The 288,358-nt window shown below is 43.5% G+C and overlaps 3 protein-coding genes, 1 non-coding gene and 1 pseudogene across 4 annotated transcripts; 3 read left to right on the forward strand and 2 right to left on the reverse strand.

Moving 5' to 3' along the window:
* The first annotated feature begins 31,774 nt into the window (after nt 1-31,774).
* On the forward strand, nt 31,775-35,541 carry TPT1 (tumor protein, translationally-controlled 1). The gene is made up of 6 exons (XM_055121920.1): nt 31,775-31,988; nt 32,245-32,318; nt 32,957-33,147; nt 33,513-33,618; nt 34,344-34,460; nt 35,338-35,541. Exons 1-6 carry the CDS (start codon nt 31,961-31,963, stop codon nt 35,338-35,340), a joined length of 519 nt encoding a protein of 172 aa, XP_054977895.1. The 5' UTR covers nt 31,775-31,960; the 3' UTR covers nt 35,341-35,541.
* LOC129400924 (small nucleolar RNA SNORA31) lies at nt 35,139-35,267 on the forward strand. Its single transcript, XR_008627974.1, has one exon. It is a non-coding gene; the product is annotated as a small nucleolar RNA SNORA31 (small nucleolar RNA).
* A 29,543-nt stretch (nt 35,542-65,084) lies between the features above and the next one.
* On the reverse strand, nt 65,085-220,946 carry GTF2F2 (general transcription factor IIF subunit 2). Its single transcript, XM_004604583.2, has 8 exons — nt 220,719-220,946; nt 207,035-207,108; nt 202,941-202,959; nt 200,612-200,756; nt 145,749-145,830; nt 95,332-95,431; nt 81,584-81,727; nt 65,085-66,544 (listed from the first exon to the last, which is right to left on the reverse strand). Exons 1-8 carry the CDS (start codon nt 220,782-220,784, stop codon nt 66,425-66,427), a joined length of 750 nt encoding a protein of 249 aa, XP_004604640.1. The 5' UTR covers nt 220,785-220,946; the 3' UTR covers nt 65,085-66,424.
* KCTD4 (potassium channel tetramerization domain containing 4) lies at nt 159,028-160,347 on the forward strand. The gene has a single exon (XM_004604582.2). It carries the CDS (start codon nt 159,198-159,200, stop codon nt 159,975-159,977), a length of 780 nt encoding a protein of 259 aa, XP_004604639.1. The 5' UTR covers nt 159,028-159,197; the 3' UTR covers nt 159,978-160,347.
* LOC105942804 (60S ribosomal protein L17-like) lies at nt 186,353-186,983 on the reverse strand (annotated as a pseudogene).
* Nucleotides 220,947-288,358: the final 67,412 nt, after the last annotated feature.

Consider the following 288,358-nt stretch of genomic DNA (forward strand, 5'->3'; position numbering starts at 1 on the left):
TGGCTCTGAACTCAGGGATTATTTCTGGCGGTGCCCAGAGGATTCTATGGGACGCTGGGGATTGAACTCAGGTTGGCTGTGTGCAAGGCAAGTGCCCTACCTGCTGTACTATCTCTGCAGCAGAAGCAGTAGAAAAGAAAGAAAACAATTGCTAGGAAGAAATTCCCGATTATGAATGGTCACGGGACTTCCGAGATCTAAACATCAGCAAAGGTTGTTTGTTTTTTTGGCCTCTGAGGCCTTCCATGCCTCCCCCCAACTGCCTCACTCAAATCTTCCGCCAAAGCCTCCACTATCAGAGCTCCGAGCCAGTGACACAGTGAGCCAAGGAATCAGATGGGTGATGGAGAGATGACGCAGGGCTAAGATACTTGCCTCGCATGTGGCCAACCCCAGGTCTCTCCTTGCACTGCATTTGGTCCCCTCTGCTCTACCAGGGGTCACTCCTGAGCACAGAGCCAGGAAACGGTTAGGTGTGGCCACCAACCTATCCCCACCTCCAAATAATGAAACAAAACCAGCTGGTGGTTAGCACTGGGAACCATGAAAGAAACTCTTGAGCAGAGCCAGAAGTCACGCCAAAAGTGTCCAAGAGGGGACCAGGAGGAGTGAGACTCTCCTCTCGCCCATGTCATCCCCTGAGAAGCTGAGTTGCTGGGGCAGAGGTGTCGGCCTAGTAGGGTTTAAGTCACAGGGGAGCTGCTTCCTGGGTTCACTGCGTTTGCTTCGTGGCTGGAGAAATAATTCAGACCCCCGGCTCTTAACCCTGTCCCCGCTGCTCATCACCTGTGTCAGAAATAGGCAATCTCAAACAGGGTGTGTGTGTGTGTGTGTGTGTGTGTGTGTGTGTGTGTGTGTGTGTGTGTGTGTGTGTGGCAGGAGGAAGGGGGGAGAGGGGGAGGCAGAACACCTCCAGAAGGATAGGATTGTGCACATATAAATAATAAGCCAAGTTTGGACACAAAAGAACAGGAGACCAGGGGCTGGAGCAATAGCATAGCGGGTAGGGCATTTGCCTTGCACTCGGCCGATTCGGGTTCGAATCCCAGCATCCCATATGGTCCCTTGAGCACCACCAGGAGTAATTCCTGAGTGCAGAGCCAGAAGTAACCCCTGTGCATCGCCGGGTGTGACCCAAAAAGCAAATAAATAAATAAATAAATAAAATAAAGAACAGGAGAACCAGGCTTGTCTTTATTTGGGCCCTTTTGCTTGCTTTTGTTTATTTGGGCCATAGCTGGCTGTCTCGGGACTTACTCCTGCACTCAGGCATCACTCCTGACAGGACTCAGGGGCCCCTTTATAGTGCTGGGTTGGCTGTGTGCAAGGGAAGGCCCTTCCCTGCTGTTCTCTCCTGTTCAGATCAGGAAAGAGAGTACCTTTCCACCTTCCCCCACCCAGGCCTCTTGGCTGACTTGAGTTCAGTGATCCCCCTTCGGGCTGGAAGAGAGCTCAAAGGCCTGGAGTTTGATCCCTGGCCCCACATGGTGCCCTGAGTACCCCCACCCCCAGCACAGCACCAGGAGTAGCCCCTAAGCACTGGAGGGTGGTCCCCCGCAAATCCTATTAAAATGGTAGAAAAGCCATTTCCCCCTTTCCCTTGAAGTCCTCTCTACCTCTGTGATTTTCCCCCAGTGAACGGGGAACAGCAGCCCGCTAACAGGAGGGTCGGGAAGGCTGGACAACAGGAACCGGCCTCCTCACCTTCCGCACATGCGTCTCCCCTCCAGCTCCTTTAACACACCAGCCTCACTCCGCAGGGCTCTTGACTGGTTCTGTCCCTGTCCAGATATGAGGGTGACAGGAAGATCACTTCCTGGCAAGAGGCCTCTGGCAAGGCAGCCCAGCCTCTCTTGTCCTTTGTCCCACTCACTTCCTACCACCTCACTGCAGTTCTCTTCCAACACGGCTCTCCCGGCGTTGGAAATAACCTTCTTTTCCCATGTGCCTGCTACTGGCCACCCCCCCCCCCAGGCCTCAGGGGACTACAGGCCCCGGTTCCCTGGGACACCTGTTCCCCCTTCCCTGGAAATGCTCTTGGGATGACCACGGTCGCACATAGGGTTGGACATTAGGTTACAGAGCCTGTCCACTGACACCAGGAGCTCCTCGGGGTCACAATCCGAGAGTGCAAATCTGGTGCTAGAGAGAGTTCAGGGGATAAGGTGGTGGCTTAGCACAAGGCTGACCCAAGTTCAGTCCCTCAGACATTACATGGTCCCTAGGAGCATGTGAAGAACAAGTGTTCAAATCCACTCTTTGCTGTAGCACTTACACACACACACACACACACACACACCCCACACACACACACACAATCCTGGTCATGGATTGCATGTGCGTATCAAGCCATTTTTTGTTTGTAAGCTGTAGCACTGAGAGTCACACTTCTTTAGTTGTGAAGCTTGGATACGCTGGCCCCGGGTGGCTAGACACCACAGGTGGGGCAAGAATTCAGGCAAGGATCGTATCTGGCACATAGGGATGGCACGGGGGATTGAACTCCTGGCCTCATGTTGGTAAGGCAGGCGCTTTAGCCGCTGAGTCATCTCCTGGCACATGCCCCTAACCCTTTCAAGTCTCAACCAATATTTGCTGATTGAACGCACAGGACACGGTGAAGCGTACATGCAGTGCCATGCCGGGCGCTGGCAGACTGGCAGACTGGCAGGCCATTTGTAAATCATTACTGTCATTTTCTTTATTTTCTCCCTCCCGCACCCCCACCATTTTATTTCTGTACCACCCAGCAGTGCTCAGGGCTTACTCCTGACTCTTTGCTAATGGTTCACTGCTGGTGGTGCTTGGGGAAACGTGTAGCGCTGGAGAAGGAGCCAGAGTCGGCTACATGCAGGGTGAGTGCCTTACCCACCGCACTCTTTCTCCAGTCTCGTCTACTTTCACTTTAATTCCTCTTAGGTACAGGTCTGAGCTGTTGGCTAATGCAGTAATAATGACCCTGACCTTGTTCTTGGGAGAACAAGAACTGATTTCTCAAGGAAGCCTCCCTAATACAATGGGAGTGGAAGGGTGGAGTGCCAGATAACTAGTTTATCTAAGGTCAATATCTAGTTCAAACATTCTTGTATCACCCAGCCAAAATGTATCCACTCAAGAAATAAATGATGAGGGCACTGGCCCCGCCTGCCGCCAAGATGTGATCCCGGGGGCCGCACGTGTGTGCGGCCTCTCCGCAGCTGCACGAGCGTGACTCCAGACGCCAGCTAAATTTTTCGGCATGGGCAGCTCCTCGCAGAATGTCTCCAGACTGAGAACTAAGCCTCGGCCCCATGCCCGCCCAGGAGGGGAAAGGTATTTCTCTCTCTCTCTCTCTCTCTCTCTCTCTCTCTCTCTCTCTCTCTCTCTCTCTCTCTCTCACCTCTTCCTTGCTGGGGGTGAAGGACGTGGTGACCGCCATATTATGACGACCACAGATGGGGTTTACAAGCTTGCAATGATCCAATATCTGGAAGAAATCTCCCTGGACTTAGTTGCTAAAGTACAGAAATCCAAAACCTCATGTCTTTTCACAACAGGTCTGACTCTAGTGGGGTACTCCTAACAATAATAGTGAGGTTTGTGTTGAAATATTGGGTGTAACCAAAGTAAATAGAAAGTAAAGTGAAATTTATCAGTTATAAGGTGGGGGGGTGCAAGGGGGTGGGATGGGAGGTGTACTGTGTTTTGTTTTGTTTTTTTGTGGTGGAATATGGGCACTGGTGAAGGGATGGTTGTTTCAGCATTGTATAACTGAGACTTAAGCCTGAAAGCATTGTAATTTTCCACATGGTGATTCAATAAAATAAAATTCTTAAAAAAAAATAGATGATGAGATGACTAGGGTGGGAAATAACAGCAGATTGAAAGATTAAAGAAAGCCCCCATTGGTGCTGATACACAGTACATCTCAAACTCAACTATTAATAACTTCCTAAATCAGTCTTAGTAAAAAAAAAAAAAATTAAAGAAAAAAGGAAGTCCAGCAAGAAAATAGGAATGAGACACAAAGAGGAACAACAGAAAGAAGAAATCTCTTGTCTCTCTCCTAGTACCCAAGGGCAGTAGAAACAAGGGCTAGGAGGATTGGTCTATGGTTGGAGACTGCCTCAGATGCTGGGGAGAAGGCAATTGGGATAGAGAAGGGACCACTATGACGAAGATAGCTGGAAATGATCCCTCTGGATAAGACCTGCATGCTGAAAGTAGGTAAAGGATAGCATCTCAGTATCTGTACTGCAAACCATAATGTCCAAAAGGAGAGACAGAGACAGAGACAGAGACAGAGAGACAGAGAGAGACAGAGAGAGAGAGAAGAGAAAGTGCCTGCCATTGGGACAGTATGAACAGTATGAACAGTCTGGGGTGTTCTGGGAGGGAAACTAGGGACACTGGTGGTGGGAAATGTACACTGGTAGAGGGACAGGAGTTGGAACACTGTATAAATGACTGAAGCCCAATCGTGAGCAGCTTTAGAACTGTGTATCTCACAGTGATTCAATAAATAAAAAGATCTAGGGGCTGGAGCGATAGCACAGCGGGTAGGGCGTTTGCCTTGCATGTGGATTCAACCTGGGTTCAATCCCTGGCATTCCATATGGTCCCCTGAGCACCACCAGGAGTAATTCCTGAGTGCAGAGCCAGGAGTAACCCTTGTGCATCACCAGGTGTGACCCAAAAAGCAAAAAAAAAAAAAAAAAATCTAAAAAAGAAATCTCTTTCTCTCTGACATCTCTCTCCCTCCCTTCTTCACTTGTTCCCTCCCTCCTCTCTCTCCCCTCACCTGTACCCAGCCGTAATCAGGGAGGGCTCATACCACGGGACCAGAAGAGGGTACAGAGCACAGGAGTCTCCCCACGAGCCCATGGCTGAGGCCAGAGACTGAGGGAAGCTTAAGCAGCAGCAGCAGCTGGGGTGCAGCCCTAGGAAGGCCCAGAGACAGGCGAGGGAGGCCCAGCAAGGAGACAGGGCGCCGGGGTTCCTCTCCACTAGACAGACTCCAGAGAAGGAAGGCGGAAGGCAAGAATGGAATAGGAACAAGGGCAGATTTGTCCTACACTGGAGGCCACCAGGACGTGGTGATCCAGGCACGACAGTGAGAGCTGAGGTGAGTGACGTGCACCCAGGAGCCCAGACCCACTATCTGAACCATGTAATAAACTTTGACTTCTTCAGCATCTGGATTTTATAACTTTTCAGACAATTCTCAAGAACTCACAAGTACAGGGAAAATCCACTTTTTTTTTTTTTTTTTGCTTTTGGGTCACACCCAGCGATACTCAGGGGTTACTCCTGGATCTGCACTCAAGAATTACTCCTGGCAGTGCTTGGGGGACCATATGGGATGCCAGGGATTGAACCCAGGTTGGCCACATGCAAAGCAAACGCCCTAGCCGCTGTCCTATCAACTCCAGCCCCGGAAAATCCACTTTCACGATAACATCCCTTCTGTTTTCTGGAGGTCAAGGGCTAGACCCTAATATGTTCACAAATCTTCCAGAGCACCAGTTTCTTTTCTTTTTCTTTCTCTCTTTTTTTTTTCTTTTTCGGTCACACCTGACGATGCTCAGGGGTTACTCCTGGCTCTGCACTCAGGAATCACCCCCAATGGTGCTCAGGGGACCATATGGGATGCTGGGAATTGAACCTGGGTTGGCCTCGTGCAAGGCAAATGCCCTACCCACTGTGCTATCACTCCAGCCCCAAGAGAGCACCAGTTTCTTGACTTTGTGTTAATGAGCTGTGTGAACTGGGGTAAGTCTCCCAACCTCTCTGAACCTGCTCCTCCTTCTGAGAAATAAAGGAGGTTCACTAGCTGTTTTATAAGATCAGAACTAAAGGTATCCTTCACCTCCTCATGTTAATTTGGGGTTTGTTGCTGATGATGTTTTGGGCCTGCCTCCTGGGAAATGTGAATGAATGAAGGAGGCAGAGATAGCCCAGAGGTTCCAGGACTAAATTTTGAATGATTCCAACAGTCTCCTCCCTAGGAATGAGAGATCTCAGAAGATCTCCCCTGGGGGCTGGGGCAGTGGTACAGCGGGTAGGGCCTATACTAGAGAAGAAAGAAAGGGGCTGGAGCACTAATTTAAAGAAGAAAGAGGCTGCAGGGATAGTACAGCAGGTAGAGTGCTTGCTCCTCGCATGCGCCCCACTGGGGATCAATACCCTGCATTCAATCCCTGTTCCCCCCAACAACATTCCTGAGTGCAGGCATAGGAGTTAGTGGGGAGGAGAGACACCTCTAGGCATCACTGAGTGTGACCCACACACACACACACCACCAAGAAAGATAGAGAAGAAGAATGAAGGCACAGGGGCTGGAGTGATAGCAAAGTGGGTAGGGCATTTGCCTTGCTCGTGGCCGACCCGGGTTCAATTTCCAGCATTCCATATGGTCCCCCTAGCACCGCCAGGAGTAATTCCTGAGTGCAGAGCCAGGAGTAACACCTGAGCATCACCGGAATGGGTCAGAGAGATAATACCAGGTTCGATCCCTGGTATCCCATATGGTCCCTTGATGTAGGCAGGTAGATAGGGAAAGGCCCTGGACAATGAAACTCAGATTAATAAAGTCTCTGGGAAGGAGAATCTTAAAACTGATCTACCTTGTGGATTCAGAAAACAAAAAGACCGGATAAGACCATTGGCAGACCCTGAGGATAATAGACCCCTCCCCAGGAAGTTCCTCAAACTCTCCCTTAATCTGATTAATTCAGCCCAAAGAAGACCATCACCACTCCCAGCCTCTCTGGTAACCTCCTTAGCAACGGACTTTTACCTAGAAAGAAGCCCCACGTGGGGGCAGGTTGAAGAGACCCTATAAAAGATACCTTGAACAAAGGAAGGGCACACATAGGCTGCCTGAGCCCATGTGCTGCTTGTGCCCACATGGGCACAAGTGTCGCCTGCATGTCCCCTCTTGAGATGTGTACTTTCATGCTTTTGTGTCTAAAGTTCGGATGTGTGTAGGGGCTCTCTTGTGTCGAAGATTCCCTTAATCTTCTCTCTCCCACTTATCCCTTCCTCCTTCCCTCAAAAAACCTCTAAATAAAATCTGTTTACTTCACTGCTTGTCTGAAATTCTTTTCCGAGAGTGAGACAAGAACCCAGTAACCCTGGGTCCCAGGTGGTAGAGGCGGTTGGGGAGAAAGTGACCATCTTTATCCTCCCCACTTCACATAAGTCAGCCGTGGGGCCCACCGACATCACCCTGAGGACCACCAGAAATAATTCCTGGTGCAGAGCCAGCAGTAAGCCCTGAGCATTGCTGGATATGGCCTGAAAACAAAACAAAAACAATAAAAATGATCTTACCTGCCTTTAATTCAGATCCAAGACTAATTTACATGAACACTGGGTAAATGTACATCCAATTTTCTTCACCTATCAAATAACCCTGCAAAGTATTATGGCTCCATTTTATTTTTTATTATTTTTTATTAGTGAATCACCGTGAGGATACAGTTACAGATTTACAATTTTTCGTGCTTGTGTTTCAGTCATACAATGCTCGAGTACCCATCCCTTCACCAGTGCTCATTCTCCACCACCGATGATGCCAGTATCCCTCCCAAATGGCTCCATTTTTTTTTTCTTTTTGGGTCACACCTGGCGATGCACAGAGGTTACTCCTGGCTCTGCACTCAGGAATCACCCCTGGCCGTGCTCAGGGGACCATATGGGATGCTGGGATATGAACCCCAAATGGCTCCATTTTAAAGTGGCTGTAGAACACTCCGAAAAGCCACATAGCTGAAAAGCAACATGGACCTGTATTGCCAACCATGATAGCCAAAAGGAGAGAGAGAGAGAGAGAGAGAGAGAGAGAGAGAGAGAGAACTAGTCTGCTGTGGAGGCAGGCAGGAGGACAGGGGTGGCAGATGGGAAACTGGGGACATTGGTGGTGGCAAATATACATTGGTGTACATACAGTGTGGAACATTGTATAACTGAAACCCAATCATGAAAAGCTTTGTAACTGTCCTTGTCACAGTGATCCAATAAAGTTATGCTCACAGGGACGTGTGTGTGTATAAAAGCAACTTGATTGGACTGAAAAGTCAGGTTTGCCTCCTCCTCACCCTTTCAGCTACCGTTTGGCCCAGGGGATTTCCACCAGGGTCCCAAACCTGATCATCAAAATCAGCAGAAGCATAGGGTCTACCCAGGGCCCAAATCTTTGGGTTACTCCTAGGAATCTGCATTCTTCAAAAGCGCTCCAGATTCCCAGAATCCCCTGTCGCACACAGCCAAATTCGGAAACCGCTACACTACACAAGGCTTAAGAAGCCACCCACAGTTGCACCCCGCCCCCTCCATCACTTCCCTCCCAACTCCCGCCCCCACACCCTCTCCCCTGCTCCTTCACTCTTCCCCCCTCCCCCCCGCCTGCTCCTCCCCCTCCCGCAGTTGTCTGGGAATTTGCTAATTCTTCCTTTAGAATGTCAACTACTCCCCAGGGAGCAGCTCAGTGGCAGATCACCTGCTTTGCATGTGTGAGGCCCTGGGTTCAATCCGCGGCCACTGGAAAAACAAGCAAACAGAAAACATTTCTGGAATGTCAAGTCCGCGGCGCAGCTCGCTACCCGCGGGGTTGCGCCTGAGCCCGCAGCAGCTGTCTCCGCAGCGCCCTCTGCTGGACATGTGGTGAAAACGAACTGCACCAAGTTCGCTTAGCAGCGTTTTCCTGTGCTTTACACCAATCTCTCCCTTCGACCCGCCGCCGTCGCTGTCGTCCAGATAGAGTGCAATTTCACCTTTTAAAATTTAGAGAGCAAAGGGGCTGGAGGGATAGTACAGCGGGTAGGGTGCTTGCTTGCACGCGCCCGACCCGGGATCAATCTGCTTCTGTGTTCCCTCCTCCTTGCCCCTCCCCCCAATTAATAGAGGCCACAGCTATAGATAGGAGTCAATCTTAGAAGCCAACGTACGTAGTCCAGTTTTCCCTCGCAGCCTCATTGCACCATCTTCTAGGCACTGACAAGGAGCCGGAGTTGAATGAACAGCCCAATGGCCCCCTCAGAAGCTTCAGAGCACTCATCTGAGTGATCTTCCTCACCTCTTTTTTTTTTTTTTTTCTTTTTTGGGTCACACTCGGCGATGCACAGGGGTTATTCCTGGCTCTGCACTCAGGAATTACTCCTGGCGGTGCTCAGGGGACCATATGGAATGCTGGGAATCGAACCCAGATCAGCCACGTGCAACGCAAACGCCCTACCCGCTGTGCTATCACTCCAGCCCCTCTTCCTCACCTCTTAATAAGACTGTGCTCAGTGGATTGTGGACCACGGGAACACCAGAGCATAGGGATGACCAACCGCAAGACAAGGGCATGATGGGGGTTTAGGCAACATAGAAGTCAGGGGGCAGGGGACAGCTGGATTCATTCCAGATTGGAGCTGGGGGGAAGATAGCACCCACACACAGAAAACTGGATTATGGAATATTGCCTGGGATGGAAAGAGAAGCAAATTCAGGAGAGTGGGCAGAGATCAGCTACATACACACACACGGAGATGGAGTTGCCAGTGACACATGTAGGTGAAAGGTCAAGAAGACAGAACCGTCACTGGTGAAAGTGGATACTTCCTTTAGCTGCTTCATTTTGAAATTCAGACAGACACCTAGGCTGGACTCAGGAAACTTGTTGGTTTTTAGCAACAGATGAACTATTTCCGCTCTAGGACACTCTGACACGGATCCTGCTTCCTGGTGAACAAATGGCAAGCCCTAAAAAGAGACCCAAACCTTTAGAATCGAAATTTGGAAATCTGGACCTGGAGATGGGCAAGGGGTGTGTGTGTGTGTGTGTGTGTGTATGTGTGTGTGTGTGTATGTATGTGTGTGTGTGTGTGTGTGTGTGCGCGCGCGCGCTTGCGCGCCTTAGACAAAGGGAGACCAAAGTGGCCTGGAGACACACTCAGTCATCCCCTGAGAAGGGAGCCATCTCTTTATTTCCTCACAGGGGAGAATCTGACTCAGATTTGGAGATTCATTCAGTGTCCGGAACTAGGCCTGCCTGAGGGGATGCCCATGCTTATCTATGTCCCTCGAACACATAACACTTCATTCATTCTGAGTACAACGGTGTCCCCACACTGCCCCTAAACTCTCCTGCTGTGGGCCCTCAAGGACAAAAGGAGAAGTGGACAGGTGTCAGGACAGGGCAGACACCCACACACCTCTGGGAAGGGATTTCACTCAGGGGCTGGGTGGGGCTGAGGTTTTATTACTCATCCTCTTGTCATTTCCTGTCCTGGCTTTCATAGTTTCAATATTATAAAATCTTGCCCAGATACTGCCACTGATTTTACCCTCTCTCTTTCTGCATTATTGTTATTAACTATTTTGGAGCTACACCCAGTGGAACTCAAGGCTTGTGCTTGGCTCTGCGCCTGGATGTGTTTGGTGGGGTGTGGGGAGCGGGGTCATGTGGTGCCGGAGATCAAACCCGGATCTTCTGCATACAAAGCCTGTCCTCCAGCCTGTTGAACTATCTTTCTGCCTTTTTCCAACATTACTATCACTCCCTAGAAAGCGTAATGATTTTAGCCAACCTTTTGTCTCAAGAGCTCCAGGAAAATAATAACTTTGTTATTTATTACTGTCACTGTCACTGTCACTGTCATCCTGTTGCTCATCGATTTACTCTAGCGGGCACCAGTAACATCTCCATTGTGAGATTTGTTGTTACTGTTTTTGATATATGGAATACACCACGGGTAGCTTGCCAGGCTCTCAGAGAGGGGCGGAGGAATTGAACCCCGGTCGGCCACGTGAAAGGCAAACGCCCTACCTGCTGCACTATCCACTATCGCTCCAGCCCATCATTTATTACATGCTGATTAAAACATTATCATTCACATCCATTAAGGGAGCTTTGAGAATGTGGCCCGTTAGCATTGAAGAGGTTTTAGTCTCCTGAGAAGTGAGCATGGGGAGAGGAACAGAGGAACACCACCCCCCGCCGCCACCCCATAGTCATGCGGCAGGAGCAGGCTCTGCGGAGCTGTCCCTCACTCCAGCCATCAGCAGAGAAGCGGAGTAACTAAGAGGCACGAAGGAAGCCAGCCATTGACAAAACCAATTGTGTCCTTAATTATGACCGGCTGTTTTCCTGTAGAATTGCCGACTTTAACGAGCCCTCAGATCATCTGGGGATCTTGTTAAAGGGTAACCTCTGATCCTGGAGGTGGGGTGCAGAGACTGGAACCTAACAAGCTCCCCCGGGGCAAAGAGGTTGCTGGGGCATGAACCTCCCTTTGAGGATCAAGAATGGAGCAAACAAACAATGAGGACAGAAACAACTGGTGTAGCACAAAGCGCCCATGAATTTGTCTTTCCTGATAAGACCTTGTGATCCTCCCTAGTAACCCACCCCACCCCCTAACCCCCGGCTCCTTCCTGGTGCCCAGAAGAGAGGAGGAGATGAAGGAGAGTGGATGAAGGGGGGGAGACGCTGCTCCTCAGTCTGCAGGTTGTGGCAGGGGTGGGGGGGGAGGGCGTGTTAGGGAAAATCAGTGCTGGACAACAGATCTGAGTCCGTGAAAAGCAGTGCACAAGGGTGGGAGGGACCAGCTCGGAGTCCCTTCTCCGCTTATCCCCCCAGCTCCAAAACTCTCAGGAAATGGGCCAGAGGATGCTGAAGCACATGCTTTGCTTGTTGGCTTCTATCCCCAGCACCCAAGTACCAAGCTGGGAGTAGTCACTGAGCACTACAATCAAAAGTGTATCACACACCGCCCCCCCCCACAAACGAAACACCGGGACTGGAGGGACAGCATAGTGGGTAGGGTGCTTGCCAACTGGGCTCAATCTCTGGCATCCCATATGGTCCCCTGCGCACCAAGGCTGATCCCTGAGCACAGAGCCAGGGGTCAGGCCTGAGCATTGCTGGGTGAGGCCCAAAAAAGCAACAACACAATTCATAAAGCAAAAACCCCTCAGAACTCTGCCTGGGAGGATGAAGGGAAGCCTGCCTGATTCTGGAGTGAGACTGTCCTGGAACTTTCCACTCTGGGGCATAGCTGCCCTCTGTTATCTCCTCACCCCTCCCAGTCCCCACGAAAGCATACATTTTACTTCAAGTGATAAGATTAGCATGAAAAATGCCACATTGAAATAATGGTAACATTGAAACAGCCAAGAACAGAAAAGATCAGCACTTGAAATTCCTCTAGGAAGAAATAATGACAGTGAAATTATAAAAGAAACGTTTAATATTGTGACTTTGTATTTCTTCTGCTTAGGGGCGATACCTGGCAGTGCTGAGGATCCAAAGGTTCAGTAAAGAGGATAGAAATAACCATGTTGAGGCTGGGGAGATAGGATAGCAGGTAAGGTGCTTGCCTTGCACACAGCTGACCCAGGTTTGATCCTTGGCATCCCATGTGGTCCCCAGCACTGCCAGAAGTGATTATTGAGTGCAGAGCCAGGAGTAACCCCCTAAACATCATAGAAGGAAAGAAAGGAAGGAAGAAAGAAAGGAGGAAGGAAGGAAGGAAGGAAGGAAGGAAGGAAGGAAGGAAGGAAGGAAGGAAGGAAGGAAGGAAGGAAGGAAGGAAGGAAGGAAGGAAGAAAAGACACATCTTGGGCTAGAGAAATACTACAGCAATTAGGCACTTGCCTTGCACACAGTCGACCCCAGTTCAATCCCTGACATTGCATATGATTCCCCCAATGTGATCAGAAGTGATCCCTGAGCACAGAGCCAGGAGTAGCCTCTGAAAATTGTCAGATGTATCCCAAAAACCCATAAAAAAAAAAAAAGTATGTGAGAGCCAGAGAAATCATCTATAGAGGGTAGGGCACTTGCTTTGCATATGAATGACCCAGGTTTGATCCCTAGCACCCCATCTGGTCCCTGAACACCTGGAGGAGTGATCCCTGCACACAGAGCCTAAAGTAAGCTCTGGGTACAACCAGGTGAAGCCAAACCCTCGCCCCAGCCAGAAAAATAAATAAATATATAAAGGAAAGGAAAGAGCTGCATTTGGCTCGGGATACCAATCTGACAGGCCGTGGTCTGGGCCAAGTCCTAATTCATGGTTTAGATTCCTAGAATATTGTCACCACGTGAATAAAAGCTTATTTTTGGCAGCAATGGGTTTCGAGAAGGAAAGCTGAATCTGCTGAATTTTGAAGACATTATTGAGGTGACTATTTCAGGAGAAATATCATTGTTGTGTGTTGCTTACTTGTGGTATCATTGATCTCATTTATTATTGAAGAGCAACTATTTCCTGCACTACTGGCTAGCCAGCTGCTACCCCATTAGGCTTCTAGCCACAGTCCTTGGGGAATCTGGAAAGAGAAAGTTGGACACCAGAAGGACTACTAATATGCTATGGAACAGTGTGTAAAATTCTACTGTTGTAGTTGTAAAATTATTGATGACTTTTGGCCGCTCATATTTTACTTTTAGTTTCTATTTCATTCCAGAGCCTCACAAAAATCAAGGCATTCGCTCTATCCTAAGTCCCTGACCACATACATCCCCAGTTCTATTTTGACTTTTCTTTTTTTTTTTTTTTCGGCTTTTTTGAGGTCACACCCGGCAATACTCAGGGGTTCCTCCTGGCTCTGCACTCAGGAGTTACTCCTGGCGATGCTTGGGGGACTATGTGGGATGCTGGGGATTGAACCCGGGTCAGCTGCATGCAAGGCAAATGCCCTACCCGCTCTATTGCTCTGGCCCCTTTGACTTTGTTTTTACAAAATTAATAGACTCCAGGGGCCAGAGATAAGGATATAGGAGGTAAGGCGCTTGATTTGCATTATGCTGACCCTCGTCTGAATCTCTGGCATCTCATGGTTCCCAGAGTATGGCCAGGGGTCCCTCCTGAACACAGAACCAGGATAGTCTCTGAGCACCTCCAGGTGTGGCCTCCTCCCTCAAAAAAAAAAAAAAAAATCTAAGAGACTCAGTTAAAGGGATAGCACAGAGGTTAAAGCACTTGCCTTGGGGCCAGAACAATAGTACAGTGGGTGAGGCACTTGCCTTGTATATGACTGACCTGGGTTCGATCCCTGGTGTCCCAAATAGTTTCCTGAGTAACTTCCAGGAGTAATCCCTGAGCACCACTAGGTGTGCCCCTCCCTAGAGAAAAGCACTTGTCTTGCATATACAGAACCACTGTGGCCCCAAAACATAAACTCCCCTCCCCACAACAAAGAGTTGAAATCTCTTAGTCAGGCCCTACACTACCTCTTGCAGTCAGATTTATAGTCAGACCTGCACTACCTCTATCAGTGTCTCCCGAGCCACCTGTAATGGCTTCCTTGCGTTCCGTTGAACCTTAGCATACACACTTCACATAGGACTTAACAGCAGGGAAACGCCAGGCAATAAAGGAAACGAAGAGTACTTTGGTTCATTGGAGTTGGTCCCCTGAGCACTGCCAGGAGTGATCCCTGAGCACAGAGCCAGGAGTAAGCCCTGAGTACTGGTGCGGATAGCCCAAAATCAAAAATAAAGAGAACACTGTGAAGGGTCTGGATTTCAGAAAAGTAAGAAACTGAGCCCATTCAATGAAATCCCAGTCATCTGCTGACTGAGTGCTCTGTCTAGCCTGAGAACTATGCTTTAGTTTCTCCACCGCCAATCTTCACTGTGCCTGCAGTCCCAGTGAGGAGTGTAGAGCTTTAGCCGCCGAGTCAGGAGCTGAGGCCTTGCATTGTGTTTTACAAGAGCCTACGGTGCACTCACCCTCAGGATCCACTCACAGAACTGCAAGTTACAGGTCCTTCACAGAGGGTCTCTGGAACAGTCAGAAACAGGGCAAAAACCCAAAAGGCTCCAGACTGCATGGTTTCAGTTCCCAAGCGGGCAATGGCAGAAAGTGACAACTGGAGTCTGAGGGGTCGGTAACAGCGAATAACTGACAGTCTTTGGGAAGCACTGGAATCGAGAGCAGTTTTGCCCACCTCGGTGGTGAGGCAAGGTGGGAGCCTGCTTGACAATGCTTGCAACCGCCCAGCTCCTGTGAACCCTAGAAATTAGGTGCAAGAGCAGGTCCAGATAATAGTGTGGAGGGGAACAGAACTATGATATCTCAGGTAGAAGCTGCTGAATATTTGATTCACACACACAAATACTGGTAGAGGGGAGGGGAGGTGATGTAAAAAGCTGGAGCCAGTGTATTGTATGTGAGGGGCCCTGGACTCAATTCCTCAACTCATGGTTTCCTGACCTCCACCAGTACAACTGGGGATAGCCTTGAAAGCTGTCCAACTCAAGTCAAAGCATCAGACCATCCTGGTGGGTGGACAAGTATTGCTGGAGTGGTCCCCACATCACTCTAGTATTGCTTCAGAGCCCCCCACCCTTTACAAATACTTAGAAGATCTTCAAAAAACACTTAAGAGTTCTAGAGACATGAAGCATTTGAACACCTTTAAAACACACTTAGAGTGTCAGAGACATGAAGCATTTGCCTTGCATATGGCAAACCTGTTTGATTCTGTGAGAGGCAGATTCTTCAGTACGATCATAGAAAAAGAGGGGATGTGAAAAGCGGCTAACTCGCCGCTTCTCACTCTGGCCATAAAGTTTGTAGGAGATAGCTCAGGCCAAGAAGGATATATGGCTTAACTGAGGTAATTGATTAACAGCATCACTTGGTGAGAAGCAGCCCTGGCCATGAAGGATATATGACTAAGCTAATGAACTAAAGGTACTAACTGGTGTTTACACAGACACGGAGCTGGAAAGTTAACACACCTGTGTCTTGTATCCTATGTCTAACTGATAAGTATCTAACTGATAAGATGCTTACTTAATGTATGGGAATGCCTTGCTTGATGTTTGGGAATTGGGAATGACTTCCTAACTGGGAATGTTTTCTTGATATATTGTTCCTGTATGCTTTTTGTTCACTTATGAAATGTTTAAAGCTATTTCGGTCTTTGGAATTGTTTATCTTTGTGCCAACTCCTGAGGCCTGTGTGCCCAGGATGGCTATATAAACCCTCTGCTGTAAGCCCTCGGGGTCGAGCTCTGGCCTCTTGCTTCTGCAGGACAGCTCAGCCCCAGCTAGCTGGAATAATAAAGTCTTGGTGTGTGTTTTGCAGTTCCGCTGGACTCTCTGTCTTTCTGAATACTGAGGGGTGGTCGTGATCCTAACAATTCCTAGCATCACATATGGTCCCCTGAGCACTACCAGGAATGACCCATGAGTACAGAGCCAGGAGTAAATCCTGAGCACTGTCAGATATGGCCCCAAATTGAAAAATTAATTCATTAAACCAGAGGCATGGTTCCATTGAGGAAAATTGTGGGGTGGGTTAAGATGGACAAGGATTATTCTGAGCACTGCAAAATGGTGACATCCCAGCCAAATTCTACTATTTCTTTTATAATGATGTTAAGGTAGATAAAAATGGACTTTTTTTGTGGGTTGGGGCGGGGCACGGCTGCTTTGACCGTACCTGATGATATTCAGGGGTTACTCCTGGTTTTGCACTCAGGATCACTCTTGGCTGGGCTCAGGCGACCATCCATAAGGGATTCTGGGGATCAAACCCGGGTCAACTGGGTGCAAAACAAATGTCCTACCTGTTGTACTATCACTCTGGCCCCTCAAGATTCTACTTTAAGGGAATACCCAACCTTTCTTTAAGTTCTTTGAACTGTAAGAATGCGTGTAGAACTAGCCATGTGCAGAACTAGAATTGCAGTCCTTTCTGCTCATTAATTATCTGTGAGCTTACACGTGACTCATCAGCCTACATGCTTGTCATTAAAGAAGGAGGATGTGCTGACTCTGCCTCCAAGACATTAGCCTGAGAGTGACCTGGCAGCATCTGCATTTTGGTGAAATTAAGAACAGCCAGGGCTGCTGGCGACTGAGTCTGATTTCAGTGAATCGGTCCAAGATGGGAGTTGAAGGACATACACTGAGAAGAAATAAATTGAAGAAGGAGGGGGGAGAATATAGAAAACCTTAAAAGTAGATCCAACTAGGGTTGGAGAGATAGTACAGGGTCAAGGAGCTTGCCCTGCATGTGTCAGACCCTGGTTCTATCCCCAGCACTGAACATGGTCTCCAAAGCACCTCCAAGAGTGACCCCTGAGCACAGAGCCAGGAGTAAAGCCCTGAGCACCACCAGTGTGGCCCAAACCCTTTTTCATTTTTTTGGTAAGAGTAACCCAAAAAGGGTGTAATCATCTGGGATTGGAGAAATAGTACAGAGGGCAAGAAGTTTGCATGCAGTCAATCCTGGTAGAACCCCAGAGGGTTCCCTGATGGCCACCAGGAGTGAGACCTGAGCACAGCCAGGCGTGGCCCTCCCTCCAAAAAATGTATCTTATCTCATCCCTGAAATTCTCTAGCATTGGGGCTGGAGCCATAGCAGAGCAGGTAGGGTGTTTGCCTTGCACACAGCCAACCTGGGTTCAATTCCCAGCATCCCATATGGTCCCCTGAGCACCGTTAGGAGTAATTCCTGAGTGCAAAGCCAGGAGTAACCCCTGTGCATTGCCAGGTGTGACCTAAAAAAAAAAAAAAAAGAAAAAGAAAAGAAAAGAAAAGAAATTCTCTAACATTGTTGCCCAGTGAAAAACCTAGTGTGTGTGTGTGTGTGTGTACCCATAACTGCTGTGCGGCGGGACCAGGGCAGGAGTGGGGCTGGGAGCTGGGCCCCGAGTCCCACCTGCTGCAGCCGCTGGCACACCCAGACTGAGCCACCAGCCATGCTGACCTCCCAAAAGCAAGTTTTTAAAGTTCACCTGCATTGTGCCTTTTGTAATAGAGAGCTATGAATTCTGTCTCCGTGTTCCTACAAAGTATGAATCTTGTGTATTATTTACCTAATGCAAATAAATCTTAGTACTTATTAAGTGGAATTTCCCCTTAAGCTTTGTGATTCTCTCAGTTCTGAGATTCTGGATTCTGTTGAAAACAGTACTTATGTACTGGGATTTGCAGTCGCTTCCATCCTTGGTTCCTGAAGCCTAAGTAGGCTGCTTAGAAAGATTGATTGTAATTCTTGCTCTCTGCACAAACATGGCTCCAGACGGGACTTTGAAAAGAGAAACTCTCTTAAGAGACAAGCAAGTGACAAGAAGATGGTGTCCCTTTAATGCTAGAAAAATGGTTTACTATTCTACCATAAAATTCTGGGTAAGATGCCCTGGAAAACCATCCTACCAGTTTAAATTAAATAAAGAACTTAAATGCCTTGGGGCTGGAGTGATAGTACAGCAGGTAGGCCTTGCACACGGCTGACCCGGGTTTGATTCCCAGCATCCCATATGGTCCCCCGAGCACAGCCAGGAGTGATTCCTGAGTGCAGAGCCAGGAGTCAGCCCTGAGCATCGCCAGGTGTGACCCAAAAAGCCAAAAAAAAAGAAAAAAAGAAAACAAAAAGAACTTAAATGTCTTAAGCTATGGCACTAGCTGCTCTTCGTAACTTCATGAGCAGTTCCTATAAGGGCCAAAGGGCTGCTCTGTGGTGGTCTTTCTCACCACTGCCCCTCCCAGATCCCACGTGCTGGGTGAGTTCGGAAGGACAAACCGGACACAGGGAGCCCAGGCCCTTCCCCTGCCCTTTCCTCCTGGCAGCTGGCGACTACTCTCCTTTGCAGGAAGGCTCCACACCAGGAGCCTCCCCTGGTCTTCACACAGGATCTCTTCCTCCACCTGTTTTATCGGAGATCAGAGTGATATTTTGTTCTCCACTATGACTCTTACTTTGATATTCTGGTATCTTTTGTGTTTTGCTTTTATTTGGGGAGGGAGAAGGAGGAGTGTTGGGGCCACAGCCAGCAGTGTTCAAGGGTAACTCCTGGCTCTGTGCTCAGGACTGACCTCAGGCAGTGCTCAGGGGACCCTATGGATAGAACAGGGGTCGGCTGCTCAAGGCAAGTACCTTACTCCTTGCACTGTCTCTGAGACACACACTTTTTTTTCTTTTTGGATCACACCCAGCTATGCACAGGGGTTATCCTGGCTCTGCACTCAGGAATTACTCCTGGTGGTGCTCAGGGGACCATATGGGATGCTGGGAATTGAAACCGGGTCGGCCGCGTGTAAGGCAAACACCCTACCCATTATGTTATAGCTCCAGCCCCACCACACATATTTTAATGGATGCTAAAACCTCAGCAAGGCAGAAGAGCACAATGATCGAATGGGTGAAAGCAAGTGCATAAGTATTACCAAGTCTAAGTCATGCCCAAAGGCAATCATGAAAGGCAGACTAGACATTATAAATTTGGGATCAATAAGCTGAATTCCTGCTCTGCATACAGGTGGCCTGGGCTTGATCCCTGGCACTATATAAGACCCCTGAGTACCTCCAGGAACAGCCCTCAAGCACTGAGCTGAGAGAAGCCCCTGAGTACTGCTGGGCATAACTTATCTTGCCCCTTCCCCACCCTCAAACACACACACACACACACACACACACACACACACGTTTTTCTTTTTTTTGCTTTTTGGGTCACACCCAGTGATGCACAGGGGTGACTCCTGGCTCATGTACTCAGGAATTACTCCTGGGGGTGCTCAGGGGACCATATGGGATGCTGGGAATTGAACCTGGGTCGGCCGAGTGCAAGGCAAACACCCTACCCGCTGTGCTATAGCTCCAGCCCCCATACACACACGTTTTTCTTTGGCCCCAAATTTTTTTATATTCTTTAGAGAAACAAGTTGATATTGTGAATGAATTTTGCCTGAGTCTGATGCTCTCAGCAACTTTTTGTTGTTGTTGTTTTAAATTTCCCCCTACCTTAAAGCGTATTGTAATTGGCAGATTTATCTCGTCCCACACTTTTGTCAGAATAAGGACTTTGTCCTGCTAGCGTTGTCTCTCAAGAGTCAGTAGTGGGCCTAGTAGAGAGAAGATTCCTCTGTACACATGTGCTGAATGAATAAAAATCAATATACTGGGAGTCAGGGGGATACTACTATGACACTGCTGAGCACTGAGCCATGAGTAGACCCTGAGCACTACTAGGGATGGCCCCAAAGCCAGATAAAGTTTTCTAATTTTTTTTTAATTTTTAAAAGTGAAGTGAAGGGACTGGAGGGGCTGGAGAGGTAGTATATGAGTAAGGTATTTCGGGACATAAGGAGGGTTCTCTGGGAGATCATGGTGGGTGGCAAAGGACATGCTGCAAACAGGGATGTCCAGAGTTTAATCTAGTCGCATTCTGAGAGGCAGTGCTTTCTCTTCCTTCCAGCATCTTGTAAGTAAATATCGATGGAAATCTTGCCATGGGCATGGATTTCCTCAGCGAGAAGGCTCCAACCTCATCTAGACTGCATGAAACTGGAGACCAGCAGCCCTGTGTTTTCCAGAAGCACAGTAGTTGTAGGATATGGCTAGGGAATATTCTGCCCATTTCAGTTCCTAACATGTTAGGTTTGGGGTAGCCAGAGTTCAGGAAGCAATGAAGCAGTATCCTCTCTTCCATTGACTAGGAGAGTTGCTTCCACTGAAGTAGACCTCTGTCGGTAGGGCTTTTAACAAACTGGCCGTACTACTAAATTTACTGTAGGGAGAGTTCCTGCTGAAAGCCCACAGAACAAATACCTGGTGTGTCTATAAGAAACTAAGAAAGAGTTTTTGCTAGAAAAAAAATTGTTTTACACAAAAATATGATAGTGATCTTCGGGCTAGAGCAATAGAAAAGTGGGTAAGGCCTGCACACGGCTGACCTGTGTTCAATTCCCAGCATCCCATATGGTCCCCTGAGCACCATCAGGAGTGACTCATGAATGCAGAGTCAGGAGTAACCTCTGAGCATCATCAGATGTGGCCTAAAACAAAAGGATGGTGAACCTTCTAACATGTTCTTCCTGTTCTTTGGTTCTTGGCCAAGTATGGAAACGACTTCTAATGACTGTACTGGACTTAGTGCATGACTTTAATACCATCCTTACCCCTGGCTCCATCTTATTGGCTTATTCTGCATTTTGATTTACACCAATCATTTCATTCATTCTTTTATAGGGGCTGTGGACTCTACAGAATTTTCTCTGTAAGTTGCTACCCGTAATTTTTCAAGCTAGGCAAAGTGTAAGGAAAATAAATAGAGATATTGTCCAAATTGCATTATCTCTATTCCCACCCGAAGTGCACCTCATTTGAAAGCGCAGGAAGGAGAAGATAAGCTATCTTCCTCCTGCAGGCTGCTGCTGGCATCCATTCACCCATCCCACCTTCATGCCTCCCTAAGTACTTGCTGTCATTTTTAGCAAAAGAATTTATGGGGCAGTATTTCTGATCACAATCATGCCAGCTCTCTCTCTCTCTCTCTCTCTCTCTCTCTCTCTCTCTCTCTCTCTCTCTCTCTCTCTCCACACACACATCCCTGGCCACACACACATCCTATGACTATTAAGGGATCACCCCCAAATTTCCACCTATTGAACAACTGTAAAAACAAAGATGAGTGGAGGCTGGAGAGATAGTATAGTGGGTAATTTGTCTTGCATATGGGGTTCAATCTCTGGTACCCCATATGGTCCCCCAAGCTGCACTAGGAGTGATCCCAAGTGCAGAGCCAGGAATAAGCCCTGAACACAGCTGGTGTGGGCCCAAAAAACAAAATCAAAAAGTAGAAAAATTACACCTTGAGCTGAGTTGAAGTGTATCTTCTATTTACTTATATTTTAGGGAATCCTTTACTCCAATTCTCAAGGCACTTTGAGGATGTGGCACTGCTCTTGGTTAATTTTTAAACATTTACTTATTTTGAGCCACATCCAGTGGTTGTCAGGGGCTACTCAAGGCTCTGTGCTCAGAAATGACCCCTAATAGTGCTACAGGGATCATATGTGGTACGAGGGAGTCAAACCAGAATCAGCTGCAGGCAAGGCAAATGCCTTACTTCCATACTATCTCTCCAGCCTGATTTATGCCAATTATTTTTTTTATGTGTGTGTATATTTTCCATTTTAAAGCACTGTAATTAAAAAATTAGAGAGCAGGGGCTGGAGCGATAGCACAGCGGGTAGGGCGTTTGCCTTGCACGCGGTCGACCCGGGTTCGAATCCCAGCATCCCATATGGTCCCCTGAGCACGGCCAGGGGTGATTCCTGAGTGCAGAGCCAGGAGTAACCCCTGTGTATGCCAGGTGTGACCCAAAAAGCAAAAAAAAAAAAAAAAAAAAAAAAATTAGAGAGCAGGGTTGGGGAAATAGTTCAAAGCCCCAGAACATCTACTCTGCGTGCTAGAGTCCCAGTTCTATCCCAAGTACTACGTGGTCTCTGAGCACTGCTGGGAGCAGATCCCTGAGCACTGATGGATGTGGCCCCAAAACCAAATAAACAGACAGGCCTAGAAAGATGGTACTGGAGGTCTTCAAAGTGGCTGATCAGATTTGTTTCCCGGGCCTGTGAGGGGCTCCCTTGAGTATTGCTAGGAATCACTCCTGAGCACAGAGCTAGGAATAAACCCTGAGCACTGCTGGGTGTGGCACAAAAACAAAATAAACAACAAAAAACAAACAAACACAGGTGGAGGAATAGTACAGTGAGTAAAGAGTTTGCCTTGCACACAGCCAGGCCTACTAGCAATCATCATCATCATCATCATCATCATCATCCCCCCGTTGATTGTCAAATTTCTCGATGCCATACTGGAGGCTCTTTCAGATTCAGAGGAATGAGACGCAGCTTGTTACTGGTTTTGGCATATTAATACACAATGGGGACCTTGCCAGGCTCTCCCATGTGGGCAGGAAACTCCAGTAGTTTGCCAGGTTCTCCCAGAGAAAGAAGTAGGATATAAGGATATAAGATATCCTACTTCCGGGAGCTGGCTTTTAAGTCTCTGGATGCTGGTCGTTCACAGGATTACATGGGGGGGGGGGGGCAGTCCCTGGGGGGCCAGTCCCTGGGTGTGACCTTCTAGCTACTGGGAGATGAGAAATCTGGGTGGAGCAGGCCCAGTCCCGATCCGAGCAGCCTTGGAGGTCTCAGCCCCCAGTCCCACACACCTGGGTTCCTCTGCCTGTTCCTTCATGTGTGAGGCTCGTCCAAACGTGTGGAGAGGGGCCTTGAGCATGGCTGTGGCTAGGCTTCGGAGGTCTTCGGCCGCTGGGAGCTCTGCTTGGGGTGGGGAGGGAAGCTGGAGCCCATCCCCTCTGAGAAGGCCCGGGGAAGACAGCCAGGCACAGGCAAGAGACTCTCACAGAGACAGAGAGCCTGCTAGCAAATCTGGGTTAAATCCCCTGGGTTAGATCCCTGGCACCCCATATGGTCCCCCAAGCATGGTCAGGAGTAATTCCTGACTGCAAAGCCAGTAGACCCCTGAGTATTGAAGGGTGTGACCCAAAAAGCCAAAATAAAACACAAAAAAACAGGACTGGAGAGGTGGCACAAAGAACTCTGCATGTTTTGCAAGCTGGAAGCCAGATTTGATCTCCAGCATGCTCATTCCCAGCATCAAGCTGGCAGTGGCGTCAACACTGCCACGTATGAACCCTAAGACAAAGAGGCTAACAAAGAAATCATAGTACATTTAGAGGCAAGAATGCTTATAATTTTAAATGAATTTCTACATTAATGACAAAATTTATATGCAGGGACATGTTCAGGGCTAGGCATGTGCGAGGCCCTAAGTTTGATCCCTGGCCCTTCATGATCGCCCACGCATGGCTGATCCAGTACCACACTGCCACATTCGTCACTGAATTGTCAGGCCCTTACCTCTGTGCACAGCGTCCTCAGAAGTGGCATTGGGCCCCCTTGCACTGTTGGGGATTGTCTGTGCTTAAAAAATAGTTAAGTCTGGGGCCAGAGCGATAGTACAGCAGGTAGGATGTTTGCCTTGCACGCTGCCGACCCGGGTTCGATCCCCGGCATCCCATATGGGCTCCCAAGCACCGCCAGGAGTTATTCCTGAGTGCAGAGCCAGGAGGAGCCCCTGAGCATTGCTGGGTGTGACCCCCTAAAAAATACATAGTAAGTTTATGGGGCCAGAGAGATTAGTATAGTCAGTAGGGCATTTGCTTTGCACATGGCCAACCTGGGTTCCATCTCGGCACCCCATATGGTCTCCCGAGCCCACCAGGAGTGATCCCTAAGCACAGAGGCAGGAGTAAGGCCTGAGCACCACTGGGTGTGTCCTCCCCCAGAAAATGTTTGAATGCATATACATGTATGCCTATATAATAAATAAAAAACACGAATTTTCCAGGAAGACCCAAGTGAAATTAAAAACTGGGAAACTGGGGTGCTGGGGCTGCAGCTCCAGTACACTGGCAGACTCTGGTTTGAAGACTACCAGGTGTGAGCCCACACAAATAGTAGAGAGCAGGGATTCCTCAGCCAGCTGACAAGTAGCCTAACAATCTTTTATCAGGTTACATTTTGTTGTTGTTACTGTTTTGGGGTTACTCCCACAGTAGTTCAAGGGCTTACTCCGGGACTCTGTTCCAGGGATCATGTGCTGGGAACCAAACCCCTGGAGCTCTGCATGCAAAGTATGTGCTAACCCCCTATGAGCCATCTCCTGGCCCAAATTATCTTTTTTTTTTTTTATTTAAAAATTGAAAAAATTGATCCAATGGGACTGGAGCAATAGCACTGCGGGTAGGACGTTTGCCTTGCACACGGCCAACCCGGGTTCAATTCCCAGCATTCCATATGGTCCCCTGAGCACCACCAGGAGTGATTCCTGAGTTCAGAGCCAGAAGTAATCCCTGTGCATTGCCGGGTAAGACCCAAAAAGCAAAAATAAATAAATAAATAAATAAAAATAAAAAATAAAACATGATTCAAGTAGTCCCAACTAAGGGTCTTTGTGGTTTCGTTTGGTTTAGTTTTGGAGGATACAACCAGCGGTGCTCAGAGCTTACTCCTGGCTCGGAGCTCAGGGTTCACTCCTGGTGGGGCTTAGGAGACCATGTGCCAGGGATCAAACCTAAGTTAGCCAAATGCTGGGCAAAAGCTTTACTCTTGGTACTACTTCTCTAGTCTTAACCAAGGATTTTTTAATTGGTTGTATTCACTGATCTCTTCTCTAGAGCAAACTTAAAATAAACCAGTGACCTATACTTAAGTATATGAGAGAGAGGATCTACTTCAGTAGTAGAACATTTACCTTGCATATATGAAACCCCAATTTTAATTCTTGATATTGTTAAAAGAGGAAAAGAGAGAAAAAAATATCCTCTGATGGAGATGTTGATTCAACACCAACCGGATTTTACCGACCCCCTTTACCTTTCAAATAAACATTGATTGAGGACAGCAACATGTCAGTGTTAGTCATCTGTGGTTTCTCGGCTGACTTTTAAGTGCTTTATAACATACACTGTTATTGATGTTACTATCATTTTTGATATAAGGGATCTAACCCAGAGCTTCAGACATGCCAAGTTTTGTACTACCACTGCAATATCTCTGTTCCCTAGGATTATGATCAGACTTGTTTCAAAAGTTTTATCGGGGTGGGGGCCTGGGAAGGTGGGGGGAAGGGGGGAGTTATACCGTGATTCTTGGTGGTGGAATATGTGCACTGGTGAAGGGATGGGTGTTTGAGCATTGTATAACTGAGACTTAAACCTGAAACTTTTGTAACTTTCCACAAGGTGATTCAATAAAAAAAAAAATTAAAAAAAAGTTTTATATATATATGCAGATTCTCTTGCCCGCACACCTGGCTGTCTTCCCTGGGACCCCTCGGAGGGGATGGGCTCCAGCTTCCCTCCCCACCCCGAGCAGAGCTCCCGGAGGCCTAAGACCACTGGAACCTAGCTATAGCCATGCTAGAGGCCCCTGTCTAAACATTCGGACATGCCTTCATGCCTCATGCATGAAGGTACCGGTAGAGGAACCCGGGTGTGTGTAATCCCATCAACGGCCAACATCTAGAGAGACTTAAAAGCAAGCTCCCAGAAGTGATATCTTTAGCCTGCTTCTCCCTTTGGGAGAAATTGGCAGTCTTCTGAGAGTTTCCTGCCCACATGGGACAGTCTTGCAGGCTTCCCATGGTGTATTCATATGCAAAATCCAGTAACAAGCTGGATCTCATTCCCGTGACCCTGAAGAGCCCCCAGTGCAACATCGTTGGGAGGGCCAAGTCCAGATGGACTTCTAAGATCTCAGGGAAAGGACGAAATGAGATGTAACTAGGCCCGCCCGAGAAATCGGTGATTAACGGGGCTATCGGTGATCATGATATAGTGAAAAGAATTAAATAGAAAAAAATCTTCAATACTGATTATTTTATTGTCACCAAAGAAATTGTATTAGTTACATTGCTTGGTTTCACTCAGACCTGGATACTGGATACTGCACTTAACTAGCCTGGTACCCCAGCCAGTATTGGTATTCTCCTGTATGTGCACATACAGTTCCACAGGACATCAGAATCAGACAAGCCTAAAATTTGTGACAGAAAGATGAATTTACCCAACATGGCAGTAAGAGTTTAAACCATCACCAATTCTTAGGACATTATTTTAAAAATCACCACCATTAAAAATATTTAGTAGGAGACGGGGCTCAGGACTTGCCTGTGTGAGGCCCTGGGCTCCTGGCCCCACAGAGTCCCTGGAGCACTGCTGGTATGACCCAAAGACCAAAAAAAATTAGTAATGAAATTACGGGGTAAAACTGACTAGTTGTTTGTTGCCTAGAAATATATTTAGAGAGAAAATTTGCTAAGTGATAGATTGCAAATCTTTTGAGTGGGGTGGGGCAATAGCCTGGGGATGCCCTGAAGGCCTTATTGTTCCTGGGATTGAATCTGGGGCTTGTTGCAGGCCAGTATGAGCTTCAGTCCTTTGAGCTATCTCCCCAGTCCCTATCCAATCATCTATTGATGGGTGTTTTGGGTGCTTCCTTATTATTGTGAGTAATGTAATAAACACTGAGGATGGGAGGTGGGTCTGACTTTTTGTTTTAATGTTTTTGAATTCTTTGGATACTCAGAATCCCCAAAGTGGAATTGCTGGATCTGATTCTATTTTCTTTTCTACTTTTTCCTTTTGTTTCTGTTTTATTGTTTGGAGGACATAGCTATATAAGAAGTTTGAGGGATACTTCAGCTCTGTGCTTTGAGTTGCTGGGACATAGCAAAAAAGAAAACAAAAGTTCCCCACCTCATAAACCTTATATGATAGAACCTTCTGCTCTCCAAAAAAAGTTACTAGGTATGGGTATGCAAATATAAAATTAACATTACAGGTAAATAAACATTCAATTCCATAGTCACATTAGGCATAGTTCAAGTGCTCCATAGCCACATGTGGCCAGTGGCACTGAAGATAGAGAACATGTCCAATAACACAGAAAGATCTATTATACAGCTTTACTTGAAAGGAAAGAATTAGGGAGAGAAATAGCACAGCGAGTAGAGTGCTTGTCTTGCATGGAGTGGAACCGGGTTCAACCCCCAGCATCCCATATGGTCCCCCAAGCACTGCCAGGAGTGATTCCTGAAGCGCAAAGCCAAAGTGCATGGCCACACCCTATGATACTTAGGAGTAACCCCTAAGTAACCCCAAACAAAACAAAACAACAAAATAAAGATTCTTCCCTTGAGATTTCACTAGAATAACGATTTATTAGCAAAGTCTGAAAAGTCCACGTAAAAGAGCAATGAGGATTTATTAACATTTCTGGAAATAAGTGGGGTGGATGTTTCAGATAATAAGCAGAAATAGTCCAGCCAGACTGGTTCATTCCTAATCAAGTCACAGTCTTATACTATAATCCAACCCCTGATCTAATTCCTTACTAATCAAAACACATTTAACTTCACTACTTTTGTTTTTGGGACTGGAGTGATGACATAGTGGGTAAGGTATTTGCCTTGCATACGGCCGACCCCGGGCCGACCCGGGTTTGATTCTTCCGTCCCTCTCGGAGAGCCAGGCAAGCTACTGAGAGTATCACGCCCACACGGCAGAGCCTGGCAAGCTACCTGTGGCATATTCGATATGCCAAAAACAGTAACAAGAAGTCTCACTTCTGGGGGCTGGAGTGATAGCACAGCGGGTAGGGCATTTGCCTTGCACCCGCCAACCCAGGTTCTATTCCCAGCATCCCATATGGTTCCCCAGACTGCCAGGAGTAATTCCTGAGTGCAGAGCCAGGAGTAACCTCCGTACACTGCTGGGTGTGACCCAAAAAGAAAAAAAAAAGTATCACTTCGTGTTCCTGGAGCAAGCAGACGACATTGGGCTACACTAGCATGCGACAGGGGATGAATAGAGACGTTCCTGGTGCCCACTCAAGCAAATTGATGAACAACAAACAGTGCTACAGTGAAGTGCTACTTTTGTTTTAGGGCCACACCCAGAGGTACTCAGAGCTTACTTCAGCTCTGTGTTAAGGGATCACTCCTAGTGGTGCTAGGGATTGAACTACAATCAGCAGTGTGCAAGGTCTAAACCCCTGTATTATCTTCAGCCCCGATTTTACTATTTTCTGTACATTTAATGAGCTAGGTCGTTTTCATCCTAGATTAATGGATTCTGGTTCTCAAATCAATTCTAGTGTGTCTAGTAAATATAAATCAATTTCCTGGAAGCTAATCCCACAGTGAATAAAAATAAATACCCTGAGACTGAGAATTAGAATCTTGTCTCTAAAATATATAATCAAGTAGTATAGAAATAAAAAATATATATATTTTTGGCTTTTGGGGTCAGGGCCAGGTGATGCTCATAGGTTATTCCTGGCTCTGTACTCAGGAATTATCCCAGGCTGTGCTCAAAGCTTGGGGGGTAGTGAGGATCAAAACGGGTGTGGTCCACCTGGGTTGGTCAGAGAGCAAGGGGAATGCCCTACCCTGCCCTACCCCGTGTACTATCTTCTGGCCCCTGAGAATTAGAGTCTTTGTACTGTGGGGACAACAGGAACTTCTTGCTGCAGACATTCTTCCTTAATACAAAACACTGGTTTTATTTACAATGGCAATCAACCAGTAGCCTACAATTTTCTCTTCCCTACAAACAAAACAACAAAATAAAGATTCTTCCCTTGAGATTTCATTAGAATAATGGTTTATTAGCAAAGTCTGAAAAGTCCAGGTAAATGAGCAATGAAGATTTATTAACATATCTGGAAATAAGTGGGTGGATGTTTCAGATAATAAGCAGAAATAGTCCAGCCAGACTGGTTCATTCCTAATCAAGTCATAGTCCTATACTGTAATTCAACCCCTGGTCTAATTCCTTACTAATCAAAACACATTTAACTTCACTACTCTTTTTTGGGGGGACTGCAGCGATAACACAGTGCTAACACAGTGGGTAAGGTCTTGCTAGAGGGATTCATGTTCTTGACCAGTGAGAATTTTCTCCTTAGAAACACAGAGCTAGAGCCAGGACAGGTGCTTGCTTCGCACACAGCCAACTCTAGTTCAACCCACAGCACCACATATGGCCCCATGAGCACCCCTAGGAGTGATCCCTAAAAGCCAGGAGTAAGCCCTGAGCTGTTGGGTACAACCTAACACCCAAAAACATACACAAAAAGGAAACACAGCTAAAATGCACCATGTCCTGCCTCTTCTCACTGACGGCAAATTAGTTGTGATGAGTGGAATTCTAGCATCAATTGTGGACCATACGGATGGTGGACAGAAATGGAAAACCCAGAATCCCTGATGCCATAAGCCACCGTATCAGTCTGGAATTCATATACTTATTATTATCATTAATTTTCTGTTAAAGTTTTGGTCCACACCTTTTTTCCCCCGCTTTAGGGCCATACCAGACAGTATTCAGGGAATCATGCAGTGCCAAGAATAAAACCCAGGGTTTCTATCATGGCACTGCACGTGCAAGGGAAATGTAAATAAAACCCTTACATATGCAAGGGAATAATAGCTTTACCACTGACCAAATTCTCAGGTTTCTCGTTTGTTTTTCTTTTTTTTTTTTTGCCACACACTGGTGCTCAGGGACTACTCTTGGAGCAAACATGTTGCAGGGATCCAACCAGGGTGGCAGTTACAAGGCAAGTGCCTTATCCCTGTACCTTCCCTCCAATCCTATGTCATTTTCTTTTCTAACTCACAAATATTTTGTTTTTTATCAAAGCGAGAGAGGGGAAATTCCTAAGGTCACAGACTAAAAACAGATAAAGACAAGGTTTTTAACTCAAGTTACTTTGGGGCTTTCCGAGATTTGGGCCACACCCAGCAACCCTCAGGACGGACTCCTGGCTCTGTGCTCAAGAACCCACAACCAGTAGCTCTAGGCTACTCTTGGTTTGGTGAAGGGATTGCTCTGCCCTGCCCTACCCAGACCCTGCAAATCATGAGCTCTATGAGCTCTCATCTCTTGAGCTCTGCCTCTCCAGCCCTTGTAAATGTTTTCAACTAGCTGCTAAACAGGAAGAGGCTCTAACGTCTGCGGGTACTATAGAGGTGTGTTAGGACTAGTACTTCTGAATCTTTGGAAAAATGTCAGAGGAAAATTATTACACTGTGATCTGCCTGAGAAAATGCTTAGTTCTAGCCACATTTTCCAGAAATCATCAACCGGCCCTTTCTAGGCCAGCTGTGAGAAGATGCTCACCTGTTTTTACATCCGTTTCATTTTATTTTTAGCTTCCTCCCAGTCTCCCTGCGTCCTCTGGGGGTATAGAGCAGCCCATATTCCATATTCCCCAGGAGAGCTCCAGGTTCTATTCGGTTTTCTCTCCTCTATCACTCCAATTTCCTTCAGCGCCCTGCTCTTTCGTAAGCGTTGCTTTCAATTTAGCCGAACGCTTCACTAGTGTCTTTATGTACGGAAAAAGTCGTTACTGATTGCCCGATTCTTTGGTTTATTTCAACTAAAATTTACGGAGGAGGCTGTAGAACTGGGACATCTCTGCAACCCCACCCCCAGCCCCGCGCCAGGGACACGGCAGAGCACAGACGTCTCTCTGGAATGGAACAAGCGCTCGGGGTTTCCCAGTCGCCTACCTACACCTTTGCCTTAAACCAAAGAGGTGACTAATAAAAAAAAAATTTTTTTTCAGTACTAGAGACCGAGTCGAAAATCCAAATAACAACTGAGCAGGTGGAAAGCGCCGCCCTGCCCCTCTCCTTTTTTATATTTAACTCCAGCTCCAAGGACACAATTTCAGCTTCATTTAAAAAAAAAAAAAGAAAAGAAAAAGACAACTAGGTCTTTCCCCTCCCCACCCCCAAAACAAAGGGCATGACTGGAGGCCAGGTGCCAAGTAGCAGGCTCTAGACAGCTGTCGGCCTCCCGCACCCGCAGGCTGCCACCGACGGGGCGGGGGAGGCTGGAAAGCCCGGCGCGACGCCGCCCTGCCCCCTCGGCGGCGCCTCAGCTCCCCGACTCGCCCCACCTCGAGGGGCTCACCCCTCAACACCGTCCCCCCAACTCCGTGTGGGGCAGCTCCGGGTCACGGGCCGCCAGGCTCCTCGAAGCCCCCGCACACCTCAGAAGACGGCAAAAGGCCCGTGTCCTGGCGCGCAGTGGCCCCGCGAGCGCCGGCCACGCCGGGTCGCCCCGGAAAGCGGCCATCGGCGCTGCCCGGAAGGGGCGGGGCGCGGCGGGGCGCGGCGCGGCGCGGGGGGCGGCGCCGGAGGAGACTGAGTCAGAGCCGGAGCCGGGCCCGCCCCTCAGGCCTGGCGGGGGCGCCCCGGCTGCCCCTCACCGAGACGCGCAGGCCGCCCTCCCGCCCGCGCCCCGCCGCCCGGGCCGCGGCCTCCCGGCTTTGTGTGTCCCGGGGGCCGAGTGCCCGGATGTGGCGCTCCTTTCCCCCCGCCCCTCCCCCCGCTCCGGGGCGCCCGGCCGAGGCCCCGCCCCGCGCCGCTCTGCGTGCCACGTCACCGCTGGCGGCGCTTCCGGAGGCGCCGCGGCCGCTGACGTAGGGGGACGTGCCCTCTATATGAGGTTGGGGAGCGGCTGAGTCGGCCTTTTCCGCCCGCTCCCCCCTCCCCCCGAGCGCCGCTCCGGCTGCACCGCGCTCGCCCCGCGCCCCGCGCTCCTGCCCAGCCAGCGCCGCCGCCGCCGCCCGCCGCCATCATGATCATCTACCGGGACCTCATCAGCCGTGAGTGGCCCCAGCTCTCCGCCGCCGCCGCTCCGGGCACAGAGGGCGGGCGACACGGCCCTGCCGCGGCGGGCGCGAGGCCGCGCTCGCTCTCCGGGAGGCTGCCGGCCGCCGCGGGCCGCGGGGAGGAGGGCGCGAGGCGCCCGGGGCAGGGCAGGGCAGGGCAAGACAGCGGGGTCGGCCGGGTGGGTGGGCGGGCGGGCCGGGCGCGGGGCGCGCGCTCACGGGCGGCCGTGTCTCCCCTCCCCCCGCGCAGATGATGAGATGTTCTCCGACATCTACAAGATCCGGGAGATCGCGGACGGGCTGTGCCTGGAGGTGGAGGGGAAGGTGAGTCGTCGGCCGGCGAGGCCGGGCTGGCTCGAGTTTCCGCCGCTTCCCTCCCCGCGTCGTTTCCTCCCCCCCCCCCCCCGCCCGCGCTTGTGCAATCCTCCGCGCTGCCTCCTGGCGGAGGGGACGCTCTCTTTCCGGGCCTGGGTTTTTCTAGAAAAGTGGAGGCGGAGCTGAGAGCCTGCAAATAGGGCCGCCGGGCTCCGTCCTCCTCCTCCTCCTCCTCCTCCTCCTCCTCCTCCTCCTGTGCGCGGTGCGACGGGCGGGCTGAGTGGCGGGAGCCCCGCACACGCCTTGCGGCGTTCTATTTGCCTCCTTAGCAACCGGGGCACCCCCTCCCGGCCCCGCACCCAGCTTCCACACGGCTTGTCAGTGACCCCCGCTTGCTTTCCCGTGCGATTTCCAGAATTCTTGTCTGAAATGGGAGGGTGTCCAGTTTTCCTCCTGCGAAGGATGATTTTTTCTTTTTTAATTTCCAACAAGATTAATTTGAATTTACATCCGGTGGGAGGATGGTGTGAACATGAACTGGTGGCCTAGAAAACTTAGGGGGGGTGCTTTGATGCCCAGGCCCCGCACGGGTTTGGCAGCTCAACTTTTCCCCGCCCCTCCTTTTTCCCCTCATCCCCTCTGCCCAGATGGTCAGTCGGACAGAAGGTAGCATTGATGACTCGCTCATTGGTGGAAATGCCTCCGCCGAAGGCCCCGAGGGCGAAGGGACCGAAAGCACAGTGATCACCGGTGTGGACATCGTCATGAACCATCACTTGCAGGAAACCAGCTTCACCAAGGAAGCCTACAAGAAGTACATCAAAGATTACATGAAATCGTAAGTAACAGCCCGCTGGGATTCGCAGATGTCTGGAAGCTTTGAGTCGGGCCCCACTCGGGACTACCTGGAAGTTCTTTGGCAGCAGGTTCACTTGGAAGGGCCCTGGCTTTTGTACTGACTGGGCAGATAACCAGCTACAGGGCTTGCTGTTGTGTGCATTGATGTAGGCAGACTGGAGCTTTGCAGTCTGGAATTTGCTGTCGTTCAGATTGGTACTTAAGTCCATGTGCAATTCAAAAATTTGATCTGAGCTAGTTATTTCTTGATGGTACCAGGGCCCTGCCCCCTTTCCTAGTTTGTCTTCACTTGTTGGAATTAATTTCCTCTAAGTGCAGTGCTTTAACTTGTTAATGTTGTTTTAGAATTAAAGGCAAGCTCGAGGAACAGAGACCAGAAAGAGTAAAACCTTTTATGACGGGGGCAGCAGAACAAATCAAGCACATCCTTGCTAATTTCAAAAACTACCAGGTAAATACCTCAAATTATTTGGGTCAGACATATTGTATAGATGAGAAGTGGCTTGAAGATTCTTTGATTTGTTTGCTGTGTGTGGAAAGCATAATGCTTTATAATAGATGGGGTTTCCGTAGCTCAGACTGTAGAAAGCCTTCCCTGATTCTAAGCAGAGCTTGTCCTCCGGATGTCTGAGTCTCCTCTCTGCTGGCTTCCCAGGTGACACTTAAGTCCTTACCCTCTTGAACTGCTAGTTATCCTTTCCTGCTCCCTAGTTGGAGTGACTCATTTCTGCTGAGGTGATGTCATATTCTGGGAAACCGCCAAAAACCACAACCATGCTTGGGAGGGGGGCGCGGCATACCTCACACTGCTCTGGCACTCTGTTGGGAAGTGACAGTTGCTCCCTATGTTGATTGAGGGACCATGTGATGCAAGGGATTAAATCTGGATCAACAAGGTAGATGCAAGACAAATGCCATGTTTTTGATTTGCTTTCATTGACAGTCTAATTTCTATGCTTGATTAAAAAGTAGGCTTCTGGGATTTGGAGTTAGATATACGTTAGGGTAAAAGTTTCCAGAAAGCCTGAAATACTCCTAAATTGTACTATACTCTTTAGTGTTGAACAAATGAAACAGATGTTTGGTGAACATTTCTCTTAGTAGCAGAGTTTGGTGGGGAATATTTGTTTGGCTATGACATACCTAAATGTAACTGGATAATTGTTTGCTTCTCAGTTCTTTATTGGTGAGAACATGAATCCTGATGGTATGGTTGCTCTGCTGGACTACCGTGAGGATGGTGTGACCCCGTATATGATTTTCTTTAAAGATGGTTTAGAAATGGAAAAATGTGTAAGTATAAGGATGTGGGTGGGAAATGGGAGAGACCTTCCTTGAGTGTTCTTGTTTGTTTCAGTGCAGTTGGGAGGGGCCTCTAGAGAGGTTTGTGTTTATTTTGGGAAAAGCTTAGAATGAGCTGTGATGGGTTACCAGCTGATAGCTTCATGGATTGGCCAAGTGCTCTGCTCAGCAGTAGAGCACTTGTTTTGGATGTATGAAGCCCTGGGTTTGATCACTGGCTCTGCAAAAGAAAAGGCTTAATATACCTGGCATTGGAAAGCACATCTTTAATGTTGAAGTGCAGGAAAAACACCCTGTGTTAGCATCTTCCTTGTAAAAAGACGCGTTGAAATCAAACTTTGGATTCAGATTCTGCCACATGAGTGTGTTGAAACTCTGGTTTAATGATGGTTTGACAATTAAGAATTGAAACTGCTTTTAGGAAATTAAAAGTATTCTATGCGAGGAACTGCTGGGAGGTAGTAGAGACATTTATTGTCCCACCTTGCAAAGGCCTCACACAAATTAGGAACAAGATAAACTTGAGACTAATCAAGATGAGGCAGTACAGGTGATTTATCCAGGGATTATCTGTCTTGAAGTTTCAGTTGAGGAACACTTGAAATGAGGCTTTGCACAGAACGAACTTCTTGGAAAATATGCCTCCTTACCTTTGGTTTTAGGCTGATTCTGCATCCACTGATAGACCTTGAACAAGTTGCTGTTGTTCATTTGGTTTGCACTAGGATGCAAAAGAAAATAATCCCAGCGCTTTCTGTCTGCCTCTGTGGCAGCCAGATTGAATAGGGGAGAACATTGCAGTCAGATACTCTTATTAAGTGCGTTCGTACAAAAAAAAGTATTGATTCCTTTTTCCTTGTTTTTACAGTAACAGATTTGGCAGTTACTTCGGATCTATCACCTGTCATCATAACCAGCTGCTGCTTTCCATCTACACAACACCAGGACAGACAACAGGGACTGATGTCATCTTGAGCTCTTCATTTATTTTGACCTTGATTTATTTGGAGTGGAGGCATTGTTTTTAAGAAAAACATGTAGGTTGTCTTAAAATAAAAGTCACTTAAATTCATTTGAGAGACTGGCTCTTAGTTTAATGCCTATTTAAATTCCATTCTGTAATAGTGCTCCTGGAGAAAGCTAGAGCCTGGGTGTAGACCACTACTAAAAAGCATAAGACTGTCTTCTGATTAACTTCTTCAGACTACTTCTGGGACTGGAATATCAAACAAGAATTGAAAGTCTTTAATTGAGTTGGGAAAGACCATGGTGTAACAGTGCCAACACTTGAAGTGGATTCATTACATTCTGATTACCAACAAATGGAAGTAGTTACCTTTGGAAGAGATTTCCTAAAGAATAAAGTGAGACTAATACAGTTGGAAGAAAAGTATTGTCTGAGCTTATTTACCGGAAATGAAGTAGACGCGAGTTCTAGAGAAAACCTAGACATCTGGAGTATTTATGCTGAGCAGCCTGAAAGGGACTGGCAGACTGGCCCGTTGTGCTACCACCTGTTTTTGTAAGACTCCAAGGTGGTGTTGATACTTAAATGTGGGATAAAATCAAAAGATGGGATATAAAAAATTGCTGTGAGAGTTAAATGTGGGTCCTGTTCAATCCACACTCATTCACTATGGACTGACTCAATCCTGACCCTTCAAGAGCTCACTGTGACCACTCAGGGCAGCAACTGCTAAAAAGAGCCTATGGGGCTTTCTAGGGAAGATGCTGGCGTCTATTTTAGCTGATGGTAGAGGAAAAGATTTCTGTATGGGAATGAGTGTGACAATGCGTCAGTTTGACAGACCAGCAGTTGCTTATCTGCTGCCAAGGTTTACACTACAGATGCGAGGAAAAACATGTCCTCACGCTTTCTGCCTGATTGTAGCATCCCAGATTGACTTGGAATTTGGGGGGGAAATGTGAATGTGTGCAACTCAGACTAAGCAGTAAGCTTGTTTTGTTCCTGAGAAGAATTTGAAATAATTTGAGTTGTAAGAAAGTTGGAATAATTTCCCTGGTTGCACTGATAAAAGCTAGAGTTAAGGCTAATGGAAAGAAATGAAGGATTTGATTCTTCATTTCATTTGGTATATGACTCCTGCAGTGCCCTTGGTTGGTCATGCCCCCTAGTGGTGGATGGAAGCAAACCCAAATATTGGGAAACTTAGTTACTGAGTTTTATAATGAGAATTCTTAAGTAGGCAAGTGTGGATGGTTATACTTAAGCCTGTCTGCCAGCGGCACTTGGAGACAACCAGGGTACAGGCATTTACTAGGTGTATGTGCTCTTATTACAGCTATCTCCCTAGCCCCCTGGGCTATTTTAGGCATACTGATAAGTGCTGACTGAGCATGTAAACTGACACAGCTATCACACAAGAGGAATAATAATGCAAGAGCTTTATATAGGAAAAAACTGGTCATTGTCTAGAAATGCTTATTTGGAGGGACTTGAGGGTGGGAGGGAAAAATACATAACTCAGTAATACTTGGGGTTGCCAGGTTACAAAAACATAAACCCAACTATCTCCTCAGCCTTAGCAATAGCCTTTTTGTTGGGTCTTACTCCCAAGTGTCAAGAACTAGACAGGCCACAGCAGGTAAGGCACTTATCTAACAAGCAGCTTGACTTGGGGGTTTGATCCTTAGCATCCCATATGGTTTCCCAAGCATTGCCAGGAGTGTTCCCTGAGCACAGGAATACTCATTGATAATCACTGGGTGTGTCCCAAACAGATTTGGAACTAGGTTATCAAAGTTTGAAGTCATTTCTGCCTGTGTCTCCCTGTGTCTTATGGTTGGAGACGCATGCTGTTGTTGGGCTGTTAAAAAATAACCCTTAGGGCTGATAGTACAGCAAATAAAGCACTTTGCATGTGACCAATCCGGATTTGGTCTCTGGCATCTATGTAGCGCTGCCAGGGGTGACTCCTGAGTGAACAGTCAGTAGTTTTGAGCATTACCAGGTGGTGGTCCTCAAACAGAGGGTCAGCTTATGCAAGCTTGCTTCCTATTCTCTCTGACCTCCTGGGTCTTTATAGAGCCCTAGGTTTTATTAATTAAAGAAAGGGTATTTGGTGTTTGGAACCTAAAGTTAAGAAAATGGACTTTGCGGGTCATCTGGGGCAGAGCATTCCAAAAAAAGGTAAACTGACACAGTACGGAGGGTTGACATGTTCTGACCCGGTTGCCATTATGCTGGACCTGAGGTGGGAAATGAGATCATGCAGGGGGTTCTGCACACACAGTTGCACCATCTAACCCAAAGGTTATGTTTTGGCTGCTGGTTGGGTAAAACAAAAGTTTGTTTAGATGAGATGATGGTCACTTAGTGTAGGGCAGGCAATTATGAAGAGAGTTGGAAAAGACAACAACTGATGGTGATGCCACACATTTGTCATGAGCATCTGGGAGAATTGTTGGGGCAGACAGAATGGGTTTTAAGTTAAATTTAAGGAGGGGTTGAGGGCAGGCTCGGACGACCCTCACCCATGAGTGACTCTGCTGTATAATCAATCTAAATTTTAGAATTCTTGGAGCACACAGCTGCAAATGTGGCCTCACGATCTCTCATGCTCTACACCACTGATGTACCAAGAGTAGCACATACAAGGGCTCCAGGATGAAATACAACCATCTTCACACACTTTCTTCTAAGGAAACTTTATTGGACCATTTGCAATACAAAAGTATCTTGGTTCTGCTTTGGGGGCATGGTTTGGGATTTGGGGTGGAAACATTCAAATTATGGTGGTGGGATTGGTGTTTGAATATTAATGAATTATTGTGAACAACTTTATTAAAAAATTTTTAATAAAGGAAATTTTTAATAAAGGAAATAGGGGAAATAAGGATCTCAAACCTAGGGCTTGGGGGCTGGAGCGATAGCACAGCGGGTAGGGCGTTTGCCTTGCACGCAGCCAACCCAGGTTCGATTCCCAGCATCCCATATGGTCCCCTGTGCACGGCCAGGGGTAATTCCTAAGTGCAGAGCCAGGAGTAACCCCTATGCATCGCCAGGTGTGACCCAAAAAATAAATAAAAAAAAAGAACAACCAGGGCTTCTGATAGGTCTTTCTAGTTCCAATGAATTTCTAGTTCCAATGGGTAGATATTTGGCTGTAGGAGCATGGAGAGGTCCGAACTGGGATAGTAAGATTTCAAACATGAGAAAACAGCAGGTGAGATTACCTGGAGAATGAGGTCTGAGTTCTCCAGTCAGCATGAGGATCCAGCAAGCAGGAGTTCTAAGAAGGAGCTGTTCCTGAAACAGGGAAGGCAGGGGATCAGCCTCCTGGGGGATAAGAGGACAAACTGTTTCAGGAACAAGGAAGCAATCAATAAGGCTGCCTGTTGGCAACTAGTCAAAACAAGGGCTTAGGATGTAAACTGAGCAACTGGAGTAGAGAAGAAACCAATTAAAATGGGCTTAACAGGGCTGAAGCAATAGTACAGCTGATAGGGTGCTTGTCTTGCATGTGGTCAATCCAGGTTTTACCCCCAGTACCACATATGGGCCCCACGAGGATTGATCCCTAAGTAAGCCATGAGCACCAGCAGGAGTGGCCCTAAAACCAAACTCAACACAACATGTTTCTGTAAGATACTGTTAATCACAAGCACATCTGCTTTAACAACAGGTGTGTGGGCCAGATCGATAGTACAGTGCGTAGGGCACTTGCCTTACACGTGGCTGACCTGGGTTCGATCCCCAGCATCCCATATGGTCCCCTGAGCACCACCACCAGGAGTAATTCCTGAGTGAAGAGTCAGGAGTAAGTTCTTTGGTATGACCAGGTGTGGCCCAGAACAAAACAAACAAGCATAAACAAAAACCACAGGTGTGTAAGTGTCTCACTTGAATCTTTAGACATTTTTCATACAACCTGGTTAAATCTCTACTAAGCTCTGAGGAGAGAGCTGGGGTGTATGCTCTGTGTGTGGGAGCCCCAGATTGGATCACAACACCATGTGGTTCCCTGAACCCTACCAGGTGGGTCTGAAACAAAAAAGCACTAGAGAATGTTGCATTGATGTAAATTCAGCCTGATAAGCCATGGGGTAACTGAAACCTAAATTGGTGACAACATTTATGGTAAACTGGCAAGAAGAGGCACAAGCCACCATCTTGAAAAATCCTGGTAAAATTCCCTGCTGCTGAAGTTCTGAGCAGACATGGATGTGCATGGTGCTGGACCACCTTGACTGGCTGCCTGACGTGAAATTAGGAGACTTTAACAGACATCACATCTTAGAACAGCAGCTACCATGAACAGGTCTCTGCTTTGCACCCAGTCATTCTGTAGTGAAAGAGGAACTGAACACCATGGTGAGCTCTGCATATTCCTGCAAAAAGATTTAGCTTTGTGCCAGTTGGCATAGAAGGTCCATAAAGAACTAAGTGCCTGGCTTGATGCTTCTAGATCTGTCAAGACAAGGAGCCATACCTGGGAAATAATTTATTTTACAATAAAATTACTGGAAAGTTTCAGTTTATGTCTTGAAAACCCATAAATAATAGATTTGTGTTTTTGTACTTGGCTTCACATTGGGCTAGCAGTGGGCAATTTACATTTCCTCCATCTTCTGAATCAGAGGAACCTTAAATAGGTTGGTTTTCAACGTTAGAGAGACAGTAGAGAGATTTAAGATGCTTGCTTTATATCCTACCAACCCTGGTTTGAATCTCCACATATGGTCCCCTGAGTACCTGCAAGGGGTCACTCCTGAACCATGTCGAATGTTGCCTTTTCTTCACCCAAATAAATGTCGCGGTTTTCACAGGCGTGAGAAATGTACAATTCGGTGAGGAAAACGAGCATAGTAGAAGTTTCTAAAACAATTGCTTGTTCAGTGGTGCCTTTAGTTATTCAATCTCCACTCCAAACATGTGTCATCCACATCCTCTTATACGTGAAATCTTACCTCAATTCCAAGGTAGCGCTGGGACAGGAGAAAAGTGGTGCAGCTCCATGTAGGAGCCACGCGTGCAAATAAAGGTATCGGGTGACTCAAGGGCTCCTTCACGGAGGAGAGGACACAGCAAATCTCTAGGCCAGAGTACATTTTTAATAATGATACTATAGAAGTTTCTAGACAATCAGACTCCAGTTTCTGAAATTTCTAAGAACTAGATGGTGGTGTAACACTCCTGATCTAGTTCTATGCATAGTGCTCTTTAAGACATAATTCCAAGTCGAAGTGCCACTTGGACATAGCTTCATGTAGAACTCGATCATTTTCTAAACGGTAGAAAGTCTTTTTTTTTTTTTTTTGCTTTTTGGGTCACACCCGGCGATGCACAGGGGTCACTCCTGGCTCTGCACTCAGGAATTACCTCTGGCGGTACTCAGGGGACCATATGGGATGCTGAGAATCAAACCCGGGTCGGCCGCGTGCAAGACAAACGCCCTACCCGCTGTACTATTGCTCCAGCCCCAAAAGTTGATCTTCTGTGACTATTTATTCCAAACAACTACACTATACTAGAGCATGAGATTTTTGAAGTCTCCCTCCAGAGCTGCTAATTTGTCACATAAGTCAAATACTTCAGTTGATATTCGAAGAGGAGGCAGGATCTGGCAAAGGAAAGTGAGACTTTGTACATAAAAAACAAACAAATAAACAAAAACCTCTTGGCACCTCATTGGGGTAAAATAAAGGATACAGTATCATTATTAAAAATGTACTCTGGTCAAGGGATGGCAAGTACAAAATTGGAAGCTGAGGAAACCCACCTTCTGATGAAGCACTGTTTCCTTGCTCTTGCCAGTATCCAGTCCTTCCTGAGCCCCCACAGAGTTAACCTGGGGGAACTCCATGTTCACGGATTCTGAATGTACCTTGGTGATGGCCATAACGCCAGCAGAATGGAGAATACTAACTGCTGGCATCTATTAAAAGGAACAGTGACTAAGCTTCTGAAAATTGGTTACATGTGCAACCTGTTCTGCTTTGTTCCACAGAGGGGGGAGGAGGGCTGGATGTGAATGTGAGCAGAAGTGATTTTTGCTTAGTTACTAAGCTTTGGGGTTATGGCATGAATTGTGCAAAGTTCCAACTTCTTGGCTATTTCTCTCCATATATCAAATGTTTTCCCTCCCTTCAATTCCCAGCATCCCATATGGTCCCCTGAGCACTGCCAGGGGTAATTCCTGAGTGCAGAGCCAGGAATAACCCCTGTGCGTTGCCGGGTGTGACCCAAAAAGCAAAAAAAAAAAAAAGTTTCCCTCTCTCCCTCCCTCCTTCCCTCCTTTTCTCCTTCCTACCTCTTCCCTCCCTCCCTCCCTCCTCTCTCTCTCTCTCTCTCTCTCTCTCTCTCTCTCTCTCTCTCTCTCTCTCTCTCTCTCTCCTCTCTCTCTCTCTCTGCTTCTCCCAACTCTGTGATCATGTGATTCCAAGGATCCAAACAATGGCTGCCTACAGCAAAGTGCCTTAAGCCCTTTACTATTTCTTCAGCCCCAGAATGTTTTCTTTTAACCTCAGCATGGATCGGAAGTCCCAGCTCCTCTCACCCAACAGACTCATTCACTTAGTCTTATTCTTCAGCTCATCACACCTCTAGCCTGCAGGTTCCTTCCCATTCTGGGCTGCACACAGCGCCAAGTTTCAGGCACACAATCTGTCAGTGGCTCTGCATCTAACCTTTTCACAGTCTTGAAGTTCCTTGTGAAAGGATCTCTCCAGTTTTATTTTGCACTGGAGTCCACAAATCATGTGGCTAGTCACAAATGCATGCTTGGGTGGGTGTGGTGGGTGTGCATATCTCATCAGAGGAGGTGATTGGCATGTGGAGCAGGGTAAAGCAATCAAGAGAAGCTGGGGCTGGAGAAATAGTTCACAAATTAAAAGGTGTTTGCCTTGCACCCCTGGCTCAATTCCCAGGACTGCATATACTTAACTCCTGGCTTTGTGCTCAGGTATCACTTCTGGTAGAGTTCAGGGGACCATATGTAGTACCAGGGATCGAACCCAGGTTGTCTGTGTACAAGACAAGAACCCTACCCGCTGTAATAATAGTTTTGCTACACAATCGTTTTTCTCCATAAGAGAGGAATCTTAAAAGCCAATGAGTGTTGGCCTGCTCTATCAAGCCCATGTTCTCTCTTGAACACGTGTTCCTCTGTTTCTCCTCACATCTTTCTAAGTACATTTGTTTCAATAAAAACTCTTTCTTCATGCTGCCCCATGTCTGCCCAGGAGGGGAAAGGTTTTTCTCTCTGACTTTTCCTTGCCAGGGGGAAGGGCGTGGCGACCGCCATATTATGAGGACCACAGATGAGAGGTACGAGCTTGCAGCCTTGGGACGCGAGGGTGCTCTCAGGAAGGTGGGCAGTACCAGACCCACTCTCCGCCGATATGTAATCCCGGGGGCACACGTGTGCGGCCTCACTGCACCTGCACGAGCATGATTCCAGAGAGGCCAGCTAAACTACTTTTGGTACTGGCAGCTCCTTGCAGAAATGTCTCCAGACTGAGAACTAAGCCTCGGCCCCATGCCTGCCCAGGAGGGGAAAGGTTTTTCTCTCTCGCCTTTTCCTTGCTGGGGGGGTGGGTGGGAAGGGCGTGGTGACTGCCATATTATGAGGACCACTAATGAGAGATACAAGTTTGCAATGATCCAATTTCTGGAAGAAATTTCCCTGGACTTAGTTGCTAAAATACAGAAACCCAAAACCTCATATCTCTTCACAGCAGGCCTGACTCTAGTGGGGAACTCCTAACAATAATAGTGAATTTTTTATTGAAATATTGAATGTAACCAAAGAGAAAGTAAAATTAAATTTATCAGTTACACAGGCGGGGGATGATGTGAGGTATACTGGGTTTTTTTTTGGTGGTAGAATATGTGCACTGGCGAAGGGATGGTGGTTTCAGCATTGTATAACTGAGTCTTTTAATTTTTTTTGCTTTTTGGGTCACACCTGGCTATGCACAGGGGTTACTCCTGGCTCTACACTCAGGAATTACTCCTGGCGGTGTTCAGGGGACCATGTGGGATGCTGGGAATCGAACTCAGGTCGGCCACGTGCAAGGTAAACGCCCTACCCACTGTGCTATTGCTCCAGCCCCATATAACTGAGACTTAAGCTTGAAAGCATTGTTATTTTCCACATGGTGATTCAATAATAATAAAAAAAAAACCACTCTTGCTTCACTGGAAAAAAACTGAAAAAAAAAGTCAATGAGTATGAGAGACAATTTTTTATTATGTTGTAAAGCTGTAATAATCAAAACAGTGTGGTATTGAAGTAAGGAGAAATTCTCAGACCAATGGGATAGAATTAAAAGTCTAGAGATCCATAGGTAAATGGACAGTTTCTTGTTTTATTTTGGGGCCACATCCAGTGATGCTCAGGGATTGCTTCTGGGTCTGAATTCAGTAATTACTCCTGGCGGTGCTCAGGGGATCATATGGGGTGCCAGAGATAGAACCGAGATTGGTCACATGCAAGGCGTCTGGATAGTTCTTTGACAAAGGAGCACAAAGTATGGAGTGCAGCAAGGAAAGCCACTTCAACAAATGGTCCTGAAAAAACTGTTCAGTCACATACAAAAAAAAAAAAATCAGATCGCTTTTTAGTACCATGCACAGAAATCAAATCAAAATGCATTAAATATTTTTACTATCAGATTGGAATCTAAAATTATACTGAGGAAAACATAAGTAGAATCCTTCATGACATTGAATCTAGAGGCATCTTCAGTAATTCAATGTCATTGGTCAAGTAAATGGAAGCAAAATAAACAAACGGGACTATATCAAATTTAGAAGTTTCTGCACCACGAAAGAAATGATTGCCAGAATAAAAAGTCACCCATAGACTGGGGAAAAATATTTGCCCACCACTCATCTGACAAAAGATTAACATTCAAGATATATAAGGCACTGTAGAATTTAAGAAGAAAAAAAACCAATCCCATTAAAGAATGGGGTGAAGAGACGAATAGAAACTTCCTCAAAAAAGAGGTACAGATGGATAAAAGATATCACTGTATCACTGTCATCCCATTGTTCATCGATTTACTCGATTTACTCGAGTGGGCACCAGTAACGTCTCTAAGCCCTGAGATCTTAGCAGCCTCTCCTTACTCATCTTTCCCAACAATTGGAGGCTCTTTCAGGGTCAGGGGAATGAGACCTATTGTTACTGTTTTTGGCATATTGAATATGCAATTGGTAGCTTGCTAGGCTCTGCCATGTGGGTGAGTTACTCTTGGAAGCTTGCCGGGCTCTCGGAGAGGTATGTATATATCTGTTACTGTATTTTGGATATGAATATGCAATGGGGAGCTTGCCAGGCTCTCCCAAGTGGGCAATAGACTCTTGGTAGCTTGTCAGGTTCTTCAAGAGGGAGAACTATGCTATTAGATGTTGTGCTGGAGCTTGGTTTTATAGCCTCTGGATGTTGACTGTTGATGGGATTACACGGCGCTGGGGGTGGGGGCAGTCTCTGGGTGTGACTGCCTAGCTACTGGAAAATGGGGGATCTGGGTGGAAGAGGCCCAGTCCCGATCCGAGCAACCTTGGAGATCTCAGCCCCGGGTCCCGTACACCTGGGTTCCTCCGCCAGCTCCCCCATGAGTGAGGCTCGTCTGGGCAAAAGTTATATGAACAAATGCTCTGCATCACTCATCATTTAGGAAATGCAAATAAAGACAAAATGGGAGACTATCTCACACCACAGACGCTGGCACACACCACTGAGAACAAAAGCAAACACTGTGGGTGGGGATGTGGGGAAAGGCACTCCATCCACTGCTGGTGGGCATAACAGTCTTTTTGAAAAACAGGGGCTGGAGTGATAGCACAGCGGGTAGGGCGTTTGCCTTGCACACGGCCGACCTGGGTTCAATTCCCAGCATCCCGTATGGTCCCCTCAGCACCGCCAGTAGTAACTCCTGAGTGCATGAGCCAGAAGTAACCCCTGTGCAATGCTGGGTATGATACCCCCCCAAAAAAACCCAAAAAGACCAAAAAGGACACTTATGAAAAAACTAGGAATAAATCTCCCACATGATCCGGCAATTCCACATCTTGGCCCAAAAGCTTTCTTTTTTTTTTTTTGTTTTTGGTTTTTGGGTCACACCTGGCGATGCACAGGGGTTACTCCTGGCTCTTCACTCAGGAATTACCCCTGGCGGTGCTCAGGGGACCATATGGGATGCTGGGATTCGAACCCGGGTCGGCCGCGTGCAAGGCAAACGCCCTACCCGCTGTGCTATCGCTCCAGCCCCCCAAAAGCTTTCTTTAGAAAAGACATTTGCACTTGTTTTTTTCTTTCTTTTTTTTTCCTTTTTGAGTCACACCCGGCGATGCACAGGGGTTACTCCTGGCTCATGCACTCAGGAATTACCCCTGGTGGTGCTCAGGGGGCCGTATGACTTGCTGGGAATTGACCCGGGTCAGCTGTGTGCAAGGCAAACGCCCTACCCGCTATGCTATTGCTCCAACCCCAAGACATTTGCACTTGTGTGTTCATGGCAGAACAATGAATGCAGAAGAGTTGCCTGGACAAAGAAACTGTAGTATAAACACTCAATGGAATACTACAGGGCTATAAGAAAAGTTGAAATCATGTAATTTGCTGCAACACAAATGGATTTGGAGATTATTCTGCTGAATGAAGTCAGAAAGAAAGGCACGGCTACTGAGAAATTTCCTTCATATGTGGTACATAAAGAAACATAGCAAGGAAACAGCAAGTAATGAAAGGCAACAGGAACTGAGAACTGGTCTTTAATGGGAATCTTACCATTCGCCGTAAGGGTGATGGGGGAGGGAGCCACTGGGATCATGGTGGAGGAAGGTGACAATCTGGTGGAAGGTGAAGTGTTGGAATATTTTATGCATGAAACCCTGCCATTATCAATATTGTAAATCATTGTGCCTAAAATGAGTGAGGCCTCATCCCTTGGTGCAGCCCATACATTCCCAGCATGCTCCCAGCTCTGCTGTCTGGGACCCCCAGCACCATAATCATGTGTAATCTCTGGCACACAGCTGGGTATGTGCAAACTGCAAAATGAAAGTGTGCAATCCCCTGCTGGCAGAGCAAGTGAAGATGCGAAAACACCGTAGGCAGGCAGACCCCCTGCAGCCAGCACTTGTATGGGCCCCTCAACTAATGTGCAACCCCCGCAAGCAGCATGAGCAGATGTGCGACCCCAGTCATCACAACCCAGTGTGTGGGCTCCACACCGAGTGTGTGTGTGTGATGCCCTGTGATCGCAGCAACAGCAGCAGCCAAAGGGAGGGGGAACAGAAGTCAGTGTGAGACTCCCATTGAGCAGTGCTCAGGCACTGCTCCTGTCTCCTTGTTCCCTGCAGGTATCCTCGATGCCCTGCAGATGTCCGGGTGTGGCTTGCCCACATTTCCCACATGCTATGTTAATGCATCATATTTTTTGTTGGTTGGTTTGGACATAAAGGTGGTGCTCAGAATGTAGTTTCAAAAGATGTTAAAGACAGGGTGGGGTGGAGGGGACAGGGTGAGGGTTGTGGGAGGGATGCTGGGACCATTGGTGGTGGAGAATGGGCACTGGAGGAGGGATGGGTACTCGATCATTGTATGACTGAAACACAAGCACAAAAGGTTGTAAGTCTGTAACTGTATCTCATGGTGATTCACTAATTTTTTTTTTAAAAAAAGATGTTAAAGATGTTGATAAGGGGCTGGAGAGATAGTACAGTGGGTAAGGCACTTGCCTTGCATGCCCTGACCCAGATTCAATGCCTGGCACCCCAGAAATAAATATGTATGAGAAATATATATATTTTCTGTAATTCATAGCCCCACACTCTCCCTTCTAGGGAAGCTGAAAAAATCTAGACTGAGAGCACTAGAGAAATATAAGTTTGTGACCCAAACAGGGGAGCACTTCCTAGCACTGGCATGAATTGCTGGTTAGCAAAGCTCTTGGTTTTGGGGCTACACCTGGTGGTACTCTGAAGGTGCTGAGGATCAAACACAGGCTTCCGGCATGCACAGCATGCACTCCAGCTCCTTGACCTTCTCTCCAGTCCAGATGTTGGATTGACTAATTTATTTGGTGGAGGCCGTGGGGAGTGGCCCCAGGGCCTCCCACATACAAGGCAAGGAAGGGATCTTCTGTTGAGCAGCCTGCAGCCCCTGGTGAGGTTTGGGGGAAAGACTGAAGCTGCAGAGAGGGGATCTTTCTGGGATACTTTGTGTCGTTTTGCAGAGGTAGGTGAAAGCATGAAATGACAGGAGGGGTCCTTCTGGGCTGGGACAAGCCTCCGCATCTGAAGCTCTCAGACCTGGGTCAGTACATCGTCTTTCTTCTCCGAACTGTAGCCTCATTCTGCTTCTTCACGTGTCTCTGTCCTGATATTCTTGGATCCTGCCTCCCTTCCATGGAAATCCTGATTCTCACTGAAGCCCAAATCAAAATCAACCTCATTCATTCTTTTTCTAAAATAAAACAAAATTATTGGGGAAATAAAAGGAAGGAAGAGAACGTAGATTTTGATACATGCTCTAGAGAGAACAGAGGCTTCTTCAGAATGGAGAGTGCCCAACAGACACCAACATGAAAGCATGAAACTACATATCTCAAGAGGGGAGATGCAGGCAGCACGGGCATCTGACCTAACTCATTTTATCAAGTCTATCACAGGTAGGTTTTCAAGCAACTTTCTTTTCCTCTTTTTACAAAATTTTTTATTGGATATCCGTGAGATAGACCATTACAAAGCTGGGTTTCAGTCATAAAATAATCCAACACCCATCCCCCCACCAGCGTACATTTCCCACCACCAATGTCCCCCATTTCCCTCCCACCATTCCCCAATATCACCTCCCCTGTCTCTATGACAGGCACTTTTCTTTTTCTTCTCTCTCCTTTTGTGCGTCATGGTTTGCCATACAGGTACTAAGAGGTCATCACGTTTGTTCAGGGAGTTCAGTATTTTTATCAGGAAGGTAAGGCTGGAGTAGCTTTTTTAACTGTGTGGCAGCTTTGGGGTGTGGACATGACTGCCAAGGCTTCTGTTTGTGTGTGTGTGTTTTGTTTTGTTTTGTTTTTTGGGTCACACCCGGCGATGCACAGGGGTTACTCCTGCCTCATGCACTCAGGAATTACTCCTGGCAGTGCTCGGGGGACCATATGGGATGCAGGGGATCAAACCCAGGTCAGTGGCGTGCAAGGCAACGCCCTTCCAACTGTACTATCGCTCCAGCCCCTGCCAAGGCTTCTGAAGAGCAGGGAGGTGGGGGGAGGTAGCCCATTCCAACTCTGAGAAAGCCTGGAGATGTCACAAAACCTGCACACCCAAATTTTCAGCAGATTACATCTCGGTGAGGTTTATCCTTAGATGGTGAAGTCTGGCCAAGGGACATGGTGGTGATTTGGGATTGTGGAATCTTCAAGTGGCTGCCAGGGGCTCTGCTTGAGCAGGCAACAGGCTGACCCATGCCCCCTACGATTTACCTTGGTCAGTTCAGCCTGTGGGGTCCGAGATTAACTGCAGCTTTCGATCTCTTCGAGATTTATTCATGGGTCTCTGAAATAAGACCAATAAATAAGCTTGTATAGCATAGCTGGATGTGGTTTGTGGGTGTGTCTCCTACATACTTAACTATTAGCCCTTTTTTTGCCTTTTAATTTCTTGGGAAACTTGGTCCTGAGTTGTTGGGGTCCAGCCAGAGGCACAGTGGAAATTTGGGGGTATCAGGAAGCCTGAAGGCACCATCAGAGTGCTGATACACTTGCCCTGTGGGTACAGGTTTACCTGCTGGTGGTCCTGCACCCCTACCTTTTTTGTTTTTGAGGGGAGGCACACTGAGCTGTGCTCAAGGCTTACTCCTAGCTTTGTGCTCAGGGATCACTACTGGTGGGATTCAGGGGACCAGAGTAGATGCCATGGACAGAATTCAATTGGCTGAGAGAAAGGTAAGTGCCCTGCCCCCAGTTCTATCCCTCTGCCCCCCTCTTTTCCTTTTTCTTTTTATTTTCTTGTGGTGTTTGGTGAGGTGGTTGGGAAGGGTTCTGGGGTTTCTCTGTGCTCAGAGGACCCTGCAGTTCTGGGATCTGAGCTGGGGTCAGTTGCATGCAAGGTAAGTGCCTTACCACCAACCCCAGTGCCATCTTCAAGCATTCTCCTTCTCCTTGTCCAGCAGTGCTCAGGACTTTGTCTCTGCGCTCAGAGATCACTTCTGGTGGGGCTTGGGGGACCATATGTGATGTTGGGGATTGAATCTGGTTCAGCTATGTGCCCGGCAAGCACCCAACCCACACTATACTATCGCTCTGGCCCATTAGGCATCTTTCTTGTTTTCTATTTTTTTTTTTTTTTGGTTTTGGGTCATACCCGGTGATGCACGGGGATTACTACTGGCTCATACACTCAGGAATTACTACTGGCAGTGCTCGGGGGACCATATGGGATGCTGGGAATCTTATCCGGTTAGGCCTCATGCAAGGCAAATGCCCTACCCGCTGTCTATCGCTCCAGCCCCTAGGCATCCTTCTTAAAGGCAAATAACATCTCCAAATCCGTACATGGCTGGGCCAAGATGTTTCAGATCTGTAATATATGATATATTGGTCATTGTTTGAATGGCCTCTCTGTGACCGACCTGCATCTTTGTCCTTTGCAATGTGGCTTTGCAGCAACTCCAACCCAGGGAACTCTAGGGCCTGACCCTCCATCACATGCCTCTTGCTTTGACTATGAGAATGTAGCAGAAAAATGGGTGCAATGGCATGGTTGGACCAAGGGTCTGGCTGCACCATGCACACAGGTGTTTGGAGAGAGAAAGTGAGGGTTATTACCAGAATGGATCAGGCAGGAGGCAGAAATTTTTTTTTTTTGTATTCATCTTCTTGTGCCTGTGATTTGTGGAATTTTTATCAGGAAGAGAGACAGGAACTCAGGGTTTGTAGCGAGAGTACAGTGGGAGAGTGTGTTTGCCTTGCATATGGCTGAGATTCAGGTTTGATCCCTGGCATTCTATATGGTCCCCTGAGTCCCCCGAGAACCCCCAGGAGTAATTCCTGAGTGCAGAGCCAGGAGTGACCCCTGTGCCTCGCTAGGTGTGGCCCAAACACACACACACACACACACACACACACACAGAGAGAGAGAGAGAGAGAGAGAGAGAGAGAGAGAGAGAGAGAGAGAGAGAGAGAGAGGAACTCAGTTAGGAATGTGTCTGAGGCAGTGGGGCAGGGGTGAAAGGTTAACTTGATAGCATTTGATTGGTTCAGCCCATTTTGATAAGCAGGGCCTTGAAGTCATCTGTCATTTGGGCATCTGAATAGGACTGTTTTCCACGGCAGGATGTGGATGTCTGAATAAGCAGGAGGAAGGATGTGTGTGTGTGTGTGTGTGTGTGTGTGTGTGTGTGTGTGCGCGCGCATACATGTGTGTTTGACTTTGAGGTTTTTTTTTTTTTGCTTTTTGGGTCACACCCAGCGATGCTCAGGGGTTACTCCTGGCTTTGCACTCAGGAACTACTCCTGGCGGTGCTTGGGGGACCATATGGGATGCCGGGGATCGAACCCGGGTCGGCCGCGTGCAAGGCAAACGCCCTACCTGCTGTGCTATCGCTCCGGCCCCACTTTGAGGTTTTTTTTAAAGGAGGGATACAATTGGTGGTGCTCAGGGCCTATTCCTGGCTCTGCTCAGAGATCACTCGTGGCAGTACTGGGGACCATATGCAGTAGTTCCCGGGGATTGGACTGAGGTCAGCAGCATGTGTAGGCAAGCGCCTTAACCTCTGTACTATCTTTCTAGGAAAAGTCTCTTGCTGTTATTTATTTCATATTTTGTTTTTTGGGGTCATAGCCATAGGGACTGAAGAGGTAAGGACTTGCCTTCCCTGAGGCTGCAGTGGCCATGGGCCTGGTTCAAATGCCTGGCATGGCAGATGGGATGACCAGGATGGGACACAGGCCTCCAGTATGCAAAACACAAGCCCTGGCCCACTTTAAACTTGCTTGGGTGAAGAGGGATATTTAGCTTTTTGGCTGTCCCTTCTATCCCAAGCCCTGTCTCTGCATTTGTTTCCCAGCCCTGCATACCCCACCCTCACCCCTGAACTCCCAGGGGTGACCCTTGAGACCCCCAGTGTCACAGCATCTGAGCACTGAACTGCCCAGCTTGGCTGGACACACATTGCTGAGAGTAGCCCCTACGGTCCCCAAGCACTGCTTGGGGATCCCTCACCAAAAAATAACCAAGAGTCTCAACACACACACACACACACACACACACACACACACACAGTGTCAGAATCAGTAACAAAGCCAAATACTATTGTACAAATCATAAGATCATTAAATGTGAACCTCCCCAGAGCTCCAAGTGCTCCAGGACCCTCTTGAACCCTCTTTTTATCTCCTCGAGCAGCCTGGACAGTGTTTCCAGGCTGTCTGTTGCCCCCTGGACACTTCACTCCCCTCAGCCTGGGACTCCTTACACAAACCTTTTAACCCTGTCTTTCCTGTTTCCATCTTGGCAAAGCTATCCTCTAATAGTTGATTGAGACCTTACATATTTTTGAGACTTGTATATAAAATCTCATCGTCTTCTCTCAGACTTCATCAATAAGTTGGCTAAGTAGTGAATGTGTCATTTGTAGATTGTCTGAAAATCCATTGCCTTGGAAATTTCAAGCTTACTACTGAGAAGCTGTTCTTTGCATGTAATTTGCTTTTTGTCATCTCTGGAAGCTTCGGAATATTTTCTGTGTTCAGAGATCACTACTAGCAAAACTCAAGGGACAATTTGGGGTGCTGGGGAATCAAACCTGAGTTAGCTGGGTGCAAGGCAGGTGCCCTATTCGCTGTACTACCTCTCTACCCCCAGCTTTAAGATATTTTCTTTGCTCCTTACACTCAGAAACTGGGGCTAGGGGATTCAGTTTGGGCCACACCCTACAATGTGGGGATTTGTGGCGGGGGAGCTGGCCACTCTCGTCAGGGGCCTATTAGGTGCCAAGGATCAAACTTGAGCAGCTGAATATAAGGCAAGCATATGACCCCCTGTACTATCTGTCTGGCTCCTGGAATTTTATACTATTTCTTTTTTTGGGGGTGGGGCACACCTGGCATTGCACAGGGCTTACTCCTGGCTTTTGCACTCAGGAATTACACCTGGCGGTGCTTGAGGGACCATACGGGATGCTGGGAATCGAACCTGGGTCGGCCGCGTGCAAGGCAAATAACTTACCCGCTGTGCTATCGCTCCAGCCCTTATACTATTTTCTAAGGTGCGTTCTCTAAATTTTCCCATGTCTTTTGGTCTTTTCAACTCAGACATGTATTTTTCATTTCTTAGATTATATAGCTACTTTCTTTTCATTTTTCTATTATTACTTTCTGGATTTCCCCCCAGCTATATATTGGGTCTCCAAAACATGCTGCTCAAGGGCAAAATCCAGCATGATCGTAGCCTGAGACAGCTCTCACCTCAACCTTGGTCCAGCTGTTAGGAGTGTGAGATTTGGTTCTCACACATGCCAGTACCTCGCTGCTTTTGTCTCATGACTGGAGTCAAGAGGTCGCCTTGTTAGCATGCGGCTGTGCGCAGAGGGTCTGCTGATAAAAGAGAGCTGCGGGGAAATGACACACTGAAGCGTCTGGAGTCAGGGGAAATTCGAATACCTTTCAAAAATTACGTTTTATAGATTGAAATGCAGTTTTACGGGGCTGAGGAGCTAGTACAGTGGGGTAAGGACCTCCCCTTGCATGCAGCTAGCCCTGGTTCAATCCCCACACCTCTAGGAGTGATCCCTGAATACAGAGTCGGGAGTAAGCCCGGTGCAACTTAAAAACAAACAAAAAGAACAAAGAGAAAGAAATGTCAACATTGCTGAGAGCGGGGACCAGGCTGACAGGAGGGCAGAGCTGTCATTCAGCCGTCCTTGAGAAGATAATCTGCTCTCTCTGATACAAGGACAGGCTTTGTTTTCCCTGATGTCTCTTGGCACAGAGAGTGTGTCTGCTCCATCCGTCTCAGCAGTAGCTGAGTCCAGGCAGGCCATGTTATTATGTAATGCACCCAGCAGGGCACTGCACTCTAGGCACGGAGCCTAGATCCTGCCTCTCCCTCACGCTGAGTTACTGCTGAGGGAAATTTCCCAGCAGGGTCAGGTAATTTAGCCCCTTCTCTTCCATTTCTCCGAAACATTTCCTTGATGTTGTGAATAACTTTTAAAAAACATGACAGTAGGGGCTGGTGAGATAGTACAGCAGGTAGGGTGCCGACCTGGGTTCGATCCCTGGTATTCCATATGGTCCCCTGAACCCCACCAGGATCCTTGAGCAGAGAGGCAGGAGAAGCCCTGGGCACAAAAGAATGTGATCCCCCTCCCCCCCAAAAAAAACAAAACAACCCCCCCAAACAAATCAAAACAAAAGAATACGAAAGTAGCTATATATATAACCCTTCAGGCTATAGGAGGTTAATTACTGTATCACTGTCATCCCATTGCTCATCAATTTGCTCAAGTGGGCACCAGTAACATCTCCATTGTGAGACTCGTTACTGTTTTTGGCATATTGAATACACCACAGGAGCTTGTCAGGCTCTGGGGTGCGGGTGGGATATTCTTAGTAGCTAGCCGGGCGGAAGAATCGAACCTGGGTCAGCTGCGTACAATGCACGTGCCCTACCTGCTGGGCTATCGCTCCAGCCCAGAGATTAATAAGAAGAAACTTTCCATCCCCCCTCCCCTTCGCTTATTTAATAGCAGCCTGGATTTAATCTGAATGAGGCAGTTTCCTTTTTCTTTTTTCTTTTTTTTTGGCTTTTGGGTCACACCAGGTGATGCATAGGGGTTACTTCTGGCTTTGCACTCAGGAATTACTGGTGGTGCTGAGGGGACCATACGGGATGCTGGGAATCAAACCCAGGTTGGCTGCATGCAAGGCAAACACCCTACCCGCTGCGCTATCACTCCAGTCCCCAAGGCACTGGTTCTTCTTGGGGCATTGCAGGAATCTGAAACCCATGGTACTGTCATTAACCTGCCACTTTTTCGTTTTGAGGCCACACCCAGCGAGCTCATGGCTTACCCCTGGCCCTGCGCTCAGGGATCACTCCTGGCTGTGCTCTGGAGACTGTATGATGTGCGGGGGTATTGAACTGGGTCAGACAAGCCCTGACCGGCTGTACTATCATTCTGACCCCTAACCTGTCACTTTAAATCCTCTTTAAGCTGGTTGCACACACCTTTTGCACCACCATTCTTTGAGAAACTACAAGTAGCTTCAGAGCTGACTTTCTATTATCCACCTTGTTCTATTTTTTTGCTTGCTTTTGAGCTACATCTGGTGATGCTCAGGGGAACATAAGGGGTGCCGAGAATTGAGCCTGTTTGGCCATGTGCAAGGCAAGCATCTCTCCCGTTATACTTTGTCCAGCCCCTATCTGGCTCTACTTTTGCCTTGAGAGTGTAAGATAAACCAAGGCAAGTGCTCTGAGCTGGTTTAAAGGGTCGGTGCACGTATTTTGCATGTGAGAGGCCCCAGGTGTAGTCCCCAACACCTTTAGCCCAAGGAAGACCCTGCTGGAAGCAGGCCTGTGCCTTCCAGCCCAGCGGCTCCGGGAGCAGAGCTCTAGAGCTCTGGCCAAGCACTGCCGGATGACACAGTTAGTAATAAGGGCTTTTGTTTGCTTTTGCGTCACCTAGATATGCTCAGGGGTGGTGGCTAACAGTGCTGGGGGCCCACGCCACCAGCTCTACTATCTCTTGAGCCCCCCCTCCCCCGTTTGCTTTCTTTGAGGGTAGTGTCAGATCAGATCTCTTGGGAAACATCCGATGATCATGAAGACTTTGGGGAGTGACTTTAAACACTCTTCCCCATCCCCTGCCCCCCGTCCCCCCCCAACCCCCCGCAAGGTCCTCCCGGCATGTAAATCACCCGAGAGAAGATACAAAGCGCATTTGGAAGGACCCCCTGGGTTACAAGAGGGGACAGATTTCTGCCGAAGAAGGCTCTTAGCACCCAGCCTTCTGCACCAACGCCGTTGGCTCCCTGCGGGGCTCCCAGCCTAACCCCATTCCGGACCGGGTGGACGATTCAGGGCCGCGCTGGACGCCGTGGGGGGGTGTGTGTGGGTGGGGGGCGGCTCCCACCCAACCTGGCTGGGAAGCAGCAGGCAGACACCTCTCAGGAGCCGCCTCAATCTTTTCAGCCTCTTCCTCTATTGCCTTTTCCTGGCAGCACGTTACCCAGCGTGTCCAATTAAAAAAACAGAAAAGTGAAGCCACTCGGGACTAAGCCAAGAGGCGGCATTTTCTGCTTGCAGGGTTGGGGCATCAATTGAGCAAGCCGAGTGCGACCGCCTTTTGCAGCCGTGCTGGTCTGCGGCCCCGGGTACCCGGTCTCGGTCTCGTGCTCGGGCCCGAGCGCAGGCGAGGCGAGATCGCCTGCAGGGGGCGCTGCAGCACAGCCGCGGGCAGAGCCGCGCAGGAGCGCCCGGCGCAGAGCCCTGGGGGGCGGTTCCCGGAGAGGCAAAGGGGGAAAGAACTACAAAGGGCATCTTCCTGGAACCGGCATTTCCCCTGCGTTACCAGGACGGTTCTAAGCAGACTTTTCCTTTTTTATTAACAATTTTGCGGCGATGATCCTAGACCGCCCTGTTGCTTGGCAACGGAAAGTGTTAATAAAACCACGAAGGTGTACACTTGGCCATAAAAGGCGGGTAGCAGAAAGCCATGGCTGCGTCTTTTTAATCGAAATACTTGGAGGCAAAATGGGAGATAAATAGTTTTATTTATTTATTTTTAGCTCCCAGATATGTCTTTGCAGAAAGATACTAAGCATTCGTTGGCGAATGTATTGAAACACATTCAATTATATTACTGATTTAAGCCGTGGGCAATTTAGGATGGCCCTGATGGTTGGCATGAGTTTATTATGGATTTATTCTTTCTGAAGACAATGAGTGCTCATATGTGTATCATCGAGATTTGAAACTATGTATGCACCTGTTATCACCCTTTTGATTTTTAATCATTATTATTAACCATTTAAAATAATAATAACAACCACTTAACCAATATTATCTCCCCTCTATCTATGCCTATTTCTATCCTAGAGAAATGCAAAGATAAAAAATGATGGCATAGGGGCTGGAGCGATAGCACGGCAGGTAGGGCGTTTGCCTTGCACGTGGCCGACCGGGGTTCGATTCCCAGCATCCCATATGGTCCCCTGAGCACCGCCAGGAGTAATTCCTGAGTGTAGAACCAGGAGTAACCCCTGTGCATTGCCCCGGGTGTGACCCAAAGAAAAGCAAAAAAAAAAATGATGGCATGGGTGGGGGCTCAGCCTGGGGAGGGTAATATTGCACCCCACTGCTCCTGAAAGGAACAAACTTGAAAATATAGGACTTTGCATTCCAGTTCTCAGACAAAACTGGACACTTTGCAATCATGCCTCCAAGATTTTTTTCTTTCTTTCTTTTCTCTTTTTGCTTTTGAGCCATACCTGATGGTGCTCAGAGCTTACACCTGGCTCTGCATTCAGAAATCACTTTTGGCAGTGCTGGGGTGGGGTGGGGTGATAACCATATGGGATGCTGGGGATCAGACTCGGGTCAGCCTTGTGCAAGGCAAGTGCCCTATCCATACTATGGCTCTGGCCCCTCCCAGATTTTTGTGAACTGGGCAATGAGCTCATTATAATTGTGTTATGTTTTTTCTTTTTGTGTCACACCTGGCGATGCACAGGGGTTACTCCTGGCTCTACACTCAGGAATTACCCCTGGCAGTGCTCAGGAGACCATATGGGACGCTGGGAATCGAACCCACATGGGCCACATGCAAGGCAAACTCCTTACCCGCTGTGCTATTGCTCCAGCCCCTAATTGTGTTACATTTTTACAATCAAAAACTGCACCATTACTTGTACCACTAAGGTATACATAGAATGAGCACAAGTGGAAAATACCTACAATAAAAAGTAGGGAGGTCAAGTTTTTCTTATTGGTATTCACATTACCAATCTGTAGTGAATAAGAAGGGGAACTGCGTTAAATGAACTCACCATAACATTTCAACAGAGCCCCTAGGAACGTCAGCAGAGGGCGCCCAAGTTTGCTTCCTAGAATACTTTAATGTAAATAGCAGGACAAAGCCTTGAGTCAGTTTCAAAGCAGGGAAGGGTGTGGAGTCAGGGTAACAAGGCACAGGACTGGAAGACTGGAAGGCTGCTGGGGTCAGCGTTCACTGCAGGCGTGGGAAGTCTTGACCTTGTTTACAGCCGTGAGCTGTGCTACTGTTTGGCAGGAAGGCCCTTCTCATCTCCCTCTCAACTTGTCTATCATTCAAGGGGGTGATGGTGAAGGACAATGACTTGAAAGGTATAATCACAGTCTAACAAATGTGGTAGGGGGGCTGGAGCAATAGTACAGCAGGTAAGACGCTTGCCTTGGACACAGCCAACCTGGGTTCAATCCCCCACATCCTATCTATCTGTGATTCCCCAAACACAAGAGTAATCCTTGAGTGCAGAGCCAGAGTAACCCCTGAGCATTGCTGGGCGTGGCCCCCCAAGTAAAAACAAAGCAGAGCTAAGGGTGTGTGTACATTCACAGAGGGAGGTCAGACCTACCTATTTCCAAGAACTTTGTCACATGCTCTAAAATTTAGGCGTCTGGAATAAATGATGGGGCTCCTTTTATGTTGCTATTTACCTTGTCACTGTGGTAGAGGCCTGGCCACCCATGGTGTGAGTACCAGAGGCGGGTGATGAAAGGAGACACTGTTTTTCTTTTTTCTTTTGCTTTTTGGGTTTCACCCAGAGATGCACAGGGGTTTCTCCTGGCTTGTGCACTCAGGAATTACTCCTGGCGGTGCTAGGGAGATCATATGGGATGCTGGGAATCGAACCTGGGTTGGCCATGTGCAAGGCAGACACCCTTCCCGCTGTGCTATAGCTCTAGTCCCCCATATTTTGGCTTTTTGGGTCACACTCAGCGATACTCAGGGATTATACCTGGCTCTGCACTCAGGAATTACTCCTGACAGTGCTTAGGGGACCATATGGGATGCCAGGGATTAAATCTGGGTCAGCTGCATGCAAGGCAAATGCTCTCCCCGCTGTACTATTGCTTCAGTCCCCATGAGACACTCTTGAGGGTCAGTAGTTGCTCATTTTGTTTTCAAAATGTTTTGCCAGAAAGATAGTAGAGGAGTTAAGGGGCTTGCTGTGCATGTGGCTGCCCTGTTTGTCCCCAGGCACTACCAGAAGTGAGCCCTGAGCACTTCTGGGCGTGGCCTCCCACCCCCATCAATAAAAATCAGTAAAGTCAGGAGTCAAGTGATCACTTTAATTTATGAGCAAGCCTGTCTTTCCTGTATAACCCGATGCTGGCCGTCTCTGAGAGGCAATTGGATTATTTGACAGCTCCTTTAGTCATATGTGGGTACTCAGGTTGGCGATTGTAAATAATGTTATAAACAAAGGGGTATTAATATCTTTTTGGACGAGTGTCTTCATATCCTTCGCATAGAAGTCTAGGAGTGATACTTCTGTTTCACATGTTATTTCTATTTTTTAAAGGAATTTCTTTAAAGACCGCATCTGGACATTGTCTTTATATGGAGTTAAGTTTCCTTGTTTGAAGAGGATGAAAATAGAAAAAGTTGTTTGGTGAGGAGGGAAAGAAAAAGTTGGTTCTTTTAATGCAGAAATTAATTCTACAGTAAGATTCAATTTATTTTTTATTTTATTTTATTTTATTCTTTTTGGATCACACCTGATGATGCACAGTGGTTATTCCTGACTCTGGACTCAGGAATTACTCCTGAGTGGTGCTCAGGGGACCATACGGGATGCTGGGAATCAAATCCAGGTTAGCCGTGTGCAAGGCAAATGCCCTACCTGAAGTGCTATCGCTCCAGCCCATCAATTTGCTTGTTTTGATTTGGGGAACACAACTAGTAATGATGAGGGCTGACTCCTGGATCTGTGCTCAGGTATCACTCCTGGTAGTGCTCAGGAGTACATATACAGTGCGGGGGATTAAACCAGGGTTGTCTGCATGCGAGGCCAAGTGCCTTATACCTGTACTATCTCTCAGGTCCTACAATGAGATTCTGAAGCAAAGGGGGAAATAAATTGGGTATGGAGAAGCAGTGAAGTTGCTAGAGTCTTGGATTTGGTCATGAGTTTAAATCCCCAACATCCCACATGCACCAAGCTTGAGTCTGGCCTTCATGGAAGTGTGGCATCTCACCCTTCCAAGGCTCCTGGGAACCACCAGGACAGACTGTCTAATTTTCAAGAGCAATCCCAGTCCCACAAGTTCTGCCCAAGCGTCCACGCATTTAGCAGCGCTTCTGTTGCAATATTCTCTTCCCTCCCGGTGTGAGGAGTCCCTGCATGCAGGGGCGGGGCTAGAGAAGCTCCTGCAGGTCTGACTGGGAAAGCCCTGGCAGGTGCTTGAAAAAGATCCTCAGAGCCACAGCCCGTGTTGCCCCTGCTGCTCCCAACCGTGTGATTTTTTTCACCTCCAGGGCTAGAGGTCAGTGCAGTTGTTTCCTGGTTGCAAGCTAGAACGGCTGCTCAGCCCCATTTAAATTCACTTGGCAAGTGAGTCTTCATGAGCTGTGGCACTACCACCCTCTCCAAGCCCAAAAGTAGATGCTGTGTAGGAGTAGCCCCTGCTTTGATAGATAAACAGCGGAGTTGTGCGCCCGCTTGGGCTGGCAGGGCTGGAAGGTACCAAATACTGTTTTCTAAAAGATAGGTTAGTCTATCATTAAAGGGGTGTGTTTGTGTTTGTGTGTGTGTGTGTGTATCTGAAATAAGTTCTCATACCTAGCTTGCTGGAGATTATGAGAACTCAACCATGAAGATGTGTCGAGACCCATTTATTCTGAGATGTCTGTCCCAATGTGTTGTAGCTGTTTATCAATCATTATTTTTAAATTATTTATTTATATTTTTAGGGTGGGGCTTTGAACTATACCTGGCAATGCTCAGGGATTACTCCTGGCTCTGCACTCAGGAATCACCCCTGGCGGTGCCCAGGGGACCATATGGGATGCTCAGGATCGAACCTGGGTCTGGGGCATGCAAGGCAGGCTCCTCACCCACTGTACTAAGGCTCTGGCCCCTGTTGTGGCTGCTTTAAAAGGACGATGCGGAACCAGGTCTCCCTGCTTCATGACCTAAGGGCCATCAGACCTAAAAGCAGGTCCAAAGTGCCTGCACTGGGGTGGGGGGCAGGGGGTGTCGTCGGTTCCCACAATCCTGTGCTCTCATTTCCTGAAGACACTTCAAAGACAAGGGGTGTGGGGCTCGGAAGCCTGATGCCTGCCCTGGTGGCTTGAAGGACAGTTATGTACATGGGGGCAACAAGAAATGCACCCATTCTTTGCACTGGGACACTTGTCCTGCTCACCCCTCGGAGGGACCCAATCAGGACAGCTGACAGGAGGTGGGGGAGCCAGAGCTGGCTGTGGGAGGAAGGGGCACCAGAGGTGGGATCTCTCCTCGGTGCCTCATCTCAGGGCTCAAGCACCAGTTCATAGTTACTTTATGGTTTTTCGGGAGGGTCCAAGCCTGGCCCTATGTGGGGGACCTTATGTGGTACTGGGAATCACACCTAGGTTGGCCTCACACAAGGCAGGCATCTTAACCTGCACACGACCTCTCCAGTCCACTTTTTACTTTTTTACATTATTCTTTGGCTGACAAATGTTGGACAAGTGCAACTGTTCCTGGGTCTGCCTGACAAACCATGAGATATGCGCAGATCTGGGGCCGGAGCAATTGTATAGCGGGTAGGGTGTTTGCCTGGCATGTGGCTGACCCGGTTCAATCCCCAGCATCCCATATGGTTCCCTGAGCACCGCCAGGAGTAATTCCTGAGTGCAGACAGGAGTAGCTCCTGAGCATTGCAAGTGTGACCCAAAAAGCAAAAAAAAAAAAAAAAAAAAAAAGAGAGAAATGTGAAGTTTGATAAAAGCAAAGCTGGGCCGCCCCTCCCAGGAGGGATTTGATTTTCTTGGGAAGTGCCTACATTTGCATTTAACTATTTATTGTTCTGTTTTTGAGCCACACTTAGATATGGCTACACTTCTGAGTGATACTGTTCTTTTATCTTTCCGTGGAATTCTAAGAGATTTTCATCATTTTCTTCCCATTCATTGAGGTATCTTTTGCTCAGTGCTCTCGCCATATTTTAATTCTGGAAGCCCAGGTGAGCATGTCATACAGAATTTTGCCCAGAATGCTTCGGTTTCCACACGCGAGTCCCCAGACAATGGCTCAGGGGCCAGTGACTGCTGTCTGGGACACCCCGCTAGACAGAGCCTTCCTTGGCACACCTCCCCCAGCCCCGCCACCACCATAACTGCCACTGGTTGGGGCCTGCTCCCCCCCACTGATTAGATCAGGAAAGGTAGTAAAGGGACGACACCTGACCCAAACAAGAACAGCACATTCCTTTGGAAAATCAGGAGCTGGGACCTGAAGTCAGAATCCTCAATCTGTGTGGGAAGGTGAGCGAAAAAGTGCTGAACAGTGAGGCCAGCCCTGGCACATCAAAGACAAAATCAGCCGTGTGCAGAAGGAATAGGGGAGCAAACCACGTTGGGGGCAGGAAGCCCAAAGGCCCAGAGCAGGCTGGAGCAGACACACCGGCAGGCCAGCAGCAGAGACCAAGAGATGGCTGAGTAGGAAGGAAGAAGGGTCACCTCGGCCTTCTGGCGTCTTGGACTGGATTTCTTCTTGTATTACAACTCCAAAGTCTCAGGGAGGACAGAGGCGAGGGGCCCGGCTGGGATATACACTTCTGCACACATGCAGCGGGGGTCCAGCAGAAAGGCCTTTCTCCCAGTAGGCCACACACACACACACACACACACACACACACACACACACACACACACACACACACACACACACACACACACACACACACACACACACACACACACACACACACACACGAGTTTGGACACATGCAGTGGGGGCCCAGCAGAAAAGGCCCTTCTACACACACACACACACACACACACACACACACACACACATACACATACACACGAGTCTGCAAAAGCCAGCCAGCCTAAAGCAGCAGCATGTGTCCTGGCTGGGTTTACACCAGGGGCAGTGCTCTGCAGGGTGGGAGACAGCCCACAGAGCCAGCAATGCTCTCCCAGGCCCACGCAGAGCCAGAATTGGACCCGGGCTTGTTAGAAAGCCAGAACTGGGCCCTAGCTGGGGCAGAGCGATAGCACAGTGGGTAGGGCATTTGCCTTGCACGAGGCTGACCCAGATTCAATCCCTGGCATCCCATATGGTCCCCCAAGTGCTAGCAGGAGTAATTCCTGAGTGCAGAGCCAGGAGGAACCCCTGAGCATTGCGGGTGTGACCATAAAGTGAAAAACAAACAAAACTGGGCCCTGGGTTGGATGTTAGAGAACATTTTTGTTGTGATCGCTCAGAGATGCTGCCCTTGTCAGACTTTCCAATCCCTCCTGCAACATTTCTCCACCCTGGATCACTGGTGACAGCGATCATCTAACTGTCCCTCCCTGCCTTGGCAAACACAAGCATTCGACACGCTGGAGACCACGAAACCAATGCCTTGTCTTGCTGGAGCCTGAGTTCTAACCTGAATTGACAAAACTCCACTGACTGGATCCACAGGCCCGAGAAAAACCCCTTTTGAACAGAAGATACCTGTAATTTCAAAGAACCCGCCTGGCTTTTCTGCCCTATCCCAGTCGGTGATGGATCTGCAGCAGCGGGTGGCGCGGGCCAACCCCTCCCTGCACTGTCAGCTCCAACACTGACCTGTATCTTTATTGATGTCATCCTGCCTTTGCCAGACTGCACACAGGCAAGCATTTGGTAGAGAGCCCGAGGAGTCTGGCCTCATGCATGCCAGCCGAGTGCTCTGCCACGGAGACACATATTCCTGGCCCACACGACAAGGTCCGCTGTGTTTTGATCTTCGTTGTTCATTTGTTTGGGGGCCATCCCTGGAAATGCTCAGGGCTTACAATCCTGGCTGTGCACTCGGGGATCACACCTGGCAGGTTTGGGGGGCCATGCGGGGTGCTGGGGCTGGAACAGCGCCTTCCCTGCTGTACTAGCGCTCTGGCCCACGTCCAGGCTTTGAAGGGCAGGGAGTGAGTGCTGCTGCAGGCTGCAGGCGTGTGTGGAGGGAGGCTGTGCCCAGATGCCCAGGCGCTTTCCCGTGCTCTACTGCCTACCCCCAGGGTCTCACCGGATTCCTACACTCCTTCAAGTCTTGGCTCAGATCTTCACAACTGAGTTCAGAAGCCGACTCCTGAGAGGGTTTTCCTGATTGTCCTATGATTGGAACTAATCATGTTATTCTGTGCTACCTTCGTATATTTTTTTTTTCTTTTTGGGTCACACCCAGTGATGCTCAGGGGTTACTCCTGGTTTTGCACTCAGGAATTACTCCTGGTGGTGCTCAGGGGACCATATGGGATGCTGGGAATCGCCCTACCCTCTTGCTATCACTCCAGCCCCTAGCTTTGTATCTTTTTATGTGTAATGAAATCACTTAAAAGCTTTATGCATTTAGGGTTCTAAAGACAGAATAGGGGTAAGGCACTTGTCTTGCATGTAGCTGACTCTGGTTTGATCCTTGGCACTGTGTATTCTCCTGAGCACTGAGCCAAGAGGGACCCCTGGGCACTGAGCCAAGAGCGGCCCCAGAGCCAAGAGTGAGTCCTGAACTGACAGATGTGCCCTCCTCAAAAAAAAAAAAAACATTAATATGCTTTGTGTTCTAACTCTCGGTATTCGAGACATTTTACATACTTGTTAAATTTTCATTGCGATTCTATGAAGTGGACTCTGTTTCGGGGTCATATCCAGTGGTGCTCAGGGGATGGTCAGGGGGCCAGGCATTGCTGGGAATGGCTAAACCGAGGCCCTTCTAATGCCATGTCTGCTTGGAGCTCTCTCTCTGATCCTGAAGGAGACACCTTCAATACCCCTAGTTTGCAGGTGTGGAGCCCGAGGTACCAGACTCCCAGAAACACCGCAGCACAGCTTCATATGCGCTGGAGCTCTGCCCTGGCAGAGCAAGTGGCAGTCACCATGCCCACTCTGGCTGGCACCGGTATATGGCTTATGGTTTATGGCATGGACCAAGGGAGGGCTATGGGAGACACAGGTCTGGGTTAGGGCAGCAGCCAACACTCAAGAAGACGGGGTTCTGGAGGCAGACAGGTACCACTGACCAAGGGAATGGCAGGTGCGGACCCATCGTTCTCAGTTCTGGACTGATGATACGATTACCCACCGCTCCTGGGCAAGCGCCTCTATAATCAGCAGCAGGAAGAAGGCGCGGGGGAGGGGGGGTCCTGCACAAGAGCAAGGGAGGGGAAGCCCTCAGAGTGGGCGCGGGGAGCAGAAACACAGCCCTTGTCAGAGAGGATACAAATTCTCTGTGCAGCGGCACTTAATCCTAGAATCCTGGTATTCTGCTGTCAAAAGTTAAGTAAGACAGCAAAATATCATAGTATCTCCCGGATTTCTTTTACCAACACAGCATCTTAAATGTCCTTTTTTCTTTCTTTTTTTTGACTTCTGGTTCGAAACAATACAGGTACCAAAATAGACAAGTTAAAAAACAAACAAACAAACAGGTTTTTACTGGACTCAGTTTGCTAAAGTTTCTTTTGCTTTGGTAATGTTTGTGGGTACAATTTCGGTCAAATTTTGGGCTAGGTAGAACTTTAACCATGGACTTGCATCACTTTTGTTTAAAATTAAGAAAGGAAAACAAAGGAAACATTTCCACATCCAAGGCTTCGACAGTCTGTGTCTAAGACGTGGGCTGCCCACAGAGCTGCTATCGTTACCGGCTCACCGACCCGAGTCTGAAGGGCAGGCAGGAAAACTCTGAGGTGGTCAGTGTTTGAGTGCTTATACCCTGGACTGGGGAGATCCTCTCTGAATTCTTGGGAAAGTATTTAATTTCTAAAGCAAGCAAGAGAACCATCAGCTGACTATGATTTCTGACCCACTTCTCATGTCGCAGTCACTACAGTATGGTCAGCTATTTGTGGAAATTTCTCAGCACAAACGTAAGTGCTCTCCTCTGACTAAGGGATGTGAACATCAAACATGATCACCTATTAAAGCCACCCTAGGCCCCCAACTAAATGCTTTGTTCTTCGACAATTTCAAATTAAGGAGCTTTGGTTTTGTATTCGGCTTAAGAGTGCCTGCAACCGACTTGTAATCGACCACTTTCTTCTTGTTATGTTGTTCCTTTAGGATCTTAACAACCTCAGCCCTTCGGAGCAGAAACATGGACAGGGAGTCCTCACTTAGAAAACATTTCCTGGGGCTGGAGCGATAGCACAGCGGGTAGGGCATTTGCCTTGCATGTGGCCGACCCGGGTTCGATTCCCAGCATCCCATATGGTCCCTTGAGCACCGCCAGGAGTAATTCCTGAGTGCAGAGCCCGGAGTAACCCCTGTGCATCACCAGGTGTGACCCAAAAATAAAAAAAAATAAATATAAAATAAAAAAAAAACATTTCCTAATTTTACAGGTTAGAAATAAATATTTCAAAGGGGAAAAAATGTTCTTCATCTACCAATCCCTAATTCCACTGTAAATAATCTGGATCAACGCAAGGTAAGTTCTATAAATAATTCTTTTTAAATTTTTTGGTTTTGGGGGGGCCACACTTGGTGATGCTCAGGGGTTACTCCTGGCTCTGCGCTCAGGGATCAATCATGGTGGTGCTTGAGGGGGACCCTCTAGGATGCTGGGGATCGAACCTGGGTCAACTGTTGCAAGGCAAATGCTCTACCCGTTGTACTATCGCTCTGGCTCCAAATTCATTCTTTTCCCTTAAATAAACAAACACTCAAGGAACTTCCTAAGAATTATTGGATTAAAAAAATTCAGCCTGTCCCATCTCGGGTTGCATGTGGCCCGCAGCCTTGCGGCTGTCTCAGTCACTCTTCTCTTCTGCTTGATAGTGTCTGTACTCCGGCTTCAGCTCCCACGTGTTCTTGTGGATCCCTTTCACATTCTGAATGCCAATTTCCTTCAAGATTTCCTTCAGGTAGCCCTAAAAAAAAAAACAACAATAAAACACCAAAATAAACAAAACCCAGAGGAGAAGGCAGAAAATGAATATGGCACCACATTATACACATGAATAATAAAAATGAAGGCTTGGAAAGGTCACGATTTCTCAATAAAGAGGTTCAAGAAACAGTCTTTTGGTTTTATGCATACAATATAAAATACCTGCAGAAAATGAACTCGACTATTAGTCTTTTGGGAGTTGAACAACCCGAGCCAATCACTTGAACTTAAAAATAGGCTAGTAGAAAATACACTAGAAAATGACTGGGGCCCAGTGCACAGGGTTGCTAAGTGTGACAGTATATTGGGTGCGTATATTGTGTGTGTTAATGCGTGAATATATATGTATACACACATTTATCTATAACACAAATATTTTTTTTGGACTGGAATATTCTATGAGCAAGCACATTAACAGGTTTTCAGAATTCTCAGTTCTAAGGTGAATTACTCAAACTTGTTACCAGAGTTGGTGTGACAGTACAGAGGGTATGGTGCTTGTCTTGCACATGGCCAACCTGGGTTTGATCCCCAGCACCCCAAATATTCCCCCGAGCCCCGCTGGGAGTGCTCTCTGAGCGAAAGCCTGAAGTAAGCCCTGCGCACCACTGGGTATGGTCCAAAAACTAAAAAAACAAAAACCCAAACCCAACAATAACATAACAATCCCTCAAAAGCTCCACATTTGTTATCAGGCCAGATATTTTTCATGTGTGATAAAGACAGTGTTTGTATTCACTATTACTTGTACCTTGGCCACAATTACTAAGGCAGGTGTGGGATAAGGAATTATAACACTATGGGGCTGGAGAGGTGGATCAAAGAGGTCACACTTGGGTTGGAGCGATAGTACAGCAATTGCTCATGCCTTGCATAAGGCCAGTCTGGGTTCAATCCCTGGCATCCCATATGATCCCCTGAGCAATGCCAGGAGTAATTCCTGAGTGCGGAACCAGGAGTAACCCTTGAGCGTCACCAGGTGTGACCCCAAAAGCCAAAAACAAATGAACAAAAAAACAAAATCCCCAAACAAAAAAAGAAGAGCTCATGCACTGCATGCAGGAACCCCAAATTGGACCCTAACACTTCATGCTTCTTCAAGTACTGCTGAGCTTGAAGAAACAAGTGGTGATAATACATGCCCCAAACCGTGGGTGCGGCAGCTCCTATGTTCGGTGAACAATGCAGGGCAGACCCTCTGTATCGCAGTATTTAAGGCCTGTGCAAGTTCAACCACTATGAACCAAATGGTCACTATATTCCTGCAAATGACTGTTATAATAAATGTAGCAGTAAACCTCACCTTCGCTTATTGGTGCCCAAGGCCAAATTATTCCGCTATAAACTGACAAATGTGAGGCCTGTTCGCCCTATGCCTGGGCTTGGCAGGACACCAGGGACACCCCTATACCCCACATCCCACTCCCTGGTGGGGGTATTCTGTGCTGGGACTGAACCTCGGGGGGGCCTCTGCGTGCAGGGCATGTGTCCAGTCTTTGAGCTATCTCCCTGGCTCCTAAGAAAAGGTAATAATTTTAAAGTGATATTTTTGCTATAAAGGTAACAAACCAATCTAAAAATATTTTTTTGTGTGCATGCTTCAAAGGACTAGTTATAGTATTATAGTGTCTCACTTCAATGATGGAAGGAAGATATGCTCGCTCTCTCCCCCCTCCCCCCCCCGCCTCCAGTTCCTCTTTCTCTCCCTCTCCCCCAGGGATTGAACATAGGGCTACACATGAGGCCACTGCTTCAGTGCTGAAGCACATCCCAGGCCACAGTGTAATATTTTATTTCAGTGAAATGAAACATCAATTTAAAAGCAGTAAAGAGGGCCAGGAGATGACTCAAAGAACCATGTACATGTTTTGTATGTGGGAGGCCCAGGTGCAATTCCCAGTTCCAGAAGGTTCCCTCGAGCAATTCTGGGAGTAGCCTGAAAGCAAACAAGAGCACAGAGGGCCAAGTTCTTCATGCATTCCGGTTTGCATCCGGACTCCACGCAGGGTTTTCGAGCAGCCGCCCTTTCTCTGGGTGCCAGCAGGTGGCAGCAATGAATCAAGTGAGTGCCAGGTTGCCCTGGAGGCGGCTGCCTACTCCCACCTCTGGGCAGTGGGGCTGAATGAAGGACCCCCGCCAGAGGAGGAAACTTGGGGACATCTAGGTAACTGCATATCTGCCCTCTGCTACTTCACACTATATGAAACAGCAGAGGCACTATTCAGAAAGTACAAGTAACTGAAGCTGGCTCCCAGGTGGAAAATGCTGGGCTGTATTTACAAGGCCTTTGTAAAATCCCCAGCTGTTGAGGCTGGAGCAGTAGTACAGCGGGGATGGTGCTTGCAGGTGGCTGACCCAGGTTCGATTTCTAGCACTACACAGGGCCCTTTAAGCCCTGCTGGGTGATCCCTGAGTGCTGAGCCAGGAGTAAGCCCAGAGCACTACCGGGTGTGGCCCCCAAACCAAAAGACTGGCTAACTATTGTGGGTGCAATGCAATGGGTCAAAACTGAAGAGGGCCCGGATCACCGAGGTTCAATGCGGTCGCTACACAGCCACTCCACGGCTTTGAGAAAAGCTAATCAGAAAGTCTTAGGTCAAAGGGCGGGTCATGCTTTGAGGTTCAATGACCCAGGCTGAACACTGCCTGCAGCACAACACCCCCCACCACCACTATGAATGGGGAGAAGCTCCTGAGATCCACCAGGGGTGGTGGTCCCAGAAGAAACAAATGAGGGAATATTTTTCTTTTCTTCTTCTTCTTCTTCTTCTTCTTCTTCTTCTTTTTTTTTTTTTTTAGTTTTGGGGCAACATTTGGCAGTACCCAGGGCAACACTTGGTGATCCTGGGGATCAAACCACGGCCACATGCCAGGCAAATAAGTGCCTTAAGCCTATCTCTCTGGCCCGTCTTTTCCTTTGAATAGTATGAGTTGAGATACACACATTCTCAATTTGTCAAATAACAAGATGAGAGCAGGGTGACAATGGCTAACCATGGCACAGAATTACTTTGGGTGAGTGGCAGGAGGAGGAACTTGAGGACGTTTCAAATTATAGCCTTTGGCCACTTTACATGAACTCAGAAAGTGAGCCTTGCACAAGGCACTGGCAGAACAAATTGAAACAGTGAAAAATAAGGTTAGAGAGTCTCTTAAAAAAATAATTGACAGAGAAACAGCGAGAGCATGCAACTCTTCTGTCAAAATCTCCCAAGGCAAGCTTGCTCTTCAAGCTCGGGTTCTCCCTTGAACATGCATCTCGCTCGCTTCTGTTTGTTTGCTTGCCTTTTCCACTCTGGAGAGGCCTGTGTTTACTCTCAAACATGTATTTCTCCCTTTCCTTCCCCTCACATATATTTTTTTTCCCTTCTCACATACATTTCTAGATAAGACTTCAATAAAAACTTTCTTGCTTCACAAACAACAACAAAAACCAAAATAAAAAGGAATCGAAAGAAACCTCCAAGTTCCCTTCGGCCTTTCGCTTCCAAACTCATGCACTGGTTTCCACTCGCCTCCTCCTTCCGCACTTCCCTTCACACAGACTTCCTCCTGCTTCTGTGTCTGTGTGCTTCTGGCTTCTTCCATACGCTCCTCTCTTTCCCTAAGCTGCCTCTTCCTTCCCTCAAATCAAAACTCATCACCCTTCCAGCCGGGGCTCTGTGCCCTTTCTCGGAGACTTGCCCCTGAGAACACACCTCTTAGATTCTCCATACTGCCCTGCGCCTACTTCAGTGAGCCCTTTTCTCCCCCGTGACACCATCTCTCCTGCTCCACAGGTGCCTACCTATACCGTCACTTACGCCGAAGGACTGAGTGTGCCTACGGGGAAGTGGGAGGGGACAGAAGGGCCCGTGAGCGAGCCCTTAGGCATGAGGCCGCACTGTGCTAACTCCAGTTCTCAAGCGCTCATTGGCCCGGACAGGGTGATGGCCCGCTTGGAGAAATAAACGTTTACTGATTAAATTGTGCTACCTGACTGTGAGTGACACTTATTGCTAAAATCTGTATTATAAGGCTAACATACAGGAGAAAATGTCAACTGGGGGGAATTCTAGAGGTCCTAAGAGGATTGAAGGCTAACTGGTGATCTGATTTTCCTTGTTACAAATTTAGTACCGGAGAGAAAGCTGTAGGGGCTGAGCGCAAGGGTTTCCCAGGACCAGTGGGAACAACCCCTGGGCATGACCAGACGTGGCCCCCGAGCAAACAAACAAAAAGTCCATATAGTCACGTAAGCATCATTCGAGTATCTACTATGGGCCAGGCAGAGTGGCACACTGCCTTCATTCTCACAGAATTCACAGTGTAAGATCAGGGTGTGTGTGGGAGGGAGGCAAAGATGGAGAAGCAGGCAATCAGGAAAGAAAGACGTGAAAATGATTAAGACATATCAGCAGGATGTTACAGGAGCACCTGTAACATGTTCACGATGTTCAGTTGGGATGTGCATTTGCTCAACTGAACTGAATGACAATTCAACCTGCACAGCCTAAGAGAAACCAGTTCTCCTCTTCTGATTTATTCTAATATTGAATGAGTTTCCAGTGCAGACCTTTGCTGGCCACCTGTACTTCACACAAAGGGTTCTAGCCACTCATCTCCATGCTGCATAGGATCGGCGATTTCTCATGGTCGACTAAGACTTCTGGTGCAGAAGGTCGAAAATAAAAACCTGGTTTCTGCCTGGCAATTCCTCCTCAAAGGGAATTTGAGGCCCTCAGAGCGAGCCTGATGCAGGGGAGAAAGGGGAGGCAGTTTCCATGGAAGGAAAAGGGTAAAGCTCACACTTGACTGGGTAAGTCAAGGGACAAGGACATGGCTTATGTTTATGGGTCAAGGTAGAATTGTGGCAACTAGGGAAACAGCTCAAAGTGCTGGAGCACATGCTCTGCAAGCTGGAGCCCATAGGGGTTCGAGCCGTACTCCACACGGTTCTCCAAGTATCTCTGGATATGGCTCCAAAACAGAACAGAACAGCAATGTGGGGGCCCAGAGGCCAGACATCCAAGGATCAAATTTCTAATTTCCCAAGATCAAGACAAATCTTCACAGAGTCACAAGGCACAGTGGCCTATTTTCTTACCCCTCTCTCCTTCCTTTCCTCCCTCACCCCCTACCATTTCTCCTACCATCTCTGTCAATTAAATGAGGGATTTATCTGCATCTCATTATACTGTGAAACTCAGTATAACTCAGATTAGCATCACATACATAATAAATAAACTATATATAAATTCCTAGAAGTTGGTAAATCTCCCCCAAAAAGGTTGCAATAACTATGTAATATTACAATTTGTATCAAAGATGGCACTGGGAATGCAGTCATCAAGGAAAGATCACTATGCTTTTAATTTTCTATTGTCATCATTATTTAAGAAAAAAAAACCTTTTACTTTGATTTGTTTTTAGAAGGGGATTTTTGGTCACACCTAGTAGTGCTCAGGTCTTACTGTTCCCAGCCTGTACTCAGGAAGCCATATGCAGTTGGCTGTATGTGAGGTATGTGCCTTTAACCTCTGTATTATTTGTCCATCCTCTTAATCTGATTTTTAAAAAGCCACTCTTCTATAAAGCCACTTAGACTTTTTGTGCCATAAGCTATTATATTTTAATTAATGCACAATGCCACACCTGTGTGGCCGTGTAAGTGATTTGCAACTGTTTGCATATTTTAGATAAAACTTATTTCCTCAGGGGCCAGAGTGATAGCACAGTGGGTAGGGCGTTTGCCTTGCACGCAGCCGACCCGGGTTCGATCCCTGGCATCCCATATGGTCCCCCCACCACCAGGAGTAATTCCTGAGTGCAAAGCCAGGAGTAACCCCTGAGCATCGCTGGGTGTGACCCAAAAAGAAAAAAAAAACTTATTTCCTCAGACCAAATTTAAAAAATGTTAATTGTTTAAAGATGTAAGATGTAAAGAAAGTCTAAAAGCAGTAAGGGTATAAGAGCCAAAGGCTACAGAATCAGAGAGCTGGGTCTATAAACCAGCTATCAATGGGGAGGGCCTGTGTTGGGGGGTGGGGGGCATGGGGGGGAGAAACCTTGGGTACTGGTGGAGAGGGCTGACACCAGTGTGGGTCTGGTGATGAGACACTGTATGTGTGACAGATGGAGTGACAGTACAGCGGGTTGGGCAGTAGACCTGATCTGATTCCCTATGGTCCCCAGAGCACCGTCAGAGCAATTCTGAGTGCAAAGCCAGGAGTAACCCCTGAGCATTGCCAGGTGTGGCCCAAAATTCAATGGGGGCCAGGAAGTGGGGGGGGGGGGGAGAAAAACTATATGCATGAACAGTTTTTTTTTAATTTTTATTTCTTATTTTATTTTTTGGGTCACACTCAGTGATGCACAGGGGTTACTCCTGCCTCATGCACTCAGGAATTACTCCTGGTGGTGCTCGGGGGACCATATGGGATGCTGGAATTGAACCCGGGTCAGCCGCGTGCAAGGCAAATGCCCTACCCGCTGTGCTATCGCTCCAGTCGCATGAACAGTTTTTAAATCAAAATACCACCACGAAAGGAAAAAAAAAGGAAAAAAAAGGTGATTTGCATACTCCAACTTACTCCAACTTATTCCAATGCTGGGATATACATAATAGCTTCCAATTGGGAAAAAATATATACATGGTATATGAAGTTAACTCTGAATATTAATTAAGAAAATACAAAGATATCCAAAAAATTAGTAAAGATAAAAACATGCTTTTGGAATTTAAATATGAATTCCTACATTTAGAATAACAATTATTAGTACATTTGGAGTGAGGCAAATCCTTGAATGTACAAAAATTATCAATTGGCAGCTATTAGTCTACTTGATAATACTGCTAGAAATTAAATGGCAGAAAGACTCTGTAGGTGTATATTTTACCAACAGAGAATTTTCAGTAAGTGGGTTAGCATTCTCAATAATAAAGCATCACTCATACCAAAAATATTTCTCATTTTTGGAGGGGGAGGGCACACCCAGCTATGCTCAGGTGTACTCCGGAGCTGAGGGGATCTCTCCTTGCGTAGCTTAGGGGGCTGCATGAGGGTCGGGGATGGAACCCAGGTCTACTGCATGCAAGGCAAGTGCCCACTGCGCTCCCAATACTAAAAATACCTCAGAGAACCAAGTTTTACTCTACAGCAACAGGAGCAAAAAGTTTCCTGCTAAGAACTTAAAAAACTGATCAATGACAATCTGAGATCTTCAAGTTGAAGACACAATTCCACCTCTGAGAGGCGTCAGGAGCGAGGCCGCGCAGCCCCCTGCGGGGTGAAGTGCAAGGCTGACTCTGAATATCAGCCCATACTCCATGGAAAATAAGAGGGAATTTGAGTATCATCTCCGACCATTCTGGAAGGAAGGAGGTGTGCTTTAACGCTGTGACACGGAACTGAGGGTGGCCGGCTGGCAGGACAAGATCTTCTGCAACAGGGTAATTCTGTGCTATTTCAAGCCTGGGGTACCACTTGGAACTCAGAAAAGATACTCTATTTCTGTTCCAGTGGCTAGCTCAGAGTTCGCGGGAGGCTTTTCTGGCCACCATGTAGCAAAATCCTACTAAACGGGAGAGAGGGAGAGAAGCGGAGAGGGAGAGAGGTGCAAGGTGGATGCCTTGTAAACAGCCAGCCCACTGGGTTCAATCCCCAGCACTGCCAGGAGAGATTCCTGAGCACTGAGCAAGCCTTGAGTATGGTAGGGTGAGCACCCTCCCCACCAGACCCCCCAAAAAACAATTCCCGGAATGGACAGTGAAGAGATGGGATGAGATGGATCTAATTAACCAGATCTGGGTCTAAGTAGGTGGATCTAGACATGTCTAAACCTAGAGGCATTCCTTAACTTCCCAGCTACTTGAGCCAATAAATTCTATTTTTGTTTAAGCTAGTTTCTGTTGGGTTTCTATTCCTTGCAACGGAAAGAGTTCCAACCAATTCACAGATATGTAAGAACTCATACTTCTAAATTAGAAAAAAAAATTATTTTTGATAGGAGAAACGCTCGTATGTCAAATTCTTCTAGCCATTTTATCCTTTAAAGAAATAAATATATCTCTTGGAGTCTTCTCTCCTGCCCACATCACAACCTGCCATATATACTTTCTCTTTCTGACCCTCCTTTACATATTTCTAAATAAAACTATTTTGCTTAAAAAAAAAATTCTTGGGGCCAGAGAGATAGTGCAGGGAGTAAGGTGCTTATCTAGCCAGGCAGCTGATCCCAGTTTAGATGCTGGCATCAGGTACCCCTGAAGTACAGAGTCAGAAAAGCCCCCGAGCACAGCATTGCATCCCATACTGTGTGGCATATCTGCCGGGGGTGGGGGTGCGGGGGAGGGAAGTATATCTTTTATCTTGGTGTCAAATGATGCTTTATTTATTTTTATTCGAGTGTGTACTTAGACTTGTCTGGAAACAAACAGGATTAGGTTAACAATACCTAACTGTATTGGTTGGGCCTGTATACCCAAAGTCTCCTTGGTACAAACGAACAACTGCCTGCTATTAAAGCATTATTCAGTGCTGGGAAACAAAATATGGGCACCGCACTGCTTTGCATCAAAGCCACGCAAATCTTCGTCTCATTTCCCCTGGTGACTTGAACCTACTTTCATAAAAGCATACAAATTGTTCAATTACATATTCTGAATTTTAAACCTGCTCCACTGGGGCAGGGGGGAGGAGCTGGGGGCTGGAGGGAGCACACAATCTGGAGGGGAGAGGGGGAAGCAGGTTCAATCTTGAATACCGACAAGCCCTGAGCATCCCCTGTCCCTCCACGCCCCCACAAAAGCATGCTCCACTTTCTTTCTGGGGACTTCACTGGGAACTGATGTTAGAGGAAAGCATCAGTAGTTAAAGATAAACATGGTTTTGTAGCTGGGAGACTAGAAGACAAGGGTTTAAGGGGTTTGAAGCGATTATTATCAGAAGTTATCTGCAATGACTCCTCCGATAGAAATGAAAGGTTCCAAGAACACAGGCAGACAGAGTGAGCTCCAAATGGTCTTGGCTGTTTGGTGTTTCAACGGGATCAATTAGATAAACTCTTTAATGGCCTGTGCTTTTGAAGGGAGCGCTGAATACATGTCCATTTCAGAGGCATAATAAAATATGAATAAAAACTAGAAACAACATATTTCAGGTGAAAGATCAAAGACTGCCAGGGGAGAAATAATAGGCTTTCTCTCATATTTCACTTTGGAAGGATGAAAAAAAAAAAAAAAAACCAAAACAACTCTGACTTCTTTAAAAGGAAACTGTATCCCTAACCGCATATTAGTTAAAATGGAGCTTGTTTGCCCTGGAGTGCCTTTAACCCTTTGTTTGCTTGTGCCAGTCACACACTGGCAAATGAGAACGACAATGGATCCAGTCACTGATTTTACTTGCAAAAGCAAAAGTTTTTAGAAAATACAGCAAGGAATGGACTAGAAAAACAAGAAAATACTGCAGATTCACTCAGAATATGCTAAAAGTGACGTTCTTAAAGGTCAGAAAGCAGATGGGTACAAGTAGAGTGACAATGTTAATAGCACAGAGGATGTGTTAGTATCCAAAGTGGCATCGGGGGGCCATTAAAAAATAAGGTCATTTAATACATGTACTAAAGAGCTGATGAAGAAAATACGATTCCCTTTCTTCTCTTTTATTAGGGCTCAACAACCTGTTTATTTGCTTATTTATTTATTTTTGGTACTGGGCCACACCCAGCAATGTTCAGGGGTTACTCTTGTCTATGCACTTAGGAATTACTCCTAGGGTGCTCAGGAGACCATAGGGAATGCCAGGACCAAACCTGGTTGGCCACATGCAAGGCAAATACCACACCCGCTATACTGTTGCTCCGGCCTCTCAATAATTTGCTTAAGAGAATTATTGTTAGTAGCAAAATACATTTGACAATGTATTTTGAACAAAAATTACCTTAATACTATAAGTATTCTACGGATTAGGTTGTGTTTTTAAATGCTTACATATTTTAACTCAATATTACAACCATTTAATTTGAACATGCTGGTAAATTTCATGTTGTCAACTGTTAAGCAAATAAAACACTAAATAATGTGTTAAACAGTAAATGCATTTTAGACCTTCGTCCAGAAATATTTGGCTAAATGGCACGGCTGGATCTGAAACAGCCACTCCCTTATTCCACATCCAGTGTTCTTTCTTCCCATCCCACCCAGAAGCCCCTTCCTGAATGAAGTGCATGCTTCAAGTTCCATGGGTACTTTCTTTCTCTTCATACTGCTTTGATTAAAACCAAACCAGTCACAGTGAACCAACAGGAGTTACCACAGACTTGCGTGTCCTGTGAACTTTTAAAAGGGGGCATTTATTCTCACAGCGGAGACCTGGGCGTTGGCTAGTCTTTTTTTAGTCTTTGGGCTTTCCAACAGTTCAAATGTGAGACATGGCTGCAGCAGAGAGGAGATGCATCAGGGGGGACACAATCACAGACTGGGAGGTGAAAGGGATCACAAAGACGATCACACCTAGTCGCTCAACTCTAGGAACAGAAGTGACTTCTCCCAGGTCCCACTGATAATAGCAAGACAGGAACCGAGAGACCACTTCCTGCCCTCCATTGTAGCTCCCGCAGCCTTCCACACTCCTCTGAGACCAGCTCTACTTCCTCCACCCTCTGTGACATGAAGCCTCCCAAAATCCATCTAAGAAACTACGATGCTCCTTGAATACTGAACTGAGACCATTTCCTTTGTGTGTGTGTGTGTGTGTGTGTGTGTGTGTGTGTGTGTGTGTGTGTGTGTGTGTATGTCACACCCAGTGATGTTTGGGGGTTACTCCTGGCTCTGCACTCAGGAATTACTCCTGGCAGTGTTTGGGGGACCATATGGGACATCAGGGATCGAACCCAGGTTGGCGAGTGCAAGGTAAATGCCCTACCTGCTGTATTGTTGCTCTGGCCCACAGGATCATTTCCTTTTATTCTGAATCAACTGAAATACTTCTGAAGTACTACTATGTCTGTGCTTAGGAAATATTTAGGAACTGGAAAAATAATACTGCCCTCAAGAAACTTATGCTCTTGAAGGTGGGTGGGGTATAACAGCACTGTATTCCTGAAACATTATCAACATTCTGCAAATCATGGTGCTTAAATGTAAAAAGAGAGAAAACAGAAACTTATGCTTTGGTGAGGGGAGCGAGTAGGGGCTTAGGGGAGCAAGGCTTGCACGTGCTCACGCGAGCTTTAATCCCTGGTACTCTAGGGCTGGCTGAGCACTGCAGGGGTGGCCCGAGGTCCTCAGCACAGAGTCTTGGGCCTTAGCCAATGAACTGCTGTCCCGACAGGTCAAGTCCTGCTGGGAGTGGTCCCTGGGCCCCTAGAGTACTGTTTGGGAGGTCACCCTGTGCCCCTAAAAGAAACCTAAGCCTGCCGAGGCAACCTCGTCCTGAAGGAACACTACTCATTTTGCTTCTAGCTCAGTGGTTCTTAAAAGCTCTTCAAATGTTCCTAAATCCTAAATAAGAACTTGGTATCAACTCTGATCTGGTCCTGAAAAAATGCACAGACTTTTGCATATATTCAGGAGATTACAGGGTCCCCTAAAGCCCCACTGCTGAAAAACAAACCTCTATCATGAGATTCTTAGAGTGCCACCACAGAAAAATTATCTGCAGAACTGAAGCTGAAACACCAGTTGTTGATGCAAAATGAAGGAAACAATGTTGTCTCACCCAGCATCACATGAATGTTCCTCTACAAATGCTTCTTCCATATTTAATTTCTTTGTTATGCCATGAGAATCTATTATTTACATTCAGAGCTTCTGGAACTCATAAACTTCATTAAAACCAGAAGAAACATGGCTTAGCTAATGAATTATTCTATTTCAAATTTTTATCTAGCTTGGAATGCTCTTTGTGAGGCTTTGATGCTGAAGGGAGCGAGGTCATTAAGATGAGCTGATAATACTGCAGCAGGAGCACTTTCCTCGATTAAAATAAGTATTTAGAGATCTTGGAATTTAAATTAACTTCTTAATGAAACACTGAAAGGTTGAAGTATAACAGCAAAGAAATCTCTGAAGAGGGAAATGAACTGCATAATCAATATTAAAATTTCATAAAACACTTCCAAACAGTGAATAAGTCAGAAAAAAAAAGACATGTCAGACCCTTTTGTAAAGTTAGTTGGTTCCTGTAAAAATGTTTGCTTTTAACCATAATACTCGTAAGTAGAGAGAAAGTAAGAGGGAAACTGTCTGCCAGAGAGGCAGAGGGAGGGGTGGGGGGCGGATAGGGATACTGGGGACATTGGTGGTGGAAAATGGAGGGATAGGTATTCTATCATTGTACGACTGAAACTCAAACATGAAAGTTTTGTAACTATAGCTCACGGTGATTTCATAAAAAGCAAACAAAGAAACAAACAAATAAAAAAAATTGCTTCTTTGGTGCCAGTAACTGACCCACGGCCTCATCTATGACACTTGTGCTCTACTGCTGAGCTACATCCTCAGCCCCCAAAATGTTTAATATTGGTTACCCTGCTATATATTCTAAGTAAATGAGTAAAGTAGCTAGATTGAACAGTCAACAAAAAAATCAATGAGACTAGATGAACGAACAGAAAATGAACGGGATTCCCTCTACTTTTTTAAGACCAGTATGCAATAAATTCACAATTCAATTTGATAGTCTAGTCACTATTTGATACTCTATACTCTATTTCACACATTAGGTGTGAAAAAATGATTGTGATTCAAAGGCCAAAGAATCTGAATTTCCCCCCTGCTTGCATTAGAAATATAAATTATTAGCAGGAACAAAACAACAGGAACGAAAGTCTGCATAAATGATAGAAATGATTTTTGAAATAAGCTCTCAAAAATTAAATTACTAATTTTCCCCACAAAAACGGAGAGTAGACCAATCCAACCACAATTTTTTTTTTCTTTTTGGGTCACACTCGGCAATGCACAGGGGTTACTCCTGGCTCTGCACTCAGGAATTACTTCTGGCGGTGCTCAGGGGACCATATGGGATGCTAGGAATGGAACCCGGGTCGGCCGCATGCAAGGCAAATGCCCTACCCGCTGTGCTATCACTCCAGCCCCGCAACCACAATTTTAACTACTACTATGAAGGAGCGCAGCTCAAGTTTAAAAGACCTAATGCTATGCCAAAAACAGTAAAAATAAGTCTCTCAATGAGAGATGTTACTGGTGCCCGTTCAAACAAATGCTACTGGGTAGGTAGCTTCTGATTAAAAAGTGAAAAGGAATCCTTGGCCAGAGTGCATGCTTTGGACAGAGAAAGCCCAGATTTGGTCCCCCGAAGGCCCCAGGACCAACCCTTGAGAATTCGGCAGGGAGTAGCCCCTGAGGACTGCACAGGTGGGAACTCCAAAACAACAGCAAAAATGAAACAAGACAAAACAAAACATCCATGGAGCACAAATGGAGGAGACAAATACTTTCATATGACAGACCACAGGGCTCAATACAATCCCCTCTCCTCCCCACACTAGGCTGTCCGGGAAATGGGCAAATGGGAAGTGACACAGGGGTATGGGCAGAGGGGGAGGGGTGTTCTTGGACACACTGTGGGGGTGAGCAGAGGCAACTGTGTACACCAAGACTGTACATATTGGCTCTAATATATTAAAAAAAGTATATTAATCCAAGTATTAAGCAATCGAATATACTAAAATTTAGTAATCTAATTAAATACAATGAGGTTATTGATAATATATTCAATTTAAGGGCTGGAGCGATAGCACAGCAGTAGGGCATTTTCCTTTCATGTGGCTGACTCGTGTTCAATCCCTCTGCCCCTCTCAGAGAGCCCGGCAAGCTACCGAGAGTATCGCGCCCGCACGGCAGAGCCTGGCAAGCTACCCATGGTGTATTGGATATGCCAAAAACAATAACAATAAGTCTCACAATGAGAGATGTTACTGGTGCCCGCTTGAACAAATTAATGAGCAGCGGGATTCAATTTAATAATCTAAAATATTAAAAATTGTTTTATGAGGCACATTTCTTGGGGAGGGGCAGTGGCCTCCCATATTTTAGGGGGGTAGTGGTCAAGGGACGCCAAGGCTGTGTCTGGTGATGCTTGGTCTGGCTGTAGACCTGACGGTTCAGTGGTTCAGTGTTCCATCAGTGTGGTATGCGGGGGGGTTGGAGGGGGGTGGGTGTGTCACCTGCACTGCCAAAGACTGGACTCTCTCTGAGCTATCACCCTAACCGCTATGAGCAGGACCTCAAAAAAAAAAAAAAAAGAAAAGAAAAGAAAAAGAAAGATGAGATTTTTGGGGAAGAACTTAATGTCTTAATGTCAAGGACCAGTCAACAGGAAAGTCAATCCACCTTTGCTTCTTGTGGAATTACTGTGATTAAATATAGCGAAGCTGACACTGATCTGAAATGAATTAACCAAAACTGGCTGCATCAACACTTCTTTTTGCTTTCAAGTTTTGGGGCCACAACCGGCAATGCTCAGGGCTAAATCTGGCTCCGCGCGCAGGGATCACTCCTGAGGGCTCTCGGAGAACAGGCATGTGCTGGGGGTGGAGCCTGGGTCCGTGAGGCACAAGGCAAGGGCCCCACCTGCGGTACTTGCTTGTTTGTTTGCTTCCTTCCCTTCCTTCTTTCCCTCCCTCCCTCCCTCCCTCCCTCCCTCCCTCCCTCCCTCCCTCCCTCCCTCCTTCCCACCCCACCCCTTTCTTCCTTTCTCTTTCATTTTTCTGGGGGGACCTGGAGTGTTTGGAGCCACTCTTGGGATGCTCAGGAGTTATTCCTGGCTCTGCACTCAGGGATCACTCCTGGCATTGTTTGGGGGACCGTACGAGATGAGGGATTGAACCCAGGCCTCCCGAGTGCAAGGCCAATGACTTACCCATTGTAGAGATTATCTCTCCAGCCCATCCAGCATCTTTTCTATGTGCTGAACGAAAGACTGATAATTGTCACAGGTGTGCACGTGCCTCTTCAGAAGAGCCATGTTTAACAAACATATGTAAAAGATCAGTGTGAACGAATACATACCACAGGTTGTTTTGTGATGTCCACCAAATCCTTAAGGTTGTAATATTGATGCTTCTCAAAAGCTGAGAACAGCATGTCTAAAACGTATTGTTTATCAGCTCGAGCTCGTTTCCCGTCTTCTTTCTTTTTCCTTTCATATTCGATCTGTGTGCAAAAAGCAAAAGAAGGCATCAGTTCAATATGCTAGACTCAGAAACAGAGGAATTTTCCCTTTAGTTGTCCAAACAAAGGTGGGATTTTAAGCCGCAAGGCAGCAGGTTCAAGCAGTGGCTCAGGAGCTGGGGAACTCAGTCCCGGAGCCACTCAGACCTTGAAGGGCTTCTCTCCATAAAATCACAGCAAGCCAGTGTGACTGTGAGCTTGTGTCAGTCAGCAAGTAGCGAGCTCTTTTGTTTTTGATTGCTCACGGTACAGTAAAATGCTTGACCTAACAGATGCAGTCTGGTAGGTAATATCTGTTAAGAATGGAATGGGGGAGGCAGGTAGCTAAGGGCAGGGTATGGAGCAGGTTCTTTGGAAAGTGAGGCTGGGAAGCATTGATGAAACCTAAGAACACAGGAGCGACAGGAGCCTTTTTGTTTACTCTGTTATGACCTCTTTGAACTCGGCTTTTCTATAAGGTGAACCATGGTACGAAAAAGAATCTATTAACTCGCTCCTGGTGCAACTACCCAGAGACTGTGCATTTGAAAATGGTTCCCCCTTCCTTGAGAACATGCCACTTACAGGCATTGTTTTAGCTGACTAAACGTTGCAATTGTTCTGTTTTGTTTTGGGCCACATCTGGCGGTGTTCGGGGCTTACTCAGGGCTCTGTACTCGGGGATCACTTGTGGTGGGCTCGGGGGGCCATATCGGGTATGGGGGATTGAACCTGGATTGGCCATGTGCAAAGCAAGTGCCCTACTCACCCCAGAATCACTGTCTCCCAAAAGTCACAATTTTTAAAAGAAACACTTCACTCTTACACAGAATCAGGGAACTTGTTGGAAGAAATAGACACAAACTGCAGTACGACAGGTAGAGATTTATCAGAGGGCTGACAACAGCTTCCAGAGAACATCTCCTATCTATCAAATGGAAAGCCTGTAATCTAGGGATCAGATTCAAAAATAATGAAATGGGTCTTGAAACTTACATGGATTTAAATTCCAGCCAACTATAGTTATTTTTCTTATATTGACAACTGAGATTGGTTATTAAAAAGAACAATATTTTTTAAAAAAAGGATAAAAAATTAGTTTCCCATTGGTGTTACAACTAAAAGTACACCTTACATGGAATCAGAAACTTTCAAATCAGTGGCAGGCAGTAAGTGTAACTGATAATGGCGAGTATCTTTCAATTAAGTAAAAGTCTGACACAGGGAAGAGACTATTTTTTGATATGGATGTCTTGGAACTATAATTCAAAACAGATTGAGCACGAACTTTGTACTTGCTATTGCAGGATAAATAGGGCAAACAAGACAGTCTCTTTTGAACGGTATCCTTTGTCAGGGCTATGCAGTAAAACACAGAGAAGATCTTGAGGGTTTTAAATGATTTTGGTAAGTATAGGCCTAAGGCAAGATCAGGAAGCTAGAAAATATTGAAAGAAAAAAAAAGAAGGAAAAGGGGGACGAGACCCTGAGAGGCCCCACACGAATGGCTCCCCCATTCCTGAATGACCATGATCCTGGAGGCCCACTAACTACTTTCGGAACCCACCGGCTTCTTGCAGAAATTGCAACTAAGCTACAGCCCAATGCCGCCCCGGGAGGGGAAAGGTTTTTCTCTCTCAGCCTTTCCTTTCAGTGGCTGCGGCAGTGTGGTGACCGCCATCTTATAAAGCCCACTAAACAGAGGTACGAGCTTGCAGTGATGCAACTTCTGGCAGAAATTTCTCTGGACTTATTTACTAAAATACCAGAAATCGAAAACTTCATATGCTCTTCATTCTCAGCAATGGAAAATAAATTATCAAATGATGCCTTTTTGGCAGGTCTGATTGTTGGGGAAAACCCAAATAATAATAGTGAGTTGAAATATCAAATGTAATCGAAGTAAAGAGAGAGTAAAATGAAAATCATCAGCCACAGAGGGGGGGATGAAGGGTATACTGGGGTTCTTGGTGGTGGAACATGTGCACTGGTGGAGGGTTGGGTGTTTGATCATTGTATGACTGAGACTTAAACCCGAAAGTTTTGTAACTTTTTTCATGGTGATTCAATTAAAAAAATTAAAAAAAAATTTAATTTACCCATGCACCTTAATTTACCCATGCACCTTTCAGGATAATCTGGGGGCGGGGGGAAAGGAAAAGGGAATGCATGATCCAGGTGGTTTCCAGGGAAGAAGAAAATCCAGCCAATTCTCAGGATTCTGGGGCTGGGAGACCATATATGACAACAACTAGGGGCAGTGGTGCCAGGTTTATTAGAAAAGAGCAGTGAGTGATTTGGAAGAGAGGAAGAGAGGGGCTAGAGCGACAGTACAAGGGGTAGGGCTTTTGCCTTGCACGCGGCCAACCTGGCATCCCATATGATCCTCCCTGAGCACTGCCAGGAATAATTCCTGAGCACAAAGATAGGAGTAACCCCTGTGCATCGCCGGGTGTGACCCAAAAAGCAAGGAAAAAAAAAAAGAGAGGAAGAGAGACTGGCGACAGGGAGACCAGAGAAACCTGGAATCAGGAGAAAATCCAAATCTTCACAGTGAGGGAAAGATGGAAAACCAATGGGCAGAAGGAGGGAAACTGGGGACACTGGTGGTGGGAAATGTACACTGTGTGAAGGGTCGGTTTTAGAAGGAAAAAAAAAGAAAAAGAAAAAACAGCAGCTATGGGGAAAAAAAATACGTGAAGACAAAGTACAGCATCTATTTCCACACAGCAAGAGGAGGCTGCAGGGTTCAAGAAATAAAGACTCAAGAGAAAGGACTTGAAGTTCACTCAAAAAAGGTATTTTCAGGCTAGAGAGACAGCACAGCAGGTAGGGCACTTGCATGCGGCTGATCTGAGTTTGAGTCCCTGAGTCCTCCGAGAGTGATTCCTGAGTGCAGAACCAGAACCAGGACCAGGATTAACCAACTGAGCACGGCCAGGTGTGCCCCCAAACAAAGAAAAAAAAAAAAGGCTGGTTTTCCTCTCTGTAGGGTCAAAAGAAGGAAAGAATGAAAAAAATGGCTATAAGAAAAAAAAAAAAACAGGGAGAGCAGGTAAAAACCCAGAAACCCAAGTCAGAGGGACTTTGCATACAAAGAGGAAGAGGGCTGGGGAGATAGTTCAATGGGCGGGGCAAATGCTCTGTATGTCAGAGCCCTGGGTTCAAGCCCCAGTGATGCAGGAGGAGCATCCCAGTGCCACCAGGTGTGGAATGGCCCCGTCACCCCTGTACAAGGAAACCACAAATGACTGAAAGAGTCGAGAAAACCATAGCGCTGAGATAACGTTATTCCTTCTCTTTGTAGTTCTGTCCTTTTGGGCATTTTTGTCTGACACTGTAAGGAAATGACACTCAAAGCAGTCAAATATCTAACTTTTCAGTAGACTCTGCAAAACACTGGAAAGAAGTTACTGATACAGAAACAGTTTTTGCATTATGGGGGTTTTAATTCTCAGTCCTCTTTTTTTGGCCTTCCAAGTGATGTTCCGGGGGACTGCAGGCCGAGTGGTTAAATGTGAGGGCCAGAGGACGCAGCGCTATTTATTTGGTCCCGGGCCTGGGGATTACCTGGGCCACCACAGTGGGACTGGGGAGCATGCAGGACTATATCCAGCAATATTCGGGGACCTGGTGGTGCCAGGGATCGAGCCAGTGTTGGTGACATGTAAGGTATGTGCATTAACACATGTACTATCTCTCTGGCCCTTTAGCTACGAATCTTACATCCGCCCTCATGATCACAGCATAACTGGCCAGATGATATAAAAGTTAATTCAGGAGAGACTTTAGTCTTTAGTAGTAAATTTGGGGCCATACTCAGTGGTGCTCAGGAGTCGCACCCACCAGGCCTCTTGGTGGCTGCTCACTGTGTTGCTCGGGGACCCAATCTGGGCCTCTTGCATGCAAAGAGCAGATCCAGGCAGCCGAGCTCTCACAAACAAGGTTTTCTTTTGTTTCTGGGCTCCACCTCTGCAATGCCCAGGGCTTACTCCTGGCTCTGTTCTCAGGGATCACTCCTGGCGAGGCTTGGGGGACCACATGGGGCACTGGGGACTGAACCCAGTCTGGCTGTGTGCAAGACAAGCACCCGACCTGCTGTACTATCTCTCTGGATCCCAGTACATCTCCCCCAGACCCAACACATTTTTACAATGAAAAAAACAAAGTTCATCATACATAATCCATTTTATTTTCACAATAAAAAAAAAAAACTAAAGCGCAGCCAAATGTTGAAAATTCAGTGTGAGTGTGGTATAGAGATGTTCAACCGTCATCAGTGAAGCCTTAATCACTGACTAAAATTACAAATGCCGCCCACCGCCAATTAAAATTTATAATACAGATGTCTGTAAATTTCTAGATTGCTGTTTGCGGAAACCCGCTGATTGCTTTGTCAAGGCCGTCTTTGTGGAAGCTTTTATCTCTACAGCGAGCATGACAGCCGTAACAATTACGGCTTACAGCTTTCTTTCTTTTTTTTTCTCTTTCTCTTTTTGGGTCACACCTGGCAATGCTCAGGGGTTACTTCTGGCTCTGCACTCAGGAATTACCCCTGATGGTGTTCGGGGGACCATATGGGATACTGGGAATCGAACCCGGGTCGGCTGCGTGCAAGCAAAATGCCCTACCCACTGTGCTATTGCTCCAGCTCTGGCTTACAGCTTTCTGAAAGAACCCTCATCCCCTATATTTCTATTTCTGTTTTCTGTATGTCCTCACCTCTAAGGAGGAAATTAATGATTAAGGGTCACTGTCAGTATTTGGTATGCCAATTTGAGCGAAAAGTTTGGCAACATACTAAAAGCTACACCAGGCAAATACTGCGTTTCATAAAGCCTTTATGCATAGAACAGTGGGTATTCACTTGAAATGAGCAAAATTTCAAATCCACAGATGTATTAGATAGAAAGAGACACAAAAAAAGTCTCAACTTCCTTAGCTCTGAAGTCTAACAATGCCTTCAGCAATACCGCACCTGTTCTCATCTGAAAACTAATGCTGGTCATCAAATGGAAGGAAACTGAGTATGTATGAAAACAGATCTATTAAGTGGTTCCTTTGGGTTTACCTTGAGATTTTATGTAATAATGCTACAACTTCTCTGCCACCAACACTTTTCTAAAGGTTTTGCTAGTTTGCTGCTGCTTTTTGGTAAAGAATTATTGTCAAAAAAAAAAAAAACAACAGTAGGTGGGAATGAAAAAAAATTTTTTTTGTAAGCTGGGAGTCAGAAAAGATGGTAAAATACTAGAAGATAGCAATTTCCCCCATTCTCCCCCACCCCATCCCGGGGGAGAAATCATAAGCAGCGATGCTCAGAGGATCATATGGGATGGCACAGATTGAACCCAGGTGGGCCATGAGTAAGACAATCACCCTACCCATTGTTGATCCAGCCCTAAGATATCAGTTCTTTTTCTAAAACTTCAGATATGGTGGAAAGAGAGTCCTGTGTTTCCTCCCAGGCATCATTTTCACATCCACTTTCAAGAAGAAATTGCAGAGAGAGTTATTAAAAAGTTCCTGTCTCTGTTCAGTGGTCATATGTTGTGTCAGGAACTTGAATTTTTTTTTTTGGTCACACCCAGCGGTGCTCAGGGTATACTCTTCCCTTTGCATTCAAGAATTATTCCTGGCGATGCTTGGGGGACCATATGGGATGCCGGGAATCGAACCCAGGTTGGCTGCATGCAAGGCAAACGCCCTACCCGCTGTACTATCGATTCAATCCCAGGAACTTGAATTTTTTAAAAGAGTTTTTGAGAACCACACGCAGTGGTGCTCAGGGCTTACTCCAGGCTCTGTGCTCAGGAATCATTCTTGGTGGGCCTTGGGAGACCATCTGGGGTGCTGGAGATCAAAACCAGGTTGGCTGAGTGCAAGGGAAGTGTCCTACCCACTGTATAATCTCTCTTTTTTTTTAAATTGAATTACCATGAGATATTCCTGATTGGGTTTCAGTCATACAATGGTCAACACCCATCCCTCGACCAATGTAATTTCTCAGCACCAATGTTCCCAGTGTCCCTTCCACACTCCCAAAGCAACTGCCATACCCACCTGATTTTATGGCAGGCACATCCTCTCTCTTTCTCTCTCTCTCTCTCTCTCTCTCTCTCTCATTAGCCATTATGCTTTGCAATACATATCCTGAAACGTTATCATGTATATCCCTTTACATATTTCTTTTTTTTTTCCTTTTTGGGTCACACCCGGTGATGCACAGCAGTTGCTCCTGGCTCTGCACTCAGGAATTACCCCTGGTGGTGCTCAGGAGACCATATGGGATGCTGGGAATCAAACCTGGGTCGGCCACGTGTAAGGCAAACGCCCTACCCCCTGTGCTATTTCTCCAGCCCCCTACTTTACATATTTTTAACATCCAGTTCTTGTCCAGAGTGATCATTTCCCAAATATTGTCATAATGGATCCTCCTCTATCGATCCTACACATATTTGTGGTAATTTCCTACCACTCACCAGTCTTCCTGGCCCCTGTTTGTATTACCTCTTTAGCCCCAGAACTCAAACTTTTTAAGCCAGGAGCAGGGGAGATAACAGTACAGAGGATGGAGGCATGAGAGGTACCTGGGTTTAGTCCCAGTACCACATGAACCCCCAGCATCACCAAGTGTGACTCTGGAAGTCCTTGAACATTGGTGGAGTGGCCCCATGGGGCCCAAGCATGACCCATACCTTTGCATCCTAGTATTGAGCTGTTGGCTTGATTGGCCCCAAATTGCTTTGCCCCCTAAGCATTGCTTGGAATACCCCACTCCTCACTAAAAAAAAAAAAGAAAAAAGAAAAAAAAAGATAGCTCCCTTTAGCCAACTAAATTAATCTGTACTTTTCTTTAAAAAAATTTCTTCAAGGGGCCAGAGAGATAGTACAGCAGATAGGGTGCTTGCCTTGCACACAGCTGACCTGGTTGATCCCCAGCATCCCATATGGTCCCCTTGCACAGCCAGGAGTAAGTCCCGAATGCAGAGCCAGGAATAAGCACTGAGCACTATGGGGCATGGCCCCAAAACAAAACAAAACAAAACAAGAAACAAATTCCCCAAAGCACCTGAGTTGCAAGCACAGGACTGACAATGAGAGCTATAGTGCTGCCCATGTGCCCATGTGTGTGGACACAGTCCAGTGGCTCTGCCATCTGAAACCCCTAGTGTGGTCACACGCTGAGCAACCACAGACAGGCATGTGTAAGACAGCAATGAACGCCACCAAGCTGGGAACACACGGGCAAGCACCACAATCTTACGTGTGACCTCCAGAGATGGCCATGACGAAGTATGTGTACTCAGGCCTCGTCACAACAACAGTAACTGGAAGAGGAAAACATTTTGTGGGTGATTCCAGTGTCCAGCCAGCCTTGGGGACACTCTCTATACTAATAACTGATCTTGCTCAGAGGTTCCCAAACTTGTTTTGTCTACAGCCCCCTCTGTCACTGTCACTGTCATCCCATTGCTCATCGATTTGCTGGAGCGGGCACCAGTAACGTCTCCATTGTGAGACTTGTTGTTACTGTTTTTGGCATATCGAATACATCACGGGTAGCTTGCCAGGCTCTGCCGTGCGGGCGAGATACTCTTGGTAGCTTGCCGATCTCTCCAAGAGAGGTGGAGGAATCGAACACAGGTTGGCCGTGTGCAAGGTGAACGCCCTACCGCTGTGCTACTGCTCCAGTCCACGGCTCCCTCTACAGAAAAATATTATGCAGCCTTGCTTCTTCCCTGTGGAATATTAGCTTCTTTAAGCAAACTATCAAAAAGTACCTCCCAACTGCACCTGCTGCTACAGCATTCACTCCCTTTCTGCCTCTCCCCCCGCCCCCATGTGCATGTGCACTCTCGCGTGTGCGCACGCATGCACGCGCGCGCGCGCACACACACACACACACACACACATACACACCAGGGGGCAGGTGACGATAATATGATAATATTACCACCCCCTTTGGGAGACTCTGGAGATGGTGCACACAGCATCAGACAAATAGATGCACCAATACTTGAAATCACAGATGAAGGGAGGTGAAAGGACCCTCACAAATCAGCCAATCATGTTTTGCTGATATAGTTTAAACAGCAGAATAAAAGAAAGAAAAGAAAAAGAATCTACATCATTTGCAAATTTCTCTGTGTTGACAAACAAACAAAACTTAAAGGGATGAAATAAAAATGAAGTTTTGAAGAGCTAGTTTTAGTTTCATTTGTCAAAATTAGAAGACTCCCCCTCCCCTGCTTTTGCTCTCAAAACACAGAGATCTGCCTCATGTTCTGGTTTGGTGTTGAAGTGAACAGCAAACTGAGAGTAGAGTACTGGCAATCACTGATTCACAACACAACACCACCCAGGTCACGGGTCACTGTGCCAGTTATTTTGCCCAAGCCTTCAGCTCCAGACTGCAGAAGCTGTGGCAGGAGGGGACCTGCAAAACATATTCCCCCAAACTCCTTGCCAGCTGTTTTTTCTTGCCATTTTTTAGAATAAAAGTAGGAAGAAGAGAAATTTTTCTTTTTCTGTCCTTGTGGGAGCTGTACCAGCAGTGGCAGCAGCTTCCTGATATCCGGTAACCAACCTCCTCCTCCCTTTTGCAATTTTTTAGTTGTAAACCATCTGTAATGAATTCCCTACGTCAAATCCTGTTCTGTTTGGATTATCTAGGGTTGCTTTTGTTTTCACAATAGACACTACCTGAATCATCAATAACACGAGGGGAGGATATCATACTTAAAATGATAGCGACAATTTCCGCTTTGGAAGGGCCAAGTTTTTTTTTTTTTTTTTTAAATAATTTATTTATTTTTAATTAGAGAATCACCGTGAGGGTACAGTTACAGATTTATACACTTTTGTGCTTATACTTCCCTCATACAAAGTTCGGAAACCCATTCCTTCACCAGTGCCCATTCTCCACCACCCGTAAACCCAGCGTCCCTCCCACCCTCCCCAATCCCATCTCCCCCCCAACCCACCCTGCCACTGTGGCAGGGCATTCCCTTCTGTTCTCTCTCTCTAATTAGCTGTTGTGGTTTGCAATAAAGGTGTTGAGTGGCCGCTGTGCTCAGTCTCTAGCCCTCATTCAGCCCGCAACTCCCTTCCCCCACATGGCCTTCGACTACAATGTAGTTGGTGATCGCTTCTCTGAGTTGACCTTTCCCCGGAACGTGAGGCCAGCCTCGAAGCCATGGAGTCAACCTCCTGGTACTTATCTCTACAGTTCTTGGGTGTTAGTCTCCCACTCTGATATTCTATATACCATAGATGAGTGCAGTCTTTCTATGTCTGTCTCTCTCTTTCTGACTCATTTCACTCAGCATGAAACTTTTCATGCCCATCCACTTAACTACAAAATTCTTGACTTCCTTTTTTCTAACAGCTGCATAGTATTCCATTGTATAGATGTACCAAAGTTTCCTCAACCAGTCATCCGTTTTGGGGCATTCGGGTTTTTTCCAGATTCTGGCTATTGTAAACAGTGCTGCAATGAAAATACATGTGCAGATGTTGTTTCGATTGTACTTTTTTGTGGAAGGGCCAAGTTTTAAGCTAGAGCTGATGATATACTTCTATCCCATAAAGTTACTGGTAAAGAGATTATTTTAAAAGCATGAGAAGTGATGGTTTTTCTACTTTTTTGAAAAAAAAAATCAAAGTTTTTATTTGGAGGTTTTGAAGGGAAGGGGGGAGAGAAAGTGGGAGAGAGAGTGGAGAGTATTGTGCTCAAGAGAGAACACAGGCTTCTCCAAGGGCAGAGAGAGCCCCAAGTTTTTCTATTTTCTTGTTCACACATTTGCTTTATTAGGATTACCTTTTCTTTGGGTTGGATTTAGGGCAACACCCGGTGATGTTCAGAGGTTACTCCTAGTGGTCATGGGGGACCATAACGGATGCTAGGGATCAAACCTGGGCTGGTCACATGCACGGCAAGCATCCTATCTACCGTACAATCCCGCCAACCCCTATAAGATTACCTATAGATTCTTTGCAGAGTTATTTTTGTGAAGCAAAAAAAGTTTTTACTGAAACATATTTAGAAATATGTGAGGGGAGAGAAAGGTCGAAGTACATGTTTGAGAGAGAACACAACCTTCTTGAGGGTGGAAATAGGCAGGCAACAAGACACTGAGACAAGTCAGAGAAACGTGTTTCAGGGAGAATACAAAAGTGAAGAACAAGCCTTCACAGAAATATTTTAAGTTCACTTCTTTGGGGGGCTGGGGGAGAGGGTGGGTCTCTCTGAACTGTACGTGGCAGTGTCCCTTCGTGCTCAGGGGACATACTCAGAAGTGCTCAGGCATCCAACCTGGGACTCCGCATACAAAGCATGAACTCCATCTCTCTGTGCCATCTCCCAGGCCCTTTCCTTAAGCCACTGTAGTTACATATGCTTAAAATTCTTGAACTACGTGGGGGCTGGAGTGATAGCACAGTGGGTAGGGCGTTTGCCTTCCATGCGGCTGACCCAGGTTCGATTCCCAGAATCCCATATAGTCCCCTGAACACCACCAGGAGTAATTCCTGAGTGCAGAGCCAGGAGTAACCCCTGTGCATCACTGGGTGTGACCCAAAAAGAAAAAACAAAATCTTGAACTATGTTAATCTTTCTCCATCTCTGAAAAGTCAACATCATCTTCTGATAAGAAACCAAGTTTTATATCCATTGTATAGTTTAGTAAAATGACAAATATGCTTTTAAGAGCTAAGCCGGTGGCTTTGCATTCTCATATTCTCCCCTGTGTGTGTGGTGGTGGTGGGGGGAGAGTCCTAAACATTCAGATAATGCAATGTAGAGATTATAGTTAGTCTTTGTTTCACATATATATATATATACATATATATATATAAAACCTTAATAAAAGGTGACTAGATGACTAACATAACTGCATTAGTACAATGACTCATTCACACAAGCACAACCTTAACAAAGCCTGATATACAATGAATTAAAATTTACTTAAAGAATTGTAAAGTGAATTTATAGTTGTCTATTGTAGGATTGCAGACTGCAATATATTCATACAGAAAACAACATAAAGGCATTCTGAAACTAGGACATTTGGCATCAAGGCAACTACAGGGCCAGTGTCGTTAAGAATACTAGGCAGATAGTGGCAGTGTGGGGAGGGGGGAGACGGGACTGGGGAGGGGGGGAGGGATGTTGGGGTTTACTGGTGGTGGAGAATGGGCACTGGTGAAGGGATGGGTTATCAAACTTTGTAAGGGAGGAACATGAGCACAAAAATGTATAAATCTGTAACTGTACCCTCACGTTGACTCACTAATTAAAAATAAACTATTAATTAAAAAAAAAAAAAAAGAATACTAGGCAGACGCCCCGGGAGGGGAAAGGTTTTTCTCTCTCAGCTTTTCCTTTCCCTGGCGGAGACCTATATAAGATGGCAACCACCATCTTATAGAGTCCACTAAACAGAGGTACAAGCTGCAATGATGCGAATTCTGAAAGAAATTTCTCTGGACTTAATTACTAAAATACCAGAAATCCAAAACCTCATATGCTCTTCATTCTCAGTAATGGAAAACAAATTATCAAATGCTGCCTTTTTGGCAGGTCTGATTGTTGGGGGAAAATTCTGAATAATAATAGTGAGTTTTTTGTTGAAATATTGAATGTAATCAAAGTAAAGAGAAAGTAAAGTGAAAATCATCAGCCACACAGGCGGGGGTGGGGGTGGGATGAGAGATATACTGGGGTTCTTGGTGGTGGAACATGTACACTGGTGGAGGGATGGGTGTTTGATCAATGTATGACTGAGACTTAAGCCTGAAAGCTTTGTAACTTTTCACATGTTGATTCAATAAAAAATTTAGAAAGAAAAAAAAAAAGAGGGGCTGGAGCAATAGCACAGCGGGTAGGGCATTTGCCTTGCACGCGGCCGACTCGGGTTCGATTCCCAGCATCCCATATGGTCCCCTGAGCACCGCCAGGAATAATTCCTGAGTGCATGAGCCAGGAGTGACCCCTGTGCATCACTGGGTGTGACCCAAAAAGCAAAAACAAACAAACAAACAAAAAAAAAAAACAAGAATACTAGGCATAGGCCAGAGCCTAGACGGCAGCACATGCCAGCTCGGACTGACTCCAGAGAGATCTTCCTTTTGCTTCAGAAATCATGATCTGCAACCACATAATGAGTTACTCTTCTTGTGAAATGCAGGGAAAATGATCATAATAAGAGAGAGATGGACTCACTCCATCAAAGAAAACTCAGATTCTATCTCAACTGGTGTTTGATTTGAAAAGGCATAACAAAAGAATTCAAAGAAGTAGCTGCCCCTGAAATTCACATTTTGATCTATTTGGTTTCCTAGGGATAGGTATCTCAGACACAAAAAAGGAATTGAAAAAGCATCTGTGGCTGCAAGGAACATTATTGTGTATATACCTGAGGCCCCTGGCTTGCTGTGATAAATGCTTAGCTTCAGGGCTGCGAGGTTGAAGGTGTTGAAGGTGATAGCCCTAAGCTTTCGAAACAAATCACCAAAATTTTCCTACAGAAAGGTAATTTGGAAAAAAAAAATCACAATTTATACATACACATTTTATTTCTAGGTCCATTTTGGTTCCAAAATGTTGTATGTATTTTAATGTAAGAGTTGAGAAATCTGGACTATAAATATACAAAAAAACAGACTTTTATCTATTTGTTTAATTAACAGGCAATTAAAAAAATTCTCTGACTATCTGACACTTGTATTCACTTATCTTGACTTACCATTTCTTTATAAAAAGTATGTATATTCCCCAAACACACACAAAAATTAATTTAAAAGAATATATGCACACACATGTCCATTGCTGCACTTAGTAAAATAGCCATGATATAGAAACAACTAAATGTCCAAGTACAGATGAATCTGTGCCTGCTAAACGGGCAGTCTTGGGATGTGGGTGGGAAAAGGGACAATGCTGGAGGGAAGATCACACTGGTGGTGGGACTGGTGCTGGAACATTGAATGACTTAAAACAACTGTATTATGAACCCAACTTTGTAAATCACAAATAAAGTTAAAATTTTTAAAAAGTTAGTATTTTTAAATAAAGTTAAAAATTAAAAAAAAAAAAACCGGGGGGGGGGGGGCTGGAGCAATAGCACGGTGAATAGGGCGTTTGCTTTGTACTCGGCCGGCTCGGGTTCGATTCCCAACATCCCATATGGTCCCCGGAGCACCGCCAGGAGTAATTCCTGAATGCAGAGCCAGGAGTAACCACTGAGCATCGCCGGGTGTCACCCAAAAAGAAAAAAAAATTAAACAAACAAAAAAACAAACCACAGAACTTGGACACCCTGATTTACAACACTGTTCAGAATAGGGTTTCTTGTACACAACATCCCAGCACCACACCCTCTACCCATGTCTGCTTCCCCTTCCCTTCACCACTGTCAGTGTCGTCCCTCCTCAAGTCCCTGAACCTACCATTTATTGTTAGCAAATTGTCTTTTTTTTTTTTTTAATCAATTTTGGATGATTCAGGTTCCTGATAAATAGCAAAGTGCCTGACTGCTGAGGGTCTTTTAAAATCTGAGCGATGAAGAGAGATGTAACAGAATAAAGAAGACATGAAAACTTACATTGTATTGGTGATTAGCAACAGGCTTGTAATTGGTTGTCACAACTTTGTCCAGCTGTTGTGACAGCCTGACAGGTTTAGATGATTCTTCTATTTGCAATCTGAAAAACAGACATCAACAAACTTGTTTAGTACAATGAAATTTCAAGCTACCCCTATAATTTTATATTAAAAAAACAGTATTTTAGAAAGTAGCCTCAAATGGCTTACTAGTTTTGTTTTGTTTGGTTTTGACTTTTGGGGTCACACTACTGATGCTTAGGGGTTACTCAAGTGTCTGCACTCAGTAATTACTCCTGGCAGGGCTTGGGGGACCATATGGGATGCCAGAGATTTACCCCGGGTCAGCTGTGTGCAAGACAAATGCCCTACCTGCTGTACTATAGCTTTAGCCCCCAAGTTATCAGTTTTTAATCATTAAAAAACACACAGATATAAAATGTAAGCTAAACATATAAATTACCTCATTACAATTCTACAACTTATTTCTAATCTTATCTATTATAGCAAGATGAAACAAATAACTAGCTTTAAATTTCTGGGAAAAAATCTTGGTACAAAAAATGAATTATCTTCAACCATATGGTCTAAACCTAATCAAGTTGCTAATTCAAAGTTGCTATTTACATAATAAGAGATAAAGCCAAATAAAAAGAGATACATTGGCACTCAGGGTCTTGCGGCTGCCTAACTAGATGATTGCAGATAAAGAACATTTTCATCATCATTTAAAATTTCAAGAAGTAGAAAGAAGCCATGGGTGATAGTACGGGGGGTATGGTATTTGCCTTGCATGCAGACGACCCAGGGTGGATCCCTGGCATCCCATATGATACCCCAGCACTGCCAGGAGTAAGTCCTGAGTGCAAAGCCACGAGTAACACACCTGAGCATCACTGGGTGTGACTCAAGCCCTGGCTTCTAGAGAATGCTCACTTTTGGGCATAAAATACCAAAATCACTCGAAGATAATATATATCTACCAATTTCTTTATTTGAAAGCTATAAATGCTATGGGTGTTATTTAACTAAAAATCAATATTTAAATGTCTAAAAGCTACATTGTTATAAAATGTAATATACTTGACCATTATTCCGACATTAAGCATTTAATATTTTCAAATTATGAAAATAAAGCTAACAAGAAGATGAACAGTCTCGTGCATAAAATATTATACATACTTAACAGAATTTCCTTGATAGAAACCAAAAAAAAACCATATGGGGTGAGACAGTAGGAACATTAAACACATTAAAAAAAAACCCTTGGGCGCCACGTCCACCTCCACAGCCACCACCATGCCATTGCTTCCCGACTAATCTCTGCAGAGATGCCAAAATGACAAAAATTCTAGGTACACCAGTTTTCAGGCAGAGAACTCTGGGTTCTTCTCAGAGTGGGGGATCTGTGGCCTCCCTCAACTCCCCCCACCCCCATATTGCCAGAAGTCCCAGCAGCCACACCCGTAGCTGCCACCAAGTAAAGTCACTGGCCTTGCTATACAGATCCCGGAGTCCGGGAGTGACACCTCCAAATTCCACAGCACTGACAACCCAGTCGGGGGACACCAAATTAGAAGGGAAAGTAGCATAGAAGCCAACAAGCTTCAGAAATAAGCCCAATGACACAGGCGGATCAACTTGCAACACACGGCCCAGTAAACCCTCAGACTAGAACTTAATGACCCCATTATAAGGTATAATCATCTTCACAAAATTTATTTTACTGCAACTCGATGAACAACGGGATGACAGTGACAGTGATACAGTGATTTTTCGATAATTAGCTAGAGTTTGAGGAGGGGCTGTCCACCCAGAGAGGGACGTGAATTCTCAAGCCCTCACTGTGTGGGAAAACACACGCTCCTTCATATGCTCCAGGTCCCTCTGCAATCACCTGCTTCTCTCTCCAGCCGTAGCAAACCCCTCACCTGTGTCAGTGGCAGATCGCAGGTATGCTATGACCAGATTTTAGGAGGGTTTTTTTTTGGGCACTCGATCATCTACCAAGTGTAAACTGGGTTCCTGTGCCCACTAGGAGCTGGGTGAGAGGTTAGGAATGTAGCAGTAAAGACTTGTGGGAGTGGAAGAAAAACATCAAACAAATGTTCATCTTTAACTGCAGTACCGAGGAGGGACAGGGGTTGATATTGTTGACAGTTGTGTGCAGCTATGAAGTCAATATTAATCCTCAGGCATGCAGCCGAGGGTAAATTAGAGCAGTCCTGCCTATGCTTCTAAATTAAGCAAGAAAGCTTGGGTGGAAGTGATTTCTCCAAGCTGAGATGTCTAAACTTGTAGAGACAAAAAAGGTGATTGAGGACCAATATAGGAATGTTTGCTGATTCTGAGATTACCTCTGGAGTTCTAACTTTAGTCCTGGCCCCAAATGCTTCTCAGAGGTTTGACCTTTCTGAATGGTAATCTGTTAGGCTGCCCCTAATTATCTTCTCTTCCTACCTTTTAATCATCTCATAATACGATTTTATGAGACACCCAAGGCGGTATTAGTACTAGTCCCTTCCATCCACATTTAATGCTCATTCCCAATAAATACTTCACAGTTTGGAAATTCCTTAGTGTTTCAGTTTGTTTAGGTAAGTGCTTCTTTAAAAATAGTAGCTGATTCTTGTCATATTGTTAACACTTTTAAATTTATTTGTAGTCACTTGTCCTGATTCAGGCTAATGTGGCATACTTTATTTTTCAACTAGAATGCAATAGTTCTAAAAGTTAATTCCACCATCCATATTCTACCGATTTTGTATTTAGTATTGTAGTATATAACGAAAAAGAGATGTAACTTCTTAAAAATGAAGAGCTCACACAAAAATTTAACCTTATTATATATTTAAAAAGTCAACTCCAAAGGTTTTATTTCAATAAAAAGAGGATATCTATGATTCAACACTCAAAAGGTTAACCTATGGGCTGAAATATAACCTATATTTATAGAACTATATATATATATATATTTTAAATAATGTAGGAGTACTGCTATTTGTTCAGCCATTGATTAACTGGTTGAATTGGGCATGAACTCCACAGAACTAAATCTTAAGATACTCGACAACTTGGGGCTGGAGCAATAGCACAGCGGGTAGGGCGTTTGCCTTGCATGCGGCCGACCCGGGTTCGATTCCCAGCATCCCATATGGTCCCCTGAGCACCGCCAGGGGTAATTCCTGAGTGCAGAGCCAGGAGCAACCCCTGTGCATCGCCGGGTGTGACCCAAAAAGCAAAAAAAAAAAAAAAAAAAAAAAAAATACTCGACAACTCTACTTCATCACTGAACAATGCATTAAATTAAATGTTACTGACCTCAACATGCATATAGAGTCAAATAAGGTTCATCTAAACTAGTATAAAATAAGGTGGAAATATTTCATCTGTAAAGCAAAACAGCAAACTATACACAGAGATTTTAGAATGAAAAGCTAAAAGCTTTACTGTAGTAATGACCATTATTACTAAAACTAGGTTTTAATTTTTGAAGAAAATTTTAAAATGTGATGCTATTTTCAAGAAACAATAGCAAAAAAATAATACTCTGTATTCATTAGGTGCAGCCAGGCCACACTTTACCTTCCTTTTGTAAATTACTCTTTGAAATGGTGTTACTATAATCACTTCAGAATTTAGATTATACATGAACATTCTTACAAGGCTGGAACTCATTGAATTACTAGTGTTTCTAATAATATTAAAAAGTTGTTTTGTCTCTCATTTCCCATCAAAGAAAAAGTTCAAGCAGCAAAATAAATAAGATGACAACCATAATAAGATACTGAAAGGGCATTTTCTGTGAATATGCTAAAAACTATTCAAAATTTTTGTTGTTGCTGTTATTTTTGTAAATTTCTTTTTGGGTCACATCTGGTGATGCTCAGGGGATTATAATGAATGTTGGGGATCAAACCCGGGTCAGCCGTATGCAAAGCAAACACCCCATCTGCTATACTATCTCTCCAGCCCCAACTATTCAAAGATTTACCTGCAATCTCAATTCCACTTTTTGTTAAAAAAAAAGAACTGGAAAACTCAGATACTTTTTACTTTTACCCCAACACTTGAAGAGGTAATCTAAATATTCACTTCCATAGTTACCTAAAAGGCTATGTAACAAAATTGGTCTCTAACTTAAATCTCAATAAATTCATTCAAAATAAGTAATTTTCCTTGATACTTAGTAACCTGCCTACATGGATCCCAGCTGCAAACTCTATAATACTAACAAAAAACTACTATTAAGATCTCAGTTTTATTAGGCCAGAATCATAATGGCTCAGAATCATCCTTATCAAAATTACCTAAATATCTTTTCCTGTTATGCTTTATTAAAGATTCATGAAGTATTGTAGACATTCCACTTTCAGGTAATTTTAAAATTTTGGGAATGTGAAAATTCGTCACAAATCCAAACTCTTTTTCTAAATAAGTTGTTCGCTGATTCATCATTGGTTTATAATATAAAATTCCAAGGTTTTGGCTTCCCATCTCTCTGTCTATAATTACCACATTCCACCACCAATGTTCTACGTGTCTTCAGCATAAACACCCTCCCTCTCGCCCTCCCCTCCCCTCTCTCCTTTCTGCTGGTGATCACCATGTTGTTGTTAGATTTTTAAGCACCAAGTTCAGGGGTTAGTTTTATCATTTATTGTTAGTTCATTTGCTTGGGAATTCATATTCTACATAGAAATAAAATAATCAGGTAACCTTATGTTTTCCTTCATTTAACTTAGCATAATCACAAGAGTCATTTGTCTTGCAAACCATAACACCCAAAAGGATAGAGAGTAAGAGGGAATGTGCCTGCCACAGAGGTAGGGGGTAGGAAGCGGTGGAGGTGGGGGGAGGGACACTGGGAACATTGGTGGTGGAGAATGGGCACTGGTGGAGGGATGGGTACTTGAACATCGTTTGACTGGAATGCAATCATGAAAGTCTGTAAGTCTGTAACTGTATCTCATGGTGATTCATTAAACAGCACTGTCACTGTCATCCCATTGCTCATTGATTTGCTTGAGTGGCACCAGTAACGTCTCCATTGTGAGACTTGTTATTATTGTTTTTGGCATATCGAATACGCCATGGGTAGCTTGCCAGGCTCTCCGAGAGGGATGGAGGAATCAAACCTGGGTCGACCTCGTGCAAGGCAAACACCCTACCTGCTGTGCTATCGCTCCAGTCCTAAGATTTATTAAAATAAAAAATCATGGTATCACTGTCACCCTGTTGACCATTGATTTGCTCGAGTGGGCCCAGTAACGTCTCCATTCATCCTAGCCCTGAGATTTAGGAGCCTCTCTTTACTTGTCCTTCCATATGGTGCCAACATTAGAGGCTCTTCATTCAGGGGAATGAGACCCATTATTGTTACTGTATTTGGCACATAAATTAAAGACAAAAACAAAAACAAGAGTCATTTAACCGTCCCCAAAGGTAGTTTTATCATTTTATATATACATGCACTACACTTTCTTTATCTAATCATCTATTGGTGGGTGTTTACATAGCTGCCACATTTTGTCTTTTGAATAAAGCTGCAATAAACATAGGAAGTGCAAATATACTTCCAAATAAATGCAATCATAGCCTTCAGATAAACGCCCTGGCAGGGTACATACAATTTATATCTTATGTTTCTGAAAGAGGAATATTTAAGGAACATCATCGAGAGGTTCCTAAGAGTCATCAACTTACTTTTCCAACAGTTCACCAGTTTCTTTTTCTTCATCAAGAGCTTCCTTTTTACAAAATAAATGAATAAATAAGGTCACTCACGAGTGTTAGGTGATTTTAATTTTGATTCAGTGTGACCTGGATTTGGTTTCGCCTAATAAAAAAAGATGTTCAAAAAAAAAAAAAGATGTTCAGCATTTTTTCATGAGTCTGGGGATCATCTATGATTTTTCTTTGGAAAAGCCTTCTGTTTGTGGATTTTTTTTTTGGGGGGGCAGGGGTCACACACAAAGATGCTCAGGGGTCACTCCTGGCTCTGTACTCGAAATTACTCCTGGTGATGTACAGGGCAGCATATGAAATGCTGAGGAAAGAACCTGGTTTGGCCGCGTGCAAGGCAGATGCCGTATCCACTGTACTATTGCTCTGGCCGTGTCCATGTTTTGACTGGGATTTTTTTTGTTATAGAGTTGGATTTTTTATATATTACACAGATTTATATATGATGCGATATATATTTATACATGTATATATTGATATAAATCTTCTCAGATATATGATGTGCAAATACCTCCTCCTTGCTGCTGGCCTGGCATTGTTTTCTTTATCTGTGATCATTTTTTTTTGGTTTAAAAATTTGATAAACTACCATTTGTTTATACATGCTTTTGTTTCCCTTGAGGTATACTGATCTGCAAATATCAACCATTCTACTTCTTTTTCCCAATAGAGATTCCTTTAATATCATTTTTCTTACCTATTTGCTCTACTGGGACTGCCAAAGTTATGTTAAGAAGCAGTAGGATGAGGGGGGCTGGAGCAATAGCACAGCGGGTAGGGCGTTTGCCTTGCACGTGGCTGACCCGGGTTCGAATCCCAGCATCCCATATGGTCCCCTAGCACCGCCAGGGGTAATTATTCCTGAGTGCAAAACCAGGAGTAACCCCTGTGCATTGCCAGGCGTGACCCAAAAAGCAAAAAAAAAAAAAAAAAAAAAACAACAGAAGAAGAAGCAGTAGGGTGAGCAGATATCCTCGTCAAGTTCCAGAGCTAAAAGGAGAACTTTCAGTCTTTTAACCACTGAAAATAATGTTAGCCATAAGTGTGTCAGATGTCTTTTATTTATTTATTTCACGAATCACAAAATCCCCATTAATCGTCGATTTCTCGAGCGGGCTCAGTAACCTCTCCATTTGTCCTTTCCCTGAGATCTTAGAAGTCTATCTCGACTTGGCCCTCCCAATGATGTCACACTTGTCGCACTGGAGACTCTTTCAGGGTCAGGGGAATGTGATCCAGCTTGTTACTGGATTTTGCATATGAATACACCATGGGAAGCTTGCAAGGCTGTCCCATGTGGGCAGGAAACTCTCAGAAGCTTGCCAGTTTCTCCCAGAGGGAGAAGTACGCTACAAGATACCGCTTCTGGGAGCTCGCTTTTAAGTCTCTGGATATTACATTGTGTTGATGGAATTACACACACCTGGGTTCCTCTGCTGGTACCTTCATGCGTGAGGCCTGTCTGAACATGTGGAGAGGGGCCTCAAGCATGGCTGTAGCTAGGTTCTGGTGGTCTTCGGCCACCGAGAGCTCTGCTCAGGGTGGGGAGGGAAGCTGGAGCCCATCCCCTCTGAGGGGCCCCGGGGAAGATAGCCAGGCGTGTGGGCAAGAGACTCTCTTAAATAAATTTATTTATTTATTTAAATTGTAGTGATTCACTGTGAGTTATAGTTACGAGCTTTCATGTCTGAGTTATAATCACACAATGATCAAACACCCATCCCTCCACCAGTGCACATTCCCCATCACCAATATCCCAGGTATACCCCCCCTTTCCCATCCTCCCCCTGACTCCATGGCAGACAGTATTCCCCATACTCTCTCTCTACTTTTGGGCATTATGGTTTGCAATGCAAATACTGAGAGGTCACATGTTTGGTCCTTTATCTACTTTCAGCACACATCTCCCTTGCTGACCGATTCCTCCAACCATCATTTTCTTTGTGATCCCTACAGATGGCTTCTATTAAGCAGAACCACTTTTCCTTTTCCCAATTTTATATTTTAAAATTATTATGATAAAAAGGTTTTCAATATCAACTGATATAATCACATACTTTTTTTTTTTTGCTTAAGGGCTATTCCCAGTTCTGTGCTTTGGGGTTGCTTCTGGTACTCCCCAGACTGTTTTGTTTTGTTTTCTTAGTCATACTCGGTGGTGCTCAGGGGGGCCCATATAAAGTGGTGGGGATGAAACCCGGGTTGTTCACATGCAAGACAAGCTCCCTGCCCACTATACCAACTCTCTGGACCTGAGTCTCTTGTTTACTGGCGTGAGCCATTATAGTGAGGAACTCCTTCTCCATTGCTCTGGCTGCATCCAACAGCAAGAGATAAGCCTGTCTCTTTTCATTGGTCTTCAGGATTTTATTTCTCCTTTGATTTCTTCATTGCCTCAATAATTATTTAGAAGCATTCTGTTTAGTCTCCACACATGAAAAAAGTCCAATTCTACTGTACTAAACTGTTGGAAGATTAGGAAAAAATGTGTCTTCAAAGTCAACAGATCCATTTCATTGTTAGTATAGAGCTTTTCATGTAAAAGCAATTCAATAATCTTCTTTAACCGGATGAATGACATTCCTTGGACACTTAGGTCATAAAGGAAATGCAAAAATTCCTTAAAAGCAAACACCACAATAATGTCTGATTTTACACATGCAAACTATAGAAAACTCCCTTGCTAGTCTGATTATCAGCTACAGAATTGAACAACTACCAGAAATTACAAGAATGACTTATGTTTCTATCCTCAACTACTAAGGTAGGAGTCACTTTTTAATGTAAATATCATCATTTTAGTATTCACCTATCCTTTAAGCAATAGCTGCATTTGATTGCAATCTATGCCATTCTTAAAATGACAGGCTTTATACAAGAGGGTGTACTTTCTCAAGAGTTTTATTTCACCCTTTAAAAGGGAGACATGAAAGCAGCAAAGGAATAAAACAGTCCGTTCCCAAGGAGGAGAAAGAGGCTGCAGTTTGCAGGGTGGGAGAAAGAGAAGTCTTGGGCTTGGGAGAGGCAGGCGCAGGAGCGAGTCCAGAGACTCCCCAGGGGAAGCCAGAGCACAGAAGGCGGGCAGTAACCGGCGATATGCTGAGCTGGTTTACTATTATGAAAAGGTTCTGATGGTGCCTAGTTCTAAGACAGCACATTTATAGAAAATTTCTGTATTCTGGGACTAGGACCAAAAGAGAGCTCAGGAAAACTATAATGGCAGTGTGTATTGATCTGTTAGAATGTGGATTTCAATAGCAATGGTAAAATTTTAGGGCTTGCAATAGGTAATCATGTCATCTATTTATATAATCATCTGGCAGAACTACTGGAAGGATTACAGAAAGCAAACACAAGTGCTCGTCCAAATAGCTGGACAAGTGTCTCCTACAAATATTTACTTTTGACAAATAATGGCTGTTCATATCCCTAAAGTCTGGAATAGCTATGCAGAATAGATGATGAATAAATGAAGGTGGGGGCAAGAAGCTATAAATGTGTTGAATAAAAAGAGGGTGGGGAGATAAAGAATGAGAAAAAAGTTTGAGGGGGTTGGGGCAATAATAGGACAGCAGGCAGGGCATTTGCTTGCGTGCGGTTAACCCGGGTTCAATTCCCAACATCCCATATGGTCCACTTGCACTACCAGGAGTAATTTGAGTGCAAAGCCAGGAGTAGCCCCTGAGCCCGGTGTGACTCAGAAAGAAAAAATTAAAAAAAAAATTTGAAGTTGCATTTAGAGGTGGAATTCCATGATAAAATCCAAACACTTACAGTAGCCCCCCACGAACTATTTAATTTAAATGAAATTAAATTTAAAACTCAGTTTCTCAGGTTATCAACGGCATTTTAAGTGCTTAATGGCCACTGTAGCTAGTTACCATACTGGACGTGACAGACATTGAACATTTCTATCAATCAAAATGTTCTGCTGGACAAGGCAAGAAAACCCATACACGCAAATGTTTGTCAAGTTGAGTAGTATCAGATGGATCTCAGAGAGGTGACTTATTTTGGAGGAACACAAGACTACCATTTGTTTTGTTTTGGGTTATACCCGGTGATGCACAGGGGTGACTCCTGGCTTTGCACTTAGGAGTTATTCCTGGCAGTGCTCAGGGGACCATCTAGAATGTCAAGGAGCGAACCCCCGTCTGCAGCTTGCCAGACAAACGCCCTCCCCGCTGTAACATTGCTCTGGACCCACAAGCTCACTATTGCCAGATCTCACAAATCAAGAAAACGCTATGAGTAGTCAGAGGGACAGTACAATGGGTAGAAGGTTCGCCTTGTATGCAGCTGACCCTGGTTTGATCTTTGGGTCCCAAGATCCCAAACGCTCTCCTGAGCACTGCCAGGAGCACAGAGCCAGGAATAAGCTCCTGAGCATCTCTGGGTGTGGCCCCCAAACCAAACAAAAATAGAAAATGGCAACAAATTTTTATGTGAAATCATTTAATTTATTAATCACTGCCAACGAATGTAATTGCTTTTAATGGGCCACATTTACGGTCTCCCTTCACCTCCTGCCAAATACCAAAAACTATAATCAAAGCCAAAAACACCATTTGCTATACCAGGCCACTATTAGGGAGAGAGCCACCCCATCTCTCTGCACCCACCCTGCCATGGTGATGCTCTTAATGCAAACAAAATAGCAAACGCTAAGAATGATTACTTCAGTACAAAAGTCTTGGCACAAGTGTCCTAACCGCTGGCATCAAGAATAAGTTTTGCTGAAGGAGAAGCACATCTTTCTATTCTCACCCCCATGTTCCCGTCCTGAGGAGACCTACGAATCTGGCCTGATCCAGATTTTTCTGGATTGTTTTGAGGGGAGAGTCCTACAGTTAATGCTTGAGGTAAGAATAGACAAATATATCTCATAGCATTCAGAACTAGGTAATTTTAGGCTTAAAAAAATTCAAGCACCGTGAATGGCAATACCATGAGTGGTAGGTTTTATGGGTAAACAGTTCCAACACCACACCCTGCACCACAGCGTCTGCTTCTGTCCACACCATGGCCGAGGTAATCCTCTGGGCACCCCACTTCATTTCTGGAGATCAGTTTCCAGGCTCTGTTGCTTTCGGGCAGTTGTTATATCCTGACTACGATCTCTTTATGCTCTCTCTGTCCTTCTGCTTCTGGCTCCCTTCACTCAGCATGAGATACTCTCGAGTTCCACCTGCCCGGCAGCAAACTGCATGATTTCATTTTTTTCTTAACAGACAAGTAATATTCCACTGCATGCATGTACCACAGTTTCTTTACCCAGTCAGCTGTTTTCGGACACTTGGGATGGTTCCAGACTTTGGCTATTGCGAATAGTGCTGCAATGAACATAAGCACACAGATGTCTTTTCTGAAGAGTTTTTGGGTCCTTGGGGTAGAAACCAAGAAGTAGTATTTTTGACTTCTTATAAAACTAGCAATTTCATATGATTCAACCTAAGAGCTCCTTCTCAATGAAAGAGAAGACTAAGCTGAATTGTACATAAGAGCAATATAATTAAGCACTATTAAGTCCCAGCTTAATGGTGACTTGTCTATGATCACACCATTTGTCAGAGGCAAAGAGTTTGGGAAAATGAGATTTCTCATCTAGCACAATTCACCTGTATTATACTGTATACTAAAAGTAACAAAGTAATTCTGATGCTCTAGTTGGTTCATTTAGTAAACTCATTTAGAATACTTATGGCTACCTAAAATTATGCATTATTTCCATTACATCAGCTAGGTGTTCAGAAGGAAATGAAGTGAGGAAATGATGATTCACACTAGACTTGGTTTTCTGCTAGGTTCTTGAGAGAAAAAACAGTCACCCACAAGTTTCTGCTACGTGATGAGTGAGGTAAGACAAATGACAGTGTAAGGAAGACTTTTTCTGCGTGCTTGTTTTAAAATTACTGCCTAATTTCTATTCTTTACTGAAGTACCATAAGACCATCAACCCTCTATTAAATTTTAACTTTTCCAGAAAGGATGTATTGCCAGCATTTTTGAGAGTATCTACTAATGCTGAACCAGACGACACAGAATGTCTCTTCAGTGATGCAGAATGTAAACAGCTTTACTTCATGGCCAGAACACTTTTACTACCTTTATGTGGCTCCCGCTTCTCTCATCTATTATTTCCTTACATAACTGATTCTTTCACTTGAAGGCATGTTGGGCGGCTACCTTTAATCTCCTCAGTGGCACGATTTCTAAGGCCCCCACACTCACCTCGCACAAGTGCACAGAAGCCTGGAGCAGCAAATTGGAGGAAGGGGTGCAGGAAGACAGCGCAGATGCAAGGCAAGGGTCAGAGCATGAGGTGTTTCTTCCCATAATCATAATTTGGCCACCTGGAACCTATTTCTCCTCCCTTAAGTCCAAGTCAGGCAAGTTCTCCTTTATCATCTCAAGAAGGCAAACGGGGGTCCAGAACGATAGCACAGTGGGGAGGGCATATGCCTTGCACGTGGCCGACCTGGGTTCGACCCAGCATCTTATACATTCCCCGAGCTCCGCCAGGAATAATTCCTGAGTGCAGAGCCAGGAGTAACCCCTGAGCTTTGCTGGACGTGGCTGATGCACTTTCAATCCCCAGCATCTCATGTGTTCTCCCCAGCACCACTAGGAAAAATTCCTGAGCGCGGAGCCAGGAGTAACCCCTGAGCATCACTGGGTATAACCCAAAAGACAAAAAACCAAACCAAACCAAAACAAAAAACCAAAAAAGACAAACTGTTCTCACTTCAGAAAGTGTGGACAGAGAATAGAGAAAAGGAAAGAGAAAGGGACAGGCAGAGGAAAGAAACCCAGGCTGGTATTTGATGGGAGGAACCATTTACTGCCTATGCTCTTCCTGTTACTCAAATATTCCAGTATTTGAATGCAAGCATACAGATATATATATATATATATATATATATATATATATATATATATATATATATTTGTGCACACACACATGCACACGCACATGCGCACATAGCTATAGTAATATAGTGGGCAGGGCATTTGGCTTGTATGCAAACATCCTAGTTTAATCCCTGGTATCCCTTATGGTAACTGGAGCACTGCTAGGAGTGATTCCAGAGTACAGAGCCTGGAGTAAAGACTGAGCATCACTGGGGGGAAGGGGTGGGGTGGCTCCTAAACAAAAAAACCCAAAACCAAACAGACATATACAAGGGGAAAAGTACTGAGGTGATCAGGAACCAAGGAGCTATTTATTCCATGCAAGAAATAAAATTTCCATAAACTCTAAAGGATGATAAATGACAAAAAATGCTTAAACTTCATTCTTTAAAAACTTTTCATTTCATTTTCTTTCTCCAAGCTCCAATAAAAGTAAAGAACCTAATCTGGCCCATTTCCTCAGGGTAGGGATAAAAGCTTATCTAGCAAAAGGACCAGTAATATTTACAGTTTGGTATTCAAAAGTATGGCAAAGAAATACCTTTGGTATTCAGATTCATGATGATAATTCTGCATTTAAAAAAATCTTCAAACTGGGGCAGGAGCAATAGCATAATGAGTGGGGTATTGCCTTGTGTGTAGCTGATCTGGGTTCAATCCCTGTCATCCCATATGGCTCCCTGAGCACTGCCAGGAGTGATTCCTGAGTGCAGAGCCAGGAGCAACCCTGGAGCATTGATGAGTGTCCTCCCCATCTCTCCCCCAACCTCCACAAATCCTGAACCTTATGGCACCGAGAATAAACCTGAAGAAAGTTTAGTGAGAGGCAGTGTACTACATGGCACACAGTGGGGTTTGGGAGCTTATTCTGGCTCCAGTTCTACCACTGGATGTGACCTTGGTCAAATCTGTCTGTTTTGAACATCATGCTGTCTTTGTGAGAAAAAATAAAATGAAGAGAAATAAGTGGGACCACCAAAACACCTAGTGAATGGGTTTAGTATACACTTGGTACTATTTCTGCTATTCCTATAAGCATTGTGACTCCTCCTCCCATTGAACAAACATCTTGGGCAGTTTTTTGAACAAACACAACTTTTGTCTTTATTTTTGTTTGGGGGTCATACCCAGCTGTGCTCAGGGATTATTCCTGGCTTTGCACTCAGGGATGACTCCTAGTAAGGCTTGGGGACCATATGGGGTGCTGAGGATCAAACCCAGGTTGGCCATGTACAAGGCAAACCCTACCTGCTACACTATCACTCTAGCCCCAGACTGGATTTTACTTTTATATTACTTTTATTATTACCGAAGTGACACGATCTACAGAATTGTTAATGTTCATGCTTTTGGTATATAGTTGTTCTGCTATCATTGTTACTGAAGTGCCTCAAACTCTCCCCGATTGTTCCTGTGTCACTGGTAGAGAATCCCACCCCTGCCCCACTACTCTGGAAACCTCAGCGCTGTTGTCATGGTCCAAGGCTTTGTCTATTCCCTTGCTTTTTGCTTCTTCATATACCACATATGTGTAAGGTCACCTGGTACTCATCCTCCCTTTAATTCTTTATGACATGACACCTTCCAGTTCCATCCAAGTTGTAGCAACGGTGACACTTCACCTTTTCTGACAGCCGAGTAGTATTCCACTGTGTACGGAGAGAGTAATTTGTTTATCCATTCATGTTGCGAAGCATTTAGGTTGTTTCCAGATCTTGTATACAGCAATGAATATGGGAATGTATATTTTCAAACCAGTGTGTTTATATTTTAGGACTAAATACCATGGAATAGACTGGTGAAGTTAAATAGTAATGCTATTTTTTAATTTTTTGAGAGTTTCTATAATGTTCCCATGAGAACCAAAATGGATGACAGTCTCAACTAGTGAATGAGGGTCCCCTTTTTCACCAAATCCTGACCAGAACTGATTGTTTCTGGTCTGGGGATATAGGCCATTCTCACTGTGTGAAATATTATCTCATTGCCATTTGATTTGCATTTCCCTGAATATTACTGATGAGGAACACTTTTCATAAGCCTGTTGACCACCTGTATGTCTTCTCTGAGTAAGTGTCTAGTTTCTCCAATTTCTAGATGGAACTGTTTTTGTTGTACTTGAATTTTGTGAGTGTTTTATGCATCTTGGATATTAGTCCTCTGACAGATTATGGTGAATATTTTCTCCCATCCAATAGTGTTTTAATTTTAGCCACAGTTTTCTTTGATCCTTCATGATACATAAGTTTTCATGTTTGGTATAGGCCCATTTTTAAATTTTGATTTTGTTTTCTGGGCCAATGAACTAGATAGAGATCACTATAATGAAAAAGTCTATATATGTTTCCCTCAATATATTTTTATGAATTTGGTTCTAAGTTTGAAATCTTTAGGCACAATTCCTGGTATCAAAATACAAAATTCAGAGAAACAACCTAATATTGAGATCTTAAATCCATTTTGAATTAACTCCCCCAACCTACCCTTGAATTTACATTTGTGAAAGGTGTGAGACAGGGATCCAGTGTCATTTTTTTTGCACACAGCTAATCAGTTTTCTCAATACATTTTGTTAAAGTAGCTTTCGTGGGGCTGGAGTGATACCACAGCGGGTAGGGCGTTTGCCTTGCAAGTGGCCGACCTGGGTTCGATTCCCAGCATCCCATATGGTCCCCTGAGCACGGCCAGGGGTAATTCCTGAGTGCAGAGCCAGGAGTGACCCCTGAGCATCGCTGGGTGTGACCCAAAAAGCAAAAAAAAAAAAAAAAGTTGCTTTCGTTGTTATACTCAAAGCATCGTAAATTACTGTATTATTATTTTTTTGTGGGGAGGCATCTCCAGTGGTGCTCAGAAGGCCTGGGGGCCTCTAGGCCCCTCTACCCAGCCAACTGGACAGTGTTTTACTGTAGAGTCTGAGGATGAAGTATGCCCACGATCTGCCCTGGTGCTTCGGGTTATCCGGCAGACTACGTTTGCTGGGGATTGACTCAAAATCAGCACATGCAAGGCATATGCCTGAACCCCCATACCCACTGTCTGTCCTCACTAATCATAAATCTTATCACACATCCCAGGGCTAACTTCTGAGCTCTCAATTCCATTCCCTGGTTCTTAAATTCTGATTTTATTCCAGTATCACAATGTTTTGATTACTAGTTTTATAGTATAAAGCCTCACTGATTGGAATATTAAAACCAAGATTGATAGAATTTGTGTTCCGGTGGAGGACACATAGTTTTACAGATTAAAAGCACTTTCTTTGATCCCTTCTGATATTTCCAAGGCTATAAAATTTTTTTTCTAAATGCTATTGAGTTGTAAGTAAATGTAATTCATATGGAAGTGCTAACTAGAACTAATTATAAATTTAATCATAGCACCAAGAGATATGTAAGAAATACGGAGGTGCGCAGTGTGGGGTAACTTTTTAATCTATATATGATTCAAAGCATTTACTGAGGCTTGGGAGACAGCTATGAACTGGCCCATGCTTTGTACACAGGAGGCCTGGGTTTGATTCCTGGCATGCCGCATGGTTCCCTAGGCACTGCCAGGGGTGACTCCTGTGCCCTGCTGGGAGTGGCCCCAGAACAAACAAAATTTAGTGGACTTTGGATGTCAGCAAAAATATTTCGGACTTATCCTTAGGACACTCAAAGCAGTCTCTCACCTATGACTTTCAGCTTGTAGCGATTAGAACATGAAAAGTTAGATTTAAATAAAGGTAGGAAATAATATTAGCATTATTTATCTTTTAAGTTCTGAAGCTAACACATAACCATCTTTAAACCACCAGTCTGAAAAAAAATTCTTTCCCATCCTACTCATTAAAATGTGATTCAAAGAAGTTATAAAATATTCTTTCTGCCCAGGGTTCAGAGTCAATTTCAGCAAAACTGCATGAAGTAACGTTTTCATTTCTCTCTTTCCCTGATGGTAAATATCTAGTTTACTTTGACCAGAGTCCATACTTGTTACCTCTCTGACATTTTCAGCTGATTTTTTTCTAGGTATTCTCTATAGCTCTGGATTATTTCACATGCACTATTTTACAAAGTCAAAAAGGAAATGCCTTCAGGGAGCACTAGACAGTCAATGTCACTCCGTTGCTCATCGATTTGCTCAAGTGAGCACCAGTAATGTCTCCACTGTGAGACTTGTTAGTGTTTTTGGCATACTGAATATGCCACGGGTAGCTTGCCAGGTTTTGCCAGAGGGGCGGAGGAATTGAACCTGCGTTGGCCACGTGCAAGGCGAACGCCCTACCCGCTGCACTATCGCTCTAGCCCCACTAGACAGTAACATACCTATTTTCAACAGGAACAAGTTTTCATTTAGATTGACATCCTTTAAATACTTTGCCCAGTACTTACCCACACCTGACCCCACACTGTTGTGTGTGTGTATGACAGGGAGGGGCTGAAGGAAATTAATTTAGACACAGAAATCAGGAAACCACCATTTCCACCACGTGAAACTCAGATCCCACTACTTTTTCTTCTTCTTTTTTTCTTTTTGAGTCACACCCAGCGATGCTCAGGAATTACTCCTGGTGGTGCTGGGGGGACCATATGGGATGCCGGGGATCGAACCTGGGCCGGGTGTATGCAAGGCAAATGCCCTACCCACTGTACTATCGCTCTGGCCTCCCACTTCTTCTAAGTTATGTCCCTTCAGCCCTGCAGTGGTAGGGATCGGACCCAGTCTCATGTGTGCAAGGCACACAACTGACCGCCAGGCCATATTCACAGCTTCTTGATTATTTTAATAAAGACAAATGCTTCTAAGCGTTCTGCATGTTGCCTCCATCTAAGTACTGACCAGCCTGACCCTGCTTAGCTTCCAAATCTCTCCATGCTTCAAAGGACTCCTGCTGCTTAAATTCTCAACCCAGTTAAGTGACTGTCCCTAAGCAGCTGCTTCCTTGCAGGTCCCTCATCTACAAGACTCTCCAGAATCCCACTATGATGGCGGCAACTGGATGACAGAACTGAGTCTAGTAGTCCCTATGGCAGCGCAGCCCTGAAATATTCTCAAATCCTATCAGATAAACCCTTACATAGGTAAAATAGCTGAAAAACAGAGTTCTCTAGAAGGGTTTAAAAGAAACCTAAATAGAGCCATTTAGGGGTAAGACTGCCACATAAGAGATTCTTTCAGGTCTTTTATATTTATTTAGTGGAGCTGGGGCTTGAAGCAAGACCTCACACAAGCAGAGCTATGTTCTGGGCCAAAAGAGTTCTTTTTAATACCTTCCCCCCCACCCCCGGCGGGCAATTTCTGACTTTGTCATTTTTATGGTAAACAGTAAAAAATATTAGAGCAAAACCTAGAAAGCAGATACAGAAATAAAAGTATTGTGGATATCAGTCATGTCATAAAATTACCACCTAATTTGCTAATTTTGTTAGTATTTGAAGAAAATAAGTAAACATTAGGAATGAATATAAAGAAAGGTGCCCCCCTTTTCCTTTCCTGCTGAGAAAATGCAAGTTCTTGTATTTTTCTATGCCTAAAAAAGAAGAAATTCAATTGCATTACTTGTTAGAGAAACACAATACAAAAGCTTTTTCTTTCCACTAAGGATTGAAATGTTTCACTAACTTAGGGCTGGCGCTTGGTTTTGAGAATTTACAGTCTCACAAGTTTTACCTTTGTGAATAAAATTCTTAAAAAATTAGAAGATAAATGGCTCAAAACTGCTATTAATATAATAGCTAACTTAGTTTTAGTTCCCTAACACTTATATAGTCACCAAATTGCTAAAGTGCTAAAAACGTTATTATACAAAGATGTTCTCTTTTCTTGACTCTCTGGCTATGCTTGGGGTACCACATGGGATGCTGGGATAAAACCCAGGTGAGCCTCGTGCACGGCCTTACCAGCTAAACTATCTCTCCAGCCCCAAAGATGTTCTCTTTTCACAGTTTTTTTTCCAGCTCATTTTGCCAGCTCTCTCAGTGGATACTCAACTACAGCTATTCTTTTTTTCTTTTTCTTTTGGTAATTCAGAGAATTGCCTCCCCACTGATTGATAAATACAGTCTGGTTCCATCAAATTTTGTGGAGACTGTGAAACACTGAAATGAAGCTTCCCTACCAACGTGTAAATTTTTCCTCACGTGGAGTCTGGGGACTGTATATATCATCTTATGAGTTTAAGTACACGCTATTTTTTTCTGGTATCGGAGGGGGAAGAAAGTATTATAAAAATGTTTCAATCTGCTTTTTCTGAATATGTAAAATACTACCAAGTTCTAGTTGAGTTTTATTTTTAATAGATAACCTTAGGTACAAAGGAAATACATTTAGCATATAGGAAGAGTTGCTAAATAAGATGTGGATGAAAAAATTTCTCATGCTTTACGGATTTAGTCTCTTAGTTGTTACTCACATCATTTGCTCTATTTAAAAGCAGCCTCACACAAGTAAACAAACAGACTAGATCAGATTAAAAGGTTTATGCACAGCAAAAGAAATGATCATAAAAGCAAAGATATCCTACTAAATGGAAAAATATGCTCGCATATACATGACAGTGGTTTAATAATCAAAATATATGAAGCACTCAGATAAATCATTAACATAAAGACCTCAAAACCTGACTTTAAGCACTGGTCTAGTACAGATGAGGTCCCCAGAATGAAGATGATGATAATAACAGAGGATCTGAATAGTTATTAATCCAAAAAAGACATGCAGATATCTAACAGGAATGTGAGAAGGTATTCATCATCTCCTATTATTAGGCAAATGCAAATGAAAACCACAATGTGATATTACCTCACGCCTGTTAGAATAACTATTATCTAAAGAAACAAGAAATGACAAGTTTTGGGAGGGGGTGCAAAGAAGGGAGAAAGCCTGGTACACGGTTGTGAGAATGAAAACTGTGGCAGGCAGTCGTGATGGGAAGCAATGTGGAGACTCCTCAAAAAACAAAAAACAGAATTTCAAACAATCCAGTTATCCTGCTTCTGCATACTTAACCCCATCTGAAAGCACTAATGTGAAGAGCTAGATGCACTCAAATGTTTAATGCAACATTATTTACAAAGCTAGAAATTAGAAACAACCTATTTTTCTTTTTTTCTTTTTGGGTCACACCTGGCGATGTACAGGGGTTACTCCTGGCTCTGCACTCAAGAATTACTCCTGGCGGTGCTCAGGGACCATATGGGATGCTGGGAATTGAACCCAAGTTGGCCACGCGCAAGACAAATGCCCTACCTGCTGTGCTACTGCTCCAGCCCACAACCTATGCATTCACTGATAGATGGATGAATGTACAGTATATACACATAATGGAATACTACAAGGTTTTTTTTTTTTTTTTAAAAAGGACATCCTGGCATTTCCAACAATGATAAGTAAAATAAATCAGATAAAGACAGATAAACATGGCATGATTTCACATGTGTTAGAGGGAGAAACCAAAGGACTGGAGTAAATTTTTAGAAAAGAAAAAAAAAGAGGTGTCTGAGTCAACTAATGAGTCAAAGAAAATAACCACTAGGAGATATTTGTAAATAAATGTTTTCAACCAAGACAAAAAGGCATGCCACCTTGATGGGAAAAGGCCAGAGAAATGGGAGGAAACTCTTATCCTCACAGAAATGTAAAGCAGTAGAAAAGAACCAAATGTTAGGGAACTGGGACAAATCATCATGTTAGAAAGGGAACAGGACAAATGAAAAGGGAGGGAGGGAGGGAGGGAGGGAGGGAGGGAGGGAGAGAGAGAGAGAGAGAGAGAGAGAGAGAGAGAGAGAGAGAGAGAGAGAGAGAGAGAGAGAGAGAGAGAGAGACAGGCAGGGGACAGAATGCTGGAGTCTGAGAGTTCAGGAGGATACAGGATGCAGGTGGGTTTGCAGAATCGCAACGCAGTGCAGTGCTGTTCAATCAGGGGACCCCGAATCCCACACAGCCCAGGGCCAGGTTGGAGGCCGCTGAACTGAAAACTGCCAAAAATGTATCCCAGATTCTGAAGACACCGTATGAATTAACTAATGACAATGGAGTAATACATTTTATGTTAAGTACTGAAGTCACAATATTTTGGAAATGCTAGTTAAAAAAACATATTAAGAATTTTTAAATAAAACAACAATAAAAATAAAAGCAGCTTTAGCTCCTAGTCATCAATTTTATGGCCTACAAAATGCTAGAGATAGGAGCCAGAGTGATAATACAGTGGGCAGAGCCTTGCACATGGCTGACCCAGGTTAAATCTCTGGCATCCTATATAGCCCCCTGAGCATAGTAAGGAATAATTCCTGAGTGCAGAGCCAGGCGTATACCCTGAGCATCACCAAGTGTGACTCAAAAAGACACTGCCACTGTCACTGTCATCCCGGTGCTCATCGATTTGCTCAAGCGGGCACCACTAATGTCTCCATTGTGAGACTTGTTGTTACTGTTTTTGGCATATCGAATACACCACGGGTAGTTGCCAGGCTCTGCTGTGTGGGTGGGATACTCTCGGTAGCTTGCTGGGCACTCTGAGAGGGACTATGGAGTAATTGAACCCGAGTCGACAGCGTGCAAGGCAAACGCCCTACCTGCTTGCTATTGCTCCTTCTCCCAAAAAGACACACACACACACACACACACACACACAAACACACACACAAACACACACAAAGGGATATCAGGCTATTCGTGTAAACCCTGGTCAGTCACCAATTGATTGGCACTTTGGGCCCCATAGAAACACCTAAGAATGATTTTTTTCCTAACGATTACACAGGTTACTTATAGCTATGATGCATGTTCGAGAAATGACAGACGATATCCATTTTATCTTTATAAATGGTTGATAAGATGATCAGGATCATTTATCTCTATAAATCATGTTTTCTTAGATATCTTTTATCAGGCTAAATATCAGTAAACTGAGCACCGTAAGCAAGCATAAACCTTTGGCTTACTTTTTCTACCAGGCTCTTCATAGCCCTCTGCCATTGCCTGCTGAAGGCAAGAGGTCTTTGCACAAAACACACTAAGGTAACAGTGTGCAAATGGCCACCACCCCTACAACCTTGGTTTCTCAGCAATACCTGCTCAGCAAGAAGCTGGTGGGAAACAAATCAGCACAAACCCACCACAGGATCTTTTGCAAATAATACAGAAGTGCATTTTCTGTAAGCTGTATGTTTATACAAAGTGAAATCTAAGGAAACATTTAAAAAGTAAAGACAGACTTATGTAACAACTTAAGTAGTGACTAAAGGAACTTAAAATGGTTGTGTAGGAGGGGTAAATGGATGAGGCAATTTAGTTCAGAGACTGACCGACCAGACATTAAATGTTTAAAGACTAGAAAAATTACTGTAATGAGAAACACTTTCCAATTTTTATATTTTTACACGACAGACAGAAGGTGAATAACCAGAATTATTTAAAATGGCTTAAAGCTAAGCACGGAATCAATTGATCAATTTCTCAGGCTTCCTTTTTTGGTTAGGCATTAAGCAAGCTGCTTCTGATGAAAGCAGCAATGCCTCTGTGATGTATACTGCGAGCATGAATCATTTTTCCAAATTAAAATTTCTATGATCTTATGACTAGGTGATGGGTACACCAACGGCATACAACAGTGGGATCACGCAACTCCTATTCAGTAAATGCAGAAATCATCATTCTACCAAATGCCTGCTGCCTCCGAGTAGAAATCAGTCATTAGCTGCATATCATGTGACATGGCAGGGAGCGACCCAGGCGCACACCAACCACGGCACGCGGTTGCCATGGTGACGAAGGGACCACAGCGAAAGGCTACTTCATCAGCGACTCCTCGGAACTGGAGGCGCGCCGGCAAGGGGTGGGCGTGATGCCGCCCTGCGCACGTCTATAATTGCAGCCTGGCAATTTCCCATAAAATGCAACGCAGTCTTTGAGACCAGCACCTTGGAAAAATCAAGGCGAGACGCTGGCACTTCCCCGACCCTAATCATTATGTCTGGGGGTGGGTGATCTGGCTCAGGGGGAGGGCACACTTCTCAGGGCCAGCCGCAGGGATGCTGAGCACGATGAGGGCGAGCGAGCACCCAGGCAGCCACCAGTGTCTGCAGGGCAGGCGTCCCGCGCGGGGGCCCGGGCCAGATGGTCTTGCTTTCTTCCCAAGATGAGCAGAGACGGGTGGGGAGGATTTCCCTTGTGTTTCCTCTTGGAGGAATGTAAAACTTTTACATTCAGGAGTGACAACAAAAATTGGATAGAAACTCCGGAGGCAGTGACAGGATGCTGTGTGACAATTTAAGCTACCAGTTAGGATGAAATGAATCTCTGAAGAAAGGAGAAGTTACTCAAATAAAGCAACTCCAAGAGGAAAAAGCTCTCTACTCTGGGCTAGGCTGACAGGGAAGGTATGTCTCAAAAAAAAGAGGCTTCGGAGTGAAGTAACAACCAACAGCATAAGTTTAGAGTTACAGTTACAACATGACATATACCGTCAAAGTTAATTTTTAATATATAAATGGTTGGTATAGAACTGTAAGTTACAGGATTTAATATGTATATTTAAAAGTCTCAGATATCACATCTAATCCCAAGAGGCAGCTACTTAAGCTTCTTGAGAGTACTTTAAGATACACTTAGGGATGCTTCATTTTTAAAGAAGTCATTGAATGAAAATGCGTGTCCTTAACACTTCAATAGTTAAAATAAATAGCTTTGGAAGACAGTCTGTCATTGGTCAATGTTATTCTCATGGAAAAGATAAATTGTTGGGGGGTATATAACCACAAAGAAAACGTTTACCATACTAAGATTTAATAACATTTAAAATTTTATCCCACCAGACAGACATTAAGTAGAAACCCACGTCCATGATTTAAAATACAGACTTTTTTCTATATAAGCCTTTAAAAAGTTTTTTTTATAAATACAATTTTCTTTTCTTTTTTTCCTTTCTTTTTATTATTATTATTTTTTTTGCTTTTTGGGTCACACCTGGCGATGCACAGGGGTTACTCCTGGCTCTGCACTCAGGAATCACCCCTGGCGGTGCTCAGGGGACCATATGGGATGCTGGGAATCGAACCCGGGTCGGCCATGTGCAAGGCAAACACCCTACCTGCTGTGCTATTGCTCCAGCCTCTACAATTTTATTTCTAAATAAAACATTGTAAGAAAACATCTTAGAATATTTTTTTCTATATTTAAAGAAATAATAAACATTTCCTACAAAAATTGGTGGGGCTGAAGACAGAATCCAAGGCATTACCTGAGTGAGTAAAGGACCATCCCACTGAAGTCTATTTTAGGCCTGGCTCTAGATCATGACCAAGCAGCAATGAGAGTAAAGATACCATCGTACTTTCCTGTCTGTACACATCTGGTATCTCAATCTCCTTATTAGGGACTCCTTAGACCAGAAAAGTAGTTCTCAAAAGGGATTGGCTCCTGCTTTTGTTATGCCCAGTATATTACAAGACATTTTGAATTAAAATGTTTGTGTCAGGCCCTGGCCCTGGAATGAATGTTTTTAATGAAATTTTCAGATGGCATGTATATACACATAAAGGCTTGGGGTCTGGCAACCTAAGATCCATAAATATAAAAACCCCATTTCAGTCCCTATAGGTATAGTGCCTAGCACAACACCTGACAAAGCATGTATCTAATATATAGTAAAGGTTTAATGAATGGGACTGGCAGCAGAATATCCTGATACACTACTAATAACAAATTGACTTTGAAATTGCAGCTTCTTTCACAACAGAAACTTGGGAAAGATCAGAGAAACAAGCTTTGTCAATTATTAGTTTAATAGAGTCCATTTATCTGTATGATTCAGTTTCACAGCAAAGCAACTGGAAAAATGCCAGTGAATATAATTAGTAATACTTTATTATATATCGGAGTCTCAGATAGATGGTATAAGTATATCGTATCAACACAAGGATCAAAAGACCTGAAGGAAGGTTTCCAAAATGAGAAATTACTTATTTTTATTTTTGTGATTAAACACAGAGACATCTGCCCTAACCAGAATCAAAAGAAGCAGAAAACAGTATCTCAGTCACCAAAACAGATGTCAAAAGGCCATGCACGACAGGCTCTAGGTACTTAACTCACAGGCAAGCCCTGTAGATCTTCAGTCACAAAGAAGAATTTTAAAACAGGGTTTTGCTAAGTCACTGGAAATTAAAAACACTACATCAGAAGAAAGCACAGGGTCGCAACAAACAATAATACAATCAATATGACAAAATGGTAGCTGCCAGGAGTAGAGAACTGCATAAAACAATGATGAGAACTCACCAAGCACAGTGTCTGTGGCCACAGTTATCTGCAGGCATCTACTACATGAGCAGATTTAAAAATTTTAAGGGACAGATTTGAAAAGGAGACCAGTAAGAGAAATGACTCATTCCTCTTGAGATCCAAGAAGGAAAAAGATACCAATGTACCCTATCAACAGAACGGTCTTAAAAAAAATAATTCCACTTATCTCATTGTTGACATGCTCAGCAAAAGCTGTTCTCATCTACACTTGAAGGGCTCTCATGTCTAGCTGCCATTTAGAATCTTCATGGAGACATTTCATCTCAAAAGATAAGGGGCTGGAGCGATAGCACAGCGGGTAGGGCTTTTGCCTTGCATGCGGCTGACCTGGGTTCGATTTCCAGCATCCCGTATGGTCCCCTGAGCACCACCAGGAATAATTCCTGAGTGCAAAGCCAGGAGTAACCCCTGAGCATGGTAAGGTGTGATCCAAAAAGAAAAAAAAAACTTATTTAAAAAAAAGGAAATATGAAAAGTTTGTATTATGAAAATGGTGTTAGTGAAAAGCACTAAAGATGACAAAGAAAAATTATAAGCCAGCAATATAAGAGGCTGCAATAAAATGCCATATGGCATTCAACGTAATTATGTAATAAGTATTGAAAAATTTGAGCAAGAGCATTTGGCTATCACCACACCCTCCCCCTCCAAAATTGGTGTGTGCACCAGATAGTACCAGCAAACAAGAGACCTGAATAAATAGTTCATACTCGTGTAATTGTCACACGGTATCTGTACTGTGTGTGCGTGCACGCAAATGCTTCTCCTCACAATTACATCATTGTGGACCATGGTAGAAATGTAAAAGAACATCAAGTGCAGTTCACAAAACAGATTTAATATTTTTCTTTTTGAAACTATGGAGACTCTTGTATATCAAAGAACAAATTGTCTACAGCAAACCTTTCGGGGCAGGAAAATTGTCTGACCCTCTTCATTCCTCAGGTTGCGGTACATATCCTGAGGTGCTCAGTGTTGATGGAATGAATGGGCTTATATAGAAACTCGTGAAGCCTGAGTTGTAAAATCCTCAGTATTCTGGCATAAAATATTCATGAGGGAAAAATCCTGCTCACTGTTATATTTAATTTTAACAACATCTTCAATTCATTGTTTAAAGTTATATTACATGCAGTATGTGCCATGACAAGACATTATTTTTAAGAGAAAATGAATTCTTTGAGATTTTAAAATTAACTTTGGAATACTTGTGAATAAAACATAAGTTAAGCCAAAGGTGGATGTGGTGGAGATAGTGAGTGATATGGAAACTGTTTTAAAGCATGTTAACTCAGTGAAAACAGGGTAAAAAGGTTTTAACTACTAGAATTTATACTCTAAAACTAAAAAAAAAAGAAAAGTACCCACTCTTCTTTGTTAGTATATATAGGTGTTGATTTATGATGATACATACATTAAACTTTACGTACTATAATACAATGTTACTTTAATAAAATACTTTTAAAATACACATAAATAAAAAGAAAGAACACAAGTTAATTCACTTTTATGAAAATCTAATAAACAAAAAATTATCAGGCCTTAACAACATCAACAACAACCTGTCCATCTTCAGATAAATTTCCATAATCTAAGGGAATATCAAGAATATGAAAAACATTCACTTATGCAACAAATATTTATAGAATTTACCTTGCAGATAGTAATATGCTAGGTGATGTGGGTATCAATGAGTTCATTAAAATTGTGCCATACTAGTGAGTACTATGAATATGTAACAACTGGTTAATGATGCATTGAGTAAGGAGGCAGTAGTGAGGGGAGACGGCTCTTCTGTTTGAGCACGGAGTGGTCAGGAAAAGAGACTTCCACTCTTTTCTTTCAGTAAGACTGAAGACTTATGCTTAGGCTGAAAGAATGCCTGGAGATGGGACTTTTGGGCTGGGGGACAGCCCAAATGGGTTGTCACCTAAGGAATGCGGGAGGAGTGTGGTGGAAGGAAGGCTGAAGAAGCCTCAGGATCAGATCACAGAGAGCCCGCAAAGCCAGATCACTCAGGATCTTGGGATCTCGAAGCAGCGGGGTGGTCTGGCTGAGGTGAGATGCTCCTGCTCTGGCCGCTTGTGTGAAGAACCGGCTGTGGGGGAAGCAGAAGTCCCGACTCCGGAGGCCACTGCAGCAGGAGGAGCAAGGGCAGAGTCTTGGGCTGCGGCCCTGTGCAATGAGCATTTCGACATGCTTCGTAATTATGAGCAGAGTCACTGTATTGTGGACCAGCCCCACACATGAGACAGCAGGGACCAAAGACAGGTGAGTGAAGGCGGCTGAGACATGCTTAGCGGCAGGGACGGCATGGAGTGGGTCGGGGTGTGCAGCTGGCCTGCTCACAAGCTTCAACAGGCTACATGTAGCTCATCAAGAAAAGAATTATCACTGATATTGTTTGGTTTGCTTTGATGGCTTTTTCCTTTTGGGGCCACTTAAAAAAAATTTTTTTTTTCATTAGTGAATCACCGTGAGGTACAGTTATAGACTTACAAACTCTCGTGCTTGCATTTCAGTCATACAATGCTTGGTATCTATCTCTCCACCAGTGCCCCTTCTCCACCACCAATGATCCCAATGTGCCTTCCCCAACCCCACCTCATCACCCACCCTGCCCCGCTTCTGTGGCAGGGCATACCCTTTTGCTCTCTCTCTCTCATTTAGGGTGTTGTGGTTTGCAATAGAGGTTTTGAGTGGCCATCGTGTTCAGTCCATAATGTATTTTCAGAATTTCATCTCCCATCCCAAGCGGGCTCTCCAAGCACCCTTTACTTGGTGGTCCCTTATCTATCTGAACTGCCCTTTCCCCCAGCATGTGAGGCCAGCTTCCAAGCTGTGGAGCAATCCTCCTGGTTCTTATCTCTACTATCCTTGGGTGTTAGTCTCACTTTCTGTTACTTTATATTCCACAAATGAGCGCAATCTTCTATGTCTGTCTCTCTCTTTCTGACTCATTTCACTTAACAAGATACTTTCCATGCTGATCCACTTATATGCACATTTCATGACTTCATCTTTTCTAACAGCTGCATAGTATTCCATTGTGTAGATATACCAAAGTTTCTTTAACCACTCATCTGTTTTCAGGCTTTTGGGTTTTTGTGGATGTGGGAAGAAAGGGACCCTCCTTCACTGTTGCTGGGAATGCCGACTGGTTCAGCCCTTTCAGAAAACAGTGTGGACACTTCTCAAAAAATTAGAAATTAAGCTCCCAATTGACCCAGCAATACCACTCCTGGGAATATATCCTGGAGAGACAAAAAAGTATAGTCGAAATGACATCTGCACTTATATTTGACAATTGCAGCACTGTTTACAATAGCCAGAATCTGGAAAAAACCCAAGTGCCCAAAAACAGATGATTGGTTAAAGAAAATTTTGGGCCACTTTTGGCGATACTCAGAGATCACTCCTGGCAGGGCTCAGGGGATCATATGGGATGCCGGGTTAGTTGTATGGGTACAAGGCAAGTACCCTGCCCGATGTACTATCTCTTTAGCCCCTGGTTTGCTCTTGTAAGACTCATGTAAACTGAGTAAAAATGACAAAATCTTGGGGAGAATGTTATTAGGGATAGGAGAATGACTAACAACCTCAGGTAAATGAAATATCAGACAAGACAACTAAGAGGAGTTACCATGGAAAATGTGTCTTAGCATGTGTGTGTGTCTGCTTGTCCCAAAGCAGGTCTCTGTAAAAGATCTAAAGAACCTTCCTCAAAATGAAATATGCTCATTCCAGCTCATTAGATCATCTGTCTACTTAGTCCAACAGAGAAATAACATATAATTGGGGCTGGAGTGATAGCATAGCGGGTAGGGCGTTTGCCTTGCACGCGGCCGACCCGGGTTCGATTCCCAGCATCCCATATGGTTCCCTGAGCACGGCCAGGGGTAATTCCTGAGTGCAGAGCCAGGAGTGACCCTGAGCATCACTGGGTGTGACCCAAAAAGGAAAAAAAAAAGAAATCACATATAATCATCCCTTCCATATCTACTAATTTCCCTGGAACACCCCTATTGATTTAGCCCCAATTAGGCTATGCCATTTTTTGTTTGTTTGTTTGATTTTTGTTTTTTGGGTCACACCCATCGATGCTCAGGGGTTACTCCTGGTTTTGCACTCAGGAATCATTCCTGGCCGTGCTCAGGAGACCATATGGGATGTTGGAAATCGAACCCGGGTCGGCCACGTGCAAGGCAAATGCCCTACCCGCTGTGCTCTCACTCCAGCCCCTAGGCTGTGCCATTTTTGACTGAAATCCTCCCTCCCTTCTCTATTCTTCAAGGCGAAGATGTCTTTCTCTGACTTTACCAAATCAGCATTTAGAAGATGTTGTATTTACTGCCTGTAACTATCTCACTGATTGCACGTGCTGTCTTAAATTATTGGTTAATACCCAAGTCTGAGCCATTTCCCCAAACTGACAAACTCTGGTTGGTTTTTAATGTCACACTGTCTGTTACACTTTACATGCTCAAAAAATATCACTTGAAGAATGAGTAATACATGGCACTTTAAAGCTCTGAAATATGGAGATGTAATAGAAGTAGAAAAATCAACTTGGCATGGGGGCTGGAGCGATAGCACAGCGGGTAGGGCGTTTGCCTTGCACGCAGCTGACCCGGGTTCGAATCCCAGCATCCCATATGGTCCCCTGAGCACCGCCAGGGGTGATTCCTGAGTGCATGAGCCAGGAGTGACCCCTGTGCATCGCCGGGTGTGACCCAAAAAGAAAAAAAAAATCAACTTGGCATGCAGTAGCTTAAGAAGGAAAGACTGATGGTGATCAGAGTCCTGGGCAGTCTATAGGACAAAAGGCATAAAACCTAAATCTCATTCCTCTCCTCCTTTCTGTCCTTTGTTCAACAAGTGGACCTACTAGGTGCCAAGTACCCTTCTAGTTATTAGAAATGTACCACTGAATAAAGGAGATAAAAACTCTTACACTCACAGAGCCACACTTCAGTGGAAATTGGCATATTTTGCTTGGTATAAATTTCCTAAACCCACAGCTTCCTCTATTGTGTCCCCACCCCCACCCCGACCCCCACATCTACTATTCTTTTTGGGTCACACCCAGCGATGCTCAGGGGTTACTCCTGGCTCTGCACTCAGGAATTACTCCTGGCGGTGCTCAGGGGACCATATGGGATGCTGGGAATCAAACCCGGGTCGGCCGCATGTAAGGCAAATGCACTACCTGCTGTGCTATCGATCCAGCCCCCACATCTACTATTTTTTTTAGTTTGAAATGTTTCTGCCCAAACATTAACATCATTGTTAATTTCTTCTTCCTTTTCATTTCCCCCAAATATACAACATAAGGGTTTCAAAAACTGCGAGTCAGTGTTTTAGTCAGGCGGTATATGACAATGTTTAAAATATTAAGTATATTCTACGTAGCTGTCAGAAAACATGAAGTCATGAAATTTGCATATAAGTGGATCAACATGGAAAGTATCATGCTGAGTGAAATGAGTCAGAAAGAAAGAGACAGACATAGAAAGATTGCACTCATATGTGGAATATAAAGTAGCTGAGAGGTACAAGCTTACAATGTTGCGATTCCTGGCAGACATTTCTCTGGACTTAATTACTAGATACTAAAATACAGAAATCCAGAACTATGCTGCTGCTAGTGCGGCCTCCTGACTTCATATCTCTTCATTCTCAGGAATGGAAAACAAATTACCAAATGCTTTCTTTTCAGCAGATCGACTTTAGGGGGGAGAAACTCCAAATCAATAATAGTGAATTTTTTTGTTTAAATATTGAATGTAATCAAAGTAAAGTGAAAGTAAAGTGAAATTTACCAGTTACACACGCGGGGTGGGGGGCTGGGGAGGTGGGGGGAAGGGGGGAGGTATATCGTGATTCTTGGTGGTGGAATATGAGCACTGGTGAAGGGATGGGTGTTTGAGCATTGTATAACTGAGACTTTAACCTGAACGCTTTGTAACTTTCCACATGGTGAATTAATAAAAGAATTTAAAAAAAAAAAGATTTTAGAAGTTTAGGGGCTGGAGCAATAGCACGGCATTTGCCTTGCATTCGGCAGACCCGGATTCGATTCCCAGCATCCCATATGGTCCCCTGAGCACCGCCAGGGGTGATTCCTGAGTGCAAAGCCAGGAGTAACCCCTGAGCATCGCCAGGTGTGACCCAAAAAGAAAAAAAAAAGTTTTTAAAAAACAATTCAACTGCAAATAACAAGATATCCTAATTTGTTTTGTTTTGAAGTTTTTTTTCTTTTAAAGTTTAATAAACTGATATATAGGACTATAATGTTTTATGGAAATTGTGATTATGACTAACATTGTATACATAACCATGCTTCAGCAGTTAAAAGCACGGAATTATAAGAAATTGTAATAAAATACATTAATGAATAGAGAAAAAAATAAAGTATTAAGTATATTAAAGAGAAAATCTTCAAAATTACTCAAATACTTGTTCATTTAAACAACCCAAAGCACTTAAATTTCACATAAACTTTACCGAAGTAAAAAAAAAAGAAACTTTACAAATATGCAAAATCACTAATATTACACTTCTCTGAGAATACACGGAACTTTGAACTTTTAGTCATTTATTAAAGTTCATTTTTCGATTTGCAGGATCTGAAATTAGGTAAAAACTCCACAGCAGTTAAGTAACAGAAATTCTACAAATGGTATTCTATTTATTTTCTTTTGAAGAAAGAAAGATTTTAAGTAAAATTTATTTTATTTTGTGAGGGCTATTCTCAGTGGTGCCCAGGGCTAACTCCTGGCTCTGCACTCAGAGGTTACTCCTGGCAGGCTTGGGGGGCTAGATAGGGGGGTGCTGGAGATCAAACTCAGGCTGGCTGCTGTAAGGCAAGCGCCCTAACCACTGTACTATCACTCTGGCCCTCTAATTATGATTTAAACAAAAAGAAAGTAACTAAAATGAACATCTGATTAATAAACAATAGTCCTATAAGAGTAGGTGACTCAGCAAATAGGCTGATGTTAGCCATTTAGGAAATGGCTAAAAATCATTTCCCCCACCAGTCTTTAAACACTGTCAACAGTATCTCCTCTTTCTCTCTCTCTTTTTAAAAATTTCTAAGCCCCTCCCCCTTTCTTTCCTGTAATACACCTCATGGCAACTGCTTTAGAGTCTGAAGCAGGCAGCATAAAAGAGCACAGAGTATACTATGAGTCAGCTGTCCTTGGACACTGACAAACTACCAGGAATTAAAAAAAATTTTTTTAAAAAGTTTTTTGGGTTACACCCTGTAATGCTCAGGGGTTACTTCTGGGTCTGTGCTCAGTAATTATTTCAGGCGAGCTCAGGGGACCATATGGGATGCTGGGGATTGAACCCAGGTAGGCCTTACCCACTGTACTATCTCTCTGGTCCCAGAATTTTAATTTGAAGCCTGCTCATTCCCAAGTATAAATGAGTCCTTCCCAGTAGTAAGGCAAAGGCCTGACTATCATTATTGCTATGAACACAACCTACCAAATGGGATCCTCACTTCTTACTGAACAATCTGGTAGCCCTCCTCAGTTCTGAGACTTCAGCAAACTACAGATCAACGGCTGAAAGTTCCAGGGCTCACAAGGACAAAGCTATCAACTTCATTTGGAGCCAACAGGTAAGAAAATAGGCGCTGGAGGTAGCCGCAGATGGGAGGGTGCAGTTCCCCCCAGGGCTTGCCTGTTCTGCTGTAAATCCCAGCCGTGCCAAGGGCCACATCCGTACAATTACCAGCAAGGATCTGTGTAATTATCATGCTAAGGTTCTGGCAGATGGCAGAACGTCTTGTGTGACAAAGCCTGTAAATTACCACTAATTTCTGACAGATAAAAACAAAACAGGCTTTAAAAAGGATGGCCTTTGAAAAATTTCGTGCTGAACAGATTAGATTACCAAGCAGTAGAGACTTGGGGGTGGGGGTGGGGTGGGGAAGAGAATACAGAGATGGACTAGAAAGGACATAAGGACATTGGTGGTGGTGATGGAGGGGGCAGGGTGGGCACTCGGGTCTCTGGTGGTGGTGAGGTGTGACAACTACATCAAGATCAAGATAAAAAATGTTTACGCTATAGTAAAATATGCTACCATAAATAGAACCATCATAAACTTATTTTTTTAAAACCTATCTTCTTCTGTATCTTTTTACCATAGTACAACACTGCTGCTTTAGACCTGGAGTGCTACTGCCCGATGCCCACCACTCAAGTGTCAGGACCCCCCCCCCTTTATCCCAAGATTTCCTCCTCACTAGCACCCTCATATCACAGGTTTATCAGGAAAAAAAATACTTTTTTTGGGATATAAGACCTATGGGACATAGTGATAATTCTGATTCTCACTATGAGAATTCTGCTCACTTGAGAGTCACTTCAGCAGCCAATTAAAATCCTCAAAAGAGCTCCCTCAGTCAGATGTACCGATGTGGCTCAGAATATAGAGATCACTTATGGTCCTGGTGACAAGTCCCCCATACAAACTAAGGGGACACAAATTATGAAAAGTGTGTGGAGGTGAGCCTATAAATAGTAAAATTTTAATAATTGCTTTCCCTTTCTCATGGGGTGAAATCTCCCTATTCCATGGCTTGAGCAGGTAGCACTGTTGTCCCATTGTTCATCGATTTGCTCGTGTGAGCACCAGTAACGTTTTCGTTGTGAGACTTGTTGTTACTGTTTTTGGCATATCGAATATGCCACAGGTAGCTTGCCAGGCTCTGCCATAGTGGGTGAGATACTGTCGGCAGCTTGCCGGACTCCGAGAGGGACTGAAGAATCAAACCCGGGTCGGCCGCGTGCAAGGCAAATGCCCTACCCGCTGTGCTATAGCTCCATCCCTGAGCAGGTAGATAATCTAACAGCTATAAACCAGAATTTAGATGCAAATGCTTAAAATCAAATGCCTAGTTCAATTTATGTCAACTGATCTTCGAATATTTTCAGCATTGACCTTCTACTTGCTGTTCCCCCACCCCAGGTGAGGCTTGCCTCCCTCCACTGATCTCACTGGGCCATTTCAGATGGGGGGGAGAGTCCCTCCCTCCCAGGTGGGTACAGGGAGGAGCAGCCTCCATACCCAAACTGTGCCTACACCACATATGAAGGGTCTATACCACAGCTCCTGAAGTGACAGATCTATTCAACAAATTGCAAGCTGCTCACAGTTATTTTTCCTGTCACTCTGTAAGATGGGCAGAGAAGGCAACCACCTTTAGCTCTCTGCATCTTTTAAACCCAACACAGCAAGAAATACTTGAAAACCAGTGGGGGAAACACAAACTCAGTGAGTGACAGCATCACCCAGGGCATAGGCAACACCAGGAAATTCTCAGACAGTATCTTTAGTGATACTATGAAGAGGATGCTCAATAAGTTCAAAGACACAATAGCACAGGTAGTCACCAAAGCACAAGAAAGTATGAGCATCGAAACGGAAAAACTATTACAGTCAGAAATGAAGAAGATGGTAGGTAATATTGAAAAAACTCAACAGAAGCGCTGAACGGCAGAGTAACAGAAGCTGAGCAAAAGGCTATGGCACTCCAAGGTGAGGAAGAGGAAATCACTAGGAAAGAGCAAAAGGTGGAAAATAGTACAAAATGTTATGAAGAGTATACCAGAGAACTTGATCACTATTAATACGATACGTATTTGATATGCCCAAAACTGTAACAATGGGTCTCATTCCCCTGACCCTGAAAGAGCCTCCAAATCGTTGGGAAAGACAAGTCCAAGGAGAGGCTGCTAAAATCTCAGGACTGAGTCTAATAGAGATGTTACTGGAATGAACTCAGGAGGAACAATATAAGAATCACTAGAGTCCATGAAGATTAAGAAAGCAAATGTGATGAAGAAACATTTGTTGAAGAAACCACTGATAAGAACTTTCCAGAGTTGAGGATTACAGGCACCAAGATCCAAGAGGCCTGAAGGATCCCTGTGAAAACAGACCCAATTAGGAAAACTCCAAGAAACATTATACTCAAAATGACAAAATTCAATAATGAAAGCAGAAAGGTCAAAAAAGGAACTTATATACAAAGGAAGGCCCATAAGATGTGCAGCAGATCTAGCACATGAGACCCTACAAGACATGAGTATGGAAGGATCTAGTACAAAAATTTAATGAAATAAACACCTCACCAAGAATACTTTATCCAGTTAGATTATTGTTCAGATTTGAAGGAACTGTACAGAGCTTCATGGACAGGCAACAACTTAGGGAATTTATAGCTTTGAAACCAGTTTTGCAAGATGTGTTAAAAAAGCTTCTTTAGGGGGTTGGAGCGATAGCACAGCGGGGAGGGTGTTTGCCTTGCACGTGGCTGACCCGGTTCAATTCCCAGCATCCCATATGGTACCCTGAGCACTGCCAGGAGTTAATTCCCGAGTGCATGAGCCAGAAGTGACCCCGTGCATCGCTGGGTGTGATCCAAAAGTAAAAAAAAAAAAAAAAAAGCTTCTTTAAAGGACAGGAGAAACTTCCCATCAGGTGGTACTGAGTATTGCACTCACTAATGGTGCATTGTCCTTTTTAGACTAAGAAAGGCTAAAAGTATCCACAGTCATCACAAATTGACTACTATTTGATTAGTTTTCTGATAATTCTATTTTTTTTTCTTTTTGGGTCATACCTGGCGGCGCACAAGGGTCACTCCTGGCTCTGCACTCAGGAATTACCCCTGGCGGTGCTCAGGGGACCATATGGGATGCTGGGAATCAAACCCAGGTCAGCCACATGCAAGGCAAACGCCCTCCCCGCTGTGCTATCACTCCAGCCCCAAATTCTATTAAGTTTTTTTTTTTTTTTTTTTTTGCTTTTTGGGTCACACCCAGCGATGCTCAGGGGTTACTCCTGGCTTTGCACTCAGAATTTACTCCTGGCAGTGCTTGGGGGACCATATGGGATGCCGGGGATCGAACCCGGGTCGGCCGCGTGCAAGGCAAACGCCCTACCTGCTGTGCTATCGCTCCGGCCCCTCTATTAAGTTTTATTGGGGCAAGTAATATGAGCTAAATTTGTTATATGTCTGCCAAAGGGGAGGGGGGAAACCATCCTAAACCCTTCATTTATGACAAGAAAGATATGATTACTGCAATAAGATACAAATACAAAATAAAATTTCATGCAATCTATTTTAGATGCCAGAGTCAAAAACTTAGTGATGTAAATGAGAACAGGCAGTATACTGTATTGCATTAAATGCTCTGAATTTCTTAATTTACATAGGTTAAGTTCAGTAATAGTAATAGTAATCAGTCACTACAAATTGACTTGTTGATTGTTTTTCTGATAAATCCATTTGCCAATATTTTGTTTTGTTGGAGCAAGCAACATAAAATGTGCCTGCCAAGGGGGCAGGCTGCGAGATGGCAGGGAACCTAGGGACACTGGTAGCGGGAAGGGGACATTGGTGATGGGATTTGTATTGGAATACTGCATGTCTTTTAACAACTCTATTGTGAACAACTGTGTAAATCACAGTGCCTTCATTAAAAAAAAATAGTAACACATACAAATGCATGGTGTATATTTCCAAAGCTCTAGGACTCCACTAAGGTTTATTCACCACCACCACCACCACCACCACCAACAACAACAGCAACAACAATAAAAAAATATTTATTTTTTTCAGAATTGATAGAAACAGGACAAGATACAGAGCTGATACTTTGGCTGGAAAGATAATTTAGGGGGCAGGGATTTGTGCACAAGGATCCAAATTAGACCCTGATTGGACCAGCCTGCCAGGCACCATGGGGGTCCCTGAGCACTACTGCACTGAGCAGCCCTATATCTGCGTGCCAGCACTGGCTGGCGCGTGCTGTGGGCGTGTCGTGGGGAGCCCCCCACACCCACTAAGCACTGCTTAGGAAGCCCCCTTCCCTCCCAGATAAAGTGGACACTTTGAACCCTGACATTACAAAGGGGTTAGCGTAAAAACAGGAGATGCCTGGATTATAACGACAAACTTTCTGCACTTCACGGCTTTGCCTAAGGTTAGGCCTGTTGATTTTCAACTGTGAATGAACAAAGAAAAATTGTGTACTGAGGTATTTTTATCCTGCAAAGCTGTGGGGCTTTGTGGAAACACCACCACATGCCAATACTGCCTTTCCTGGGTTATAATTTGAGGCTTAAACACAGCTAAATGCATTTTTTAAAAAAAGCATTCATCCGGAGAGAGTCATTAATCAAGGTATAACTTTTAAATGCTTAAAAGCGAAAATACTGATCTTGACTCAGTTAACTCTGCCCTCAGGGACCGATACAGTTCCTGACCTCAAGGAGCTCACACTCCAGTAGAAACATAAAGTCACAAAAGTAAAATGAAAACGCCAAAGGGGATTAGTGGTTTTTAAAAAAAAAGTGCAGTGGGAGCTTGGAAGACTGGGAGCCTGTTGAGAGAAAAATGCTGGGGCAGCCTTCACGTCTGGCAGGACTGTGGCATGCAGCAGAGAGCGGCCACCCCGGCAGCGTGGGCGCACGGGACACTGGGAGAGAGTGGAGGCGACTGGTGTGGAAGCAGGGAACAAGAGAGTAAGGGCCCAAGCCACCAAGAACACCAACAGCGTGAACAGAGAAGACAGGAACTCCCCAAGTCAGAGATGCTTAGGGTGAGACTGAAATACCGATAATGAGATAGGGAAGAAGTTCTTCTCCTCAGACTACCTTCAAGTGAAAATATCAGAGAACTTGGAAGAGAATGACAGGGGCAGGAGAGGCAGAATAGTCGGTAAGGAGTTGTCTTGCACACAGCTGACCTGTGCTTGATCCCTGGCATCCTATATATGGTCCCCTGAGCACAGACTAGGAGTAAACCCTGGACACAGCCGAAAAACACCAAAAAAAAAAAAAGAAAAAGATAACGTCTGTGGTTTCATTACGCCAGTGCTGTAATTCTCTACATATAGATATATAAAAGTAAACCTATTTTCATAGATTAAAATGCCAGGGTGTTAATATTAATAATAATAATGATTATTTCCTGCTTGCTCTACAAGCCCAGTAATCTCTTGAACACATATCTTGCTGGTTTTCTCTATATTTCTTTGCCTATTTCCATTCTGGAGAAGCCTGTGTTCTGCCTTAAATATTTCTTTCTCTCCCCACAAATCTTTCTAAATAAATTTCAATAAATCCAACTTGCTTCATGCACACACACACACACACACACACACACACACACACACACAGAGTCTCAACAACTTTTACAATCCCTTGGAAACCCTGATTTTATCAGCACAGTCCATCACCTGGGTGTGGGGAGGCCTAAGCACCAGGCTGCTGGGGCATCTCCCACAGTGCCCCTGCACAGAGGGCAAATTCACCAGTGCATCCTCTGCAACCACCCCTCTGCATCAAGGGGCATTTTCTCCAACCACCCCTTTCAGCTTCTTTTAAAATCCTGGGAGGAACACTGTACTCCTAGTGTTCTCTGGTAGTTTGGTCTCCACTGGCAGTTTCACACTTCCACTACAGCTACCTACTTACAAGGATGCATTTTTAAATGTCTGTAAGTCTGATGAAGACATCGGCATCTTTCACATGGTCATGTAGCTTATTCACAGTTTGGGAAAGGCGAGCAAGGGCGAACACACGGCAGTGAAGACCAGCTGCTCTCCTGGGGTGCAGCTCTTCAGAAGGACTTCCTGTTCCTGGCCTTAAAAAAAAATCTTTGACTGTTTTCAAAGACAGCTTGGGAAAATTTCAGCATTATCCTTCATACTTTCCAAAAACATTGTGAAGACCCAGTAGAAGATTCAGAAGTGAAAACTCCTTGGGTTTTTCACCTAATCAGAGAGAGAGAACAAAAGGGAATTCCCTGCCATAGTGGCAGGGTGGGGTGGATGTTGGGTTTACGGGTGGTGGAGAATGGGCACTGGTGAAGGGATGGGTTATTGAACTTTGTATGGGGGAAGCATGAGCATAAAGATGTATGGATCTGTAAAAAAAAAAAAAAAAGAAAACTCCTTGGGTTTTGGATATCTACATACAACTGCCGCTGGCTCTATCAGGAGTCCTTCAGGACAGAATACCGGCATGAAAGGATGGACAGGCACCCGGGGTAAGACTTCTGAACCACAACTACAAAAAAAAACTGTATTTTTTTTTTAAGTTGTCATTGACTTGTTTATTATTTTTGGGTCACCCCTGGTGGTACTCAGGGCACACTCCTGGCAGTGCTCAGGAGAATATATGTGGTGCCAGGGATTGAACCAGGGTCAGCCGCTTGCAAGTGCCTTATCCCCTGTACTATTGCTCAGGCCCACCAGTTTGTTTTCAAATGATTCTTATCACAGTCTCTAGTATAAAAGCCTTGGATTCTTTCTCACACCTCTAGTTCTTTCTCTGACCCATCTCCTTCTCTCCTTCCTTCCTTCCTTCCTTCCTTCCTTCCTTCCTTCCTTCCTTCCTTCCTTCCTTCCTTCCTTCCTTCCTTCCTTCCTTCCTTCCTTCCTCCCTCCCTCCCTCCCTCCCTCCCTCCCTCTCTCCTTCCCTCCCTCCTTTTCTTTCATAATCTAGTGCTCCCTCTTGGAGAACGTGGCAAGCTACCAAGAGTTTACTGCCCACACGGAAGAGCCTTGCAAGCTCCCCGTGGTGTATTCATAAGCCAAATACAGTAACAATGATGGGTCTCATTCCCCTGACCCTGAAGAGACTCTAATGCAACACCGTTGGGAAGGATGAGTAAAAAGAGGCTGCTAAAATCTCAGGGCTAGGATGAATGGAGACGTTACTGGGCGTGCACGAGCAAATCGTTGATCAACAGGATAACAGTGATACAGTGATTTATTTATTTATTTATTACCCAACCCATCCCTCTATTTCTAATTTGCACTGGATTGAACAAATTACTCTTTCACAGGGTAGAGACTAAAACATAATCTTGTGTGCTCGCCTCCTCTACCGTGAAGCCTACGCCAGAACAGAGGCAGGTCATGTTGGGAGGCACGGGGCCACACTGTTATTAGGGCCAGTCAGCCTGAGGGCAGGCTGGAGAGAGAACAAGGATATGAGGAGTAGGCCAAGGATGACACCAGATCTTCCAGGTAAAACAAGGCTCAGGTTTATAACACCACTCAGACACATTTATGTGAGCAACTCAGCGTTTGGTTTCTAACCCATTTTGCACTGGGTTCCCTTGCACCTGCCCACGAGAGCATCCGAAGAGAAGTATATTTAACCTGAATTAGTATCTGGCCCGCCCCCTTGCAATGAAAATTCTTTCAGACAGAAAAAGAAATCAGAAAGCTATGGTATAGCACTACATCTCCCTGGAAATCAATTATCTGTATAAAATGCTGAATGACTGTGACTCAACTTTTACTGAAGAATTCACAAAAAGGTGTATTTCTAGACCATTAATTTTAGCTTCTCATTGATTTTTCTTTTTAATAAGTTTTACAAAACACTTACATGCAAATATTAACACAAACTTGTAGGCTCTCAGTCTCTGCACTTGCTCCAGCCCTAGGGGCTCTCAAGCTGACAGCCTGCTAACCAGTGTCTCTCTGCAGGTACAGAGAGCTGAACACCGCTGCTCCGGCCTGGAGTTTCCAGCATGTACTTCTAGCGGTCAGCAATTTCATTAACTGAGTCTCATCTTTTTGCTCTCATTTCAAAATGCTGTATTTTAGCGTATTCAGATGAGTTATGATAAAGATGCTCTTACACCCCAGCTTCTCTGGGCCAGTTTATACTGCCGTGTCAGCCTGGCATCAGCTGGTTACAGCCTGCTTACAAACTCAAAAACATTCTCTCTGAATAGCAAATTATATGATTATCACACTTGTTACCCAAATTTTTGCTTCTTTTTCAAGTACAAAGGGGACACAGCTGTATGATAATCAGGGCATTTCATAAAAATAATAATATTAATTTTTAAATGAAATTCCTATATGGAGGAGAGCTGAAATTAAAAGTGCCCAACACATTCAATATCAATTTTTACTCAGTGAAAAGATGATGCCTCAGTGTTGTTATTGTGTTAGATAAAAATTTTGTCACAGAAACTTCAGGCATAAATCTGCTTCACCCACATGAATCACATCACCCATAAATTATGTAAAGATTTATTATCTTTAATCTATGATTTTTCTCTTACCTTAAACATCCTAACATAGTTTTTACCTTAATTGAGGTATCAGGGCTGGTGAGATAGTATAGAGGGTAGGGCGCTTGCCTTGCATGTGGTCAACTGGGTTCATTCCCAGCACCATTTAAGGTTCCCCAAGCCACACCAGGAGTGAGCCCTGAACTTTGCTGGGGATGTAGTTTATTTTATTTTATTCATTTATTTATTTTGGGATGTAGTTTAAAGTGGAGTGCACACTTTGCATGTGTGAAGTGCTGGGTTGGAAACCTGGCCCGGGAAGAAACAAATAAAAAGCAAAATAGGGTGGGGTATGGCTCCACAGTGGCATGCCAGTCTCACATATTTGAGGAGTTTAGCAACAATGAAAACCAAAAAATCTAAAAAGCAAAATAAATTTCCTCTTAATCAACTATCATTCAGGAGTTGGACACATAGCCCAGTGATAAAGCTATGCCTTTGCACACCTAAGGCCCAGAGTCTGACACTCAATAAAAAAATAAGATATAATTTAGATTCATTTTCATTAATGTCAGATAAAGAGAAAGTATTAGAAGCAGTAGATACTGTCTCCCTTTTCAGGTTTTCTTGATGGATAAATGTAATTTTACAGATTTTTTTTTTAATGAGATGGGATTTGAAAAAAATTATACAGTATTAATTTGTTTCTTTGTTGGCTTAAATTTCATCGATGTAAGGGTTTATATACTTCTCGGGTTTATTGTAATACCAACTTCTAGTCTTATCAAAATGAATGACAGAATCTTACATACTAACTGAATTTTATATTTGATTAAAATGGATTTGCATTTCTCATAACATTTGACTAATATATCAGCTAAAATTTAATAGCAGAGCTATAATAAGAATTTATTACTAAAAATTAAATTTCCAGCAAAGTAACACTAATCAATCTTTATGAAAATTACTTATAAATATAAAGTATGCCTTGCAATATATCTAATTACTTTACAAAATATGTGAGTTGCAATGAGCTAAAATATAATGCAGCAAAACCTAATTAAAGAAAGTGAAATTTCACTGACAAGTTAAAAAAAATTGTGATGGAAAAAGTCTAACTCTTCTTATTTTGCAAATCAGGCACTCAATTTATATATGGAAATAATTATTAACAAAATGTTTTTAGCTTTACAATCACTTTCTTCTCAAAACAACATGTGTAAGTACACATATGTATGCATTCATAAAAATACACATGTGTGTATATTAAGTAGAAAAATCAAGTTGAGGTTCAAAGTACAGGTCTGAAAAAAAATTAAGAAATACAAATGATTTCTGTACCAAGTTTTCTATTTCTATTTAATTCATTTTAAAACAACAAATACCTATGAATACCTTTACACACACTAACCTATGAAATGAGAGAATGAAAGAGAAAGGAAAGCGAGGAGGAAGCGACAGTGGGAAGGAAAAAAGTCACAACTCACAGTCCATGTTCCATGAAGTTCATATCTTGAAGAAGAGGCTGGAGCGATAGTACAGCACGTAGGGCATTGGCCTTGCATACGGCCAACCTGGGTTCGATTCCCAGCATCCCACATGGTTCCCTGAGTACCGCCAGAAGTAATTCCTGAGTGCATGAGCCAGGAGTAACCCCTATGCATCGCTGGGTGTGAACCAAAAGGCAAAAAAACAACAACCTCTCCCCCCGATCTTGAAGAAGGCACAATTATGTAAAGTCTAAAAGCAGAAAACCTAAACAGTTAGAGATACCCAGGAAATCTAAGAATAGGAGAGGATAGATCCTACCTAGGATGGGAGAGACATCAGTGAGCAGGTTTCACGGAGATGTGGGTTGGCTTTAAAGGTACAGAAGGATCTTTGCAGAAGGAGGGTAAGATATTCTGGGTAGAGGATGAAGCAAATAACAGAGGCATAAATTCACCAAGGATGAGAGCTTGTGGTGTAATGTAAACCTCTAATGTCTATGTAAATGACATTCTTGAAAATGAAGTCAGAAAAGCTTGAATATCATTAGAAGTTTAATTTAGAGAAGTATCTAAATATAAGAGGTTCTGAAATAATTAGAATACATGTGTGAACTATCTAGGCATAGGGTATCTCAAGTGCTGAATTACTAATTTTGCTCTATTTTTGATGTCACCTTTGCCTGGTAATCTGCCGTTTCATTTCCATCAATAACACACCAGTTTCTATCTGGTCAGTAGATAGATTCTTTTTCTTTTTTTGGTGGGGAGGGGTGGGGGTTTAGGGCCATACCCAGTGATGCCTAAGGGTCACTCCTGATTTGGCACTCAGAAATCACTCCTGGCAGTGTTTTGGGGATGGCAGGACTATATGGAATGCTGGGGATTGAACCCAGTTCAGCCACATGCAAGGCAAGCACCTTACCCGTGTATTCTCTTTCCAGCCCAGATTCTTTATATAATCATGCATGTGTGTTTCCCGACTTTCAAAGGCTGTATACTTTTGGGATAGGGCCACATGCAGTAGTGCTTGCTCTAAGCCGTGCTTTGGAGACCCTGTGGTGCAGGGAAACATACTGGGTCTGGGACCATGCAAGGCAAATACCTTCACTCTCTAGTGGCTCTCCAGTCCCAAGGACAGTATCTTAAAACTCAAATCAAAATACAAGGCTGGGGGATTATGCTGTTATCAGCAGGTCAACCTGTACCTGTGGGGTGAGTGCACCAGCAGCCTGATGGTGCCTTCAGACTTCCAGATACCCCAAAGTTGCTGCTTTGCCTTTGACCAGACCCCAACAACTTGGAGCCAAGTCTACCAAGAAATTAAAAGCTAAGTATGTGGGAGACATACCCACAAACCACCTCTGGCTCAGCTATATAAGCTCATTTACTGGCCTTATTTCAGAGACCCATAAATCTCGAAAGAGATCAAAAGATGCAGTTAGGGCCTGTAGCATAGAGGTAGGCGGAAACCTGTGGCTGAGAGCTCCAGGCCCGCTTGGATCGGGACTAGGCCTCTTCCCCCCAGACCCCCAGTTTTCCAGTAGCTTGGCAGTCACACCCACAGACTGCCCCCTGTGCCATGTAATCTCATCAATGGTCAAGACCCAGGGACTATAAACTAAAACTCCCGAAAGAGAGTGCCACAGAATGTCCTGACCCTGAGCCAGGCTGTCTTCACCAGGGCGCCCCAGATGAGGGTGAGTGAGAGCCCTACCCCCACCAAGGGACCCAGCTCTGGCAGCCCCAAACCTCCACAACCCAACCGCTGCCACGCTCAAGGAAGGCTGCTCCCCACGTACTCCGGCCGAGCCTCACATGTGAGTAAACATATTCCTGGACCATGTGGCTGTGACACATCATAAGACACTCCCTACCTATTCTCCGTAATTACCACACCACATTTGATGGGTTCAGATAGTAGGCAACAAGTCACAGAGGGAAATATATATATATATATATATTTTTTTTTTTTCAGATATATATACCAAAGTTCACATCGCCCAAACTTTAACAAGTTAGTGATATCCTATAGAATGTCTTAATGGCTCCTGCCAAAGTAGAACAATCTTTAAAACACTGTTTCCTATATGAACACTTTTTTGTAAACATGTTTAGCAGTTCTTCATAACAGACAATACAAAATATTATTTCGGTTGTGTTTTGGGACAGGGATTGGAGCTTGGGATGGAAACATCCCAAATTTGGTGGTGGGAAGGTGCAATGGTGGTGGGATTGGTGTTTAAATACTGAATGTAATCAAACATTGTGAACTAACTTATAAAATTAAAAAATTAAAAAAAAAGTAATGTGGAGTTCATACCCAATTCAATCAGCTTAATCAATGGCTAATAAATAGCAGTGCTCCTACATTATATAAAAAAAATAACACACACAAAAATACAAGCCTGGAGAGACAACCCATAGGCTAGAGCACAGGTTTCACATGCAGGAATACTGGGTACAATCTCTGGTCCCTCATGGTCCCTGAAGACTGCCAAGAGTAACCTCCCCATGCAGAGTCTACAGTAGCTCCTTAGCACTGCCAAGTATGGCCCCCAAACAAATAAAATAAATGAACAAGAAGCCAGTAGCACCGGATCATTTTATACAAGACAAGTAAAGAGAAATAAGCGAAGAGAATAAGCATAAAAGAAGAGGCATATGGTAGTAACAGTCAGAATCCATACAGAAACATACAATAAGTTCTTTCATATTCAACAGTTAAACTAAATGTCAATGTCTTCAACTCATCAAAGGGTACAAAGAGATGGGATGAATGAAAAAACAGTCTATAAGAAACATACTTGGGCTCCAAAGATCAACATAGGTTTCCAGAAAAAACAATGGAAAACAATGAGATAGATAAATGGTCTTAAAAAAAAAAAACCCTGCAGTGACACAAAAGGGGGGGAGAGAAAGGAGAGAGAGAGAGAGAGAGACAGAGAGAGAAAGAGACTTGGGCCTTTGTCTGCCAGAGAGGCAGGGGGAGGGGTGTGATGGATAGGGGGATACTGGGGATACTGGTGGTGGAGAATGTGCACTGGTGGAGGGATGGGTGTTCGGTCATTGTATAACTAAAATTTAAAACATGAAAACTTTATAACTGTATCTCACAATGATTAAAAAAAAAAAAAGAATCCAAAAAACAAAAACACAGGGACAGCCTACACATGAGATAAAATTTGCTTTAGCCTACAACATTACATAATGGTTAAGGAATCAATCCATCAACAGGACCTAAACCCATTAAAATATAGGCAACAACAAGGGAGAATCAAAATATAAAAAGCAATTGTTTTTTGCTCTTTTTGGATCACACCCAGCGATGCTCAGGGGTTACTCCTGGCTCTGCAGGAGTGTGACCCAAAAAGCAAATAATAATAATAATAATAATAACAATAATAATAATAATATAAACCTCAACTCCATGGAGACTTTTATTTTTTTGCTTTTTTTTTTTTTTTTGGGTCACACCCGGCGATGCACAGGGGTTACTCCTGGCTCTGCACTCAGGAATTACCCCTGGCCGTGCTCAGGGGACCATATGGGATGCTGGGATTTGAACCCGGGTCGGCCGCGTGCAAGGCAAACGCCCTACCCGTTGTGCTATCTCTACAGCCCCCTCCATGGAGACTTTTTACTGAATAATGATGGGGTCAATGATGAAATCATAGAGGATAATTTAAAATTCCTGGAATCAAATAAGAATGAAGACAAACTACTAGTACATATGAGACGCAGCAAAAGCAGAACTAAGCGGGAAGTTCATAGCAACAAGCTTCTATCAGGAAACAAAAAGTCTCAAATAAACAATCTAACTACCCACCTTAAAAAGCTAGGAAAAATAAAATAGTGACAGAGTTTTCAATATAAAAGTCTTTCATTTCCTCTGTTAAGTTCTTCCCTTGAAACATAATTATTAAAAATGTGATTGTAAATGGGATTTTATTTATCTATTTCTCTTCTTTGTTGTTTGCATACAGACATGCAATAAGGTTTTTTCTTAGGGGGGTGGTTGGGGATGGGGGAGTCTGAGTCATATCCTATGTTACTCAGGGCTTACTCCTGGCTCTGTGCTCAGGGCTAACTCCTTGTTCTGTGCTCAGGACTCACTCCTGGCAGCTTGGGGTGCTGGGGATCGCACTGGTTGGGCATGTGCAAGGCAAGCCCTTTATTTGCTGTTCTATTGCTCTGGCCCCTGCAACAAGTTTTTGTATATTGATTTTATAACTGGCTGTTACTATATTTCTATGCTTTTTTTTTAAAAAAAAAAGAACTATTTTACTGGAGGGGTTTAGGGAGGCTGTGCCACACCTGGCTGTGCTTGGGCCACACCCCTAAGTGGCACTCTGGGTGCTGCTGTGGAGTGACAGAGATGGACCCAGGCAAAGCATGTGGCTCCCTCTCTCGATCCCCTGTACTGATTTATTAATTCTAGAACTTTTTTTTTTTTTTTGGTAAATGCCTCTGAATTTTCTGTTTATAATACATTATTTGCAAAAACCCCCATTTTGCTGATTCTTCTTCAATGTTCATTCCTTTTATTTTTCTTGCCTGAATGCTCTGACTAGGACTTCTAGGAAGCTGTGCTGAAAAGTAATTGCTGTATTCACATTTTCTATTTTCTCCTGATCCAGTGTTTGGAAGCTACAGGACTGATTCTAAGAATTTGTCCATTTCTTCTAGGTTCTTCAGTCTGGTGGTAAAAGCTATTTGCAATGGTCTATTATAATCTTTTAGAGTTCTGTGAAAACTGTTGTAACTTTTCCCTTTTCACTTCTAAACCTCTATAAAGGATTATACCTGTTTTCTTAATGAGCTTAACAGAGATTTTTTTTTAAAAAACATTCTTTTGAAGAACCAACTCTTGATTTGATCCTACACCAGGGAAAGCTGGAGATACATGTGATGATATATTATGTTATAAGGAGGTATGTGCCATGAAGAAACAGCACACTGAAGGAAGCAGAGCCCTAATGAGGAAGTAGTGTTAGAGAAGAGGCTTGTCAGAGACTTGAAGAGGGTGAGGAGGCAAGCCCGGCAGCTAATTAGACGAGACTTTCTCAACTGGGGATGCCTAGTATATTTTGAGGGCCACAGACAAAACTAGTGTAAATGAAGGGGCCACAGCACAAGACTAGGCGGGGAAGCAATAGCACAGGGGGCTGGAGCAAGGAAGGGGTCTACAGTTAGAAAAAGGTTGAGAATCTATAACCTGCAAGATTGATCTTTCAGGCAGAAAAGGATTTTTAAGTGCACAGGTACTAAGAGGCCGTGAGCCGAGAAGGAAGAGCCGAAGGGTGGGGAGCAGGGGCAGGTGATAACTGGTCAACTTGGTGCCCACAGACAATTGTAAGGGCTTGATTTTACTCCGATTGCTATAGAAAGCACAGCAAGTGGCATGCACAGGGAAGAAAGAACGGACAAATCCTTAAAGAAAGTGTTCTGGCTACAATGGGATGATGCAGGGGAGGGTAGAAGCAAGAACCCTGATAGTAGGTTCTGCCAGAACCTGCCAGAAACAATGGAGATCATGTAGGTGGCAAGGAATGGCTGGGCGTAACTGCATATTCTGAAGATTTCTCTGACAAAGTGAGATGTGAGAAGTCAGGAATGTCAGCAGAGTTCCTGATGGAGAGAATGGAGTACAGAGTTGGCATTAACTTACCCGAGTGAGATCCATACTTTTGGGGAGAGATTAGAAGGTCAGCTTTTGACATGTATGAAGTGTCTACTGGACACTGAAACAGGCCTTTGCATCTATACCTGAAGCTGCAAGTTCAAAAGAAGCTCCAGGCTGAAGTTTCTGTCATTTTCTCTAATCCTGCTACTACAGGTTTGCAGAAATACCTGCAGGTCCTTCTGGATGTTTCCGCCAGTCTCTGTACCTGCATCTCTGTGCATAGTGTTCTCACTCTCCCCACCCCCACACACCATCTCCCACCCCTCATTTCCTTCTTCAGTTTTTGGGCCACTCCTGGCCTTGCTCAGGGCTTACTCCTGGCACTGCACTCAGGGGATCACTTTTGACAGAGTTTAGGAGACCTTATGTGATGGTGGGAATTGAACCTGGGTCAGCTGAGTGCAAGGCAAGTACTTTAAACCCCGTACTATCTCTTTGGCCCAAGTGTTTTCACTCTTGTCCTTTCTGCTTGGTCAGAACAACTCTATTCTTTAAGACTAGTCATCTCTGGACTGGAGCGATAGCACAGAGGGTAGGGCGTTTTCCTTGTACACTGCTGATCCTGGTTCGATTCCTCTGTTCCTCTCGGAGAGCTGGCAAGCTACCGAGAGTATCCTGCCCATACAGCAGAGCCTGGCAAGCTACCCGTGGTGTATTCGATATGCCAAAAACAGTGAAACAGTGACAACAAGTCTCACAATGGAGACGTTACTGGTGTCTGCTCGAGCAAATCAATGAACAATGGGATGACAGTGCTACAGTCATCTCTGATCTTTTTATGAAACATGACTAATATCTCTTGAACCATCCTGGTCCCTTAAGTCATTGAAATAACTGAAATACAAAATGGCTGGCCATTCATTTAGCATAGTCAAAAGGTTAAGTAATTTTTTCTTAATTTTTTTTTCTGATAGGGAAAAGTTGCCATTTCATAAACACAGCAGGAAATTTGCTTTGATCTCATCAACAGAAACCATTATAATTCTTTAGAATAACTCAAGACCACAGAAAAAGGCCACAGCACAGTAGCCAGATTTTGCATTTTCCAATTCCAGCAGTTATTTGAAAGCAAATCTTTAAAAATGATTTGTACCATACAATAAACTCTATAGGCTACAAAGGCACATAGGGCAATCTTTTGCCTGAGTTCCAAAGTTATTTTCTGTTATAAAAAACTTTCATTTTGATTGTCATCATTTTACTTGCCCCAGGGAGGCATTAAAATGAGAAAAATTATTGAATAAGAAAACGTGTCTGTTTCATTCCCAAAAGAAAGACTTGAATAAAACTGAGGAAAGGGGAAAAAATTTTAAATGATGTGAAATTAGAAATAATCTAGATAAACAAATATCTGCCTTTTCCAGACGGGAACACAGTCAGTGAGAGCTGATACTATCACTTGAACAGCATGTTCTCAACTATCGGTTCTGTTAGCTACAATTTGCTAAAATATAAGTTCCATGAGGGCAGAGATTTGTCTGCTTTGTTAAGTATTGTTTCTGTTTCACACATGAAGTGAACAGCCTTATAATCCTAAATTGCACGGGACTGAAATACATTCAGGATGAACTATAAACAGGTATACAACATTTCTCCAGGGTTTGAAAAACTGCTGGCTCTTTGATCTGTGCTATCACAGCATTTGTAATCACGGTTGTTAAAAACTGATCACAGAACGACAGTCACACAGAAAGCAGGAGAAAGGGGGAATCTAAGGCAAAATCTCTCAGCGCTTCAGCTTACACGATGCTGTCTGCAGGCAGGAGAGAATGCCTGGCACACACAGACCTTGAGTTCCGGGCCCAGCACTACCTCACTGCGAGCAGCCATGGGCCCCTGAGTACTCCTGTCCCCCAGAAAAGTTCTCTGTGGGTCGAGGCAAAAGGATTCGATCCTTTTTTCCGTTTTGTTTTGGGGCCCCATCCAGTGATGCTTGGAGGATCAGGTGGTTCTGGGGATTGAACTCAGGCCTTCTGCATGTAAATATTTGGCACAAAGATGATATTCTTGAACTGCATTTGATTTACATAGCTATAGTGTTTTGGATACATATTCATTATGGGGCATTAGTAAACCCTCACATAGTTTTTAAAACCGAACAGCCTCTGAAGCAAACACTTCCAGCAAATACCAAAATTTCCATGCAGTCAACAGGCAATCTAATATATGTATTTCAATCCCCCAGAGAAAATATCATTTTTAACTTCATTTCAAAGTTAAAAAATACCCACCTCTTTAATCTCATGTAGCTTTCACTGGCGGCAGGCCGGCATTCAGCTCTCTGGACTACTATTCCTTCCAATGACAGCTTATCTTGAAAGGAAGAAATAACAAATGAATTCAGAGATAAGTTATCATTTTCAAGATTGCATTTCAGCACATAGTACTGAGTTATGATCAAATGTAATAGTAAAAATCAAGGAAAATGAAAGGAATACGTTAAGGTTTACAGTCCTGCCTAGACAAGTGAGAGGCCTTCCTGGTGAGCGGAGAGCGGAGCTCCTATCAGAATTGCTTACTGGGCTGCACAGCCCCAAGTCAATAACAGCTTTCATATACTTAGCCCCCGCCCCATTTTTTTCTTTTTGGGTCACACCCGGTGATGCACAGGGGTTACCCATGGTTCTTCACTCAGGAATTACTCCTGGCAGTGCTCAGGGGACCATATGGAATGCTGGGAATCGAACCTGGGTCGGCCACGTGCAAGGCAAATGCCCTACCCACTGTGCTACTGCTCCAGCCCCTACACTTAGCCCTTTTGAAAGAGCTTGAAAGGCCATACAATCAAATTTTAAAAATATGAATAGCAGAGGCTTTATCATCTTTGCAGAGAAGTAAATTCTGAAAACACAGCTAGTGTAAACTACTAAATCCAACAGAGAACTATAGTGCTGTGTCTGTGTGAGCAAGTTCCACTCCCACTCCCACCCCACCGCCTCCATGCAAACAAGATTCTAGAACAACCCATGATGAGAACTCAGCCTGGAAAATATTGTGAAATTGGGCAAATTATATTATCTAGAAGTGTACTGTGTATCTGCGGTTTTACCCACCAGTTACTCCAACTTCTATTTTCTAGCAAAATTTCAAATGTGGATATGTCCAGGTCAGAACTTTAACTGCTACGGATACGACCCAAACACAAGGGCAACTTTTCCAACCCCTACCTGGATTTCTTAAAATGAGTAAGACAGAAAATGCACGAGAGGGCTTGAGAGATAATTCAAGTAATAAGAGCACCTGGCTGACATGGGCAATGCTCTGAGTTTGATCTGAGCACTACCAGGCATGGTCCTGGTGTCCCCTGAGCACCACTCTCTGTTCATCAATTTGCTCGAGCAGGCACCAGTAACGTCACCATTGTGAGACTTATTACTGTTTTTGGCATATCGAATATGCCATAGGTAGCTTGCCAGGCTCTGTCGTGAGGGCGGGATACTCTCAGTAGCTTGCCGGGCTCTCTGAGAGGGGCAGAGGAACTGAACCCGGGTTGGCCGAGTGCAAGGCAAACGCCCTACCCACTGAGCTATCGCTCCAGCCCTAATGAAATACATAAAGGTGAAAAAAAGGATTTTATTTCCTCTTAATAACAATGCAGGCTTACTCACATATTTCAAGCCTATCTCCACCTTGTTTTGTTTTGTTTTGGTTTTGGGCCACAGGGATCAGGTGTATACAAGGCAAGCACCATAACTCGTGCGCTAAAATTATTTTAAATGTCTTTCGACATCAGTGAAAGCACTGAAAATCATCAGTGTGTTCTCCACTCATTCACCTTAAAAAAAAAATCCAAGACAAACAGAAAAGGGGGAGTAAAAGGTCCTTCCACGTGCTTACTGATCATCACGCACTGCGGCAGTCACTTAACAGATCTCACCTCACTCCACACGATACGTATGAATGTCCTACAGAGGCACCAGCTTGACTACAGTCTGGAAATGTACAGCTCTGTCTAGGCAACTTGGTTTTTACGGGTTTATAGCAGTGCCGAGGGCCTCATACATGCGTGGCATGTGCGCCACTGTTTAGCCACATCCCAGGCTATCCCTATGAGAAGGAGATGCTACGTCAGTCATATTTCTGTGAGAATTCACTGGGATTTTCGAAAGGAGACAGGAAGTCTCTTGGCTCATCAGCACCGCACTTATGATTCATCTCTTTGGGCTAAGTGACCTCATGCGTTCCATGAACATTAATTAAATGCCTACTGTGTGAAGTATACCATCCAGACACTGCAGCATCAGTGGTGACTAAGGAACAGGACTATCTTTAAGCACACAACTCCCCGAGGAGACAGACACAGAGGACACCACGAATACGGGCACTACCTATTCCAGAGAAATCTTTTTATAATTTCTTTCTTAGAAATCATTCTTGATTTTTTTGTATTCCAGATGGAGCAACTACTTATGGCAGTGCCCAAGAACTAATTACGAACACACCATGTACATTATTAACAAGTTCTAGGGTCCTTCAATATAACATATGCAAAAATCCCATGTATAAACATTCAGATAATTAGAAAGCAATGAGAAGCATTGCTTATACCAAAATATGCCAGGAAGAAAGTAATGAGAAGACCATAATTATTTTTATTATATTTGAGATTTTACTTTTTCAAGTAAAAAAACAAACCTTACATTTAAACTTGCCTCTACTGAACCGTCTATCTAAAATATTCTTCAGCTGTCATAATAATAGCATGATTTAGAAAAGTTTTATCTATAAAATGCCTCAAATGCATGAGGAGTTCACCACTGAAATTAAAAAATTAATTAAAAAATTATAGAGGGCTAGAGAGATAGCACCGGGTTAAGGCACTTCTCTTGTGTGTGGCTGCCCCCATTTCAAATTCCTGGTAGCACATAGGGTCCCAAGCCCCACCAGGAAGTAATCCCTGAGACCACCGGAAGTGGCCCAACCTCTCCTCCTGCCTTCCACTCACCAAAGGTAGCTCTCTGTATTCAGCACTAATAAACACTTGGCTATAATACTAAATAACTTTCAGGGACAGTACTCATTTATTGATTGGTTTTTGAACCATATCCAGTGGTGTTGGATATGGTCAAGGCTAACTCTTGGCTCTGGGCTCAAGCATCATTCCTGGCAGTGCTTGGGAGACCATACGCAGCGCTAGGGATCAAACAGAGGCCAGCCAGCTCCAAAGCAAGAACCTTAATCACCCTGTACTAACTCTTTGGCCTAAAAGGGCTACCTTGTTTGGGGGTGGGGCAGGAGGGGGCAGGGCACACCCTCTGGTGCTCAGGAGTGACTCCTGGCAGTGCTCGGGGGACCATATGCGGTGCAGGGAATTGGAACTAGAGTTGCAGCTGCCATAGACACTTGCATGGCGAGTACCTCCACCTTCTGTATCTTCCCTCTGGCTCCAAGTTAGCTACCCTTTAATGCCACCTACGACAACTCCCCACTTCTATTTAGCAGCTTCCACTTCAGGTGGGTAAGTCTGAACAAGAATTTTAGTTAAAGGTCTCTCCTGCCAGAATGTTGTTCGTGTAACACCTGCAAGGGGGAGAAGACTCGGCAGCAATGGCCCCTCAGAGCACTCCCATCACTGTTCCCAGTCAAGGTCAGTCACACAAAGCAACAAAATCCACTTCCCCCAAACATGATTTTCTGCCCATCACATCTTCTTTTCAAACCTAAAATAGCCCTCAATTGCTTCTCAAGTGAAAGGAAAAGTCTCAATCATCAGCAATGACTTTTCCCACCAATTAGCTGCTCTTAAATAACCCCTCACTCATCGCTGTTTGCTTGTTCCTCCTAAATGAACTCTGAAAAGCCAATTTACTTATGTTACAGCTCTCAGCAAGATTTAAAACCTTCACACACATTTTAAGACCTCACAGGAACATGCTTTCTATCCTTCCACTAAATCATGTTGCTTCTTCAAAACATTCAGGAGAAAGGTATGAAATATTACATTTAATTTGCAAAGCATTTGGAAGCACACACTTGCACAGCACTGCTATTAATTATAGATAATATTCATTAATGAGGAATTCTTATTTAAAATCACTTTATTGGCCTAGCGTGAATGATTATAAATACTTAAAAATAACCCATATTACTTTTTGTTCACATTTTTTTCAAGTATTTATGGGGGGCTTTTATGTAAAAGATAATATAAAGAACACAAAGGAAATAACAAAGATAAGTGGAAATGAATAAATGAACAGCTTCTACACTCAAGAAGCAGTGAGTGAGAGGCTGGAGTGTTTGCCTTGCATGTGGCGGATGGAGGTCAATCCTCAGTGTCCCATACGGTCCCCTCAGCACCGTCAGGAGTGATCCCTGAGTGCAGGGCCAGGAGTAACCTCTGAGCATCACCAGGTGTGGTCCAAAAAACAAAAACAAGCAAACAGAAGAAGCAGGGAGTGAGCGTAGCCATTCAGAATCTTTACAGGTCCTGAGGATGCTCTTCCCAAAAGCTTTCGATTCTATAGGTTCTAGCTGCAGATATTAGCTATCACACTGGAAAGGGAAACTGAGAAATCATCACAAAATCTGTGGGGAAAGGCAATAAAGCTGTCACGTTGCTTCCACAGATTCTTGACAGGGTCTCAGGGATGCTTGTATCCAGTGGTTTCCAGATCCCATTTTGGGAACTGCTGGTTCAGTAGAATGACAGGCATATGAATCATTTTTAATATTCGAGATGCACTTGCAATTGACCACCACTTAACCCACTTCCAAATCACCAGGGCTCTCAGTCGCCCTCTCTGCAATACAGTGACAGATGCCCGCAGCGCACTAGATACCAGTGGGCAGCAGGTGACTCTCTAGGACTCCCACACGCTTCTGCTCAAACTGGGATAGGACTTGTTTATGCTAGTTTTACTGCTAGTAATTATACAATCTGATTATGCATTATATAATAACACTAAGTATTAGAATGGGGGAGGGCTTTGTTTCTATGAACTAGATTTAATGATTTAGTTAAACTTGATGTAAAGGCACTTTGCGAAAACCCAAGACCAAACAAATAAAAAAACTCCCACCAATTAAGTATCAGAGAAAACCTGAGACTAGACAAGAAATGTGAAAATCTATTTTAGGGATGGGGCAGGGGCACACCTGCTGGAGCTCTGAAATTATTCCTAGTTCTGTTCTCGTGTGCTCAGGAGTTACTGCTGGCAATACTTGGGGGACCAGATGGGATGCTGGGGATTGAACCTAGGCCAGTAGCATGAAGGCAAACATCCTACCCACTGTACTGTCTTTTCGGCCCTGAAACATAAAAATCTAGGTGGGTCCTATATTTGTATTTTACTATGTAAGTTTTTGCTGTTTTTTGCCAAAAAAATCAAAATTGATAATCTAAATAAAATATGGGCTTATCATGCATTAAACAGAATGGAGGGGCTGGACCTTGAAAATTGGGCATGATTTAGATGGAAGGTGAGCCATGGAATAAAAGTTGATGGCGAGAGTATGAACACGACATTTATGTCTTCTGCCTTGCCTCTGGAATTTTTTAAAATGGGACTCAGACAAGAAATCACTGCAAGAACTTTGTGACCTCGGACTTTGGGCTCAACAGGACCAGGAGCAGAGATCCTCTGCCCTCTTTCCCCAGTCTCCGGTGACCCAGGGGTCATGCCCATAAGCCACCTCCTGCCAGCACCAGATAATCTCGTCATCGGCCACCGTCCAGATCTCATGGCAGGTGGCTTCTCCCGAAAGGGAGCATAACATGAGGCCCCCATAACCACGCCACTGGACTCTGCGCCAGGCTGTTTCATACGGAGCACCCTGGGGGGAGGGGGTTTAGAGCCCTCCCCGCCCCAAGGGACCCAGCTCTGGCAGCCAAAAACCTCCACAACCCAACCACCGCCAGGCTCAAGGCCGCTCCCCACATGCTCAGCCGAGCCTCTCATCTGAGTAAACATATTCCTGGACACATCATAAAACACTCTCTACCCATTCTTCATAATTACCACTCCATATTTGATGGGCTCAGATAGTAGGCAACAAATCATAGAGGGAAATATATATATATACATATATATATGCACATATACATATTTTCAGGTATATATTCCGAATCACCCAAACTTTAACAACATGTTAGTGTTATCCTATAGAATGTCTTCATGGCTCCTGCCAAAATAGAACAATCTTCACACTATTTCCTATATGAACACTTTTTGTAAGCATGTACAGCAGTTCTTCCTAACAGACAATATGAAATATATTATTTCGGTTGTGTCTGAAACAGAGATTGGAGTTTGGGATGGAAACATCCCGAATTTGATGGTGGGAAGGTGTAATGGCGGTTGGGTTGGTGTTTGAATATTGAATGCAATCAAATATTGTGAACTTATAAAATTAAAAAATTTTAAAAAAAAGGTAACGTGAAGTTCATGCCCAATTCAATCAGCTTAATCAATGGCTGAATAAATAGCAGTGCTCCTACATTATAATAAATACAAATAAATAAATTTTAAAAATAAAAAAAAATCAGCGCAAGAATATGGTCATAACGGGGGCTGGAATGATAGCACAGCGGGTAGGGCGTTTGCTTTGCAAGTGACCAACCCAGGTTCAATTCCCAGCATTTCATATGGTCCCCTGAGCACCGCCAGGAGTAATTCCTGAGTGCATGAATCAGGAGTGCATGAACCTGTGCATGCTGGGTGTGACCCGAAAAAAAAAAAAAGAAAAAGAATATGGTCATACCTGCATTTTAAAGAGGAGACATAAAAGCTTATCTTTTTGGAGGCCTTGGAAAAGGCTCAGTTACTACCACCCCTTGAGTTTGGCCATTTGCTAAACTATTATTTGACTTCTGGGAAATAATCTGGAATCTTTCCTATGTTTCCCCTTCACCTCCCCTTTAGTTGCTAGACTGTTTTCAGCTATTATAATCAAAAGAATCTTCATGAATATAAAAATACATTTTATCACGCATTTATAATATGAATAATTTTATTTGTATCCTGTCACCTAGTTCTAAAAAATAAATTGAGAAAATTTTAAAGACTAAATACACAAGCACATTCTATATAAAGAATCAAAGGGTTTTTTTCCTGATTATTATTAGCTCTGGAGAAGCTACTTCACATCTCTGAGACCTCTTTCAATTTTCTTTTTCTAAAACAACACAACTAGCCTTCCTCTCCAACTGGGGCTGTATTCCTATCACATTAGTATTTGTTTGCTCCAACATTTCCTACAAGACCTAAATATAATTAAAGTTTCTTCCAGTTAAAATTAAAAACCATTTCTTAGAACAACAAACAACAAAATGTTGAGAAGCTGCCTTTTGAATTGAAGAATTGAAAATAAACTTCTGCTCTTGGTTGAACCATCCTGCTCTTGATTTCAACTTTTTTTTTTTTTTTTTGCTTTTTGGGTCACACCCAGCGATGCTCAGGGGTTACTCCTGGCTTTGCACTCAGGAATTACTCCTGGCGGTGCTTGGGGGACCATATGGGATGCCGGGGATCGAACCCGGGTCGGCCGCGTGCAAGGCAAACACCCTACCAGCTCTGCTATCGCTCCGGCCCCTCAACTTTTTTTTTTTCCAAGCAAATCTCTCTCCCCCCCTTCCCCTTTTGGGCCTTATGGTTTGCAATACAGATAATTAAAGGTTATCAGGAATATCCCTTTACCTGTGCCTTTCACTCCCCCCGCTCCCCCCCCCTTTGTGGCAAGGTTCCAACCACTGTTCTCCTGGCCCCTGTCTGTTTATCCTCACCTTGGCTATTTAGTCTCATATATATGTATGTATATATCACTGTCACTATCATCCCGTTGCTCGTTGATTTGCTCGAGCGGGCTTCAGTAACATCTCCATTGTGAGAGTTTTTGTTACTGTTTTTGGCATAATGAATAAGCCACGGATAGCTTGCCAGGCTCTCCGAGAGGGATGGAGGAATCGAATCTGGATTGGGTGGTGTGCAAGGCAAATGCGCTACCTGCTGTGCTATTGCTCCAGCCCATATATATATCATCATATTCATCATGATATACATATATCACATATATCATGATGATGATGATATATATGTATATTCCAGAAATGAATGCAATCATTCTATACCTGTACATGTCCTAACTCATTTTACTCAACATGATACTCTCCATGTCAATCCATTTTAAGGAAATTTCATGATGTCATTCTTTTGAATAGCTGCATAGTATTCCACTGTGTAGATGAATGATAGATTCTTTATCCAGTCATCTGTTCTCAGGCACTCGGGTTGTTTCAAGATCTGGCTATTGTGAATAGTGCTGCAATGAACATCAAAGTGCAGATGAAGTTTCTGTGTGTCTTTGGGCACCCAAGAACATTCTGAGCAGTGGTATTGCTGGGCCAAATGGGAGCTAAATTTCTAGTTTTTTTGAGGAATGTCCATATTGTTTTCCAAAAAGGCTGGACCAGGCGGCATTCCCACCAACAACGAATGAGAGTTCCTTTCTCCCACTTGATCTCAACTTTAGGTATGTTCTTTGTTGAAAGGCTCAAAAGAAATGAGACAAAGACTTTTCCCAGGTGAGGGAACACAGGGTTTGTACCAGTTAAAGCAGTAAGCAAGCAGGAGGGGCAGCAAGCGCTAGCACTGGCGCATAAGTAATTCGAGAGGCATGCCAGGAAGATGGGAGGCATCAGGAAGTCATGGCATTCATTTCCACAAGACCATGCTGGCTCCAGTTCAATGTGGAGCTCATGAAGAGCACTTCAAACTCAAGGTAAACTGTGGACTGGTGGCAAAGGATCAGGAGCTTAGGCTGACGTTGAACCTTTTGAAGCTACGTTGCTGATTCTTATTTCACATCTCTTTGGAAAAGAACCGAGATACAGGATCTCCAGAGCAGGTACATTTAAAAGGTAAATTCTTCTCATTTAAAATCTTCTCTTACTAGCTGCTGCTGTCTCTTCCTCCTCCTTCTCCTGTTCTTCTTTTCTTTTTTCGGACTGTGGTTCACAGGGTAAGGCCTATGAACAGCAAATTGCCTGACATCTGAACAAACCAGTTTGGCAAAATTGCAATCCCTTTGTTATCAAGGTAATACTTATGCCATTCAAATTTGAATATCAGGACTATTCTGTAGAGTTTATGGAAATTATCAAATCCTGTATCTTTTTTTGAGGGGGAGCACACCTGGCGGGCTCAGGGTACCACATAGGGTGCTGGGGATTGAACCCATATCGGCAAGGCAAACGCCTACCTGCTGTATTATCTCTCTAGTCCCAGATCATGTATCTTTCACCCGGGAGAGCTACCTTCTTGGCAATGTTCCAGAGCCTGTGAATGCTGCTAGCATATAAATGGAGCAAATATATATTAAGATTAAAGTCCTATGCTGATTGCAGTGATGCCAATATCACATTTCCCATTAGGGGTTAATAGTAAGAGTCTCCTCAGTGGCCTGGAACAAATACTGCCTAATGGAAATGGTGGCAGGTTAGCACCATAGTACAGCAGAAAGATTTGCTAAAATTTGTTTTGGGAGTGGTATTCTGACAGATAAAATGATACCAAGAACTCACAATAAATCCACAGAGTTGCCAAAGGGCCTAATAATAAGCATCTCTCAGATGTCTGAGAGAGGGATGATCCAACGAAGGGTCAGAAACAAAGTGTTTCTCCTCCTCACTTTTTGGCTTGAGAAGCAGAGTGAATGTTCTAGTCAAGGGATCGAGTGGGACAGGATAAGCTAATATTTGATGTGTAGATTAAGTCCTTCTGCTGAAAACAGTGCATTGATTTATGCCAGTTTGTATCTGCAGTGAGACAATGAAGTGTAGAGCTACATGAACCTTGGATAGTTCTCTGGGTCTAAGTACAGACAGAAGTACCATTTTTATAGTTTTAGGGCTGTGGACTTGATTGATGCTACCTAGGACAAGCGCCCCTCCCCCACCCCCATTCCACTAAGTAGGTAAATACAAACAGACTAAAAAGAAGACAACCTGGTTTTCTCTTAAGGGGCATGTTCCACAGCAGGCAGCAAAGATGAACAAAAACTCTGCACACTCTGAAAACAGCAATAACTCTGCTTTCATATGGATAATGTAGAATAATGGGTATACAGTAGGGCCTACTGGGTGCCATTTTTCTTTTCTAAGACTGCAATGTTGGAGACAGCAGGATATAAAAGAAAAGTCCTACGGACTTATATCAGCATCTAGTCATGAACTGTGACAAGGCTTCCATTACACTACTGTTGCCAGGCCATGGGTGGCAAAGAAATCATACACGTTAGGCTGCAGAAGCCAAGAACACCAGAGCAAAATCTAGAGGGGAAAAAAAGCAATCAAAGGTTAGAGTCTGTTAAGGCAAGTCAGCAGGAACAAGGACCACAGATCAATAATCTCGAAAAACAGGCAGCAGAAAGCAGAAGTGAGGGAGCAAGTATGAAGTAGCCCTAGCTGAACGGCCAGTGGGGTCAGTGGGCCAGGCTCAAGCATCCTGCCCAGGAAAGCCCCTCCCCCAGCAGCAGAAGCTCCAAGGCTTCCCTAGGGACACATCAAAGAAGAGGCCAAACAGCATGTAAGGAAGACTGTAGTATTCTGTAGTATTCACCTGTGTCACTTTGTTTAAACAATCAAGCAAATCCTAGCACAGATTCTATCATTATTTCAGTCATGTTCTACTGACTCTGCAATATTGAAGTTCACTGAAAGAGAGCTACAAGTTGTCATTTATGTCTTTGTTGATTCTGCAATTATAAGTGCCAGAAATGTGCAGTGACTATTAACAGAAGAATTCTGGGAAGCATTTCTGAAATTGTACCCACCTCAAACTAATTCAGGATTTCTTAAAGATTTGTATTAACAGATGAGACCTGATTGTAAGAACACACACACACACACACACACACACACACACACACACACACACACACACACACACACACACAATCTGTTGGAATGCAAGAGCATATAGAATATAGAACGTTTTAAATTAAGCAAGACTGCAAAGAAGCTCTTGTCTCAATGCTAGATTGTCTAAATTTATTTTAAACAAAATGCTAAAAATTCCCTGGGATGTAATTTTATCTTTGGTAAAATGTGGAGGTCGAATTTTATGGCCATTAAGCAAAAGCTCAGTTCTAAAAACATTATGCCATAGTTTTTTTGTTTTGTTTTGTTTTTGTATTATTTTTTTTGTTTTTGGCTTTTTGGGTCACACCTGGCAACACTCAGGGGTTACTCCCAGTTCTGCATTTAGGAATTACTCCTGGCGGTGCTCAGGACCATATGGGATGCCAGGGATAGAGCCAGAGTTGGCCGTGTGCAAGGAAAATGCCCCATCCGCTGTACTATTGTTCTGGCCCCCTTAGATTTTTTTTTTTGGGTCACACCCCGAGATGCTTATGGACTCAGGAATTACTCCTGGCAGTGCTCAGAGGACTATATATCATGCTGAGAATCGAACCTGGGTCAGCCGCGTGCAAGGCAAACGCCCTACTCACTGTGCTATTGCTCCAGCCCCCCCCGCCTTAGATTTTTAAGAGTACTTTTCAATGGATTTTGATTAACCTCAATGATTCATAAATGTTCAATTCAAAAGTGTTTGGTTTGTTTGTGGGCCACACCTGGCAATGCTCAGGGGTTACTTCCGGCTCTGCACTCAGAAATTACTCCTGGCAGTGCTCAGGGGACAATATGGGATGCCGGGGACTGAACCTCAGTCAGCCAGGAGCAAGGCAAAGGCCCTGCCTGCTGTACTATCTCTCCAGCCTCTAACAGATGGTTAAAAAAATATTCTTCCATCTGAAGAGAAACTAAGTTTAGAGGAAATAAAGTAAACATTTTTAGAAGCACCTGCTCCAATATTTTTATTAACATATAGCTGAATTTAATAATACCTTTCACGAAGATAAAATCTTGCCTTCTGCTACAACATGGGTGAAACGGGAAGGGGCATCCCAGCACAGTAAGTTAGGGGGAGGAAGACAAACTCCAGATCGAAGATGGTACACAGAGAAGCAAAGCCAGAGTCTCTGACCACTGAACCGAGGCTGCCATGAGGCAGAGGACCCTGTGCAGAAGCGGCCCAGGGGACTGCACGGGAGGCTTGCTGGCGTTTTATTAACGGGCACGACAACACTCTGTAAAGTTTTACACTCTTGCAAACCAGTGTTCGCATGGGGAGGGGGAGGAAAGGAAAATACCTTTCAAGAAACAGAAATGTAAATCAATCTAATATTAACTCTAAAATCTAATTCTAAAACACTGGGCATGGAGTTCATGTGGTATGAGCCTGATCCCCCCAGCACTGCAAAAAAACAAATGAAATCACCTAATTATTTGAGGTAGTCAGACAGACCAGTCAAATAACAGCCTGGCATACAATACTAATATCTCTTACTGCTGAACACTTGCATTCTAGAACTGAACAGGCCAGAGAGTGTACAGGGTTAAGGCACCTACTATGCATGTGGCTAATCCTGGTTTAAATCTGGTACTACAGGTATACTGAGCACAGAATTGCTGGGAGCAGACCCTGAGCACTGCCAGTGACCTCCCAGCCCCACCCCCACCAAAAAAGATAAGAATTCCAGACATGAAAGTTCAGATCCCTAAACTGCCTTAAAAGGCAAGTTAGAGGGAAGGAGGGGGGAAAAAAGTAACAAGTAGGGAACAGTCACACCTTTCCAGTTCCCAGGTTAAATGAAAACCAGGCAAGACTGGCTTTCTCCTGAGTACTGAGGAACAGTGGCCACACAGACACTATCTTCCACAGCAGTACTCTACAGTAGGTATTTCGGATCTGCCTCTCTTTTATCAACATGTATGCAACCCCCCGCCCCACACCCACACACTCAAACACACAGAGTTTGTTGCGGTAGTCCAAGTCTGTGTTCAGTACTAAAGTAGGTTTAAGGTGAAATAAACTCACAAATTTTTCATAGGAAATTTTTTACTTTTTATAAAGTAGAAATGGTTACTTCAAAGCCCTTGTTATTTTGTCTATTTTACCTTTGGGTTGTAACAACGAAACAACAGAATAACCAGCCCATTTGTTAAAGGACACTAAAAAAAAAATTTATTCTCACGTCTAAAGATCCCGAGTCAGAATCATAAGCAAATTCAATTTAATTCAAGTGCAATGTCACAAATAACAGGTTTGAATATTCTCATTTGATCTCCCAAATGACTATACTGTGAAATATGTGACTTTTTCAAGGAGAGAAAATTGCACACAACTAGTTCCTTTCTATTTAGATTTATTATGATTTATCTTAAAAAATGATTTGAACTCAATATATATTATTTTTCAAAAGATGACAGCATTATTCAATATCAAGCCTACCTGATTAATAACTTTAAACGGGTCTTTACAAATGGATAAACAAGCACACTTAGCTGGAGAACCTTTATGTTTGCATGACTGACAAGATGAAATTCAATTGATTCAATTTTCATGGCTTCAAGAATATACACAAGTAGCTTTCCACAACAAATCCCTTCCCTGATACAGTTAAATGCAAATGATCTTTTTTCCTGCCTTACTCCAGAAAGCTCCTGCACACATAGCTGATACGCCACCTACTGCAAAGCCGAGCTGCCAGCGCAGACGGTGCTGCCAGCATTCCCATTCCAGCACCAGGCTGGGGCTGAGTCAAGGCGTGTTCCTGTGCGCCCGTTTCTTTTTGGAAAATCTCAAAGCCAAGGAACAGAAGCTGCAGCAGCATTTTCAAAAATGGAGCGTAAATTGAACAGAAGAGAGAAAGAGAAGGAGTACGAAGGGAAACACAACAGCCTGGAAGATGCTGAGCAAGGGAAGAACTGCAAGTCCACACTGATGACCCTCAATGTTGGTGGCTATTTATACATTACGCAAAAACAGACCCTGACCAAGTATCCGGACACTTTCCTTGAAGGTATAGTAAATGGGAAAATCCTCTGTCCGTCTGACGCCGACGGTCATTATTTCATAGACAGGGATGGGCTCCTTTTCAGGCACGTCCTAAACTTCCTACGAAATGGAGAACTTCTGCTGCCTGAAGGGTTTCGAGAAAATCAACTTCTTGCACAAGAAGCAGAATTCTTTCAGCTCAAGGGACTGGCAGAAGAAGTAAAATCCAGGTGGGAAAAAGAACAGCTGACTCCTAGAGAGACCACTTTCTTGGAGATAACCGATAACCATGACCGCTCGCAAGGACTGAGGATCTTCTGTAACGCTCCTGACTTCATCTCAAAGATAAAGTCTCGTATTGTCCTGGTGTCCAAAAGCAGGCTGGATGGGTTTCCAGAGGAGTTTTCGATATCTTCAAATATCATTCAATTTAAGTACTTCATAAAGTCTGAGAATGGCACCAGACTTGTTCTAAAGGAAGACAACACCTTTGTTTGTACCTTGGAAACTCTGAAGTTTGAAGCTATAATGATGGCCTTAAAGTGTGGGTTTAGACTGCTGACCAGCCTGGATTGCTCCAAAGGGTCAATTGTTCACAGCGATGCACTTCATTTTATCAAGTAATTACCTGTGTCATGAACAAAGGCAACAAGCATGCAGCCAGCAAGCTTCGAAAACGACAGCATCAAAGGCATCCCAAATAATGTGCCCAGCTCGCTCATACTCAGAGCCCTGCTGCTAATCAATGACTGTGAGCTAATGGTATGTAAATTCTATTGCTAAAGATGTCCTTCTGTGGGGTGTTCCTGCTGCACAGACTCATATACTGAAATGAAAACAGTGGTCTTCTATATACTGCAAATAAAGACTGAATGCTTTGCTATTTGCTTATTTTTCCTTAAGCTGTTCTTTTAATCAGAATGTCTTGGGCACTTACACAATGAACAAGCATGTACGTTATATATTGTTCATTTAAGTAAATGGTAATAAAATATTTTAAGGGTGAATAAGATTTTAAATCTTTTCTACTACAGCAAAAAAAAAAAAATCTACAAAGAAACGGAACCAGTAAAATTAACCATTAAAAGGAACACAGTTGTACAGATTTTTAAGCACAGCTAGAGTACAACAAAATGAGATCATAGAAAAGTATTAGAGCTACTGGTTTAATTTTTAATGGTAAGCACCAAAATCTTACTGTTTTTATATTTTATTCTATAATTATAGCTGAATTGATATATTGCTAAAAATTCCTAGAAAAAAACCTGCTTGATGACAATTAAAAAAAAAAGTCCTCCTAGGTCTTCTGATTGTATTAATAACTACAGTAAATGTTACATGTGTAATCTTAAAAATAAGTCGTCACTTGATGCTTTTATACAACACTAGACACTGACAGACTGGCTGCAGCAATAACCTGGCTGCATGGCTGGCTTTCCAAGGGACAAAAAATCAGCAAATCTCTTTTTTATTTTTTGCAGGCTGAGTTCTAACACAGCATGGAGAACTCATTCTCAAAAGAGTATGTGGTATCAGAATAACAGAACTGATTTTCAAAATCACTATAAGTATTCACTGGCCAAGTTCAAAAACATTAAATATCATTAAATATTTTTATGAAAGAACTTTATTCTTTTATATTAGTGATTCTTTTTGGGACCGGTTTTGATGTCAAATCTCAGAGTCACTGAGTTGTGTAACTGCTTAACTTCATACTAAACTAGAAGTTCTCTTTATTTATTTTATTTAGAAGGGCTCTTTAAGAATGAAGTTTCATATATGGCTGTCTCAAAGAAACAATCCAGAAACTTAGCTTTAAATATGAGTGTGATTTTTTTCCCCTCCCTGTAACAGCTACATCATTTCCATGCCACTTGTTTTCTTTGGTCTCTAAGGAAAATTTAGAGCTAAATTTTCTTCCTTAAAATTTCATCATTCAAACTGCAATTTAATCTCAATTTTAATAAAACCAATAAAAATTTTGAAAATATTAAAAAATTAGAATGCAGATCGAAAGATTATACTTAAAAAGTTAGACTGAACAGACAGTAAAGCTACTTCAACCTCAGAACACTGACCTCCAGGTACCAGCCTGTAAGGCAGCACAAAAGTTGGCTCTACATCCTAATAGTGTTACTTCTATGTTTAGAGTGCAAACAAAGTTGTTTAAAAATCCACATCCCAAAAAAACCTCCATATCAACTACACAATCTTATTTTATGTGTAAAAGAAAAAAAAATCATTTCTACTAAAACAGTGAATTGACTCTGATAAAATGGCTTGATCGAGACTTAAAGAAAGCATGAGAACAGAAATAGTGAAATTTAACAGTCTCTGCAACTGAACATTTTAGCTATCCCTTCAGCTTATAAATTGACTTCTCCTTGACATTTGGATTTTGCTAATAAGAAAACTGGAAAGACAATGTCAAAGCAAAATTTTCTTTAACAAGATTTCATTACTGATAATAAAAACAGGCTTGACATATCTCTTCATAGAAGACAGAGAACAAATCTCTATTTTTGCATCAAGAAAAAAAATTTATCTGTTGTAATACAATTACTATTGATGAAAACCACTAAAGAATGTGATTTTTGTGTAAGTCTCTAACAAAATCCTATGAAGTATTTAATTCCACCTCAAACTACTGATAAATCATACTGGAAAATAATCTAGTAATTGAGAAAGAAATGCATCTTTTACAAATGTGCCTTTTACAATTTAAAACTACTTGCACTTGGATTTACATATTCCAGTGTCTAAGAATTATACTGCAGTCTGAAAATACTTAGATTTTAGTTTTATTATTTTCTGGAAGTATTTAGAAATTCTTTCTACTCAAGAAATTATACAAAATGATAGCTATAAATTAGAGTAAAGCTGTCAAAGTTTTACGTGCATTTACTTCAAAATTTGTTCCTTAGATCTTCTCTAACACTGTTTCAAGGAATAACCACAGTGATTCTTTAGAAAGGTATTAAAAAAAATAGGCTATCATACTTGTCATCAGTCAAACATACCACTTTGTATTTTTTATTATCCTACAGTGATTCCAAGCACTGACTTTAAAAAATGAAAATAAATAAGCTTATGGTATGTATTACTTTGTAAGATGTATTGAGCAGCATGCAGAATAAATGAACCACTTATAAAGCTTTCCAAATATTACAAGATAACTACTATCCTAGACTGAAGAAAATACTAAAAATATTTCAGTGTTTAAAGAAGAAATCATTCATACTTCAAGTGCTATTTAGTGTTTTATTACATGCTACATAACATGCTAAAAACATGTTATCTCAATTAATCCTCACAGTCTTGAAAAAAAGTATTGCGCTCTTTTCTTTCACAGATGAAGAAACAGACTGAGAGAGCTAAGAAAGCTGCTTATGGCTACACAGTTATTATGTGGTACAGGTGGAGTTAGGATTTGAAACCCAGATAAACCAGTTCTAGAGCAAGTAGAAATTGCAACTGCACTTGCTTTTGCAGGATATTTACATCTCTAATACCTAGAACCTGCATAACTGAGGCCTTCAGTAAGGAGGTAAATACGAAAATCAAAATATAGGGCTGCAGCACTTGAAATAATCTCACAATGCAGGTATTCTTAAAATGTTAAGTGGATTCGGGAAAGCAAATAATATTTTTAATGTCAGATTGTGTCATTAAAGAACATGAGGTGAATCATTCTCACAAGTGTAAAAAAATTCAAACTTGCCTATTAGTAAATCTTTGCTGAGAGGGGGATTAACTTTTTATGACTTGTATAATCCAGAGAACTGGTACGGTGAGAAAAAATATGACACGTTGAAATACACTTGGGCTCCAGGGTAAGACATTCCACATTCCATGAACATCCACTAACTTATTTATACCAATGTAAGCAGGATTTTCAACTTCTTTGAACTTCAACATCCTCATAGTAAAGTGGAGACAATTTATTACCTGAGAGAACTTCTGTAAGGCTAAAATCATATGTAAGATTCCTCCCTCACAGCAGACTTTTACAAAGAATTGGTTATTATTCAATGTAAAGTACCTTCATGACAACCATAAATAAAAGGCACAAAATCACATATTTATATTAATTAGGTTTTCTACTTAGACACAAGATTAAGTTTCCTACTAAACACAATGGAACTTAACAAATGCATGAAGATACAATAACATGTATTTAAATCACTATAGGCAGTTTCAACTTACACTGGTTAAAAATATATTATGGTAAGTTTCTCAAGACTTGCATCTTTGATTTTCTTGTATAAAATCTTTAAGAACAAAATACTTTTGCAACTGTTTAATCAGTTTCAAATCGGCTAGCAGTATTATGTGTGATAACACAATTTTTAAAATACCTCCTCTCTAACACAGAGCACTGTTGGGTGCCAGAGATAAGGAGTGGGGAGGAGTGGGTGAAATGGTGAAAGGGTTAAAAGGTATAAACCTGCAATAAAAACACGTCATAGGAATGTAGTGTACAGCAAGGCAAATATAACTACAAATACATATTTGAAAGTTCGTAGGAGAGTCATCTTGAAAGTTCTGAATATTAAAAAAGTGTTGCAACTATAGTGATGGATGTTACTGAGTGATCATTTTGCAATAGATAACTATCACATTAAGTTGTAACCAAGAAATATAATGCTATATGTTAGTTACAATTCAATAAAAAGATACACCTATCTAATACATTGTGATTAACTGCAATGTTAGTCAAAGTTAAAATTAGAATATCTGAATCATTATCCTTGCAATACAGCAGAGATCTAATGTGAATAGCATGTATTTTTGAAATCATTTGTACTGAACTTTGAAATATATGTTTACTTCTGTAGCAGACAGTATCCTGATCATATTTTATTGAAGCTAATATTAAAATTAGCTTGCTTATGCTTCTGTAAACAAATACAGAGGATGGGGCAATAAAGTGTGCTGCATAAGTAAAAAATAAAATTTAAAATCTGCCTAAGATAATTTATAGAGAACACTCAGTTCCTACTTCCTCTCAATAAAAACGTTATCAGTGTCTATTAAACAAAATATCTTCTATTGTTATTCTGCATGTATACTTAAATTTTCCAACAAAGCAAAAAAAAAATGTATACTGATAGCATTTTGTACATGAAACACTGTGACTGTAGCTTTATTTCAACTGTTAATTTGTTTCTCTGTAATACAGAACTAGTTATTTAAAGAGTAGGATGATTATACTTTTTTAAAAAATATACTTGATTCCCTAGTATAAAACAGACAATTTAGGGGTTAGAGCAATAGTACAGTGGGTAGGACACTTGCCTTGCACACAGCTGATCCGGGTTCAATCTCCTGCACCCTATATGGTCCCCGGAGCCCACCAGGAGTGATCCCTGAGTGCAGAACAAGCAGTAAGTCCTGAGCACCACTGGGTATGGCCTCCAAATAAAAAAAACAAAAACTAAAACTATTTATTTATTTATTTGCTTTTTGGGTCACACCTGGCAATGCACAGGGGTTACTCCTGGCTCTGCACTCAGGAATTACCCCTGACCGTGCTCAGGGGACCATATGGAATGCTGGGAATCGAACCCAGGTCAGCCGCATGCAAGGCAAATGCCGTACCTGCTGCACTATTGCTCCAGCCACCAAACTAAAACTATTTAGACTACTAGCTTTATAGGTTTTTCTAACCCCAAGATCCAAGATCCAAAATATTCAATGACACTTAAAGGCAAGTATTGTGGTTATTTTCTAAACATAGATCTAATTAATTTTTGAAAGGAGGTTCATCTTTTCAAAGTAATTTAGAGTATATCTTCTGGAATGTTTTGCATGTATTTTTCTATACCATTAAACTATGAACAAGCCAACTGATTTCTTAATTCCACCCCACTGATTTGTCTCATTATAACAGGTATTTATTAGCTAATTTTAAAGATTCTTTAAGATCTGTTGAATAATACTAACTTTATCTCACAGGTTGCTTTTATCGACTTTCTACAGCTTAATGTTTCACAAAGAATTAGACTAGCACTTATTTGAAGTGTCAAATAATGAAATTAAATTTTGTATTTGATTAAAAATAAAATCTGAATATGAAGACAGACCCAATCTCTTACAATCTAAATAATTTTATATTTTTACATATTTTTATCCACATATATCTATTTTATTAAAAATTTCTACAGAAAGAAAAAAGACGACACAATGAAATAATGATCAGTATAGGTAAGATGATCTATTGCAACACTGTCACTGTCATCCCGTTGCTCATCGATTTGTTCAAGTGGGCACCAGTAACGTCTCTCATTGAGAGACTTACTGTTACTGTTTTTGGCATATCCAATAAGCACGGATAGCTTGCCAGGCTATGCCGCGAGGGCTCGAAACTCTTGGTAGCTTGCCAGGCTCTCCAAGAGGGGCGGAGGAATCGAACTCGGGTGGGCCGAGTGAAAGGTGAACGCCCAACCGCTGTGCTATCGCTCCAGCCCATTGCAACACTAAACAAAATAAATTTTAAAAATCTTAGGAGGGGCTGGAGCGATAGCACAGCGGGTAGGGCGTTTGCCTTGCACGCGGCCGCCCCGGGTTCGAATCCCAGCATCCCATATGGTCCCCTGAGCACCGCCAGGGGTAATTTCTGAGTGAAGAGCCAGGAGTAACCCCTGTGCATCGCCGGGTGTGACCCCCCCAAAAAAAATAAATAAAATAAAAAATCATAGGACACTAGTTTCCATAGAGAACAGAGAAACAGCCCCAATTTATAATCATAGGCATTTAATGATACATGTTTGTTTTTTTTACAACATAGCTGAAACTTCAAAGTATACTCAATGACCTTGAAAACTGAAAGCAGGCTTTATTATGATTCACAGTTAGTTATACTTCCTTCCTCTCTCTTACATTAATAAAATTTTGGATTAGTAAGATATCAAGCAGTTTGTACATGAGACCCCAAAATGGGAGATTAATTTATATCTTTTCATTAAGGAAAAAAAAAATTCTTGGGGCTGGAGAGATAGCACAGCAGGTAGGGCGTTTGCCTTGCACGCGGCCGACCCAGGTTCGATTCTCAGCATCCCATATGGTCCCCTGAGCACCGCCAGGGGTGATTCCTGAGTGCAAAGCCAGGAGTAATCCCTGTGCATCACCAGATGTGACCCAAAAAGGAAAAAAAAAATTCTTGTATTGTGAATTTCACAAGCTGATGGATATATAGAAATATAATAAAGTTTTATGCCCAAACTGAGCTAGTAACACCAAGATGTTTAATGAAACCAAAGGCTGTGCATTCAGCAAAATCATTCCTAGTCTTCATCCTGTGTCATTTGAACACTTTTCATTTGACTAAATAAAAACATTTTAGTAGAATTTAATTCCCTATATTTAATAGAATGAGTATGTACTAAAGAGTGGTCATGTTTGTTCAACGCAGTGGAAATAAAAGCAAGGAAAATTTCAAAATCAAAGTAAAAGATGTACCAACTAAGCCATGAAATCAAATGACTATGGAGTGCTAAAGTCTAATGATAGTGAAAAAGCTGAAGTCTCTGGGGCGAGGGAAATAGCTCAAAGGTGAGCCGCCGCACTGCATGGTCTCCTGAGCCCCAATCCAGGAGTGGCCTGGGCACTGCCAGGTTGGTGCCCTCCTTCCTCAAAAGAGAAGTCTCTCAAGCTGGGAAGGTGGTTAGGACCAAGGGACACAACGGCCTGAGACCAGACTTTGAATGCCGAAGGGCCGGGTTCAATCCCACAGCGCTGAGCCAGAAGTAGCCTCTGAGCCAGGGGTTGGTCCTGGACACCGCGGGAAGTGGCACAAAACAAAACAAGATACACACCTGAAGCCTCTCCTACAGAAACCAATGACTTGTTTTCAAGGGGATAACCACCGACCTCTTTTTTTCGAATAAAATATGTACAGTACTTTCTAGAAGTCTCAGATATCATATGATAAAAGGCTACTTCCTTGGCAAAGTACGCGAGGAGACATGAACAGAATCCTCAGATAGAAACCTATATTAGTGGTGCTTTGTGGCTACTAGATGTGACCAAGCTATCAAGTTCTGTCTGACAGAAAATAAGGAAAACTTGTACAGTCAAAGTTGTACACATGCTCCTGGGAAAGGTTACGCAGAGCTAGTGAGTACTTCTACTGCCGTTTTTGCTGTGGGGGATGAGAAATTGATGGTTCTAACTACAGCAGCAGCAGCAGCCTGAGGTGGAAGCCACAAGATGACACAGGAAGAATGCTGCTGGCATCCAGGTAACCCATCATACTAGACCTGAATCTCTCATGGCAAACCTTCCTAAATTTATGTACGAAAAATACATTTAAGTAACTGATATATATATTTTTTAACGCATCCCAAAGGTGGGGAGTATTACAAACACCGTTTTACAAATGAAAAAGAAGACCCACAGAATGTGTGGCTTGCTGCAGCCACACAGCTCAGGGGAAATCTCTTATCATCTTCAGACTTGATAGTGGGAACTCAGTGAGAGACTGGAGAGAGGACAAGAGGCTTTAGAATGGGTAAAATAATGTGGAGTGAAGCTTGGTATTTCCATTTGTTTAGACGAGACCTAGATCTAGCTTAAAATGCAGGAAGTCATCCAAATAAACAAAAGGAAAAATCCTCTTGGCAGCTGAGTACCGTGAGAGAAAGAACTAGAATAGATAATGCATTTCTGAGGTATATAAGACCACAGTCATAGAAGGGAAAGGCGGGGAATAAGTGAGGCAGAAGCCTAACCAGAAAGGGAACCTCTGCAAGACAGGCAAATTTTTCTCATTCAGGTATAGAACCATTAGAGGATTAAAATGAGAATACTGGTGGGGCCGGAGAGAGACATAGTGGGTACACACAGCCAACCTCGGTTCAATCCAGACACCCCACATGGCCCCCAAAAGGATCATAAGATACAATGGCAGTTTATAAAATAATTTTATAAATAATTAAGAATAACAGTAATCATAACTTTAAATAACAGGAATCATATTAAAAAGCAAAATAGATTTTCCTCTATGTCCTTACAGTATCAAAAATGCTTTTAAATACTCAAACCCAAAAAAGCATCTTGTATGCTATTTTACAGTCAGTGGGAGGAAATACGGTAATAACTGGGAAAGAGAAATGGTAGTCTGAAAAATCGAACTGGTCGTAGACCAGAAACAGATATATGGCTCCTTTCTTACAAGGAGTAAGAAATGAATGAAGAAAAAGTTATTTAAGGAGTGACTTCCAGCCAGAGAAGGAGGCCTGAGATCTCACCAGCAGGGTAACCCTTTGCTGCTTAAGTAGCTACCACTATCATTTCCAAAGAACAAACATGTGGTCAACTGTTCAAATAATTAGATTTGGCCCCCAATTCTGCTAGTCTTTTTACACTTAGTTAAAACACTGGGTTACTAATGTTATACATCATATTTTTAACAACAAAATAAAACAAACTAGACAAAAAGTGACCTAAAATTTAATGGCAAGTGACTTTTTGGGTTGTAACCCCAAATTCCTTAAAAGATAAGACTAGTGATCCATATAGCAATTGATTTTGCTTATATGTACATATTGTTTTTGTATTACAAGGCTTTTTAAAAAGGAAGAATGAAGTTACTGTTGCTGAAAACATTTTAAGGATATCTTGGTGGCAAACTAAGTAAGAATACATTTCTTGGTGGCAAACTAAGTAAGAATACATTTTTTTTTTTTTTTTGCTTTTTTTGGGTCACACCCAGCTATGCTCAGGGGTTACTCCTGGCTTTGCACTCAGGAATTGCTCCTGGCAGTGCTTGGGGGACCATATGGGATGCCAGGGATTGAACCCAGGTCAGCCGCGTGCAAGGCAAACGCCCTACCCGCTGTGCTATCGCTCCGGCCCCTAAGTAAGAATACATTTGTGAGAGCCAACTGGAGACAAACTATAATTTGAAAATCAACAAACTAGTATGTGAAGTAACAAACTAATGAATGCCAGTTAAGGCCAATAAAACTAAATAGATCATACTGTTGCACTGGAACTTGGGCACCTCTAAGTTTCTAGTTGCTTACAGAGTATTAACTAATCAAATAGGATGAAGACAGGAAAATGTTCTTATTCAAAGAACTCAAGGAAGATAACTTGATGGTCTTGTTCCTACCAATATTTTATACACTGAAACAGAGGACAGCAATGCATGGTAAATCCTAATTAATACTGGTGATAGTCACTTTCGGATGAGCCTCACGCATGAAGGGACCAGCAAGAGGAACCCAGGTGCGGGACCTGGGGCTGAGATCTCCAAGCCTGCTCGTATTGGGACTGAACCTTCTCCATCCAGAACCCTCATTTTCCAGTAGTTTGGCAGCCACACTCACAAACTGCTCCTGGCGCCATGTAATCCCAGCAACGGCCAACATCCAGAGACTAAAACCCAGCTCCTGGAAGCGGCATCTAATAGCCTTGTTCTCCTTGGAGAACCTGACAAGCTACCAAGAGTCTATTGCCCCATAAGGGAGAGCCTTGCAAGCTCCCCATGGCGTATTCATATCCCAAATATAGTAAAAGATATATACATACCTCTCAGAGAGCCCGGCAAGCTACCGAGAGTATCCTGCCCACACCACAGAGCCTGGCAAGCTACCCGTGGCGTATTCAATATGCCAAAAACAGTAACGATAGGTCTCATTCCCCTGACCCTGAAAGAGCCTTCAATTGTTGGGAAAGACGTGTAAGGAGAGGCTGCTAAAATCTCAGGACCGAGGGTAATAGAGACATTACTGGTGCCTGCTCGAGTAAATTGATGAACAACGGGATGACAGTGATACAGCCCTGTTCAGCTTCACATTAATGGCAGATTTCTTTTATATTTTATTAAAAGTTGATACAAACCTCAGCAAACAATTTTTAGATTATTTTAAAAAGCATGTGTGGAAGGCTGGAGCAAAAGTACAGCTAGTAGGGCATTTACCTTGTACGCAGTTGACCTGGGTTCAATCCCCAGCATCCCATATGGACCTCCAAGCCTGCCAGGAGTAATCCGTGGGCAAAGAGCCAGGAATAAGCCCTAAGCACCACAGGGTGTGGCCCCCAAAACAAAAAAGAAAACAAACAACAACAAAAAAAACCTCAACATCTCCCTTATCCCCTTCCCCAAAAAATGTTTAGAATGTAAAATTATTTTATAAACTGCCTTTGTATACTATGGTCCTTAACTTTGTTTGTTTGTTTGGTTGGTTTTTTTTTTGCTTTTTTTGGGTCACACCCGGCAACGCTCAGGGCTGACTCCTGGCTCTGCACTCAGGAATCACTCCTGGCGGTGCTCGGGAGACCATATGGGGTGCTGGGAATCAAACCCGGGTCGGCCGCGTGCAAGGCAAACGCCCTCCCCGCTGTGCTATCGCTCCAGCCCCTATGGTCCTTAATTTTAAGTCTAATAGCCATTTCTGTTTATATTCCTTATCAATAGAATTATGAAATCGTGTACAGAACATGCTAAATAACCAAATAATGAAAAGTTATTAATCTTTACTGCATTTAACTTGTGTCACACACTGCATTCTCTTCTATAATTGCTATCTGATTTACAAATAAAATTGAACTTTAACAAAAAAGTGTGCCTAAGCTTTCAGGACTCATAATGAGTTGGTTCAGCTATTGGTTTTCTATTCACTCTTAATTACTATAACAAACACTAAATTATCCCCAGCTTTGAAAAGCAGAAAATTAGCTTTTTTCTTCATCTATGAAAAACAATGTCTATCAAACAACTTTACGGTAAAAATAGTATTCTGAGGTAGTGTTTTAGCTGCCATAGAAGCTGGTTTTAAGAATGGCACTTTTTTTTTCTTTGTTTTCTCCCACACAGGCAATTATTTATTTACAAGACTCTTAGCTGCTCATTCACGGATTTCCCCGCATGTGCTCTCAACCCTGACCCTCTCCATACTAAGCCTTTTTACTCTGATTTATTATTCTGAAGTGGTAATAATGACTTTTCTTAAAACCGCTATAAAAATAATTCCAAGCTGCCAGGAGAAGCAAAATAGAAAGGGAAGATTAAGAAGAAAATTGAAGACATGATATCTGAGCATCACTTTTGTTTTCTGATGACTAAATAAGAGGCATTAGAGAGATTGGCATTTTACCAGTACAGAAAGATACATTAAAAAAAAAGACAAGACTTTTGCAAGTTACCATATTTGGAAACAAAAGTTCAATGCATTTCATTACAATTAAAACTACAGGAAAATAAATGACTTAAAAAAGACATAAGGGATACTGACCAAATAAAATGATAGTTTATAATTCAGAAGAAAGTCTTTAAATTAGAGGGGGCCTTGGAGAGGGCCTGACCCAGGCTCCGTGCCTTGCACATCGCCTCCTGGACATCCTAAGGAGGGTCAGGTGGGCCCCCACACCACAGGGCCAGGTGCCAGCACTGCCCCACTGGCCTTGCTGGCTAAGTACTGTGGGAATAGACCCTGGCCACCCGTCTCCCCAAACTTAGAGGGGAACCAGAATATAGGTTGGTGGCTTCAAGCACCTGCCTAGCAAGCACGAGGTCATGGGTTCAATACCCGATGCTACTTACTAGTGCCAAGGGCCATCCTCAGGGCGCTGCTGTCTGGGCCACACAGAGCTGGCTGAGTGCGAGTGTCACAGTGAAAGCGGTGGTGACTAGGGTGAGCACGAGAGCCAGACATGTGCAGACGCTATGTAACACAGAAGCACTAGCAACGAGAGGAAGGTTAGGCAAAATAAAATAAAAATTAGATACTGCCATCACAGGAAATTAAGAAATATGTGAAAGAGACAAAAGGGAAGTACAGCCCAATAAGCAGATCAATTCTTCCAAAAAAAATTAACACATAGTTAAAAATAATACTGTCTATAACTCTTTGAGGGGCTGGAGCAATAGCACAGCGCTTGGGCTTTCGCCAACACTCGGCCAACCCGTGTTTGATTCCTCTGCCCCTCTCTGAGAGCCCGGCAAGATACCGAGAGTATGGAGCCCGCATGGCAGAGCCTGGCCAGCTACCTGTGCGTATTGGATATGCCAAAAACAGTAACAATAAGTCTCTCAATGAGAGACGTTACTGGTGCCCCCTTGAACAAATCGACGAGCAACGGGATGACAGTGACAGTGACAGTGATAACTCTTTGAGATATAAAAAAAATCTGCAAATAAACATTTTAATTTATATACCCAAAACAGGCAAAGTATTCAATCTAAAATAGAAGACTAAAATCTGCACTGGGCTGAAAAGAATATATATGTATTTTGTAAAAGTCACTATAAACTCTTATTCTGGGGGTGGGGGTGGGAAGAATGTTGAAATCTAGGTAATGCAGAGATTAAAATGAAAATAATTGAGAAAATGGCATAAGTAAAACTAGAAGAAAGCATAAATCTCATTATAAATTTAAGGTTAAGAACCAAAAGAATTAGTTGCAAAACAATATTAATCTTTAATGACTTGACAAAGTGAATACAATCAATAAAAAATTAGAAACTGTGTTTTGGTTAAAAAAAAACAAAACAACTATCAAAAACTGAAACAGCTAAAACTAACAATTTCAAACCTAAATATAAGAGGAATTTTTTGGAACTCACATTTTTGTGCAGAAAAAAAGTGGTTTTTGACATTCAGTAATTTTTTCCGGTTCCATTTATTACTTCCAGTAAATTAGCTACACTTGTTTCTAACACCTGTAATACTGGGCTAAGCTATTTAGATCAAATCTCCCACTGAAAACAGCTATAAAAGCAGAGAGAGAGGGATTTAGGTATTTGCCTTGCATGCTGTCAATACCTGTTGGATACTCAACACCACATATGGTCCCGAAGTCCCTCCAGAGAGATCCCTGAGCACCACTAGATGTGACCCAACATCCCCCCAGCCCCAAAGAGAGAACAAAAATCTTAAAAATATAAAAAGACCACAGATAATAAGTTATCACCAGATTCCAAAAGAAAAAAAACAAGCTCCTCGGAGGGAATTCAGGGAAAGGACCCTTTGTTTAGATGGATGCTCTCAAGGCCAGGGGAAACCAAACTTCAGAGTCTGGACGAGGGGATGAGGGAGAAAGTCTAACAGGAGTTTTTGTCCGTGACAGATTTAGAGAGTATGTGGAAAAGTCCCTGATGAGTATAAGCAGGATGACAAGTGGTCCTTGTTTCCAGTAGCACTGGCTTTTCTTTCTAATCTCAGATATGTTGCTGCTTGGAAGGCACCCTAATAGTGACCTAGCTTCAATCTCCCGGCCAGCCAATCACAGAAATGTCAAGTCTTAAGACGTTTTAATGGGGCTGTGGCAGTTTCTGAAAATGACTGCTAATCCAGGTACACAGTGAAAATTGTCACACGTTTTAAAAGGAACCAAACAGAACACCTGGAAGTTCAAATGTGGTAAGATGAAACCTTATTGGATGCGTTTATTTGTTTGGGGGCCAAACCCCAGTGATGCTGAGGACTGCTGATGGCTCTGTGCTCAGGGTCACTTCCAGTGCCTTTTGTGGCCCTGTGGTACTGGGAATTAAACCCAGGGCTCCTGCATGCAAAGCATGTGTTTTTGAACATTTGAGACATCTCCCCAGCATCTGAAGAATAGAACAGATACAAGTGAAGAAAGAGCTGGTGAGTCAGATTATAGGAAAAATTAAATTTCCTGACTGGGAAGAAGGGAAGTAGAAAAAATGAGAAAAGATATCAAGGATACAAAGAGTGAATGCATATTTTAAAAGTTTATTCTTTAATTATTATTTTTTATTTTGAGGTGTTTACACCCCATGGTGCTCAGGGATCATTCCTGGTAGGGACAGGGGGAACATATGCAGTACCAGAAACCTGGGTCAGTTAGTTGTGTGCAAGGCAAGTGTCCTACCTGTTGCACACTTGTCTCAAGTCCCTAGTTTACATCTTAATTTTTACATCTTAGGTGCCACAATCTTCAATACTGTCAATGACAGAAGTCATACATTCACTGTTCTAACATCCCTGCACAAGGCTGTCTCCCTCCTCAACCTATGCCCTAATCCCCACCAGTTCTCCTTTAGCTCAAATATTTCAGAACAAAGTAGAAATCTATACCAACAAACCTGGGGCTGGAGCAATAGAACAGAGGGTACCAAGGGTGTTTCCCCTGCACACAGCTAACACGGGATCTCCTCCTCCAATATGGTCTCCTGAGCACCGAGCACCGCCGGGAGTAATTCTTGAGTGCAAGAGTCAGGATTAACCCCTGAGCATCACCATGTCTTACTCCAAAAGCCAAAAACAAACAAACAAACAAAAAACACAAAAAAAGAGAAAGAAATCTATACCAACAAATGTGATAATTTAGATGAAATAAAATTTCTAAATGTCAATTTTTACCAAATGAGACATGATACAGAAAAATCCAAAAAGACTTATAAATTATGAAAGGTGTGCTGGGGTCTGAGTAAGGGTCTGCAACATGGAAGGCAAGTACTAAACTATTTCTCCAGTGCCCATTTGTTGTTGATTTTTTTAAAAAAATGTTTATTTATTTATTTATTTGCTTTCTGGGTCACACCCGGTGATGCACAGGGGGTTACTCCTGGCTCATGCACTTAGGAATTACTCCTGGCGGTGCACGGGGGACCATATGGGATCTGGGAATCAAACCTGGGTCGGCGCGTGCAAGGCAAACGCCCTACCTGCTGTGCTATCGCTCCAGCCCTTGTTGTTGATTTTTAAAGTTGAATAGTATCAGGAAATTCATGTATTATTCTATCATGCTTGAAATTTTTCATTAAAAAAAAAAACAACTGTAAGCACCAATCTTCCAAAGAATCATATAAAATATCACAAAATCAGTTTTACAAAGTTCTCCATGAATCCATGGAAATGCCAAGATTATTAATTTTTATATAAATTAGATTTCCTAAAGAGTTTGTAAGGTACTATACCATAGTAACCTGCAAAATAAGACAGCTCTTTAAATGAAATTTCTTACCAACTTAGAACATGTATCATATGATTAGCTATAAAGCTCAAGATACATTTCAACTATTTATAAAATGCCATTATAGTTAAGGTAACAATATGCATAGTCAGACAATTCATTAGTAAGACAAAAACTGTGCTACCAATTGCCAAAACAGAAAGGACCTTCAACCACCAAATTATAAACACCATTAAAGCTAACTCTTTTTAGTGAAGAGTAACTGCATGGAACGATGATCATTAAGTGTGAAATCCACTGCAAAAGTACTTAAAGCAATTTAAACTTTAGAATGACATGTACTCAAGTGCTGCTACAGCAGAAGAAGCACTGTGCAGTGCCTGTATAAAAAGGGAGATAATACTGAAAATCAGTCATACTAGTGAACAAGGATCTTTTCTGCTACAGTGAAAAAAGCTACAGTTCCCTTTTCAAATATACTATGTTTCCCAACTGATCAAAACATTCCTCATTCTTCAGCGTGAGCAACAAAAAGATGAAATAGAAATGTATATAAAATATTGTAGCTGCATGACAATTAACATTAAAATAGTTCTGATAGTTTCCTTTCTGAGGACAGAAAAGCCTGAGGGATTCTCGAGTCGGAAAAAAAAAAAACTACTCCTAGGGCCTGGAACAACTCAATGGCTTTAAGAGCCTGGCAATCATGAGTGTGACATGCAGTGATCACCGGACACACTGCATTTTGGGGACCCCCGGTACAGCAATGGCGTGGACCACCTCTGATTCACTGTAGTGACGTATGTGCACCTAGAGATCTGAAGATGTATGCATTGTGGATGGGACTGGGACACCCAACAAGCGTGTGTGTGTGTGTGTGTGTGTGTGTGTGTGTGTGTGTGTGTGTGTGTTTGTGTGTGTGTGTGTGAGAGAGGGGGGGGGGAGAGAGAGAGAGAGAGAGAGAGAGAGAGAGAGAGAGAGAGAGAGAGAGAGAGAGAGAGAGAGAGAGAGCGCACCATCCATCATCCATGGCTACCACCTGCAGTCACATCTAAATGTATGCACTCACATGTAGTTGGTACAGCTATCTCCCTGGTCCCTGATTTTCTAATTTTTGTATTTTGTTTTGTCTTCTCTGCGGGCCAATTCAGCAATGTGCAGGGCTTACTCCTAGCTCTGCACTCAGGGATCACTCCCAAGCGACCCATATGAAGGACCTTATGGGGAGCTGGGGGTTAAGCTCGGCTTAGCCATATGCAAGGCAAGTACCCCATCCTCTGTACTACCGCCCCAGCCCTTTCTAGGCTCTGTGTTTTAACAAACTATAGTTTTGGGGTTTTCTGTTGTTGTTAATGGTACTGGGGATCAGATCCATGGCCTTATGTGGTGTGTGCTCTAGTGCAGAGTCAAACCCCTGTAATTATAATTATATAATTATAATTATACAATTGCAGAGAGTCTCTTGTCCGCACGCCCGGCTGTCTTCCCTGGGGCCCCTCGGAGGGGATAGGCTCCAGCTTCCCTCCCTGCCCTGAGCAGAGCTCCCGGTGGCCGAAGACCACTTGAACCTAGCTACAGCCATGCTTGAAGCCCCTCTCCACACATTTGGACAGGCCTCATGCATGAAGGTACCGGCAGAGGAACCCAGGTGTGTGTAATACCATCAACGGCCAACATCCAGAGACTTAAAAGCAAGCTCCCAGAAGATATCTAATAACCTACTTTTCCCTCTGGGAGAAACTTGAAAGCTACTGAGAACTTCCTGCCCACATGGGACAGCCTCACAAGCTTCCCATGGTGTATCTATATGCCAAAGCCAGTAACCAGCTGAATCTCATTCCCCTGACCCTGAAGCCTTTAGAGGCTTCTAAAATCTTAGGGATAGGACGAATGTAGAGGTTACTGAGACTGCTCGAGCCATTCGACGATCAACGGGATTTCGTGATTCGTGAATTATATAATTATCTTTAATTATCTTTACTATCTCATAGGGTCCTTGCATGTTCTAGGCCCTGGATTTGATCAACTGACCTTACATCCTCTCTCCCGCTGCCCCCGCCTTACAAAAACTTCCAGTTCTGAGTTCTGAGGTTACAAGATATAGGTGTCTACAGTTAACATTGTATTATATACTTGAAAGCTGCAAGGATGATTTTTTTTTAAACTTAATTAAGTTACCATTTGACATAACAGTCCCAAATAGTCACTGTGGTTTCTTTATTATTGTTGTTTAGGGCAGCATAGTTTGGCTGTATACCATAGTGTCAATGTTTATGGTTTTCTTGTACAAGATTACCACATCTGCAACCACCAACAAAGTCCCCATGACGCTCTAGCACTGTCCATATGTCACGACTAGTCCACCTCTTCCGCCTCTCCCTCAGCCCCCGGAGTTTGGTAAGTTCTGTTCCATAGTCAGAGTCCAGGAGTTTGTTATCATCCTGTATGTACTGTCCAGTCCTTTAATTTCTCTCTATGACACTGAGATCATCAGGACTAGTTCTTCTCCCTCTCATTTCATCTAAGGTGACAACTTCTACTCAGTGAGAGAAGATCTTCCCTCACAGCTGAGTACCCACTGGCCTCCTTACCCACTCCTCTGTTGCTGGGAGTCTGGGCTGCTCCCAGATCCTGGCTGTTGTGCACTGAGTGGCAATGAACATGGCGTATGTCTCCCTTTTCACGTTAGTGTTTCAGTACTCTTGGGATGTCAAGAGAATTACAAGGTCATATGGGAGTTCTACTTTCTCATTCTTTGGTAAGTCTCCATAGCGTTTTCCATAGATACTGAACCCAATGACATTCCCATCAGCAGGCGACGCGTGTCCCTGTTCACTGCATCCTGCCAACACTGTTCCTAGTCTTACTGGTATAGGACATTTTCACAGGCATAAGGTGAGATGGACTGTCATTCTGTTTGTTTGTTTGCCTTTTGGGTCACACCCTGAAATGCACAGGGGTTACTCCTAGCTCTACACTAAGGAATTGCCCTTGGCAGTGCTCAGGGGACCAAATGGGATGCTGGAAATCAAACTGGGTTGGCGTATGCAAGGCAAATGCCCTACCTGCTGTGCTATTACTCTAGCCCCTGGACTGTCATTCTGATCTGCATAAATAACAACATTTTTAAGGACTGGAGTTAAAACAAACTAGAGTTGTGGTTTCAGCATTTGATTTAATTTTGAATGCTGCCCCACCCTATCCCCAAAATCAGTGCTTGGGGGCCACCAAACCTGGAAATGGCTGAGAAGCCCTCAAGAGCCAGCAATCAAACTCAGGGCCCTCCAGACATGTGCTCCTCCCCTTGAGAATCTTCCTGCCTTTTCTTTCTCTTTTTTAATAGGAAGACGTTGGTAATCTTTGTGAGGCACACAGTCTGGTAATCTTAGCATTACATAGGCTCCAATTAATTTTTCACTCTCCCACTTAACATCTTTTAATATTTTTTTTTCCTGACAAGTCTTAGAAGTAAAAGCTTTTTTGTAGAAAGTGAATGTCAGTTGAATCAGTGATGCAGTTAATTTATTTGACTTACTTTTCATGAGTTTCATAGTCTTGAAATAAAATTGTCTCCAACAAATGAAATTTTTGCAGCTAATGAGGTGCTGTGTACATAGAACATTTTTCCTCCTGCAATTGTCTACCTGAGTAAATTATCTTTGAATGTGAAAGTTCTATGGCTTTCAAATAGTTATTTCAAAAGGCTGGAGACTATACCTTGTGTATAGGAAGCCCAGGGGCTAAAATAAAGAAAAGGATCAGAGGTGGTACTGGAAAGAACCATCTTGAGATCACCACACCAATTCATGGGGGAATGAATGGAGCCCACGTGAAGAGAAGGCTGGGGATGAACAGATCTGCCTGCGAAGTGGACAGAGAAGAGAATGGGAGGGAAGCCAAGGAGGGCATTAAGCATTGTGCCCGGCAGGCTGAGTGGGGGCAGAGCTAGTTTTTAGTCAGCTAAAATGACTCAGGCAGTTGAATGAAAGATAAGCAGCAACAGGGAGTGATCAGGAGAGAGAGCAACACAGCCAGGGGAAACCTGGTGTGCTCTCAAACCACATCTGGGCTTCCTACGGAACGAACATTTTCCCAAATATCAACCTAAAGATATCTGGGTCTATTCAGGTATGCTTTACCTGTGCTAACCCTAGGAATCACATTAGAGTTTAAAATTGCTGGGATGCAAAGACACTTGGGGAGAGAGAGGCTGAATATGAAAGATAAGTAATGTAACCTTTTTTTTTTTTGGTTTGAGGTTATACCTGGCAGTGGTTGGGGCTTACTTCTGGCTCTATGCTCAGGGATCCCTTCTGGCAGGGCTCAGGGGGCCATATGGAGATGCCAGGGATCGAACCTCAAATCAGGACCATGCAAGAAGGCAAGCACCCTACTACCCACTGTACTCTCTCCAGCCCCTTACCCCCCACAATTTTTATTTTTAGGGGCAGGAATATCATCAAACTTTGTTCTCATAAACATCAATTTTCAGTTACGCAATGGAGAGTAACTGCCATCCTTAGTTTGCCTTCCTCCCAAAGCTGACTCTGAAAAGATTTTAAAGTTCAGCGGCGAGGTGAGTCCTGGAAACACTGGGAGGAGAGGGAAAAAGAGACCAGAAGAGAAAATAAATCATTAGGATTGAAATTAGAAAATTGGCATGTACCGCAGAACATGGGAAACATGGCTTCTTGCTCTGCTGCCAAATTCTGGAAGACACTGCAGGGTGTGTGTCTGGGAGTTACCCCGCGTGGGGTCAGGGCTGGGTGTTTATCTACCAACTCCTGCCAGGTGCTGGATGGAGGCCACCACCACAGCGAGCAGCATGTATGTCAGCCCTGCAGACGGGCAGAGCTGCTGGCAGCAGACAAGGCTCAAGAGGAGACTTTGATGCTGAAAAGCAAACAAGGGCTAGTGTGGGTAGAAACAGCAAGAGCTGAAGGGACAGTATCTAAGGCACTGGAGCCACAGCCCCGAATCCACAAAAGTCTGAGTCTAACGCTCTAATTTAGGCACATAATTCTTTTGCCCAAAAGACACCACCCCCAACACACAGACACACAGGCACACAGGCACACAGACACACAGACACACACACAGACACACACACACACACACACACACACACACACACGACTAAAAGGTGCTCAAGAACACTAGGCAGTTTGCTCTAAGAGTACAGATGTTCTTCTTCAGAAACTATAACACAGCAGGAAAAATACCTGCTAAAGCCCTGTAGTCATTACATCCTATACAGTTAAGAGCAAAGAAACCAAAGCTGTCAAGAGCCCCTGGATAGTGTGTTTTCAGCTCTGAGAGAAAGCTGCCGAGAAAGCCTCCAATTCTAACTAGGAACCATTCTCAAGAAAGGCCATTCCAGAACAAAGGGGGGTGTGGAGGGGAGGGGAATGTGAAAATAGCATTTATCTGTCCGGAGGCAATGAGCTATTTCCCGCCTCTGGGTCTGGATAGCTAATGATACTGTGTAAGAAACTGTGGAGAGACAGACAGACAGACAGACAGACACAGACACACACAGACACACACAGACACACACACACTTAAAAAAATTTTTTTTAAAAGAGTCATTTTATTTCAAACACAGCGGTCTTTCAGAGCATGCTGGCTGTGTCTCTAAGCTCCACCTCTGGCAAGGCCACAGCTGTCTGCTTCTAACAGCTGCAAGTGAACATGCTAAGAATGAGCTTTTTATTTCAGAACTTAAACGTGTTTACCGAGACATTCTGCACCAGAGACACTCAAATAGACCTAACTTTAAATGGAGCAATTTCAAACTAAGATTAAGTGTAACTGACTTCCCTATCCTTTTTTGATAATTTTTTGACTTTTCTAAGGAACTACATTCTAAATTGAGATCTGTATACGATTTTATATAATGCTCTACCATTTACATTGATACAGATAGGCTTCCTAGTCACAGTTACTTTATTAGCATTTTATTCTATTTAGCATATAAACTTATATGCTGAAAATTTATACTATCTTCCTCTAATTTACAGTTCGTTTTTATTTTAAAAAACCTGTTTTTTTAGACTTTTATTATAGTGCACTGAGAAGATTTTCTTCTTTCTACAAGACTGTAAGCCTTTACTATATGCAATTTGAGCATAATCTATGATGTTCAACAAACACGGTTGTTTAAGTACTCCCAACACCATTACAAGCTTGGCATCTATATATCAGTACCATTCTTAAAGTGGTTTTCTCTTCTTTTTACGTTTTAGATTTTGGGTCACACCTGAAAGGTACGCAGGGGATTAGTCCTGGCACCCTGCTGGGATGAGGGGAGTGGCTGCTAATGGTGCTCAGGGGACAATGTGGTAGTGGGACCTGAACCGGGCCATCAGCCCTCTGAGCTATCTCAGCCATCTCTCTCTGCCCTGTTTTTTTTTTTTTTCTTTAATAAAGGCCAAGCCTGGTGGTACTCAGGGTCCACCAAGGCCACACCCAGAGGTTCTGGCTGCAGGGTATGTGTGTGTGTGTAGGTGGCGCACAGTGGCCAGGATGAGCTCAGAGCCTCACAGATGCGAGCTTTGGCCCTTTGCACCATCTCCACAGCACCTTTCTGCCATTGATCAGGTTGCTTCACATCTTCAGAGTAACACAGTGACTTGATGAAGCCTGTTTCCTCCTCTCCAAGCAGATACAGTAAGCTGCACAATGGTAAACCACTGGGACTGCAGAAAGAATTGGACTGGATATCAGAAAACAACAGATTTAAGGGTGGGCGGGTGGCTAGAAAGGTCTGAGCATTAAATAGACCCCACTAAGCGGTTCTATATTTTGGAATGACTGCTGATGTGTCTAGCTGTGATACTGATTACATATTTAAGGGAAAAAAAAAACCTCATGGAAACATGTATTGACTTCAAAGATGAAAATATCTACTGCATAAAATTTTCTTTTTCTTCAAAGGTGGGGCACCAGGAATCCCCAGCCCAAATTTTTCTATAAATTAATTCCGTGGCTACACAGAGGAGAGACTGAGCTGAAACAATATGGACTGTAACTTGGAAGTTGGTGATAAGTACATGAAATTTGCTGTATTATTTTCCTATTTTTTGCCTATTTTTGTCCTGGTAAGCTTCACTTGTTAATACTGATGTGGGAACCGAGCCAGGGTACCTGGGGTAGGGGCATTTAGTGCCAGGAGCTCCCTACACACAAAACAGATGTTCTATCACTTAAGCCACATCCACGCTCGTTCCTGGTAAATTTTTATAAATATAGAGGAGAAAAATTAGCCCCATTTTAATTTTTCAATTTTACATTGCCTTTATCTTCATGCTACATGAAACTTCCTAATTACATCAGCTTGAATTAAAGTGGGTGCTAAGCATAAAGGATCCAGCTCTCTCAAAGTGATGCTGCTACAAAGGCAATGAAAAGTCGTGTTTAAAGCACCCTATTTACTGCTCTAGGAATCTCTTCAGTCAGGACTTGTAGAGATTTTAAAAAGCAGGCTTTTGTGACTGTGATGAACACTCCAGATTGTTTAAAGGAGTAATCTTACAGAGGCGAAAGGAAAGTTAAAGTGCTTAAGGGCAGATACAGGAATTAGTATTCAAGAACCGAAAGTGTAGTCTTTGGCACACAGGATTTTTTTCTGATAGAAGAAGAGAAGATAGGGGAGAGGCAGGAGGAAGGAGAAAGTACAACTTCTCTGGAGAGCTAAACTGGTTCTGACCACTCTTCTTGTGTCCTTAAAATCCCCCCCGCCCCTCTCTCTCTCTCTCTCTCTCTCTCTCTCTCTCTCTCTCTCACACACACACACACACACACACACACACACACACACACACACACACACACACACACTCACTCACAACCAGCCAGTCCTGGAATTCATGTAGACTGGTGGTGTTAAGGACTGAGAGGGCTAAATATCCAAACCAGCATTGACAACACCAAAAACCAAAAATCATGAGACCCAAACTTTGTTAACCAAACTTAAAAGGTGCCTGTCAGGATGGCCGGGTGGGGCTGGGTGGGGGCTAGGAGACGGAACTGATGGAGGGAAGCTGACACTGATGATGGATGGGTGATGGGACATTGCATGTCAAAGACCCAACTACGAAATAACTTAGTAACTCACGGTGCTTTAATAAAATAAAATTTGGGAAAAAATGAAATAAACTCATGACTTTTTTTTTTTAATTCTAAAAACAAAACAAAACAAAACAAACCCCACCTATTTTATGTCTGGAACTCATCAGCAGTTAAGTCAGTAGTTTGTCATCTACGAGTAACAGCTTTCTCCCTTAAAGGGAGGCCAGTGGTTCTTACCTTGGCGCCGGGACCTTTGGGAGTGGACAGTCCTTTCTGAAAGGGGCTGTGCTGGGCCGCCCTGGATGACTGGTTGGCATCCCTGTGTCACTGGATGCCAGGGGCGCAGTCCCAGTCACACAATCCAATATGTCTCTCAACACTGCCCAAGAGCCTCTGCTGGGGCACTGAGACCAGACAGACACTAAGTGAAAAGAATATGACCTGGAAACAGTGATTAGACTGATGACTGGGTTTGATATGCAAAACCCAGCATGAAGTTTACGCAGAAATTGAGGCTGAGAGTAAACGAAACTATGACTAAATCCCGAAGGGGCCAGGGGCGTAGCTCAGTGTTCGAGCACCTACTGCTCCCCACGAGTGAGCCGCTGGGCTTGATCCCTGCTCCGAAAACAACGAAAAAGATGAAAGTCAAATCACAACAGTAAGTCTTACAGAGCATTAGAAAACAAATGTCAGCAGGACAATGAGGAAGAAGGGGTACATAGAGGTGAATAAAGTAAAATCACATCGTTTTTGCAAAAGATAGCTGCTATGCTATTCACTGGGAGTAGGCTAAAAACAAACAAACAAATAAAAATATTAGGGCATAACATCGAAAGTTGGGTGAGGGTATGAAATTTTTTATTTAAAAAAAATCTTATTCGACTTTAGTGTACATTTAAAATGTTCCAAGATAACATGTTAACTTTTCATATTTTTCGATGCTGGGAACTGAACCCAGGGCCTTACATTTGCAAGGCAGGTTCTCTAACTCTGAGCCACATCCCCAGCCCTTTCCACTCTATGTCTCTTTCTTAATGATGCCAATGATCCACAAGACTAATTATGCATCCACATTCTTAAAAATACTAAAATGATCGTTAAGGACATGGGCATTCAAGCTGTATACTATACGTCAAACCATAGACTATGTAAAAACCATTTATTTTCCATCAGTGTACTAACACTAGTGCCTGCCACTAGGGTTATCGTGTGAAGTAAGAGTAACTGCTATAAAGTGCTCACCAGAGTGAACTAAGAACTCAACGGATGACCAATTTCTGCTAGGGACTGCTGCTTAATGGAAAGACACAAACACTGTCAATTTATATGCCTAAATAAAAGCTCCTTCTTCCAATTACAAAAATATACAATGGTATAAGGCATTCTGAATCATAGTCAACTTAGTGGAGAATAGAGGGCTGGAGAGAGACTCAACCGGCATGCATGCAAAGCATGCACAAGGCCTGGGCTCAGTCCCAACACCAAAAGCCCTCTCAAGCACCAGGTGATATACACAGGTACACAGGGAATGGCTTCCATGGCAAGAGAATGCCAAGGAAGGAATTAAAAGCAAGAGACCCAACGTTGCAAAAAGCCCACCTTGCAGACACAGGAACTAAGGCATGCTAAGACTTTCACCTGGCACCAAGAGACCCAAAGAAGGCTGGACCCCAGTAGGAACAAAGGTAAGAAAAGGAATTTCAAAGAAGACCATCAACCACACCCAACTCTACCTCCTTGGCAACCTCCCTAGCAATGGATTCTTACCTAGGTAGCAGCTCCATGTGGGACAGCTTGGGAGAAAGCCTATAAAGCCACCTTGAACAAAGGGAGCCTGTGCAAAGCTGCCTGAGCTCATGTGCTGCCTGTGTCCACGTGGCCATGCACATGGGTCACCCGCATCTCCCCTCTTGAGATGTATCTGGGGTTCTGTCTTTGGAGAAGCTCGTGTTCTCTCTTGAGCGTGTTACTCTGTCTCCCTTCCTCTCCCTCCTTCCCTTTTCTCAAAATCCTCCATATAAAATCTCTTTTTTTGGGGGGTGGGGGGCTTTTTGGGTCACATCTGGTGATGCTCAGGGGTTACTTCTGGCTCTGAACTCAGGAAAATCATTTCTGGTAGTGCTCAGGGGACCATATGGAAAGCTAGGAATCAAACCGGGGTCAGCTGCTTGTAAGACAAACACCCTACCCACTGTACTACTGCTCTGGCCCCCAAAATCTGTCTTTACTGCCTGTCTACTCCTGAAATACTATTCTGTAAAAAGGACAAAGACCTGACTTGCAAGGCCTGGGTAAGACCTAGTACTGGCTTTCCTTTCCTGCAAAGAGCAATTTCTCACTCGAGTCTGGGTTCATGGCTCCCAGAGAAACTGGGTGGCGGGGATTAACTCTCATGCTGAGAAAGTCAAGTGGGCATCAGGTGTGGCTTGATGGCCACCTAGTGGGGCTGGCGGGGCTCTGGCCCATGCTGTGCAGTGGCTCATCTGCAGAGCTATTAGTCCTGGCCTTCCCAGCTGGCCCCAGGGTGGCAAAGGTGGATCGGGAGAAAGAGGCCAACTCTCTCCTCTCTGCCTCACATAAGCCACCCATGGAGACCCACCGACTTCAGGGGACCCCACATTGCTGGGGAGATCAAAGAAAAAATACTTAAAAGTATAGTACAAATGTTGGCTTCAAGTTTGTTTGGGAAGCTCCACCTACTCTGCTGGGGTTCAAGGTCTTGGTTTGTGGGGGGAGGGTTGGAGGGGTTGTATAACCTTTTTGTCAATGGGGGGTAGGCTGTGGAAGAAGGAACTGCTACCTTCCCTCCCTCCCTCCCTCCCTCCCTCCCTCCCTCCCTCCCTCCCTTCCTTCCTTCCTTCCTTCTTCCTTCCTCCTTATCTCCTGCACACACTCTCTCTCTCTCCTTCCTTCCTTCCTTTCCTTCCTTCCTTCCTTCCTTCCTTCCTTCCTTCCTTCCTTCCTTCCTTCCTTCCTTCCTTCCTTCCTTCCTTCCTTCCTTTCTTCCTCTGCTATTTATTCAGCCATTGATTAGGCTGCTACTTTTCTACGTGAAAGTCTTCTGCACTCTTCATGTCATATTGGTTTTTACTTAGATTTCTATTTGTTTTATGCCTACTTTGTTCCCAAATACTAAGGTTTTGCTGCTTCCATTTCTTCTGCGCTATCTTCTTCCTCTGAGCAACCTCCTCTTCAGGTTTAGGAAGAATCTGCTCTTTTCCAATAAGGATCATCTCTATTGCAGGGAGAGGTCATAGAGGGGCTAATCCGTCTAATATCCCTATAAATTCTGCAGCCAACCTGCCTGTAACTTTGTTCATAATATGCTTGATGACCAGAGAATCTACATCTAAACCCTTAAGTTCATCAATACTCTTGGCATTTTAAAGCACATGCGGTAAAAGTTGAGCACTCGTCTTTGGCCAATGACTCTAGTGTCCAGCCCCACTATTTGGCTTGGGTGCACGCCCGGACGCCACCCTGTGACCCTAAGAGGGCGCATGTTGCTTCTGCAGAGTGACATCCTTCAGTTACTTAGTGCCTTTTCGGATCTGCACACCCGATTGCTTGAGCCGGGTCCAGGGTGTTCATGAAGTGAACATGAAGGATTGAGCCTCTGGACTTGCCTGATTTAGTCAGGTTTTGGGGGTCCAGAGAATAGTGTACCATCTTGGGACTACCTTAGGCCACTTATGGAAGAGGACTCAGATCATTTTAAAACAAAGAACAAGAACTGCTATGCAAATTAACAAACAGGGTCAGGGAGAGAGTACAGGGGTGTGAGAGCTGCTGAGATTCCTGGCATCACACAGTCGCCAGGGCACAGCTGGGTGTTGCCTTGGAGGCTGCCGAGTGCCATCAGGGTGGCCTGCCTGGCCCCACCCTCTGGGTCTGAATAGCAGCCTGGCAGCCTCAGGGGCTCACACTGAGTGGTCTGGTCTGGTTGGCTGAGAATCGCAGGAGTGGCCTCAAGGTTCCCTTCAGCACTTTTTCGAAACTCCTCCCCCCCCCCAATAATGTAGTAAACCATATTTAGAGTCTCTTTTTTTGTAGGGAATTGCTGTATTTGTACCGTTAGCATATCAAAGAAGACAGTTTGAAGCAATAAAGCTCTCAAGGCAAATAAGAGATACTTTTTATCAATTATTTACTTATTTTGGCCATACTTGGCAGTGCTCAAGGCTTACTCCTGGCTCGGCACTCAGGGATCACTTCTGGTGGACTCAGGGGATCATATGTAGACCATGTCAGGCCACCGTCCTATCTGCGGTACTATCACTCTGGCCCCAGTGTCTTCTACTTTTACAACACAAGGCCAAGTAGCAGAGAAAGAAAAATCAGCAACATGGCATTTCCTGCACTTTCACTTCTGATATAAGAACAGTATCCATTTATGCTCAAAAAAGAGAGAAGAAACCAGACTGGGTGAGGCAAAAACTTTGAATAAGGTTTGAAAAACAGCAGTAACTTTGCAATAATGTGACAGTAGTGGCTCTGTTTAAAAACCAAAGAAAAGGTGCTTTTACAAATCAAAACAACAGTAAGATATTATCTCATACCATAGAGGCTGGCACATGTCAAAAAGAACAAGAACAACCATTTGCAGGATATATAAAAAAAAAACCGCACAGTATGAGACAAATACAGTAGAAATGAAGGTGAGGGGGACTGTCCCATGGTCATAGCTTGCCACAGGTGGAGGGGTAGAGGGAAGGCACAGGACAGAGAAAGGAGCACGATGACAGTGGTGGCTGGAAATGATCACTCCGGACAAGAACTGAGTGCTTAAAGGGGGCAAAGGGATGCACATGATATACTACAACAAACCATAATGCCCAAAAAGGGAGAGAGGAGAGAGGGAGGGGACGGAGAGGAAGAGAGGGAGAAAGAGAGCGGGAGAGAAAGAGAAGTGTCTGCTACAGAGGCAGGCCGGGGACCAGTGGTGGGAGGGAAACGGGATATTACTGGTGGGAAATGTACACCGGTAGAGGGACAGGTGTTGGAACACTGTATGACTGAAACCCAATCCTGAACCATTTTGTAACTGTGTATCTCATGGTGATTCAATTAAAAAGATAATTTGTAATCATAAAAAATTGGAATATTCAGAATTAAAGTTGTTTCAATGATTTAGTTTTTATTATCTTCAGTGAATAAATTATACTGTAAAATTCATTTTATTATGCTATAATTAGCTGGGGCTGGAGCGACAGCACAGCGGGTAGGGCGTTCGCCTTGCATGCTGATGACCCGGCTTCGATTCCTCTGCCCTTCTTGGAGAGACTGGCAAGCTACTGAGAGTATCTCGTCCCCATGGCAGAGCCTGGCAAGCTACCCGTGGCGTATTCGATATGCCAAAAACAGTAACAAGAAGTATTACAATGGAGACCTTACTGGTGCCCGCTTGAGCAAATCGATGAGCAACGGGATGATAGTGTTCAGTGGTATAATGATACTTAGCTTTATAAATAAGCTAGTTTCTACCTAAGATCTTAAATGAATCAAAATGAAGAAACCACTCAAGATGGAAGCTAGAGAAATCACAAGCAAAAGGGAAAACATGCTTGTACAGCTTGTCATTCCCTCCAAGGACAATAAAAACTTCCCAAGTTCCTTCCAATTGCTTTACAAATCAGGACATATAGGTTTCATAAAAACTGAGTATCCAAGAATGAATATACAAAAAAAGGCCAGAACTTAATAGCTGTATGATACCATGTTTTCTGACAGCCTCCATTAAAAACCACAAAGAATATTCAGAAAACAGATGTTCAAAATAATTTATTTCAGAAATCAAAACCAGAACTTTAGTAAAATCCTATTTCCTACATTTTAGAATTTGTGAGTACTGAAACCAGAAGTTTGGGTTCCATGAATGAATCCATAGCAATGACTAAAGCTGAAGGGAAACAAATCTGCCAATAGTTCTTGCATAAATGACAGATCAGGTTTTCTAAAGAATGCTATAAATATTTTCAAATTCATATTGAAAACACTGTCAATGTAATTATGACAATATATAGAAAGAGAGAATACACTGCCAAAATAATAATAATAATAATAATAAAAATCACAAGGAGGGAAGGCCAGGGTGCAAGTAGTGAGAGATGGAGTGCTTGCCTTGCAATGTTTAAGGTCCTGGGTTCAATTCCTGTCGCCACAGAAACAAAACACAAAACAAACACCAAATCATGAGTGACAGGCGAAAACATCCTATACTCTTCACTGTTCATTTGCTATTTATCACCAGAAAACAAAGGTCTGGATTTTAAGTTTCTCATTAATAATTACACTAGAGCACATAATTTATGTTAAGATTCAGGAAATTTCAAAGAATTCATGAACTAAAGAATCAGAACAAAAAGAAGCTTGTCAAGATTTTCAATACATTGAATCTCTCTATTATCCTGAGCGCTAAAAAATCTCCATTCAATCTAAGCACGGAAATTCTTTAATTGCTAGAAATTTGGATGACACAGCTAAGACACCACTAAAGAAATGTGTTGATTTTCTTCAGCTCAATTGTAAAGATTTTGTTGTTGGCAGTTGCAGATATGTCACAGTGAGTCACATTAATACCTACTAACTCCAAGACAAAGATTTCCTCTGGAGAAAGAGGTGGAGGTGGGACCAGAAAAAAGGAAAATAGAATGTCAGGTCTATCCAAAAATGTTTTCTACCCTTTAAAAGGAAAACTCACATATGGCAAATGTCAATCATGATGATAAAGAGCTGTTAGACACAGGCTACACTATTCTCTACAGGCTTGAAATATTTCATTATAAGAGCAAATCATACCTTTCAGCAGATTTAACTTGTGACCCCAAACTTCGCTATATATATATTTGGGTCTTTTGGGGCCACACCCAGTGATGCCTGGGGGTTATTCTTGGCTCTGCACTCAGGAATTACTCCTGGTAGTGCTCGGGGAACCATATAGGATGCCGGGGATCAGACCTGGATCAGGTACTTGCAAGGCAAACGCCCTCCCAGCTGTGCTATCGCTCCGCCCCCCTCACTATTCTTCTTTTTTTTGCTTTTTGGGTCACACCCGGCAATGCACAGGGGTTATTCCTGGCTCATGCACTCAGGAATTACTCCTGGCGGTGCTCAGGGGACCATATGGGATCCTGGGATTCGAACCCGGGTCGGCCGCGTGCAAGGCAAACGCCCTACCCGCTGTGCTATCACTCCAGCCCCCTCTCACTATTATTCTTACGCTTCGGCATTTCTTCTCCTCTTTACCCTGTTCCCAGACTACTAAAGCTGCAGTATCTGCCAAGCACGTATTGATGCATGCATACCTGAATACAAAGAGTATGGACACACTCATGACTCTCTTTCCAGCCACTGAATACAGGAATACTCTCTGCTACTGGGCTTACTTTTTCAGAGCGTGGACAGGGCTCAGGCTGCTGGCAATAAAATTTAAAGCTGAACCTCTGAGGTCAGCTGCATCCCGCACTGGTTGTTGTGCAAATACACAATGCAATAAAGGCATACATTTTTGTTCCTGACTGTTTAGCCTCGGGCATGTGAAACAAGGAGCAACTGGTGTGATTCCCAAAGCACTGCAATAATGGCTGTTACTCAGAGGTGACAGCAAAGAACCACATTGCTCTCTACTCCTTCCCACATCGGCCTTCACACCCTGTCCACTGCAGGCATTGGGGAAACAGGGGATGGTAGGGGGGTGAGGGTTGTGGGGGCGGGTAGAAAATCCCTCCCACTTCAGCAAGCAGTAATCGACCCAGGTCAACATAACAGCATGCCTCTTTCCTATTTTTAAAGAGATGTTTTTCTAGAAAGCTTAACTTGGAACAACAGTTTAGTAAATGCCTCAGACAAGAACTTAATATCCCCGATAAGATATAACAACTTTCACAAATTTTTTTCTATGGAAATATTTTTTAATCATTCTGTTAAGCAGACAATGGTAACAAGCAATATGAAATAAATTATTGTAGGCCTGATACAGAAACAGGCTTGAGGGATGGTTGGGAAAATGGAGACCAGGGTAGAGGGAAGGTGAGAGTGGTGGTGGGATTGGTGTTGGAATATGGATATCTGTAACCAATCATCACGAACAACTTGGTAAACCATGGTGTTTAAGTAAAGGGTGATGGGGCGGGGGAGGAGATGTTTTCTTAAATATATATATATTTTTTCTTTTTGGGTCATACCTGGCAATGCACAGGGGTTACTCCTGGCTCATGCACTCAGGAATTACTCCTGGTGGTGCTCGGGGGACCATATGGGATGCTGGGAATCGAAACCGGGTTGGCCGCGTGTAAGGCAAATGCCTTACCCGATATGCTACTGCTCCAGCCCCTGTATTTTTTTAAAAAAGCATTTCTAAAGACAAGGAAAATGAGTAGTCAAACATCATTCATCTGCCTAGTGGAGATTTAAAGTCCCTCCTTGATGCACTAGGGTCAGGGGAATTAAATAAGATCATGTATGTAATGGCAGACAGTATTCAACCATAGTGTGATAAATACGTAAGTAGATGCCAGTGCATACCATTGATGGCTTATACTTGAATGTGGTTGCATTACTACAAATTAGTGTGCCAAAGCCAATGTGTTGAAAGAACAATTTGATGAAATCCAGCCTAAAAGACAGAAAAAATATGGGTGGGGGCCACGGTCCAAGGGAGGTCTAGGATTCCTGACACCACAGGCCCCCGAGCCCTACCACATGGCACCCCAAACAATGCCTCCAGAACTGTCCAGTGTGGCCCTGATTTTTTTTTTTAAATGTGCTACACTTTTTGTGCTGTTGTTTTTAAGGGTGTTCTTTCACCACACCTGGCAATGCTTGGGGTCACTCCTGGCTCTGCATTCAGGAATTACTCCTGGCGGAGCTTGGGGGACCATATGGGCTGCCGGAGCCATATGGAAACCGGGAGGCAAGCACCCTCCCTAGGTAGCCATCTCTTTGGCCCCGTGCTGTTCTTATTACCAACAATACACACTGAAAGGCATGCGGGGTGCACCGCTGCCAGTGACACTGCCCCTGACGCTCTGGAAGGTAGCGGTGTCCCATGACGCCACGCAGAAAAAGAAAAGTCCAACGCATTTCAAGCTGTCTGAGAATGGACCCTCCAATCTTTCCTCATGACAGCACACTAAGTCCACATGCCACAGGAACTCCAGCAGGGTCGTCGGGGTGTTCAGAAAGTCCGAACACTTTCATCAACATATTTAACTGCCTTTCTCACTGTATTGAAATTTGCACTGTTAGTACCAAAGCAAGGTAGGTGAGACAGTTGTACTGTGGCTACAAGGCAGTGGTACCCAACGACGACTACTACTACTCTAGTGGTACTAGTACTACTACTACGGTACTACCTCACACTCCCAGTAAGATGAATGAAACACCTAAAGTTTCACCTGATGTCCTGATACACACAACCACAGTTGCATTTTATTTGATTTGGACCCTTGGTACTCATCCTTTTATACTACGTAACACCAAGTAGGCTGGACCGAGTTAGGAGCGCAACAAACTACTGACTCATGGAAGATAATTTTTATCAGAATGGTAAGCTATGATTACTCAGAGAGTCGGGTATTTAAAAGAGATTTTTACAAAAATGAATAGATAAAGCCCATCCTTTCAAAAACAAAAACAACCATCGCTGTTTGTTCCGTTAATCAAATTCAACATATAAACTAAAAAAAAACAGAAACTTCTGGACCCAACCTGTAAGAAATTATCATTTAGAGAGATGGTGTAGTAGTAAAAGAAAATAATCCAGAGTTATCTAAAAATGCTATACATTACTCTTAAGCTGTATTTGTAGGAGGTCAGATTTTTCTTCAGATATTACAACCAAATATCCTCTAATAAAAGACTAAATATAGAAGTGGATCTGAAAATCCAGTTAATCTTTAATCTAGATATTCATGACATTCGAAAAACATCTGGACAGACTGTATAGCAGGTAGGGTGTTTGCCTTGCATGTGGCTGACCCAAGTTTGATCCCTGGCATCTCATATGGCCCCCTGAGCACTGCCAGGATTAATTCCTGAGTGCAGAACCAGGAGTGAGCAATGCTGGGTATGACCCAAAAACAGAAAAAAAAAAAGCTACTATGCGTCCCAATTTTGGAAATGGGGTTTCCCCCCACAAAACAGTATTTAACATACATATAATGTATAAAAGGGTCCCTAGACCAAAAACCTTGAGAACCACTGTACTCAGGTAATAATACAAAGTGACAGTGAACACAAGAATAAGGCTACATGAAATCAACCATCTCATGGTACCTACTAATGTATATGCAGTAAAAATTTAGCTGATAAATATAAAGCAGGCTTAAAAGCAGTTAACCCAAAAATCCAGTATAGAACAGCTGATATTTCAATACTGACAAGCATATATACATAAAGCTTACTTCAACAAACCTCTGAAAATTATATAACCAATATTTCACCTCAATAAACAGAAGCAATGCACCAAGTTAATGGATTGCAAAAGAACCTGATAATTCAACTTAGAGAACTGTGAGATATCACAGAACTAAAGCACATGTTTTGCATGTATAAGGCTTAAATCCCCCCCCAAATAAAACACACACAAAATTTTAATTAAAAAAATGAAGCCATTATATTTATGCTTCATTTACTGCACTAGCAGGATAATACCATATAAGACAGATTATAAATTCTACAGAATCAATTTGGTTCAATTCATAACAAATGGTAACTCAACATCTCCAAGAGCAGTCCCATAAATATCCATTTTTCTTCAAATACAAGCTAATACATTCTAAGACATATGTGTTACCAAATTAAAGCACAAAAGTAAGGCAGGCCACCATTAAATCAATTCTCACACATTGCAATGATCTCAGCTACAGTATTATCTGGGGAATATGTCTTATTAAACTTTGTACAGTGGTTAACTAAGTGTCACAGCACACTGCACTGAACTCATCTGATTAGCAAAGAAAAAGAATCATTTCTGCCAAAATAAAAATATAATGAGCATGAAATAAAGTAGAGAACAAAGGCATTTAATACCGAAATTTGAACCTCAAGTGTCTTAACAAAAACACTGTTAACTCTGAAGGAAGGAACCCCATCTTTGTGAGTCACTAACAAGGTCTTCAAAAACACTCTCAAAAGTACCATCGAATACTAGTAGTTGTTAGAAGAACAGAAACCATGTCAACACAATTGCTTTAACAAGCTCATTGCAATGTGCTTAATCCTGTACCAGACTCTATGGAGATTAGCATGAGCCCAGCCCACAAGGGACAGAACCAGGAAGACAAGATTAACCAACATGTGAGTCCACATGAAGGCTCAACAAAGGCTACAGCAGCAAGGGGCAGGAAGTGTGTTAATCATAAAGGGCAAATTAATCCCTTGCAGCAGAAAAAAGAAAAAGAGCAAGGGTGACAGGAGAAAGCCCCTGTAAGATAATGAGGCATCCCAGCAGACTGGCCTAGAGGAAGACAGAGAACAGAAGTCTCCAGAGGACTACTTTAGATTGAGTGGTATCAGGGAAGAACATAGGTTGATTCCAATTACAGAAATAAGGCAACTGATTGAATGTAAGTAAGGTAAGGTGTTTGCTTTGCACATGATTGACCAGAAGTTTGATTCCTGGCACCTCATATGGTCCCCCTGAGCACAGAGCCAGGAATAAGCAAGCCCTGAGCACACTGCACATGGTCCCAAATGAAAACCAAAGCTTCTTATTGAGGTCAGCAATGACCATGATTTAAACTGGATGCTATACACTCAATCCAGTATTTTTTTTTTTATTGAATTACTGTAAGATAGTTATAAGCTTTCATGTTTGGGTTACAATCACACAATGATTAAACACCCATCCCTCCACCAGTGCACATTCCCCACCACCAATATCCCTGGTATACCGCCCCTCTCCCACCCTCCTCCTGCCTCCATGGCAGACAATATTCCCCATACTCTCTCTCTACTTTTAGGCATTATGGCTTGCAACACTGACACTGAGAGGGCATCATGTTTGGTTCATTATCTACTTTCAGCACACATCCCCCATCCCGACCGATTCCTCCAACCATCATTTTCTTAGTGGTCCCTTCGCTATTCCAGCTGCCTTTTCCCCTCCGCTCATGAGGCAGGCTTCCAACTATGAAGCAATCTTCCTGGCCCTTGTACCTATTGTCCTCAGCCCACTATTCTTTTTTTTTTGGGGGGGGGTTCCATTTTATAAAATTTTTTATTAGTGAATCACAGTGAGGTACAGTTACAAGCTTATGAACTTTCATGTTTGCATTTCAGTCATACACTGATCGTTGACCCTATTTCCTGCTCTCCTCCTGGGAGAACTTTCTTCTAGACGGCTATGTAATTTGCTTCTGTTGACTGTTTATTACTGCCTCTTCTAAATACCATAAGGGTGACATTTTGCTCATTGCATCCTGACTAAATAAAAGAAGGCATGCAAAAAAGCAGGTACTGGTAACAACAAGTTCACTTGAAGTATTCAAAGGGTTCAGGGAAAACTCAGAGCAAAAAAAGTCACCACATTTTTCTCAGTTCCAACTCTTTCCATTTTTTCCAATATCTTTTTTTTTTTTTTTTTTTGGTTTTTGGGTCACACCCGGCGATGCACAGGGGTTACTCCTGGCTCTACACTCAGGAATTACTCCTCGCGGTGCTCAGGGGACCATATGGGATGCTGGGATTTGAACCCGGGTCGGCCGCGTGCAAGGCAAACGCCCTACCCGCTATGCTATCACTCCAGCCCCTTTTCCAATATCTTTTAACTCGGTTATGGCCTCACCATTCATCCAGATCTCAAGCCAAAAATAAGATTTCAGAAACCATCCTAGAGTTCTCACTCTTCAATATCTGCATGGTCAATTTACTGCCAAAATCTGTCAAAATTATCTTATGTCTCTAAAATCAGATTCTTTTCCACCTTCATTGCACTGCTGAAAACACTTTCCTCTCTAACCTAGTTTATAAAGTTTACAACTGAGCCCATTTGCTCTGATCTAACCAGATCTTGGCTTAGATCTAATTCAGTGGATTTTGGATAGATGTGATAAAAGTGACAAATAGGAGAAAGTGAAGTGAATAATGAAATACATAGCACTGTAGCACTGTCGTCCCGTTGTTCATCGATTTGCTCCAGCGGGCACCAGTAATGTCTCTATTGTGAGACTTGTTACTGCTTTTGGCATATCAAATATGCCACAGGTAGCTTGCCAGGCTCTGCCATGCAGGCAGGATACTCTCAGTAGCTTGCTGGACTCTACAAGAGGGATGGAGGAATCGAACCCGGATTGGCCACATGCAAGGCAAAAGCCCCACCTGCTGTGCTATCGCTCCAGCCTTAATGAAATACATAAAGGTGAAAAAAAAAAGATTTTATTTCCTCTTAATAACAGAATGCAGGCTTACTCATATATTTCAAGGCCCTCAAATACTATCTCCATCTTGTTTTGTTTTGGTTTTGGGCCACAGGGATCAAACCAGTGTCAGGTGTATACAAGGCAAGCACCATAACCCCTGCGCTATCTCTCTGGCCCAAACAGACATTGGGTCTTCTCTTTTTTTTGGGGGTTGGGGGGCTGTCACACCCAGCAGTACTCATGGGCTACTCCTGGCTCTGAGCTCGAGTGATCTCTGGAAGTGATCAGGGAACCACATGTGCTATCAGGGATTCATATGAACCATGGTCCTGGACACAGCTTCTGGGTGCAAGCTTGATGCCTTACACCTATACTGTCTCTCTGGCCCTCATCTTCGCTTTTGAGGCCTTTCAGCTCCTTTAGGCATAGTGCATACACTTTCTTTCCTCTTTACACATAACTCTTTTTGAGCATTTTATTTTCCACAAAAAAAGTTATCCCAATAGACATGGTCTTACTCAAGCACTGGGCCTATCATAGAAATGTTTACTGAACAGGTGAATGAATAACAATGTTAAATCTAGAAAAGGCAATTGTAAAGAAGAAAAAGATTAAATCTGAACAGAGGTAGGGATGCAAAGGACTGAAATAAAGATGATCTGGTTAGCAACCATAGTAGACAAAAATACTAAGCCAAAGACCCAAAGAGGTTAAAAAAGCCACAGCACCAGGGAGAGCACGGAAGGGCTAGCGTGCGTGCTCTGGGTTACCTTGATTCAATTGTCAGCACCACATGGTCACGAGCGTCACTGGGAGTGACCCTGAGCAATGCCAGGTGTGGCTCAAAAACCAATAAAGACTAAAGACAGCAGACATTTTCACAAAGATATGATAGAAATGCCCATGAAAGGAAACATTTAATAAACAGATTAGAATTTTAAGAAGAAATGTGGAGTAGGAAGAAGAGCTGGCCCAAATCAGGCCATACACATGGAACACATTCTTTCAGATCAGAGTGCTCAACTAAAAACAGAATGTGTTCAAAACCCTTGCAAAATGCAGACTTTCTCAGTAAAGGAAAATACATGTGGTTCCAGATACGCTTTTACTCCCATGCTCCCAGAGATACCGAAATTAAATCATAATTGGATTAAATCCAGAACTGCACAATTTCAATCAGAAAAACTGGCACAAAAGGACCTAACAGGTCTCAACAAGACTCAACAGGTCAGAGAGACAGTTCTGGGGGTAAACACATGCAAAGCTTGTGGGAGACCCAGATCTGAGTCCTGACATTGAACGGTCCCCTAGGCAGGATTAGCACAAGCACCAAGGCACGAATAGTCCCAGCCCAGAGCACCCACCAAATATACAGGAATCCAGGTTTCCACCCCTGGAAACATAGCCTCCCTCCTCCCCGCCCACTCCCCCCCACCCCTCCCAGCACTACCTACCACCTGTAAGCATCACCAGGAGCAAACTCTGAGCACTGAATCTGGAATTGTGTTCCTCTCCCCCCCAAATAAGACTCTACTAGTTGAGGTGTATCAAGCAATATACATCCACACAAACTTGAAACCTAAAACGTTTAAAAATAAGATTTAAGATATAATAGCAAGGATAACTAATAGTTATTGAGCACTTACTAGGGTCCAGGTATTCAAGCATATTCTTATTTATGTATAATGCAAATAATCATTGTCCCCATTTTACAAATAAGCCCCAGAAAGCACACAAAATGACATGGCACAAAAACAATCCATGAGATTAAGAAGTAAATAATTTCCTTCCTAGCATAAAAGCAAGTAGCAACTTAGACGTGCAGTTGTATTATAACAATTCCCCAGAGCAAGAACATAGTGTCCAAACCACAGAAGGATGACAATGTTAATCCATTTTTATACCCCTGACGAGATAATCCTTCTAATACCTTGTTCACTTTGGAGTACTCCAACAGTACTGTAACCAGATATGTGAACATGAAATACCCGAGAGAGCACAACACTAACGGTTTACAATTTTCAAAATAGGAGATTCATTCAGAGGGTAATAAACATTAACTTTCTAAACCGGACTTGTTTGCATAAGAACCAGCAGTAACTTAACTTGTGCTTTGAAAAAAACTGGTAACCCAAGTAAGGTGCAAAAATTCAGAAATAGAGCACCTTTCTCTATAAGGGAAGATCAAGTTCCCTACCTCAAACTTTTTTCAAAGCTTTTCTCTGTCTCTTTTTATTTGGACCAACAAAATCACAAAATCAATGCCATGCCTCTTCTACTCCAGGGTCCGCCTGGTTCAGCAGCTCTAAGTTCCTTCAAGCACAAGACACATTTTAGATCCTGTGGATGTGCCTAGGCCCTCCCTTGCCCTATGCAGCATATAGTAAATACCTGCTATTTAAATCTCTGGTTAAAAAAAAAAGCTAACATTTCCTACCTTCTATAATCCTACACTATGAATTACTACTGTGTTAGAATGATACAATAAATCAATACCAAAAAGATAGTACAGACCCCAATTGAATCCTCAGCACTGTATATGGTCCCTTAAGAACTGCAAGGAGCATTCCTGAGTACAAAACTGGAGAAAAGCCCAGAGAACAACTGGATATGGCCCCAAACATAAAAAAATTAAAATTAAAAAGAAAAAAAATCTCGAGGCTGCAGCAATAATACAGTAAGTAGGGCGCTTGCCTTACATGCAGTCAATCTGTTTATCACCCCATACGGTCCCCAAAACCCTGCCAGAAGTGATCTCTTAACACTGCCGATACTATGCCCTGAGCACTGCCTGGTGTGGCCCCCGACACAAAAATATAAATGAACTTATACTTCAGACCATGAGAAAAAAGTTATAATCTTCCATCTTGTTCGACTCTATATCTAAAATACTTTATGAAGCTATCATTAATCCAAGACATCACAAAAAGTTCATTTGAAGGGCCAGAGGGTAGTGCAACTTGCAGCATGTTTGCCTTGCACTTAGCAGATCCAGATTCGATCCCTGACATCCCATGCAGTACCCTGAGCACCACCAGGAGTGATTCCTCAGAGCCAGAAGTAAGCCCTGAGCACTGCCAGGTAGGGCCCCCAAAAGACAAAAAACAAAACTAAACCCATTTGCGTATATTATGGTTTTTTTTTAAACAACTGGCTTCAAATAGTTAAATTTCTAACACCTTTATTAAAATATTTAGTTAAGATACAAATCATATCAAAACATCCAATGTGAGAAATTAACTATGTTAAAAAGAAGTTTGCTACTGTAAATAGCAATATTATGAAATGAGTAAAGGGCAAAAACCAAGAAACAATGAAAATAAAGTTCCTTCTGCACCTAATGCACAAACTGAAGCACTTGCTCCTGATTTACTGAATTATTAAGATATCTCGTGGCAAACCCACACAATTTTAAAATGACATTTTAGAAAGTTTCCTGGAGGCTGGCAGCAATTAAAATGAGTTAATCTGTTAATCTCTATGCTTTAAAGAGGTTTCTTAGTAAAGAATACAAATAAGAACAAAAATTCAGATTAAAATACCCCCAAATATTAAGCAACATTTTTTAAGATACAACTTATGGTTACTGAACATCCATCTACCGAACAGGCTAGGATGTCCTTATCTTGGCAAAACTCAGAATATTGTTTCTTCAACATCTTAGAAGACAGCCTGGTACACCATACTCTTCCATCTGCTTTGTTCTATTTCTTCATGCCCCAAATGGAAATTAAACCCTTCGAGTAACAGCCAAATTTTCATCAATCACAGGACAAGAACTTGGAGCAGAGAATCAGCATGATATGAATATATGACTAACAGAGCCAGACAGAATAACCAGCGGTACAAACTTGATAATGACTTCACTGTGTTTGCTGATGAAAAATCTCCATAGCAGAGACAGGAATCATGTGAATTTGCTCTGTTCCTACTTACCTGGGGAGCTCTCGGTAAACACCGTCAGCGTCTGTCCTCCAACACTCTGCAAGGCGAGTGGATGTTCTCTTGGAGTACTGACTGACGCTGGTTTCCCCCCAATATCATGAATATTTGCCAGCTCCTCATTCAAAGTGAATGACACCTAAGAGAAATATCAGAGATCAATATGGTTGTGGCCAAAGACTTTGAGAACCTTTCCCAAGCATTTTATTACTTAAAATCTTTTTTTTTTTTTTGCTTTTTGGGTCACACCTGGCGATGCACAGGGGTTACTCTTGGCTCTGCACTCAGGAATTACCTCTGGCCGTGCTCAGGGGACCATATGGGATGCTGGGATTTGAACCTGGGTCGGCCGCGTGCAAGGCAAACGCCCTACCCGCTGTGCTATCTCTCCAGCCCCCAAAATCTTAAGGTCTTTAGTCCTTAGACATAAAGAGAGACTCTATTCTTATCTGTCACACTCTATCATTATAAAGATCACGTTGGGCCTAGGACTGCAACTCCAAAGGGATATACATGTTTTACATGGAGGAGGTCTGAGTTTGGTGCCCCGCACCAAATGGTCCTGACCCCTAATCACCAGTCCGACACTGGCTTAAATACCAAGTAAAAAGGTATTTTACTCTTTCTCTTTCCTTCCTCTCTCTCCCTCTTCCTCTCCCTCTCTCTCTGCTTCCTCTCCTTCCTTCCTCCCTCCCTCCCTTCCTTCCTCCCTCCTCTCCTTCCTTTCCTTCCTCTTTCCCTCTCTCTCTCTGTCCCCCTCCTCCTTTCCTCCCTCTCTCCTTTTCTCTCTCTCTCTCTCTCTCACTCTATTTCCCCCTCTCTTTTTCTATCTCTCATTGACACTTATCTAAAAAAGATGTGAGGGGAGAGAAACAGAGAAGTTATGTGCTCAAGAGAGAACACAGGCTTCTCTGGAGTGGAAACAGGCTACAAAGATACAAAGACAGAGAGACAGGTGAGTGAGATATGGGTTTCGGGGTTGAAGAGCAACCCAAAGTGGACCATTTTCAATTAGTCATTGCTTAACGAGTAAAATATTATAACTGTACTAAGGAAACAATTGTACTTGAAGGTGTGAAAAGTGAGCATTTCACTTAAAACAAACAAACAAACAAAAAAAAACCCCAACAACCCTCCTATAAACATAAGGTGTATTTCTTCTCACAGCTTAATGACTACTGTATGAGTACATGGTACTATTTTACATTTTTAATACCTAAATAAATACAAATAAATACAGAAAGGCATAGTAGGTGTTCTTTCAAAATGATTTTACTATATTCTGATTATACAGCAGATCTCCCCAAAGAACACAAAATATTACATAGAGGATTTATAAATACAAAATACTAATCTCCTAACTCCATAGGTAAATTATAAAGCATTTCTTAGAGACAACTGCTGGACTAAAGCTGTGACCGACTGGATTCCATGGGACGTCAAAAGACTGCATGGCCGCCCACTTACGAGATGGTCACATTTCGTCATCAAAACCCTGAAAGAATGGTTTGAAGCTCTTCATGTTCCTGGAGCGAGCAGATACCACTGGGCTACACTAGCATGTGACAGGGACGAACGGAGACGTTACTGGGGCCCACTCGAGCAAATCAAAGATCAATGGGATGACAAGTGATACAAGTGATCTCTCTACTTGTGATAGGTATTGCATTCTATGCCCTAAACTGGGCTACACTAACACGTGACAGTGGAGACGTTACTGGGGCCCACTCGAGCAAATCAAAGATAAACGGGATGACAAGTGATACAAGTGATCTCTCTACTTGTGTTAGGTATTACATTCTATGTCCTAAACTTAATGAATCAAAATCCAAAATCCTCAAAAAACTTCTATCAGGGCCAAAGAGAGAGCACTCCAGAAAACTGGGGTGCATGCTTTCCATTCAGGAGATAGAGACTGGATCCTGGGTCAGATGCTCCTACAAGCACCGGGCACGGGCACGGCAGTCCTTAGGCAGCCCTGGTTAAAGACCTTACCCACGACGGGGGGGGGGGGGGGGCGGGGGAGGGGGCTGCAGGGTGTTATATGCCTTTCACCACTGAAAAATTATTGAAATATCATGGAAATTTCATAGTATCAGGAGTGGATACTTCAGTAAAAGTAGAAAAAGGCTAAGATTAGTGAATCAGAAAGGAGTGCATTTATTCACAAGACTAATAAATATTTTTACTATTAATTGCTCCTGACCCATCTCATGAGTCTTCTGTGGAGTTTCATGGGATCTAAAAACCACCCTCCTTTTACAATGACTAATGCAGAGTAAAACAATCTCATGTTTTAAGTAAAAATGTCATTTAATCTTACCTCAGTCCTTCCTTGATTCCTAAAAAATAAAGGAAAAATTTTCTAATTAGATTTCATGTTTCCTCAAAACAAGCTAAAAAAGTTAATAAGAAGAAAGGCACAATAAATAGCACTACTTACAATTTACATAAAGTATTACATTTGTAGAGATTGATTAATATTTGGTTCTCCTTAACTATGTAATCTTATAGGGGAAAAATCACATTATTCCCACACAAGCATATTAGATGCTATGAATTTGTGCCATTTAACAATATTACAATTGGTCCTAGTAATATTTTACCCAAATGATCTTATTATAATTCTTATCTTTATTTCTCAACATTTTTAGCATTCAGCAGCATGTGAATGCATATTCAATACAAAATACATAGTATTTCAGCAAGAATTTTTCTTTTGTCTGTAGCACTGTATCACGGTCATCCCGTTGCTCATCAATTTGCTTGAGAGGGCACCAGTAATGTCTCCATTATGAGACTTGTTGTTACTGTTTTTGGCATATCGAATATACCATGGATAGCTTGCCAGGCTCTGCCGTGTGGGCGAGATACTCTTGGTAGCTTGCCAGGCTCTCCGAGAGGGGCGGAAGAATCGAACCCGGGTTGGCCACATACAAGGCAAATGCCTTAACCGCTGTGCTATTGCTCCAGCCCTCTATTTTTGTCTAGCTGAAATTATTCATTAACCTAGCTAAATCTTTTTCTTTTTTTTTTTTTTTTGCTTTTTGGGTCACACCCAGCAATGCTCAGGGGTTACTCTTGGCTTTGCACTCAGGAATTACTCCTGGCGGTGCCCAGGGGACCATATGGGATGCTGGGAATCGAACCCGGGTTGGCCGCGTGCAAGCAAATGCCCTACCCACTGTGCTATCTCTCCAGCCCCAACCTAGCTAAATCTTAAAAAATAAAAACTATTACCCTTAATAAATTTTAAGTTTGTAAGCAATTTATTTTCATTACATAAACAGTGCATGCCATATAGAGACATTTTAATACAAACAAGCCAAATGAAGTTACAAAACAGCCACAACTTTACTGTTTACATCTTGGTACTGAAAATATTCTCATTACTTCATTACCTGTCTTTTAAAAAATTTTAGTAAATATGGTATCAATGTTACATTCTATGTAACTTAATATTTTTTAAAAAATTGTTATTTCCATGGGCTGGAACAATAGCACAGCAGGTAGGGCATTTGCCTTGCACACAGCTGACCCGGGTTTGATTCCTTCATCCCTCTTGGAGAGCCTGGCAAGCTACCAAGAGTATCCCACCCACACGGCAGAGGTTGGCAAGCTACTCATGGTATATTTGATATGCCCAAAACAGTAATAACAAATCTCACAATGGAGACATTACTGGTGCCTGCTTGAGCAAATCAATGAACAATGGGACAATAGTGCTACAGTGCTACAGTTATTTCCATGGTGACCTATACCTAAAATTATACACATTATTGTACAACACAGTAATAAAAGTCTCAGAAATGAATGAAATCAATACCTGCCCATCTTCTTACTGGACACCAAAAAGTTGGACTTTTCACTAACCATTGAGCCATGAGAGCACTTTTTAGGTTAAAACAAGTAACTGACCAAAAATATCAAGTCTGTCACTCTGCTCCAGGGCCATTGTGCCAGCTTGTCTTCTATTCACATGTTTGCTTAGTGAATGAGCACTTCAGCTCAGAAACCAGGGTGGGTGGGCAGGCCAGGCAGCTGCAGGGTGAGCGGGAGGTCCCTGGGGTTAAGGGTGCAGTCCGGGGTGAGGTGTCGGAGCTCAGAGCGGGGTGGGGGCGGCCCCATAAGGGAATGGCTCAATAACAAATGGGTTGGCATCACCTGGAAGAATCTCCTGGAAGAGTGAAGAGTGCCCAGGAGACGAGTGTACCGAGGAGGGGGCAGCCTTGGCCTCCGCGTGGGGACAGAAGCCCGGACAGGGAAAGGAGCACAAACTGGAAAGGCAGCAAAGCGAAAGGTCTGATGAAAGGGCTTGGGTGGGCAGGAAAGGGGTGCTGAACAAATAAGAGCATTGCCTCAACAAATATGTAACTGTATTTCTCACCTCCATCTAAGAGATACAAACACAGAGAGGGGAAAATATGGGAACACACACCATGATGTCAGACGAAAACTGAACACGGATGAGAATTCATGTCTTCAATGTGTAGACAAAAGAGCTACAGTGGGGCTGGAGTGATAGCACAGCAGGTAGGGCGTTTGCCTTGCACGCGGCCGACCCGGGTTCGAATCCCAGCATCCCATATGGTCCCCTGAGCACCGCCAGGGGTAATTTCTGAGTGCATGAGCCAGGAATGACCCCTGTGCATTGCCGGGTGTGACCCAAAAAGCAAAAAAAAAAAAAAAAAAAGAGCTACAGTGATAGGACAGCAGGTAGGGCATTTGCCTGGCATGCAGCTGACCCGGGTTTGATTCCAGACATCCCATATGGTGTCCTGAGCATGTTCGGGAGTAGTTCCTGAGTGCAAAGCAAGGAATGACCCCAGAGCACTGACAGGTATGGCCCCAAAACAAAACAAAAAAATCAACAAGTAAGCAGAGAAATAGGCCAGATGCAAGGTGTCTGTGTATGTAGGGGGGAGGGGCAGAAGTCTACACACACATGAAAGCCAGAAAGCACATGACCACACAATGAGCACATTTGATATCCAGAGCTCAGATGCTAAATACCAATCTCCTGGGGGCCAGAGCAATGGTACAGCAGGTAGGACCCTTGCCTTGCCCAAGCTGACACAGGTTCAATCCCTGGCACCCCAAATAGTTCTCCCAAGCCTTCCAGGAGTGATACCTGAGCACAGAGCCAGGAGTAAGCACTGAGCATCACCTGGTCTGGCTCCAAAACAACAGTAACAATAAAAAAAAAAAATTCTCCAAAAGGAACCGGAACTCCTTGGGGAAATGAATGACTTCAGGGCTCAGATATAAACAGACATAAGTCTAAAATATCTTTCTATAACAAAAAATAAGTGCCAAAAAATGATGAAAGTATGTCAAAAGTACACAGGCCTAAGGAACTAAACTGTATGGCTAAACAGGGCATGTGAGCCAGGTAGAAAGTTCCCAATGGATGATTAAACATTTGAATAAATGATGATAGTAACAAATGTGCCCTGTTGAGAAAAACTGAAATTCATTACTTCATTATAATACTGAAAAATAAAGTAAAAATTTATTACCACATAACACTTGGTAATTACAAAAGAAGAAAATTACAAGTATGTGTGAGGAAGTGTAAGTTTAAAAAAATTATAACAATCAAGTTTTCAAACTTTCCACCACCAGGGATGATCAATATGCAAACTTTAAAGAATATAGCACTGACGCAGCTTTACCAGTGTATTCTCAGAGGGATGAAGATCATCTGAATCTAATTATGGAGAAACATCAGAAAATCCAAATTTTACAAAAGTGACTGGTAAACAGGAAAAAAAATGTTAATTATGCACGACAAACCAAGAAAACATTTCCAAATGCTCTCTACTTACAAACAAACAAACAAACAAACCCTGTAAGACTGATAACAAAATGCAACTGAAGATTGTACTGGAGTCTTCTGCTACAAAACATCAATGACATCAAAGAACACAGTACACAGGGAGAGAGGAAGGAAGGAGCCAGGGAGCTGGGGAACACGGAAGGCCGTGTGACACGGGGTGGAAAGGAAAAGCCTCACTGAGTTGGTATTTGAACAGATCTGAAATGTGGAACGAGCCATGGGAATGTCCAGAGGAAGAAGGTTCTGGACAAAAGGAACAGAGCAAAAGTGAGTGTTGAGTCTGAGATGCTACTGAGACACCCTGGGGTAGGGGATGGTGGATGAGGGAGCTAGGTATCCTGCTGTTTCACCATAGAACGTGTTCCCAACCAATCTGACTAGCAGAGAACGTGTGTGTGTGCACGCCAGCGCACATGCATTACTCCTTACAGAACATCTAACTGTCTCTTGACAAGCCTTGAAATATTCAGGTAAATTCTCATTCTGGGGGGGCGGGGAAAAACTGCAATTACACTTAAAAGCACTTGTAAAATTTCAAAAAACGTTTTTTTAAATGTCAGAAATATTGGGTAACTTACTTGGCAATCCGCAGTTTCCCAACCTCACCTCTTCCAGGGGCCTTAGCCCACTGCTGTGACAAATACTTAGGAACCTAAAACAAAGATACATATACGATTATATCTGGGTGCTAACAAGTTTTCTTGAACATGAAACAATGCACTGCTTCTATTTCATTTTCTGCCTGAAATTACTTGCATTAAGCTCTGATTATGTTTTGTTCTGTAATGCACCTTGAACACGTTAAGAAATTATCTAGGTCTCAGTGAGCTAAAAGTCAACCTAGGGCTGCAGAGATGGAACGGTGGTAGGACACTTGCCGTGCAGGCAGTCAATCCAGATGTGATCCCTGGAGGATCAGCCAGGAGCATTACCAGGAGTGCTCCCTGAGCAAAGAGCTAAGAGTAAGCCCTGAGTACCACTGAGTGTACACACCTCCAACCCACTGCCTGGCCCTAAACAACAACAAAAAGCAAATCTAGTGGTGACACAAACATTGGTCCAGCAACTTGAAATAGTGAAGTGCCGCAGACCCCTGATCACTTTGCAAACCCCGAGTACAGAGTTGGGAGTAGCCCCAAGTATCATTAGGTGTGACCCTCAATCAGCCCCCCCAATTTTTTTTTTAATTTTAAAAAAATTATGAAGTGCTGAGACCTCTAAGGCTGCTCGGATCGGGACTGGGCCTCCTCCGCCCAGATTTCCCATCTCCCAGTAGCTAGGCGTCACACCCAAGGACTGGCCCCGCGCCGTGTAATCCTGTCAACGGCCAGCATCCAGAGACTTAAAAGCCAGCTCCCAGAAGCGTGCAGCAGCTTTGCCCCTGCGTGGTATCTTATACCCTACTTCTCCCTCTGGGAGAACCTGGCAAACTACTGGGAGTTTCCTGCCCACATGGGAGAGCCTGGCAAGGTCCCCATGGTGTATTCATATGCCAAAACCAGTAACAAGCTCGGTCTCGTTCCTCTGACCCTGAAAGAGCCTCCAGTACAGCATTGTTGGAAGGACGAGTAGAGAGAGGCTTCTAAAATCTCAGGGCTTGGACGATGGAGACATTACTGAGACCGCTCAAGAAATTCGACGATCGGTTCCTTTGGGCCGTGCTGTGGATCGAGCATGATGGAAGAACCCAAAAGCGCGCCCTTGGACTCCAAGCAGCCCACTGAACTAATTCCGGCACGGGATCGGAGACCCCACGGCGGGCTGCGAGAGTGGAAACCGGGAATTCCCCAATTCTTTTAACCTCTCTCTCTCTCTCAATCCCTTCCTCCCGAGCACAGCGCAGGGTCCGAGGCTTTCTGAGTGCAAAATGGAGACGCCGAACCTCTCTCTAGGTTTCTCCATCTTATGAGCACCATAAAAGGGTAAAAGTTTATAGTGATGTTATTTCTGGTTGTACTTTCCCTGGATTTTATTTTATTTTATTTATTTATTTATTTATTTATTGCTTTTTGGGTCACACCCGGAGATGCACAGGGGTTACTCCTGGCTCTGCACTCAGGAATTACCCCTGGCGGTGCTCAGGGGACCATATGGGATGCTGGGAATCAAACCCGGGTCGGCCGCGTGCAAGGCAAACGCCCTACCCGCTGTGCTATCGCTCCAGCCCCAACTTTCCCTGGATTTTATACAGAAACCCAAAACCGCGCAGCCGCTGCTGCAGCTGAATGTCATCTTAGTATCAGCAATATGTAATGGTTCCTTCTTAATGGGTCGGACTTTTGTGGGAGATCCTAACAAGAATAGTAAGCCTTTTGCTGAAATATTGAAGGCAATCAAAGTGGTAGCCATCTCTCTAGACTGAACTAAGCTATATCCCCACGCCGGCTGAGAAGAAATATCCTTCTTTCTCGGGAAGAAACGCGGCGTGGTGTCAAACATAGTGTGATGTCCATTAAGCAAACAGACCTGGTGGCGTGGGAATGGGATATAAAGGGAAAAATTATGTACATGGAACAGCGGGACGCTGGTGGAATCTCGAGCCGGAGCCGATACCAGCGAAAGACCTTTGGTTCCAGAAACTGCTTGCAGACACTCTACTAGACTATCAACTAAGCCAGAGCCCCACGCCGGCTGATGACGGGAAATAACCATCCTCTTCGGTTTTTTTCCCTTTGTCAGACAGCGTGGCGATTACTAAACAGGCGTGAACTCGGTGGCGCGGGGCAAGGGGGAAAAAGAAAAGTTATGTAACAAACAGCGGGACTTAATATCTCTATATTCTTAGCAATGGAGAACTATCAAATGCTTCCTTGGCAATAGGACTGTCTTTTTCTTTTTGGGGGGAAACCCCAGCAACGGTAGTGAGTTGTGTGTTGAAACATGGAATGTAATCGAGATAAAGCGTAAACGAAGTGAAACTTATCACGTACAAGGGTGGGGACTGGGGAGGTGGGAGGGGGTGGCAGATATACTGGGGGGGTTGGTGATAGAAGATGGGCACTGGTGAAGGGAAGGGTGTTTGAGTATTGTGTAACTGACATAATCCTGAGAATATGTAACCCTCCACTTGGTGATTCAATAAAAAAAAATTAAAAAAAAAAAAAGAAATTCGACGATCAACAGGATGATGATGATGATGATGAAGTGTTAACATGTCCAAAAATGTTCAGAGATGAGAACGGCTCCTCAGAAGCTCCAAACACAAACATGGTATAAGAGCTTCCCAGTTCCCGGTGATTTCCAAGGCTCTGATCAAATACGCCTTTCCTGACACTGCAATGAGCACTTTACTTACGGGCTAGCACATTTGTTCATCAATTCTATGAAGTAGATACTTTTCTTACCCCTACATAGATTACAAATTTGGGATGCCCAAGTATTTAAGCTAGCAAAGAATATGTAAAATTCGTAAATGATGAGGCCCTCGATAGTTCACCACTGGAACTAAAATGTAAGGAAATAGAAGAGTAAGACAGCTCCAGTGCAGGGGTCTCCACTCCTCGCTTGCATCAGCACAGCCGAGAAAAAATCACAACCACGCTAAGTGTAAGTGGCCTCACTTGAAATGCACAGCCACTGACAGCAAGGGAACCCTTCAAGACACTGGGGCAAGTGATCTCCCTACCCAGTCACTCCCCCTCCACAGATGAGTCAAAGCTCTCTTCACTGCCAAGCCCACACTTCTCTTCCCTCTGTATTATAACCTGATTTTGTCTCCCAACAGCCTTGAAACACATCACTGAGGCATAGTCTGGTTGCTTTCCCCACTTTTAAGTCAAAAGGTGAACTACAGCCACTCCTTACACCTGATGCAATGCATTTCTTTCCCTGGTGACATTCTTTCCTTCAACGCTACCATCCCTGCCTCCAGTACCTTCTCTCTTAATCATTCCCTCATGGAATGATGACATCAGAGGCACAAGCAAACACACTCCTTACAATGCAGCCAGAAGACTCTAAAATAGTTCCGGAATGATCTTTAGCTCTTGGTGAGCTTAAAGTCAACCTAGGGCTGCAGAGATGGAACGGTGGTAGGACACTTGCTGTGTAGGCAGCCAATCTAGGTGTGATCCCTGGAGGATCGGCCAGGAGCACTACCAAAAGTGCTCCCTGAGCAAAGAGCTAAGAGTAAGCCCTGAGTGGTGTGTACACCTCCAACCCACTGCCTGCCCCTAAACAACAACAATAAACAAATCTAGTGGTGACACAAACATTAGTCACCACTAATTCTTGGGTAACAGCTTCTCTGTGCGTGAGAACAAGACCTGTAACGTGCATCGGTGATGAAATATGGCAAAGGAATGGGATGCCATTATGTGACCAAGTTACAGTGATTGTGACTTCTGGGCAGGGGCCAGTAGAGCACACACCTAAGATGGATGAGACCCTGGGTTCAATTCCTGACTCTCCCTACCCCCAAACAGACTCTAACTTATGTCCTGTTTTCTCAACTTACAAGTTTTGATGATGTAAGTTAAGTTACTATGTTGGAGAGGCCCAGGTGGCAAGAAAGTAAGGCCAGGCTCCTGCCAGCAGTCAGCCTGAAAATTAGGCTCCTAGTCCAACAACCCATGAGAAACAGAATTCTGCCCCAGAGAAGCTTAGAAACAGTATCTCCCAGTAACTCAGATGAGAATCCAATCCTGGCTGACTTGATGGTAGCACATATGAGACTGATTCAAAGAACCCAACTATGCCAGGATTCCAGAGTAAAATCTGAATCTGAAGCAACACAATTCTGATCCACAGACACTGAAGCAAGGTGTTGTTCCAAGTTACTAAGGCTGTTAGAACAAGTGTTCTATAGAACAAGTATTCTAAATCTATAGCAATAGATTATTGGTTAAGTAACAATCACCCTTCCAAATATTTTAAATATACTACCCATGAAATCTCTATCAGTTTTATTCTTTTCTCAATCTTAGAATGAGACGGGGAAGTTAGCAAATGTGTTCAGGATTACACAGTTAAGAAGTAGTAAGACCAGACTATAAATCTTTGTGTGTGTGTGTGTGTGTGTGTGTGTGTGTGTCTAACACACACATCTCCAGCTTTCTCTCTCTCTCTCTCTCTCCACACACACACACACACACACACACACACACACACACACACACACACACACACGGCCCACTCCTTGAAGAGCTCACTCCATGAGGCGTGTGGCACTCACCATGGCAGGTGCCACCAAGATCATTCCTGACAATGCTGGGAGGTCAACAGAGCTCCATCCTGCAGTGCTATGCAGGGATTAGGGGCCCACTCTCTGTCCTCTCAGTGAACACCTTGAACGAGCCATCTCTGCTGGCTGGCTACAACTCCTCTGCCATTCTGTTGGATCAGGCAGCCTTTCCTTCCTACCACGCCACTGTAACCAAAGAAGATTTCCCCTGCCACCAGGGTGAGGTTCAGCTCTCACCCTACACTCCCCTCAACAATACTGAGAACTAATTTCTTCCCTCAATTTCCGTCACCCCACTGCCTCCTGACTGCCTTCCCACATCTCTGGCTTCTCCCTTTCGGTGTCTACCTCTGGATTCTCATCTTCCTTATCTTTTACTCCAGCCCTCAGACCTCTCCTCTTCTGATTACTCCTCTTACAGAATATCTTGTTTCACAGCTGTAAGTACCTTTGTACAATGACAACTCCCAAATGTATTACAAGTCCAAGCTCTCTACACAAGTCCCAACATGACCCTTAACAACACAGGTTTGAACTATGCAGGTCCTTAAAAGAAGAAGAAATAATGTTTTTTCAATAAATGCTGTTGGTTCTCTATAATGGTAGATTTTTGATCCACAGATTCAATGACTGTGAATGTTATTGGTTGAGTTCATAGACGCAGAAGCTGGAGTCAGGAAGCGCGAACTACAAGGACCTACAGCACCTGTGGGACTTGGTATCAACTTGAAGAGGTGGGGGTTTTGAAACTTATTTCCCTCATATACCAAAAGATATACCCAACTGACTCTGGCTACTCAAATTCTCCATGTGAATATTCAGTGGACATTTCAAAATTAAAATCCCCACACTAAAATTCTTATTTCCCATAAATTTCTTTATTACTGATAAATCTGCTCCACCTGCAATCGTTCATACCACAGAAAGGTAAACTTCATTCTTCCAGACACTCAGGCTAAAATACGGGAACTATCCTGAATAGTTCCTGTTTTCTCACATTTCACATTCAATCAATAGTCATATTCTGGCAGCAATACTTTCAAATTATACCTGGACTTCAGTCTCTCCTCACCAGTTCAAGGTCCAAACCAACATCATCTCTTGTATAATTACTGGAACAGCTATTATTATTATTATTATTATTACTATTATTACTATTATTTTTACTGTGATGCTGAGGACTGAGCCCAGGTTCTCCACAAACAAGGCATGTATTTGAACACCAAGCCACATCTCCAGCTCTGTAACGGCCTCTTAACTGATATCCTCGCTTCCACTTTTGCCCATACCCAGGTTCTTCTCAATACAGCAGCCATAGTGATTATCTTAGCACATAAGTAAGACAACAATGTCTCGAGCTGGGGATCAGTGTGTCAGAGACAACACTTATTGAACTGTACTCAGTTTAACAGTTATACAGTGCTTACCATCTACCAAGTGCTTTTCTCTATACTTACAAATATTGCTTCATTTAATGATCTTTTTTCCCTTTTATTTGTAGATGAAGAACCCGGGGCACCAAAGAGTTATTTTTCCAGTCTCACTGTCACTACAATCATAGTGAAGCCATGATTTCAACCTTGCCAACTTAGCACACTGCATGTCTACTAGCATCCCGTCACAGCATCCCGTCACAGATAAATTCCCTCTGAAGTCTTAGCTGATCCATCCTCTTCTTTCAACAGCTGCACCACTCTCTGGATTCTAACTTTATGGATCTATGAAAAATCCCAGCACACACCCATATGAGGTCCTCTGATCTCATCATTCTGTCTGGATTATTCTTGTCCCAGATATCTGCAGAGCACCCCCACATAAGTTCCCCTAGTCTCCGTGGAAGGACCACCTTAACTGTACAGCCCTTTCCTCCTGTATTAAAAACAGCATTTCACGAACAGAAACTGCCTTAGAGAAGAGTAACAGACAAAAAGATACATGAAAAATGCTTGGCATCACTCATCATCTGAGAACTGCAAACCAAAATAATGAGATATATCACCTCACAACAATGAGACTGGCACATATCACAAAGATTAAAATTAATGATCACAAATGATTAAAAGCAACCAGTGTTGGCAGGGAAGTGGGAGAAAAGGAACCCCCATCCTCTGTTGGTGGGAATGTTGACTGATTCGATCTTTGTGGAGAACAATATGAAAACTCTCTTAGAAACTAGAAGCCTGTATGACCTAGGGATTCCACTTCTTGGCTAACTCCAGGAGCTCAAAAACTCTCTTCAGAAAGGATATTTGCACTTCTATGTTCATTATATCACCATTCACAACAGCAAAACTCTGGAAACAGCCCAAGTGTCAAGACAACTGGATAGAGAAACTGTGGTACATATACACAATGGAATATTATGAGGCTATAAGAAAAGATGAAATCATGCAATCTGCTGCTATATGAATGGATCTGCAGAGGATCATGCTGAGTGAATCAGTCAGAAGAACACGACAGACAGAATGATCTCTCTCATATTGGTATAGGAAGTAATAGTAAAAAAAAATACATAAAAGCAAAAGCTACAGAAACTGAGAACTGATCTTTAACAGAAAGAGGGCGTGGGGAGCACAGGATAGAATGGGTAATAAATACAGAATCTCCAGCTACTTTTCATGTCATTTACCCGACTTTATTTCCTTCAAAGCACTTATCATCTGTTCTCTATGTATTTGCTGATTATCTGTTCTTCCTCCAGAGATTAGAATATAGTTTGCACACAGTAACTATTTTGGCTGTTTGGTACACCATTATATCCCTAGGATCTATGAGAACAGCCTAACATTATTTGGGACATACACAAGAGGCAAATTTATCATTTTAATGATCGGATTAAAGAAACATTAGCTCATGCTAATATAATAACAATTATGGTAATGTTGGGATATCCTAAGGATACAGAATTTACTTCAAATAAACTTCATTTCAGAGCAAAGCCTTATTTCAGAAATCTAAAATTAAGGGGGAAGACAGGAAAATGCCAATAGCAAAGCACTTTCTAATCTTCCACTGCTGGCAGCCCGAAATGCTGTTGCAATGAAGAATGTTCTGGAATGAGACTACCATCACACTTGCGGAAACTACAATTTAGTATGAAAACAGTTCTAAGTGAAGCAACTAAATATGGCATACATGTAACACATTTAAAAAATCATATTTAGTTTAAAGGGTGAGACAGAGTACCAGAGTTAAGGTTCTTTCTTTACAGCCTGTGTGCAGCTCCAGAAGGGACCCCTGAGCAGAGCCAGGAGTAGGCCCTGAGCACTACCTCCTGTAGTGCAAAAACTGAACCTCACCCTACCCTCGCTAAATAGAATGAGATTCAGTACCATAAATTATACCCAACACGAGCAATTGCCAACTTCAAGGTTTGTGTTCCAGAAGCTAATTGATAAATTTGGAACTCACACTACATTGTCATCATTATTGTAAAACTACTGTTTCCCAGGCATACCAGGTTATTTAATGCAAAAGGCTGCCAAATATTACACACTGCAATGAAAAATAAGGATGGTATGCCAACAGATACAACTCGCTACACTCTTTATGAGCTTATAGAAATTTGCGTTCATACCTGTAGGCCCATTAATATTAAATCTGAAAAAAAAGAGGTAAGAGCCAGAAGAAAAAATAATTGTAAATATACTTCCCAAGGCACCAAGCACTTTTTGGTGCAGCTGATTTTCTTTCACTAAAATATGCTATCTTTAAATACAAGTTAAGTATATTTAATGTATACCACATTATGCACACAGCTAAATTAATATAGTCAGGCTAATTAACTACTTTTTGTGTACATCTGATACAGACCAGAAGTATACTCAGTTGATTCCCCCAAATACTTCTGTCAACATGTCATTTGTGCATGTCCACGTGCATTAAATATGAGATAAGTAATTGGTATAACAGGGAATGTTATCTCAGATTTCCCAAGACAAGCAAATGTGACGGAAAATGACTTAAGCAGAATTTCCTCAGTAAAATCCCCCTTAACTCACCAAGTCTAAGACAAGATCCTGTGTTAATCATAGCCACAAAAAGTTTTGCTTCATTTATCTGTAATATTCTCACTGAGTCGAATATGAGACTGGTGTCTGTTTCCTGCACTAGTCTATAAGCCAAGTTTACACAGCAAGGACCAGTCTGTTTCTACTCGCCATACCACCTAGAGCCCTGGATGACAATCAACTGAAAGTTTATTGAATGAATCAAGCCACCCACTTGCTCACTCAAGCTGAAGAACACTAAGTTCATCTGTGCCTTTGAAATCAAACTGTTATTTTTCTAAGCTTCTCTGTCAGCTCTGCTTTGCTAAATATCTAGTCCCTGGGCCACTAGTCTTCAAAGTGTCCAGGCAAGCTATGGACAGTGCAGAGCACTCTGATGTGATACCTATTCTACCTACTTACAAGTAAGAGCTTATTCTCCCAGTAGTTTGCCACATGACCAGGGAGAGCCCTCAGCTGTCAGCACTTTGGGGAATTGCTTCCACCGAGACAGCCTTAGCCCAGCGTTCTCCAAGCACCTGTCCATAGGCCACTACAGGCTCGCAGGTGTAGAAGGTTAAAAACTACCTGTATGCAGGAGAGGTGCTGGCCCACAGGCGTGAAAAGGTGTTTCAGCCAAGATCATACAGTCTTCCCAGGGCAACCACAGCCAAAGATTAGTCAACAGTGGGTGTGTTTCAGCCCACACAGACGATCTCTGTTGGATTTTTCTTTGGATTTCTTGGCTTACTCTTGTTTTTGGCTTCCAATGAGACGGCATCTCACTCTCTATCAATCCAGCTCAAGCTTGTCTCCTTCCACAGATGGTGATCCTAAATGCACTCTGCATGTTCTTCTCCACCTCAGAATCAGCCTCCTGGAGAACCCAATGCATGTCAGGTAGCTTTTACTCCCATGTTTTCTTGAAGATCAACAAATGGAGCCCCAAAGATGCATGGACACAGAAATGAAGTTTCCAACCTCACCTCTCAATCTCCAAGGAGAAAATTCATTCCAATGGGAAAGAATATTTACCCAATACCCATCTGACAATGGGTTAATATCCAGGATATACAAGACACTAGTAGAACTGTACAAGAAAAAAAACCTCCAAACCCATCAAAAAATGGGGAGAAGAAATGAACAAAAACTTCCTCAAAAAAGAAATACAAATGGCCAAAAGGCACATGAAAAAATGTTCTACATCGCTAATCATCAGGGAAATCTAAATCAAAACAACAATGAGATATCATCTCACACCACAGAGACTAACACACATCAAAAAGAACAAGAACAACCAGTGCTGATGTGGATGTGGGGAGAGAGGGACTCTCTTTCATTGTTGGTGGGAATACCGACTGGTCCGGCCTTTCTGGAAAACAATATGGACAGTCCTTCAAAAACTAGAAATTGAGTTTCCATATGACCCTGCAATACAACTTCTGGGAATATACACTGAGGGTGCAAAATAGCACAGTAGAAATGACATCTGTACCTGTATGTTCACTGCAGCACTGTCCACAATAACCAGAATTTAGAAACAACCCAAGTGCCCGAGAACATATGACTGGTTAAAGAAATTAACTTGGTACATTTACACAATGGAATATTATGCAGCTGTTAAGACTAATAAAGTCATGAAATTTGCTTATAAGTAGATGATCATGGAGTGTATCATGCTAAGTGAAATGAGTCAGAAAGAGAGGGACTGGGCTGGAGCAATAGCACAGTGGGTAGGGCGTTTGCCTTGCATGCGGCCGACCCGGGTTCAATTCCCAGCATCCCATATGGTCCCCTGAGCACCGCCAGGAGTAATTTCTGAGTGCAGAGCCAGGAATAACCCCTGTGCATTGCCAGGTGTGACCCAAAAAGCAAAAAAAAAAGAAAGAGAGGGACAGACATAGAATGACTGCACTCATTTCTGGAACACAAAATATCATAATTGAGACTAACACCCAAGGCCAATGGATTCAGGGCCAGGAAGGTTGCACCATGGTTGGAAGCTTGCCTTATGAGCTAGAGGAAAAGGCAGCTGGGATAGAGAAGAGGTCACCCGGGATGGAAGAGGTGTGCTGAAAGTAGATAAAGGACCAAACATGATGGCCTCTCATTATCTGTATTACAAACCATAATGCCCATAGGAGAGAGAGAGTAAGAGGGAAACTGTCTGCCATAGAGGCAGGAAAAGGAATGGGACAGAGGGGCGGGGGCAGGGGTCTGGGATACTGGGGTCATTGGTGGTGGAAAATGAACACTTGTGAAGGGATGGGTATTTGATCATTGTATGACTGAAACTCAAACATGAAAGTTTTGTAAATGTAAGTCATGGTGATTCAATAAAAAAAATAAAAAAAGAAAAGAAAGAAAAGGAAAGGAAAGAGAAGAAAAGAAAGGAAAAGAAAAGAAAAGAAAAGAAAAGAAAAAAAAGAAAAGAAAAGGAGGGGCTGGAGAGATAGCACAGCGGATAGGGCGTTTGCCTTGCAGGCAGCCAACTCGGGTTCGATTCCCAGCATCCCATATGGTCTCCCTGAGCACCGCCAGGAGTAATTCCTGAGTCCATGAGCCAGGACTAACTCCTGTGCATCGCCGGGTGTGACCCAAAAAGCCAAAAAAAAAAGAAAGAAAAGAAAAGAAAATTAATTCCAGTTTGTGGGGAGTTTGTGGGGAGGAGGGAATGGGGCACGCTTAAACTAAGCATTAGCTTCAGCTTATTCCTGGCACAAACTTTGTGGCTAAAGATATATATCTGTGTCACTGTCAATACATGAGCAAGAACACCTTCCTAAGCTCAGTTGCATCATCTGAAAAATTTAATTAGTACCTACTAAATTTAATTAGCGTTAGTACCTACTAAAATTTAATTAGTCTGCTTTGTAAAACACTTGATACATTAAAAAAAAAAATCAAAGATCCTTTTCCTACTACTGTCTGCAATACTTTAGTAGCTTTCTCTATGACCACCAAGTAGTCAACTGCTTCCAGACCCATGACAAAATTAAAGCTGAGCTTAGAGGCATTTTAGCTGCTAAATAAAAAAGGTAACATTCACAGCAGTATCTTTGCCATCTCTCCAGTCTGGTCCTCTTCTCCAACAAACACTAGTCAAAATGATAAAAGGAAGGTTTGACAAGAAATCCATCTTTTCTCTGGTAAATAAGCTATGGATTAGAATATATGGATTAGAATAACTGCGGCTCTTCCTAACGCACCCACCTGTCCATGCCCAAAAGACATTACGTGTGTGTGTGTGTGTGTGTGTGTGTGTGTGTGTGTATTTGTGTATGATTGATTCCAGTAAGAATATTTGTGACTTAACAAAAAAACTTCATTCCTTTCTTGTTTTTTTTGTTTGGGGCAGGGGAGGGAAGGCGAGGGTGTGGGTCACAGCTACCGGGACTCAGGGATCATCACTGGCAGTGCTCAGAGGATCATATGTAGAGACGGAATCATATGTGGTGGCAGGGATCAAGCAAGTCTGTAAGGCTGTCTGTAAGGCACAGGGCCCTCCCCACTGTACTATCTCCCCCAACTACCCCTTCCATTCTTAAAAACCCTGACACGTTTATTTCTACTTTCCCTTCAAACACCTAACCCGTTAGCCAAAAGAAATCAGAGATGATGACTTTTTTTTGTAAACTTAAATATTGAAAGCTAGACAATAGGGCTGGAGCGATAGCACAGAGAATAGGGCATTTGCCTTGCATGCCGCCGACCCAGGTTCGATTCCCAGCATCTCATATGTCCCCCAGCACCGCCAGGAGGAACCCCTGTGCATCGCCAGGTATGACCCAAAGAGCAAAAAGGAAAAAACAAAAAAAGCTAGACAACAGGTCAAAAATATTTTTAAACATCATCCAATTTGGGGGCTGGAGCGATAGCACAGCAGGTAGGGCGTTTGCCTTGCACGCGGCCAACCCGGGTTTGATTCCCAGCATCCCATATGGTCCCCTGAGCACCACCAGGAGTAATTCCTGAGTGCATGAGCCAGGAGTAACCCGAGTATTACTGGGTGTGACCCAAAAAGCGAAAAAAAAAATATATATATATATCCGATTCTTTTAAAACATGATTTGATATAGGGAATGCAGCAGCAGTGTGACCAGTTGGCAACATACTATTGGCAGAAACAGCAATAATTTAAAGGGCTGGCGGGGGCTGGAGTGATAGCACAGCGGGTAGGGCGTTTGCCTTGCATGCGGCCCACCCTGGTTCAATTCCCAGGATCCCATATGGTTCCTGAGCACCGCTAGGGATAATTCCTGAGTGCAGAGCCAGGAGTAACCCTTGTGCATCGCCAGTGTGATCCAAAAAGAAAAAAAAAAAAAAGCAGGCCTAGCATGTGCAAGTAAATAATTTAAAGGGCTGGGGCACGTGCAGGAGTCCCAGGTTTCATCCGTGGCATCCCCAAAACAAACAAAGGTAATGCAAACTACAAGAGACTAACTCCCAGAGTTAAAAGTACAGAACTTTTAACTGGTAAAAACTGTGGCATTTGGCAGGTTTGACCCGGTGGCATCTGCTGTCAAGTGTTAAATTCGTTGTTGCTACTTGCTAGTATCAGTCTGTTTAGACCATCATTCTCTTACCATCCCAAACTCCAGAAAAAACTTTTTTTTTAAATCGGGAGGGGTGCTGTATAGAAAGGCCCTGTACATTGTAGTACACAATCCACTACTATCCTCTCTTTTCCCTTGACACATCCCAGTTCTCCCTAATTCTACTGGGGAAGTTTGTTCTAACTAAGCAACTCGGAAACGCTTCTTTAAAAAAAAAAAAAATCACCTTTCCCAGTAAATGCTTCCTGCCCCGGCCAAAGTTTTTCCTGCTGCAAACTCTCAAGCGATCTTACACATAGAGCTTCTCCCTTTGGAACTCCCGTCCCAGCCAGGCTCTGATTCCAAGTGACACTTTGCAGGATCTCTAAACTAAAACTTCTACAAAGAGGCAAAAACAATGGCCCGGGCAAAATAAGTGAAGCCCCAACAAAAGGACGATTAAACAACAACAACAACAACAAACTTTGTAAAGCAGAGAAGCGGGACAGACTCAAGTCCAGTGACTCTGGGCGCACGCAGAGCCTGGCATCCTTACCTTGACCAGCCACACTCCAGTGTTCTGTTTGGCACCGGTCAGGTCCAGCTCCCCGCGCTCTGCCATGGCTCGGTCTCTGGTGTGCACCCGCGGCGCCGGGAGCTGGGGGAGGCTGCGGAGTGAGAGTCGCTAGGGCTAGATAAGCGGCTGCAAGAGACTGCAGAGTGAACAGCCCGCCTCCACCTGCCAGGACGCTAGGAAGTTGGGAAAAGAGGAACACGCCGCCGAGAACCGTGACTGCGCCTGCGCACAGCCACCGTCAGGACGGCGCGCTACTCGGGACAAACTTCCTGGGTCTGCAGCGGCTCGAGTGGGCGTGGCTCACGGTCCAGGCTAGGTCTGAGGGATTAAAACATAGGGTGGGGTGGGGTGGGCCATCCATTATCAGTAAATATAAAGGCTAGGCCAGCTTTAACTGCAGAATGTGTCAAAATAGAAAAATGAGGCTCAAAGAAACCAAAGCTGTTAGTATATGTCCAACTCTAGTTAAGGAGATTGAGCATTTGGAGGGTAGGGGTTGAGTGAAAAATGAATTTGCACAAGTGGTTCCTGGAATGACGCTGAGTGATCTTGAGTATATTGAAAACATACTGATGCCACTGATTGAAGCCAGGCGAGCACACTCTTTTCGGAGTCCAGACCCAGAATCCATATAATTAAATTAACGACAATAGACATGTAAGAGAAGAGGCAAGTTTGTTAGTTGGTAAATTGTTGTTCAACTCCCAGGCTTAAGCAGTTATCTATCTCTCGTCTTATTTCTAAATTAAAATGTATGGGGGAGAGTGGTTAGTTCAGGGCAGGGTGCTTAGGTGGAGGAAAGATGGTTAGGTCAGAGAAGGGACCACAATGACAAAGATAGTGGGAAGTGATCACTCTGGACAAGAACTGGGTGCTGAAAGCAGGTAAAGTGATACGCCTGGTATCCTTTCAGTAGCAGTATTACAAACCACAGTTTGCAATACTTTCAGGCACTTTTTTTGCCTGAAAGGAAAAAAAGAAAAGTGGCTGCCATAGAGGCAAGCTGGGGGTGGGGGAGGGTGTAGAGGGGGGCAAGAGGAAAATTGGGGACAATTGTGGAAGGAAGTGGACACTGGTGAAGGGATAGATGCTTGAACATTGTACATGAAACTCAATCATGGACAATTTTCTAGCTTTGTATTACAGTGATTTAATAAATTTGTTTGAAGTGAAAAAAATTAATAAAATTTAACCCTTCCTATACAAACCCTTTCAATTTGATACCTGCCATTCAAACAACCACACATCTAACTACATGGAACCCATACTTCTGAACCTTTCAGGATCTCCCATTATCTTGATTATCTTTACTCAAATGCTCTATCTGTGTGTGTATGTGTGTTGTGTTGCAGTCCGTGTGTGTGTGTGTGTGTGTGTGTGTGTGTGCGTGTGTGTGCTGGCTGGGGATTACTTCCAGCTCAGTGCTAAAATTGCGGATCAGGGGCTGGAGCAATAGCACAGCAGGTAGGGTGTTTGCCTTGCACGCGGCTGACCTGGGTTCGATTCGCAGCATCCCATATGGTCCCCTGAGCACCGCCAGGAGTAATTTCTGAGTGCAGATCCAGGAATGACCCCAGTGCATCGCCAGGTGTGACCCAAAAAGCAAAATAAATAAAACTGCGGATCACTCTAGGAAGTACTGGGTGAGGGTGTGGGGAACCATCCAAGCTCCAGGACTCCTGCAAGGAAAGTATGCAACACAGCCCACTGGGCTGCCTCTCCGGGCAGTTTCTTTTTCTTCACATCTCAGTGTGTGACACTTAGCAAGCATCACCAGGCCATACACGTTTACACACTGTCTTAGCTGTCTCAGCTGGGAACTCTTCCTAAGTTTACATAGTGTTTTATTCACTGTATATCCACAGAATCTATCATGGCACTTGACACACTGTCAAATTTCAATAGGCTTTAGCTGAATGAACTTTGCTGAAGAAACAAACAGTAATATATTGTAAAAATGGAAATGACTATATTGAACTACACACCAGACCATGCTCACAGTAAAAAAAAATTCTGTATCTGTACAGCATTGGACCAGAAAAGTCATCATCTATATCCGCCAGCTGAGATCAGTTAGAAAAAATAGACAAAGATGGAAGATGAGGCACATGGTGACAAGGAAGGCTGCTTGGGAAAGGGCCTTAAAACACAGGAAGGATGAGCAGGTAAAAATAACTGCTTTCAGCTTTGGTCAAGAAGAAGAGATAAATTGAAATACTGTAGCACTGCTGCACTGTCATCCCATTTTTCATCTATTTGCTTAAGTGGGCACCAGTAATGTCTCCACTGTGAGACTTGTTGGACTGGAGCGATAGTACAACAGGTAGGGTCTTTGCCTTGCATGCGGCCAACCCAGATTCGATTCCTCCATCCCTCTGGGAGAGCCCGGCAAGCTACTGAGAGTATCCGGCCCGAATGGCAGAGCCTGGCAAGCTACCCGTGGCATATTCAATATGCCAAAAACAGTAACAACAGTAACAACAAATTGAAACACTACATCAAGAAGTTTATAATAGATTATCTGACCAACAGAATTGAGAGGAAATGAAAAGTTTAAGATCTTGGCTTTGTAGTGCAGAGATGGCTTGACAGGCTGAGTGCTGCTTGCATGCAGGAGAATCAGGTTCAAGCTCAGGTACAGGTGTCACATAGTTCCCAAGCACTGATCCAGAAGTTGCCTTGAGTACTGGAAAATATAGTTCTGCCAGGGGGAAAAGTGTCTAGGCTTTGATCTGTAGGTCACAGAAAATTCAAAATGTGTATATGAACATACACTAGTAAAGTTGGAGGGAAATAAATAGTTTAAGAAGAAATAACCGGGGCTGGAGCGATAGCACAGTGGGTAGGGCGTTCGCCTGTCACGCGGCCGACCCGGGTTCCATTCCCAGCATCCCATATGGTCCCCTGAGCACCGCCAGGGATAATTCCTGAGTGCAGAGCCAGGAGTAACCCCTGTGCAGAGCTAGGTGTGACCCAAAAAGCAAAAAAAATAAAATAAAATAAAAATAAAGAAGAAATAACCAAAGAAAAGGAAAAGGTGAAGATTTTAAAATGAGATAGGACAGGAGACCAGGCCCTTGCCTTGCAAACAGCTCTCCTGGATTTGATGTCTGGGTATCCCATATAGTCAGACCTGTATACCTCAAGAGACCAAAAACTTTAAAATCAAGAAATGGGGGCCCTAGAGAGTACAGGGGTTAAGCACTTGGTTTGCACCCCACCAACCTGGTCCAAATCCCATACAACTCTTATGATCCCTGAGCACCACTAGGGGTCACTCCTGAGCACAGAGCAAGGCATAAGCCCTGAGCACAGCTGGATTTGACCCAACCACCACCACCTCCCTCAAAGAAACCTAATTTTTAAAGAATCAAGATGTGTATGGAGAGAAAAACATATTCTATTTTTTTTCTTTTTGGGTAACACCCAGCAACAGACAGGGGTTATTCCTGGCTCTGCACTCAGGAATTACCCCTGGTGGTGCTCAGGAGACCATATGGGATGCTGGGAATCGAACCCGGGTCGGTTGCGTGCAAGGCAAGCACCCTACCCGCTGTGCTATTGCTCCAGCCCCAAAACATATTCTATTTTCAATATTTTTAGGGGGTGAGGGATGAAGCTACACCCAGAAGGGTATACCCTGAGGCTCTGCACTCAGGGGTCACTCCTGATAAAGTTTGGGACAATATACAGTGCCAGTGATCAAACCCAGGTCCAATGCACGCAAGAAAATTGTCTTACGCACCATACGTCTCTACGTCTCTCCATCCCCACAAGATATGCCCTAAAAAGGTGTCTCCAACTGCAGTTACAGCGTGATTGACACCCTGTCTTCAAGCAGCCAAGAGTGAAAGCAGGAAACAATACTGAATAGTTGAATTCAAAAGAGATTTTATATTAAAGGATATAAAGGGGACCCGAGCGATAGTACAACAGGTAGGGCACTTTCTTCATATGCAACATACTCGGGCTCAGTCCTCAACATTCCAGATGGTCCCCCAAACACCATTAAGGGTGATTCCTAACCACAGAATCAGGAGTAGCCCCTGAGTACCACAGGGTGTGACCTAAAAAACAAAAAAAAATTTTAATGAAAAAGTAAAATAAATTAAAGAATACAAAAAAAGAGGGAGTTGGGGCAAGAATGCTCCCATAGTGTGGGAGGGGTCTCCTAAGCAGGAGTCCAGAGAAGGCCAATGCCCTTCATTTCTATCCTTTTAAACTAGGGGAGTGGGTTGAAAGTATGCAGGCTGATGAGAGAGGGGATGGGGAAGAGCAGGAGGAGGAGATGAAAATCCTATTGTTGGTCCAAGTTATCAGGCCCATTCTCCTGACCTTTCATATAAACAGACCTGGGTTTAACCTGGCCATACCTCATTTCCCGCATACCTGTCACAGTTCCAGATGCTGTCCAGAAATTGCGGATGGCCAGGAATGATGCCCAGATAAAACGGAGGATGAAAATAAAGACACCCAAGACTAAATTCTTTCCCCTTGACAACTCCCTAGCAATGCAGCAAAAATTAAGGCAGTTTGGCAACAAAACAAAACAAAGAAAACAACAAACAAAATCCTATAAAATCAGTTTCCTGAAGGACCATAACCTGTGATGCTCAGAAGGCCTGATGTGAAGTGGGTGGCCCTAACCCCTGTACCATCTCCCTGGCCCCCATTTCTCTTCTGAACTCTACAACAATTCCACTCTGGAATTGCCTGGATGATTTAGCATTTGAATTTTCACTAATGTAGGAGCTCTCCTTCCTCTTTTCTCTGTATATGTCTCTCTCTGTCTCTCTGTCATATTTTCTAAATAAAATAATTTTACTTTACTGTCTTCTTAGAAAAAAATTTTGACCATACCTACTGTGCTCAAGACTTACTCCTGGCTTTGCTCTTAGGGATCACTCCTAGACTCAGGGGACCCTGTGAGATGCCAAGAGATTGATCCTTAACTGTCTGATACAAGTCAAGCACCTTAACCCCTGTACTATCTCTTCTGTCCTTAGTGATAGTTCTAAGAATTCAAAGAAGAGTGATGCAAAGAAGAGTGATGAATGAGAAGTCCTGAGGATACTTAACTTTATTGTGAGAGAGGCATCGAGAAGCCATTCCAGTTTTCCCAGGAATGGGGTCAGAAGTGAGTGAGCTTTAGATACTTCATCCTGTTTTTCACAAACATGTTTCTTATCATCTTTCCCCCTTAGTCTTTGTCCTGCAGTCCTACAGGTGTGTTTGGTATTGAATCAGGTCCAGTTATGGATAGAGGCAGGAAGAGAAAGCAACAGGCCCAGTGAGAATATTGCTGGGCCTTGTCATACCCAAGACCTTCTTCTTTCTTGTAGAGTCAACAACAGGCTCTGGAGAGACTCTTCAAGACCACCATGCAGACCCTGGAGAAGGATGGCTGCCTGGTCATGCCTCAGAGAACCATCCTCTGAGGATGTGTGAGCCTATCTACCCCAAAGCCTTGAGACAGGAATCCCTGTTCTCCACAATGAGACAGTTTTTCCAAACTTTCAGCCAGCCCCAATATAAACTCTTATCCTCAGTGATAGGAGTTTGATTTTTGTTTGGTTTAATTCAGTTTTTGTTTTGTTTTTTGGAAAAGAAGTTCATCATCTTCTCAACTTGTAGTCCCTGAATAAACCTGTTTTCCTCACCCCAATTCGATCTCTCAAGTAATTGGCCTTTGGTGAGCACTTATGTACATGAGAGGGATCACCATCTGTGGAGGTTGCGAGAACTGCTTCTTGGGGTAGAGAGGACACTGGCAAAGATTCTTCCGTTCTTAGGGGCCATATGTTGTCCCATTCTGTCAGTTTCCTATGTGCCCCTTTCCAGTCTTTCCCAGTCATGTTCTCATTCCTTGTTTGTGGGACAGGGGAAATGCTCAAGCACTGCTCAAGGCTAACTCCCAGCTCTGTGCTCAGGAATCACTTCTGGCATTACTTTAGGAACCATACATGATGCTGGAGTAAAACCAGGATTGCAAATATCTTAGCTCTTGTGCTGTCACTGTCACTTCCATCCCTTTGCTCATCGATTTGCTCAAGCGGGCACCAGTAATATGTTGTTACTGTTGTTACTGTTTTGGCATATTGAATATGCCATGGGTAGCTTGCTGGGCTCTCCGAGGGGGCAGAGGAATCGAACCCGGGATGGCCTCGTGCAAGGCAAATGCCCTACCGCTGCGTTATCGCTCCAGCTATTGTGCTATTCCTCAATAATTTCAGTAATACAATGAAAGTGAGCACCTGTATTATCCTCCCAGATGATTATCTACTAAAATTCTCTCTTTTTATTTTTTGCTCTTTGGCTCACACTCGGCGATGCACAGGGGTTACTCCTAGTTTTGCACTCAGGAATTACTCCTGGCAATGCTCAGGGGACTGTATGGGATGCTGGGAATCTAACCCCGGTCGGCCGCATGCAAGGCAAATGTCCTACCCGCTATGCTATCACTCTACCCCTACCTAGTAAAACTCTTAAGAAGTTTTTGGGAAGGCTCAAGAACTTACAGCTGGGGGGTAGGGAGATAGGAGAGACAGTACAATGGGTAAAGCACTTGCCTTGCAAATGACTAACCAGGGTTTAATTCCCGGCATCCTGTATGGTACCCCTAATAGTGCAGGAGTGATACCTGAGTACAGAGTCAAAAGTAAGCCCTGAGCACCACCAGATGTGGCTCAAAACTAAAGAAAAAAATTCACAGCTTGTCTTTAATCTCCAACGCCTTCACCTAACCATACTAAACAAAACATACAAATGAATATGGCAGTATGATTATTAATCAGACATTCCCTGTGTTATTATTTTGCTGCGCTATCACAGCCCATCTCTGAAAACCCTTCAAACCAGGAATGATTCCCAAGGTATAATCCTTGTGCACTGAAGAGAGTGCCCAAGGAGAAAAAAAAAAGAAGGAAAGAAAAAAGAAAACAACTCACAGTTGCCTCAACTTTTTCAAAAAGTGTAGGAAGAGCTTAGAAAACCCTCAACTCCACCTTTACCCTAGAGTTTGGTTCTGGTCCAGATTGCAGAGCATCCCTGTGTGCTTACCGGGCAGAACAAAGACTTGCTTTGTGTCTTCTAGACAAGACAGGTGCTTAGGATTAGATTCCTGCATCCAACTCCACTCAGCAAGCTTTATACAAGGTAAATGCTCTCAGGGGCTGATCCCTGGAAAAGTTGCATTAGGATTCCTAGAGAGATATGTTAATAAACACAATCAAATGAGCAAACAAAAAAAGTCCCACAAACCTGGGCCTCCGTTCAGGTAAACACAATCAGAATTTCTAGAAGCTAGTGGAAAGATTGAAATTGTATTAAGTTTCACAGATTTTTTTATTTAGAATTTTGGCATCTAATTTTATTTTATTTTTATAAAGTTGTTCACAATAACTCATTACATTTAATATTCAAACACCAATCCTACCACCATGCACCTTCTCACCAACTTAAGAGGAAAGTGTGAAGATTGTTATATTTCATCCAGAAGCCATTCGAGCCTTTGCATAAGAGATTACAAGCATGTATGTTAAACCCAAACAAATGTGTGCTACTTTTGGTACATCAGTGGGCTAGAGTATGAGAGGCCGAGAAATTTAGGATGATTGTAGAACAGATTCATTCGTGGGTAAGGCCTATGTTGCTCTCTTCTTGGCTGTTGATGAGATTATATGGCACCGGGGGGGGGGCAGTTTGTGGGTGTGACCGCCAAACTACTTGAAAACTAGGGAACTGGAGAGGGGTTGTGCGGGGAGGCCCAGTCTAGCTCCTAGCGGCTTGGATATTTTAGTCATGGGTCCCGAATACCTGGATTGTTCTGCAGGTTCTCTCTTGGGTGAGGCCATCTGACCCTGTGGAGAGTGACCTTGAGCATGGGTACAGTTGAGTTCTGGAGGTTTATGGTTTCCAGGGTTCTGCTAGGGTGGGGAGGGAAACTCAACCCACCGCCCTCTGAGTTGCCCTGGTGAAGATAGCCTGGCCCGGGGTCCGGACGTTCTATTTCACAGATATTTTTTTAAACTCACACAATCAAATCCCACATGCCTCGTATTTATTAGAACTGGGCCAGACTCCATGGTCTGAGGCATGAGAAAAAGTGTACATAATTTTTTTTCTCCTTGTCTTTATGCCTTGCTGGAATTCCCCCACACCTGGTGAATTCAGGCATCGTAGTACTATTATGTAGTCATTAGAGTATAAGCAGCTGTGTTACCATGGATGTTACAAGTAAGCAAGAAATGAGAACAATATTAACTGGTGGATAACTCCACTCTCAAGTCACCCTGGGCCTCATGCACTGGCCGGCCTGGAGAATTGTGTTCACACTCTCCAGAAACAGTCCCTTCCAGGGGCATTGACATACTGTGAATGCAAAAAGAAGCACAGTATATCCCCCAAAACACAAGCTTACTGGGGCCAGCGAGTAGTACAGCTGGTGAGATGCTTGCCTTACATGCATGTGGCTGACCTGATTTGATCCCTGGGGAGGCCAAGAGTGATCCCTGAGTTCAGAGCCAGGAGTAAGCCCGTACCACCGCTGGGTGTGGACCTCAAAACAAAGCAACAAAAACAAAAAACCAGATTTACCATGTTTTGGATACTGATATGAATGTTTCACTCAAATCGTTCGTTACAAATGAGCTAGGGATACAGCTCAAAGGGTTGGAGCATATGTGAATCCAGGTTCAATTCTCAGCACCACATGGCTCGCAAAGCACTGCCAGAGGTGGCCCCAAACCCAACCCAACCAAGCCAAAACCCACAAATGAATATGGCAGAATGTTTTTTAATCGGAAGTTCCCTGTGTCATTCTTTTGTGCCATACCACAGCCCATCTCTTAACCCTCCATACCTTTCCCTTTCCCAACACTCTACTTCTTTGGAGTACCCACTTCCCTGGGAAATTCCCCATTTGTCCATTCGTACATAAAAAAAAGAGACTCCCTAAAATAGACTAAAATAGTCTCTGTTTTTTTTTGGGGGGGGGAGGTGCAGGGATGAGGGGCACAAGAATTTACTCCTGGTTCTGTGTTCAGGGGTCACCAGTATTGTAATTATCCTCCAAGTCATATACAAGACAAGTGTCTTTTTCTTTTAGTCAGTCACAGTGAGGGTACAGTTACAGATTCACATCTTTTTGTGCTTGTTTTTCCCTCATGCAATGTTCGAGAGCCCATCCCTCCACCAGTGTCCATTCTCTACCACCAATGAAGCCAGTATCCCTCCCACCCCCCCATCCCATTCCCCCCACCCCACCCCGCCTCTGTGGCAGGACATTCCAATTTGTTCTCTCTCTCTCCTTTTGGGTGTTGTGGTCAAGGCAAGTGTCTTAACCTCTGTAATGGCTCTCTACCTAGTTTCCATATTCCATAGTGTGGAGTTTTGAAATCAAACACATTGCTTTTAAAAATACAATTAAAGTGTTTTTATTTAGGAAGTAGGAGAGAGCAGAGAGAATTAGAATCTCACAAAGAACTGGCATGCACTGGTGTTCCTCTCTGAAACCACCTGCATTCAGTCCTGGGCTGTGCCATTTCTCTCTCACTTCCTGAGGCTCTCTCCTCTCTTGCCAGAAACTCATGCTCTCTTGTGAGTGAATTTTATTTTCTTTCCCTTTTAATGATAATTATTTACCTGTAAAAAAAAGAAATAAATAAATTTCCCCCTCCCCAACCCCCCCAAGTTAAATGTTGGTCACTCCAGAATGGATCACAGCTGGACTCAAACACATTTAAGTCCAAGCTCTGATGGCACATCTGAATCACCTCAAATCTCTGTGCCTAGAAAATCAACAAAAGTAACTTAGCATGGTGATGTGAAAACTATTTGGTAACCATGTTGATTATATTGGAAGCCGGCCTCACATGCTGGGGGAAAGGCAGCTCAGATAGAGAAGGGACCACCAAGTATGGGGTGCTTGGAGGGCCTGCTCGGGATGGGAGATGCATACTGAAAGTAGACTACAGACCAAATGATGGCCAATCAATACCTCTATTGCAAACCTCATAAGCAGAGAGTGAACAAAAGGGAATTTCCTGCCACAGAGGCAGGGTTGGGGGGGGAGGGAATGAGGTGGGGATGATAGGAGGGATACTGGGATCATTGGTGGTGGAGAATGGGCACTGGTGGAGGGATGGGTACTCAAGCATTGTATGATTAAAATGTTGAGCACAAAAGTTTGTAAGTCTGTAACTACAACCACATGGTGATTCATTAAAATAAGTAGATAAATAAATAAATAAATACATAAACAAAGGTGGAAATCTTTGTATCTAAAAAGAGAGGGGGGGCTGGAGCGATAGCACAGCGGGTAGGGCATTTGCCTTGCATGAGGCCGATCCGGGTTCGATCCCCAGCATGCCATATGGTCCCCTGAGCACCGCCAGGAGTAACTCCTGAGTGCAGAGCCAGGAGTAACCCCTGTGCATCGCCGGGTGAGACCCAAAAAGAAAAAAAAAAGAGGGACAAATAATGGAAAGGAAGCATAAAGGATTTCTTGGTGGCAGTGCTGTGCTGGCCAATGTTTAACAGTGGACTTTTTCTACCTCCAACAAAGGCTCTGTATGGTAGTGTTATTTAATTCTTTGTGATATGGCTGTTACAAGCCATTGAGTTCCAAACATGATATCACTGTGCTACCAGAAACACCAAAGTTGAAAGAGATACAGAGATACATCACTGGAAGAGATACATATGTTGTATAATCAGCAGATGGGTATTGAGCAAAAATAATTTTAACAGTGGGGAAAAGAAATAAATTGGAGTTGGGGAGAATGGAAAACAAGAGGCAAATTCAGACATTATTGCACAAATCCAGGGGGTGAGGACAGTGGTTTAGACTAGGAAAGTGTCCATATATTGAAACTTTTCTAGTCTAAACCACTGTTTATATATATATATACATATATATATATAAATATACATATATAGAGAGAGAGATTAGACCAAGGAGGAGGAATAGACAAGACTTTGTGATTCTTTAATTTTTAGCAAAATGGACCATATATCAAGTATAATTCTGTGCAAGAAGCCACAACAGCAACTTACACACACACACACACACACACACACACACACACACACACACACACACACACACCCTATAACTCCTTCTGGGATCTCAAGCAAGATTCTGCACATATTTTCCTGATGGATGGCAGAATTCAGCTAAATTGCTTTTGGTGAGTACCTTATGTCTGATCTGACACGTGGTTGCAGTGGTCTGCAAGAAGCTGTCTTTCTCTCTCACTGAGTATGTTTCATTGCTCATTAGGGATTTCTCTGGGAATAAAGTGTTAAATAAAATACCGGCCAAAACAGAATTTGTCACTGAGGCAATTAAATATGATTCGTCCTCATAAATTATTTACCCGAACATTCATATATTAAATAAAATTATAATTAGGAAATGGATTTGAAATATTTCATCCCAGTGCCCAGATCAAAAATTACAAATAACAGTAAGTCCTAAAATATCTTAAACAGATGGATCCTCATTACTGTTTAGATTTGGAAGCCAGAGAAGCCTTGCATTCTGAATATCAATGAGGAATTATGTCCACATTCTTATAAAGAGCACAAGTGAGGGAATTTTGATGAATCAAATTTCCTACCCAAATATACAAACATTAATGGCAAGATCGTTTTCATGTCCAAGATAAAGTAAAACCATTATTTAAGCAAGAGAATGACTGAATCAGTTAATGGGGTCAAGAAATGTTCAGTTTAAGGGTCCTTTCTTGGGCAAGGTTCTGGTTATGCTTTTCCAATGCAAGTTTCACTTGTCTCTCATGTAAATGACTGAGACCACCATTCCATATTAATATTTCACCATCTCTAGCAAGTTTTTCTTGGTTCTATGGTGAGCCTCTCTACATTTTCCTACTATGACGGAAAGAGTTTAAACATTTTTATAGAGTTAAGACATCTATCTTGTATGCGACCAACCCAGGTTCTATCCTCATCACTATGTAAGGTTACCCGAGAACTGCCATGAGTGACTCCTGAGCACAGAGGCAGGAATAATCCCTGAGCACCAGCAGTGGGGTCCAAAAACCAAAATAATAATGATAATAATAATAAATCACCCACACACCTAAAAAATAGTTAAAAATGGGACCCAAATAGTATCCATATACTGGGTTGTTTGAATGTCTCTTAGCTCTCTCTCTTTCTCTCAAGTAATCCAGTAACTCTATTCTACTTGGATCTCAAAAGTGTCATTTATGACATTTATTTTCCCTTTTTACTTCCTAGAAACCAGTAGTTAGATTTCAAGGCATGCTAAGATACAGGTTTTATTTTGATGAGACAACTTACTTCAAACAGCAGGCCTAGTTTCCTTTCCTTTTGTGACTTAGAAATCCACTCAAGATTATTGCACAGACACATTAGGGATTATAAAATCATTACGTTCAAATTCTATCATTACTTCTTTAGAGAAAATATCCCAACATCATTCTTTTGGAACAGACAGGAGTATTCTACTGTCTGTTCAGTATTTTACTGAAAGCTTTTTGTCTTATGAAAGCTAGGTAGCTGACCAATGAGCAGTGAATTCAAAACTGTTAAAAGCACATTCTGAACATTGTAAAAGTACCCCAGAGAGATAAGCTTTCAATCCATCTACAATACTTGAATTTTCAGACTCATATCTTTTTTATGCCTCCAACCACAGAGCCATAGTCTTGCTTCACTTTAGTCTTCCTATAACATCATTTGATCAACCATCAAGAAAATACTTATTAACTTCTTAAATTAAAATTAGACCCCCCCACCCCAGTGTGCAAAGGGCTGATTACCTAATTGTTTTTATTCCTGGGAAGAATTAATTTTCACAGCGTTTGCCTGTCCAGCATTCAGGAAACACAATACTGGTGTCCTTCTGTGACAGCTCCACTAAAAATAGCCACAGCCAAGTGGCCATTTAATTTGCACACTAGGTTGTCTCTGTGGCCATCCACACCTAATTGGGTGGCCACTCAGTGGGAATAAACTGAGCTGGGTCATAAGTCCTTGCTTTGACTAGCTGCTTCATGTGGACATAACTCTGTAACACCGCAAAAGCAATAAAGCCAAGCTGTGCTTGGGAGGCTGAAACTAACCAAAAAGAATGACTCGTGAGGGGAGACAGTAATTGGTGGGATGCATGTGTCGTTACTATTGATTTTTCTGCTTTTAAGCCTAATTCAACTAGAATAGGAGAGAAAGCCCTTAGTAATTGCTTATCATTTTTGTGTTCTTTTCCTTTGTAGCTCTCAACTAATTAAATGATCAGGATGTGCCTATTTCCTGCATCCAAAAGATATTATGTATATCCTATTTTAAAATGGTTTTTATGATATCAATTATTTTACAACTTCTTTCCTCTTTCAGGCCTGGGGAAATGAAGCTTTGTTGTTAGGAGGTTATTATTAATTACTTTCCCTGAGGTCAAGCATCCTCTTTGTAAATCATGAATCCAATAGCCACTAAGAAGAAGAATTGACCATAAGACTTACAAGAGTTATAACAGAACTTTTTTTTACTTAGCTGTAATGCAAATTTGTTCTCAATGGATCTCTCTCTCTTCTTCTAACATCTTTTAAATGAAATTATTGCTGGAAATCTTTAAACTTGGCTTACTCGTGATCTTGGTTAACTGTGTGAGGCTTCTTCCAAGAACTTCTCTCTCAGTTCCCAAAAAATTTCTCTTACTTATTTTTCTTTTTCCAGCACAGAAGCATGGATCACTTATGATTTACAAAATGAACCAACCAGTCCTTATTTTCTATATTGGTTGTGGTGTTGGAGTTGTCAGGTGACAAAGAGACAAATGTTAGGATAAAAGCTCCTCTTTGGAGCAGAGGAAAGAGGACCCTAATTCACTCCTGGTGGAAATACCAACTGGTTCAACTGATGTAGGCAGGGTAGGGAAGGCCCCCTTCCAAGGTAATGGCAAAGATTTCCTGGGAAGAAATAGCCCTGAAATTGCTGTGAGAGCCTGATAAGATCCTCAGAAGAAAACAGGAAAAAACAGAAACTAAGGCCTGATAAGACCCTCACCCATATACAGCCACGGACCCAGAGAAACTCCTGCGGAAGCAAAAGGCCAGGAAAGGAATTTCAAAGAAGACCATCACTACTGCCAATCACCCTGGTAACCACCTTAGCAACAGACTTTGATCTATGTAGAAGCCCCACATGGAGGCAGGTTGGAGAAATCCTATAAAGGCCACCTTGAACAAAGGAAAGGCATGCATATGCTGCCAGAGCCCATGTGTTGCTTGCACCCATATAGCCGAGCACACGAGGTGCCTGAACACATGTGTGGCCCACATCTCCCCTCTTGAGATGTATACTTTCATGCTTTTCTGTCTAATTCTGGGATGTGTGTAGGAGCTCTTTCCATCCTTGGAGAAGCCCAGGTTGTCTCTTGAGCATGTTACTCTCCACTGTCTCCCACTTTCTCTCCCTCCTTCCCTTCAAAACCTCCAAATAAAAAACTATGTAATTTCACTGCTTGTCTACTCCTGAAATTCCTTTCTGTGAGTCGAGATGAGAACTCAGTAACTCTGGGTCCCAGGTGGCAGATGTGGATCGGGAGAAAGTGACCATCTTTCTCCTCCCCACTTCACATGAACCACCCGTGGGATCCATTGACACCACAACCTTTTGGGAAAACAATATAGATACTTCTCAGAAAACTAGGGACTAAACTTCCATCATCATCATCATCATCATCATCATCATCATCATCATCATCATCATCATCATCATCCCGTTGATCGTCGATTTTTTTGAGCGGTCTCAGTAACGTCTCCAGTCATCCTAGCCCTGAGATTTTATTATTTTTATTTTTTTTATTAGTTTATTTTTAATTAGAGAGTCATCGTGAGGGTACAGTTACAGATCCATACATCTTTGTGCTCATGTTTCCCCCATACAAAGTTCGATAACCCATCCCTTCACCAGTGCCCATTCTCCACCACCAGTAAACCCAACATCCCTCCCCCCCTCCCCAGTCCCGTCTCCCCCCACCCCACCCTGCCACTATGGCAGGGTATTCCCTTTTGTTCTCTCTCTCTGATTAAGTGTTGTGGTTTACAATAAAGATGTTGAGTGGCCATTGTGTTCAGTCTCTAGTCTGTATTCGGCCCACATCACCCTTCCCCCACATGACCTCCAACCACATTTTACTTGGTGGTCCCTTCCCTGAGTTACCCAGAATGAGAGACCAGCCTCCAAGCCATGGAGACAACCTCCTGGTACTTATTTCTACTATTCTTGTAGCCCTGAGATTTTATTTTATTTTTATTTTTTTTTTTTTACGCCCTGAGATTTTAAAAGCCTCTCTTTCCTTGTTCTTCCCAATGGAGGCTCTTCTATGTATTCATATGCTGGAACCATTAACAATGATGGGTCTCATTCCCCTGACCCTGAAAGAGCCTCCAATGAAAGAAAAAAAAAGAAAGAAAGAAAGGAAGGAAGAAAGAAAGAAAGGAAGGAAGGAAGGAAGGAAGGAAGGAAGGAAGGAAGGAAGGAAGGAAGGAAGGAAGAAAGGAAGGAAGGAAGAAAGGAAGGAAGGAAGAAAAATACCTTCCATATTGCACAGTAATTCTAATTTTGGGCATCTGCCCCAAGCCCTAAAAATTTTTTCAAAAAAGATACTTGAACACCCACTTTTTAAAAATAATTTATTTATTTTTAATTAGTGGATCACCGTGAGGGTACAGTACAGATTTATACTTTTTTTTTGGGGGGTCACACCCAGCGATGCTCAGGGGTTACTCCTGGCTTTGCACTCAGGAATTACTCCTGGCGGTGCTTGGGGGACCATATGGGATGCCGGGGATCGAACCCGGGTCGGCCGCGTGCAAGGCAAACGCCCTACCCACTGTGCTATCGCTCCGGCCCCAGATTTATACATTTTTGTGCTCATGTTTCTCTCATACAAAGTTCGAGAACCCATCCCTTCACCAGTGCCCATTCTCCACCACAAATAAACCCGGCATCCCTCCCACCCTTCCCAATCCCATCTCCCCTCACCCCACCCTGCCACTGTAGCAGGGTATTCCCTTTTGTTCTCTCTCTCTAATTAGGTGTTGTGGTTTGCAATAAAGGTGTTGAGTGGCCATTGTGTTCAGTCTCTAGTCTACATTCGGCAAGCATCACCCTTCCCCCGCATGGCCTCTGACCACATTTTACTTGGTGTTCCCTTTTCTATCTGAGTTGCCCTCTCCCCAGACTGTGAAGCCAGCCTCCAAGCCATGAAGTCAAAACCCTGGTACTTATTTCTACTATTCTTGGGTGTTAGTCTCCTACTCTGTTATTCTATATTCTACAGATGAGTGCAATCTTTCTAAGTCTGTCTTTCTCTCTCTGACTCATTTCACTTAACATGATACATTCCATGCTGATCCATTTATATGCAAAGTTCATGACCTCATTTTTTCTAACTAGCTGCATAGTATTCCATTGTATAGATGTACCAGAGTTTCTTCAACCAGTCATCTGTTCTAGGGCACTCGGATTTTTTCCAGATTCTGGCTATTGTAAACAGAACATATAAGTGCAGATGTCATTTCGACTATACTTTTTTGCTTCTCTGGGATATATTCCCAGCAGTGGTATTGCTGGATCAAATGGGAGCTCAATTTCTAAATTTTTGAGAATCGTCCATATTGTTTTCCAAAGGGGCTGAACCAGTCGGCATTCCCACCAGCAGTGTAGAAGGGTCCCTTTCTCCCCACATCCTCTCCAACAGTGGTTGCTTTTGTTCTTTTGGAAGTGTGTTAGTCTCTGTGGTGTGAGGTGGTATCTCATGGTTGTTTTGATCTGCATCTCCCTGATGATTAGTGATGTAGAGCACTTTTTCATGTGCCTTTTGGCCATTCGTATCTCTTCCTTGGGAAAGTTTCTGTTCATTTCTTCGGCCCATTTTCTGATGGGTTTGGATGTTTTCTTCTTGTAGAGTTCAACCAGTGCTTTATATACCATTGATATCAACCCCTTATCTGATGGGTATTGTATAAATATCCTTTCTCATTCTGTAGAATGTCTTTGTATTCTGGTCACTGTATCTTTTGTGGTGCAGAAGGTTTTTAGTTTAATGTAGTCCCATTTGTTGATCTCTGTTTCCACTTGGTTGGCCAGTTGCATGTGATCTTTGAAGATACCTTTATCTTCAATATCGTGGAGGGTTTTGCCGACCTTGTCTTCAATGTACCTTATGGTTTGTGGTCTGATGTTAAGATCTTTAATCCATTTTGATCTGACTTTATGCACTCCCACTTTCATTGTAGCACTATTCACAATTGCGAAAATCTGGGAAAAAACCCCAACTATCCAAGAACAGATGAGTGGATAAAGAAATGATGGTACATGTACACAATGGAATACTACTCTGCTATAAGAAAAGATGAGATAATGCAGTTTGCTGCTAAGTGGAGGAACATGGATCGTATTGTGCCAAGTGAAGTTAGTCAGACGGAGAGAGTCAGACACAGAATGATCTCTCTCATATGCAGTAGATAAAGAAACAAAGAAGGGAAACAACAAATGTCCCAAAGCAACAGAAACTGAGAATGGGACTTCAGTAGGAAGACTGTCACAGGGAGGAAAGAGCTACAGTATCGTAAACTAAAGCATATTCAAACAAACAAACAAACAAACAAACAAACAAACAAACAAACACTGTGCATTTCCAGAAGGCAGGCTAGGAGATGGGAAGGAACCTGGGGCATTGGTGGAGGGAAGTTGACACAGGTGGTTCCATCAATGTTGGAACATTTTATACATGAAACTCAATTATGAATAGTTTTGTAAATCATGACACAGAGAGAGAGAAAGAAAGAGGAAGAGAGAGAGACAGAGAGACAGAGAGAGAGAGAGAGAGAGAAGAAAAATGTCTGCCACAGAGGCAGGCTGGGGGTGGGGGTGGCGGTGATGGCGATGGGAGGGAAATAGGGGGCACTGGTGGTGGGAAATGTACATTTGTGGTGGGATGGGTTTTGGGACACTGTATGACTGGAACCTAACCATGAACAGCTTTTTAAGGGCCTATCTCATGGTGATGCAATTGAAAAAAATTTTTAAAAAACATCCTGTCTCAATAAGAACAAAAGAATTTCTATCTATATCAAGACAGGTTTAACTCTATCCTACCAGGTGAAGCAGCATACTAAAGAGAATATATTGGACCAGCTATAATACTATTTGAAGTGATATAAAATTTTCTACATATTCTTTTTGTTGTTGCTTCTTGGACCACACCCAGTTACTCTCAAGGCTTGCTTCTAGCTCAGGGTCCACTCCTGGGAGGTCTCAGGGGACCATGTGGGGTGCTGGGCATCAAAGCTGGCAATCTCCTTACCCACTGTAGTCTCTTCAGTGCTTCTATGTATTCTTTAAATTTCTCCAGGCAAGACAAATGAAAGCCACATTAGTTATGTTGAAAGAAGGCCAAATCACTATTAGACATGAGTTATTGGCTGTCCTCTTGGGCAACTCTCAATGTTGCTGTTGGCTATGATTCTGGGTGACTTTTAAATATATCCTTATTTGGGGCTGGATAGATAGTACCAGGTGATAAGGTATTTGTCCTACATGTACCTGACTCATGTCTGACCCCCAACATCACATATGGTCCCTCAAGCCCTGTGAAGAATGAACCTTGAGCACAAAGCCAGAATGAAATGCTGAGCATGGCTGGCTGTGTCCCCAAACCAAGCATAGATAGCAATAAAAGTAACATAAAATATATCCCAATTCTTTGATATACTTCTTCTTCAGAATGTACTTGATATACTTCTTCTTTAAAAGCCTATTTCCTTTATCTTCCCGATCTCCCACTCATTCTCTTGATGCATACTAGACCTAGTGATCCATGTCAACTAATAGAATGAGTTTATTCTAGTCTAACCATTATTTTAATGGTTGTCATTACAAGAATAGCTTTCCACCTGTTTCCCCCACCTTCTGAGTGTTGAAAGTAGGTAAAAGGATATACATGATAAACATGATAATCATATATATGATATTCAGTATCTGTACTATAAGCAGTAAGGCCCCAAATGAAAGAGAGAGCAAGAGATACAGAGAAAGACATAGAGAGATAGATATATATATAGAGAGAGACAGAGAGAGACATAAATAACAGAAGAAAAGTGCCTACCATAGAGGTTGAGCAGGGGGGCAGGAGAGAAACTGACATTGGTGGTGTTGGAACTTTACATAGTTTTAGCTTTTATCTTTGTATGCTCCAGTTGAAGCCCCAGGCAACACAGAGGAGGGGCAGGGAGAAAGAGATTAACAACATCCCTACTGATATAGAATCTTTATCCCAATATCTAGATGTAGCGGTGTTGGTAACATGACCTTTCTGTACTTTTTGAAAATTATCTCCTTGACACTCTTGAGGGAACAGGATAACATATAGTAGAAATGTCATCTTCTGAGAGTGACCCAAGGGAGACCTCAATCGGCCAAAGCTTTGTTTTGTATGAGAGAGATGATCATTTCATAAATAGAAGTGCATTAACAGCTTTTAACCATGCCCCTTAGCAGCTAGATAAGTCAGTTTTTTGGTATACAGCACCCAGGATACTCATTTTTAATGCAAGAGAGCCCATTATAATACAATCCAATTAAAAAACTCTAATGAATAAAACAAATTAGCTGCTGCCACAGGAAAATTCAATTTTGGATGCTAATAAAATACTGATGGGGAGTTCAAATGTGTGGTATAAAACCTAGCTCTTAAAAGCATGGTCCCTGGGCTGACAATATTACATCACTTAGGAGTTTTGCTAGAATTGGAAATTGCAGATCAGAATCTGCACATTAACAATATCCCTGGATGATTCAGAAACACATGAACATCTGAGGGGTCTAGTTCAGAATCCTGGTTCCAACTTTCTGTGAACATAACGGTGTATCATTCATACTTTGACTTCAAATTTCCTGTCTTTTGAGATGTGAGGGGCTCCCCAGCAGTGCCTCGGCTACCAGGGATACACCTGGTGGTGCTTGGGGTGCCATGCTGTACAGGTGATAAACCCAGGACCCTGTGCCTGCCAGACATGCATTTCAACCCTTTGAACTCCAGATGTTGCATCTTTGGAATGGAGCTGAGGTGAAAGTGGTTAAGCCGCACATGAATTCATCTGTTCAATAATTATTCTACTAGAGATTTAGCAGTAAGCAAGACAGCCTAGACACTTTCCATTTTCTTCCAGCTCTAAAATTTCATGTTTTAAAAATCAAATCCCTTGTCATGTAGAATTACTATTTTATATTTAAAATAAGAGAGTATTTCATGATTAAGCGTGAATTTCTTACTTTTCACTTTTCTCCTGCCATGATGGGAGAGTAGTCACAGGATCATGAGACTCTGCATAGGTGGGAAGAAAATGGACAGTTCAGGATATCCTACACCCCTGAGATTGGAATAGGAGTCTATGTAAGAAAACTGAAATTTCTACTGCCACCACTGACAGCTTGCTACAAAATTGCCTCCATAAAGATTCTGAGGTTCTCTCACTTGGCTTTTTAAATTGCTCCACACATCACTGGGAGATTTCAGTGTTTTGGAAACAGTGAGATTCTGAAACCATGTCAAGCATCCTCTGTTGTGTCTTCCAAAGTTGTCTAACAGTCATCAGTGGAGCATGCTAGGGAAAGCATAAGGGTATCCTTATCCCATAAGCATAAAACCAATGCTTTGTGATATTTGCTACTGGCCATGGGCATTTGTTTGCTTATTTGTGGGGGCTATCTCTGGCAGTATTTGGGCATAGTTGGACACTGTACTCAAGAGTTGCTCCCAACTTTGCAACCTGAACTTCTGAATGCAAAGTATGTGCTCAGAGTATTGAGCCATAATTTTGGCCCCTAGGAACTTATTTTGTCTTTTAAATTTCACTGGTGTGTGTGTGTGTGTGTGTGTGTGTGTGTGTGTGTGTGTGCGTGCGTGTGTTGGGGGGAAGAGGTGGATTAGGAATGAGGACAAGAATAAATGGACAAAAACTATTAAAGAGAAATTCAGAAATACTTTCAGGACTAATCCTCTCCAAAACTCAAGGGTCCTAAACACCAGCTTCATTTTTTAGCAATCAAACAGAAAATAAAGAAAATAAATTAAAGCCATTATTTCAAAATATGATTTCCTTTCTCCCAGAGGTCAGGTTTCCAAAGTGACTCCTTTTTTTAAAAAGCAGAAAGAAAAAAATGATTTGTAGGAAATAAACTTCTCAGATTTTAGAAAATCACCTCTTTTGGGACCCTTGCATATAGCATGATTCTTTTTGCTTGTTTTTTTTCTGGGGGTGGCCACTCCTGGCAGTCCTCAGGAGTTACTCCTGCCTCTGCACTCAGGAATCACTTGTGGCAATGTTCTGGGGACCATATGGGACCCCAGGGTTTAACCAGGTTAGCCAATCTCTCTGGCCCCAAAACATACCTCTTTTTTTTAATTTTATTTTTTATTGAATCACTGAGATACAGTTACAAAGTTTTCAGATTTGATCCACCACCAACCCCCTGCATACCCCCCTCCCACTCCTCCTCTGCCTGTGTGGCAGACATTTTTCACTTTACTCTTTCCTTACTTTGATTACATTCAATTTTCAACAGGGATCTCACTATCATTATTTGGAGGTTTTCCTCCAGCAGGCAGAGATGTTGGATGGCAATAAAAGATTGTATGGTTTTATTTTTTAGAAAAGGTCACGTGGCCGCATTAGCGGCCACGCGGTTCGGAGCTGTCCCAGTCCCGCATCCCGGAGCCTTGTTAGTTGCTGCTCAGTGTCGCCGGGGCTCCATCTGGAGAAGGTGTACCAGCTGTACCTCCTCCGTCCGGATCCCCGGTGTTGCTGGCCCAGTCTTGGGTCTGGAGCGTTCTCCGGCCGCGTTGCTCACCAGAACGCCCGGCTTCTTCTCTCAAAACATAACCTCTTTTTATGCAGCAGTGAAACAGGGCTGTAACATCTCTTGTCCTATCAGTTGACATAAGTGTTCAAATGATTCGCTGGTGGAATAAATTTATCGTATTAATTATAACAATGTGTGTCACTACTTTTGCATCTCAATGAGTTCCTGCCACACATTAATATCAAGAACACAATGATAAACATTGCTAGATGAAGAAATGAAATAGAGTTTGGAAAGACAAATGAAAACACGGTTTAGGCCCCATCTGTCAAGAGCCCAGCTGTTTGTTAGATAACTGGTTGCCCCTGCTTCCTTAGGCAGGTTGCTTGAATAAGACAGGATGACATGGATTTATGACTCGTCACTTCAGTTTGACTCTAAGATTGCTCAGTTTTTGGGATTTTGAGGGGACACAAGGTTGTTAAAAACAGTGCTGAATGAGGCAACCAATTTAGAGCTGAACATATAGGTAACTCAAAAATCCCCCCCAAAATAATGAGCTCAGTTTGTGAGTTTAGAATTTTAATGAAGAGAAAATAGTGTTTGAAACCCTAAAGACTCAGACTCTGCATTTGTATGTGTGTGTGTATGTATGTGTGTGTATGTGTGTGTGTCTAAGAAATGGCTTCTGAGGCACACTTTACAAAAATATATGCTTCAAAGAAGCTAACTGAATGTTTTATGTTCACTACATGCTCATTAGTAACTGTTCTCATTTCTCCTGTTTACTTCTTTTCTTACTGATCTTAAGGATGCAATTAAAATCCCAGTGACTTGAGGTTTCTGCTAGAGAGATAAACAGCACCTGACCCTATGCGATCTGCCACATGAATAGAGATCAGAATTTCATCTTCTAGCAACTCAGTTTTGGGTGGTTGCTAAGGAGACTATTGGCATCTCTGTGTCCCCAGTGCCATATTACTTGGAAATAATTGCAGCAGCTTTGCCTGTTACATTCCCAGAAAGAAAATCTGAAAACAGGGCAGCCACATTTTCAAAGTGTGTTGGTCTCTTTCATGTTTAGAATGCCAGTGATGTTGGATTGCAACTTGTGAGCATGTTGCTGTCTAAATGAGTGGATTCAGAAATGACAGTGCAGCTTTATTATAGAAAATGAACAAGAGTTGTCAGACACTGGATACCAAAGTCTCAGATCTGGCCTGAAGCACAGGACTATTGTTTGTTTGTTTGTTTGTTTATCTATCTATCTACTTATTTATTTTCTAGACCTGCATATTCCTATCATGGTCAAAGTTAGGAGACCATGATTAAATTCCAGCTATTTTATAACACACTAAATAGCCCTGGAGAAGTACCCTCTCTAACCCTCTATTTTCTGATCCTTAAAACAGAAAAATGGAGATAGCTCACTTAACTGTTAGTGAGAATTAAAGAATGAAAATATATGTACAAAAGTCACTGGCGGGGGCTGGAGCAATAGCATAGTGGGTCGGGCATTTGCCTTGCATGTGGCTGACCCGGGTTCAATTTCCAGCATCCCATATGGTCACCTGAGCACTGCCAGGAGTAATTCCTGAATGCATGAGCCAGGAGTAACCTCTGTACATTTCCGGGTGTGACCCAAAAAGGAAAAAAAAATTAAAAAGTCTCTTTAAATTGTATAGCGGGGATAGGTTACTCTTCCAAGGGAAACTCTCCCTGACCAACTTTAGGAGTTCTATACAAGTATGATCCTTAGGATTCTACCCAGGTAAGGAGCAGAACTGTGAATGGGAGATGTTGAGCAGTGAAGTTGAACAGGCCCAACAATATCTTGACCCCAGTAATGAGCTCTGAAGCTAGAATGGCCCTTCAGAATTATCCTATATAGCACTGAGTTGGCCAGGGCTTTTTTCCTCTATTATGGATTGAACATTTGTGTCTTCCCTAAACTCACATTTTTAAAAAAAAATTTTATTGAGTCACCATGTGGAAAGTTACAAAGTTTTCAGGTTTAAGTCTCAGTTATACAATGCTCAAACACCCATCCCTTCACCAGTGCACATATTCCACCACCAAGAATCACAGTATAGCTCCACCCTGCCCCCCCACACCCCTAGGGCCCCCCCCTCCGTGTAACTGATAAATTTCACTTTACTTTCACTTTGATTACATTCAATATTTCAACAAAACTCATTATTATTGTTTGGATCTAAACTCACATATTGAAGCTTGCATTTATCAATACAATGGACAGAGACTGAGTTTAGATAGATCCCTGAGGATGGGTCCTCATCAGGAGATAAACATGTTAAGAAGAAAAGACCAGTTTTCTCTTTACCAAGTGGGTACTCGGTGAAAAGATGACCTTCTGCAAGTCGAGAGCTTTTATCAAAAAACTATCCATCTTAGCACCCTAATCTAGGATATCCAATATCCAGAGTTGTGAGAAAATAGATGCCACTTGTTAAAGCTATCCAGTCTACCGCACTTAGTTACAACACCCACAAGTTGACTAAGATTCCCTCTGTCCATGGGTCCATGAGGCTTTAGGCTGTCCCATGAGGGACATGAGCTTTGTTCCTCACCACTGAGGTCATCATGGAAGGGGCTGGTTAGTTGAAGGCTGTATGTGGGTAGCACAATGGACATCTATTCATTGTTATTACTGCTCACTCTTCCATAACAAGAAGTCCTTTCAGAGATGTTTATGGTAAGCAAAAATAATAAACTCACTATTGATTCACATTTTACTTGTATTAGTCACTCCTATTTGTATCCATTTTTCTCCCCTTTACATGGTGGCTCTCACTAACCTTTTCATTTGGAGCACTTCCTGGGATGCAGCACACCTCTAGGAGCAATGGAGGTATTTTGTGAATGTGATTTTCTCCAGGTGGGAATGGTGGAATAATGGGCTCATTCTTTTAGGATCTTTGGATCTTGGAACAAAGGACTAATCACACCCATTCCATATAGAGTTTAGCTCTTTCAAGTTGTGCAGCAACTTCCTGTTACTTCTTTTGTTAAAAACAGATGCCTACCACAGTAAGGTGCAATTCAGAAGGATTTTTCAAATTAGAATGTGGACCAGCTAGTGAAGACTGTGAACAGGGGGGCTTATTGAAAGATTTACAATCGGACTGTATATTAATTATGTTTGATTTCCTATTTCTTTCCCCACTCTCATCCTCATAAGGGTTTTACAAATATATATATGTATATACATATATATTTAAATAATCGAATAGTGCAGGAGATAACAAAAGAGCGAAGGGTACAACTATTTTGGGAGCTAAAAAATAAATGGAAAGAGTGAGAACTGAATCAGCAATGTAAGGAAGGCACAAGATAGTGTCCAGAGAAAGAGACATCTGCAGCAGCCAGTGATGTGTCCAGTTGCCAGGAACGCGATACATGGATCTAAAGTAAGCAGAGGCTTCAAAGGACAGAGGGATGTTTTTCTCCTATCAGAAGAAGTCCAGAAAAAAAGTGGTTGCCGGCATCAGTTCATGTATTTGACTTTGCCAAGCTCTATTCCTGCCTGGCCATCCTGAGCTGGCGGATTTTGGTGTTTGCCTCAGAATCCCAAGTTGGTCCCTAGAGTTGCAGGTATCATATTTGCATTAATGAAAGAATGAATACTGGGACACCCTCAGGGCTGAGCCTTTTATTAAGAAAAGAGCTACTTTTCTGATTCTCTCCAGCAGATTTCTGCCTGCAATGAAAGCAGTAATGTGTAGCCTTTCAGGGTCATGAGAGGGACCGAGAAAGTAAATGTGCATCTGAAGCTAGATGCCCCACTGCCTTTAAAGGTAATTGCCTTCCAGTTAGGGAGGACAGGCCACAGTACTGAGTCGGTATTTGACTTATGTACAACAAAAGGTTGGTCAAAAATCAATCAGGTCCTGTGGAAGGGATGATGCACAGCCTGAACCCCTTGACAGCTGTTGAAAACCTGTTCCCAAGCTGGGTGGGCACTGTGTGACCTGTCTCTGGTATCCGTCACGCTGGCACACAGCTTTGGCCATTCTCCGCCTCAAAGGGCAAGAAGTGGCTCTGGATCAGAGGACACAGTCTGAGAGGAGGGCAGGGATGAAGATGAGATGGATTCAGGGACTCAGGGAAGGCTTGCAGGTGAGATCATGACACTCCCAAAGCTTACGCTGCCCCCAGGTGCCAACAGCGATGTACACAGTCCAGATGTTAAAAGGTTCCCATCCTGGAAAAGGTGACTCTCCTCAGAAAAAGAGCCCTGACACTGCCTGTTGCTGTCATCTTTATGTTATAAGTGTTTAATAGTAAATAATAGTAAATTCCTGGCCAGGCAGGAATGTGGGGCTGGAGAGATAGTACAGGGTATGAGGTATAAGGCATACTGCCTTAATGCAGTCAACCCCTGTTCGATCTCCAGCACTATCTCTGGTCCGCACCTCCCCCTCCCCCGCACTGCCAGGAGTGATATCTGAGCACAGAACTGGCAGGAAACCCTGAACAAAGCTAGAAGTGGCTCAAAAACTAAAGGGAAAAAAAAGCTGTGGTTTCCTTTAGTTTTTCAAATTGTGGTTAAAAGAAAACCATATACCAGCAGTGGATAAGGATTCCTTTTCCCCACATCTCAGCAGCACTGGCTGTTTTTTTTTTTTTAATCTTTGCCAGTCTTGCTGAAGCTCCTACTTTTTAAAAATTGTATCCATTTAATTTTAATTGTACAATACAGGGGTGTGAACTATATACGCAATGTTAGATAACAAATTTCTAGAAAATTTTCATTCTACGTAACTGATTTTTTACCCATTATTGAAAAGTCCTTATTTCTCCTTCCCTCTCTCCTTGGTAAATAGCAGTCTACTTTCTCCGTCAAAAAGTTTTTGTGAGCGGGTAGGGCGTTTGCCTTGCATGCGGCCGACCCGGATTCGATCCCCGGCATCCCATATGGTCCCCCAAGCACCGCCAGGAGTAATTCCTGAGTGCAAAGCCAGGAGTAACCCCTGAGCATCGCTGGGTGTGACCCAAAAAGAAAAAAAAAAGTTTTTGTGAAACAGCTTTACCAAGGTCTTAGGATATAAGTAAGCCAAATCAGGCTCCATTCTGAAATAAGCAGTTGTGAAGTAAATGGTTTTTATTGTGTTTTAAAGAAGATTTTCAGGATGAGCACTTCCAAAGAGAAATCTTCCTTGGAGACATCAACCCCCTTGAGATGGCCAGAGCCCATTGTTTTAAAATTCCTGACAGAACCAAGAGATAGCACAGGGGTAAGGCACTTGCTTTGCATGTGGCCGACCTGGGTGCAAATCCCGGGTTTTGCCACATATTGTCCCCAAAGGCCCAGAAGGCTGTTGTTTCACTGTGCATGTGCTTCCTGAATGAAACAAAGGAACTCAACACTTTCAGCCAATGGCAAGGCAGGCTAAGGGCTCGTTTCAGATGCAGGCCCAACCCTTCAGTGTTCCCTCAGTTTCCCTGGGGTGATCTGGCCCTGGGGGATCTAGGCTGGCTGCCATCTGTGTGACTGTCCTTACTTTCTCTCATGCTCTCCTTCCACAATGCTCTAAATTGTAGTGATACGCAAGTGTGTTTCCTTTTAAGAATTTATATGACTAAAACAAAAAAATTGCTTTGATGTGTGTGCATGTCGGGGGTTGTTGCACACCCACAGTGCTCAGAAGTGACCCCTGACGGTGCTCAGAAGACCATGTGCAGTGCAAGGAGTCAAACCAAGGTGGACCTGCAAGGCGAACACCTTACCACCTAACCTCTTGTATTTGCAATCCAACCCTAATTAAAATTTTTAATTAGGTTTAAGTTTTAATTTTAAAAAACATTCAGTTATAAACATTTTCTATTATAAATTTCTTCACAGTTTGCAATGGTACATTTCAATTTTAAGGTAAAAAAGCTGTGTTGCCCTCTCAAAATGACACAAACAAAATAACCTCTAAACTCAAAGGGAGAATGACTGGTCTCAGGATCCTTGTATAATAAGTACCATAAACATACAATATAAGAACAAATAAAAGGCGGTGGAAAAAAGCAAAGTGTCTGTAGCACACTTTGTTCTTACTGCTCAGAGGATTATATTGTCCACTGAAAAAAATTCTGCTCCCAAGAACTCAGGACAAAATTTGCTCAAGTGATAGTCAGAAGCTGAGAATGCAAGCGAAAATCTAGAAGCGGAATAGCACAAAGCACTGAGACAGTCTGCATTGTCAAATACCCAGACAGTCTGTTTCTATGCTGGGCACACAGCTCCCGTCTGTGCCCAGCACGCCACAGTGACACTGCATTGCCCTGGTCTCCGAGACCAGGACTTGCAAATAAGTCTTTGCTTCAGTCAGTTATAAATGGAGGAAAAGGAAAACTTTATACTGCAGTAGTAACACCCCTGTCAGCCAAAAACCACTGGCAGAGTTAGAAGGGGAAAGAGACTTGCCATTCTTCCAGCCTCAGCTGGAAGCAAATTCAATGTTTCTGTGCAGTGTGAAGGCGCCGGGAGTGACCCTGGAGATGAGAGCAGCTTTTGAGCAAGCCACTGAAAAGTATAACCATTCCAGCATTTTGATCACATTCCAGGTCTATTTCCTCATCCTACAATGGTGAGTCTGTCCCATGATGGTAGTATTTAGCTGGGTCTCATTTTCGTGAAAGTGTTTGCTTTAGAAATTTAGATGCAGTGGTAGCGCACATGAGCAGCATGAGCAAAAAACCTGAGTCTCATCCCCAACACCACACTGGGTTCAGCAATATCAAGAGTGTATTTCCCGCCTTTTCTCCCTCACCATGGAAGAAAGAAAGAAAGAGGGAAAGGAAGAAAGAAAGAAAGAAAGAAAGAAAGAAAGAAAGAAAGAAAGAAAGAAAGAAAGAAAGAGAGAGAGAGAAAGGAAGGAAGGAAGGAAGGAAGGAAGGAAGGAAGGAAGGAAGGAAGGAAGGAAGGAAGGAAGGAAGAAGAAAGAAGGAAAGAAAGAAAGAAAGAAAGAAAGAAAGAAAGAAAGAAAGAAAGAAAGAAAGAAAGAAAGAAAGAGAGAGAGAGAGAGAGGAAGGAAGGAAGGAAGGAAGGAAGGAAGGAAGGAAGAAAGAAAGAAAGAAGAAAGAAGGAAAGAAAGAAAGAAAGAAAGAAAGAAAGAGAGAGAGAGAGAGGAAGGAAGGAAGGAAGGAAGGAAGGAAGAAAGAAAGAAAGAAGAAAGAAGGAAAGAAAGAAAGAAAGAAAGAAAGAAAGAAAGAAAGAAAGAAAGAAAGAAAGAAAGAAAGAAAGAAAGGAAGGAAGGAAGGAAGAAAGAGAGAGAGAGAGGAAGGAAGGAAGGAAGGAAGGAAGGAAGAAAGAAGAAAGAAGGAAAGAAAGAAAGAAAGAAAGAAAGAAAGAAAGAAAGAAAGAAAGAAAGAAAGAAAGAAGAAAGGAAGGAAGGAAGGAAGGAAGAAAGAAGAAAGAAGGAAAGAAAGAAAGAAAGAAAAAGAAAGGAAGGAAGGAAGGAAGGAAGGAAGGAAGGAAGGAAGGAAGGAAGAGAGCAAAAGAAAGAAAGAGAGGGGAAGAAAGAAAGAGAGGAGGGAAGGAAAGGAAGGAAGGAAGGAAGAAAGGAAGGAAGGAAGGAAGGAAGGAAGGAAGGAAGGAAGGAAGGAAGGAAGGAAGGAAGGAAGGAAGGAAGGAGAGAAAGAGAGAGAGTGTGTGTGTGCAGGAGATAATGTGCTTGCCTAGAACACTGCCAACTGATTCTGATTCAATGCCCAGCAACCACATATGGACCCCCGAGTCCTGCTAGAATTGGCCTTGAAGACAGAGCCCGGAGAGCTTTAATCACAGCCACATGTGACCCAATAAACAAAACAAAAAGACTATTCTAACATATGGTGACTAAGCATCCATTGGTGTGTCTGATATAAATCCATCCATACATATATTGACATGTTTTTCCTCTCTGTCCTGCCCAGCTCACATCTTCCTCTTTTCTAATTTTTATTTTATTCTCCCACCTGCTCCTGCTTTGTTCCTTTTGTTGTTGTTGATATTGTTGTTGTCTTGACCCTGGGTCTAATGTGCACACACATTGGGGGCACTCACTGAGGGCCACACTCCCAGCCAAGGCATGCTGGTGCTCAAGTGCTCTTGCCCAGGGGTGGCAGCTCCTAAGTATGGGGCTTGTGCTCCTTTTAAATTGTGATATTCTCTAGAGTCATTCCCCTACACACACACACACACACACACACACACACACACACACACACACGCACGCACGCACGCACGCACTCGCACACACACACACACACACTTTTCTTTAGGGGGGGTCACACCTGGCGATGCTCAGGGCTTCCTCTTTGGCTCTGCACTCAGGAATGACTTCTGGTGGTGCTCGGGGGGACTATATGGGATGCTGGGAATCGAACCCGGGTCAGCTGCATGCAAGGCAAACGCCCTACCTATTGTGCTATCACTCTAGCCCCAACACACACACACACTTTTTTTTTTAATTGAATCACCGTGAGATAGTTAGAAGCTTTCATGTTTGGGTTACAATCTCACAATGATCAAACACCCATCCCTCCACCAGTGCACATTCCCCACCACCAATATCCTGGGTATACCCCCCCTTTCCCACCCTCCCCCTGCCTCTGTGGCAGACAATATTCCCCATATTCTCTCTCTACTTTTGGGCATTATAGCTTGCAACACTGTCCTTGGGTGTCAGACTCACGACACACACACTTTCTAAAAAAATTTTTTTATTAGTGTATCACCGTGAGGTACAATTACAAACTTATGAACTTTCGTGTTTGCGTTTCAATCATACGTTGATCATTTACCCATCCCTCCACCAGTGCCCATTCTCCTCCACCAATGATCCCAGTATCCCTCTCACTACCCTCACCCCATCCCCCACCACCCCAGCTGCCTCTGTGGCAGGGCATTCCTTTTGTTCTCACTCCTTTTGGGTGTTGTGGTTTGCAATAGAGGTATTGGATGGCCTTCACGTTCCGTCTATAGTACTTTCAACACGCATCTTTCAACCCGCATGGGTCCTCCCAACATCCTCTACTTGGTGTTCCCTTCTCTATCTCAGCTGCCTTTTCCCCCAGCATGTGAGGCCAGTTTCCAAGCTGTGGGGCAGACCTCCCATCCTTATCTCTTCTACTCTTGGGTGTTAGTCTCCCACTCTGTTACTTTATATTCCACAGATGAGTGCGATCTTTCTATGTCTATCTTTCTCTTTCTGACTCATTTCACTTAACATGATACTTTCCATGTTAATACACTTATATGCAAATTTCATGACTTCATCATTTCTAATAGCTGCATAATATTCCACTGTGTAGATGTACCAAAGTTTCTTTAACCAGTCATCTGTTTTTGGGCACTCTGGGTTTTTTTTTCTCCAGATTTTGGCTATTGTAAATAGTGCTGCAATGAACATACAAATGCATTTGTCATTTCTACTATACCTTTTTACCTCTCAGGGATATATTCCCAGGAGACACACACACACACACACACACACACACACTTTACTCCCACACCCGCAGCTGCAATACAGTCACAAGTCACAGGCAGCAGAGCTATGAGCATTTTCCTCTTCACATGTTGCACTACCAGGGATCGCACTCATTGCCATATGCTTGCCAGGCATGTGATCTAAGCCACTGAGCTCTCTGCTGTACTATTGTATTTGTGCTTTGGTTTGGTTAAATGTCAACTTAGTTCACAGGATATCAAGGCAGGAAGAAGGAATATGTCAAAGAAATAAAATAACTCCCCTATCCACAGATGCTCACATGACTTTGGGATGCTTGTTTTAGGGAGAAAGGAAAGTATGCCAGGTGGTTTGGGATTTATTTTATTGTTTTTGTTTTTATGGTCCACACCCAGCCATGCTCAGGAATTACTCCTGGCTCTGTGCTCATGGCTCACTCCTGGTAATGCTTGGGGTATTATATGGGGTACCAGGGATCAAGCCTGGGTCAGCTGAATATAAGGCCCTTTCCACTGTACTCCGCTCTGGCCCTAAACAGGTATTTGTTGTTGTAAAATTTAAGTATAAAGAGAAGGTTCAAAAGATGAACACAGGGGCTGGAGCGATAGAACAGCGGGTAGGGCATTTGCCTTGCACATGGCAGACCTGGGTTCAATTCCCGGCATCCCATATATTTCCCCAAGAACTGCCAAGAGTAATTCCTGAGTGCAGAGCCAGGAGTAACCCCTGAGCATTGCCGGGTGTGACCCAAAAAGAAAAAGCAAACAAACAAACAAAAAAGATGAACACAGTGGTGGCGGAGGGCGGCAGATTTTCCACACCCATTCCCACCACACCACCTGCTGTCTGCAAAAAAAACAAAACCAAACAAAACCCACCACACTCCCAGAATCCTTTGCGGCTAAGTTCTGGGTGTATTTTCAACTTTCCTGATGAGATGAGTTCCCATGCAGCATGATTTGGAGTGAGGACTGGAGAGAGACAGGCAAGCCATGAGTCATCTCTAGGTTTGGACGTGGTGGAGGCGGCCGCGAGACAGCAGCTGTGCTCCTGGTTTCCTGAGTCTGCGCTTGCCTCGGAGCCTTGGGCTCTTCACTAATCAAAGAATCAAAGAGGGATTCTTTGATTAGTGTGGTTTGGGTTTGTGAATCCAGGTCTGGAATTTTATTCTGATATTCACCCCCATCCCTCCCCCAGACCCCAGTAAAAATCGCTGTGAGCTTTTTATAGCCTCCAATAAGCCACCCTGTCCCCGAGTTTTTGGTTTTGGGTTTTTCTTTTTTGCTTTTTGGGTCACACCTGGAGATGCACAGGGGTTACTCCTAGCTCTGCACTCAGGAATCACTCCTGGCGGTGCTCAGGGGACCATATGGGATGCTGGGAATAGAACCCCAGTCGGTCGCGTGCAAGGCAAACACCCTACCCGCTGTGCTATCGCTCCAGCCCCTCCCCTGAGTTTTGTACTTGGCACACACCTGGCTGATGCTGGTACTGCTCGGGGACCATGTTTCTCTCAGTGCTCGGGAGTTGCTCCGGGGGTTGGGTGTGTCCTTGCGTGGTGTTGGGGATAGAAACCAGATCTCCCATATGCCATGTGCTCCAGCCCTTTGAACTATTTCATACCCCTCCAGGAAACCCTTTATACTTCAGTTAGAGAGAATTGTATTCTTAGCAATTTTGGGACTTGACAATTCAATTTTTGCTCAGGTTAAGTTCTTTACCAATGTGGTCTCATTTAATTATCACACAACCAATAGATGCATATTATATTCATACTAACTTATTTCTGTTTTAGTAGATAAAAAGGAATTTTTGCAGAGAGGGATTTTTTATTTTAGGGGGGTTAATTTTTTTTTTGTTTGTTTGTTTGGGACCAGAGAGAGCTAGTATAGCAGGTAAGGTGTTTTCCTGGCACATGATCAAACTGGGTTTGATCCCTGGCACTCTATTTGGTCCCCTGAGCCCACCAGGAGTGATCCCTGAGTACACAGGGGTAATACTGAGAGTTAGGAGTAATACCTGAGCATAGCTGGTTGTGGCAAAAAAAAAAAACCTCTCCCATAAAACCAACCAACAACAAAATAAACATAAAGTTGTTAGAACAGTACAAATAACCCTCTTGTACCCTTTACCAAGATTTCTCAGTTGTTAACACTCTCACATTTTCTTTAGCTTCTTTTTCTCCTCACACAAAGAATATGTTTTTAAAATGTTTTTCTTCTAAGATTTTTTTTCGTTTCTGGAAATCTGACCCAAGGTCTCCCACATGCAATGCAAGGCAAATGCCTACCACTAAGCTACATTTCCCAGACTTTTTTCCTGAATAATTAACTAAGTTGCAGATATCACGTTTATCTGCTAAGAACAAGTACCCTCAATATCTAAGTACAAATAACCAAATCAAAGAACTAAACACTGATACCACACCACCCTAGAAGTCACATGTCTTTTATTTTGTGATTCAGATTTTCGGGTCACCATCCATGGTACTCAGGGCTTCTTCCCTGCTCTGGGCTCAGGAGTGAGTGACCCCTGGTGACACTCAGAGACCCGTACATGATGCTGGGGATTCTAATCAGAGTGTTAGCCTACACAGCAACATGCAGGGCTAGGGACTGTCCTCCTCTAATATATCTGTGGCCCTTTCTTAGGAAAAATTAAATAAATTATCTTTCTAATTCAAGTTGGAATTCATAGTTATAAGTTGCATTTAGCTGTCAAGATACTTTAGTCTCCTTTAATTAGAATAGTTCCTCAGTTTGTCTTATTCCTTCATAACCATATTTATTTAAAATATACAAGTCAGTTATCATTATTTTGGGGTATCCTCAGCAGTTCTCCGTCTTCAGGGGTCATTCCTTGCAACTCTTAGCCTGACTGTACAGACTTGACAAGAGCTGAGGCAGTACTTAGGATTGTATGTGGTATCAGGGATTGAATCTGAGGATGTCACCCAAGAAAAACATGTGCTACAGACCTTTGTACTAGCTACCCTGACACAACCAGTTAGTTAAAATGTCTATTCACTGAAATGTTTACTAGCACTGCACTGTCGTCCCATTGTTCATCCATTTGCTCGAGTGGGCACCAGTAACGTCTGCATTGTGAGACTTGTTACTGTTTTTTGCATATCAAATACACCATGGGTAGCCTCCCAGGCTCTGCCATGCGGGTGAGGTACTCTCGGTAACTTGCTGGGCTCTCCGAGAGGGGTGGAGGAACTGAACCCGGGTTGGTCACGTGCAAGGCAAATGCCCTACCCTCTGTGCCATCGCTCCAGCCCAAATGTTTATTAATTAAAAAGTTTTAGAATATTTCCTGAGGGGATAGTTATTTTTTTATACATGCAAGCACGTGTATTCAAACACATATATTTTACATATTCGTTGCATAACAGTCAAAGAGAAGTATGTATAATAGGAGGTTAAATATTGCCTCTTTTAAACAGAAACAGAACTGATACTCATTCGGATGCAGACTACTGGGGATGGAAGGGGGACAGGACAGCAAGGGGGACGCTGGGACCATGATGGAGGGAGGTGGTCTCTCTGAGTGAAGGGTATGGAGCTAGCATGTGTCATGCATGAAACCTTCTCAGTAACAGTTTTGGAAACCGTGGAGCCTAAAATTAAAAAAATATATTAAATGCCTTTCATAGAGACAAGCTGAGGATGGGAGGGTAACTGGGTACATTAGTGGAGGGAAGTTGACAACAGTGGTGGGACTGGTGTTGGAACACTGTATGCCTGAAACTCGACTCTGAGTAGCTTTGTAAATCATAGTACCTTAATAAAAAAAAGTTTAAGGCATTAAAAATATTTGTCATAGAAAATTACATCTTGAGCAAGTATGTGGGAAACTCAAGCTACAAGGAAGTAGATATTAAGGACTTGATTCCCACAAAAAGAAGGTCTAGTTTGAGAGTGCTTTCCCTTTTATTTGTTTTTCTATTTTTTTCTTTCAATATTGTGCTTTTTCTATAACATACTGGCAGTAGCAAAGAGTCTGTTCAATTGGATGTGTCAATAGGACACAATGGAGTAACAGTATATTTATAAGTCTGAGTGTGGTGGGAGTGAATTTATAGCTATGACACAGAGAACAAACACTAAACATCTCATACTCATCCTTCACATCAACAACATGCTTTAACTGTTCTAGTGGAGGGTTTGGTGTGTTTGGGGATATTCTCCAGCACTTTATTATCACCATTTATTTCTTTTATGTTGGGTCTAGAGAAAGGAGTCATTTGTTGGTCGCTGCTCCATTTGTAGGCACATTTATAAACCTATACATGAAGTAGATTTAAAGATGTCTTATGGACAGTGTGCTGGTTGAATAGTGTACCCTTAAATTCACATTCACCCAGAACCTCAGAATGACACCCTATTTAGTACAAGGTCTTTGCAGAGAAATAGTACAGTGGTTAAGGCACTTACTCTGCACGTGTTGATCCCTGTTTGGACCCCTGGCACCGCTGCTGTGGATCCCAAGAGCATTGCCAAGAATGATCCCTGAGAACTGAGTCTGGTGTAAGCCCTGAGTGCAGTTGGGTGTTGCCACCCCCCCCCCCCCATACACACAGAAGGTCTTTGCAGTTGCAATGTTCCAGGTAAAGTGAGGTTACTCTGAATTAAGAAAGGGAGGGTCCTCTGTCAGAGCCTTCAGAGGCTCCCCTGACACCTCGGCTTGGTGAGATAATATGTTTCTATTGTGTTAAGTCTCCCAAGTTGGGCTCATTTGTTCTAATGGTCCCAGGAAGCTAATATAAAAGTGTTCCGTCGAATGCTTCAGGGCTTTGGGGAGCTGACTCATTCCGACCAAAATTCACCAACTACTTTATAAACTCAAACTTCAGTTGATTAATATAAAATGTGATGTAGGTGGCAGGATGACAGGCATTCCCTCAGGGGGCACCGACCTGGTACACAGGCCTAAATCATGAATCGGAAAGGAGGGAAAGATGAAATTTATCCAGCATCTGATATGTTCCTAGTGTCATAAGTGTCACCAATATGTATAAAATTACAACCGTGAAAAAGATTTTCAAGAGAGCCTTAGTACTGTGACATATAAGTAGAGCTGAGGACAGGAAGGAGAACAAGGGGGAAGAACAAAGGGGAGAATGGGAGAATGGGGGTGGGTGTAAGAGAGATTAACAAAGGAAAGAGGACAAGGGAGGCTGGAGGGCAGCAAAGGCACACATATCCAAGAAACTGAAAGAAGGGACGCGTGCACGGGTGGGTGAGGGTGTATAGGTTGAAGCTGAGAAATGAGGAATGAGGAATGACACATGTGGGTATTTATTTATTTATTTTTATTTTTATTTTTATTTTGCTTTTTGGGTCACACCCAGCGATGCTCAGGGGTTACTCCTGGCTTTGCACTCAGGAATTGCTCCTGGCAGTGCTTGGGGGACCATATGGGATGCCGGGGATCGAACCCAGGTCGGCCGCGTGCAAGGCAAACGCCCTACCCGCTGTGCTATTGCTCCAGCCCCATGTGAGGTATTTAGATGGTGTTCCAGTTTGTGCCTTTTCTCTCAGAGCAGTAAGTAGGTTTGCTATACAAAGGAGTGAAATGAATAGATTTGCATTTTAAAAATTGGGTACTCTGATTGCAAGGATGATACAGACAGGAGGGAGCAGGGGAGTCCAGGGGACCACCAGAGGGTCCAGGGATGAGGACACACCACACCTCAGCACACTTAGAAGCTGTGGTGAGGCACACAGGACCAGCAGCAGCCTGCCAATAGGCGGAGGACAGGGGCAGAGGGCAGGATCAAGTGGGAGGAGGAGCACCCACTTTCCACCCTTGGGAAAATAACTAGCTCCAAGGGTTGTCTGGAATTATGAGAGAGAGATATGGGGTGGGGGAGGGAGGAGGAGGAGGGAGGGAGAGAGAGAGAGAGACACTACAGTAGCTCTGATATCATTGAATGGCATTAAGATTGTCTGCTTTACATCATGCAGACAACTCTGGTTTGATCTCTGGTATCCCTATGGGTCCCTGGTTCCTTGAGCACTGCCAGGAGCGATCCCTGAACACAGAGCCAGGACTAAACCCTGAACACAAGTGCTGTAGCCCCCAAACAAAAACCAAACTAACCCCCCCCCAAAATTGTCATTTGAACTAAATTTTTATTCTTGCTCCCTCAAAGGAGAAAAGAACAGAATAGAATAGAGTGTAACATTCTTTTTATAGACAAATATAAAAGAAGTAAATTTTCAGGTGAATCAAATGAATATAAAACAAAGACTCAACAAAATGCCATAAGCATCCCTACAGGGAAGAATAGAGAAAGAGAATATAGAGTGCACACATTGCACTATATATATATGTATATATCTATACATATATATTTGTAATCAGTCTTTATAATGACTACAGTACTCCTTGTGCTGATATGTTGTCACTTAACTATTTCATTCTTTATTAATAAGTAATCTTTATCTCTCTCATATTTTTACTATTACACCAGCACTTTGTACACAGATCCAAGTATACACATGGAGTATGTATATTTCCTATGGCACAAAATCTTGGGAGAAGGATTTCCAGGTCTAAGAGAAAACCTTTTTAAATGCTGATGGATTCTAGCCAATTTCCCGAAAGATTGTTCTCTGTATAAAAAATAATGACTTCAGTATTATTATAAATGATACCTCAATAAAAATTAATTTAAAAAACAAAATTTACGTTGTAAACACACTTGTTCAGCAGAAAAATAAAGATTCTTCTAATACCATTCTACTTACAGACTATGCCACTTATTCTTCTCTGAGTTTGACACAAGTTAACATCTACATTGTCACATTCAGTAAAGGTTTTATGCTTCTGATTATAGAGGAGATGGAGATTTCTTTTACCTGATTTATCAAAAAGAGCACTCATGAGAGTGTGTGTGTGAGAGAGAGAAGAGAGAGAGAGGAGAGAGAGAGAGAGAGAGAGAGAGAGAGAGAGAGAGAGAGAGAGAGAGAGAGAGAGAGAGATATGTGGTTGGACAGCCTGGAGTAAGGAGTGATTTGTCTTGAAATGTTCAGGTAGAAACTCCCTGAGAGCAAAAGGCTTCTTGATTTGCTGGACTTGTCTGTCAAAATAAATCCTGGGATAGAACAGAATCTCTGGACACCACAGGGGAATGCCTGAAGTTGACTGGTCATGGAGGACCCCAATAAGGCTCCAGAAGCAGCTGACAAAGGGCTGGGGATGGTGAAGGATGCAGGGAGATAGACCCTAGATGCACTGTGAGTAAACAGGAATCTGGGGGAGAAACGGTAGCATTTCCTCGAGGCCATAAAATCGCATTTTTTTTTTTTTGCCTCAGAATCGTGTAGGTAACTTCTTCTGAGAGACTTTGTGAGTTGACTGGCTCTGGCCTGTCTCCCAGGCAGACAGCTGGTTGGCAGCTGTTCAGATCTCAGGAGTGGTGTCAACACTGGGAGAAGAAGCCAGGGGAGCTTTCTGCCGATGGTGAGTGATGGATGTGAGGAGACGCTGCCACTGAGGCATAAGAAAGCACATCGGGTTTGTCCTAGCGACTGCCATTGGCAATAAAGCGATACATGTTTTACCATCACTTCCAAACCTGAGGGAGCAAGTGAAGAGGCTGTGTCCCAAGGCTTCAGTTGCACTGAAAGGAAGTTTGGGAATCTCCTTCTATGGTTTTCTTTTATTTTGGGGTCACACCCAGCTGTGCTCAGAGCTTACTCCTGGCTCTGTGCAAAAGGATCCCTCCTAGCAATCTCGGGGGAATATATGGGGCTCCAGGCATCAAACCCATATCAGCCACGTGCAAGGCAAATGCCCTACCTGCTGTACTATCGCTCCGACTTGGTCTGGGAATATTTGCAGACAGTCCTGAAAGGGTTGGGCATGGAGCCACTATGCTGAGGAGAAGATCAAATTGGGTGTTGCCGGAAAAAAGCAAAAACAGAGGTGAGTGCGTGCGCGTGTGTGTGTGTGTGTGTGTGTGTGTGTGTGTGTGTGTGTGTGTGTGTGTGTGAAACCCAAGGCCTCATATACATAAAGCATGTGCTCTACCACTGATATGCATCCCTAGCTAAGATAGAGAAACAAGCTGAAAGCATGACTGTGAAAGCTGGGGGCAAGCCTAGAGGCTGGGAGAGGGACCTGGTCCCTCGGAGAAGATCACAGAGGTCCTCACAGAGTTTGGAAGATGAAGAGTGACAAGGCCAAGGAACGCTGTAGCATCTGTGTCCTCGGGCAGCAGTACCAGGCTTTGACGAGCAGCCTGGCTATCACCAGCAACTCACTCTCTCCCGGCTCTGGACTCAGAAGGAAGGAGGGAAGGCCTGGCAGTGCCACGCTCAGCGCCAGGATACCATTCCTTGCCTTTCCCACCTGCTCTTTACTCCCTGATTCTGACCACATCATACCCATCTTTGTTGCTTGAGATTGCCTCCTCCCTTTTTTGGTCTCTTGTTGCTTTTTAAAAACACTTTGTCGTTGACTTATGGTTTGCCCGGTAAACCAGCCTGATATCATGTCAAGATACTTAGATCAAGTACATTGACAAATAAAGGAACATTCAGAGAGTTCAGACATTAGGATGCAGGTGTATTTGGTGGGGGCTGCAGTGGCTGGGGGACCCCATTCAGCTTTAAGCAGAGGGCAGAGACTCTCTGGGAGAGAACACAAACTTCTTCATTTGGGGTGGGGGATTTGGGCTACATCCTGTGCTCTTCAGGGCCTATTCCTAGCTCTGTGCTTAAGAGTGACCCCTGTTGGTCCTCAAGGGATTAAATTTAGTGCTGGGAATTCAAATGAGGGTCAATAGGATGCAAAGCAAGGTCCTTAGCCCCTGTACTGTCTCTCCAGTCTCAAAAACGCAAACTACTAGGGTTGGGTTTTTTTGTTTGTTTGGGTCACACCTGGCTATGATCAGGGTTTATTCCTGGCTCTGCATTCAGGAATCACCTCTGGCAGTGCTCAGGGGACCATATGGGGATGCCAGGGATCCAACCCAGATTTGCCACGTGCAAGGCAAATGGCCTACCCATTGTACTATCACTCTGGCTCCATACTTTGAAACAGGCCTTTGATAATCATATTTTTTTCTATATTCCAGTGCCATTATCCACTATTCTCCTGGCCTCAGGGTATGATTAATTGCTTTCATTTCCACAAATGAAAGTTTTGTCATGCCTCTATGCTTTAGCAGAAACACTTTCCCCTTTTGGCTTTAATTAATCTGGATGCTGGAGGGAGAATCAACAGGATGAGGTGGTTGCTGGGAGCAGGTTTGGGGCTGTCACTAACAGGCTCTTGGAATCCTAATGCTCAAATTCATCTTCAATGGTTTCTGGAACAATCTAGCTGCATTCTGGGGGTCTCTTTGCCATTTTGCCTGGTTTACTGTAAGGAGCATTTAGAAGGCTTATTTGTGTGAAATGTTAAAGACTTCTTTCTGGAACTTGATTTATTTCATGTTTACTCATGAATAGCAGCTGCTCTCAGAGAAGTTCTTCACTTTTGAGTAAATTATGTTTGCCTCTGTGCACATAAATATCCTGAAGGTTTATTTTGTTGTGTGTCTCACGAGAAGTAAGTAGGGCTGAATAATCTGGATATTCATAAGGCTGCAGATATCTTGTTTTTCTCTCAGTAGACTGAGGAATAGCAGCCAAGGAGAAGTCTTGAATTTCAACGGGAATAGTCAACATGAAGTGAATACCAACGATTCAGCCCCAAGACCAATGCATTCATATCTTTCTTTTATTACCTCATTGTGATTATAGCCTACAGTGGATTATGGAAATACACAAACAAATATCTTACACCTTCAATTTAGCCTGGTGTGCTGTGAGATTATGGTGGGATATGGGGTTGCCTGTGCGTTACACATCTTGTACTGCTACAGAGGGTCTTCAATATGTAATATGATGTTCCATGTAATTAAAAAGCAAATATCAACACAAAGGTGACAGAAACAGTATTAGTAAAGATGATACACTGTAGCACTATAGCACTGTTGTCCCATTGTTCATCAATTTGCTCTAGCGGGCACAAGTAATGTCTTCATTGTGAGACTTGTTACTGTTTTTAGCATATCGAATATGCCACAGCGAGCTTGCCAGTCTCTGCCGTGCATATGGGATACTCTTGATAGCTTGCCAGGCTCTCCGAGAGGGGCGGAGGAATCGACCCCGGGTTGACCGCATGCCAGGCAAATGTACTGCAGGCTGTGCTATCGCTTCAGTCCGTGTAAAGATAATAACAAGATAAATTAAGGGGATGGAAGAAAAAAATGTAGTCATTGTGGACCAGACAGAGATGTAGACTCTTTGTTGAAAAACCAAAGAAACACTGAACCAGAGAGATAGTACAGTGGGCAGGGCTCTTGCCTTGAATGTTACTCATCTGGGTTTGATCCACATGGCAAAACATATGGTTTCCTGAACTCTGTCTGGAGTTATCCCTGAGCACTGCAAGTATGGACCTCTAATCAAAACCAAACCAAAACAAATAAAGAAACTTACATTAAAAAAAGAGAACACAGTGAGGAGGTGATTTAGAAGCAGTTCAAAAGATGGAATGTAAGCTATTGCTGTCCCCAAATTCCTTCTACTTCTCAGTGCTAGAGATGGAACCCAGGGCCTCACACATGCAAGGCAAATGCTCTACTGCTGAGCTATATCCTTGGGTTCTCCACAAAATCTTTTCTAATTTACAGTAAATGTTATCATTATCCAAACCAGTCTTTTTCCTGGGTCTGCATTTTCATTTTAGAAAGAATATAGAAGAAGCTTAGCAAAAAAGGGCAATTCATTAGAAGAAATATTAAAATTTAAGTTTGAAAAAAGAGAGGTTGGTCATCTGCTGCCCTCCTTTCTCCCTTTGGTTGATACTCTTGAATCCATCCAATTTACAACAAACTGCATGTTTCATCTTTTTCTCACAACTGTATAGTATTCCATTGCCTGTATATGTATACTATTGGTTGTTCCATTTGATTGTTCCAAATGTCACTGTATCATTGTATCACTGTCATCCTGTTGATCGTCAATTTGCTCCAGTGGGCCCGGTAACTTCTCCATTCGTTCTAGCCCTGAGATTTTAGCAGCCTCTCTTTACTCGTCCTTCCCAACAGTGCTACATTGGAGACTTTTTCAGGGTCAGGGGAATGAGACCTATTATTGTTACTGGTTTTGGCATATGAATACGCCATGGGGAGCTTGCCAGGCTTTCCTGTGTAGGCAGGAAACTCTCGGTACCTTGCCAGGTTCTCTGAGAGGGAGAACTAGGTTATTTGTGGCCAAGCGCTTCTGGGAGCTTGGTTTTATAGTCTTTGGATGTTATATAATCTCAGGATTACATGATGCTGGGGGCAATTTGTGGGTGTGGCTGCCAGCTACTGGAAAATGGAGGGTCTGGATGGAAGGGGCCCAGTCCCGATCCGAGCAGGATTGGAAATCTCATTCCCGGGTCCCCCACACCTGGGTTCTTCTGCCGGTTCCTTCATGCGTGAAACTTGTCCGAATGTGTGGAGAGGGGCCTTGAGCATGGCTTGGCTGGGTTCTGGAGGTCTTCAGCTACCTGATATATGCCTAGCACTGTAATGAAAATGATTGTTTCAGGAGACCTGATTTTATTCTGTCACTGAACAGATTTTCTTTTTTTTGAGAAATGTCCATCTAGAAAACCTACAAGTTGAAACATTTAAAATTGTTTTGCAGTAGCTGACCTGTGACAGATACTTAACTATTTCTTGAATAAACAAATAAAACTAGAGAACTAGACCGACTTTGTAAAGAAGGAGGAGGGAGAGGGGAGGAAGAAGAGGATTACTTATTATTTATCGGCCTCTCTTTGCTATCTGTGTAATTAGGAAAATAACTTTACTCCCCAGCAGAGTCTCTTGCGCCCGTGCCTGGCTGTCTTTACCCGGGCCCCTCGGAGCGGGGCGGGTTGAGTTTCCCTCCCCACCTCGAGCAGAGCCCAAATGTCACTAAGCACTGCAATTGAACAAAGGTTATTATTTCTTTTTTTGCATTGGAAGTGGCAGGCAGTAGAATCACTGGGATATAAGGAAGCCCTTGCTGTACCTTAATCAGTGAGTGTGATTCTCTTTATCGCAACTCTTCTGCCATTACACTGCAGGAAGGGGAATCAAATGCAGTCGTAGGAGTATGACAGGCTCTTAGGAGAACAAATTATTTCTGAGTACGCCTGGAGGAAAAAAACAAGTCTTCTTGGGTCCAAGAGGAGAGGCAGAGGAGGCAGGCAAAGGGTGCAATCCAGGTGGGCTTGCCTGTTTCCAAACTGTTCTTCCACCACTTCGGGTGAGAAGAAGAGATTTTAAATAAACAGAAGCGTGTGGAGAAGATTTCTCAGTAAGGTATACTGTTTCTCCCCTCTTTGGGGTAAGTACTGGGGAACTTTCAGTATGCTTACACATGTGCTGAATCCAACAAAATGATCCTGCCTAGGCCATAAAGGGTCTAGGCAACAAGGGAACTAGAAATAATGTCCGCTCCCACCCTGCAGCCCACTAACCAGGAATCCCTCCCACAATCTTCCAACAGCTGCTCAGCCAGCCCAGTGACATCTGAGACACTGGGATACTCAGCATGCTCAAGGGAAACTTGAGCTCGTTAGTCAACAACTTTTGCAAGCAACAGCTACTCATGAGTAAAACACAAACTCAAATATCAGCAAGGAACTTCACACATTTCACAAAATGAAAGAGGCCACGTTTCATCAGACGTGAACATGAAGGGGCTGGAGCAGGTGGGGCATTTGCTCTGCATGTGGCTGACTGGAGTTGGATCCTTAGCATCCCAATATGGTCCCCTGAGCACTGTCAGGAGTAATTCCTGAGCACAGGGCCAGGAGTCATTCACCGAGTATTGTCCAAAAAATCCAAACCAAACCAACAAACAAAATGAACTGAACAAGAAAACTCTCGTTAGAAAGAGCAAATGTTGGGGCTGGAGCGATAGCACAGCGGGTAGGGCATTTGCCTTGCATGTGGCCGACCTGGGTTCGATCCCCGGCATGCCATATGGTCCCCCAAGCACTGCCAGGAGTAATTCCTGAGTGCAAAGCCAGGAGTAACCCCTGAGCATCTCTGGGTGTGACCCAAAAAGAAAAAAAAAAGAGCAAATGTCTTCTTTCCTTAGTGTGATGGTGGCTTGAGTGCAAGCTTGGACCACTGAAAGCAAATCAAGAGAACCTTTATTTCCCTTCTCCCTGGAACACTCAAACCTGTTAGGAGTATAACTGAGACTAATATAAGCAGTGGCTAGGGTGATATTATCCATTGTGAGGATTCTGGGGTTGGGCGGGGAGCAGCTCAAAATTAGAAGATATCCACGGAGAAGGAAGATAAGGAAGAATCTTGGTCAGGAAGAAGTTTGATATCAGGCATAGACTGCTCCTCTCTCCAAGGACCCACGGGGTCAGGAGTGGGTGCCAGGCAAGGCCCTGACAGAAACTGTGTTGACATTTTCATCCTGCACAGGGTTGTCAACTACAGCTTATCAGGTCTTCACAGTTAACTCAGAGAGAAAGGAAGGAAGACTGTTGTTATTTCAATTTTAGAAACTGTCTATATTTCTAGACTTTCCTGATAGAAGACAATATTAATTGATTCCCAGCTTCTGACAGGAAGAAATTCCAGAAAGACAATGAGAATGGAAGAGTTCCTTGTCTATCTTTGTTTTTTTTCCTCTTTGTCACACCCGGCAATGCATAGGGGTTACTCCTGGCTCTGCACTCAGGAATTACTGCTGGCAGTGCTCAGGGGACCATATGGGATACTGGGAGTCAAACCTGGGTCTGCCACATGCAAGGCAAACACCCTACCCACTGTGCTACCGCTCCAGCCCCTCCTTGTCTACCTTCTAGAGTAAAAATATTCTGTGCAAAAATGGCAGAGCTATAGCGAAAGGGTCTTTCATTGCCTTCTTCCTCTGTCTTAGAAAAGAAAATATGCTTTTCTTGTGTTGGTTATTTTACTTTTGATGAACACTATTTATTGGTTACTAATAATCTCACATTAAATCAAGTTCTGTTCTAGGCACAGTCTACATATGAATTTTTGTGATATTTTATGACATTAAAATGTTAAGAAGAAGGTCTAGAGAGATAGTACAGGAGATAAGGTACTTACCTTGGGGGCCGGAACAATAGTACAGCAGGTATGGTGTTTTCCTTGCATGGGGACACCCCTGGCTTTATTCCTGGCATCCTTTATGGTCCAATGAGCCCAGCAGGAGTCATCCCTGAACAAAGAGCCAAGAGTAAGCCCTGAACACTGCCAGGTACGGCCCCAAAGAAACAAACAAACAAAGAGGGTGCTTGCTTTACATGCAACTGACCATGATTTGAATCCCCAGCACCACATAAGATCCCCTGAGTACCACCAGGGATAATTCCTCAGCACAGAGCCAGGAATAGCATCCCTGGTATGTCCCCCAAACAAACAAACAAAAATAAAGTGGTAAGAAGATTTAATATATTCCTAGGGTAGTATTACCACAAGGGGAGTCTAATTCACTGTCCAAAATTTGTGAATTTTGTTGTGAAAATTTACTAAAATTGGGTGCTGGAGAAATACTGGAGTATGAACTGATGAGAAAACAAGCTCCCCAAATTAATGGGTTAGAATGAAATGTTAGTGTTCAGATAGAAGTACAGCATGCGTAGGAACGTCTTGCATCAAGTCTGGCTTGGTCTCATCATTGGCTTTCTGAGCATCACCTCTTCATGGTCAGCAAACAGATTGCTTTGAAATCTTAGGTGCTTGCTTTTCCCGGGGCACAGTGATTCTTCTTCCCCACAGACTGTTAGTGATGCTCTCAGCCACGCTGAGGGTGAAGGTGCTGTGTTTTGCCTTCTGTTCTGCAGGTGGTGAGGAGGAGGTTCTGGGACTAAGCAGCCTTATTTACTGGCCCAGGGCAGTGATTGCTTAACAACTTCTCTGATTTATCCAGAAGCTATTTGCCAATAAATACAAATGAAGATTAAGACCAGAATAAATCCAAGAACTCCTTTCCATCAGTGGTCACGATTGTTTCTCATCATTTATTGTTAGAGACAATGCCAGTGATTCATGCTTCACATCCCCGTGTCCCCCCTCCCCCTGAACAATAGATAGCCCACGATTCTCCTGTGTTCCAGAACCTTCTGTGGCTCCTTCCAGTTTCAAAATAATGTTCAAATGACTGGCATGGTGGGCTGGAGCGATAATATAGTGGGTAGGGCATTTGCCTTGCATGTGGCCAATCTGGATTTGATTCCTGGTATTCCATATGGTCCCCTGAGCACCACCAGGCATAATTCCTGAGTGCAGAACCAGGAGTAACTCCTGAGCATTGCTGGATGTGACCCTAAAAGATGAAACAAATTTTTAAAAATGACTGGCATGTAAAGCCTTTCAAATATGATCCCATCTTCTCCGTTCACCTCATGGGACCTTATGAGGATTCTGTGTGGGAGCAGGGACCCTTGTCACTACATTTTATGCCTCCTTGTTTTTTCCCTCTCCTCTCCTCTCCTCTCCTCTCCTCTCCTCTCCTCTCCTCTCCTCTCCTCTCCTCTCCTCTCCTCTCCTCTCCTCTCCTCTCCTCTCCTCTCCTCTCCTCTCCTCTCCTCTCCTCTCCTCTCCTCTCCTCTCCTCTCCTCTCCTCTCCTCTCCTCTCCTCTCCTCTCCTCTCCTCTCCTCTCCTCTCCTCTCCTCTCCTCTCCTCTCCTCTCCTCTCCTCTCCTCTCCTCTCCTCTCCTCTCCTCTCCTCTCCTCTTCTTTTCTGTCTTTGTTTTAGGGGTGCTCAGGGCTTTATCCAGCACAGTGCCTCCTTATTTCTAACAGTCTTATGGAGACTTGTGGTTTCATGCCATCTCGAGAACAGGTGCAGGGCTGTAGGTATCAGAGGGCTAAAACTACTATCTAGGGAGCAAGCACACCACAGTCTGTAAAACATCATGCCCCACTGTTACTATGACTCCAGCCACATGTCCCTTGGCAATCCAGCTGTGAAGAAGGCACAGCAGCAGGAGGAAAGACAAAGAGAAGGTGAAAGAGGAGTGTCAGAGATGGAAAGAGGAGCCAGCCCAGAGTCTGATGGGTGGAACAATTACTGATCTCCTACAAGGCAGGATTCTGCCCACTCCTTCCTCGGCTCCTCCTGCAAGGCAATAGTCCCACCTCCCAGTCTCCTGGGTCCTCCTTGCTCTGGGATGATGCCATCACCCACAAGGGGGACCCTCTATAATACCCATAGCAAATCCTCTTTCTCCTGGGATGATGTCTCTGGGAGCTGTCCTGGAGTGAGGCTACCCTGGGAAGCCAAATGCCAAGGATCCTGGACCCCATCCTCCAGTGATGTGATCCCCTGCCTTTCTCATGATGGTGCCCCCTGGACCAGCAAAGACCTTACTAGACAAATGAGTAAAGAGGAGCTTCAGAACTCTCCACTGGTTTCCTTTCATTCCTTCTGCTTCCCCAGGGGACATGGACCCTATGACTCTGGATGTCTTATAACAGTATGACAAGGGGCACTTGCTCTCTTTTACGATCAGAGAGATAATAGTTTTGGAGGGGGTATTAAGTAGGACTAAGCCTTCCCACACTCCAGTTTTTATCTGTATTATGAAATGTAAAGACAAAATCATCAACTATTAGTTAAAAATTAAAGAAGAAAGAAACTACTATTTAAACTGCCCTACTCTTTTTCCCTGGAGAACTTTCCCAGATCACTTCAAATCGCAAGTTGGTTGGGATGTAGGTAAAATAACTGGGCTCAGAAGCCAGGATTCTGAGAGTCACAGTTAATTGCCTGGTCCCTTGGCCTACCCATGAATGTCAGTTCAATTCTTGCTTTCATCACCTGTAAGCGCAGACCTACTCATCGCAGAGGAATTCCTTCCCCTATTTTAAAGATTGCCACTGGATTCCCCCATCTTACCCCCAACTCAGGAATGACACTGTGGTACCTGGATCTGTGTTGTAAGACTCACAACTTTTAGACCTAGTACTTATGTCTGTAAGATTCTCTTTTCTGGAAATATTTCTTTGGGAAATAAGAAAAATTAGGTCACACTCATGGGACTAGAACTACACCTTTTAAATTTAACACTTGTGAAACACCCCTTTTCACTGTAAGGGGAGAGAGAGACAGAGTGAGATGAAGAAGAGAAGGAGGAGGAGGAGATGGAAGGAGAGAGAGAGAGAGAGAGAGAGAGAGAGAGAGAGAGAGAGAGAAACTAACAGACCCAGAAGGAGAGGTAGAAATGAAAATTGAGACATGGAAAAAATACTGAAAACTTCATAGGTCATTATTTCTGCTCCTTTTGGAAGCACATCCTGTTTCTAAAGTCCATGAAATATCACAGCACCTGGCCTAGTCTGTAAAATTTAAAGGAGATGGCCTCCAAAGAGGATGTGAGCTAGGAGAGGGGTTGCTTATATGTCAGAGGAGGTCAGGTGTGGAGGCTGCTGGGCCTGTTAGGAAGGGAGGGGAGTCTGCACCCCCCATGACCCCAATCTGATAAGGACACAGAGTTTAGCCCAGAGATTGATCTATTTTGGAAGATTTGTCAGCTTCACTGCCTTTGTAGATTTTAAGAAATATATCTCATATTTAGTTTGCAAGGCAGTTGCTAATTTTTAAATAATTATTTTAAATATGTTGTGATAGAAATGTTACTTTGATTTTCTCCAGATTTATAGACACACCTATCTTATATTTATGTTTATGATGTATACTTTTAAACTAACTAGATATGGCTCAAGATTTTGGAGTTAAATTCGAGACTGATTTGATTATTTTTATTTGTTAAATTTTTAAATGTGGTTGTGTAATTGTCCAATAGAAGTTGATAATAAATCATTCCTGTTAAATAAAAAAAATAAATATGTTGTGATAGATTCTTCTTCTATTATGTAATCTAGTTGCTCCTTGTCTATCTTATTGTTGTTTTCCAGTTCTATTAAAAAAAAATCTTTTAGTTTCTTTGGTGTTCTCTATTGTGTAATTATGGTTGATGTGTTTTGTTTATTTTATGCTTTATTTGATTTTGTTTGAGGTATAAAATTATTTGGTAACATCAAGACAAAGAAACTAACAGTAGACAATGAAAACTGATCAGAACATAAAGTCTGATAACAAAGTGTAAATGGGGAAAGTGAGGGAAAGCAAAAAAAAAAAAAAAACCCAAAAAACTAAGTTTAACTGCAAAACAGCCCTTTTTGGAAAATGAAAATGAGTTACTTAGTGCCAGTAATTTCTCTAAAATGCCAACGGATTGAACTCTCTAATTGAAAGGCACAGAGTGGCTTGATGCACCAGAAACCAATCCCAGCCTCCTGCTGTTTATCAGAAACACACCAATTTATATAAAAACAAAGACTGGGAAACAATCATCCAAACAAATGGTATCCTAAATGGGGGTTAGTACAGCGACACTCCTGTCAGACAAAATAGAGCTCAAACTATAAAAGATATTAGAGATAGGGAAGGACATGCTGTAATGGTTTCTTCATCAAGAGTTGTATGGCCCCCTGTGGGCCTCCAGGATATTCCTAGAGAACCACAAGTGAAACATAACATAAATGGTGGTATGGGGGAGGGGAGAATATGAGTAAGGAGACAAACCTGTAGGATGCGAGCCCATAGAAAAGAAACCAGGTCAGAAGGGACTACAGTTGGAAAAAGGATGAGAAACACTGGAGTAAGGAATCAAGACAGCCAGAGGACTGCACGCATCAACATATTCACTAAATGAAGGGGCAGTGAAGCAACTACTTAAAGCAACTACTAGTAGGCAGGGGGAACAGGAACAGAACAGTGGCAGGAGACTCCACCCCACTCACAGGACTGCACAGAGCAGCCAGACAAATCAGTAAGGAAGCAACAACCCAAAGAGCTGGAGGAACTGATATATCTGCACAAGGACTTCCCACCTTCTTTCTCTCAACATACACTTCCCCCTACCTCCTAGAAAGTCCTGCAGACACACTCTTCACTCTGCTGCAGTGCACTTGGATTATTCTCCAGGATGGATCACATGCAGGGACACAAGCAAATGACTACAAAGTCAAATATAAATGATGTTGCTGCTTTCCAGGTCACAGTGCTACGGAAGTAGAAATTTATCATCAAAATTGAGTTCAATTACAATTGAACAACCATTGAGTCAAAGAGAAAAAAGAAATAAAAAAAGTTTTCTATTGAATCACAGCATGATACACAGTTATGAGTTGTGAGTGATTGGGTTTGAGTTCTATAATGTTCCAACATCCATCCTCTAACCAGTGCGCAAAGAGAAAATTTATATTCCTGGAAATAAATGAGAATAAAGGTGGGAGCCAGCAGTCTACCAGACACACCAAATGCAAAAATAAGTTCATCACGTATAAGGTCACACCCCAGGAAACAAAAAAAAAAAGCTGAAACAAATAACCTAACTCCAAGTTTTAAGGAACTATAACATGAACAATAAATGATTTGGTTTTGTCCTTCTGGCTTCTTTGAGTGTTGCTTGTTCTCTGATTTCTTTTTCTTTTAGTTACAGTTTTATTTTCCTTATGATGAGAACTTTATTTTTTCATGGGGGCAGAGGGGGGTGGGTGGAAGGCACACTGGCTGTGTTCAAAGCTACTCTTCTGGGTGTGTACTCAGGAATCACTCTTGGCAGTTCCTGGAGGACCTTATCTGATGGCCAGGGATCCAATCAGGATCAGCAGCATGCCAGGTAAGTACCTTAATCCCTGTGTACCATCTCCCTAGACCTATGATGAGAACTTTTAAAATCTATTCTCATCTCAATGTTGGAATAGTGTCATTGATTATAATGACATATAGCTAATATGTTAACATTAACATATATATAGTTAATACAGTTAATAATGACATAAAGTTAATAACATAGTTTCATTAACTATAGTCCCAATGATTTACATTGCATTTTAGGATTTATTTGATTTCTAACTGGAGAATTGTACTTTTGGGCCACTTACACCCCTTTCAGCCCCTCTAACTGTTGTGTCTGACAACCAACAATCTGTTTATCAGTTTTTTACCGAAAACAAACAAACAAACAGACAAAAAAAGAAGTAAACTTTAAGTAAAAAAATGTTCTCAAATTCCATCTTAAAGTGAGATCATTAGTATTCATCTTTCTCAGTCTGACTTATTTCACTTAGCATAACACTCTCAATGTCCATCCAAGGTATTGAAAATGGAAGACTTCCTTTTGGGGAGGGAGGGACTGCTTCCAGATGGTGCTCAGGGCCCTGGGGTCACTCCCAGAAATTCTAGATCAACTGGGCCTGCAGGTCAAGGCTGGGCTCAAGGATGAAAGGCTGCATGGTCCCTGAGGTGCTGGGCACCACCAGTGCTAACAGGAAGTGGGGGGCTGGGAGAGGAACATGTGCTCTTGGGGATCCAACCAGGGTGAGATGCATGCATGCACCCTTAATCCTGTTCTTACTCTCTGGCCCAGGATTTTATTTTTTTAATGATTGAATTCATGATTTTTAAATATGCATAAAATATTTTTATTTTCAAATGATGATCTTCCAAACAATTTCGGATTTTCTTGTTTTCAGTGCTTTGTTACAAATTCACTCTCCTCGCAATTGTCCTTTGAATGATGTTTTTCTAACTCCTTGTTCCAGGTCACTCAACTGAAACACCTCTTACTTCCCTAGCTGTGTTTTTCTCTGTAGCATTTATTCTGTCAATCATTCACTTTCGTACTTAAATCGCCTATTTACCCACATTAAAACTGGAGCGATAGCACAGCTGGTAGGGCGTTTGCCTTGCATGCGGCCAACCCGGGTTCCATTTCTCCGTCCAGTCCCTCTGGGAGAGCCCAGGAAGCTACCGAGAGCACCCTGCCCGCACTGCAGAGCCTGGCAAGCTACCAGTGGCGTATTCAATATGCCCAAAACAGTAACAATAAGTCTCACAATGGAGACGTTACTGGTGCCCACTCGAGCAAATCGATGAACAACGGGACAACAGTGGTACGGTGCGGAGCTACACACATAGAGTGTGAGCTCTTCTAATTTTAATGAGTTCCTAAAATTGCCAATACTATTATGTTACATTTTCATCTTCCCCCAAGTTTCTCTGTGCCCTTTTATAATTCATCTCCTCTCTACCCCAGTTCGAAGCAACCACTGATCTTTATAAATTTGGAAGACAGGAATTTTAGTTGTCTTACTGCCATATTCCAAGTATCTAAAGTCCGTGGTATATAACAGAAATCAACAACTATTGTTAATAACTTTTTCAAATAATCTTAATTTTTTTCCTCACCTGTATGATCTATCGGTTTCTAGAGATACTGTCTTAAAGATAGCCAAACATTTCTGTTGACTTAATTGTTTCTGGGATTCTGTTGATTGATGCTTTATATATTTTGAAATCATTATTACCATATACAGTATGTTCAGGATTATTATATATTCTTGGCTTACTGCTCATTTTTTGGTCATGTAGCATTCTTCTTTATTTTCTTTATTTTTAAACAGTGTATATTCGGTATGCCAAAAACAGTAACAATAAGTGTCACAATGAGAGACATTACTGGTGCCTGCTCGAACAAATCGATGAGCAACGGGATGACAGTGACAGTATTTATTTTAACTTTGATTTCTTTTTTCTTGACAATATAATTGAAATTTTAGCTACTGTTTAGTTCTTATAACTTAATCTTTTCCACCCTTTATTTTACTTGTGTATCCATTTGGTTTCAAGTCTATGTCTTGCAGCACATGCTTTGCAGACAGGAGGCCCATGTACAATCCCTGACTAGCACTACATGATCCCCTGAGCACCACCAGAAATGAATCTTGAACACAGAGCTGGGAGTAAGCCCTGAACACTACAGGTGTGACTACCTAACAAAACCAAACCAATAAAAATTACATGGAGAAAAAAAGGAGAGAAGAAAACAAATTAAAGACTAAAAATACTTGTATCACATATAAAACAAGATTCAGCATTTCCCAAAGTAAGCAAACACTGTTTCCAGTGGTGCCGGAATAATCCAGAGGTGAAGAGAAAATTAAAAAGAGAAAGGAAGGAAGAAAAGAAGGAAGGAAGAAAGGACAGAAGGAAGAGGAAGAGAAAAGGGTAGATTTCCAGGGAGCGCTGAGTAATTTTCTTTTTTCTGAAAATGGAATGGTAGGTCGAATAAATGTTGGAAACTAGGATTACTTCACATAAAAATAAAGCCATATCAAACATTTGCAATAATAATAAATGTGTAACATGTTCTGAACCAGCTGAGGATGTTGAAACATTAATGATATTTGCTGATATTAAAAAATTGTTCATTTTAAATATTAATGGTAGCAATGGCTTATGTTTCTCAAGAGAGAACATATGCTAAAACATTTCAGGGGAATGATAAGATGTTTGTGTTATGCTTTAAAGGAATCAGGGTAGGGGTGTGGGAAGGAGGATAAATGAAGGCAGAACATCTCCAAGCTGGTGATTGTTAAATCTGGGTATGAAAACTCGTTGTATGACTCCTTGTGCTTTTTGTATATGTTTAAAATCTTCCACAATAGTGTTTACTTAAGTTTCTTTTTGCTGACTTGGAGGTCTGAAAAAATAACAGAAAAGAAAACTTCAAAATCTGTTTATGCAATGATTATATTAATTACTGTCATGGTCTAGTAGGGGAGATGGGCAAGTAAACATACAATTCTAATACAATGCAGTTAACATCTGCAATAGAAGTATCACAGGGCCCGAGTGTTATTCAGTGGGTGAGGTGTTTGCCTTGCACCGACAGACTTGGGTTTGATCCCTGACATTGCATGTAATCCCCCAAGTACTGCCAGGAGTAATTCTTGAGTGCAGAGCCAGGGAATAACCCCTGAGCATTGGTGAGTGTGTCTTCCTCCCCGCTCCAAAAAAGAAGTATTACAAGGCAGGATGTATATGTGCAAGGGTCATTCAACCCAGTCCAAAGGATTAGAGAAGAGGAAGTTGGGCAAGACAGCACTTGCTTCCCAGACTTGATGGAACAGAGGGCTCTGACCTTGTGATGCTTGGTGATGAGCGACTAAGTGTAGACCCTGCTTGCACAGGCCCTATCTAACCATTCTTTTCCAAAGTAACCTTGCATCTCCTCCTGTTATTGGAAGCCCTGAGTATCGGGCCCAACCTGGTTAACTGGTTTTCTCCTTTTTCTGCATAATTCTCCATTTCTTAACTCCCTAGGAACCCTGATCCCTTCCCTCCTTTCATATCCTCTTTTTGATTTTTGTTTTGTTTTGTGTTGGTTTGGGTAGTGTCAGGATTTGAATCCAGGACCTCACACACGTAAGGCAAAGATCTATCTCTGAGCCACATCTCTGAATGGGGAGGTGAGTGTACTTGAGCTATACCCAATGGTGTTTAGGGGTTTTTCCTGGCTCTCCAGGGATTGAACCAGGGACCATTCAAACAAGGCAAGTGCCTTAACCCCTGTATTATCTCTGTAATTAGTTCTATTGGTTCTTTGTTGCACAACTATGTTCAAATTTGAGAAAGAAGGAAAGAAGGAAAGAAAGGAAGGAAGGAAGGAAGGAAGGAAGGAAGGAAGGAAGGAAGGAAGGAAGGAAGGAAGGAAGAAATATAGAGAGAAAGAAAGAAAGAAAGAAAGAAAGAAAGAAAGAAAGAAAGAAAGAAAGAAAGAAAGAAAGACATAGAGAGAAAGAACATAGAGCGGGAGGAATGAGGGATGGAAGGAGGGAAAGAGAAAGAAAGGGGAGGGAGAATGGAAAGTTATATAATATTTTATGTAATTACTCATAATTAATATTCTTTTATAATATTTTTATTCCTACAACTCAGTAGAAATGACTGTCTTCTATTTCTGATTCTGTTACTTCAATATTTTCTTTCATTTTTCTTGGTTAATCCAGCTAAAGATTTGTCTTCATTGATTTGTTTTATTTTGTTTTGAGATCACACCCAGCAATAGTCAGGGGATATTCTTGTCTTAGCGCTCAGGAATTACTCCTGGCAGTGTTCAGGAGATCTGGGATGTCCATCATCCAACTCAGGTCAACTGCATGCAAGATGAGCGCTGTATCCACTGTACTATCTCTCCTGCCTTATTTATTTATCTAAGGAACCAACTACAGTTCTATTGATTTTTTTTTAAGAAGCATTTTTATTTTCTTAGTTTCTACCCTTGTCCTTGTTATTTTCTTTCTGGTGTCTTCTTTTTCCAATGTCTTACTGTGAAAGCTTAGGTTATTGGCCTTCCTTTCTTTAAAACATTATAGATATAAGTTTCTCCCCAAGCCAATTTATTTCTTTATTCTTACTGGAAGTAATGTTACAATTTCCAAAATCAATATACACACAATTCGCTTGTCCTCAATGTAGATTTTTTTTAAGTAGGAGTACTGCTATTTATTCAGCCATTGATTAAGCTGATTGAATAGAGCATGAACTGCACATTATTTTTTTTAATTCAGAATGTTTATTTTATTTATTTCACTGTATCACTGTCGTCCCATTGCTCATCAATTTTCTCGAGCGGGCATCAGTAACATCCCCATTGTGAGACTTGTTGTTACTGTTTTTGGCATATCAAATATACCATGGTAGCTTGCCAGGCTTTGCCAGGCGAGAGGGATACTCTCGGTAGCATGCCAGGTTCTCCAAGAGGGTCGGAGGAATTGAACTTGGGTCAGTCACATACAAGGCAAATGCCCTACCCTCTGTGCTATATCACTCAAGCCCATTTTATTTATTTAATTAAAATTAAAAAAAAAATCGAATCACCGTGAGATACAGTTACAAAGCCTTTCTGTTTGAGTTTCAGTCATGCAATGATCGAACACCCAAGCCTCCACCAATGCACATCTTCCACCACCAATGTCCCCAGTATCCCCCACATCCCACCCTTCCCCTGCCTCCATGGCAGACAATCTCCCCAATGCTCTCTTTTGTATTGTTTGTTATGAATAGCATGAGATGTCACACATCCGTGAGAGCGGCTGCATGCTCCTGGAATTCTAAGACTTTAGATAATTAGGGTCGGGAGAAATCTCTGCATCGAGCTGAGCTGCTTGGTTCGGAGATTCTTTAGTGTGTCTCTGGATCATGGTTGTTAAGGAGCTTAAGTAGCAGTCAAAGGCATTTTGTGGGTGTGACCTCTAGGGTCCCATGGGGAGGAGGGAGGATGGGGAGGGTAAGAGGAAGATGAGAAGGACTGACCCATCCCCTATCCCTTGAGGCCTGAAGTTTGCCATCATTGACCTGTGTCCCTACGCTTCTCACTGGGTTCTGGGAATTGGTGGCCACTGGGGTTTTTCAGGGCCAGGTGGAGGGATGATGCCTACCCCCATCTGAGGCACCCTGGTGAAGTCAGCCTGGCTTAAAGTCTGGAGACATCTCTGCAGCGAGCTACTCGGTTTAGAGATTCTTTTGTGTGTCTTTGGATCATGGTCATTAAGGACCTTAAGTAGCAGCTGGGGGCAGCTTGTGGGCGTGACTTCCAGGGTCCCATAGGGGTGGGGGTGAGAGAGGGACCAGCCTATTCTCTATCCCTTGAAGCCTGGATTTTTTCATCACTGAAGCCGCATACCTGTGCTTCTCATTGGGTTTTAGAAGTTGTCAACCGCTGGGGTTTTTAGGGAACAGATGGAGGGATAACGCCTGCCTTTGTCTGCAAAGTGAGGCATGTCTGCAGTGAGCTCCTTGGTTCAGAGATTCTTTTGTGTGTCTCTGGATCATGGGCCTTTTTTCCATCTTTTCCAGGGAAATAAACTATTGGCATATGCCCTGCAGGGCTTGCCCACTCACCCATGCCGGCCCTGACTGTGGCTTTTGATCTCTTTCGAGATTTATGGGTTTCTGAAATAAGGCCAATAAATGAGCTTGTATAGCTGAGTCAGAGGTGGTTTTTGGGTGTGGCTTCCACATACCTAACTTTTGGCTGTTTAATTTCTTGGTAAACTTAGCTCCAAGTTGTTGGGGTCTGGCAAAAAGGCACAACGGCAATTTTGGGGTATCAGGAAGCCTAAAGTCACCATCAGGCTGCTGATGCACTCGCCCCGAAGGTACAGGTTGACCTGCTGGCGTCCTCAATGTAGAATTTGATGTTCAAATTACTCTGTCCTTAACTTGGTGACAGAGAAGTGGCTCAAAAAGGCTGGAGTACAGCATTGTCTCAGCTTTACCCCACCTAATGGGATTCCAGTGATTACAAACAAATTATTTTCCCAATTTTTTTCTAAATAAAATTTAAAAATATTCTAATTTGGGTAACATAGTTACAATTGTATTGCTGTTCATTGGCTATGGGTGTTGAGAGAGCCACCTTCAGGGGTACTCAGAGATACTTTCAAACTCTTACTCAGGAGTGACTCCTGGTGGTGTTTGGGGGACTACATTCAATACTGGAGATTCCATCCAGGATTGGCTACGTGTAAGACAAGTGCCTAAACCTTTATACTATTTCTCTGACTCCTCATAATATATTTTATCTTATATTTGTTGTTCATAGTTGTTGTTGTTACTATTACTTTAGGGCCACAGCTGGTGTTGCTCAGGGCTTAATCTTGGTTCTGTGCTCAGGGATCACTCCCGACAGAGCTCAGGAGCCCGAATGGTTCCATCCACATGCTAGGGAGGGAACCCACATTGGCTGCATGCAAGACAAGTACCCTATCTGCTGTACTATCGCTCTGGTCCCTCAGTTTTCCACAGTCATCCTGCTTAGTCACCTTGGAAATTTGCCTTCGTCTCTCCTCTTCATTTCTATAATGAACTGAAAAGCATGGCTGGTCACAGTTTGCAGCCGCAAGTGACAAATATGAGAAATTGGCTGGTTCCATGTGGAATCTTTTAGCTGTTTGAACTGGCAAATAAAAAATTTGCTATGAGATTATTTGTTCTGTAGGCGTCTGTAAACTTGGTGAGTCACTGTCAGGTGCTGATGGCCTCATATGCATCAAGTAGGGATGCTGTTATTGACATGGCTTCTTTTCATCAAAACAGAGATGAGAGTTTGCAGAGATGTCCACCACCTCATGGCAGCCATACAATATCTGTCAATTTGCATGGCAGGGTTCAGCTGGAGCTACCAGCTTTTATGGGAGGAAAATCACCATAGAACATAGTAAATTCTTCTTAGCACATATTTATGGCCTTGGGTCATTTGTCACTTGTCATCCCATTGATCTTCGATTTGCTTGAGCGGGCGCCAGTGACATCTCCATTTGTCCCTGTCGAGTGCTAGTGTAGCCCAATGGTATCTGCTCACTCCAGGAACACGAAGAGCCTCAAACCGTTTGTTCAGGGCTTTGACGAAGAAGTCTGACCATCTTGTAAGTGGGCGCCATATGGTCTTTTGACGTATTGTGGAATCCAGTCGGTAACAGCTCAAGTTCAATGGTCGTCTCTGAATTGCATTACATGTCTGGCCCAACTGATTTTCGACGCCTTGGCAAATGAGACGGCGTCCCTAATTCTTGATCATCGACGGAGGTTGGAACTCCGGATTCCTTCTCTCACTTGAGTGAAATGTGATATTCCAAGCATAGCTCTTTTGATTCCTCTTTGGGATACCCGAATAGCGTTCTTATCCTGTTTTTGTAGGGTCCAGGTCTCTGAGGCGTATGTTAGTGCAGGAAAAACGGTGGAGTTGAAAAGATGCGCCTGGAGCCAAAGGTTCTTCATCCTGCTAACCACTTTTTCAACGCTCTTAAAGGTGTTCCATGCTGCTCTCTTCCTCCTGCGCAGTTCTGGCACCAAGTCATTCCTCATGTTGAGATCTTGACCCAGGTACACATAGCTGCTGCATTCAGAGATGTTCATTCCATTAAGAACAAATGGAACGTCAGGGAATAGTTCGTTTTTCATGAACATTGGTGAGATTCAGCTGCAGTCTGACCTTTCTACACTCGAGGTCAAAGTCAACCAGCATTTGTTCCACTTGGCCGAAGACCACCGGAACCTAGCCAAGCCATGCTTAAGGCCCCTCTCCACATGTTTGGACAAGTCTCACACATGAAGGTACTGGCAGAGGAACCCAGGTGTGTGTAATCCCATCAACGACCAACATCCAGAGACTTAAAAGCAAATTCCCAGAAGCAATATCTTATAACTACTTCTCCCTCTGGGAGAAACTAGCAAACTACTGAGAGTTTCCTGCCCACATGGGACAACCTAGCAAGCTTCCCATGGTGTATTCATATGCTAAAGCCAGTAACAAGTTGGATCTCATTCCCCTGACCCCTTAGAGCCTCCAATGTGGCGTCGTTGGGAAGGCAAGTGGAGAGAGGCTTCTAATCTCAAGGATAGGATGAATGAAGAGGTTACTGAGCTTGTTCCAGAAATTGATGATCAACGGGATTTCGTGATTCGTGATATTAGAACGATGTCATCAGCAAAGCAGAGGTGGTTTAGTTGCTGACCATCTATCTTCATTCCCATTCCTTCCCATTCCAGTTGTAGCATGATGTTCTTGAGGGTGAGACTGGAGGGTTTCGGTGAAATGGTATAACCCTGACAAACCCCTCTCTTTACGTTGATGATCACTTCCTTTAAGAATGGTGATATTCTGGTGGTGAATCCATAATACAGTTTGCAGAGGATCCTGGTGTACTGAGTTTGAATGCCCTGTTTGCCTAGGGCTTCAATGACCGCTTCAGTCTCAACAGAATCAAAGGCCTTCTTTAAGTCAATGAATGTTAGACAGAGCGGCATCTTGAACTCCTGTGAAATTTCAGTGAGCTTGGTCACGATATGGATATGGTCAATCATACTGAATCCTTTTCAGAACCTGACTTGCTTGCATGGTTGTCCTTCATCTAGTGTCTGCCTATTCTATTCAGGATGACTCAAGTGAACAGCTTGTAGACAACGGACAACAGGCAGATTGGGCAATAGTTGCTGATGTCGTGGATGTCTCCCTTCTTGTACAACAGAACAGTCCTACTGGTTTTCCACTGGGACGGAACCTTGCATTCGGACAGGTAGCATGTGAAAAGCTGAGCCATTGTATTGATGAGTACTAGTGGCAGATTCTTCAGGTGTTTGAGTCTGACCTTGTCTGGACTGGGTGCTGTACGCATCCTGCAGAATTTGGTATATGGGCAGGTGGACATGGCTATCGAAGAGATCCAAGTAGAATTTGTGAACAATCCTCTCCATTGCCCTTTTGGAAGATGTGATAGATCCATCAGGACGTCGAAGGACAGTCATCTTGGTCTTGTAGTTGGTGAAGGACAGGCAAGCGTTTAAGAACGATGGCCTTGGGTAGCTTGAAATAAATGCACCCAATGTCATGAGCAGATTTCCTCTAATATCTGTAAATAGTCAAGGGAGGACCAGAGCATTGTCTTCTAGCTGCTGGCCCATGGATACCTTCTGTAACATTTGTGGACTGAGACTTTCCTCTCCTTTACTAGTAATTATTAAAATTAAAATATAAGTTTGAATGTTATAACTCAATATTTTCATTTTTATTTTGAAAACTATTACTGTCACTGTCACTTTCATCCTATTGCTCATCGTTTTGCTCGAGTGAGTCTCCACTGTGAGACTTATTACTGTTTTTGGCATATCGAATACACCACGGGTAGCTTGCCAGGCTCTGCCTTGTGGGTGGGATACTCTCGGTAGCCTGCCAGGCTCCCCGAGAGGGGCGGAGGACTCGAACCTCGATTGGCCATGTGCAAGGCGAACACCCTACCCGATGCGCTATTGCTCCAGCCCTTGAAAACGATTACCAATTGAAAAGTTAAATAATGAAATCTAAGGACAAAAAATGTACGAGTATACTATACATACCATACTCCACCATCTCACCCTGATTTTTCAGTCCAAAAATTGGTTTATAACCTAAGAAAAAGCTTCACATAAAAGCCAGCTGAAGCAAGAACTCAGTGTGTTGGAGGAGGCCCAGGTTTGTTTTGTTTTGATTTTTATTTTTTGCTTTTGGGGTCACACCCAGAGATGCTCGGGGTTACTCCTGGTTCTGCCCTCAGGAATCATTCCTGGCAGTACTCAGGGGACCATATGGGATGTGGGAGATCAAATCAGAGTTGGCGGTGCGCAACTCTGTACTCTGTACTACCTACTCACTGTACTATTGCTCCAACTCAAGGCCAGGTTCTATCCCCAGCAACACTTGTTCCATTCAGCACCTCTGAAAGTAAGCCCTGAGCACAGAATTGAGAATAATTCCAGAGAACCACCGGATGTGTTTCCCAAGCAAACAAAAACAAAAATCTTCAACAATTATGCAGTGAAATATGTTAATGCTGATAAGGTAGCAAAAACTACCATTGAGAAATATTAATTAAGTGACACGTCTCTCTGGTTGTACATACACCTTCTCTTTATTAGAAAGTCAAATAACAGTCTAGGTTCTGCTGCAACGAGATTTTAAGTATGTAATTAAAGGTTTCCAAATAATTTGATCTTAAGATGAGGAGATTTTAATCTAGATGGATCTGACCTTGTCACACAAGCCTTTTACATCTGGGTCTAGAAATCAGAGAGAGTGGAAGTCAGAGAGCTGGGGAGGGATTTAACACGAAGAAGACTGTAGAGGAGGCAGAGGGGACAATGTACAAGCAAAACAGGTGGCTTTTAGGAAAGTATTCCCTAACTGACAACAAGGAAAAAAAAAGAACCCCAGTCCTACAGTCACAAAGAAGTGAATTCCTCTAATAACCCAAACAATCTTGGAAGTGAATTTTTTAGAAATGGCAAAAGGAAGCTCTTCTAGCATTATGAGATCAACCACAGAAGACCTTGAGCTGAAGACCTTGATTTAGTCAATCTCTTATGATTTTTTGATTCACAGAAGCATTAGGCCATACAAGAGTGCTGTTTTAAGCTACAAAAATTGCATTTATTTGCTGTAGAGCAACAGCAAACTATTGCATCCATGAAAAGAGAATAATAATGATACAATCAAGATTTCACATTAGAGATATTGTGAGAAAACTGTCACCATGTCACATCTGTCTCCACGCCAGGGGATTATATGTACAGATAATGTGAACCACTCTAGAAGATATTTTTGAGAATCTGGGTTCTTGTGACCTTAAAAGTTTAGACTGCAGTAAGTGATGAGACTGAAATCCTGAAACTCTCTCATAAGCTGCTTGCTATTCCATAATTGAGATAACATAATTTGTGTATATATACACATACATATAAATGTACATGCAAAGAAGTATGTATTAAGTTAAATGCTAAATAATTGTTTGCTAGAATTTCCCCAATATGGTTCACAAAACACTTATCTTGAAAGAAAGACATCGATATTTTATAATATGCAATTTAACTTAAGAAATATTATATTCAGTTTTCCTAATAAACTATGGCCTCTAAGAAAACCTACTTAACTCCAAATCCGTTATTTACTCTTAGAACCCTTTCATCTTGGGTGAAGAAGGAGAACTCCTTCAGCAGACTGCCTCTGTATGTATGCAGGTAAATGATTGAGTCCTTTGTGAATATTTTTTTACCACATAAGCAAAGCAAATACTTAACATTTATATCAGTGAAAAAAGAGAAACAACTTAATCTTCAAAAAAAGGAAGTAAAAAAATTCCCCTTCCATCAGCAAACATATATCATCATCCATGAGAACACCATCTATAGCTGATTGAAATGGTGAGTAAGAGAATTTGTTCATTACTCCAGCAAATACTGAACATCCATTATTTGTCAGGCACTCTGCTGGGCACCCAGGAAGAGTCTACATATTTGTCTCTTCACATTTACATACGAGCTAGGGAGACGATACGACAATCACCAAACACATTATTTAAAAAGTGTCAATTGCAATGAAGGAAAAGTGTAGAGAAATGACGGAATGTCATCCAGAGTAGGAGATGCTCACTGAAGACCTTATTGACAGGGCTAGGAGATTGTACAGGGGTTAAGGTGCTTCTCTTGTATTGGTGTAGAACCAGGTTGTGATCCGGGGCACTGTATTGTCCCCTGAGGCACACCCTCCGCCCCGCCCCCTGCTCCAACACAGAACTGGGAGAAGCCGTGAAGCACTGCTGAGTGTGGCCCAAAACCAAAGAAGAAAAATCTCACAAAGATCTCACTGACTATCAAGAGTTTGATTTAAGCTGAATTCTGAAAGACAAGAAGAATTCGAATTAAGTAATGAGTTAAGAGAAGCGTTCTAGGCAAGGAGGATAGGATGGGTGAGAGCCTTCCAGAGTCCAGAAACAGCATGGGACCTATTACCAACATAAAATTGGGAAGAAATATTAAGAAATCAATTTTGGACATATTTACTTGGTGTTGGCATAGAGCTTGGCACAAAACCCTTGAAACTTGCCAAGTGATAGGGGTGAGAGATACGTGTTTTGGTATTCACCATAAGCCCTTTCCATGGTTGAAAACTATAGATGAGTTTATGCTAATGAGGTGGCTCTTAGATAACGGGACCTGGTTACCAGTGGAATCAACCAGGTGGCGAGAGTTGATGTGTTTATCTCCGTACACACCATCGCCATTGGGAAAACAAGTGGGGCTCACTCGACGTAAGCTAAATTATCAGAGATCAATGAATCACTGAGTTGTGCCTCTATGTGCCTACGCATCGTCCACAAAACTAGAACCCGTAGGTTGAGGAGAGTTTCCAAGTAAAGAGCTTCACCTACCCGTGGGCTGGGAGGGTGGTGCCGGGAGACGCCGTGGCATCACTGCAAACACAGGCCCCACCTACACTCGCTGCCCTGTGCATCTCTTCCATTTGGCTGTTTCTGAATTGTAGCCTTCATAATAAATCAGTAATTCCAGGTAAAACATTTATCTGAATTCTGTGATATGTTCTAGTCAGCCTGAAACCTGGGAAGGGAGTTGTATGAACCCTTGAATTACAGCTGTGGGTCAGATAAACAGGTGGTAACCCAAGATTAATGATTGGTATCGGAAGGGAAAGCAGTCTCGTGGAACTGAGCCCAAAACTCTGTCTACCTGGAGTTTACATCAGATGCCAGAGTCTGAATTGAATTAGTAGACATTTCACTGGTGTCCATGGATAGTTGGAAAATTGCTTGGTATGGGGGAATAAAACATACTTTACTGTTAGAAGCATTATGAGTCCAGAATTACCTTTTCCCTTCTTGATATCCCATGAGATATTTGCAGGGAGTTGTGATAAGTAATTGGATATGGACTTGGTGCTCTAAGGACAGATCTGGGCTAAATGGAAAAATTATAATTTTCTCATATTTCAATAAAAATTATAGTAACTGAACCCCCCCTTACACACACATACACACTGGTAGGCATAGAAAAGAAATTAATCGACAAATTTTGTGCTGATTGTAACCAGGGGGAAAATTTCTGAGTGTGCCTTTAATTTAGTCTCATTTTCCTTAAAAAAAGAACAAAGCTTATTCTGGTGATTAATGCTCTTTAAGCCCTTGGGAGTCCCAGCTGGCAGCCATAGCAGCTGTTCCAAAGCCAAAGAGGAAAAGTGTTTGTGTATGCTTTAAAATGGAGTAATTAATGATGTGGAGGAAATATTTTCCCTTTATTTGCTTATCAACAAGATGGCTTTGTATGATGAAGGATGAAGTGTCAAGATGAAATTTGAATTCAACAAAGGGAAAATATGTGAACTGACATGTCTGTGTTACATGAAAACTGCTCAGAGTCTGATAGACCTGCTGCAGAGATAAGATGGCATTTTATAACATCTAGGGAATTCTCAAAGTCAAGCTAAAAATGATGCCACCTACAAGAACTTTGGCCACCTCAACAATACTAATAAGGACTGAAGTATTCTGGAGAGTAGAAAAGTTAAGTCACTTGCCTTGTATGTGGCTAACTCTGGTCCCCTGAGCATCACCTGATGCAGCCCTGGAGTATCACTGAGTGGACCACAGGCCTAGGTAGAACTGCATCCCTGAATATCCAGTTACTTCCAGGGGATGTGCCACACGAGTTCTGTTAACAAAGCAAGATGAGAGACTTTCACTCAGCAAGATGACACAGAAAAGTGAGGGACTAGGAGCATGGGAGATAAGATGTAATGGATCAGCTAAATCCTTGCAATCTCAGCTCACATTCAAAGAAGTCTCATCACCTGTGATGTCACCCCAGCTCATCAGTTTCCTGTCACAGGATTTCAGATAAGTCAGTCCTTTCTTCACAGTAGTTAGTACCACCATTGTAAGAAACTCATTTGTAATGCAGGATTGAGTATTTCAGCACACAACTGAGTTGAGCAATAATCATAACTTAATTGATACCAGGATACCTTTCGGCCATGTCAGTCACTTTGGGAATGGCAAGGTTTAGGAGTTCTGTAGAACTAAGGTCCAATAGAAAGGAAGGTGTTGGGGTGACCACCCTGTTCTTATTATTATGTGTCTATGGAGCTATTGTTAAAACACCTTGAGTCCTCTCTGGTTCTGTTCCCTTAAGCCTGGTGGGCCACGACAGCATGCAGAGGCATCTTTGGAAATGCTTTTTGTCCTGCTGCTATGCCTCTGGGGCCCAGGAACAGAGTTTTCCAATAAGGCAAAGACAGGAGAGGAAAGGAAATAGTTCGCAAGAGGAAACACTGATTATCATTTTAAAAATAGTCATTCAAACATGTATTTACTGTGTCTGGGAACGTGTAGTGAAAGTTATGTGGGAGAAATTAATCGCCAGTTTTTACCAGCTCTGTGTCAAGTGGAAACTTCTTTGGAGGGGGTGTGGGTTGGGGGCCACACCCAGCAGTGCTCAGGACTTACTTCTGGCTCTGCTCTCAGATATTACTACTGGTGGTACTCAAGGGACTATGTGGGATACCAGGGATGGAACCTGGGTCGGCTGTGTGCAAGGCAAAATTCCTACCTGTTCTACTATTGCTTAGGTTCTTTGTTAAGTGAAAACTTAAAAAAAAAAAAGAAAAACTCTCTCTCTCTTTTTTTTCAATTTTATTGAATCACCGTGGGATAGTTACAAGCTTTCATGTTTGGGTTACAATCTCACAATGATCAAACACCCATCCCTCCACCAGTGCACATTCCCCACCACCAATATCCCGGGTATATCCCCCTTTCCGACCCTTCCCCTGCCTCCATGGCAAACAATATTCCCCATACTCTCTCTACTTTTGGGAATTATAGCTTTCAACACAGACACTGAGAGGTCACCATGTTTGGTCCATCATCTACTTTCAGCATGCATCTCCCATCCCATCTGGTTCCTCCAGCCATCATTTTCTTAGAGATCCCTTCTCTATTCCATCTGCCTTCTCCCCTCCGCTCATGAGGCAGGCTTCCAGCTATGGGGCAATCCCCCAGGCCCTTGTATCTACTGTCCTTGGGTGCCAGCCTCATGTGATGTTATTCTATACTCCACAAATGAGTGTAGCCCCTCTATGTCTGTCCCTCTCTTTCTGACTCATTTCACTTAGCATGATACTCTCCACATCTATCCATTTATAAACAAATTTCATGACTTCATCTCTCCTAACAGCTGCATAGCATTCCATTGTGTAGATGTACCAAAGTTTCTTTAACCAGTCATCTGTTTTAGGGCACTCGGGTTGTTTCCATATTTTGGCTATTGTGAACAGTGCTGCAATGAATATATAGGTACAGATGTCATTTCTACTGTGCTCTTTTGTATCCTCGGGATATATTCCCAGAAGTGGTATTGCGGGGTCATATGGAAGCTCAATTTCTAGTTTTTGAAGGACTGTCCATATTAAAAAAAAACTCTTTTATTTATTTATTTATTTATTATTGAATCACCATGTGGAAAGTTACAAAGCTTTCAGGCTTAAGTCTCAGTTACACAATGCTCGAACACCCATCCCTTCACCAGTGCACATATTCCACCACCAAGAACCACAGTAAACCTCCCTCCCACCCCGCCTGTGTAGCTGATAAATTTCACTTTACTTTCTCTTTACTTTGATTACATTCAAACAAAGAACTCACTATTATTGTTTGGAGTTTCCCTCACCCAGAGTTGGACCTGCTGGAAAGGAAGCATTTGATAATTTGAAAAACCCTGTTTCTTATGCTTTGATTTTGGGGGCCTCATCCAGTTGTCTTCAGAGTATGGTACTGCTACCTGCTCAAAGGTCACTGGTGGTAGTGCCTAGGGAGCCATAAGGTGACAGAGATTAAACCTGGAGCCCCCCCCCCACGCACCCTATGCAAAGCAGGCACTCTCAGCACATTGAACTGTCTCTATGTTCCTTCGACCTCTGCATAACAGAGAGATACTAAGCAGGGAGGGCACTTGCCTTGTACATGGTTGACTTGGGTGCAATCCCCAGACCCCATTTGGTCCCCATACCCCATCAGGAGTGATCGCTGAGCACTGA

Source organism: Sorex araneus, chromosome 1 (genome assembly GCF_027595985.1).
Source record: "Sorex araneus isolate mSorAra2 chromosome 1, mSorAra2.pri, whole genome shotgun sequence".
Classification (NCBI taxonomy): Eukaryota; Metazoa; Chordata; class Mammalia; order Eulipotyphla; family Soricidae; genus Sorex; species Sorex araneus.

Excerpts from the sequence above, each read along its gene's own strand:
- TPT1 (XM_055121920.1), top strand. The coding sequence starts at position 31,961 with ATGATCATCTACCGGGACCTCATCAGCC. Across the intron at positions 31,989-32,244 it reads CTACCGGGACCTCATCAGCC|ATGATGAGATGTTCTCCGAC; the intron begins GTGAGTGGCCCC and ends CCCCCCGCGCAG. Across the intron at positions 33,148-33,512 it reads ATCAAAGATTACATGAAATC|AATTAAAGGCAAGCTCGAGG; the intron begins GTAAGTAACAGC and ends ATGTTGTTTTAG.
- KCTD4 (XM_004604582.2), top strand. The coding sequence starts at position 159,198 with ATGGAGCGTAAATTGAACAGAAGAGAGAAAGAGAAGGAGTACGAAGGG.
- GTF2F2 (XM_004604583.2), bottom strand. The coding sequence starts at position 220,784 with ATGGCAGAGCGCGGGGAGCTGGACCTGACCGGTGCCAAACAGAACACT. Across the intron at positions 95,432-145,748 it reads AGCTACATGAGATTAAAGAG|ATTGCAAATAGAAGAATCAT; the intron begins GTGGGTATTTTT and ends TCTGTTTTTCAG. Across the intron at positions 81,728-95,331 it reads TTGCTAATCACCAATACAAT|ATCGAATATGAAAGGAAAAA; the intron begins GTAAGTTTTCAT and ends TTTTGCACACAG.